The 281,378-nt window shown below is 48.8% G+C and overlaps 11 protein-coding genes across 14 annotated transcripts in view; 6 read left to right on the forward strand and 5 right to left on the reverse strand.

Moving 5' to 3' along the window:
- Positions 1 to 777: 777 nt before the first annotated feature.
- Positions 778 to 36,941, forward strand: SYT6 (synaptotagmin 6). The gene is made up of 7 exons (XM_009960752.2): positions 778 to 931; positions 20,742 to 21,078; positions 22,955 to 23,513; positions 28,094 to 28,214; positions 29,773 to 29,944; positions 30,603 to 30,753; positions 36,870 to 36,941. Exons 1-7 carry the CDS (start codon positions 778 to 780, stop codon positions 36,939 to 36,941), a joined length of 1,566 nt encoding a protein of 521 aa, XP_009959054.2.
- Positions 36,942 to 53,150: 16,209 nt separating this feature from the next.
- OLFML3 (olfactomedin like 3) lies at positions 53,151 to 55,204 on the reverse strand. The gene is made up of 3 exons (XM_009960753.2): positions 55,097 to 55,204; positions 54,384 to 54,669; positions 53,151 to 53,935 (listed from the first exon to the last, which is right to left on the reverse strand). The coding sequence occupies exons 1-3, from the start codon at positions 55,202 to 55,204 to the stop codon at positions 53,151 to 53,153; spliced, it is 1,179 nt and encodes a 392-aa protein (XP_009959055.2).
- A 2,007-nt stretch (positions 55,205 to 57,211) lies between these two features.
- Positions 57,212 to 83,214, reverse strand: HIPK1 (homeodomain interacting protein kinase 1). Of its 3 annotated transcripts, none has more exons than XM_086476676.1 (16): positions 83,162 to 83,214; positions 81,302 to 82,379; positions 75,596 to 75,719; positions 73,240 to 73,359; positions 72,391 to 72,477; positions 71,488 to 71,672; positions 71,007 to 71,169; positions 70,410 to 70,632; positions 69,405 to 69,526; positions 67,746 to 67,880; positions 65,010 to 65,149; positions 64,648 to 64,830; positions 63,878 to 64,093; positions 63,371 to 63,609; positions 62,844 to 62,980; positions 57,212 to 61,839 (listed from the first exon to the last, which is right to left on the reverse strand). In XM_086476676.1, the coding sequence occupies exons 2-16, from the start codon at positions 82,375 to 82,377 to the stop codon at positions 61,354 to 61,356; spliced, it is 3,636 nt and encodes a 1,211-aa protein (XP_086332802.1). In that variant the 5' UTR covers positions 82,378 to 82,379; positions 83,162 to 83,214; the 3' UTR covers positions 57,212 to 61,353. The 3 variants fall into 3 exon arrangements, with proteins under 3 accessions (XP_086332802.1, XP_086332801.1, XP_086332803.1); XM_086476675.1 differs by having other exon boundaries at positions 65,010 to 65,152; XM_086476677.1 differs by lacking the exon at positions 67,746 to 67,880 and having other exon boundaries at positions 65,010 to 65,152.
- A 5,461-nt stretch (positions 83,215 to 88,675) lies between these two features.
- Positions 88,676 to 90,878, reverse strand: DCLRE1B (DNA cross-link repair 1B). Its single transcript, XM_086476579.1, has 4 exons — positions 90,690 to 90,878; positions 90,475 to 90,622; positions 90,226 to 90,405; positions 88,676 to 90,099 (listed from the first exon to the last, which is right to left on the reverse strand). The coding sequence occupies exons 1-4, from the start codon at positions 90,876 to 90,878 to the stop codon at positions 89,228 to 89,230; spliced, it is 1,389 nt and encodes a 462-aa protein (XP_086332705.1). The 3' UTR covers positions 88,676 to 89,227.
- Positions 90,879 to 91,143: 265 nt separating this feature from the next.
- On the forward strand, positions 91,144 to 98,394 carry AP4B1 (adaptor related protein complex 4 subunit beta 1). The gene is made up of 10 exons (XM_086476724.1): positions 91,144 to 91,256; positions 91,340 to 91,564; positions 91,649 to 91,779; positions 92,199 to 92,346; positions 93,014 to 93,510; positions 94,234 to 94,317; positions 95,249 to 95,352; positions 95,551 to 95,758; positions 96,022 to 96,306; positions 96,580 to 98,394. Exons 1-10 carry the CDS (start codon positions 91,144 to 91,146, stop codon positions 97,005 to 97,007), a joined length of 2,223 nt encoding a protein of 740 aa, XP_086332850.1. The 3' UTR covers positions 97,008 to 98,394.
- Positions 98,395 to 98,568: 174 nt separating this feature from the next.
- Positions 98,569 to 102,908, forward strand: BCL2L15 (BCL2 like 15). 2 transcript variants are annotated; one of them, XM_009953035.2, is made up of 5 exons: positions 98,569 to 98,600; positions 99,008 to 99,240; positions 101,080 to 101,222; positions 101,981 to 102,196; positions 102,715 to 102,908. In XM_009953035.2, exons 2-5 carry the CDS (start codon positions 99,135 to 99,137, stop codon positions 102,730 to 102,732), a joined length of 483 nt encoding a protein of 160 aa, XP_009951337.1. In that variant the 5' UTR covers positions 98,569 to 98,600; positions 99,008 to 99,134; the 3' UTR covers positions 102,733 to 102,908. The 2 variants fall into 2 exon arrangements, 1 of the variants encoding a protein (XP_009951337.1); XR_015184002.1 differs by lacking the exon at positions 98,569 to 98,600 and having other exon boundaries at positions 98,616 to 99,240; positions 101,981 to 102,550.
- Positions 102,909 to 104,347: 1,439 nt separating this feature from the next.
- PTPN22 (protein tyrosine phosphatase non-receptor type 22) lies at positions 104,348 to 121,673 on the forward strand. Its single transcript, XM_086476468.1, has 21 exons — positions 104,348 to 104,449; positions 107,855 to 107,963; positions 108,793 to 108,869; positions 109,807 to 109,902; positions 110,296 to 110,334; positions 110,674 to 110,745; positions 110,839 to 110,898; positions 111,353 to 111,495; positions 111,991 to 112,057; positions 112,909 to 112,986; positions 113,534 to 113,626; positions 114,984 to 115,060; positions 115,890 to 116,647; positions 117,653 to 117,736; positions 117,878 to 118,008; positions 118,548 to 118,575; positions 118,982 to 119,062; positions 119,358 to 119,464; positions 120,075 to 120,105; positions 120,848 to 120,925; positions 121,575 to 121,673. The coding sequence occupies exons 1-21, from the start codon at positions 104,363 to 104,365 to the stop codon at positions 121,637 to 121,639; spliced, it is 2,361 nt and encodes a 786-aa protein (XP_086332594.1). The 5' UTR covers positions 104,348 to 104,362; the 3' UTR covers positions 121,640 to 121,673.
- A 1,435-nt stretch (positions 121,674 to 123,108) lies between these two features.
- Positions 123,109 to 138,863, forward strand: RSBN1 (round spermatid basic protein 1). Its single transcript, XM_086476435.1, has 7 exons — positions 123,109 to 123,529; positions 127,091 to 127,761; positions 134,588 to 134,725; positions 135,159 to 135,301; positions 136,140 to 136,307; positions 137,253 to 137,361; positions 137,969 to 138,863. The coding sequence occupies exons 1-7, from the start codon at positions 123,109 to 123,111 to the stop codon at positions 138,428 to 138,430; spliced, it is 2,112 nt and encodes a 703-aa protein (XP_086332561.1). The 3' UTR covers positions 138,431 to 138,863.
- Positions 138,864 to 142,680: 3,817 nt separating this feature from the next.
- On the forward strand, positions 142,681 to 154,419 carry PHTF1 (putative homeodomain transcription factor 1). Its single transcript, XM_086476383.1, has 18 exons — positions 142,681 to 142,744; positions 142,809 to 142,865; positions 142,954 to 143,023; positions 143,466 to 143,624; positions 143,859 to 144,018; positions 144,797 to 144,919; positions 145,708 to 145,867; positions 146,896 to 147,069; positions 147,150 to 147,227; positions 148,021 to 148,230; positions 148,586 to 148,714; positions 149,134 to 149,406; positions 149,959 to 150,090; positions 150,269 to 150,355; positions 151,311 to 151,466; positions 151,905 to 152,000; positions 152,629 to 152,754; positions 153,178 to 154,419. The coding sequence occupies exons 1-18, from the start codon at positions 142,700 to 142,702 to the stop codon at positions 153,196 to 153,198; spliced, it is 2,256 nt and encodes a 751-aa protein (XP_086332509.1). The 5' UTR covers positions 142,681 to 142,699; the 3' UTR covers positions 153,199 to 154,419.
- A 1,109-nt stretch (positions 154,420 to 155,528) lies between these two features.
- Positions 155,529 to 228,700, reverse strand: MAGI3 (membrane associated guanylate kinase, WW and PDZ domain containing 3). Its single transcript, XM_086476382.1, has 21 exons — positions 228,379 to 228,700; positions 190,481 to 190,597; positions 188,494 to 188,613; positions 186,024 to 186,233; positions 184,542 to 184,716; positions 183,621 to 183,700; positions 181,469 to 181,526; positions 180,392 to 180,486; positions 179,592 to 179,780; positions 177,538 to 178,146; positions 176,435 to 176,466; positions 174,098 to 174,251; positions 173,413 to 173,504; positions 171,035 to 171,227; positions 169,627 to 169,812; positions 165,935 to 166,120; positions 162,825 to 162,927; positions 162,591 to 162,717; positions 161,958 to 162,101; positions 159,999 to 160,137; positions 155,529 to 157,801 (listed from the first exon to the last, which is right to left on the reverse strand). Exons 1-21 carry the CDS (start codon positions 228,698 to 228,700, stop codon positions 156,705 to 156,707), a joined length of 4,428 nt encoding a protein of 1,475 aa, XP_086332508.1. The 3' UTR covers positions 155,529 to 156,704.
- Positions 228,701 to 259,546: 30,846 nt separating this feature from the next.
- Positions 259,547 to 281,378, reverse strand: part of LRIG2 (leucine rich repeats and immunoglobulin like domains 2) — a 25,345-nt gene continuing 3,513 nt past the window's right edge. The window contains exons 2-18 of the mRNA XM_086476370.1: positions 278,228 to 278,299; positions 277,681 to 277,755; positions 277,049 to 277,183; positions 276,380 to 276,523; positions 276,104 to 276,247; positions 275,387 to 275,530; positions 274,982 to 275,125; positions 272,183 to 272,263; positions 271,266 to 271,337; positions 271,058 to 271,126; positions 269,480 to 269,643; positions 267,986 to 268,306; positions 266,819 to 267,100; positions 265,763 to 266,212; positions 265,113 to 265,262; positions 263,568 to 263,849; positions 259,547 to 262,919 (exon numbers count right to left, since the gene is read on the reverse strand). Coding sequence (XP_086332496.1) covers positions 262,669 to 262,919; positions 263,568 to 263,849; positions 265,113 to 265,262; positions 265,763 to 266,212; positions 266,819 to 267,100; positions 267,986 to 268,306; positions 269,480 to 269,643; positions 271,058 to 271,126; positions 271,266 to 271,337; positions 272,183 to 272,263; positions 274,982 to 275,125; positions 275,387 to 275,530; positions 276,104 to 276,247; positions 276,380 to 276,523; positions 277,049 to 277,183; positions 277,681 to 277,755; positions 278,228 to 278,299 — 2,980 coding nt within the window. The 3' untranslated portion in view covers positions 259,547 to 262,668. The remainder of the gene's footprint in view (positions 262,920 to 263,567; positions 263,850 to 265,112; positions 265,263 to 265,762; positions 266,213 to 266,818; positions 267,101 to 267,985; positions 268,307 to 269,479; positions 269,644 to 271,057; positions 271,127 to 271,265; positions 271,338 to 272,182; positions 272,264 to 274,981; positions 275,126 to 275,386; positions 275,531 to 276,103; positions 276,248 to 276,379; positions 276,524 to 277,048; positions 277,184 to 277,680; positions 277,756 to 278,227; positions 278,300 to 281,378) is intronic.

Consider the following 281,378-nt stretch of genomic DNA (forward strand, 5'->3'; position numbering starts at 1 on the left):
TTGCTTCTTTTCCTGTGCCTGTCAAATATATTCTCTGTTCAAAAGTGTAGCTCTGTCATGTGGCATGACCTGTCTGCCAAATTAGAATAGGAATAAAAAAATACTGCAGAAAAAAAAAAATCTAATTGTGAAACACAGTGGCATCCTCAATCTCTGTTGCCATCTGCAGCCTGTTGTGTTAGGACCAGTACAAACAAATCAATAAAAGCCGCTGCTTTTCTTACGTTGCCTTTGGCAGTTGTAAGTAGTTTGTGCAGTGGTCATGGGAGCACTCTTGTTTCTCTTGTCTGATGATGTGCCATCCTCAGCCAGAAGATTTCAGCATTCGCTTTCTTTGCAAAATTGCTCTGGGACTGAGATTTGAAACTCTGCACCTGGAGAATGAAGAAGGGACAGCAATGAAAGGGTTAAAAAGAATTATCTGGGCTGCAGCTTTAACAGCATCGTGTGGAGGGCACGAAACTGAATTTGGTAGGAGGTTCTTTGTCTGGAACAGCCTTGGCAGTAAACAGCTATCTGATCTCAGAGGCAATAAGGCACCAGGAGCACTGGCAGGACTGCAGTAGCTGTGGTGGCTGGAGGCTGAGCAGAGACTCCCCGGTCTGAATGCTGAGCAGGGTTTGCAGAGCTGGCACAGGACATCCCTTAGGGTGCTGCCATGCCAGAGGGTGGAACTGCTGGGAATCTGTTTGCGTGATTAAAAATAAACAAACCCTCTTTTCCTAGTTTGACTTTCTTAGACAGCAGAGGGGGATAGCGGAGGATGCGGTGTGGGAGATGAGTGGTACCAAGGATGACAGCCGCTGTCAGAAGGCAGTCCGCATTGTCACCGAGCTGTGCCGGAAGAAAAGCGTGCCTAGCTTGGACCTGGACACTTGCAGGGAATTCCTCCTGCTGCCTTCTGACCACAGCCTGATTATCTCCGAGCCAGGTACAGTACTCTGGTCCTGTCTGCTGGAGTAGTGCTTGTGCCTGCCAACAGCCGGAGGAAGGCAGGAGGACTCTTGCAAGGGGAGGGAGACGTTCGCAGGGCCCAGGTTAAACTTGGGGCGGTTGGTCTCGGCACACATCGCTGTGCGATTATTTTCCTTTACACATGTTCCACTGTGAAGTTTTGGGTGAAGTGCTGCCTCACCTGTTGATGCAAAGTGGTGTAGCCTGGTGGGGATAGCTGCACAGAGGGGGGGCAGACGGGGTGTTACATGCAGGTGAGGAGGTGGTTGGTGAGATAAAGGTTCTGTGAAAGTTACTTATTTTTTTAAAAACAGACTCTTGTCCTGTATAAAACAAAAAGCAGGAAAAAGCCTATTTAAGTAACTGAGACAACAGGAACTGATTGCTCTTGTCCCAGTTGAGAAAAGGAGGGACTTGCATGGGTCCCAGTAAGGGATCTTAACGTACTTTCATGTATTTGTTTTACTTTCCCTAAGAACTGCCTGAAGTTGTTCCTCGTCAGCTTGTAGAGCCAGGGAGACATGCTGGCGTGTCAGCGATGAATCAAGAGCACGCATACCGCTCTAAGAGCAAAGGGGCATTCCTTTATTACAAAGCAGTTAATTTTCTGTGCACTACTGCTCACAGCTTCTTGCTTCAGACAGGTTGTCTTCTGCTGTAACTTCAGAACACATTGGGGGAAGCTTACAACCTTGAGGAGCAAAAAACAAAATCCCATGCTTTTTAGCATTATTGATAACATGCTGTAAGTTTTTTGTGTATTAGAACTTTTGTGTAGAGTGCTTCTTTTAAGTTTCTGTAGCCAATGATCTACCAACCCAGCCTGATTTCACAGCATAAGTTTTCAGGAACTTTTCTTCTCTCCTTCTGAGGACACCTGTGCAGAGCCTGGGTGCAGCACAGTAGCCCGTCAGTCCCTGTCCAAGGCCTTCTGTGTCACAGAGTCACGGAATGGTCAGGGTTGGAAGGGACCTCTGAAGATCATCTAGTCCAACCCCCCTGCTAAAGCAGGTTCACCTAGAGCAGGTCGCACAGGACTGCGTCCTGGCGGGTTTTGAGTATCTCCAGGGAAGGAGACTACAACCTCTCTGGGCAGCCTGTTCAGTGCTCTGTCACCCCCAAAGTAAAGAAGTTTTTTCCTCATCTTGCTTCAGGTCTCCTTCAGCTTCTATCTTGCTTCCATTTCTCCTGCCCCTCTCTGCCAGTGTCTTTTACCGGGATGCGACTGGCACCCAGGTCGCACTGGCAGCTCTCTGGTTTCGCTGGGCTTCTGCCATCTGTTTGCTTGCAGAGGTGCTTCCACCCACCTTCCTTTCACATCCCTCTCTGTAACTTAATTGTCATCTTAAATTGCTTCATGCCTGCTTGTTCTGAAGGCCTCTTACCACTGCTGGTGCTGTCCTTATGCATTGCATCCAGTGCAGCTGGTTTCTCTATTGCAAACGACTTACTGCTTTACTTTGTAATTTTCCTGACTCTGTGCAGCAGAAAAACTTGTACCGCTCTTGTTCTGCTTGCCTTGGTATGATAGATTTGCATTTGTTTGTGCAGCCTGTTCAGACCCTTATTTTCAGGCTGCGATCACATCACCATATGCCTTTAACATCTCAAATGTTTCTCTGCTCTGATCTCTGGCTTAAGTGTCAGCCTCTACCCCAGTGCCCTGGGCAAGTCCTGCTGGGCTGGCTGACTGCACCGGCTGGTTAGTGGCTGTTACTGCTGCCTCTGCTCTGCACCACTGGGCCCGTTTCTATGTCTAGCACTGAGGACACTGTTTGGGCCCAATTGGTACTAATAATCCTCAAATGCCTGGATGTAAAACTGCTCCAGCAAGGGAAGCAGATGTGTTTGCATTGTTAACTAATGTAACAGTTATGGTGGTAAGACGTTTATCTAATTATCTGCATTTGTGCTTTGTTCATTTTACACTGAAGACTTACGTTAAGCAAATTTGCTGTCAGCTACCTGGACTGCTGTGTTCAGATCCTCGTAAAGATACACGAATAAAAAGTGAGGTTATGTGAAGATGAGCAGAGATACAGCTTTGAGACCAGGTGCTGTGTCAGTACCAACAGGAGGGCCAGAGGAGCTGTGCAGCGTGAGTAGTGGGTCCTGCCGAGGTGTACCCGTGCTGGGCAGCACGGCTGTGACACAACCTGGGTGCAAAGTTTGCTGGAGTAAAATTGGCCAAATTTATCATCATCATGGGAAGTCAACAGCTTCTCTGTGGGTTTGTTACCTCCTGGATAAATCTATTAGCTAATGGCTGAACCACCTTGGCTCGTGGAGCATCTCAGTGATGTGAGATCTGTCTGTGAACCAGCAGCTGCTAAAGGTGGGAGCCAGGGCTGCTTCTGCACAGCCTTGTTTGCCGTTAGACCCTGAGAGGTGGTTTGGTCTGTTCTGATGTTTCATGTATTGATGGAGAGCAGAGTCTTCTGGGGATGCTGTGGAGCTGCGAAGTACCACTAGCCTTCTTGAACTGCGTTTGGCAGTGGAAAAAACCTGTGAATATGAAAGTATTGCTGAGTAGTTTATGTAAGAACATGTCAGAGTGCAATTTTATGCAGTGACTAGTTTTTTTTAAACCATTTCGGACTGAATGTGGAAAGTGCTACTGTGTGTGAAGTAGACGCTCCTCTACGCTCTGTACTTCGGGTTATGTAACAGCTGACTCCCCTGTGTAAAGTCAATAAGAGAAATATAGCTGCACCCTTTCTCCAGTCTGCCATACATTACTGTACACCCAACAAAAGAACGTTGCAGGCCGCTGCTGCTGGGCTAAGTATGTCAGAAAAATAAGGTATTTGGATGAAGAAGGTTTTGGTATCGATGCGTCAGTGGATATGTGAGAGTGAGCTTTGCCTGCAGCTTGGCCCGTGGCGGAGCCAGGAATAGAACTGATCTCTTGGCTGTGGGCCCTGAGATCGAGCAAGATGCAGCATCCTTTTGTTGTGCCTATCTAAAATCCTCCCCCGTAGCTCCCTCCATCTGATAGCTCTCTTCCTGCCAGTCCTCGGCTGTTGTGCAGTGATGCTGCGAGCGTGACTAGTACACAGGCATAAGCTGTAGACGGTGGAAATGCCTGTGATACAGGGACAACATTTACCACTGCGGGGGTATGCCTTAAATAAACGGATACATCACTTCTCTGCCCTGGAGGTGCAGTGAGTGCTCCAGGATATAGCTGAGAGAATTTGTGGACAAGCTCTACTGAAGTGCAAAGTGCTTGGTTGAGGATGCAGGGAGCCCACACTCCCATGGGAGTGCTGTGCTGGGCCCAGTGAGCCACCACACATCACCCAGTCCCTCTGACCATGGGAGTGGAGCTGCTTGTTGGAGAGCGACAGGCTCCAGGGTCTTTGGGAAACAGGGTGCCAAATCCTGCTTCCCAGTACCCGCTACAAGCTCCTGTGGTGGAGCAAGCTCTCCCCTGACTTCTCGCGCCCAGGGCTGTTCCTAGGGGTGTGACACCCATGGTCCTTGCTGCGGGCAGCTTGGCTCCAGCCTGCCAGCATCCCTGGGTACCGGGCATTGCATCACGCCCTGCACAGCTCTTGCCACCAGGAAGTGTGCTGTGTGCTTGCCTGTATGGTCAGGTTGTTGCTCAGTTTGGACTGAATTGTGTTACCGGCTTACTCCCAACATTCACCTGAAGCAGGTTCCGCTCCCCGTGTGTGCACAGTGCTGGGCCTGGCTGTGGACAGAGGCTGCCAGTCCTGGGAGGTCGTGCCAAGACAGGGATGGTACAGAAGGTGGGAGCTTGACTCCACAGAGAGATTTAAAAACAAAACGATCATTCTGAAATGAACGCGCAGAGCTGGTGGAGCGTGACTGGAGCCCGTAGCTTGTGATGCTTCCTGACTTTAAAGGGCGGCGCATGGGTATGGGAGGGAATTTACACCAGGATCAGAGCTCAGCCGGTAGCAAACCCCTGGGTTTGATTTCTAACGTCAGCACTACTGTGTTGCGACTTTCTTTAAGCAACCTAAGTTGGGTTTTTTGCCTCAGTGTATCCATTTGTAAAAAGCTTCACTGCCCTGTAGAGTACATGCAGGATACAACGGACGATGTGCAGCAGTATTGTGGTTTTTACCCAGAAAGTCACTGTAGGTTTGCGTGCACAGCAGTCCCTGATGATCTCGGCACAGTTTGTGTACCCTCCTCAAGCCCTTCCTTGTGCATTGCTTCAGCCCAGCAAAATGCTCTAATGCTTTCCTAGTGCAGGATACGAAAGCCGAAGTGAGAGGAAGAAAAAGGACAGCTGGGTAAAATGCAAAACCAGAAGAGACTTTATGACAATTTCTGTTTCCTAGCATGCTTTGTCGGCTGTCCTTCTGTGCTCTAATCCCACAATAATACAGAGCATATTTAGTGTTTTGTCCTTTGTGTGAACTGTTCTTTTAAAACTTCATGATGCAGGCAGTACACCTTGTACAGCGCTGGACACCCTCCTGGCACTTTGCAAATACTACTAAAATGTTAAACCCGTAAGTGTTCTTGCTGCAGGCAGAGAGAGGGGTGAATTTTTGTGCAATAGAGGATTTTTTTTCATTGCAGGAATGTTGATGCAGAAAGATCACTTTTATGTGGAGAAATTGCTTGTGGAGTATTTTTCTTGGGAAAAATTATCCCTTGATGGGATAGTTTGACTAATGGGAAAACTGATAACGTGCCCTTTCACTGATACAGGATGCCTACGGCCACTACCTATGAGGTATGGGCAAGTCTTGGCTTTACTTACCAGCTGCAATAACACACTTTTCTGAATCTCCGTTCAAGTGTATTTTAAGTAAATATAACAATAAGTATGTTTAAAGCCACCCAGGCAAAGCTAATATTAATCACTGAAGCTCGTGTTTCCAGAGGCCAGGCATGTGAGGAGCAGCACCTCGGGCCAAAGATCTTTCCTATCACGGAGTAATGCACTTGCGAAATGGATCTCGCCTTCCTCTGCAATCGTCTGGTCCACCAGCAGGAAAAGAGCCAGCTAGAGCTACGTGCAGCAGATTTGCTCTTTAGCTCAAGTAAAATGGGTTTGTGCTCTGATCCTGAAGGTGTCAGGTTCAAACCCTGCTACCAGAGGAAGGTTTGCAAAACTCTATTAAAATAAGGTTAAAACCAGCAGTGTAAATCTAAGAAAAATGGATTATATAGCTCATCTATGAACATGTGTCTCTGCTTGTGTATTGTGTATGGATCTATGACTCTACAGCTGCCTCTGGCTATGCGCTGTGATGGTCCCGGTAAATAAAATGCACCTATGGAGCTGTGTGGAGTATGTGCATTCAGAAGCTTTCTGAGTACCTCTCTCCATAGATGCAGGTTTGCATCTGACTAATTGCTGTTGGTTGATTCATTCCTGAAGCAGTACAGGGAGGCTGTAGGTTTTTTTGCGGACCTCAGAGCCTATTCCAGTGCAGCTGCAGTAGCCTCATGCATAGTCAGGGATCAGCATCTAAAACTCCATAGAAACAGGCAGCCAGATTGCTGCTGGTGTTAATTGAGTGTGTGAGCAGGCTGAGGACAGTGACCAGGGACTGAGCTGAGGAGCCGATACCTCTTTGGTAAGTCCATATTTCTGAGGTTACTTTGTTAATTTTTTTGTCTTTTTGCGTAATACGGAGCCTCTTTTCCTTAACAAACATTCTGCTTCAGCAGTTTGTGTCTTTACCGTTGAAATCTTTTATTCTGCTTTCGGTATTCTCCCTATATTTCACTGAAACCAAGCATGTGCTTTTAGCTAGTTCAAATCAGGGCACAGCCTGACTCTGATCTTCTCCATTGTTTTGCGGGATGACTTTGAGAAGCTGGTATTTTTGTGTTTGAAAGTGTTTGTTGCTTGACATCTTTGCTTTGCTGAAGTCATACCAGTGCAATGTGCACAGCCTGCTGCGCATACCATGTATTCACTAACAGTCATATAATTTCACACGCCTGCATTCATTGTTCAGAGATAAAAAACAGATCTGGATCTCATGTCTGATACCATTTTCCATTTAACTATATTTTGACTATGCTTGTTTTTCTTACTGGTATCTTTTTACTGTTCACATTTCAAGGTATAATTGTGTATTCTTCCTTAGGACCCCAGGTTTCCATCTCATGTTGGTTAGGCAGCTTTTTCTAGCTTCACTGTTTGTTATTTCTTTGTCAAGGATGATAATATATATTTTTCCTTCCTATCTGTATACTGTAAGATCGGGAAGCTTTCGGTAACAGCCTTTATTGTTTCAATCCAGTGGCCTCACTAACGTAACAGTCATGCTAGGAGTTGTTTGGGAGGGATGTGATTTGTCTCTCTGCCATGCATCGTCTTTAATTATACTTATACATTGCAAAATGGCATCCTAGAGGGAGGGAGAGGGGCTATTTGGAATTACGGTAGATTAACTGTACATTTTCCATGTCTATGGAAAAACCAAAGTTGTCCTGCAGGGTGTCTTGTACACAGTGAAACTGCAGATGCTAATTAAGGCCGCCTTTCTGTTTAGTTCAGTTCGTTATCCTGTAGCAGGTTAGTGTTTGACAACATCACAGGAAACTGTGCAGTGAAGACTAAAGGCAGGATGCCAGAATCTCAGTTCATACAAGCCTTTTCAAAACTATCACTAAGATGGGCAGTCCTATAGTGTTTGGTTCATGGAATAATAATTGCCCAGAAATTCTAGTAGCCAGTGTCTTTGGTAACGTGAGTATTACTCTGATTTTCTATGCTTGTTTGTAACTACTGCAAAGAAGTACACGTGCTCTTGTAACAACACAGTGTTAGGTGAGCACAGCAAGCACCTCCTTAAATGCATTCTTTCCGTATGCAGTACTTCATCTCGTGGGTGTCTGCGAGCATTTGCTCAGAGTTGTTTGAACTCAGCTCTGACTCTGGTCAAAATGTTCATGATGAAAGGACTCTGAGCTGCGTAGTGTGGAGTGATATGAGGTGTTGGAAAAGGGAGAAAGGAATCTCAGAATCCATTTAATAAATCTGTAGGATCAGGCAGTCCAGCCTGCACGTGTGGCTGCTGTGTGGTACATTTTAGGGGTTAAAGATCTCTATCTTTCTTGCAAGCTAATGGAAGCAGCAGCAACAGATAATGACAGGAGCAGAGCCATTCAGGGAGGAAGTTCCCTGGTCACTCAGCAGAGCTTGAACAAAGAAATGATCTTTTCATAGCTGCTGTATTTCAGCGCAGGGTCTCTGTACCAAGCAGCCTTTCCATGCAGGTGGGTGTCTGGGGGATCCTTCCCAGCTACTTTGCATCCTGCACAGAGCCTGCTTCAAACAGGCTGGTGCTGTTTTACTGTGTGGATCAAACTGTCTTTTTTGTGCCAGGCATTTTCAGCACGACAAGTTGAGAGAAAGGAGCATGACATGGGCTTACGTGGTTGTACTGGGTCTAGATGGCTCTAATTGGCAACCTGACCTCCTGAGGACACGGATCTGTGGGTCGCCCAGTCTTTGCAGCATCTGGAGTCGCAGGGGTTCTGGATGAGTCCTGCGTCTCTTGGTTTGGGTTTCCTGTGGGGCAGGTCCAGGCCATAAAGCTCTTCCAGCATGGTTTCCTGTAGTCAGGGAGTTCCCTTGTGCTGCAGGGGCTCTGTGTCCCTGGGCTGGGGGGCACTCAGCCCAAGGAAAGCCTCCAGAAAGCTTTCTGGGCCACCTTGTCCCATGGTTGGGGCCTTCTGCCCTCCCCTGGCTGAGCTCTTCTTTTTCGTGTTCTCAGGCTGTGTCCTCTTACGCAACTCGGGATTGCAGGGCTGGAGGCTGCCCGCCACCCATGCGGGGATGAGGATCACCATTGGCAGGGTTCACCCCCAGGGCTGCAGACTGGAATGGGAGGAGACCCTGATTTTGCTCCCAGTCAAACTTTATCCCAAGATCTTTTCAGGGCAGCCTGATTTTAGGTGTGAACAAAAATGGAGTCAAAGAGGGAGCCACAGGGAAGCATTTCCCCAAAACTGAATCTCACTGTAGAAAGTGAAGGGCAGAGAGATGGCAGCTCCTGCATGGCAATCCTGGACCCTGAAGTGCTGCTGATCCTGGCCTCACTGATGTCTCACAACAGTCACGGCTTTGACCAAGTTTTTGAAGGGAAATTTTAAGGTCCAGTGTCTTTGTTTACTTAAAGGAGACAGATTGACCATGAAAAGCTTTTGCTTGTTTTGTTTTCACTGCACCTTGAAACTCAATTGTATTTCTGCATCCCAGAAGTGTCCGTGCTCTGCTCAGCTTTAGCAGGTCTGGATAGAGACTTACCCCCGGCCTATGTTGAACACCCTCAGCAAGGCTTCCCTGGCACACCTTCAGTGCTTGGCTCAGGTCCTGTATGTACAGGTCACATCATGGGAAGAAGATGAAGCTCAATGTCGGTTATTCAACCTCAGTGCAGGGACACCATGTGTGTTCAGCCCTGCCAAGTCATTTACAGATGTTGCTACAGCATATTGTGATAAAATGTCATGGGATTAGCAGACAGCTATGTGCTATAATTATATGCAGTGTGGCTTATAATAGTTCATTAGATTGTCATCAGTTAGGCATAAAGCAATGACAACTCTCTACTATCTCATTTATAATACTCTAGAGAACAGCTGATTAGACACAAAGCGACCTGAGTCACTGGGGAATGTTTCCTTTGGTTTGGAACAATTATTTTTCTTTTTTTGTCACTTCTGATAACAGAAACACTGCATTGCTAACAGCTCAAAGTTCTCCTGGTTGCACACGCCAGCAAAAGTTTGAGTAACTGTGCCTTTGATGTAGCTGGAGGGAAGGTCTGAATCGGCAGACGGGTCAATAACCACTGAATACCAACATATTTGGTCTTCAGAAGCCTTCGACCAATCTCCAGTCCAGCTGTTCTGCTGGGGCACGGCCATTTCAATGCGTATTAGTTATTTTCTCTGAGTATTGCTATGGGCCTCCCGGCGCTGCGTATGAAGCCTGTAGTCGCTAGCGGGCAAGGCGGTGGTGGGAGAAGGCAGTTTCGTCTCCAGATCCTGGCTGGGGAGCCCAGGCCAAGGACAGGTGAGGGACTGTCCACAGGCAGAGCCAGCTTCCGAGCGGGTGGCTGGGGTGGCCCCGCCGCCGATGTCTGTGCACTCGCAGTTGCCTGCTGCAGCTCCGGCCGCCTGCTTGGCTCTGCCCAGTGAGAGCTCTGCACCCCATGAGTTCACCGTGCACGAGGCGCAGGCTGTTCTGCCCTGTAACGTGGTCTGATCTGCAGCTGATTGCAGACTGCCTAAGACTTCTTCAACCTGCTTGACCTTGTGGTTGCCACAGTCTAAATGAACAAAGAAGCGAGTGAATCTTACCACGGTAATTCAGCAGTTCCTGCAGCAATCCCTCTGTCACTCGTATTTGCTATTACTGCTTAGCAGGGACTTTGCCGAGCTCTTGTTAAGGTTGCATGGTATTTCGTAGCTGGGTTTGGCTGTCCAGAACCTGATATGGTGGAGCTTCTCCTGTATGTAGCAGGCATGCAGACGTCTTTTGCTTGTCATCTATTCATGATACTTAGCTTTTTTTTTTTTTTTTTTTTTTTTGGCAATAAAATCTTTCTCCATTCTATTTCAGTGAGCAAAACACAAGCTCCAGGCTACTGAGGTCTCCACTTACATTGTATTCCTTTGTTTGGTGTACTATGCATTTTTCATATGTAAGTGTTTGGTTTTTCTTTTTTATTATATAAAGGTACATATGTGTAAAGTACCTTGTTGTTGACTCTGCACTTGTAAATTGCCTTTGGTATTTCCCTCTGAATTACTCCGTTCAGATTTCTTCTGCCTTTTTAAACCCAGCCTGGGGGGACCGGTGCACCGCCCCCCCTCCTGTATCTGAGTGCGTTCACCGTCTGTTCCCTGGGTGATAAGAATACCAAACCACGAACGCCAGGTAGGAAAGGGTGCAACAGCCTCTATTTTCCCCACCTTTTCCTTCTTTAATGCACTTGCCTCATCAGCTCTCAGACTACTGGGTGCGCAGGTCCCTCCCGAGGGACCAGGCACTGGGGTGCAGCAAGGACGAGGACAGTGCAGACATTGTCCTCCCCGAGGGAGCGAGCAGCTCGCAGCCCTCCCACCTGCGCGCCTGCTTCCTCCCAGCCAAGACATAGCAGGAGCTTCAGCTGTAGCCTGGATATGTATGCTAGAATAAAACCAACTCTCTTTGCTCCTTGCAGGCAGTGCACTATGCAGGTAACTGCTCAGGGGTGTCCCAGGGCCCCGTCTTGCAGTGATGAGCTGCTGCAGTCTCCATCACAGCACAGGGAAACTGAGTCGGGTTTCCCAGCTGCACCCACATCCAGGCTGCTCCTTGTGGCTGTGGCTGGAGTTGCTGGAATAGTACCTTAGTCCATGTGCAAATTTATTGTTTAAATGTTTTCTCCATAATTATAATTTGACCTGGAGTTTGTAAAATTTGGGAAATTGCACTTACTGTCACTCACAAGCTGGTAACTGGTTTCCAGGACAACAAATTACACAACCGTTAAAGGAACAAAACTTTGCATGAAGTTGTCCATGTCTCATGTTCTAGTTATTCTCCCAGCTATAGAACTGCATCCCCTAAAGAATGACAGTAAATGGTGAAAAAAAGCCCTGGCATTGCTTAATGAAAGAAATTTTGTCTGGATGGGAGTTATGAGATTGCTGTTTGCACTTGGACTGTAGATCATAGTTGCTTGAAACACTGGATCCCCTGGATCCCTGCAAGGTCTTATGAAGCAGGTTGTCTTCATACTTAACGTGCAATAATGAGATGGTTTGAATTTTATAATCTTATATAATTACTCTCAAAATAGCTTCTGATTCATCCTTCCCTTTGAAGCTTACAGTTTGCGTTCCAATAAGCCCTTGCATGGCAGGAACCCTGTGGTAGCAGCAAGTTAATTTTTAAGAGGTTTTTTCTGTCTCAGTCTTTGGCATAGCCAGTTTGAGCATTCATGTCTCTCTCTTCCTATAACCTGTTACATGGCTGGGTGTGCACAGGAGACAAGGAAGCTCTGCCTGGGTTCCTGTGGAGCCCATGCAGGCAGGAGGAAGCTGGTGAGAGCTGATAGTGTGAGACTCATAGTCCAAGGGCTGAGGAAGAACAAGAATAGGATAAATCTCCTTTTAGTCTCATGCGGGAGGCAGGTTGAGTTTGCAGAGCTTCCAAGGGATGTTTCAGAGACTCTGTGAATGTCTCCTCTCTGAGCATCTGCAGCATTCATCTCATGAGGTTTTCCACCCCTCTGCTCGTTTGAGTGGGGAGTTTGCCATTGAGTTACATATGATGACCTGGGTGTTAGAGTGCTCTTCGTGTAAAACGATCTGTGAAAACTCTTCCTGCTTTCACGTTGTTTTCAATTCACTTTCATTGCGCTGCCTTCTGTGAAATTACTTGTGACTGACATAGAGTAGCAAAACTAGATCTGGGCATGATCCACAGGAAAAAGCAGCTGGAATCGCTGCTTGCCTCTGCCTACAGAAACTCTGTAAAGGTCACCAGTGTCATGGGAGTGTGCACGGCGCAGGAGTTGCTCTCAGGGTCTCTGTGGGTATTTAGTTACAGTGTGCTGTGCTGGAGAGCTGAAAGTAACAATCAGTGAATTTTTATTTGCATTCAAGAGACAAAAAAACACCCAGATTTGTTTGTTCCTGGATGGGTTGTGGTACCAAATATTTCTGTGACTTCATTTTCCTCTCCCACATACTCTAAGGATACTGTCCTCCACTGAGCAACACTCCCTGTCCTGTGAGGAAACCTGACAAGCAGCCAAGCTCCTGTTGGTCTGAGCAGAGTGTCAGTAGGTGCAGGTGGAGCCATAAGTGACAGCTGACACTTGCTCCTGTTGCTCAGATCGCTCCCTGGGTAGGAGCAGTTTGGAGGGTCTAAGAAAATGGGCTCATAATCTGTGGACCTGCAGGTGACACATATCCCCAGTTGCTCTCCAGGTCTTGCTGCCTGACTTGCTGCTATATGGGGGCAACTCTGCAACCCTTATTACCACCCACAGCATGAGATAACGTCTGAGGGACAACAGAAGCTCTGCTCAATCCATAATTGTTTTCTGACCTGGTCCTTTAACATCTGCTGAGAACTTGATAGAATATTTTCCCCTCACTAACGACCTGCACTTTTGTGATCTTGTTTGAGCAGCAGCCCCTGCTGCAGCGCTTCACAACACATCCAGCTCCTGTGCTGCTAGGCGGCTCGTGAAAAGCAAATTGACTGCAGTTAGATTTTGAAGTGACAGCTATTAATGACTTGCCTAGCTCAAGAATAGTTCAGGCCATATTCCTATAGCTCATAGCTGCCTAGAGAATACAACCAGTAAATCAAGTAGAGGAGTGTTGCTGAAGTTTTAAATGACAACCAAATGGCAGCGAGTAGGCCTGAAGATGTGACAATGAAGACCTCAGCAGAGGACTGGCATGCTGGACATCATCCCAGCAAACAGGTGCAATGAGTGAGCAACCTTGCAATGCTTCCCTCTCGCAGCCGTGTTTTCTGCAGACCCCAGTGCCCTCTTACCTGTGGGCTCTGTTAAATAAACATGCTTGCTGATACAAGAACTGAAGCTACACTGGGTGACAGGGACATTGTGATCTGTATTATTTGCCCTGTTACCATTCCCACGGCTGCGGCATGCTTGGGGAAGGCTTAAGGAGCGGGCTGAGAGCTACATGCTGCTGCACTGCAGCTCACCTCTCATCCAACGCAGCGTTGCACGATTTCTAAGACAGCCAGTTTCCTTTTCAAAATCCCTGTTGCAAAGTGTTCTGCTGCTGCACTCCATGAGGGCTTGCAGGGTTTGTTCTGAGCTGTATTTCCAAGGGGATAGTTCCCTGGCTCTGCTGTGTTCGTGTTTTGGTTTTGGCTGTGGTGCTGCTGGAGGCTGCGCTGCTGTGTTGGTTTAACATTCGGTTTCTGTTCCATCCTGTCCCTCCTTCTTCCTCTGTAAAGCTTCAAAGCTGAACGGCATTGCTAAATGAACGTGCGTACAGCGAGGCTCTGACAGAAGCCTCTTCCTTTTCCCGTGCTGCTGTCTGTGCTTCCCTCTGCCCTGCCTCAGGCGTCCGAGATTCACCACAGTTCCTCATGCCCAGTTTCCAGCCCTCAGCTAATCAGACTTACATTGCTGATGCTTCTCAATTGAGAGAGAATTAGATCAGCAGTTGGTGGGTGCCTCACGTGGTCTTTTGTAGCTCCAGAGCTGCCTGTCTTCTCCTCCAGCAATAACTGCTGTAGTAATCCATCATTTGAATGCATGATCTCTACAAAGCCCTACAGAAACAGAACAATATAATCCCACAAGCACTGTTGCAATTAAAAAATGTAGCAAAAATGGACAGAGAAACCTGGAAATATCTCCTGACCTGGTATGAGCAATGGTACATATAGTACACTGGAAAAACAGTCACACAGCCAGTGCAAGCGAGGTTAAGGTACATCATCATCACCCCCTACCTCCGGGTTCTGCCATCTCCTGCAACTGCTCTTCCAGGAGCATTTGCTGTGGCAAGATGTTACGTGCTCCAAGTGATGGCTAGGAGAGCTGGGAGCTGCTTTTCCAGCTGAAAGAAACAGAGTGGGAAACAAACCAGCCAGATGCAAAGATTTACCACTGGCCACCGGAAAACTTGCCAGTAAGAATGTCTCGCATGGAGATGTCCGTTTGCTCTCGGCAGGATCAGGTCAGAGGCTTTGTCTGGGTCTGTGCGTGATGATGGAGCTGTGGGACCGAACGTGCCCTGCTGGCAGTGCTGCCAGTACCCAGCCTCAGCAGAAAGTTGGGTCAAAGTGCCCTCGCTCCTTTGGTGAGGGGGCTGTGCTGAGGGTGCTCCAGGGTCTGCAGAAAAGCATTTGCCCTCTTGCAGGTGCTGAGGGCCCCGGGAAGGGGACCGCTGGGTCAGTGGCACAGCTCCTGGTGGCTGGTGGCCGCTGCAGCTGAGCTCCTCCACCATGAGCCTGGCCCCATGCTGGGCCTCAGCCTATAGCATTTAGTTTTTTCCGCTCACTTGAACTTCCACTCGTGATATTCAAACTTTGTTTAAATCCAACAGGTAGCTGGAATGACTAGTAGATGCTGGAGTGCTGAGAGAGCCATCAAACATATTTTATTTTCTCTGTGGGGAGTGGGTGGAAGGAAAGCTAAATTACGTCTTCAAGATATTAAATATAACTCTTCACATTAAGCTCAGAGTTATCCATGAATCTCTTTAATGACAGTGCAAGCTACTTCACAGTAATAGAAGTCAATGTTGCCATAATTAGACCAGTATTGTCTTGCAGTTAATAGACTGTTGTAATCATGGCTTTGTCATATTATTAATCGTTTTCTGTTTGGACTTTGCTAATTATCCCCTTTGGTATCTCAGTTTGAGCATTATGAAGTCATCAGGGACATAAAGCTGAAAGGTAGTTCCACCATATTCTCTTAATTAGCTCCCATTCAGATGAAACAAAATGGACAGTTGTACTGATGAGCTGCGTTCTGAGTGCATGGGTACCGGGGCAGGGGACAGGCTGGACTAACAGAAATGATCCCCCTTTCCGACATGGGCTTTTAGCTTTACAGTTTTAAATTGCTCCACTGTCCCTTTGTCCTGACCTGGACCATCTCACCTTGTAACTGAAAGGCAGTAGAATTTTAGTGACTTTCTCAGAAGTTTTATAGTTTTGCGCCATTCTGTGAGCTTTGTTGAAAGGTTCAAAAGCAAGGTTTTTAGCCGTAACCAAACCAATAAAAACACGAAAGAAGCAGTCAAATCAAAGGAGAAACAAGATTGTTTGCTGGTAAAGTTGACAGGTTTCAGACCATCTCCCCTGTGCTCTTGGCATCCCCATTGCTTGCTGTCGGCTTCAGGTCTTTTCTGAAGTGAGACCATTCACTGCTTGAGCCCTCCGACAAATATTCACAGCAGTGAAGCTTGTTCATATTTAAATGCTTGAATATGCTCTCAGCTTGTGTCCTTTGCCATGTCGCCATTGTTGTGCTGGTCTTGCTGCTGCTCCTGATGGCTCCAGGAACACAGTGCTGCCCCTGCTGCCCTGCTGCCCTTTACCATGGGAGAGGGACGGTCCTGGCCGTGCAGCTCCTGAGCATCACCCAGCCAGCTTCTCGTCGCCCTCACACCCCTTTCCTTTGTAGATACATAACCGCTCCTGCTGCAAGAAAACTGAAGTGCAATGCTGTTCTGTAACAAGCTGGTCTAAGCTGTTTGTGCTGTCTCTGAAGACTTTGATTCATTATTTTACCTTACGCCAGGCTGTAGGTGTGGGAGATCAGCATCTCCGTTGACTCAATTTTGATGTTTAAATGGTACCTCCTACTGCATAAGTGGTGATACATGATCCTTTATCATCAGCCTCTCAGGTACAGCTCGCTTTCTCCTGTTCACTAAAGAAAAGCAGAGCAAAGACCATGATCCATGGGCCTTCCCATGGATGTGTTCATGTCTGAACTGGCGGCAAGCGGCTTTCTGGTTTAGAAAGCTCTGTTTCTTTATCCATGAGCTGCTCTGATGGGGAATCTGTGGCACAACTCATCAAAAGCTCATTCCTGGCCGAGAAGACCCTTCCCCTGGTTTTCCTGGTGTGGAAGTGCTTTTGTTGAAGGACCAGAACTGCTGCTGATGGCTGTTGATCGTCACTTCTGGGGCATCGCTGTGGCGCGTGTCTGTAGGGAGTGGGACAAAGTCTCAGTTCTCTGAGAAGTTTGGGTGCACACAGAAACATAGGGGGTCACAAATTCACAATTTTGCTTTTGATTTACGTGCTGTGCAAAACCTCTGCCTCAAAAAGACCTTCCTAAGTGAGGCAGACTATCCCTGAAGCAGCTGTCTTTTCCACTAGGTAAGTAACAACTCGGTGACTTAGCCAAAGCCTATCAGCTCATGCAGGGAGCGTTCGTGCCCATGCCCATGTCTTTCCTTCTGCATGTTCTCCCCTCCCTCCTCATTAGTCGTGCGAGAGCTTCGGCATTGCTGCTCTGTAGCCAAAAGCAGTTTCCAGCTGAGGGCTCCTCTGGGAAGTGGCTCTTGCTCCCGGCAGGGAGCAAGACTGGAAAATAGCCATGCTAACTTGTATTTGCCACCTCCTTTTAAGCTTTATCTTTTCAATCACAAGTTGTAATAAAATCCATTTTCCAACATGGCAATTTCTCCCGTGTCTCTCAAGGGAGCTCCTTCACCTGGGCTGAGGTGTCTTTTTTGGTCTGTTCTCTCTTTGGAGAAGTCTTTGGGGGATCTGGCCTTACCTCCATTCGTGCCAGGAATACCCAAGCAACTTCTGCCCTCGGGGCATTTTCTGTTAGATGAGGAATTAGATGAGTTTCTTGTAAGTTAAAGGACATTCAAAGCATAACACTTTGAACACTAGGTGTTTTTTTTAAAGTAACTGGTATTTTCAAATTCATAAGAGAAAGCTCATTAAATCAATTAGTGTCAACTCTGTCCAACTGATATTTAAGTTTAATAGGTCACGAAAAGTTCTTCGGGAATTCAATGTCATCTTCAGACAAACTAATATTCTTCCCAGGCAGATGCTTAAAAAATGTCTGTAAAATCCTGATCCCTTCTACTTGTGTTTTATGTGAGCTGTCAGAGGAAAGAGCAGGAGGTCATGCATAAAAGTGTCCGTGAATCCTGTCAAATACATTGCGAACGCCAGCTCAGCAAGAAGTGACATGAAATGAGATCTTTCTCAAGATGGCAACAGGTTTTCAGAAGGGATAACTGATTATTTCTGATTTTTTTCCATTAATGAGCCTAGTATGCTAGTGGAGTCATGCATGCTATACAACTTCTTGGCATGGGCAGAAGTGTCTTAACAGAAACTTTTCTATCATATAACAACTCCTGGCAGTGATAGACTCTGCATTGCAACTATTTCCTTTGTAACAGCATAGACATATGTGCAAAAAGTCCAGGTTCTTAAGTTTTCTTATGAAACTGTTCGACACTGAGTTTCCTGGGCAAAATCCCAAGACCTAAGTACAGGAAAGTGATACCTCCATGCTCTCTGCTTTGGAGAGAATACATTTAGCCAAATCTCTGAGGAAGCTCCACTACTGACTTGTACAATCCTCTTTATTGTTGGATAAGACAGGACCTATTTATCCACCCCAGTAGTGAAGTGATCTGTATTTCCACCTTGGAGCTACAACAGAAAATAAATCGCACAGCCTGACCATAAAGGAGGCTGGTGAGGGAGAGCAAAAATTGCGAACACTTCTGGATGACATTTATTCTGTCCATCTGCACCCACTGGCACCTTCCAGCCCCTCCTTTTGAGTCAAAGAACCTGTGGGCAGTCAGGAACCTTTGCCTCAAGCTCTCAGTGAATTTGCTACGCTAGGTAATTTTGTGGAAAACCAATGCATTTCCTCTGGGATATCAGAAACAACAGATGGTTTCCCAGGTGCTCAGCAGAACTGCCTTGTTCCAGTGTAGGTGTCGCATTTTGTGTCTGATGCTTCCTTGAGATTTTGCTTACAAGAACTGATGCAAAAATCCTGAATGTGTAGTAGCTGTTGAGTTCCCAGATAGCACATCAACAGCATTTGGTGATATAAATGGGTTCCTGAATACTTTGCTGTTATGGTTCATCAATGGTGGTTGGGGTTTGTTTGTTCGTTTGGGTTTTTTTTAGATGATTTTTAAATTCAGCTATTTTGTCAAGATAAAAATCTGATCTTTCCTTGTGTTTCATAGATTTTTTCTGAGCCTCAAACATTAAATGTCTTATTCTTATTACAGCTGTACAAAACTAAACTATATGACCAAAGGGAACAGAAGATTTTCTCATGGCTTCTATTTAAGGTGAAGCTTCTGTCAGGGATCACATTTATAGCAGCTATGATGCAGCACAGATGTGAGTTTCCCAGTTTATATTCTGAGAGCTAAACTGCCTGGTAAGGATGGATTTTGTTTGAGATTCTTTTAAATGCAGTTTTTGAGTGAGTCTAGCATTTCATAGGGCTCATGGATGTGAGAAGGTGTTTGCCTTAAGTACACGTAGGCATGATCTAGAGGTGCTGCCAGCTCACATGGGCAAAACTGAAACATCAGTATCTGCAGCTGTGGACGTCAGCTTTGGCCAGGGGCCGCTTGTGCCACTCTGCCGAGGGAGACCATGCAGACCTCGCAGAGGAGGAACAGACCCGGGTCCCTGCCCGGGGTGCCGCGACGGGCAGCTGTGTCCCACTGCAGGATGCAACTGTCGGCTGCTGGGGCAGGGCTGCCGCCCCAGCCGGTGCCGGCTCCGCACCGGGAGGCAGGGGCTCAGCTCCGGGTTGGGAACCAGCCCTGTGCCCCAGGAGAAGAGCAGCCGTGTCCTGCTGCTGCCCTTCCACGCATGATGCGCTCGGTCTCTGGAGCTACACCTGGTCCTGCCTCCCTTCGGCTAATTTTACAACAGGCTTGTTATACTCACCAAGAGCCGTTTTAGCTGTGACTGCTTGCACGATCCAGAAATACACTGGGCACTGGGGCTGTTCCTCAGGTCTCAGGTAGGGAATTCAGTAGCTGCTGTCTGTTTCACGTGGCCATGCAAAATGTTTTGGGTCCAAAAATACACATAAATGGAGGTGAGCAAGAGGTAGTGGTTACTCTGTATAAACATTTGGAGTGTTTGATATCTTTTTCCCTGTCTTTCTGTCCTGACCTGTACTTAGGTAGTTTAAGGAGTATGGCTTTACTAGTCACTACAAATAACACAGTGGGCAATCAAGGAGTTGTCTGTGAACTCACAGCAATCTGTGACTGAATTGTCCATAGTCCTGATGCTGCAGACATAACTCCAGAGCAAAACCTGTCTTTATCATCAGGGACAGGTGTTCTTTGTAATTCTGAACTCTTGGAATTTTGATTTGGGTGAGAATCTAGGAATTAATACACTGAGAGAAAGGAACTGAAAGTAGCCACTGTCTTCTCTTTTTGAAGTGCTGTGAATCATTTTACAGCCTAGATCATATCTCTCCCTGTAGATATCTTCCTTTTTTCCTGATTCTTCAGCCGTAGGTGTGGAAGCTGTTTCCTCTCCAGAAAAAGATAGAAATGCTGAAATACACGGCATATGAGGTAAAAGTGACTTGGAGTCAAAGAACATACACAGCTTCTGTGCTATTCAGAATAAGGAAGAATGTGTAGTACTTTCTGTACAGTCTCCTTCTATGTTTGATTTCACTGCATCAGCAGCTTGTGGGTTTTTTTGTTTTGTTTTGTTTAGGCTTTGTATTGGTGTTTACTTTTTATTCCCTATGGGCACATCTGGACAAGATGTGAGTGTTGATAGTACAACAACAATCTGCTTCCAGGATCGTGGTGGATAGGTTTTTTTAACTATAATGTTGGAACACCTGTGGTATGAAGCAAAAAAGGTGCTTTCTGCCTGTACAGCACTGCAGCTTGTTTCTATCTATCATGCAATTCTGCAGTTCTTGATTTCAGACTCAGCAGTTTGCCAATGCCACAAAACAAACCAAGGATGATATTTTATAGCCAGTCTAAGCATCACGGTATAAAACTTCACAGCTCTGGCCATCTGGAGACACTAATTTCTCCCCAGATGTGTCTGGGACAGGAAGCGGTCCCGTCTCTTCAGGGGATGCTCACTTGGGTTTGACTCTTGCTTGCAGAAACTGCTGAGAGCTCTCCATTAGTTGTGGTATAAGTCAGTTTGGACCATTTCTTCCCTTTACTTATGGCTTTCTCACCATCTTTCTTTTCTTTTCTTTTCTTTTCTTTTGTCCTTTCCCGTTCCTCCCCTCTCCCTGTCGCTGTTGCCTTCTCTCCCCCTGTAGAGCTCTCCATCAGCCTCCTTGCAGTGATAGTTATTGTGTGTGGACTGGCCCTGGTGGCAGCTTTTCTGTTTCTCTTTTGGAAGCTGTGCTGGGTTCCCTGGAGGAACAAGGCCATTTCTTCTAACCTGGCCGTCTTGCAGAGCGAGGCAGGCCGCCATAAGGAGAGCATGGCGGACAAGCTCAAGGACACGAGTGCCATAAGTTTCCTGGAGGCAGCAGTGAAGATCAGCCACACATCGCCAGACATCCCTGCAGAGGTCCAGATGTCCATGAAAGACCACATCATGCGGCGCACGCGGATCCAGAGGCAAACAACGGAGCCTGCGTCTTCCACCAGGTGAGTGGGACGCAGGGCTCTGCGGGGATGTTGCGCCTTGGGGCAGCTGCCAGGGCGGGAGAAGCGTTTAACGGATCCTGAGGTTTGGATGCCTTCAGGAAGGCTAAAGAAGGCACTTCTGTCTAGATGCTGGGTTACCTTCCAAAGACTAGTCATTACCCTACTAATGTGTTAAGACTGGCTTACCATGGGCCCATTTAAAACAACCAAGAATTCAAGCCCTGTTACTGTGACTTGACCTCATTGCGTCAAGCCATCAGTATGCTTTGGCCACTTTAATTTTGTTCCAACATGAGAGGCAGGCTGAAGTATCAATGATGGTATGCTGTCAGACAAAATTAGACCTTTTCGGTCTCTCTTGTTGTTGTGGCTCCTAGCAGAAACAATTAGATAAGCAGAATTGACGTATTGCTCACTGCACAAGCTCAGAACCAGCTGCGCTCAGTGCCTGTGCTCAGTGCATGTCTCTGTCTCAGCCAGGGACAGAGATCTTGACATCAAACTCAGTAAATCAGGATAAGGCTGTACGAACCTTCTCGGCAGGAATACTGAGAAGTCTGGTACGTCTTCCTTGACACAGAAGGCTGTAAAACTGGGACAGGAAAGAGTGATGGCAGGGTCCTGGCTGTGCCCCAGCACTTCTGCTTGCCTTGTTGGCCATGCCCATGATGTGTGCGAGAGTGCAACCGTGAAAATAGACATTGCTCAGAAAATCGGCTGCAGTATTGCAGAATTAATAACGCACTGATCACAGCCTTCTGTTTGAAGGAGCTGGAGTTAAAATCAACATGGTGCCACCTGCAAGTGTGCCATGTATTCTTTTATTTAACTGCACTGCTTTTTGGACAGCTGATTGCCTCTCAGTCATGCACATACTTATTCTGCTTTTATTACACCTTTCTAATGGAGGAGAAAAGAAAAGCTCAGCCTGTCTGAATTAGGACAAAGTGGGACTTGGTTGTATGTGGGAGGGTTTCAAAGCCACTTTCTCAAGCAAAAGAGCCCAACATGAACCACAGGCAGGCAGCCAGACCTGGGGACAGTCTGGAACAACCTCAGCAGTTTGGTGTCTCTGAATCAGAGCCCAGCCTAGCCCAGGCCAAAATGCCTTTGAGGAACCTGCCAAAAAAAAAGTGAGGTCTTCAAGTACTATGAATTACCAAAAGCTAGTGCTCTGGCTGTACAAATTCTTACCATGGTTAAATAACTCCATATACTGCTCTTGTAAACACCAGATAATCTGAAATAATACCATGAGTCCACAGAAAGCTTTTATGCTTTGCTTAGATAAAGCTTTGCTTACACACAGTTTCCTCTGTGCTGAAGAGTAGCTCAGGGCAAGAGACAGCTTCCAGATGAGGCTGTGCATTTCTCCCTGACAAGAATTATCTATCGGTTTCTGATGAGAGTCTGTTGGAGAAATTTGGAAACAGCAATACCCAGAATAAAACTGTCTGAGCTGATCATGGTTCTTGCACTTTAAAAGTTCATTTTGCCTGAGGGAAGCTTAGTGCCAGTATCTTGGAAGTGCAAGGACTGAGGGTGGGAAAGAGTCTCCACACTGGGTTGTCTATGGCTTGGTTAAGGAGTTGATGGGTCTCATATATTTAGCTGTGGCTGTTACTTGTGTAACAGGTGAAAAAATGCAGCTTGCTGCAACTATTCCCAAAGTTAGGGTATTTGCTGGATTGGTTCCTTTTACTACTGGAGGTGTTACCTTCAGTGTTCATTTCCATAAGTACATGGTTTCTGTACAGAAATCAGGAGCACCTCGAGCTCGTGCTCTCCCTGCTTTCCTAGCATTAGTAGTCCAGAGGAGAAAAAGGAGAGAAATGTCCTTGGAAAACCATAGAGCTGTGATGTCTTCCTCCTGCAGGCACATCTCCTTCAAAAGACACCTTCCTCGGCAAATGCACGTATCCAGCATGGACTATGGCATGGACTCACCGGCTGTGGCTGAACAACCGACCAGCATTGGTCGCATTAAGCCCGAACTCTATAAGCAGAAATCTGTTGACTCTGAGGACCCCAAAAAAGAGGCAGCAAAAACTTGTGGGAAAATTAACTTCACTCTCAAGTACGACTACGAGAATGAGACGCTGACAGTCCGAATTCTCAGGGCTTTTGACTTGCCAGCCAAAGACTTCTGTGGCAGCTCAGATCCTTATGTGAAGATCTACCTCCTGCCCGACAGAAAGCGCAAGTTCCAGACACGAGTCCACAGGAAGACTCTGAATCCCACCTTCGACGAGTCCTTCCACTTCCCTGTGCCCCATGAGGAGCTGGCGAACAGGAAGCTCCACCTGAGTGTCTTTGACTTTGACAGGTTCTCCAGACATGACATGATAGGAGAAGTTATCTTGGAGAACCTGTTTGAGGCCTCAGACCTTTCCCGGGAGACTTCCATCTGGAAGGACATTCAGTATGCGACAACAGTGAGTGTCTGCTTTGGAGGGTCACCCCCTTAGTCACTACTGTTAGTGCTTGTTCTCTCATTGCAATGTGTTCATAACTTTCTAAGAGATCTGTGAGGTCCGACAGGCGTGCGCAGCGCTGCATCCTGTGCTGCTGTGCCACAGCTGGGACGTGGTGTGGGAGCTCAGCGCCCGGGCACTGCGGGCAACATGGTGTGCGTGCAGTGTGTTGGCCCCGGTAGGTAGCTCTCAGGCTAGCGGCTGCCCTGGTAGGGTGCAGAGAGCAGCCGCCACGCTTCTAGGGCAGCACCGCTTTTGCCGTGCCTGTCTAGGGATGCCGAGATGTGAGTGGTGCCTGCCAGGCGCCCAGGGGCATTGCTGGGCAGCGTGCTATGAGCTGCAGCTGTGCTGCCTTTTGAGCACCTTGCCTGCAAGCGTGGTGGGAGGGAGGCACAGGATCAACCACAAGGAAAGTCAATGGTATTATTTAGCAGGGTGTTTACAGCTCTTAGCTTTCAATCTACGAATAGCCATGCCTGTTACAGTTAATGGACGGTGATGAAAGGAAGAATGCCGGCAAAGAGGCCAGCAGGCGTCAGGCACATCCGTTTTCCTGCAAGGAGTGGCAAAGAGAGCAACAAGGTGCATCACACCTGCAGATGCCACTTGGAAGCATCTACCCGTTTGCATCTGCTCTGCCTCTGAGACTCAGCTTGCTGTCAGCTCTGCCAGCCTGGCTGTAATGTGCCGTGGTGTTGAATCTCGGGGTGAAGTCACTTGTGTGGTGCCAGGGAGTTTCCCTTTCCTTGCTATATGACCAGCGTACAAAGACTGAGGTCAGCCTGAAGCATTCGGAGGGGAAAGACCTGTGGGCAGGAGTGAAACTGGGAAGGGGTAACACTTGGCCTCACTAGAGGAAAAGCACATAAAACACAAAGCTGCAGGAGAAGGTTATGGAGCTTTTAACCTGTGTATGCTCTGTGTTTTGCTGGGATTGTTCTGCAAGAAATAGTGGATGCTTTCCTAGCTGACTTAGTAAACTAATTTAATGGGACCCACCCCCCAAAAAAACCCAAACAGGTGGAGAGACATCAACAGAAGGGTTGTTGAGGGAAAAGCCTCCAAAGAAGGTGTGAGAGGAGCAGAGCCAACATCATGCCCAAGATGCATTGTGTAGCAGCCTTGCAGAGCTCCCACAGAAATGTCGAGTGCCGCATTTGGCTCCATCCCCTCATTCTCTCTGTGACACTTTTTGGAAGTGGGCCGATATTGGTATACATCTCAGCCAGTTGTAACATACCCAAGGACATTTCTGTTTAATGAAAAATGAGAAGGGTAAATACAGTTTTCATAATACCCAAGGAAAGATCTGGGTGACTAATAATATGTTAGATCAATCGTGTGGGTAAGACGATAGGAATGCACTTAGGCAAGGATATAAGCTATTCAAATAGCTAGCACTCAACTATTTAATTAATGATTGTACAGCTTGTGAATCAGTGAAACATTTCTGATTTCAAGTCTGCAAAGGTTATTGATTCAGAGCTTCCATTATTTCCTAAGAGATATTGATATGAATTTTGGAAGTGTCCCAATGTCTATAATCTGCAAGAAAATAATGTACCCACAGGACACGTTTTACTCTCCTGTATTTATGGTTGCAAAGAAAAATCTCTTGACCTAATACAATGAGGTCGAAGAACAATTTATGTTAGTTTTATATCCTGAACAGGTCCTCTCAGTGCAAGGAGAGGAATAGAAGATGAGATGATGCCCAGAGGGTGCTCTCACTATCTCATATAGGGCTGCTGTCTTCTGATGTCTGTGTCCAAGGTTCTCTGCCCTCGTCCCTCCCAAACCAACACAGACCAAAGAATGTATGAAAGAATAGACCCAGCCCGGTCTGTTGTCTGGATGCCAATTGCTGTTGCACTGTGCGGTGGACATAGCGTCCAGTGCAGCTGGCACACAGTGAGATTCAGGGGCTGAGATCTTTGGGAACAGAGCTATCATTTCTAATTATAATTTCAGAATATTTATTTTAAATTCTTTTCTATTGTCAGTAAAGTCTGTAACTAAGACTGGTAGGTGCAGTGCCTGACTGGAGCTGGAGACGCTCAAGTGAAAAGGTACAATCCCAGTCCTCAAGCTGAATTCTGATGCAGTAGCAGCATTTGTAGCAGGTTCCAGACCCTCCTTACGAAGGGCCTCCTCAGTGCAGAGTTATTTCTTCAGGCTCTTTGTTAAGTAAAGCATTTAATCTTAAAAGTGGAAGAACACCTCTAAAGGTAACAAGAAGTGCCATGCTTTAAAAAGCAAATTGTAATTTTGGGCACATGATTTTTGAGTAGTTGTTTTAAGACACTGGAAATGAATGAGGCTCCCTAAAATCCGGAGCTCCCTGTCCTCCGAGAATTGCCACGCTGGAGTGAGGCAGCAAGAACCGCAGCTCAGCTCAGCTCTTAGCATGCAGGTGACACCAGAGGTAAAAACTGTGAAACGTTTCGGGGCACCCAGTGATGGTGTTCATTGCTGTTCTGCCTCCACGACAGCAGCCCGATTCAGGGGCACCCGTTACATGCAAGGCGCCGTAGCTGAAATGCAGACAAGAGTTAGAAGCTGCAGGGGCTCTAAAAGCTCTTTCGTGTGTGATGAAAATGATGCTGGTACCTTGATAAAGTACCTTTCGTGGTATTTTGTGAGGCGAGAAATTTAGCTCCCAGTAGACACATCAAGAGGTACTAAAGGCAGAGGAATAAGAACCCAGTAAATGTTTCCACGTATTTCATTACTGACAATGAGGCTGTGACTTGAGACCATTTTGTCACATTGGAAGGAAAGCTGTTTAGGATACCATTGGTTCATTACGGTAAGCAAGAGATCAGAGTGGGAATTCTGAGTGGGTGAGAGTATTAAGCTCTTATTTACCAGCAAATAGCACCTTCTGAGATGTTTATTTAGATACTTACAAGTCTAGTCATACGTTGTTCTGTCCAGAAAGCATTTGGCTGCCACAGTTTCCTTTGTACACTCTATGTTTGAGAAGTTTTTCAATTTATTTGCTACTCAAGTGAAGCCTTGTAGAGAAATCAAGATTTTATATAACATTCATTAGTATTCTGCCTGTCTAAGTGGAATAAATATCTAATCTTTGCCTTACTAGAGAATGAGAAGGAAATCATTTGGCAAAAATCTCATCCATCAACAAGATCTATTCTCCTAACACTTAGCAAAGCTTTAAGTGCCTAATGCATTTACTTGTCTTTCTAGCTCCATCACTTTACTACTAACAGCTACAATTTCTTTTCAGCAGATCATTATATCACATTGAAATGAACCAAACATTCTATTTCCAAAATTAAAGAGGTTGTTTGCTCTACAGATGTGGGATCCGTATGTACAAAATAAGATATTTTTTTTTTTTTTTTTTTTATAAATCCATTTTTGGAAGGTGTTTGGAAATCTTTCTGCTGACTTCAGATGATAATGCTTTCTAGTTTAAATGCTACTTTTGGTTTGTTTAATTTTTTTTCCTGAATTCCCATGATCAAGGCAATGATGGAACGGGCTGTTAGGAGGTGTAGTAGATAAGGCTGCATGTACAAGAGGTGCTAAGAGTGATGTGTAAAAGTAGTTTTGTGGGGCACTAAATTGTATTTGCCTCTGTATAATCTGGAAACTACCAAATGTTTCTGAGTGCCATCTGCTGGTTAATTCACTATTTCTATATGTACATATACAGACCTCATACTGCATTTGTTAATCTTTGAGGGCATCTCAGAGGGGTTGGTGGTCCAAATGGTAGTAAGCATGTCACAATCTAAAACCTCAATGGCCTCTAAATGGGCCCCTTCATGGTTCTCTTCTGTTTTAAAGCTATGACCCCTTGCTCTGTAACTACCTAGTAATTCATTGTGTTACTCAGAGATGTCTTCGTTCTCTGCCGAAATGTTAGGCACCAACAAAGTCTACAAACCTCTATTACTGAGCCAATGGCACTGGGTGTACTAGAGAGTCACTTGTTGATTTTGCTGCAGGCTACAACCAGAGAACATGGCACCGCTGCATGTTATGGTCTCACCTTTCTATGATCTCGCTCTGTGTTCGTATTGCATTCCTCCAGTTGAGGAAAGAGATGTTGGTGTCACACCGTTGGCACGAGAAGATATACACTGTACATTCAAGCAAAACTTGATTCTAATATAATTTCCTTAATGGTCTTCGTTTGGTCTTAGATACTGCTTCATTTCTGCCTAAGCAATGGAGCAGAAAAAGAGGAGTGCATTAGCTGCAATGTTGCAGTAGGAAGCACGTACTCCACAGAGGCAGTGGGAGATTATCCTTAACTATGATTTGAAGCTGTTTTGGACATGCATTTTTCTCCTGTTCCCTATATTCTTTTTAGCCAAATAATGTTGGGATACACTGAAAGCACTGCCATACAGTAAAGTGTCATTCACTTGAAAATGACAGAATAGAGAAAAGCCTGTTCCAGTGTGAGTGCTGCATGAATCCTGCATGAAGCGTTGTGGTGGAGGGTGGAGGCAGCCTAGCTGGTTCTTGCTCGTTTCCAATATAATGTGTTCTCTGTTCTATTAAAGGAAAGCGTGGACCTGGGAGAGATCATGTTTTCCCTTTGTTATTTGCCAACTGCAGGTCGCCTCACCTTAACAGTCATTAAATGCAGGAATCTCAAAGCTATGGATATCACTGGTTACTCAGGTAGGTGCTTGATGGTTGAGAAAGACCCCATTGCATCCGCATTTCCCTATTTTCCCTCGAGGTAGCCTCAATGGATAGTGGACATACGACTCTCGAAGCTGTGGCTGTATCATCACGGAAACACCTAACAAAGCTTTGTCTGTGTTTTAACTATGAATAAAATTTTAACAGTAGAATTATCTTTTAAACCCATTCCCAAGGGCATGAATCCAGGGAAGGTGATTATATACATGAATATGCTGTTCAAGTAGACTGCTAGCACTTTCTTCTCCCTGCTGAAGCGTTTGTGGGGTCAAAGCTCTGATCCAGCTCTTGGGCTGGATTCTTCAGATCTGTTGCAGATACTGACCCTAGTAGTTTTATGTGAGTAGGCGTTCTGCGTCAGAGAACCCCCTACAGCCAGAATCAGTCATGTCACCTCAAGGTTAGGAAAGGATCATGGGCCATCTGGGTAAATCCCAGGTGCATGTGCATTCCTCTGTGCAGCAGCCAGTACTCAAACATCAGCATCAAAGCCACCTGAAGACTGCACGCATTCACAGTACCAAAGAGCTGGCTTACAAATTCAGCATGCACGAATTCTGGATTTCAACATAAAAAAGCAATTTATTTTCCAGAGATCAACATCATAGCATTTGAATTTCATTGATGACTTGTATAAAAGGCCCTAACAATACAGTAAAAGTTCTCTGCAGAAAACATTTCTACTCAGTGGGAGCTTGATACCATATGAAATATCTGAGAATTGAGACTTCAGGTGAAGCTAGCCCAGCATTTCTCTCATAATACATTGCACGTTTACTGTTACTTGAAAATGCATTGAAATCACCTGGGCAGCCATTACAGCAAACAGGAGCTGTTTGTAACTTGGGGGCATTCTGCCATGATCAGCCAGTAGAAAGCATGTGAAGCAGAATTGCCCTAATACCTTTTCTTTCTGCTGCTCTCTGACATTGGGAAAATGGGGTTTAAAATTCCCCTGCTCATGTAAGCATAATGTTAGCAGTTGGATAGTTTTGGTAGCAGTGCAGGAAGGGATCCCTGTAAAATAACCCCCTCTGCCTGTTTCGATTGTTGAAGTGCTGCGTTACGTTTTGCTCTCTTAGGCAGATTTTGAAGCAATTACAGTTTTGCTTCAGAGAAAGCCCTGGGTTTGCTGCCTGTGGCCGTGCAGCCAACACAAGCTAGAATGCCTGAGTGCCCAGTGCCTGTTACCGTCTTCTGATGAATATTGGCTCCTGGTTTGAGGTGGGGCCTTCTGACACTTGCAAACCCTTCTCACAGAAAAAATGGTGGAAATGGCTGGATTTTCCTTCCAAGAAGTCTGCCATGCTGGTTCTCCAGTGCCTGAACCTTACATCAGCACTCACGGCAGTATGAGAAATGGTGGATTCAACTGGTACAGAGACGCATCCCTTTTTCTAAAAGTACATTTGAGGAGTGCCTTTAGCTCCTGGTGACTTACAGCCCGTACTTTGATAATGATGTCTCTATATTGTAATGGTAATAAAATAAACCTCCATAAACAGAAGGCCTTTTCCTATCTCTTCCTCTCCAGATCCATATGTCAAAGTGTCTTTGCTCTGTGATGGGCGAAGACTGAAAAAGAAGAAAACCACCATAAAGAAAAATACACTTAATCCTACTTACAATGAAGCAATAATCTTTGACATTCCCCCAGAGAACATGGATCAAGTCAGTCTACTTATCTCTGTCATGGATTATGATCGGTAGGTGGGAGGCTCTGGAGAGCTGGAGGGGAAAACATCTTGTTTGGTGCAGGTTTTCCTGCTCAACAGCCACCTTCCTTAATATCAGGGCCTTGATTGCACAGCTCTGTGGCATGAATCTGTCTCTAGTGATTTATTGTTGAAGTGTCATTGATATTTATGGTTATGGAAAATTACCTGCTAGAATAGTAAGTATGGTAAAGCTGGTCCTTTGCTTTACGGCATTTTCTTGAGTGCTGTGTTCCCCTCAGCTGTTTTCTTGTCTTGCAAACCATCATCTCGTTCTAGAAAGCAAATGGTCTCACTCTGAGCAGCAACTGGTGTATGAATTATCCATTACTGAACTTGTACATGTTCTTGCTGTACACCACTAGATCACACATCCTTCCAGAGTCTGTGTCTGAGCTGATCTACAGTTCAAATAATTTTGAAGTTGTTATAGTTATTTCTGGTGATGGCAGTGCCTCGCTGTGCTGGGGGCTGCGTGCACTGACAGTAGCAGACAAGGTCTGAGTGTCGTGGTGCAGATGTGACAGCCCATGTTCACTAGCACTATGCCTCATGGCAGTCAGATAACAGGGGGTCAGAAGTCTTGGTTAGACAGTGTATGGACAGTCTGATCGAGAGATAATTGTGTTGCTTTTCTGCTGTTCTTCAGAGTGGGTCACAATGAGATTATTGGGGTCTGCCGTGTGGGGGTCAATGCTGAAGGACTGGGCAGAGACCACTGGAATGAGATGCTGGCCTACCCACGCAAGCCCATCGCACACTGGCATCCATTAGTGGAGGTAAAGAAGTCTTTCAAAGAGGTGTGTGGACTTATTCTTTCCTTTTAATGCATGTGCTGTGCATGAGTGAGCTGGTTTAAGGCTTTCAGAGAGCTTCTGCTCTCACTTGGGATCTCTGACAAGAGCTGAGGGAATTTTCTCACCAGAAACGAACTCTAGAAAACAAGCATCTGTATTGTCTCAAAATAGCTCCTTGAGTTTGCAAGCAAGAATGAAAGGGGCTGTATTTACAGATGTGACTGCTACCGTGTTGGTTTTTTTCTTTTTTCTTTTTTTTTTCTTTTTTTTTTTTTTTTAATTAGAGATTGAGAGTAGTAAGGAAAGAGAATGCTGTTCTGATTGCAGAACAAATTGTCCAGGGATATCGCCTATTTCAAGTTTCAATTTTTTCAATGATTTTTCTGTTGACTCATCTTCAAGCCTTTGAGGGAGAATAAATAGAACAAATGTAATTGCTCTAAGCATCTCCAGAGAAAGAGATTCACTTGATGCAGCCCCAGATGATAAAATAGGGCTGAAATGCCTGGGTACCATTTTGACCATCTCTAGCATTTTCTTCCTCTTTGCACTCCATTTTCTCATGCTCCTATAGAGCTCTTTGGGTTTTGCCTGATATAGGTCATAAATTCTGGAGGAGGGAAATGTGGAAAACGGCGTGCATGCTATTGACACTTCAGGTATGAAAAGAAAGGCAGCATTTGTGGCCACAGATAGTATAATAAAGGCAATAAAACCTCCCACTGTATCTGGGGCTAAGGAGGCATTTTCCCTGAAAGCCACAGACTAAGTATATAACAAAAAGCATCTTATTTTCCCCTTGAAGTTCAGATGCTGAGCTCTACTGGAAAGCAGATGATCCTCCACAGTAGTCTGAATTAGTGTGCATCAAACCCTATGTTTCTTTGAAATCTGCGCTTTCTTCTAACAAGAATGAGGTTTGTGCTCAGTGCTTGCTATTCCAGCTCATATTCACCAGGCTGGTTTCTGAAAGTCAGGCGTGCCCATCCCAGAGGCAGGTCTGCTTCTGCCGGTTTCTTTCTTTCTCCAAGCATTTGTAAGCAGCAGCCGTGCAAGGTGAGGCCAGCTGCCCGAGCAGAGATCTGCAGCGGTTTTCATTACTGCTGCATCCCTTGGTGGGCATTTCTCTATTGCAGATGAAACGTGGCCATAGGGCCCTGTCCAGAGCCAGAGTTTATCTTTCGCTTCCTGGACCCCAGTCGATTACCCCCAGTGGGAAAACCTGGCAATTAATATTTTAGTTTAGGACACAGTGGAGATACATACATCACATAATGGAAATCTGACAATGCACACTCATGTGTATGAGGCGTTTTTTGATCTCATATTTCACCACTATAAATCGGGAGTAACCACCCAGGTCAGCTGTGCAGAACTGGTGTAAATTAAACCAGAATTGAACTGATGTGCAATTTGTGTATAGTGGTAATATACGTATGATGTGTCAGGGTGCACAGCACCAAGCTTTCATCAGCCTTTCCATGATAAAACACATGAGCTACAACATACACATGAGCCATAGCTGTTTGGGAAGGCAACATATGCCATCTCACACTGCCACCACGCTGTGTCACACTGCCATCTCTGTGTGTGCCATCTCACACACAGAGAGCTGGGGATCCGCGGCTGCCGAGTTTCAGCGCAAATGCTCAGCGATTTGCCATTTGATGGGTTAGCTCAATGTCTGCATCAACCATAGCACCTCACAGTGTGACACCAGCTCTCATGTCTGACCCAGAGGCAGGAGTTCCTTCTCCAATTTGTAGTTTATGTGACTTTACTACATTATCTTTCAGATGCAGGTGGGAGTTTAGAAGAAAGACTCCTGTAAAGTTTTTGATCATCAATAGAAAAAAAAAAGACATAATTATTGTGACAAAACTCAGAGAAACAAAAGGCATGTAAGATGACTCACCTTCTAAAATATACTTTGAAAACCACTGCTGAGCCCCCAAGACTTCAGAAAAAAAAAGCCCTGAGTGAATCATTTCACCTCCCAGTGCACAGGTCAGGAGCTCTGCTTAAAAGAATAGGAAAAAAAAAAAGCCTCTGTTCATCTGTTCTGGTATTTCTGCCACAAACTGGTGCACAGAGCCAGCAAACAAATGGTCCCTGTATTTATTTGCCCTTTTAAGTTTTAGCACTGCTATCTGCAAATCCCTAGTGCAGCAAAAAAAAAAAAAAAAAAAACCAAATAGAAAAAGCACAGGCTCCTGGAGAGAAATTAACGGGAAATGGTATTTCTTGGTTACAAGTAATAGCATCATCTTTTCCATATGTGTTTGTGCATTTTTTACAAGCAATTTGGGCTTTTTATCCTGTATCATCAGGGTCAGGTCCCCACGCCCACGGAGGCCATCCAGGCCAGGGGGGCGGCGGGGGCTGAGGGCTGCGGCCGCAGCCGCCTGCCGGCTCTGTCGGTCCGGCCCCGTGGGCTGCCAGCTACCCGGTCCATCTGCTTTGGGCTCAGATGCTGGGGGAGAAGCTGTTGACCCTCCGTCCCTTTTCCACCCTTGTGTCTTTGTGAGGCTGAGCTCAGGCTGTGCTGCCAACCCGAGCAGTCGTCTTCATCTTCGTCATCAAGAGTGTCTGCAGCCAGGCACTGGCAAACAGAGCGTTTGCTTTCCAGTTGATCCTCTGCTCTTCTCTGTTTGCTCTAGCGACTAGTAACAGCCTCTGTTGTGCTTCAGTGTCTTTCCTGACTGAGTGCTTGATCTGAAACTGAAAGCAAAAAAGCTAGCACTGAATTGTCTTTCTGAAGGTATAAATTGAGCAACGGGTGGCTGGAGCTGTTCACCCGGTAGCACAGAGCTGTTCAGCGCCTGCTGCCCTCTCCCCTGTGCTGCTCCACAGCTACTTGTCTGGGCCTCCTCCCCACCCAGCTCAGGACTGCAGATGGGAGAGGAAAAGGGTGGCAAATCTGGGATTTCTTTGCTAGCCCGAACGTGTACAGCCTCGCCTAGCATGCCTTGAAAAAACTCTGGCCAAAACCAGGGGCTTACACTGTGTTCTGACTACAGCTCAGAATCAGGTTCTGGTGAAGTTACCAGGAAAACCCTGGCCAGAGGCGTGTTGTGCCCGGAGGATGGGCCCCAGCCCCTGGCTCCCCGCCACAGCGGTGCAGGATGGACGGACGGACAGACACCCTTGGGGCTGTGCTCCCTGGGCTGGGCCACCAGCCTCCTCCTGCTTTGCGGGCACAGTTCGTTGCCTGTCCTACACGAGGACCCCGAGCAGCATCAGGTCTGTCGCCAGCCGCAGCACTGTGCTAACACAGCCCCAAAACCTCATTTTGGGGTCAGCAGTGTAGCTCAGGCCCTTTCTCTGTGAGCCAGTGTTGCTCTTTCATTGCTGGAGTCTTTAGGGAGACACGCTTCTGTTAGATTTCGTGTCCGGTTGCTCCGTATTTATCAACAATGAGTAAGAAACTGAATGACTGCACTTCTTTAATGACCATCATCATTAAAAAGAGAACATGTGCAAATGAATCATTAATTACAGGCTTCTAGCACTATCCCCCTCACACAGCCATTTAGACAGAGAGTTTGTGAGCAGAAGACCAGAATCCCACTTGCTGTTGCATTTTGCAGTTAATCTGACAATGAGCTCTTGTCCTCAGTACAAGCCTGTTCCCATTGTTCAGCCCTGAGGTTCTGCTAGCACTGGCTGCTGCGGCCTCAGCCTCCCAGGTGTGCTTCAGCCATCCCACCCATTGCTGTTTCTTCTGCATTTCTCAGCTCTTGCGTCAGCCAGGTTAAGTGATGTGTCTATAAAAAGAAACGTAATATTACAGCACGTCTTTCAAGACTTTGAAGGCGACTTCTGAAAACTGGAAATTTCTCTGTTATCTATGAAAGACAAACTCTGATACTGCAGAGCAGCAGCATCAGTGCGATGCAAAATGGGCCTTTGATGTTGCCAAGTCCCTCTGACATTCAGCATGGGAGCATTTATTTGTTTAAACTATTTCTCCAGATAAAAAAAATGATAACTTTGCTGAGAGCTAAGTCATGCCCATAACAAAGAACAGCCATTTATTTTTAAAGATATGCAAAACCAGCCTCTTTTAGACTTTTGGGCATGTTTGACTTTCATTGAACTGTTCCTAGTTTCTGGCTCTTAATCACACAATGGATGGTTCAGCTTTTTTTTAATTAACTGAGGGAAAAGTATCTCCAGCTTCGTCATGGTACATTGGTCACTTGAACCCACTCTTAGAGGAGTTTTAATCACATTTTTGGAGTAGCAAATGGTGTCACTGTAACTGCAGAGAGAGCAAATGCAAGGAACAGCTGAGGACTCTGCCAAACCCCCATTTCTATCATAATTTCTGCTTATCTGCTCTTTTATTGGTAATTCTCATGGGAAGATTTTATCCATTTTATCAATTCCTCAAGGGTTTTAGCAAATACATTTGACATGAGAAACACAGAAGAAACTGTTTTCTTGCCTTAAGGTAGCCTGTTTGGAAGGACAGCCTTTCCAGCTTCTTTGTTTGTTATTTTCTGCTCAGGCCTGATGGAACACAGCCTGCATAAAGCAAACTTGCGTGTGAGTTACTTTATGCCGACTGGTCTCTTTGAGGAAGGAAATTGGCCGAATTCTTGACCCCAGCTCTGCTCCTACTTTGTAACCACCAAAACGCACACTCGTGAAGCGAGTGATTAAACCCAGCCTCTGCTGGCCAGCTTCGACTGAACATGAACATGCTCCGGGTGCTGCCGGCCAGACCTGCCCTGGGAGTGGCCAGCGCTGATGAGCATCCATCCCGTGGAGAGCAGACCCTGTGGCGTGTCACTGGCCATCGCCAAGTGGTACCTGCAGGGTTGCAGCCCCCAGCACGCAGCAGCTGGGACGGCCCCGGGCCGCAGGGGATGCACCCCCGGAGCAGGCCGGAGGCATGGCTGCCCTGGCCCCAGGCCCTTTGCTGTTGCCAACGCTGACAGTGTCTGCAAATGTTCGTTGGGCTTGCTCAGCCTTCCCGTGAGCACCATCCTGGTCTCTCATTTCCAGTTGTGATTCATTTTGCCAAGGCAAGGGTGAAGCTTGGTTTGCCACATGAGTTTTCACACACAGAAGTTAAATTAATCGTAGAATCACTAGGTTGGTAAAGACCTCTGAGATCAGCAAGTCTGACCGTTGACCTAACACCACCACGCCCACTCAACTGTGTCCCCAAGTGCCACATCTACACGTTTTTTGAACACCTCCAAGGGACGATGACTCCACCACTTCCCTGGGCAGCCTGTTCCAATGTTTGACCACTCTTTCGGTAAAGAGATTTTTCCTCATGTCCAATCTAAATCTCCCCCGGTGCCACTTGAGGCTGTTTCCTCTTGTTCTATCACTTGTTACCTGGGAGAAGAGACAGACCCCCACCTCACTACAACCTCCTTTCACACATGCTACAGCATTAATATTAGCCAGCAGAGAGTTTCTGCTTATGTAGGAGAGGAGTGAATCGACCCCAGGTGGGGAACGAAGCAGTGGAAGTACTATGCCTCCTGTTGTCTCTGGGACATGTCCGTCATTTGTCGTTTGAGTTTAATGAAACAAGGTGGTGAGATGGGCAAGTACTCAAAATTAAGAGTAATGGTTTTGAATTACAATAACAATGACAAATAATTTACAATCCCATAAGTATGGCAAAAAAATGTTTGCTACATCCACTGATGCTCTGATCTGATTTTCACTTTGAGAAATGTCTCTGGCACTGTGGACACCACTTCTGTATAGTCAAATTACCAGGCTGGAAAGACTCAAGTAATTTTGCAATTAGGCAGTATTTCTAAAACAAAAAGGCAACAGCACTAAACCAGGAAACAACAGAAAGCCAAACTGAGAGCAAACTTTGTCTTCATAGCACACACAGATACTGTTTATTTTTCCTTATTTGTGTGCAGTCCTCACAACTGTGAATTGATTTACAAAGCAATAAAGCAAATTGTTCAGTAATTCTTCCTGAGTAGTTAAACGCGGGTGTTCAATAAGTTGAAACATGCTGTAGAGCAGATGAGAATACTGCAGAACAGGAGGCAGGCAATGCGGTAAAGGGATGTGAGGAATTTCGAGTAATCTCTCCCATTTGCTTAGACTTGCTTTCTGCTTTCTCCCACCAGTGGCAAGGCCGGGCAGCGAGCTTTGACAGCCAGGGTTCCTGTCCCTCTCCTAAACCACCACCCACACCATGATACAGAGCGCGGCGAGAGAAACGGGACTAAACCAAGTTATTTTTGCACTTGGCCTACAGTCTCAGTAATTTGTTGCTGAGTGGCAGTGGCAGCAGTGAGACTTTCCAGTCTAGTTGTTCCTGTGTAAGTAAAGGCAGAAACCCGTTTTGTGGTCAAATATGTCTTTGTCTAATATGTCTCCCAAGGTGATGTTTTTTTTGTGGCTTTCACTGTATGGATCTGTTTCCAGACGAAGAAGGTGGACTGAGACATGAGCTGGAAGTTTGGTCTGTAAAATAACATGTAAAATAGTTCCGTGCGAGTACGAAGACTGGAAAAGTGCAAAGATGCTCTGAGCGTCTACGGACAGCGCAGGTGGCCAGGAAAGGGACATCTGGACCAGCCCTGCTGTGCTGCCTGTGCCCTGTTGGAAGAGCAGCAGTGAAAGATGAGAGAGACTTCTTCTGGCCCACGAGCAGCTCTTGGCTCTTGTGGTCAGCCCAAACCCAGCAGCGTGTTCACAGGTTTCCTGTTCGTGTAGAGGTGTCATGAGCTGTTAGGAGTGTGTGAGGTGTGTATCCCAAATTCCTTTTGTCATAGGTAAAATACACCATTAATTCCTCAGGGGGGGAAACTGGTTTTTTCCCTGTATTTTAAGTCTCCGTAGAGCTACTTGCATGAACAGTTTCCTACAACCCCTTTGTAGCTGCTGCTCATTGCCTCCGTACATCACCACATTACCTGGAGTGGAGTGGAGAGAACTGCGTTGCCACAAGTGGGACTCGGACATAAAGTGGGAAAGATGTTACAGAAATAGGTGACATCCTTGCATGAATACTAAGTCTTTATTTCTTATATCATTCTAATAACAAAGGGTGAACAAAAGGGTAAAGGGAAATACAGAAAGACAACCAATACTAAAAAAATCTTCCAAAATTTTTCTTGAACTATCACCACTTTCTTAATAAAGGCCCAAATCCTGCAGGAAGATCAAGTTTTGAAAAAAATGCAACTTTGCTGGTTCCTTGGCTGCAGAGGCCAAAAATGAAGGTGTAACATCCCAAGTACTAGACCTGCACATGCAGCTAAATCAGCTGATCTTTATCAGACAGCTGCGGATTTTGGACACTTCCTCATTGTGGATTTTTCTCTGTGTTAGTAAGTGCATTAGTGCTGTTTGTTCCACCGTAATTAAATTAAGTAGATGCAAATATTTTGGTTTTGGGTTAAAACAAAATTTGCTAGCAAGGCAGCCGTTTCTCCTGACATCAGGTTAGCAGAACTGCATCCATTGGCCACAATCTTCAGGTCAACTTCAGTTTCCATCTTCCTAAATGTCACAGCATCAGCCTTCACTGAACACCATGACTAGCAGAGAAGGGCATTTGTTTGCATTGTTTTTCCGGGTAAGACAAATCCTTTGTTCATTGAAGGACAAATTTCTCATCGCACCTTGTGTCTTAATTCTCTTTATGTGCCACATGCTATAGAAGCAGAAACTCAATAAAATTATTTTATTTGTAAGTCTTGCCTTGTCTGGTGAAATACTTCCTCTTGTGAAAGCAGTAACTGTGCGTTACGTGATTTTAGATGGTTACAGTAATCACAGCGGATGCTATAAAATGTGATAACAACAGACTCTCGCATGGTATGAGGCACTGAAAGGGCAGGCTGCGTGACTGGGAGCAGACACTCCTTAGGCCGTAAGCGCTGCAGTTCTTCCTTGTCCTGGGACAGTCAACGCACATCCCTTGGGGAATTGCTGAGCACTAGTTGCAGAAGAAAAAGAATGTATTTCAAGTGCTCACAGTTCATTGAAAGAAAGAGGTGGTAAAACTGCATTAGCCTTTCAGCCTGAAGAGTACGGTAGAATTCTGCTGAGGGACATGGCTGAGGACACCCCTTTTCAAGACAACCCATTGTTTCTGGGAATGTTCCAAGTTGTCTTGTAGGAAACAGTTTCTAGCTGTTCAAAATAATTGACTTACAGTGGTGGATAGTTCAAAAACTGACCCCCAAGGCCCCTGAACCTTGACCTGAACTGAACTGAGCCTCGGATGTTAGCGCCATGGGTTGGAAGTGCCTCTTGCAGGTTTGCAGATCAAAGCACCTGTAAGCAAGGCGTACCAGCAGTCCCAGCTGGATGCAAGGATGGCACTTGACAATCATTAATTGCACTAACCTACTCAAATCCTTTTCTTCTTTAATCCTGGCTTCTTATTTTCTGATGTTCTCTGTATAATCTCTGTCTTTTATCCATTCTTCTTGTTATCTAGGATTTAGTCAAAACATACGTGGGGTTTGACACAAAGCTTCTATTTTTAATCCTTGCTTCACACAGATAATCAATTGCCACTCAATACTGGCTGTCACTTGCATTACTGGAAAACTGGATCTCACACTAGTGAATAACACCCACGCCTAGATGGCTCAAACCCCCTACACTTATATTTTAAATGCTGAGATTTTGCCACATCTCTCGGTGGGGAGATAATCAAACCATTGTGTGTTTGTCATCGCCTCAGTGCAGCCACTCGAGAAGATCGGTCACACCAATGGAAATGAGATATACCGTACAAGTGCAAATATTTCCCTTTCATCTAGAGAGGGATTATAACTCTGAAAAGGAGCTGAGCCTGGCACAAGTGCCATCCCAGGATTAGTTAAGTTGCTTTCCTGCTCCTCACTTTCCATGCTACTCTTAATCATATAATAGTAACTCACAGAGCAGTTTAAATTATTACCAAGCAAAATAAGGAGGACCACCACTGGGCCACGTCCCACGGCAGAGTTTGCCATCGTGGGACTCGCGCTCCTCTGAACTGCAGTGCAAAGGTGAATTTCCCTCGCCGGGGAGGATCCCTACTGCCGTTGGTCCCACTCAGAGCCGGGCAGTTGCTCCAGGGCCTGATGTGCTGTGCCAGGCTGATGGCAGCGTGGCCCGAAGGCAGCGATGGGTGGCCACATGGCTGCTGGGCACACAGGCCAGGGAAGGAGATGGTCACAAACCAAGTACTGGCTACTGGTCACTTTGCAAAGTCTGCAAGCATCCACAAATGAATAGTCTATTTTATTTTGAGTACTGCAAGCAAAATAAACACACATGAGCATTCCCAGACCTTCCTTTTTTTTCCCCTTTTTAGTTTTAGTCTCACAGTCTCCAATTTCATAGAACAATGACTGACTGCAGGAAGAGTTAGAGACACTGAAGCGAGGGTTGCCACTTCATGACTGCTAGTTTAATGGTGGGACATGGGGAGAAGTGAAACCCCACAGGTCCATTGCACTGCTGATTACAAGGGGTCAGACGGCTGAGGAACCGTCCCAGCCAAGTGCCCTCCCACTGATCTGAGAACAAAATAACTTGGTATATGAGAAAAAAAGTGAAAAATGCCCAATGGAAAGTGAGTTTCGGCTACGGTGAAGCTCTGCTGTTCGCACCATGCGGGAAGCTGGGACGGGAAAGGAGTGACTGTTCCCCCTGCCCCGGTGATGGCCCCAGCCGTGCCGCAGCTCCCAGCAGAGGGGAGCCCCTTGTCCCAGGGTCGGCGGGAGGCTCTGAACACAACGTGTGCTCAGGGAAGCAACTGCTCCCGTGCACTTGAGAAGTCAGCCCAGCCACCCGCACAGGGGCTGTAGCTGCCCTGCTGCGCCTGAAGACTTTGCAGAGCAGCTGCTGCCAAAGCCAAGCACTGAGCCCTGTGTCCCTGTGCCTGACTGGCGGTCACCAGTGCCGAAGGTCTGTAACTTGTCTCTCTGATGTCCCCTCTTTGAATGGTCCCACAGCCTCCAAACATTCACGAGACCACACAAGGTTCTTTAAGGCTACGCTGTTGGGAATGTCAGTGACGCTCAGGAAAGCCTTCACTTGCTCTGCACTTGGCACAGAGCTGCCTTTTCAAGCAAGTCAAGAGCGTTGTACCTGACAAAGGAGCGGCTGGGATGAAACGGGCTGTTCTGCTGCTCTGCTCAGTAAATGGCCCGGTTCAGCCGGTCCTCTGAAACATGGGAGGATGTCTGCATCGCTTTGAGTGGAATTCAGTCCAAAGTTGAACCCCAAATCTTTCCTAGTATGCATCACATGGCACTCTCAGCATCGCTGTCGGCAGCAGAGAAGCACTGCCTTCAGTGTGTGGGGCTTTAAGCATATTTGCCTTTCCAGTTGAGGATCATATATGGGTTCCTCTGGAGCTCTTCTCTGATATTGGCTTCCAAGCTGATTGCATCATTGTGTGATTTATTTTTTTTTCATACATCAGCAAAGCATTGTTTGGCAAAGAGAAAAATCTTGTCATAACAATTTATAATTATTCTCTAAAAATGGATTTTAATTTCTAATTAGGGACTGCTACTCACAAATAGGCAAATCACAAAAAAAACCCCAACAAACCAACAGTGAGAAGAAAACAACTGGTGTTTTACAGGGTTTTAAGAAATAAATATACACGATCTGTAATCATCTTATGTAAAAAAACCCTAAGAAATTAATTTAAACTCGATACTGATGTTGACCATGTGTGTATGTGTCACAGCTGCCGCATTAAGGCTGGCTGTGTGTCCCCACTGTTACAGCTGGGGATCACTTTTATTCTATAGGAAGGTTTTGTGCAAATTTGAACAAGACTCACAAATTCCACATGGGTGCCGGGAGCCAGAGGGCAGACCCCAGACTGGGGTGTTTGGACTCTGGATCACAAATCACTTAACTCCATGCAGCCTCGCTGAAGCCATCAGGATGCTGGGGCCAGCAGACGGGGCAGGGGCCCACGGGATATTCCGTATTGCCGGATCACCCGGCAGTTGCGTCCGGCGGTGACAGCATCGGCCGCTCCAAAGGGTGACTCAGAAGTGACAGACTCGTTTCTGGGCACGTGGGCGACTCGAGCTGACCTATGCCCGCCGTGGGCTCAGCGGAAACTATCCAGCAAGACCTTTGTTTCAAATTTTTTTCTGTTTCTTTCAAAACCTTTATTTACACGTAGTTCTTGAGTAGCCTATAAAGAGTATGTAATTACATATAGTCAATCCTGTGCACGTGCCAATCCTGCTTCAGTCTTTAGTCCAAGTATCTTCAGTCCAGATACTTTTGTCTGTAATGGATTAGACAGCAAATAACAGCTCATTTGAGAAAAGTACAGACCCGTTCCTTGAGATCCTTATCTCAGTTCTCTATTTGTTCTTCATTTTTTCTACTTGCATTATTTGCCCTCTTAATCATGTCTCTAATCTAGCAGTTCTAGACTTCTCAGTCTCACTTTGCTAGAGGTTTTCTCCCCCCGGACTCTGATCCTTCTTCCTGCCATCAAGATTTTATGTATCAGCACAGTTGTGCATTTATTTAAATGCTGGGTCAGGGATCTAATTTCTAGTTACAAGGCATGATGCAAGGACGACCTCCCTGGGACGAAAAGCTCTGTTCGTCGCTTATACGGAGTCACAGATCCTAGATGCACAAACCCGATTGTTTTGCTCTCTTTGATCCTGCTTACACAGCTGCTGCCGGGGCGGAGGGAGCTGGGGTGCATGGTCAGGAAGCGGCCGTCCCACACCGGCCCCATCTGGCACGGGTCCTGGTGACCTCCAGCGTGCTGTCCAGGAAACCTGGTTATGGCAGCTTCAGCATGTGGGACCCCGCAGAGGGCAGGATTTCGGGTGACCTCTGTGCTTTGCAGGGGCAGCACCAGTTGCCGTCGGAGCTGCCCGTCGCTCACCTGCCCCCCGGGAGGACACAGTCCCAAGACACATCGCCTTGAACCAAAGATCTCATGGCGAATGCAAATGCTCTCAGTGCTTGGGCAGTACAAACAGATAGAGAAGAGCTGTTTTTCCCTTTCAAGTTGGTGGTTTGCTGGGGTTTTTTTAAGTCTCCTCAGCAAAATATACCTAGTCTTTATTTTGCAATAAAAGGTAACATAGCCTGCTTTTTTGCCGGGGTGAACATCACCCTAAAATCAGGGTTGTCAAGAGGCCAGTGCTGCAGGTAAGCCTGGGAGAAGTGGAGTTTGGCTCCTCTTCGCAGATGCCTGGGCTTAGGAAATCTGGATCTTCGTCCAAGTGCCAGAGGCATCTGTGTAGCTCTACTTGGCTTACAAACCTCTGCAGTCAGCCTTCAGTGGCAATGCTGCTTGAATGTTCAAGAAATGTCTCTTTTTTTCCCTCGACTTTTCCCAAAGGTAATTTGTATTATATATATATTTTAAGACAGTACATTACTTATGCAAATATAATTATGTATCTTACGTTCCCGTTCATTTGTAATTAAAAACGTGGAATTAAAAGCACATGTATTTCAAAAATCCAATGTAGGCTTCTATTAAAAAAAAAGCAGTTCATTAAAGCTAATAAAGTATCTTAGAACAGGTCAAGGCAAATCCAGAGCATGGCCCGTTGCTGTGGGAACAGCCGGCACCAAAGCCAAGTGCAGATGCAGTAGCCTGTGGTGTCAGAAATAACAGGGAAAAATACGATTAGGAGAGAAAGCCACCCCAAACCCAGAGCAGCATTTTCCTGCCTGCAGTGCCAGCCACGCTGAGATCCCCGTGGTCCTTCCTGGGGCTGGAGGAGCCGCCGCGAGCGGCCGGCCCCGCCACGGGCTCGGGGCAGGGTAGGGGTTACGGTGCTGTGCCCCCCAGGAGGCGTCCCATGGGGATGGGGTGGGTGGCAGCCTGGGGGGCTGTGGGTGCGGGACATGGGCTGGTTGCTGGGGCAGCAGTGCTGGAGGCACTGCTGGACCACGGGCAGGCAGAGAAACACCGCATAGACCAATGGGAATTGTGACCCACTCAGCAAATGCAGGTGTGCAAATAGTTTCTGGGTTGTTAATTGCTTCCAAAGTTGCTCCCATCAGCAACTACACATCTCTCTCCATTTCAAATTGCCTTAGAAGAAGAGGGCTTCTTCGCTGCCATGAGGGAAAGAGTGGAAGAGCAGTAATTTTTTAAGTCAGTTTGCTGGCGTTAGTCTTGGATAGCTTATGTAAATAACGGAGGATTTTGGTCATTACTCTGCCGATTTCCTCCTGACCCTTGAGATCACCCTGCCTATCCCTCCAGCCCCTTGTCCCCAAGCCGTGCATGCCCCACCAAGTCTCCCCATCCCAGCTTCAGCACGTCTGTGCTCTGCACCAGCCTGCTGGGGGCCTGGAGCCCACAGGACTGGTCCCCTGCCACAGGACCCCTGGCCAGCTCGGTGCTGCACGGTCGTGCATGTCACAAACCCCCTTGAGCATGTCTGCTCCAAAGGCTGCTGCACCAGGCGCAGCCTTGGGTACGGCCCCTGCCTGCTGGAGATGAATTAATGCAGGTTTTCTAGGACATAATGGTTACAGAAACCAGAAGGACCTTTCTGCCTCTTGCATAACCTCAGCTTTATCTAATGAACCTCTAATTGCCGCACGCTGCGGTCATCCTGCAGGGCTGCTGAGCTGCTCTGCCCATCTCCCTCTGACAGAGCTGGGCCCTTGCAGGGACGTGGCACCCTGGCCCTTGTGCTGTGCCCGCAGAGGGAATTGTCCCCTCCTTCCTGGTGCCAGCGGGGTCCCGCACCAGGGCCGAGTGGGAGCAAGTGCGCTGCAGCCCCGGGGCAGTGGATGCCGAGAATTCTCCTCCTCAGGCGCCTGCGGTGCTGGGCTGCAAGGCTGGAGCATCTACGGTGCCTCAAGACCAGCCAAACGCGGTCCTGGGAGCGGGGTCCCAGCTGCCTTGGGCTCCTGCGCACCAACACAGCCGCTTCCTAGCACGATGTCCAGCCACCCAAAGCCTCCAACACACCGTTGGGGATGAACCAGCAGGATGGCACGTCCCTACAGACTGCTGTAGTGCGAAAGACGTTTGTGGATTCAGGCTGTGCTCTGCCTGGCCCCAGAGCGAGGGCAGTGCTTCTCCCTCCTGCACTCTCAACCGGAAAAAATCACCAAGCCTCTAAACGGCATCGTGCCCACAGGAGCCGAGGCTGTTTGTATAAACAGGCTGGTGCTGGCGTGGGAGAGGGTCTTTCTGAGCTCATCCCTCCAAGGCGATGCCACCAGTGAGGGTCGTGCCCCTGGGGTTCTTGGCTGCTGCTGCACTAAGGGAGTGTCTGACGTCATTCCCAAAGCATCGTTCCCAGTGGCAGAATTGGAGTTGATGATGTAACAAAAAGAATTGTTTCCTAAAATTTCACGTTTCTCTAAGCCTATGAAAGTGGCTCTAGCAATGAAGGGAAAAATGGAAGAGCCAGCAACGTGAATCAGTGGCACATGGTTGCCTGGTTTGCCTGTGTACAGCTGAACACTGCAAGGGGATACCGCACAGTCAATACATGGCATGATGACACTGCACACCAGCTGTGCAAAATTCATGGGATTTATTGGTACTGATGTCTCTTGATTAAATTATATTTCTTTCTTCATTTATTCTATAACAAGCTGAACATTTCAATTTCTGAGGCAAGCTTGAATCAGGAATGGAAGGAAGCAGGAGATGGCAGATGACACTGACATCGGAGGTGGCTCAGTTGGGGAAAACTGTTTTTCATTTAAAAACCTGCTTTCCTGAAAAACTGCAGTCAAGGAAGAATTGACAATTTAGAACAAGGATGTGAGGAGCAATCTTCTGCAGGAGCCAGCTACAAAGCATAGTTCTGGTCTGTGGCCTGTGCATTTGCTGTTTAGAGTCCTCCAGGTTGCAAAGCTTGAAGCAATTTCAGGTTAAAAGGGAGTGAAATCTAAAAGATGAGAAGGACTGTGAAAGTCACAGACTGGACTCCAACACTCAGCAAGGAGCAGCTACCTGGAGGTCAGGAGCTGGATTTCCGTTGCAAATTAATCGATGGATTAACATTTGTTTCTTCGTTCTCGGTTTCCCCTTAGTGCCATGTCTAATTACGTATCAAAATCTTGCCCTCCCATTCAGAGTTCGCCTGCCTGCCCCACTGCTACTACCCCCTCCCCACAGGACTTTGCCTGGTGCCTTGCTGGCTGCTGGGCTCCTGCTGCCCGTCGCCACCCCCACCTGGTGGGGGGGGCTCTGCCTGCCCTTCCTTGGTGCCCCCTGAGCAGAGCTCTCCCCACGCAGCCCCTCATCTCCGTTCGCTCGGAGCCCTGGTCCTCCTCTGCCAGCCCACGAGTGGGTAAGCTGCAAGGCACCGCTGCTCGAAGTCAGCCCTAAAATGTTCCTGTGGAAAGTTTATCACTTGAATTACGAGCTATCAAGCCTCTGAGCACTGCGTCTTGGTGAAGGATGAAGAACAAAGCATGCCGCTCTGGGGGACCGACGGACCAGCAGCACGACCCAGTGCCCTCTGGGAGCAGAAACGGGACATGCCAGGGACATGCGTGTCTGTGGGCTCTTGCAGGTGGGTCTGGGGAAGGACCCTGCCTCAGCACCAGCACCGCCAGCACCAGTGGGAAGGGCTGCGTCCCTGCGGACGCCCTGGTGCAACGCCTCAGCTCAAAACCAGTCCCAGTAGCACGGTGGGCTGGCTGCCCCTCTGCTCGCTGCGCCTCCACTTCAAACATTGTGTCCCCTCTGACAGTCGCTTCTCCAGTGGCTTTGCCTTGTGGATTTAATCAGACCTTTCATTTTTCCTTGCATGAGCAATTCCATGGAAGTGCTAATCTTTGCATCATTTTCATCTACAAGGGTTAGCAGGTAATTTTGGAGAAATCCATTTAACTGAGCAATTAGTGAGTCAATAATACACTTCTGTATTTTATTAGAAACAGAAAAATTGGTAATTTCTGTTTGTTTTGACCCTACCTCTGTAGTAATGGCAGCAATTTTCCGTAATAATCAGTTACCATGGTTATATCTCCCTCCAGGCTGCCAGACACCTGCAGCAGAAGGACACTGTCTCTGCAGGAGCACAGCCAGGGGTCCAGCCCTCCATGGGGCCCCGCATCCTTGTGCCACCCCAGCGCCAGTGCAGCCGTGGGTGCTGGCTGTGCTGGAGCCCCTGGCAGAACAGGGCACCTCCTCCTGCCTGCACTCTGTCCTTCCCCGTCTGGCCGATGCGAAGAGGAGGGGGGCTGGGGACCCCAAAGTTGGTGTTTCACTGAGCCTCAACCAGGGGCGAGGGGCTTGGAGGCAAACAGACAAACAAAGCTTTATCTCGTGTTTCTTGGAGCTGGCCCACAATCCCCAGGCTGCAGCCAGTGCCAGGGCAAAGCACCGGGGAGGGAAACCCAAGCCTGCCTTTGCACAGGGAGGATCGCTGCAGTCCTCAGCATTTTTGCCTCAGGAGGATGTATTAAGTAGAAAATTTGGATCTATTCGAGAAAGGTTCTGGGGAGCTGATTTTCAGAGAGGAAAGAAATTAAAGAACTGCTTAGCTGAATAGCTGAGCTAGTATTTTTCTGTCCTCAGGAAACAACTTTCATAATAATAGCATTAGTAATAATAATACCCCAAAGAAAATCCTAGTGAAATCATGTAGACTACAGGATGCGTGAAATCCCTGGGATGGTGTGAGCTGCCTGCTTGGGTCTTCCTCATGTCAGCGATATCCTTGTTGGCTGGGCACAGATATGTTACCACAAATGGGAGCAGGGTACGCAGAGTAATCCATCTTGATCAAAGTACCGCAAGTTCTGTCAGTAAATGAAACTGTCCAGAAAATGATGAAACTTTGTGTGTGTCACAAACCACAGCTCCTCTGACAGGGCTGTGAGCTCTGAATTCAAAGACCTTATTTTCAATGTTCCTGTCAAGAGGAAAGGAAGGAGCAGATACCCCAGCACTGGGAATGATGAGAGGAGCCCAGGCACCTCCAGCACCCAGGCTGGCTGGGCCAGGTGGGAAGGCAGCTCTGCAGGGACCCCGTAGTTCTGCAGAATCCGCCTTTTAAAAAGAAATTTCAGTTTCCGTCCCCTCCTTTGAGCTGCAGCACACATCCTCCAGCACAGCACATGCAACAATGAGAGTGCCGGGGGGTGCGAGCACCGTGGAGGGTTTAGAGGGGTGGCAGTGGGTGGTGCGAGGGACAAGGGGCAGCTCTGTGCAGTGGAGGGTACGGCAGGAGCCAGGTTTGGTGTTTGAGGAGGAAAAGCGGGGCGAGGGGAAGTGAGGGCAAGCTGAGCACAGCCGAACACAGCTGTGGCCCGATGTGCTCATCCTCAAATCTCATCATCAGCATCAGCATCTCCCCCAGGCAGAAAGGGCTGTGGGTGAGGGGACCCACAGGGACACTCCCCCTGCCAGCTGAGCACCCCCGGTTGGACCAGCCACTTCAGGTGAGTGTCTTCCCTATGGATGGACAAGCATCCCAGGAAAGCCTCCCCTGGCACCTCATGGTTCCTGTCCCTGCTGACCCCCCCACTGCACCCACACTCCTGGGCCCCTCCTGGCCCCAAAGCCGCAAAACTGCCTTGTAGATCTCTGAGCTCACTGACGATGAGAGGGTCAGAAATAGCACTGAGCTGTGACGAAGAACACACTTTTAAATCCCTGTGATTAATTGGAAGATCTCACTTTCAAAGGAAGAAAACTATCTCCATTTCAGAAAGCAACGTCCTGCTGACCCCAGCACATCAGCCAACACCAGCAGCGCTCAGCAGGGACAGATTTAGCTCCAGCCCAGCCCACACTGGCACGAAACCACAGGCCTGCGCTGTCTCTCTCTGCAGCAAAGCTCCAAGCAAACATTTCTGGTGAATTTGGTTTTGCTTATTCTACGTTTTCATTAGAAAGTGCAAAGGACCGTAAGCAAGACGCTGCCATTTTGTGTCCCTCTTAGCATGTCCGAGATCATCCCTAGCGCCAGTGTCCTCCCACTTCTGCTGTGAAGTCCTGGATCGAGTGCTTTGCTGCCTCCCAATCCATGTGTGACGAGTTAGACCTCAACCAGATGTTATGTGGGCAGAAATGCCTGTTGAAGTTAAAAGCCTGGGATTATACTTGCCAACCAGCCATTAAGAAAGTATTAAATGGAGAAATTATCCCCCCCTTCTTGTTTCAATACAATAGAGTCTTTATAATACACTTGTTTAAGTTGTCTACTTTTAATTTTAGTTCCCTTGCTTCTAATACTGCATGCAGAACTGTGTCAGTTTATCAATAGCTCCTGTGAGCTGGAAAAGAGTCAGGGAGGAAAAAAAAGCCCATATCCTTGGGAATTAAACAAAGCGGAAAAAATTAGCCAGAAGATCTTGTTTTCTCTTTCCTACTGTTAACATGACTTCTCAATTTACTTTATCAGATTGCTTTCCAAAGAGAAGTATTTTTCAAGAGGAGCAGAGATGAAAGGGATTATTACTTACAGAGGCTCCTCTTTAAAGAGCAAGTAAAGCAGAAGGAGCTGCAGACTCCCAAGGAAAGCCGTGGCTTCACTGGAGCAGTCACATTAGCATATTTTCCACCAACCTCTCATGATGGAAAGCGATAACACTGCTGTCCTGCCCGCTCTCCGGCCGTGGCAGCCCAGGGCCCGGCACAGGGCCGTGAGACATCTTGTGCTGCAGCCACAGCCCCAGGAGCCGGGGGACACGGGAACGGGCCAGCCCTTGTCCGCCAGCCACCTCTGTCAGGTGCCTCGTGCTTGGAATGAAGGTTTTTAACAACCTGCTGTGGGGGAGAGGGTCTGGCTGTCCCTAACGGCCGCAGGTAACTGCCAGTGGCCAAACCGGAACATGGTGGAGTCTCTGCCACCGGTGACCTTGAAGTCAAGGCTAAATTTTCCTGAAAATCTGTTAGTTCAGAGGGGGCGGCTGGGAGGGCAGATGCCCTGGGGCCAGGCGGTGCAGAGCAAGGGGAGCAGCCACAAACGAAAAAAAAAGCCAGTTCCAGAGGGGGCAGAGGGGCTGGCAGCAGCCCCGACAGGGTCCCTGGCCACGACTGCCACACCGGGCTCACCCGCATCCTGGGTGGGAGCCCGGGCCCGTGGAGGCCACGGCCGAGGCACTGTCCGGGGCAGCAGGTGGGGCTGGCGGGGGCAATTAACACCTATTCGGGCACTCGGGGTCCTGGCAATCCCCCCAGCTGCGGCGCAGCCTTTGCTGTCTCCTAACAGGGTCGATAAATATTTAAACAAGAAAAGCGGGATCAATAAACCCTAGCAGGAGATGAACTCTCGCATTTGCAGCAGCAAAGCCTGCGTGGTGCCCGGGGGGGCCGGGGCAGGAGCTGCAGCAGATGGGGGAGCATGCGCACGTTTCCATCCCATGGCAAACAGGGGTGCCTGTCCCTGAATCCTGCTGCTTTCCTCTTCTGTGACCAGCCCTCTCTTCTGTGGGTCATCCGGCAGCAGAGCTGCTCCGATATGCTTCCTCTGGGGTCTCTCACCCCGCAGTCGTCTGTCAAGCTGGATGGTGGCAGAGACGAGAAGGTGCTGAGCGGGGCTGACCCCGTCCTGGGAGGCAGCGTGGGGACGAGCGCCCATGGTCCTGCCACCCGCGGCCACGATTTCCTTCCCGGGGCGGGCAGCTGCCATGCGGGAGCTGGGGGCTCGCTGGGGTCTGCTCGGCCCCCGCAGGCACCTGCCGGCCTCAGGGACCACTGGGAGGGAGCGGCTGCTCTCCATCCAAGCCGCCTTCAGGCAGCTCGGAGTTGAACCACTTTTGATGATCAAACATGTGACTTTTGTCTAAGTGTTTGTCAGCAAATGAAGATAATGCTGTTCTGCTCTAGGGGGGTTATTCCGAGGATTAATTAGTTGATGTTTCTTGAAGTACTTTGAAGATGTGGAGTGCCAGATAAGTGCTGTGCTTTATAAGCCGATCAGGCACTGCAGTTATTTTTCCATTTTGCTTCCCATTCCCAAAGTGTTTGTACAAAACAAATTCCACACAAGCACGTGGTTCCTGCAGGTGCTTGCTACGTGGGGCCTTGGCAGGGCGGCAGCAGACCCCTCCTGCCCTCAGACCTCCTGTGCTGGTAATCGTGGCCCTAAGGAGAGAAGCTGGACCCTCCTGGCACTGGCAGGGCCCCCGCTGTGCTCCCGCTCCCCCATCCCGGTCCATGGGAGGCATCCCTGCCGCTGCAGCGGCAGCGCTGGGGGGTGCAGCAAGAGACGCCCCCATCACTGCTTGCAGGGGTGAGAGCAGGACGTGGCTGCACCTCTCAGGCAGAAATCTCTTTTCCTCCCGTTTCACGAGCGGTTTTCTGGCAGCCAGTAATGTTCAGGGTCTGGGCTCTCGCAGAAGGGTTGCCCATGCCGTTTGGGACAGGCCAACCTTCGCCGCTGCTCCCAGCAGCTGGGGGTCCCCAGGGTGGCCCTGCAGGGCACAGGCCAGCCACCCGGCTACACGGGCCGTGAGCCCCTCCTGCACTGCAAGGGGAAGCCTGATGAGCCAGATTTTCTGAAGAGATTAAAATACCTGATGAATTTGTGGTGCTCAGCAACTGCTGCCAGCAGCTGTAGCTCCATTCTGCTCGTGGCCAGGCGAGCATCAGTGTCTCAGGGCAGCGAGTGTCAGATTTTGCAGGACTTGTTTCAGGTTAGAAGATGGTTTCTGGTGCAGAATCGTTACTGCCCCATCAATTTTAATTCAAGTTAGAGAAACCATCTGCATAATTATTTACAACCGTGCGATTTCTGAAAATTATATTTCTGTTACTGTAGTTATTGATCTTGAAAAGGGCCATAAATTAACTTGACAGTTCACATAGTCCTTCACACTTGGATAATTTTTCTGCTTGACTTGCACTGTGTGTTGAACTTTCAGCACCATCCAATTACAGTCATTCAAAGTGTGTATTTAAACATTTTTCTTATGCAAACAAAAGGTATTTTAATTATAATGTGGAAGAACTTGAAGCAAATACCAAGCCACCTCCGCACTGCAGGACAGCTTGCCTTGAGTTGGGAAGGGGGGGGGCTGCTGGATGCCTGGCTTTATGGCAGCACGGGGGGTGGCAGGGCCAAGCCAGGCTTGGCAGCAGTGCTCCCCACAGGGCTGGCACCTCTCTGGGCAACCTGGAGGGGACCCTGCGCCGGCACCACAGTCTGCAGTCCTCGCACGGCTCATGACCCCTCACGTGTTCAGCGTTTGTCCCCAGAACTGATCTCTGATGGGACAAAGGGGTGCTTGATGACATGCGAACACCTTGTAATTCATCCTCTGTGCTCTCAGGACACTGAGACAGGAACAAATTACAGCAAACCTGGGTTTCTGGGGGGCCCACAGCATCTCTGGCTAGAAACGGGCCAAATCCTGCACCCTCCAGGGGTGCGGTGCAAGTGGCAGCATGTGGGATGGGCACCGGTGGGTGTTGCGGCAGGGACTGGAAAGACGTGGCATGGTGGCCACGCAGGGCTGTGCCCATGTCCAGCAGGTCCCTGCCGTGGCCCTGGCCCTCACCGTGGGGATGGGGGTCTTGAGCCCTGGCAGTGCCAGAGCTGCCACCTCGAGGGCTCCCAGCACCTGCCCTGTCCTGCCCCCGTGGGGCTGCGCAGGGCCTCGGTGCCGGTGAAACAGGGATGGGAAGGAGCTTGGGGGACCCAGGGCCTTACGTAAAGGGTTTGTGGCAATCCTGCGGCTGCGGGAGGAAGATGACTGGGCTTCATTAGAAATGAACTTGGAAAAGCAGCAACATCTGGAGCCTGCTGCCTGTGAGACCGCCTCGGCATGTGAGGAAAGTCTCCAGTTGTCCTCTCAGATTAAGGGATTTTGGTGTTTGCTCACAGTTTTGTACATGCAAAAGAGACCAGCCCTGGCTGGGCTCAGAGGTCCCCTTGCTGCAGCAGGAGCCTGCCCAAAGCTCCAGCTTACACCCCTCCCCAAAGGCCCAGCGTAAATCCCTGCCCAAAGCCCCAACACAAATCCCTGCCCAAAGCCCCAACACAAATCCCTGCCCAAAGCCCCAGCCCAATCCCCCAACCCAAGGAGCTGTCTGCTCTCGCTGCTCTGCCCAGCCCTGCATGGACACCCCACCCTTGGGAAGTGTCTTTTGGGGTTACTCTGGGGCAACACAGAGCTCACAGCTCTGGCAGCCTGGCCCCAGAGCCGCATGCTCCCAGCAAGCAGATGGCTGTAGCTCGCTGCGTAGTATTTATTCATTATATCACAGAGAAGAAAATCTCATTAAATTAGTCCAGGTTTCTGCAGGGTGGTCCTGGGCCGAGACACCTGGTGCCAGTGGGTGGAGGGTGGCCGGGGGCGGGGGTCCAGCATTTCAGCATTTCACAGTGACGGGAGACAGGGCAGAGACGCCGTCCCATGCCAGGGCCGGCTGTGACCCATGGGGCGGGATGGGCAGAGCTGCACTTGCCTGGGTTGGGGTGGCCGGATGTGCGGGGACGTCCTGCCGTGGCCCCTCAGACCTCCAGCTTCTTCTTCATCTCCATGCGGTAGATGATCTGGTAGCCGTCATCCCAGGCATAGATCTGCCTCTCCCGGGGGCTGTACTTCATGCTGGAGTGGGAGCCATAGCGCTTGGGGAAGTAGACGAGGGAGGCATCCTCGGGGGCCAGCGTCCCACTGACGTCGAAGACGCACTGTACGCGGGCGCGGCTGGGCAGGCGGGTGTTGTAGACCACGTGCAGCGCCCCGCACACCACGAAGGCACCCTCGGCGTTCTCCCGCGGGCACGGTGTGTCCCACATCTGCTCGATGTCCAGCGAGGTGGGGTCCAGCTTGGCCAAGCATATGTTCTTCTCGTCCTCCTTGGTGGCATAGATGGCCCAGAGCCCCTCCTCGTCTGCTGCCATCTCGATGTAGGTGAAGGGGGAGAGCCCAAAAACGGGGATCTGCTCCTCGGCCGGGAACACCGAGCTGTCCACCACCGTCTTGTTGGCCAGGTTGAACTTAATCACCTGGAACGGGCCCTGCTGGCGGATGTAGTAGAGGTGCCCGTCGTAGACGAGGTGCCCGGTGCCCACCCAGGGGTAGGGCAGCTTGATGCGGGCGGCCTTGCGGGTGGCAGAGAAGAGGGTGAACTCCCGCATGCGGGGGAAGATGTACACTGTGTCGTTGGCAGTGCCGTCGAAGACGTAGATCTTCTCAGAGTTCCCTGAGGCATCCTTGGTCCAGAGCCCCGAGGTGCTGCCAAAACGCTTCAGGATCTTCATGGCTCTGACGCTCGCGATGGTGTCACTGCAGTCTGCAAGAGTGGGGCAGCAGTGAAGGCCTGGAAGCCACCTGGCCCTGCAGCAGGGACTGCTCCCGCCCCGTGCCAGAGCCACACAGGTCCCACTGCACCCCACCCCAGCCCTCAGGCAACTGCTTTGCAAACTCGCTGCAGAGGTTGCAGTGCCATCCCTGGGCATTGAGAAGTCGCCTCGTGCACCTGTGCCACGGGCAGGGGAGGCCACCCTCACCCCAGCCCTGCCCCAAGGAGAAGCCCAAGGGTCTGCCCTGGGGCTTGGGTGCGGCTCCCAGGCAGCTACGAGGATGCAGGATTTTGTGCCAGAGACACCTGAGCGATGCCCTGCTGGGACATAATGCCATGGCACGCGGCTGGGGGAGACTTGGACCTGGGTGTGATGGGAAGGCCCAGGGTAACCCCATACCCAGCACCATCTTCTCAGGGAGACACAGCAGCCCCTCACCTGTCAGCTTGGTGTATTTCTCATTCTTCCTCTGCTTTGCTGTGGCCACCTGCTTCTCCATCAGCGTCTCGTCCACCTCCACGCAGGGCGGTGCGGGGTTCTGTGTCTCCAAGTAGTCCACCTCACGCTCCAGCCGGTCCACACGCACCGCTGCGTTCTCTGCCTCCGATCGCATCGCCTCCCGCTCCTTCTCTGCTGTCTCAAGCATCCCCAGCACCTGGTTCTTGAAGTCCCGCAGCTCCGTGGAGTAGCGGCTGCTCTGGTCATGCCACTGTGAGATCCTCTCCTGGGGCAGCCAAGGGGACACTGAGGTATCTGCACTGCACAGCCCACCCACGGCAGCAGACCCACTGCCTACACGTGGCTGCAGGAGCCCCCAGAGACACACGGCACTGCAACCCCGGTGCCCGTGTCTCCGGGTCCCATCCTGCCATACCGCTGCACCCGCGATGCTCCTGTCCCCATGACGTCCCCACTCCCGCAATCCTCCTGCCCCACACAGCTCCCACGCCCACCATGCTCCTGTGCCTGTGGTGCTCCTGCTGGGCTGTGCAGGGCCCTGGCAGGCGGGGGCCAGGGCACCCCACACCAGCTCTGCTCTCTCCCCATCCCGGCTCCTCCTTGCCCCAGGCCTGCTCCCAGCCCCACTGTGCCAGGGCGGCAGGGCCTGGGAGCCCCGTGGCATGGCGAAGTGGGGCGAAGTGGGGCCCTACCTCCAGGAGGGTGAGGCGCCGCTCCACATACTCCATGAACTGCTGCTGCTGGGCCTGGAGGGCCAGGGCGAGGAGTGGCAGAAGGAGCAGGCAGCGCCAGGGCCCCATGGCCGCCAGAGAGTGCAGCCTCCACCTCAGTGCTCAGGAATGCTCCGGCCTCTGGAAGCCCTTATTGAATCCAGATGTGAAGAGGGGAGGAGAGGCTGCTCCTTCCCCGAAGACCAGCCCCAGGCACCTTAACCCCTTCGTGCCCCAACGAGTGCCCATGGCGGCCTCGCATGGTGCCAGCAAGCTGTGGGGCTGGGGCGGCAGCCTGGGGACCAGTGGCTGCTGGTGCATGTGGGGTGCAGGGTGCGGAGGGGCACTGCAGCAGCCCCATGCAGCAAGGCAAGGACATGGCCTCCGGCACTGGGGACAGCATGAGCCGCAGTGTGGGGACAGCCCGTGGGACAGCATGGTGCCTGGTGCGAAGCCACTAGCACAGCTGCAGCCCTAGTTCCTGGTGTGCCCATCTGCAGAGATGCCTGAGGCAGATGGCCAGCCCGAGCTTGCCTCCGCCATGCCCTGGGTCTGCTGGAGCCAAAGCTGGGCCAGCACCTTGGCTGCCAGCCCCCCGAGCCTGCGGCACCCCCTGTCCTGGCTGCTGAGCCGGGATCTCCTGCCTGCCCCCGCCTTGCGTTGAGGTCCTGCGGGGTCCCCCCCGAGCAGAGCCGTTCTGGCCTGGCAGCTCGGTCCACGGCTAGCAGTTGCCCAGGGGCTGCTCCGCCAGACGTGCCCGCAGGCTGCCACGTGGGGCCGTTGGCTCAGCGCCCGCTCCCGAGGCGGCCTGAGAACCGGCGTGGAGCCCCGCAGCAGCGCCGTCACCCCGGTGCCAGCTGAGGGACGGGGCTGCAGCTCCGGCCCAGGCCTGGCCACGGCCCGCGGCTCTCCTGGGCTCTGCTCTCGGCCTGCGCGGGGCTGGGGATCGGCCGCATCCCTGCTCAGGGCTGCGGTGCTGCACGCGGGGCGAGTGTGCCATCTAGTGCTCCTGCATCCCAACTCCTGCATCCCACATCCCACATCCCGCATCCCGCCGGGCTGCGCAGGGCCCCAGGTGAAGCTGCCGCGCTGGCAGGGACCGGGCTCCGCCCCAGCCCCTCTCTGCCGCCGTTCACACGAGGCCGTTTCTCACAGAGGGACAACCGGGGCGCCAGCAAAGCGCGGCTCACCCGCCTGCCCGGGTTGGTGCCGCTGAGCACAGCGGCGCTCGGCCCTTCGATGCTTCTGGGGCGCTTGAGCAAGCCCGTCCCAGGCACCGAGTGTCCCGGAGAGCTCAGCCCCGCCGGGGCTGGAGCAGTTTCAGGCTGACACTGGTCTCTCGTACCTCTTGCCCCGCTCCCACAGGACTCGCTCTGCCCCAGGCACTCCTCCGGGCAAACGCAGGGATCCTTCACCTGGTGTACGCAGGCTGCCGGGTCCAGGGAGGGCCTGGGGTGCACAGTGCCCCCAGGACCCAGGGACTGGCACCAGGCAGGGGGCTTGGGCAGCTGTTTCCTTCCGCAACTGCCCCTGCGAGGACTGGGCATCTGAGGAGAGCCCTTCTTCACCATCCCGCCGGAGGCTTCCTCTGCGCTCCCTGCCCCACCGCTGCCCAGGCTCAGTTACCAGTGTTTGGGGAAGGCGAGGGACTGTCCTCGCCTCCTGCTGAAGCCTTCCCAGGCATCCAAGTGTCTAGCAAGATCAGAAGGGAGAGATTATTTTCGGCACCCCCAGCAGCGTCTACCCTCAGGGGGGTCCAGACCAGAACAGGCGCTCTACAGCCACGCAGCCACCTTCAGCCGTGCTCACAGCACCTAGGCCAGATGCGCAAACTCAAACATATTGATGAGCAGAAACCAGGGTGATGGGAAAGCTGCTTTTCACCTGAGACAGCCCAGACCCGTTTACCCCCCAGGAGCACCACGGACGGCTGCAGAGCCCAAGGGAACCCGAGCTGCGGTGCGGTGGCCACCCAGCACGGAGTGACACGCTGCCCTTGGATTAACGCTCATGATCAACAGCGAGTGCTGATATTTCATCCTGGATACACCAAAACCCCTTTTCCACCCCCTTTAACAGATCCAGTGACCAAATGAATAGAGTACAGAAAATTAACCCTTTTTATTGATGCATTGCAATTGTTCTACATTTTTACCATATTATGTAGAAAATACTTAAAATACAAGCTACTTTGTAAAACCAAAGACAAACATTGAATCCAAAGATAAACTATGTTTTCACAATGGACCCTTTTCCCATATAGTTAGTATTAAATTTTTAAATATCTATTTCTTCTGTTAAAATGATTTTTACATACCCCCTAAGTACATCAGCAATACAAACATAGATCAGTAATTGTCAGAAACTACCTGTATCTAGCGGCTTGTAAAAAGGAAGAGCACAACCATAAAAGAAAGTTAAATTTTACACAGTAACTAGCATATCAAATACATTTAATAAAGTAGGAATTCCATTGCAATATCAAGGATTCAAGCAGAAATACTAACATTACATATAATGTACTGCTACATGTAGTGAGATAGATATATTTCAAGCTGAATCTGAAATCACACATTATATAAAGTTTAGCAACAAACAACCATGTGGACATGCGGCACCATTCAGAAGTTTAAATAAAAAAGAAAGCAGGGCTGTGCCAATCCTGTCATTTAGAAGCAATTTAGTTTCGTGTATTAAAAAGAAATTGCTGAGTCAGAGGTAAATTACTGCATCCCATCAACTAGGTGCTAAGCAGGAAAGCCTCAGAAGTTGCCTCTGCGGTGGCTATCACGGCTGCGAACACAGGTCAGGGAACGGGAACAACTGATCTGACAGCCCCAGAATCATAGAGACGAGCCTAGATGGGACCACGGTTATCAAACACTCGAATGGCGAGTCCCAGACTAGTTTTTTAAAAAACCGAAGGACTCCAATTCCCATCCAGAGGTAGCACACCTCTTCACAAAATACGTGTAGCAGCTCTGGCAACGAGGAGAGTCAATTCTGCAACCTCATTTGAAGGCTGGCTCTGCAAGGGAAGAAGGGAGGTACCTCCTTAGAGCAGGCTACAACGTACTTACGTGGGGCGACACATAGCGGGGCCAGGCTGGGACCCGCCACATGGGTGGAGCCAGCGCCAAGATGAAAACTGGCCCTGCTGGGGCAGGTCTTCTGTTTGCTTGGTCTGTGCTGTGTATCACCGAGGAACTTCAGGGTAATCGACAACTTGTTCTAAACGGAGTACGTTTCATTTCACCTATTTCCATCTCGCCCTCCTTGTTCCAGTACTTTTGGAAACTCTGACAGTGGAAGAGGTGACACCACGCCTCGTCAACCCGCATTTGAGTGGGTTTAGTTACGGAACAGGGACTCTAAAGATAAACGGTCATTTAAATCTGCTTCCTGGGGGGGAAGCAGGCAAGTTCTCAAAATTATTAGCAGATTTTGCCAGAGGGTTTTTTTCCTGTTAGGATTTCTTGGAAAACACTTTACTCTTTGTGAAACAGGGATTAATGTCTTCCTGAAACACAGGGATTGGAGCTTGTTTTGCCTTTCGATGGAAAGGCACAACTCTGTACCCAGGAGGTATCTCAAGGCAAGTACTGAACACAAGCAATGTAATATGGAAAAAAGTAAGAAAGCGCCTACAGCAACAAACAGCATCGTTTACACCGATGACGTGGCTTAGCAAGATCGGCTGGTTATCCGCACACTTACAGAAGTGCTCTGACTAAGAATACACTGAACAACAACGTCGCTAATGCTACCGTCCAGTTCCAAAGTCCTCGATCCCTCTATCGGAAGAGATGCCAAACCTTTAACAGTTCCTCAATTTCAGGTCAGTCCAGGCTTTCCTCTATCAATAATGTGGAATTTCAGAAATCACTTTCGCCCTTCCTGCCACATACCGGTCAGAGAACCGGCCTCTTTTCCACTGGGACGGAACATAAACTGGGACTCAAGGTTACCAAAACCTCTTATTGCTGCAGTAACACGACCGCTCAAGCCAGTTTATCATCCGTTTGGACAAGATACTTAATCTGCGTACTGAAGATGAGAAATAATTCCTAGTACAAGGGACCCAAGAAAACAAAGCGCAGTTTAAAAACTGCCCTGATAATCCAAAGTATTTCCTCTGAACACTAACCAGGGCTACAGCTGACAAACCTTCCCAACAACTCCGCATTAGCAGTAGCATTATAGAACTTTTTAACGGTATTATGTGCTTTACAGCAGGCTCTCTTTGGTATAAATATTCTATCACCAAGCTAGCAATATTTTACAAGAAATGTCTGCTATTAACGTGGGGGAAGGTAACGCCATACTAATCTAATAAAAAGTGATTGCACATATTTAATCACTTCTGCAATATTAGACTAAACATTCCAATGCATTCCCAGCACTACCTTTATCGAAATGCACTGACAGACATCTAACAGTACATGTGCCGTTTCAAGGAAAAGCTTTAAGGAAACATCGCTTCACTCCGAACAGAAATGTAGCTTTTTATGATAGCGCTAAAACTGAGAACAATGCACCTATGCAACATACTGCTGTTCTGGCTGGGATAAGCTTAGTGAATTGCTTCAATTCGACGGGGGCTTGCTGGTCCCTCATAAGGCAAGCTCACTGTAAACTCTAGTCACACTACATCATCATTTAAGGCACTACAATAAGGGGACACACCAAACAACTCTTCATCACACATACCTGTGCAAAACAAATCAGAAGGTATCCTTTCCTCTCATGAAGCTCTACTCCTCTCTCAGTGCTACAGTGATGAGCTCTAACCATTGCATTATACCACATACATTCCAACATGAATCAACTCATTTTGGTTTAAATACAAAGGATACATCAATTCCATCCCCAGGAACGTTTAAGAATTAGACGAACACTAAGTACAGAGTTCAAGTATAATCACTACACGTTTTGATTACAAAGACAGAACATTTGGGGTTAGCAGGAAGTTTCGCTTGTTATATTTTTCTAATCAATATGTACATATTTCATTTTATGTAAAATATTAAAACACCACCAATACAAAACTTCTAAAATAGTTTTAAATTCAGTAATAAACTTTAAAATCTGGATTTTTTTTCCTTTTTTTTTTTTCGTTTTCTTTCTTTTTTTTCCCCCCGATTCCTACATGCATGTACTGTATACAAGTCTTATTAAGAGCGCTTTAAAGGAGCTGTTGACATATCCAGGAGGATACGCTCACAGGAGTATAAAAAGCTGTACACATCAATACAGTGATGTTTCATTGTATTTCAAATTCAACTGCCTCCTAAATTAATCATGTGAGGAAAAATATTAAGAAAAACAAAGAAAAGCCCTGTGCTTCTGTGAAGGAATCCAGCTCCGTTATAGGGCCAGCATCTAGCCAGTTGCAGAAACCACATTTTAGAGCGATGCTGCACTACTCATTCTCCACTGAAGACTGCAGCATCCTGACAAAGCTGCTGAGTTTTGATACACAGTGAGATCTTGGAAACAGTTTGAAAAACCTAGAATTCTGCAATGAATGCAATAAAAGTTCAGTTGTGTTACGGACACAGGATTTTCAAGAAAACAAGACAGTTTTCAGGGTTTACACAGACTTCTGAATATAAAATGTGGCTGGTACGAGGGAGCTGCCTCTACCAGCCCTGAAACAAAGCAGAGAAGTAAACAAAAAACTTTGACAGTAACATATACGGAGATGTAATGGCTTTTGCAGAACCAGCAATTTGTTAGAGACAAAGCAAATTAGAGAACAAAAGTTAAAACATTAAACTTGATTTTAAAACTGCCCCAGCAACACAATGAGACAAATGTGCATTACATTTTTAGTGGCAACATGGATTTGTGCAAGCTGCTAAAATATAATCTGCTAGTCTTTTTGTTTAAGTTTTTAACACAAGTTAAAACAGCCATCAGGATCCGTCTTCCAAAACACTGATTTTCTTCCTCCTTTTGATTAGCACAACAGAACAATTTTAAATAAATGTGACCATGAACTTTTTAAAAGCATCTATAAAAAGTAAGTAAAATTGTAAAAACTTAATTAGTGACCCTCATACTGGTAACGAAGCATGCTGCTCAGTTAGTGACTGAACTCACTAGAGACATTTTTCGAACAACATACACCCAGATCAGGAAGAAACAAAAACCAGGCAGTCATTACCAGGTAAAGGTTCACCTGAAATCCTTCTCCAATCTCTCAGGCCTACTGCAGGACAGTGCTTTACTAGGAACTACAAGTATGAGTACTGGTTGATTTTTGTAGGGCTCAGCGGATATCCAGTGTAAATAGCAGATCCTCTGGAAGCACCAATATAGGACTGGGGAGCAAACTGGTGCTGGTACTGGGCAGGCGGAACATTGGCAGAAGTCAGCAGACTCGGACCAACACTCACAGGGACCTGGTGGACCAGCGTGCTAGGGTGGGCAGCGTACGTGGTGTGTCGCGAGGAGCCCTGAGGGGAGAAGAGGTGGGCGATGGAGGTGGTGGAGCCCAGTGGTGCCGCCGTGGTTGGAGCGTAAGTGTACATATGGGGCTGGCTGGAGAGGTGGGCGCTCGCCGTGGCCGCTGCCAGGTGGGGATGCACGGGGCTGCTGTGCTGAAACGTGTAGGGAGCCTGAGAAATAGTTGACGTGAGGGGTGCCACGTAAGCTTGCTGCCTGCGCGGGACAGCGTTTCCATTTCTCTCCTGTGAGGCCAGCACCGTTGTCTGCTGGTTCTGCAGAGAGAAGGAAGGAAGGTTAGTGGCTATCCTCGGGGAAGAGCGCAGCGGACAGGAGGTGAGCAAGGAAGGGTCCACCAGAGCCTCCCGAACCACACCTCCGTCCTAGCTGCAGGACTGACACTTCTGCAGATCCTCCCTTCCCAGCTCTGACACCTCGAGATGAATTGGAGAAGGTTACTGCAGTCCCACTGAGACAGAGGGTACGCCCGTCCTCTACAATGCGATCCGGCTGCCACACCCAGGGTGCCACAGCACGCAGCTGGACAAGTGCAGGCAGGTCCTAGGACTGACCCAGCCCTTGAGCTCCTCACACATCCATTCTTCTGCACCTCGGTGAGAGCAGCAGCAGGGCCGCCCCACTTTAGCACAGCAAAGCCTGCCTTGTCCCCACGCCAGAAATGAACCGGAGGTGTAACACGTCCTCTCTCCTGAAAGGCTACCGCAGCTTGACTCAAAGGTCAAGAGCAGTGACACAAACTGAAATGAAACCCATCTCTCAAAGTTTCAAGGGAAGACAGGTGCTAAACGTCAGTTTGAGAGACAAGGTCCAGCCTTAATCTCCTGGTCAGGCCTTTGCGAGATTGAAGAAAGGTAAAGAACAACAGAATCTCCCCGTGCTGCTGAGCACCATCAACGCTACTCAACTCCAACAGCTGGACCCTGGTGTGGCTCTCACACCCGAGTGGCGAGAATGACTCACTGCAAGACAGGTGTGACCAGGAGCAAAGAGCAAAGAAAGAATACGGACACAACCATGCTTTCTCCTCCTGCCCTCTGGCACAGGAACAAACTCTTTGCCTTGAGAAACTCCACCTCTACTCCCTACAGAGTTTACCCTCCTGGCACAGCCACAGGGCAGAATCAGCTTCAAAGAATTAACAAGGAAACGGCTATGGATCCTCTTGCAATCAAGCCATTCTCCCTGCACACAGCACAGCGGTTCTAAGCAATTCTAAAGCACCATGTTCAAAGGTCAGCAAAAGTCACGCAGTGTTTACCTGGCTGAGATTGAGAGGCTGCACACCATTTGTTACCACGCGATGTGAGCGGTACCCGGTCGGTGTTATACAGCATCCTGACGACTGCCCACTCACAGAGGCCACTGGCTTGGTCTTACTGGTGCTGCTCAGGATGCCTGAAAGATTTCAAAAGCTCAGTCCATGCTTCCCTCTCACACACCTTGCACTGTGATAACCAGCTTAGGTAACCAAAGGATGCACAGGGACTGTGTCCGTAACAGAGACTTTTCTTCAATTATGATTTAAAATCTGATCGTACAAGAAATCATTGGGAATTTTTACAGATCTTTCTAAATGCAGCCAAATGTATACGAAAGGTAAATCTACCAACGAAACTGAAAACAGATCAAGGCTTGCACTCTCAGAACAGCAGCTGTGAAACCCAGCGCTGCTGAAGACCCGACGCAGGTAGTCCAAAACTGTGAGGACAAAGCCGTCGGGGATAGGACAGCACCTGAGCCGTGGCAAAAACTACCGAGCACAGCAACCTAGGACAGCGTACCTACCTGAAGCTTGGGTAGCCACAATGCAGTCGTTGAGCTGCGTTTTCAACGGTGGCACAATGATAGTGCGAGAGCTGGAGCTGTCGGCCGCTCCCCTGCTCGGCAGCTCCAGGGCACCACCTGTACTCCTGAGAGAGGAAAGTGGGTCTGTGGCATAGGGGCTGTTCAGGGAGGAGTCGGAATCAGGGGAGTCATTAACAGTAACGTAGCTGATGACATTGGATCTCTGCTTCATACCCAAACTGCAAGGGAAAAGAAAAAAAACAAATGGGAAACATTCTAGCTTTTCCCACGAGATACAGGAGATCTCCCTCTGGGACCTCATAGCCTCCCTCCTTGTCACATGAAATTCTGATTAACCAGAGCCACCAACAGCACAGCAGACACGATGCACAATTTTCTGTCTTATGCAGTGCTTCTTAGCCTAGCCAGGGCTTTGCATGTTCTCCACTCTCCTTGATGTCTGAGCTCAGGACAAATCAGCACTGGCTGCCCAAATGAAGTTCCTACCTGGCAGGTTTGTATTTGCTGTCCTCTTCCTCATCAGTGTCGCTGCGAATGGTGATGACACTAACAGGTGGGCTTGGAGTGTCTGGGATCACAATGGGCTGGTGCTGCTCCTGCACTGGGATGAGCACGTTGGAAGAGGAGGAGGTGGAGCGCAGGGGACTGCTCCCAATGAGCGAGTAAACCTGGGAAGGTACAGTCTCTAGAGTTGAGCTGGGCCTGAAGGAAAACCAAGGCAGCATTCAGGTACGTGTGAGCAAGCCAGGACAAACCAGCACCAGCTTTAAGAACAGCCAGGCTCCAGCAGGCTGGAGCACGCGTGTAAAAAGAAACGTCTTGAAATACACAGAGAACCTCTGTGCAGAGACTGATACAGGAGAGCGCCACAGAAGGGACCAAGGCACTCAGTGATGCTCTGAACAGGACTGATTCATCTGAACACTGCCAGAAACCTGCCACCCCTTGCTCGAGAGATGTCAGTCCTGTCACTTGTACTGCTACGGCACCAACACACCCTGAACGTGTACAACCCCTCTTTGACCAAGTAAAGCACTCAGCCAACCACGTTCCTTGCACTCTCACTGAAATTACTATCACCTACGTCAGTGACTACAGTTCAGAGACTTTTTCCAACGTATCTTTAAAAGCAACTGTAGCCCAATAAAAAGTTACACAGACAATGCCTCTGTGATCAGAAGACGTTTTTTCACACCATTAAGGCAACCTCCACAAACACACCCACAGTCTTTCTAGGACTGGGAAGGAAGCCTTACTTGGCTGCGCTTGATGCTGGCTGCTTGTTCTTCTTTGCTGGAGCACTGCTGCTCTGCTGCTGCCTAACAACGTGAGCCACTCCAACATTCAGAGGCTGTGCTGTAGCTAATGTCACGTGGTTGGTCAGTAGTGATGGCTGTTGCATGAGAGTGCTATACTGATTTCCGTGGGAGTGGGCGTTCCTGGAGCAGGAAAAAAAAAAAGACAAGACCCAAATCCCATGACTCGCTGCAGGAACCACAAGTGGCACCGAGCCCCTGTATGATTCTGAAGGGAAGGGAGAAACTCTGTGCGCTGCAGGCAGTACTGCGATGGCACGGGCTGGCATCCGGCACGGGGCTGGACCCTGTGCGACCCCTACCTCCAGTCAGCTAACTGCTGGCTACCGCCGATCGTCTCCGGAATCACGGCCGCGGGCTGAACAGAGTTGTGCAAAGCAACCCCTGGGAGCTGCTGCCAGGTGGAAGGAAGCAGTATCTGCTGGGTTCCCCCAGGCCAGGCCTGCTGCAAAACAACAAACAGATACACAGGTTCACTAGATTTCAGTTCCTACAGGCGGAGAGAGACTTGTTCCAAGCAATAAACGCACTCGTGTAGATTGTTAGCTTGCAGAGATAACGGCACATCATTGCACTTTCTCAAAAGGCCTCAGTACAGAGAGAGAACAAGACAACCAGAGAAACAAGCTTCCTCTGACACTTTGCTAACCTTTAGTACCACAGATGTCACCTGGGGAGAAGAGTGTTAATACTGTACTGCAGAACGCAGCCAGATACGGCACTGCCAGCTGCAGCATGAGTGTTCAGGACTGTTTCTGCATGTCAGTTTATGCACACTGCTCTGCTGAAGGATTCCAAAACATGAAGCCAATTTGGTCCTTTCTGTTTTTCTGCCTTACAGGGCTCACATTGAGAGAGCCAAGACAGTGTTATTACTGTGCAAGTTCACCCCACCTCAACCAAAGTATTTAAGAAAAGCCATACCAAGAGAAAAATTTAGTTACAAGGGAGATATGTGAAGCTATTTCCAATTCATGAATACTATTAATGTTCCTGTCCAAATTGATAAAATGTGGGGGTTTTTTCTCTGGAAAAAGAACCCCAACAACAACAACAACAAAAAAACAAAATAAATTTGGCAGTACAATATTTCTATGATTTCAAAAATATATGGCTCTCTTTCTTGCAGTTCAAACTGCAAAACCATAAACACCTGCTGTTTTTAAATAAAATATTTCTGCAAGTAACAGATCCACTTATTACAAATACCGGTTCCAAACAAGAAGCCTTCAAAGCAGAGAGCTGCTAAAACCTCTGCCAACATAAGCAGAATAGTAATATTTAAAAAAAAAGAAAAAAAAAAGAAAAAAAAAAAGAGAAATATGTTAAAAGTCACACCATGCGTCTTTCCAAAAGCCAACACCTGCACAAGACAAAGCAGAGAGTTTAATACAGCAAGATATAAATTCCCAATGAGAGGCAGAAATCGGGCCTTCCAAGCGACGAACTGTTTTGACAGAGGAAGGACAAAAATACGCAAAGCTTAGCAAATGGCTAATGCAAACTGAGGGGAAGCAGCAAGGGAGAAGTGTTGGAAGCACTAAAGGTGAGCAAATTCACACCAAAGGCTCCCAGAATCCAAACAGAACTATGAAGTCCCCCAGAGAAATTCAGAATCCAGGCTCATAGTCTGGAGACAGCTGGCTCTGATCTCCACTGCTGTACAGGGGAGTTGAACATCAAGTCCACTGCACACACACAGGAGAATAAAATTTGCCTGTTGAATCAAAAGCCCAAATACACTTTTGAAAACATCACTAAACTCACTCGTGTCCCAAGCTCTGCTACAGTCACCCCTTGCTGTTTTCGGAGCCTAGACTGCAGCCTTTCAGCAACCAAAATTCAAGAGGAGGAAAGGGGATACATCCCTGAGTCTGTTTAGCTCAGAGCTGTGACCCAGGAGAACCCCACTCTCCTGCCTTCCCATCCGCAGACATGGGGAGCAGTTAACTTGAGAGGAACTCAAATGAGTGGGTTTTAGTTTCAGTACAGGTATGACTCAAGCAAATTCCACTTTAGCAGAGAGCAGAGGTCTCCCTCTTGGAAGAAAATGACACTCAAACTACCACTTTAAAGCCACAAGAAACAACATGGTTCACGTAATGGAATGTGCTTTGGAAGACATGTGAGGATACCAGCACTTAAGTGCACTGCAATGTTTTCATAAGCTTCACTGATCTGATTCTGGAGTTTTACAATGACTTCTTTATGGCACTTGCAAGGCTGTTCTGATGCAGGTGCCAAATGAATACAGAAGAGGACAATTTTGAAACACTAGCTTCTTATAGGTGTGTTTATTCCCTTCCCCCACCATTTTTAAAAATTGCTCCAAATAGCCTAAAAAGCTAGCTGTTGCCATTTTGGATACTAGAGCTCACCTTTAACTTCAACCAAGAAATACAAATGAACTGAAAATATCTGTGAAGATCAGTATCTTTATCTGGATGAAGCAAGCTACCTGTGATTGGCTATAAACAACAAAAGGCCAGAAAATTATTGTCAATGTTCAACAGAGGTTAAGAGAAATCGACTGCTAAAGCAATACGTTAAAGAATTTGCTGTCATTAGAGATTTTAGCCTGTGCTTAATGACCTGAAACATTTCTACATGCAAAGCAGCTTTACACGTGTTGGAAACAAAATATGTAGCTAACCTGCCAAGTAGTTCAAATTCTGGCCATCCAGGTACCTGTAGCAGAGTCAAGCTAAAGACTGATTCCTTTGTATTCAACAATCAAAAGGCAAAGATAGGACAGTAAGTGAAGAACAAGAACAACTATAACTCTTCTACAGTATCGCTTAGAAGAGCTTTATAATACTAGGCTAGTAAAAAGTAGCAGTCAATGGATCTGGATTCTTTACAGAGCCACACTAAACGTCAGAGTCAGACAGTGCTTCAGCAATGTTGGGGAGGAAAACAACAAGACATTAAGATGTAGCAAGAACACAGCCACAAGATGGCACATGCTTCCATGCCCTCTGCAAGTCTAAGTTAAAACAAAAACTCAGTTAGTGAACACAATCAAGGGAGGCAATTACCAGTACTGCAGCCGTCTGTTCTACTAGCGCTGGCCGGCCGGCTGCGCAGTTCAGAGTAAAGGGGACCGCATACTGCGGCGTGATGGTGGCTACTTGAGGATGAAGAGTTGCTACCATTAGTGGTGTACAGCTTCCCTGAAATGTAGATCAGGCAGTGAGTGAAACACACGTACTGAGGCAGGATAAGTGGGTTCAGCAATAGCGCCAGAAAAGGTTTCACCTCACTGGCATTCTACGGTGCTCGAGCAGACTCCAGAATTGTAACGGATGCAACGAAACCAACACCCAGACCCTCCGGGCATGTTCCTCTAAGCAATTACATGTCCCTGAGGGGAATACAAGGAACAGGGAATTTGGGAACAGGATCTCTCTGAAGACACAGATCAACAGTAAAAATGAGATAGTGTTCAGCTATTGATACTGTACTGGGTCCCAGAGAGCAGGTTACACTACGCACACAGCACTAACCGTCACACAAACTGCACCCCTAGCAGGACACAGCATTTCTATCGTACCTCCACATTCACAATCCGTACTCCTGGGAAAAGATAAACTAAGGGATTTAACAGGAGGCACGGTAGGTCTTTTGTATCATGAAAGAGCAAAGTTATCTGTGATGAGACTACCAAGACACTTATTAGTCCATCAAATGTGTAATTAAAGCTTGATTCTTAGTGTAAAATTTGCACTCTCAGGAAAAGCAGGGTTTGGATTCAGTTGGGACTTCTTCAAGCGTATTCTGCTTTTGGATCCTATTACCTGCATAACTATGCTAAACAAACCAGAGATCACAGCATGCCACCAAAATTCTTTGGACTGAACAATCTAAAAATTACTCCTCTACAATTAGGTCAGTAAGTATGATATGCTGCCTGGAGAGTAAAATTAATGAAGTATGTGTTAATGTCAGCAGAAACTAAAACTATGCAAATAAATAAAAGTACACTTAATTATGAAGGCAATTACATTTTCATTGAAAAAAAACCCTGTGAATCACTGGGCACTCACTATATATTAAAGCATTACTTTTTGGAAATAATGATTGTTTTAATTTATGACACATTACTAATGTTTAAAATACCATTCCTTACAACTGCTTGTGAATTTTGCTATCGCATATTGTTTAAACTGCAAACAACAGAAACAGGTACGTCACTGCCACACATCAATTCACACTAACAATGCAACTAATTGAGAAGGATTCAGAAATAATTTCGTGGATTTAAAGACGACATAAGTAATCTGTGTTGTCACTTCTGTTTACTGGGATCTTGCTTCTCACAGAAATGATTTCTGCTAAAATTGGCTGCCACATTTTTAAAGTGTAGGCAAAAATGTACACCACTATCTGTAATGCAGTGTACACCCGTGAAAAAATACAGCCCGTTTTTAGCAGCTGAAAACTACATATTTACTCCCATTATTAAATCAAACTCCTAAAACCAGGGAGGCACGTCATAAAATAGTTTAGACTTTAAATATTCCAGAAAAACAAACCAAGAAAACACTGTCTTAGAAGTGATCTGCATTTAACCTTTCAGAGTGTTCTGAGAACACCCTGCATTCACCCCAGCGCCACAGGGGCTGTCAGGTTCTCCTGGATGGTGGTAGGAATTGCAGTTAACTCTAAGGGGTTTTTTGTTTTGTTTTGTTTTTTACCTGTGTGAGAACTCCAGACTGGATCTGCAGTGGCTGTGCTGCAGGTGCTTGTGGTACAATTGGGACAGCATTCTCCATCCTTACTGGGAACCCGGAATGCTTTGTAGTTGCCTGAAGCCCGGCTGTGGAGGACAAGAATACATCACCGCTAAGCTGCTTTATCACTCTTTTTTTTTTTTTTTTTTTTTTTCAGTTTCTTTCCAAAAATCAAATTCCTACCAGGCATGGGCAGGAGACAGACAGGGTCAGATGAAGAGAAAGAAAACCTGTTGCCTTTGACAAAAGCAGACTAATAAAACACCAGCTGAAGGAAATACTTCCCGGTATGCCAAAGGGCAATGACAGACAACCAGTCCTCTAAAGCTTGGCTCTGCTGAAGGACACAGTCTTGTTTTCAGACACACGGACAGCCAGTTCTATGGGGTTCGAGACTAAGTTCAAAGTTCAAACCTTCCACGACCGGTTCCCATTTCATATACAACCCTCCACACTAACACAATCCAGATCCAAGCATAAACAGAGAACTCCCAGGATCAACAGAGCTATGCCTGTGCTGAGCTCACTGATCTGCGACCTGTGACCAGCTCGTCGCTAGCAAAGGACACAGCCGCATCGGCGCCTGTGAACTGAGACTCGAAGACCAGACAGGCTCTCCTGACGTACAAGACACAGCACCACACTTTCTTATTTTCAGATAGGCCGGCTCCTCTGTTCACGGCTTTCTGTGGAATGCTGTTGTGTTCAGTTTGGGGGGGAAAAACTGGTTGAGCAACCAGATGAAGACTGCAACCTGGGCAGGCAAGATACTGTCACCTGTTCAAGCATGACCTGGAAGAGGACTAAACTGCCTACACGTCTGACCTGATTCTGCACTTACATCTCACACAAGATCCCTGTGACATGCACAGAGCGGTCTTCTGTACTTCCCCAATTCAGTGCAAATTACCACTTCTCATTTCTACCCAACTGAAACCACAGTATCGTACAAAGGGGTTTTTAGCTTACTTTGAAAAGCAGGGGGACAAACAATGAATGTTTGCTGGAACGGGTCAGTCTGCGTGCAGATCTGGGTGGTTCCAGGTTGCAAGGAAACGCTCTGTTGTGCCACTCCTGCAACCGGTGCTGCAGATGACGGGTACAGAGCAGACTGATAGTTCAGCAGCGAGACGTCCGAGTTTGCCAGGGAAAGAGTAGCAGCAGCAGTAGAATTGGAAGCCAATACACTGGCCTAGGAAAGCAAAAATAAATCAGATTTATCACTCATACTTGTTATAAAACAAAAAACAGGAACCATCAGTACTGTACTACGAAGCAAACACCAGGAGAACATTTCAGGTAAAAGGCATAAGACAACACAGGAGAAAATGAATTGCACCAACTTTACTTATGTTGCTGAACTGACAGGCAAATACGATTAGGTGAAGTAAAGAGACTGCCTTGGCCTGAGGTTTGGAAAATTAAATTTCAAGACAAGACTACAAATTCTGGAGAGCAATTTAAATACAGTATTTTGCAGAACAGGATTTGGCCTGAAGGCACAAAACTAGACTATTCCATTTCTGTGATTAATATATTAGTATAAATAGCTGAAAGATGCTATACCTGATTGTGTACTGTATTGAGCTGGTTGTTAAAGCTCATTGTCAGATTTGTGCTTGTATTAGGAGCAACATGAGTCGTGAACGGGCTCTTAATCTGATTCACTGTATCATACATATTAACTCTTCGCTTGCAGATCTCCATATTCTGAAAGCAGGATTTCACACTGAAACAGAATGACAGAAGGAAAATATCAGATATGTAAGAAAGAACAGAGACCTGACAGATTCCCAATTTTATGCACATGCCTTTAGGTTTAGGCTCTCTTTTTAAAGAAACAAACAAACAACAACAACAACAACAACAAAGAATGTCCTAAAACATGAAGAGGAAGCTTACGAACATTCCATTCCTTATATATGCCATTGCTATTTTCAGATCAGCCAGAAACTGCAGAAAATAGCATTGACAGAAAGCAGAAAAGTGCTATTCTGTGTTTCCGTAAGTCCTCCTGAAAGAAAACAAGAAATCTAAGGAAGCCTACTGATTACTGTGTGGGAAATCCAGTAGATGTGTCATTGTAACAAATGGATGGTTCAAAGTCTTCAGTGGAGTAACTCTCTTATCTGCATCGATTGTCAACATTTTCTTCAACAAATCAATGTATTCCCTTCGGTCAGCCTTCTCTGCCAACATGTCAGTCCCTTCTAAGTCTGTAGACATATTCACCTTGAACATAAAATACAAGGAGTTCACACGAACATCAAATTAATTGCTACCTAACACTTCAGTAATTTGACATCACCCAGAAATATTTATTAAGCATTTCTGTCTCAGACAGCTTAATTTTAGGTACTACAGTGCTAACACACAACTTTTCCCTTGCTCATATATAAAAGGAGTATGCCTGGCAATATGCCCTCATTTTTTGTGTAGGGCTACAAGGGGCTAGCAATGACAAGATCCTACATTCTCTACACAGATGTAAAGTGATGATAACAGCTACAAAAGCAATAAAAATTGAGACCAACATATTTAAGATTCAAGGCCTCATGATATTAAAATCACTCAGATATTCTTTCATTTTACCTCTGAAAATAGTACGAAAAAATAGAACGGTCTCTAGTTCCTGTCAACATTTTCAGAGCCCAGTAAGAGGCCTAATCCTATAAACACATCTGGAGGGGCTTAGCTTTCATAGTGCTCGACTACTTCTAAAAAAATTCTAGCAGAAAGAAAGAAATTTCTAGCAGCTTCAAAATAACGTTTTGATAGTCTTTAATACAGTGACTTCTGATGCAAACTGGCACCACGGCAAACCTCCATCAGTGTTCTCAACAGCATGTGGAAGAAGACTGCTCCAGCACAGGAGCCTTGTTTTCAGAGATCCCAATAACGTAGGTAATCTATATGATAGTTTTCTGTGTGTTACAAGATCTCCACACACCTGCGCCATATCATCCAAACAGTTGAATATATATTTCCGAGCTTCTTTTGATTTTATTCCTGTCTCCAACTCATGTTCTTCTGGGGTCTGTGAAAGAAAGCATTTGTTAATAAAAACTGAGATACTGCGTATTGAAAAAGAAGCAGTAAGAAAAGAGCTGAGCCAGGTGATCTTTCACTTGCTTTAAGACAAATCACAAGCCAGTAGGCCAAACCAAAACAGCCACGGGTTCTCATTTCCTCAACTGGAAAGATCATCCATTGCAAAGCTGAATTAACAACAGGATGACTTCACTTCAAGGCTTCGTTACGTAGCGCATTAGCCAGAAGAACTGAAGGTCTCTGATTTATGAAGAGAAGAGGTTATGAATATTTTAAATCCCTCTTTTAAGAAGAAGAACAAAGGCAAAATCCCCTTCCTTTTGCTGCTCAGCTTTAAAGGGAAATCATCTGATTCTTTCCTGTCCTCTGCCAATACATAAACAGATTTCTGTTAAACTAACAAAGACCGTCATGAAATACTCCCTGTTTTACTCTTTGTGTTGTCAGGAGATGACAACAAGATGACATACTTCACCAAGACTGAGCAGGCCATAATAAGTAACCATTATCTCAATTACTTTAACACCCACTCTTTGCTAGTACTATCATGCACAGCTGGTATTGTCAGATGAGTACCAGGAGGTCTGTACAGTTTCTGAAATTAAATACACAAATCAGCTATATTTGAATGGCATTTCAAATCCAATCTTCATTCAGAATGTTTCCACAGCACACTAAAACTAGGTGTGAATTCATATCAAGTCCTCAATGAACAAAACAGAATTGGGAATTAAGAAATCAGACAAACCTTTAGCCTCCACAATGGGTATCCCAAATTTGGATCTCTGTTAAAAAACCTGCTTGTTTTCGTTCCTGCACTGAGAAGATACTCCGCTGGAAGGCCTTGAGTCTGTGAAATATAACGAATCTAGGAAAGAAAATTAAAAGAGTGAGGATTCCCAACATCAAGAACTCATGCTAATGGAGTAATTATCAGCCAGGTTTGTTCACAGAGAACAGGAAATAACCTGTAAATACAGGAATACCCAGACAACCAAAACTGCAAAATTAAAGGGACTATCTCAAGCATTTATAAGGACACTTTTTCAATCATATTATCTGCAGAAATTTTAGGTTTTAAATACATCTTTCTTATTTTATGGAAATATTTTTGCCCAAGTATACATGAGCAGACTGTAAGCTTTCGAGACGTGGATAAAGAAACACTAACAGTCTTTTAACATCAGCGATGTAGGAAGTACACATTTTGAGAGAAAAATACCACAGAATTTATCATGTATGTGTCCACAATGAAAGGCATAGGTACCCAAGCAACATTGCTGTGACTGGCTACACGTACTCTAGGCACACGATTTGAGAACAACGTCATGGCGAAGCTCTCACTGACCAAGAAAGCAAGACCAAACTTCTGGTACAATCGGACTCTGACATCCTCAAAAACATTTAATACACTTCACCTGTTACAAAAAAAATGGCTCAGAATTTCAGAAAACGCACCTAAATACTTGTGATGCTATCAATAAGACACTGGCAAAGAGCCAACAGATAAACAGGTATGCTTAAAAGGAAAGACGATAGCAAGTTGTGGAAAAAACACAGCAACGAGCTTTTTTAAACGTTGCCCAATTGCTAATGCTATTTGCTCTCAAGAGGTATGGCGAGAAATGTGAACTGCCTTCGTCATGACTCTCTCCTCAAAAAGTTTAAGAAAAAGAACCTGCTAAGTCTGATTTATAAAATGAGGACTGGAAACACAGTGTTAAGGCAACTAGGCTTTGTTGAAATTATCAATTACAGGTCCTTTAGCATGTCTCATTTCTTATTTGCAAACCCCCTGCTATTTCACTGTTCCAAAACAGCCGAACATCGCAGGGCATTTAACTCACTGTTACAGCTTGTGATCCACACAACTTTATTGACTCGCTCTTCATCTATGTCAGGGTGGATCTGAAGTGTCTGCAGGTGAGTATTTCTCACACAAAGTTCAGCTAAGAGTTCTGCTATTTTTATGAGACCTAACTCTTGCTTTACAGCCAAAGGGTGTTTAAAAAGTAATTGTAAATCCCATCCCAGCCCATGAACTCATTCCTGGAGAGCTCCTCTCACAAGTTCTGCCTGAGCTTTTACTCGCTGCTGCAGAACCTCAGAAAACATGAAAGCACATCATCCCTAGTCTTCAAGGGCAATTCAGATACCAAAAACCAACCACACGAAGTCACACCTCATGCTGCCTCACAAAGGACTGCAAAATCCTGTCTATTAAGCAATGGAAAAAGCACCTCCTCCCCACCCACCTACATGACTAGATAAGGTTCTCAGAATTACACAAAACTCAGTGCGCAAGGAAACCACCGTGCTATAACTCAGTTATTTTCTAACTCATTCTGCTCCTTAAGGTACCACTGTGTTTCCTTCGGAAATTTACAGTGCTGGGGAGATAAAACACTAGTAAGTTTTCAACCTTAGTAAGTTTTCACATATTTTATCACATAAGGAAAACCATACCAAGCACTGTAACAAGACACCACCACAAAAACCACAATGGAAAAGTTACCCTCAAAAAACCTCTCGTGTAGACTTTGTCCTTTTATAGGCAACTGAGTAGCCCAGGTAACAATGCTAAGTATCCATGGAAAGAACTAATTAGTTCAAGATGCCTTTTCAGACTCTTGCACTTGTATTTCAGAGACAGCTTGGGGCTCACACTTTGCATTAAAAATGAGGGCTGCTGTAGGTATTAAGAGGACAGGAATGATAGGCTTGCTCTGTCTCCACATGGAAAAACTGCCCTCATGGTGAAATTACAGAGGGCGTTTCAAGTCAGGACACACACCTCATTCTGTTTTGACAGGAAGGTATTTCAACAGATTTTGGGTTTGGAAGCCAAGAGGTTAACTGTAAATTGACTATATATTGGATAACTACACTCAGCTCAAGGTAAAACACACAGAACTCCATGCTCTTCTTTACGAGAACAGAGACAGGCAATGGGCATATCACAGAGGTAAAAGGAATGTAAGATGACAGACAACAGCTATTTGCACTAGATGAAATCTGACAAGGGATACATCGGGTTCAGAGGGTCTGAACACCAGTCACTGTGGTTTCATTTGAACATCCCCACATCCGCCACGCACTCTCACCTGATCATACTCAGATGCTCCTGGATACAGAGGCCAGCCTAGAAACAGCTCAGCTATCACACAGCCCAGTGACCACATGTCAATAGCTTCACAGAATGGTAAACCCAGTATGATTTCCGGAGCTCTGTTGGGAAAAAAAAAAAAACCACAACCCAAAGGTAAAATCTTCAACTCCAAAAGTATGCAGTTCTTTCCTATAAAGCACTCTGGGTATGCCCCTCCTCCTCTCCTCCAAGCCCAGGTAAATCTGTGTGAAACGAAGTGATTCGCTGTAAAGCGGAAAACGTTTCCTCAAGTGGCCTAACAGATCCCAACCTTTTTATCACTCAGTGGCACGGCTGGATTCGTTTTATTGCTACGGAGCCCTCCAACTCCCAGGCAGCCTTTACGCACCTGCCATACGAAGTCACTCCTGCAGCAACCAGGTCAATCACACCCAACAGTATGCACGGTGTGAGCTGTCCCCGAGACAGCACACAACCTACCCTAACAGAATTGGCAAGAAAAGTTCTGGCAAATGGTGCTCAGACTGTTCGCAGAAGGTGGTCTCAAGATCCCAGGAAGCAGCTGCAGAAGGCTGCCTGTTTTCATGTGGAAAACAGCAGCATCTGCAGAGCCAGAAAAAGGAGCTCTTCAGAAAGCTGCTCGGTTTCTATCAGTTGGTTTTCATACAGGGTTTGCTTGGGAAGTTTTGAGTTAAAATGGACAGAGAGCGCACAGCTGGAGATTGTGACTGCTTTGCAAGGTTGCGCTACAAGTTTTTGCGTACTGAACCACACCTAATGCAAAATTTACCTGTCTGGCCTAGCCTTTACAAGAAGGTGGCGAAAAAAACTCAAACTCCAAGCAGGATTTGCTCCTGCAACAGGTTGGAATTTCAGGAAGATTTCTGTCTGGAACTGACTCATTACACAAAAGGATGTTCTAGTACAACTCCTCACCTACACACAGTTCTGAAACTAACCGATGCCCTTCTGTCAGGCTAAATTCTGGTCATACATTTGCATATAGCATAAAAACCAAGTGCTGCAAAAACCATGTGAATCAGTGTGGGAATTTACTCTGGAAAGTACAGGAAGCACAAAACCCTTGATCTTCTTCATGCATAACTAACACAAGCGCAAAGGAAGACAGAAAAGTCCTGAACTCCAGGCTATTCTCTGATTGTGACTCAGGTAGCACGCCCCAGGGCTTGTGTGACATTGTGCTACAGCATGGATATTTCTGTTGTTAAAAAAAGGCTCTGAAACCAGTTCTGATCTTTCTACAGAATTCTAAAAAACAGGGCTTGCATAATGTACAGGTGTCCATAGATCTGACACTCGCCTCCCTCAACTGTTCAGCCTGAATGTACCTCCCAACTGTTTGTACACGGCAAGAAGTGACTCTCCAATTAATCATCCTGTGTGTCATGGTGACACAGCTACAGCTTTTGGTTTAGGTGACTACATGATTACCATCAGTCAGTCTCCAAACCAAACGCACTCATCCCAGTTGCCCAGGCACAGTGTCCCTGAGAGAGCACAAGATCTACCAAAAAAGATAGACAGCTGAACCAGCTGCTCGCTGCAAGGAGGTCATACCTATTCTCCATCACTCAGCTTTAAAGCAAGGAGGTTCTTCCATTATGCCTAAGCCCCCCCAAAACAGAGCCATGACATACCTTTAGTAGTCAGACTAATAGACTATTGAAGGCAAGACATTCTGACACTCGCTGTACTTGACACTGATCTGTTTTGACCTCCTTGTTTGCCCATTCCTGGCGGTAGTCGACTTTGGAATGGTTTTGCATATGTGAAGATATAAAATGATTACGCAAATGTGGTAAGTACCTGATATTTGAGTGCTGAATGTCTTGCTAAACATTTATATTTTAAAGAACTATGTGAGAACAGATCCAACTTTCTATAGGCTAACAGGTACAAACGGGAGGAATCCATTTCTGTAGCACTTTGGTCTTCACAAGCAGAGCGAGTATGATGCAGTCACACGGGATTTTCAGAAGCCCATGTGCCATTCATCTACTAGTCATCATCAACAAACTGTATTTATCCTCTTGATTATCCTACTTACACAGGAATTCCCAATTCAGATAGGACCCAAACCTGTCATATAAGAAACGCTGCATGTGTAAGTTCCTTGGTTTGGACTGGCAAACAAACTGAAATGTAAGTGGCTTGTGGAATAAGCAGAGTGTGCTAACCCTTCACAAGTGATTCCAAGGAAAGAGATCAGTGGCAAAAAAGGCTGGGTGCGATAGCTTGTTAGTCTTTAACGACATGCTGGAACAGACTCAGGTACTCTGAAATCTCAATACCAAAATGACAGCAAGTTGAACTCTACACATTTTATGTCCTGAAACCAAACAAATGAACTTCTCACAAGCCACCTGGTTTCATTTTGGTTGCAGGACAGAGCTGGTAAGTCACAACCCCTCTCATCTCCTTTTACACCACTATAACCAGCGGCATTATGAGACGCGAGTTGAAACAGGACAACAGGCAGAGGTCACTTCCATAGCTGGTCTGTCAGAGATTAAAGTGATTTTTACGATCTTAATCTCTTTGAAATAGAAATCAACAACATTTGTTCTTTGCATACACGCTTGCCAAACTCTGACTTCCAAAGTTGGCAAATATGCTCAGGCACTCTCGGAAGAGAGAGGATTCACAGCAGTAGCGGAAAAATCCGAGACTTACTTTAGCATTTGAAAACATACCAAGTTTACACACGGGTCTTCAGCCCTCCCCCTCGTGAAGAACGATGGCAATACGAAGCTCATACAACTGCAACTACCAATGCAGAGAATTACATGATCACCACTCAGAGCTGGATTAGCAAGCAGAGCGTTAGACTTGGCAGCGTGAGCTGCTGCTTCCCAGGCCAACATGACTGAGGCAGAAGTAGGTCATGTAGCCCAAAGCAGAGGTAAGAAACAGATACTGCTGCACTCCTCAAGCTCCCTCGACTCAGTGCCACCTTCTCACGGCCCAAATTGTTCAGTGCTTCAGCTCAGCATCTTCAATTTGCTAGGCGCCTCTCCAGCGACCCACAGGGAACACCAGGAGGCAGGGATGGGAGCAAGGCTCACAGGATGGCTGCACTTAGACATAGCACAGGACAGGAGTCAGCCTCACTCTGAAGAGCAGAGAGAACAGTCTTCCCAGGGACTTTTCATTTCTGCAAGTTGTCTGCTTCCTTCTATTGTTTATCCTCCCCAGAGAGAATGAAAGCGCCCATACCCTTCTGCACCTGATGTAACAAGCATATCCTCTGATTTTCAGGTCAGGAATTACTGCTAATAGATCTCAGGACTGCCACGGAAACTAGTCACTGCATAGAAGCACAACTGCCAGAGTTAGTGTACTCCTAGGCCACGCCTGGCTTCAGAGCCAAAGAATTCTTTGTGGGCACTTCTACTCACACTTCAAGTCAACCATGCCACGGCAGTAAAGCTGCCCTTCTTGACTGGGCAGTAGTGCCTGTGGAGAGAGGGAACCTGCCCCAGCCTTAACACGCCTGCCCTGACAAACGCAATACTGCCTCCCAACCGACGTGCAGCCCCAGCAGCGCCAGCGAGACCGATGCAAGTTGTCCAACTGCCAGCACGATCAGAACCTGGAGCGAGCAGGGCTGTCGGACAAGATGACCGCCAGCAGCACCGCGCATAGTCAATGCAGGGAGGATTTCTTCCTTCGGGGTATATATATCTCAGAAAATTCACCTTACGGTACCCGAGCCTGGCTGGTTTAGATGTCTCTACAGGAGACGTAGGTTACACAAGTGCCAGTAACAGGTATTAAAACCAAAAAAGTAAACAGAACAGACATTTATTTTTAATAGCTGACAGAGAACCAAATGAAGAATTGGTCTGTCTTATTAAACACAGCACTGAAGTAATTTCCAACTTAAGAACTCATTGGAACACTAATAAACATGAATATGGTTAAACAATCCAGCTCTCCCACAATAAGCCGGTTTCTACAACATCTCTGTAAGTTCCCAGATTATGGATTTTCGTAATCATCACCACTAAACTAATTACATATCACTAAATATTAGATTTCCACATCACAGCATTCTTAACTTCAGTCAAGCAGACAGTCTTAAACACCACCTAATCTCAGGTTATTCACCCTTCTGGCAGTGTCAGTCACACCGTGTCAGGGCGGTGGAAGCAGCTTGGGAGTTCAGTGCCGCACACAAGGACGAAGCAGACAGCTTCCTCCCCAGCAGCCCCTCCAAGATACTTATCATCCCTTGCTGCTTTTGCCTCGGCCAAATCTGTTTTTTGCGATACCAAGAACTGGAAAGCACTATATGCCTCCCCAAACCGCTTTGCGCACATGTGCTGCAAGTCAGATAGGGCAGATTCTTGATCCGCAGTCCCCACTTCCCAGGCAACAGCAACAAAATTGATAACGCATTTCAGACAGCGAGCGTTTTGAGAGAGCTACAGCACATAGAAGACAACTGTGTTACAAAAAATAGAAATCAGTAGTTTAGACTTGGAAAGACTGGTGCCAACAAGCTGAGTGAAGATCATGAGGAATGGATTAAGAAAAGCCCGTATCACACAAAACAAATAGCACAGAAAGCTGGTACCTGGTGTTACAGGGAGCAAAAAAAAAAACCAAAACCCACCAAACCAAAACAAAGGGGGCAAGGATACAGGGAGCATGAGGAACAAACAGAACAAGCCCACAACAAGCCAGGGCTTTAAACTGAGGCTGGGAGGACAGGAAAGACATCAAACAGGGCAGAGACACAGGGTGGGGTGGAGTGTCTCAAGTCCTCCGTCTTGTCCCAGCTGGAAGGACTAGATACTAGTTAAGTTTTGAGTCAAGCGAGCTCACATTCCACTGAAATCACCCTGACAACACAGCACAGACTTTTTCATGTCTCTTTGATGCCAGAAGTTCTTTCTGCATCCATTTATTGAAGTCTACTGCTACTTATATTGAAATACACACTATTAACAGAACCAAGCTGGAGGAATAATTGAAAGAAAAAGCACAGCTTGTTTAGCTACATACACAATTTCTGAGTTTTAATATTTTTGCCCATAGTTTACTTTTAATTCTTAGGAGTAGGGTAGAAGCTGTTTCTACATTTTACCAAGGGAAGCAGAGATCTAGCTCATCCCTGTTTTAAGAGAGCTACAGGTCTCATGAAAGCGTGACTTACCGAGGGCTGATGCAGGAAGTCATGTGCTCATGAAGTGGGTTCAAAGATGCAACCAGAAGAAACAGGATAAAAAGAAATTGGCACCCCTTTGACTTCTCTCCCTTCTAAAGGACCATGGTTAATGGACTCGTTTCAGACCACAGCAAACAACACAAAATGCAGCACTCACTAGTAGCATCCTGCTTCCCCGGTTTGCTACTTCACACGGCGTCGCAAACTAGCTACAGGGTAAAATCAACTGACTGCCCTAATCTAGGGTAAAAGGAAGGTATTGGTCTGCATATTATGTCACATTTGCAAAGCAGAAGTTCTACTTATTTACATACAAATGTCAGAAGAAATCTCCAGGAAACATGCAGAACCGTGGATAGGCTGATCACTTCCTCCTCCCCTCTACTGTCATTAGACCTAATGGCAGAAGAGTTAGGTATCTGCAGCAGCAGGCCCCTAGCACCCCGTCAGGACCAGCTTTGCTTCCCTCGCGCAGCGTGCGAAAGGGAGCATCGTGTCAGCACTTACCTGTAATAGCGCGACTGCAGGTACGTGGAGCACACTGCTTTAGACACGTGGCTGGCTGAGCCAAAGTCTATCACCTTCACCCTGTAGGGCTGGCGCGCAGGATCCACCAACATGATGTTTTCTGGTTTCAAGTCAGCATGTATCAGACCCAAGCTCTTTAACTTCATCAAGGCGGTAGCCACTTGCTGCAGAATTGGCCTGATGTACTTCAGGGGCAATGGACTGAACTTATTTTGCTTTAAGAAATCATACAAGTTCTGTTCTAGCATCTCAAATACAAGGCATGTATGATTCTTGTGCTGAAAGCACTCATAGGAGCGAACAAAGTTATACTCGTCAGCATTCTCGCTGCTCAAGCGAGAGAGGATGCTCACCTCTATCTGGCCCTGCCTAGCGTAGGAAGGATGGTTCTTCAAGATTTTGATGGCTACAATCTCCTTCGTGCTACGTTTCCAGCATTTCGCCACCTGCCCAAACGTCCCTCGGCCCAGGAATTCCAAGACCTCGTAGGTGTTTGTCATAGAGCACAGGATCTCATGCTGGACCAGCTGATAATCCCCTTCACCACTGGAACTGCTGCTTTTAGTGGTTACCGTGGTGGTTGTGGCCGCAGCACCCACCGCAGGTCTGTTTTGCAGCATGAGAGGTGGATGTTCCTCAATTATCTGCACACTACCGTTGCTGTCAACCTCTTCACTTTTCCTTTTTAATCCACATTTTTGGTATGGTTCCAGTAAAGAAACGTTGTTCCTATGCGTTAGGTTTTGGCTGTTCTGGAAGGAGGCTGTTGCACTGCTGCCTGTGCTGTCGGCTGCTGTAACCACAATGTGCTCAACTGAAGGAGCAGGGAGAAGCAGGTTCTGATCGTAAGCAGGGATGCTGAAATTGGCTACCTGATGAGAGGAGCTTGCTTGCCCTTGAGCTGCTGGGAGGTTTTTGCTGTGGGTATAATACTTGTCACTACTGCTCTGTCCTGAAACATCCCAGACAGAGGGCTCCACTTTCAGTTTCTTGGCACTGCAGAAGGCACTCGAGGATACTGACGGAGGGGAGAACACCTGCAGCTGTGAGGCCATACCTGAAAAGGGAGAGGAGAACTCATTAGAACTGCCTGGGAGCAGCAGGTCAGGATGGAACAAGATCCTCCATCTGCACAAGAAACAGAACAACAAGTATCTTCCTAAGCGCAATATGGCGCCTACCACCTAGGAGGGCAACTTTTTGAACTGCTGATCCTAAAGGCACCTGCAGAGCGAGGCTCTCCCGTGTAATGAGTGCATTTTACCTCACTGCCTGTAGCATAAGAGAGGCCAGCTCTTCATCCAGCTTTGTACAGGCTGAAGAAACCCCAGCACGAGATGGGAAAAACAGCACTGAAGAACGGAAGACAGCACGGAAACGGGAAGATGCTGAGAAAATTAAGATCGCTCTCTCTCCCCCCCGCCCCTAGGCCTGGTCCCCCCTCAACTGTAAAACCAGAGACAATGGGAAATCTAAACCAGACAAGCCAAAGCCCCAACCGGGAGCGGCCCCGTCACAGCGCGCCCCAGGGCAGCGCCTGACGCGCGGACCGGAACGCCGCGACTCGCCGACCGCGGCCAGGAACGAGCCGCCAGCCCGGCCGCTCGCCCGGCCTGGCGCCGGGGAGAAGGCCAGGCCCCGCCGCGGGCGGACGGCCGCCACCGGGCCGGGCCCTCCCCGCCCCGGCGCGGAGGAAGCCCGCAGCGCCGCCCCGCCGCGTCCCGCTCGGAGCGCGGGGCCGGGCCTCCGCTGCGCGGGCGCTGAGCCGCCCCGAGCCCGCCGGGCCGCGCCGGCCCTCCCCGCGCCCCGCCGCCGGCGGGCCCGCCCGCCCGCACTCACCGCCGGTGGGGGGTTCTCAGCCGCGGGCCGGACCTGCCTGGGGGACACACGGGGGTGCGGAGCCCCGCAGCGGGCGCATCATAGCCCCGCCACGGCCGCCGGCCCGGCCCGCTCGGCCCGCGCACGCCGGGGGGAGCCCCCAGGCCGCTCCGCCGCCGCCAGGCTCCGCCGCGCCCTCACGGCCCGGCCGGGCTCCCCCCGCCCCGCGCCACCGCCGCCGCCGCCGCCCGGGCCCGAGCGCCCCCGCTGCGCTCCCGCCGCGCCGCTCCGGGCCGTTCGGCCGCTCGCGCCAGACTGAGCCAGCCGAGCCCCGAGCCGGCCAGGCGGGCCGAGCGCCGAGCCCGCCCACGTGACCGCGCGCGCCGCCGCTGTGACGCGTGCGAGGCGGAAGCGCCGGGGCCGGGAGGGGTTCGGCGGGGCCCGGGCCTGCCCGGGCGGCTCCGGGGGCGGCCGCTCCCTCCCTCACCCCGGCGCGGGGCCGGCGGGCCGCGGCCTCCCCTGCCCGCGCCGCCGGGGCTGCGGTGAGGCGGCTGCGCAGGGGCCGAGGGCCGTTCCTGTCGCGGTACGCGGGCCCGCAGCGCCGCTGCCCGGGGGCCTTCCCCGCTGGCTGCCGCCGGGCCCTCGCAGTTTCCCAGCCGCCGGTGTCCGTCAGACGGACACGGAAGGGGCCGCGGCGGCCGGGCCCTCTGGTGTGCGTGCGGGAGAGGCTGGGAAGGGCCTGGCCGTGTTCTCGGGGGTCGGACCCTTCGAAAAGGGGTGAGGTGAGACGGATCGGTGTCACCCGCTCCGGAACTCCATCTCCAGGGGGTTCAGTTCAGCCTCTTCAGAGTCAACATTACTGAGACGTTTCTTGGTTTTCGTTTAAAAGCTTATAATATTTTAAAATAACGTTTACAAATACTCTTGCCAAAATCTCAGACATTTTCAGTTTCATGTTTACTCTTACATGAACAGCAGCGCAACAAGCAGGAACTCGTACCGTTTAACAATCAAGGACAGCAGTTTGCATCCAGATGGAGCTGATCAGAAAAAAAGAACATGCAGTAAACAAAATATCTTGATCTCACCATCCACTGTTTGCTACAGTTAGATCATTGTAAGCAGAGACAGGAATAAGGTGAAGGATGCAGGCCAGCCCAGCCCAGCAGCAGCCACTGCAGGTCGTCATCTCGGGCTTTCTGAGGCTGCTGGAAACCAAGTCCCGTAACCGGAGCATTCGCCGCCACCACCCAAGGCTGACCGAGCGATGCCCAGCTGGCAAAAACGTGCCTACGCATCCCCGACTGTCAGCACGCTTGATAACCGCTTCCCTGAGGGCGTGCTGGATCTTGGTCCTCAGACAAGTGCCAAGTCCCAGCACCAAGCAGTGTGCCTCGACCAGGGATGGTCGTACGGTCACCCAAAACGTACCCAGTCACACCCGCCACGCCTCAGGACGCCAGTATTACTGTACTGATCCTTCTGAAATGCACAAGGAAATTGGCCCCCCGAGACTGCTGAAAGCAACATAAGCCCCCGGACAGAAGTCACTCCTGGGGACCCCCCACGGCCGCCCTCCCACAGACGCTCTTCCTGCCAGGGCCATCCCCTCGGATGGCGGGAGAGTTCGTGCGGGTGCGCGTCAAAACTCGGATCCGGGAACGCAGGCAGCAGAGCCTTTGCCCTGGCCTGTGCTCTCACACGAGCCTTCCTAAACTGTCCCCAGGGCCACTGTTGGATCCCCCAGGGAGGGAGAACTCAGAGTGCAGAAACTGAAGTGCAGCTTCTTTCCATGAGATTGCTGGGCAACGTGAAGGCAGCCTTGGTTTGGGGCACTAAACGTTGCACTGGACAGTGGGACAAGCAGCTGCCAGCAGAGAGGTGTGAGTGGGACAGCATTGCTCTTTTGTGTAAAATCCTGTGAGAAATGCGTGTATATGTATACATACAATGTATACAAGAAATAACATTTTTCACTTTCTTCCTCCCACAAAACACCATTCAGCAGCTCACCCCTCTGTACGATCTGCTAAAGGAAGGCCTCGGTCCAGCACAGAGGACTTTGGGGCTGCATTTCTCTCAGCCTTACTTTCTTCAGGCTTACGGGGAACCGTCAGCTGATTTACCGCAGACCCATGGCTGCCTGTGCTGAGGCTGGCATTTGGCCAGGCACAAAGGGACAGCAAGGAAAACAGGCAGGGTAGCAACCTGGGCAAAAGAGCTCAGATTTAGCAGAATGAATCGCAAGTGCACACAAAATACCCGTAGCCAGACCAGCTCATTTGAAGAAGGCACCTCACATGATTATCAGGGCAACTCCACCCTTTCTCCTTTTCTACGCATTCTACTACTTTTTCAGGGGGCTCCATAAAAAAGCACAAAGCCAGAGTCTAGGCTTGAGGTTAAAAAGCTACTACACACCATATAGGAAGTTATTTAAACTTGTTGAATTAGTTTTCTTGGTGAAGAAAAAAAGATCTCCCCATTGCACCATTCTTTTTACCTAGAAAATAACAGAGGAACCTGTGCTGCAGAAACGGACAGCAGCTGTGCAGCAGAGAGAGGAGTCGTCCTGAGTGCTTTAGCCTTGTAGTAGGGGAAGCAGAGGTGGGAATGCTGCTGAGCAGAGTGCTCTGGGCTGCTCCCTACAAAGTTACGTTATATGCTTGTTTGCCCCGGAGCACATGAGCTTGGTAAGTTTTACCTCAGTCTCTTGGCAGCAACCAAAACTTAAAGAGTACTTTTCCTCCTCTCCATAGCATAGGCAGGGCACCCCTGCGTGGTTTTCTGCTCTACTTTGGAGAAGCTAGAGCCAACTGAGCTGTTTCACAACATCGCGGTTGGACTTTCACAGGCAACTGTGTGGAAGGAGCTCGGCAGGCAGCCCTGCTCCCAGAACCGTAAGCCTGCCCTGCCCTCATGGCACGCCAGCACTTGATGACAGGTTGTTAAAACAGTGCTGACAACTTGCCAGAGGAACTCAGCTCACTCCTAGCTCCTCTGCAGGCCCTGTAAGCCCTGCGCGAGTTGTTTTATCCCACTGGGGCTTGGTTCCCAGCTGTGGGACCGAGATAAGCCGCTCGAGCGCATTCTGCGTTCATAGATCTGGAAGGGCTTTGGGCTGAGCATGTTTGGTTTTTTTTCCTGCCAGGGTAACTATAAGTTTCCAAGCATATGGCCCTTCGATACCCCACAGCCAAGCAAATACTTGGCTACAGCTTCTCACTGTCACTGTTGTGAGCAAAACACACCTGCGGCAGCAGCGCTGACAGAGCCCCGTGCAGCCGAGCTGGAAGCAGCACGTTCTGACCCCGCTGCACAGGATGCACCAGCCCCCGGCCGCACTGACACTCCCCTGTGAGCCAGGCTGGGGGTAGGAAAAGAGGGAAACTTTGGAAGCAAGCCTGAGGGAGGACAAGGCCTGTACCAGGTCAGCTATTTACTGCCAGGAGCCTCCAGGGGAAGCTGAAGGATTCTCGGAAACCTTGGAGCTCAGCAATACTCTACTGCCAGTTTTCCCCACAAGGCCATTTTTTGTTTTCCAGGATTTTAGGATAACACACAAAAGTAGTATTTTAACACCTAAGAGAGGAAGGAAACGTGTGGCGCTCTAAAATGTCTCATGCACCTGCTGTGCTGAGCCAAAGATCTCGAACGTGATGACTGTTGGTCAAGTCTCTCCTGCTTGTATTGCCTTTTAAAACCATGGAGAGATTTTAGGTTCCCTTGGCTCTGTACGATTTGGATCATTTCTTTCTGAAGGAATTACCTTTTAAGCTCTAGTAACAGAAGCCAGCATTTCTTCTGCAGTTTTAACTAGGCATTCAGAAATGGGGTGCAGATCCCCAGCTTCTGAAGGCTCTGCAATTTCCACTTCTTTTTGTGTGATATAAAGATCAGAGCTGCCTCTGTAAAGAATTACCATTTACAACTCCATCTTGCCTAGAGGTTCACCAGGAGGTTCTCTACTTCATTCACTTGAATAAACGATTGATGAGAACAGTTGATAACAATAAAAGAGGGAAGGCTGGATGCCACAAAACATCAGCAGTGAAACACTTCAGATCTCCAAGGTCATTTGCAACATACCTAAATGGAGCAGTGACTCGGAAGGCAAGCATTCCTTCTGAGCAATGGAGAGGCTGCACTGAAGAGCAGGACGTGGAATCTGGGAGTTCAGGCAGTGCTTCACTCAGCTGCCTGTCAAATGAGTCACTTAAATTTCAACAATATTTAAATAACAGCCTGCATCTCCAAGGCAGCTAGCAGCAGACAAAACACTATAAGCACAGCACAAGTATTTCCCTGGCAGTCTCAGATGTTGTGGAAGATGACGGTGCCTCCGTTCACACTGACCTGATGGAGCTCTGCAGTTGAGTTTTGATTAGCAAATAATCCAGACAGAAACCTCTAAGAAACAGGACTGTACAGACCACAGCAAGAAGCTTGAGCTGCCTTGCTACCCCTGTTGAAGTGTATTTCACAGAACACTGCTCCACCACTTCCAACTTAGCAGCTGGCAGGCAGGTCAATAGGCAGTCCCAGCGAGAGGCACTGCTTCTATTAGTGATAAATGCTGCGGTGCCTGGGAAGGCACAGGGCTGGGAGTTAGGACCCGTGTTTGCCAAACAGCTTTCCAAACGCACCCACTCTGGCTGTCATCAGGACTACTGTGCAGAACAGCCCCAGTTTTAAGAGCTGTGGCTGCTGCATCTACAGGCATCTTTGCCTTCCACAAGCCCTAGCTTTACTCAGAGAGCAAACGCTTCCTTTCCTGGCTTGACTTGGGGAATTTGATTTATCTAGCTGACTGGTCTTGGAGAGACCTTGCAGGACTCCAAGGAGCCTCTGATCCTGATCAAGAGAAACATTTTGTGTTGAAAGTAACGAAGAGGAGGCTAGACAAAGCTGGACAGGCAGCTGGTTTGCTGCTCCAGGAAAGTGCCTAGGGACCATTTCCACTGAGCGTTGCTGCCTTGACCCCTGGGGTGCCAATTCATAATATTGCTGGAGCAGTTTGGCACAGACAACTACAGCGTTTCCAGGCTCCAAGCGGTACCCGCTGGTGGATCACTACTGACACTTCCCAACTGCGCCAGCCAGGCTGGGCTCTCTGGAGTTGATCTGCAGTGGGAAAGCACCCGACCCCAAACAGAGACTGTTCAGCCACAGTATTCTGTCCAAACTGCTGCTAAGACTGAGCACTTTACACCTCTAAGCAGAGGTTTTGTTATCTTCCATCCCATTTGCCATTGCGCGATAGGAACAGGCAGCGGGTGAGAAGGCAGCGGGCCTGGCAGAACGCTGGCAGGAAGCGCTCTGCAGTCCAGCGGAATTCAGATGTGCAGACTGAAGTGCAGAGGCTGACCCATTTTGGAAAGTCCTATTTTTTCAGCCAGTAACCTGAAAAGGTATTGACACTTAACATTGTGTTTTTAGGAGGGCAGAACTGTGTCCAGCTGCAGAATGGATGCAAAAGCAGGGCTGTCTGGAGGTATTAGTAGATAGAAAATAGAGTAATAGACTTACAGGCACTTAATTTTCTAGGTTTCTTTAAGCACCATTCTTTAAATGTGCCTTCATACATAATCTTTGTAATGCACCTGGGAATGAACCGCTCATTGTCAGTGAGGCACTACAGACTTACAGAAAAAAGATTCTTCGGGGCTCTCCAATTCCCCTTTCTTGCTGCTCTCCTCGCATGCATCCCCATTACTTCAGCTGCAGGCAGCTCACGCCCTCTGCAGCTCAGCTTGAATCAACCTGGCGGCATCTTTTGTCACAAGAGACAGGGAATAAGTTACTGCAAAAAGTGGCTATAAGGCACACAGGCAGCGGGACTGCACCCCCCAAGTGTAGTGTGGAGACCCAACAGATGTGGACAGACACAAAAATAAATACATTTAAAAAAATCCTAATGCCTACAAACGAGTTCGGTTTCCTCCTTGTCCCCTCATAGGCGGTAAAGAAAGTAGAGCCCCATAGCTGAGCTCCTCTCTCCTGATGGGAAACGAGCACAGAGAATGGGATGCAGTAGTAAGACCTCTAGAATCACTGCTACCAACTGCATTGGTGTCACGCAGTTTTTCAGGACGCTTCTACCCTTCTAAAGAAATCTTCTACCAGCTTGTCAAATTTCTGTGAGGAATTCTGCTTTAGGACATTTAAGGGAGTGAGTAGATACTGCTCTGCAAATCCAGTTGGAAAGTGCTCATCAGAAGCAGGTGCCTGGCTACCAGTGCTGGCTGCTCTTGGTGCTCCTGGCTGTTCTCCACTCAGCTCTTCCTTCTGTTTCTCCTTGTCCGTGTGACAAGTGCAACCTTCATTTGAGCAGAAAGCTGACTCACAGCAGCTCTGCTGAGGAACTTTAACACCTGTGGACTCTCCAGTTTTCTCAGTACATTTCTCTGGGGACTCATAAATAACTCCTCGGGGCACAGAATGCCGGGCAGCTCTTTTCAAGAGACACAGGGGTTCCTGCCCCTTCCTTTTGCTTTGCTGCTGTACAGCTTCTTGCACAGGCTTTGGGATTTTGAGGTCAGGAAGTGCCTGGGGGGCAGAACTTAGGTATTTCTGAAAGTAAACCTGGCACATGCCACCCCTCACAATTGGAATGACCGAGCAAGGTTTCAGCCACTTCACAAATTCACACAGCTCCGAGAAGGATGAGTGGTCCGAGTATGGAATGGGGTGGATGTTGGGGTGGGTGACCTTCACGGGCCTGCCGGTAGGGAGTATGGCAATGGTAGGGTGCAGCATGTTCCAGCTGACAAGGGTATCCCAGCGGATCTCAGCGATATCCACGGCACGGATCCAGCCGGCCCCCTCCTCAGTAGTGAACACATCAGGCAGCTCCAGCAGCCGCATCTGCTCCAGGCGCCAGGGGCTCACCACCACCCAGGTGCGGAACTCCACCGCCAGGTCCACCAGCAGCGTCTCCTTCCCCAGACTGTACACACCTGCGAGGAGAGCCGTAAGCAGCGTGTCAGGGCCAGGGGACACGACCCCTGCTGAGGGGAGGGTGCTGACAGGCCCCGCTGGCGGGAGGGGAAGGCAAGTGCGCTGTGGCATGAGGCAGCACTCACCGATGACGACGTGGTGTTGCGGATGCATGCGGATGACGTGGGCGGCCTGGCGCAAGGCGTGCTGCCGCGAGGGCAGGGGCCGGTGCGGGTGGCAGTGGGTGTTGTCCAGGTAGAGGCGGTCGATGTGGCGGCCCCTCAGCGCCGGCTCGCCCTGCATGGCGCTCGTGTAGCGGAAGTCCCCTGCCAGGACAGGCTGTCAGGGCAGGGCAGGGGCCGCGGCAGGGGCCGCAGGGCCTGCCCCATACGTACCTGTGTAGAGGATGGTGCCGAAGGCGCCCTCGAAGAGGAACATGACAGAGCCGGGGCAGTGGTTGGAGTCGAGCAGCGTCACTGTCACCTCCTCGCCCAGCACGTGGCTCTGCCCCACCTCCAGCGGCCGGATCCAGCGCAGCGGCACCTGCGGGGTCCAGGCGGTGAGGGCAGGCCGGGCGGGGCGGGGTGGGGCGGCGGCCGGGCGCACGTACCTGGAGGCGGCGGTGCAGGAGGCGGGCGGTGAGGGGCGAGCAGTACAGCGGGCGGCTCCAGGTGCTGGACAGCCCCACCGTGTGATCCGAGTGCAGGTGCGAGAGGAAGAAGAGGCGGGCGCCGCCCGCCCTCCGCACGCTCCAGAAGTCCACGGCGATGGGCGTACCGGGGATCACCGTCCCGCTCATGGCGGCCGCTCGCCGCGGGCAGCGGCGCCAGCCCCGCCGCTTCCCGCCGAATTTGGCGGGCGACGCCGCGCCGGCGCAGGCGGCGCGGGGCGGGGCCGCGTGCGCAGCGCGCTGGGCGGGGCTGAGGCGCACGCCAGGGGCGGGGCGGGGCGGGGCGGCGTGCGCGGGGCGGGGCGGCGGGGGCCGGCGGCAGCGGGCGGCTGCGGGGGGCGCGGAGCTCGGCGGGGAACCGGGGCCGGGGTCGGGGCCAGGGCCAGGCGGGGCCATGCCTTACCTGGGCGGCGAGGATGCGCTGCGGGAGCTCCGCCGGGCCTTGGCCAACCCGCACGTGCAGGCGGACCGGCTGCGGTACCGCGCCGCCGTCCTGCGCGTCATCCGGTAGGGCAGCGCGAGGGCGCGGGGGGGTGGCGGGGGCCAGGCCGGGCCGCGCTGCGCTGAGCGGTGTCTCCTCTCCGCCGCAGGCACATGGCGCAGGGCGCGGACGTGTCGGGGCTGTTCCCGGAGATGGTGAAGGCCAGCGCGGCGGCCGACGTGGTGCAGAAGAAGCTGGTGTCGCTGTACGTGCGGGCGCAGGCCCCGCGGCAGCCGCAGCTGGCGCTGCTGGCCGTCAACACGCTGCGCAAGGACTGCGCCCACCCCAGCCCCGCCGTGCGGGGGCTCGCCCTCCGCAGCATGTGCGGGCTCAGGTGGGCGGGGCCGGGGCGGTGGCGGGGGGCGGCTGGGGGGGCGGCGGCCGGGTTGTCGGCCCGCTGACGCCCGCCCGCCCGCAGGATGCCCGGCATTCAGGAGTACCTGCAGCAGCCCCTGCTCAGCGGCCTGCGGGACAAGGCCTCCTACGTGCGGCGAGCGGCCGTGCTGGGCTGCGCCAAGATGCTGAAGCTGCAGGGGGACTCGGAAGTGGGTGAGCGAGCGGGGGCCGGGCGCGGCGGGGGGCCCGCTGGGGACGGGGGGGCGGCTACTGGGGGCGCGGCGGGGGGCCTGCGGTCCGTGCCGGGTTCGCCGGGCTGCCCCCGGGTCGTGGGAGCTGCCAGGCGGAGGGGACGAGGAAGAGGAAGGTGAGTGGCTGTCGCTGGGTGCGGGGTCGGTAACGGAACGCCAGGTGCTGCGAGGTGCCAGGGCCGAGAGCCCCTTCGCACCCGCTTGCCTGGGCCTCCCGCCGCGCCCGGCCGGTGCCTCAGACCTTGGGGGAGGTTGTGCCGAGGGCAGGTGCTGCTGTGGGGCTGGAGGTTTTGTCGACTAATTCTTGTTCAAGCCATATCTTTTGTTTGTGATAAACGCTTATAAACAGAATTTGACAGAAGGAGCTCTGCTGCTTTGCAGATGGTGCGCTGGTGAACGAGCTGTACAGTTTGCTTCGCGACCAGGATCCTATTGTCGTTGTGAATTGTCTGAGGGCCTTAGAAGAGATCTTGAAGAAGGAGGGAGGAGTTGTCATCAATAAACCCATTGCCCATCACCTCCTCAACAGGTTTGTTTTCTTTGATACTAAGGTGGTGCTGGAAGCTTCGTTCTTGTTCTTGGTTTTGTTCGCTAGCGGAGCGGGCATTTCTGGGCGCCTGTCAGAACATGAGGGGAAGAGTCAGGCACCCAAAGATGGAGGTGCCCAGACGAAGAGAAACTAAATTACTTTTATGCTAAGGTTTTCAGGGAAGTCTGAGGAGCTCCCTTTTCCAGGTAGTCTTTGTTTCAGCTGGTGGTTTGTTTTGGAATTGTAGGTTAATGTGATTAGGGTTTTTGGTGACAGTACACATGATGTATTTGTGGGACAGGCATGTTCTAGTATGTCTCTCCCAATCCATTGAAAGATACATAACTTACCCATTGCTTGAAGAAATTAACTTTTCTACAGGTAATTCTACATAATCTGGCAAAAGAGGGGTATTGCTCTGCCTGGGGTTCTTTTCAATGTTGCTGTCTGGCTTAGAGCACCAGCAAAAGTGCATGTGACTGATACTGAGCTAAGCCTCTGTCCATAAACTGGTCAATTCTCTTGAGATAAAATTGTGGTATCTACTTCTGAAGCATAGCATTTGGTTTGGAACAGAGACCGCAAGAAACTCAGAGGCTAAGGCCTCTTCTGCGCTCTACACAGTGCGCTTCTTGACTCCTGCAAACTCTGTTTATTCTCTTGGCAGGATGGCTGATCTGGATCAGTGGGGGCAAAGTGAGGTGCTTACCTTCCTTCTGCGTTACAGACCCCGCAGTGAGGAGGAGCTCTTTGACATCCTCAATTTACTGGATGGCTGTCTCAAAAGCAGCAGCCCCAGCGTCGTGATGGCAGCCACCAAGCTTTTCCTCGTGCTGGCCAGGGAGTACCCCCATGTGCAGGCAGATGTTTTGGTGAGAGTGAAGGGACCGCTGCTGTCTGCCTGCACCTCGGAGAGCAGGGAGCTCTGCTTCACTGCGCTGTGCCACGTGCGTCAGATCCTTGGTAGCCTTCCTGGCCATTTTAGCAGCCACTACAAAAAGTTCTTCTGTTCGTATTCGGAGCCCCACTACATCAAATGCCAGAAGATGGAGGTCTTGTGTGAGCTGGTGAACGATGAAAATGTACAGCAAGTGCTGGAGGAGCTGAAGGGCTACTGCACTGACGTGTCGGTAGAGCTTGCCCAGGGCGCCATCTTCGCCATAGGTAAGAGCTGCGCCTTGCCCCAGGAGCGGCTGCAGCCCTGGGCCCTTGAGGTGGGCCGTTCTCTGCTGAAGTGTGTCTGGGCAAATGCCAAATAACTGCTCTGTGCTGAAGCAGTACAGCCCTCCAGACCAGCCTCCCCGGGACTGTTTGGCCTGAGTGTGTTTCAACCACGATCGTGCTGATTCTTTCAGAGGTCCTGGCATTGAACTGTTTCATGTTGCGCATAGTATCCTTGAATCTCGTTCAAATATCTATGCTGTGATGAGATGCTCTAAAGAAATGGTGTCATTTCATCTGATTCATGAGCCTTATGGTGTTGAAGGAAACTATAGCGGGTAGAGGAGCTGCTCTAATACCTGCTTGTTCTCTGAGTGTGATGGGGGTGGAATTAACATGTTTTGGAGCAGTTCAGTTTTGTTTCTGTAAGCTTTAAAATAGGTGAGTTTCTGTAGTATTCGTAAGGAGAAAGCCAGGGATGTTAAAATGCCTTTCTTATGTGTTGTGTTTAAGAAAAGTTCAGACTTCTGAGGCATGGCTTCAGAAAAAGGAACAAGTCCCTTGTGTGGAGAACAGGCTCATTTGATTCCACTTTCAGAAATCGTAATCAAAAAGGAAAAGAAAGACAGTTTCTTTAAAGTGAGTTTGTGATGAATAGTTGGGCTCATGGTTCCTCTTTCACTCAAATAAAAAGGTTGACTTTTATGTCCTTTGGCGTCTCTGCAGGCAATATTGCTAGGACATACACAGAACAGTGTGTGGGGATTCTGACAGAGCTCCTGGGGCTTCAGCAGGAACATATCACTTCAGGTAATTGTCTGCAGGTTGTTTGCCTGGCTTGTGCTTTCAGGAAGTGGCTTTGCTGGGGCTTGTGATCCCAAACTCAAGGCTCTCAAAGGCACTTGGCTCTTACTTTAATTGGCATCTTGGGGTGGAAGTCTTCCCGGTGGAGTCCAGGGTATGTGGTGTGACCGGACATTGTAGTTTTTCCTTCCTTGGGAACTGCTCATTGTGGTGGAGGGGGAGATGGTCACAGCTGTGTTCGCGGCCTGGTGTGCAGGCTCCTTTCTGGCTGCCACCTGCCAACTTTGGGAGTGACTCGGCAGAGACGTTTTGGTGACTGACTGAGGGCTGAGATGGTTAATAGATCTTTTAAATCTTTGACTTCTGTTCCTCATGTAATAGTCTGATTCAGTTGCACCCAGGCTTCCCTTTTTCTTCTGCTGTCCTCAGATCTAACTTCATATCGTTGCTGTTTCTGCCCTCTCTTTTAAATGATCTTGGTTTCAGTTTTGAAAATCACATGCTTGCACTCAGCTGTTGAATTAGGTCTCAGAAGCTGCTGGTGTTTCTGTAAGGGGGCAGTAGAGCCTTTCAAATTTTGACCTAAAGTTCAGGAGACTCGTTTTAAATTGGTGTTAATTTGTCATTCTAACCTTGTGTGCCTGAAGCATCATGAGTCAGTGTCTTTTTAAAGGCTGGGGAATGTCCAGAAGAGAGATTACTTTCCAGCAGCCAGAGGAGCAATCTGAAGTTTCAGTGCTTTATTTTAGACTTGGTGCCACTTTGCTCTGACAAATGCAGTGCCATGGGACTTTGAAGGAGGGTGTCTCAAATCAGTCACAAGCAGGCGCTGAACTCCCTAGCCAAGTCCCTTGAGTGGGGCTTTTTGGAACTGATGGTTTTTTCCCTTGTGGTTTTGTAACCCTTGGGGAACGCTGAGCGTTTTGTTTCGTTGCAGCGGTAGTACAGGCTTTTCGGGACCTGGTTTGGCTGTGTCCCCAGTGCACGGACGCCGTGTGTCAGGCACTGCCTAGCTGTGAGGACACCATCCAGGACAGTGAGGTAAGGGGGCTTGGTGCCGTGGGCTGGCAGCCGTTGAGGGTGGGTGGACAATGCCTTTGGCTTTCCTTTGGCTGGTAGTTGGCGGGCAAAGATCGGAAATCTTCAGAAGACTTGCGCAATTGTGTCTGTTTATTTCATGTCAACACTGTCTGTCTGGTAAACAGTGCCTGTTTGCGATTTTTACTGTGGTTCCTTCAGGGGAAGCAAGCACTGATCTGGCTTCTGGGCGCCCATGGTGAGAAAGTGCCGAATGCCCCCTATGTGTTAGAGGACTTTGTGGAGAACGTGAAATCGGAGATGTTCCCAGCGGTGAAGATGGAGCTTCTGACCGCATTGGTGCGACTTTTCCTGTCTCGTCCTGCTGAGTGTCAGGACATGCTGGGGAGACTGCTCTATTACTGCATAGGTGGGTTCCCTTCATTCTGTAGTACAGGCTTTTGGGGACCCGGTTTGGCTGTGTCCCCGGTGTGTGGATGCCGTGTGTCGGCATCCTGGCTAAGGTAAGGTGGCTGTGTGCCTTAGGCTGCTCCTTGGCCCTAGCTGTCTGGTTGGTGAGTGAACAGGCTGACACTGTATTCCTGAGAATCTGTTGTTAGTAATTCAGCGTCGGTACTTCAGGGAAATCTGGGTGATAGCATTCTCCATAAATTGCGTCTCTCTGATTCCCAGAGGAGGAGATGGATATGGCAGTACGAGACCGTGGATTGTTCTACTATCGCCTTTTGCAGTCTGGTGTGGAAGAAGTGAAACGGGTCCTGTGTAGCCCCAAGTCTGACCCCTCTCTGGGGCTCCTGGAAGACCAAACCAAGCGACCCGTGAATACATGGGCTTCAGAGTTTAATACTCTTGCACCAATTTATGGGAGAGAACGCTGGGCACTCGTCGCTGCTCACCAGCCAGCAGAACCCTCTTACACTTGTTCTCCTTGTACTGATGCGAGGAGCAGGGACACAGGTAACCCGCCTCTCCTTCATCTGGGATCTTGTTTCCCCTTGTCAGTAGATGTTCTCATGTGGGTTTCCTGGGAAGAAGATCACAGCACTTTGAGAATGCTGACTTAGTGTTCTGACTGTCTTGTGCAACGCATGGCCTCGTTAGCCCAGGGGATGCTGCTGAAGGTGCTGTGATTCCAGCCGCCTTCATCTGACGGCTCCAGAAGATGTGCTTTGTGAAACCAGGAGCTGCACCTGATATGCTGCATCTCACATGTTTGTGGTTTCATTTCAGAGTCACTGATTTCTGAAGGGAATAAAGAAGTCCTCAAGGTTCATCCTGATACAGGCAGCCTGACCTTAATTCCTGATGTTTACCTGACTGCAGAACAGTTCGAGAAGACCTGGCTGAGCTTGGACATGAGCTGCCACCTCTCTCTGCCCTGGTGTGGGACCGCTCATCCAGATACCATACAGACAGCTCTTCATGTTGTCCACATCCAGACTATTGCTATGAGCAAAGCTGGTGTCCAGCCATGGAAAGCTTATCTCAGCGCTCAGGATGATGCAGGTTGCCTCTTCCTCACAGAGCTCTTGCTTGAGGCGGCAGACGCGGAGATGCAGGTTTCGGTGAAGCAGAGTGAGGCAAAGCCGGAGGCACTGCAAGCCTTTATTTCGGCTTTAAGGACGGTCATGGGGGCAGTTGCTGGACTGGGGTCCTGACTGGTCCCTGCTCCCAGTAGGATGCCTGCCCAGGCCACAGGGCAAGTTTATTTCTCTGGCTTCATTTGCCATACCTGGTGCCGGCTTTGGACTTTAAGCGGCGGGAGTGTTTGCAGCCCTTTGCTGGGCCTGGGAAGCGCGTGTGGCGTGGGGGCAGCTGCGGGTGGTGAATCGGGCGGGGTGATGGGTCTGTCCTCCCTCTGGCTGGGGAAAGTTTGTGAGCCTGCTGCTTCTGGCGTGAGTCACGGAAGTGGTGGCACCTACGGTGATTGTCACTGGACGCTAACGTGACTGATGGAACCAGAAATGAGCAAAATTCTGGGATCTGTTTTGGAGAGGTTTTTTCATGAGGATTGCGAATAATTCAAAAAACAGTTCAGAGACTCCGGGACTCGGCTGCTTACCTCACGTGAAGAGGAACAGCGCAGTGGAGAGGAGAAGTGTTTTGTTCTTGGCTGCCTTTACATGTATGTGACAGATTTTGATAACAGCTTCACTGACGAGTGAAGGGAGCTCTGCTGTGCCGGGGGCGGGTGGACGGGGGACGTGGTGCTCGCTAGAACCGGCATGTTTCTTTTGCAAGAGAAGGAAGTGTGTGTGTAGTTGATATGTGTTACTGTAGCCACGAATCACCCTCTCTGAAGTTCCCCCCTCAGCTCCCTGTGGCCAGGGCGACTGTAAGAAGACGCAGGAGTGTGCAGGCTGCGTATGGTGTGTTTGTGTGAGTTAAAGTGGCGCGGGCTCTGTAGTCTGCGTCGCTTCATGTCAGCGAGCTGCCGCTCCTTGGTACTCCCACCAGTAATGGAAGAATTGCTGTTTAGATAGTTAACCTGTGTGGAATACTAAATTTTTGCTGATACTGATTTTTACCATTTGTAACTAGAAAGGGTATTTAAAGGTTTGTTTTCTGTGTAGTACTGACTTCTGTGCAGGGCTGTCGTCCTGTCCTCACCATACAGCGCTCAAGTTGGTGCAGTACCATGTGACTGAATTTTTATGGTTTTTAGAGTTATACCCTGGCCAGCCTTGGGACTTGTATTGTGAAGAGCACGTTGACAGCCCTCCATCTGCTCTGTTGACAGTTACAGAGGGTCAGACTTTGTACAGTGTCATGAAGAGTTTTACACAGCGGCAGAACCCTGGAGAAGGCTCCTTGGCTTGAGGCTGAGGTACACAGGGTACCGCAACGGGGCTTCGTGGTACTCTGTAAGGAGTGGCTTTGTTACCGCTATCCTGTAAGATTTCTTGAAATTTTTAATTTAATGACTGCATTGTACCTTTAAATTGCAGTATGCCTTCCCTGCGCTTCCCTGAAACACTGCTGTCACTGTTAAACAACAGGTTTGAGATTTTATTTCTGATTTTCCTAATAAAAATGTGAATCATTCCTGTCTGTTTTCTGGAGTTGCTTCAGCTCTGATGTCTGCAGGAGGGAGGGATCAGATCACTACCGTGGTTCCGGAGAGAACTGCAGTCCAGCTTCTGCCTCTGTGTCAGACAGGGCTTTTCTCTCCCAACTTCCTTGAAGCAAAACTTTAAGGAGCAATGGTGCAGTAATTAATTTCAGTCTCATACGCCACATTACTGTAACAGGTGAGCTACCTACGGGTGAATTCAAAGGTAGTAAGAAGTCAGCTGTAGCAGGGCTCCTATGAACGATTTCCAGTGTCTTTATGTGTATGTTGTATTCCTGTCCTTATGGAGAGCTGCATTGGTGTTATGTAGTTTTCACAAAAAAAGTAGTTGGTAGCTTGTTGGCAAGCTATCATTTACTGTGTGTGGCTAGACCGAGTCTAGTCTGTCTGGGATGGGACTTGGAGCTTCTAGCCTTTTATCCAGACCCTTTCTTGATGAATGAACAGGTCAGCAGTCTTTGATAACTTGTAAATACTTCAGTTGATCTTAACAGAAATGACTTATTTTGAAACTAAACCACACCCATAGGGTGAATGACGACAGTTAAGAGAGCAAATATTGGCATGTCTTCCTGTCCCGGGCAGGAGTTCAGGGTCAATATTCTTCCCAGAACGAAGAACCTGTGCAGCTTTGGGGAAAGGAAGCCAAAGTCTGGAGGCAAAGCGCCGCGACAACATTCCTGCCCTGTCTGCAGCGGGGAGACGCGCTGCAATGGCGACCTTCGAGGAGCAGACGGCGTGCGTTGTGGAAGCCTTGTTCTCTGACCTCCTCGGTGAAGGTGACAGCGAGTGCCGGAGCCTGGAGACAGACTGGGGAGGTAAGGCCTGTTGTGGGAGGGAAGAATGGTTTCTTTGCAGCAGATGATAGAGGGGCATTTTGACTGGGAGAGGAAGGAGGCTGGAGCTTGGGGTTGCTGGGTTTCCTGAAATGCAGGCTTGCCATGGCTTCCACGCTGTCTGTGTTCGGGGGAGAAGTTAGAGCAAGGTAACCGTGTCTGAATGCCGGGCAGCCCCAGCTGCAGCCTGCCTTGGCCGGGCCAGGCGATGGCTGGGAGGACGGCCACCCCCCTTCCCGCTCCTGGGGCTGTGGGCGCTGGCAGCGGGCGGTGCTGGCAGGGGGGTGCTGGGCCCCGCACGGGTCCGCAGGTCCTGGCTTGCTCCGCACTGACAGGGTGGGACAAGTTTTAACTGTCACTATCAAAAAGAAAGCTCATATTCCTTATTGGGTGAAAGCCGCTGCTTTAACGTGTGAGGCAGAATGTGGTCTTTGCTTCCCAATATCATTTGAGCTACTTTGGCTTGCTGGGCAATGCTGCAAGAAAGTCATAATTTCACCTGTATTCATGTTGCTTTTCCCATTATTTTCTTGACAACAAACTAGTTAAAATGTCCCAAGACACACTGGGATCTTGCTGACAGCAGATAACAAGCAAAGTCCATTTCTCAAAAGCCTCACAGAAATTTGTCATTTTGCCTAAAGAACAAGTGTCCCATAGCGTGTTGCTCGTTTCCCTCTCCTGGGTTAGACCCTCGTGGCCCTGTCCCTGCTGTCCTGGGGCTATGACACTGCCCCAGCGCCCCAGGAGATTCAGGGTCCTGCCAGGGCTGCAGGCGCTGAGTGCCGGCACCTGGACGAGAGGAGCTGAGCTGGAGTCGGCGCTGGGTGAGGGAGGGCGGTTGGATCCAGAAGCAATGCTTCCAGATAAAGTTGCCTGCTGCCTTATGTCGAAAGATCCTACTTTCAGTTCCTTATGACTTTGTCAAAGGTGGAAATGGTTTTGCTGAAACTTTCAGTGTCTGGTAGCTCCTTCTGGCTAACCTTGTTTCAGTAATGTTCAGAAAAAAAAAAAACAACAAAACCCCAAACAAACTCTGCTGTTGTTTTTCCCCCTCAGGATGCTTTAAGAGAAAAATGCTTTAACTGAGGTGCTCTCCCCCTGGCCCACCCCTGTCTTTAAGCAGTTTAGTAGTTTAGCTGAGAAGTTTTAATGGTTTTATATACTTGAAATTGGTGAAGTATGCCTTTTGCTCCTTTGTGAAAGCCTGCCCAAATTTGGGTCACCATGAGACTTTGAAATGTTGCAATTTGTACTTGCTCAGAAGGGACCATAAGTACAACTTCTCTGAAGCCTGCATGCGATGATCTGCAGCCTTGAAGTGCTGGGGAATGCAGGCAGGGCTTTGCCGTCTGATGGATGCTACTGTGTCACTGCAGTCAGAAGAGTGAGATGACATGTTTTCCAGCTCCTCCAACCCTCCTCACTTCCTTCTGGCAGCCTGGGAGGAAGGAGCTGCTGGAATCCGTAGGGGTGACAGAGAGACCTTAGAGCTGCCCTTGGAGAAACAGGAGTGGGGATGAACTGAGACTTGAGCATGAAGCAGCAAAGGAGGGAGGAAAGAGACCTGGACGAACCCGTGGTACAGAGCCCCTTGGTCCCTGTAGATTAGTGAATACTTGAATGGCTGTATGGTGTTTCTTGGGGCCTTGGGTTTTCCATTTCCTAATGTGTCTTTTCAGAGGTCTACCCTGCATTAACCTCCCGAGTGCCTGAGGCAGTAACTAGCTGGGGCTGGAGGCTGGGCTGTCAGCGTGTGTTCTCCTTCTCCGCCTTCAACGCGTTGTGCTGAAGCCCCTCGCCCTGCTGTCTCTGCTCCAGAGCCCGTGCAGTCTGCTGGGGAGCCTCCAACCACGTTTGACCCAGTTGTGGTCGCTAGTCGCCTGCGGCGGATGGGGGACCAGTGCAACATGGATTTTGAAAGGGTTTCCTCGGAGGCCCTCGCTGAAGTGCTCAAGGGAAAGGTAAAGGACACCTTGTCCTGCCTGGCCTGGCCAGCCCCCTGCCCGCAGGCCAGCCTTGTGTCGCCTTGTGTTGGAGAAGGGGAACAGCCCGGGAGGCAGCACAGCTTCCGCTGCAGGAGCCGGGGGGCCTGAGGGGAAGGGGCACGATCCCCCGCAGCCTCCCGTCGTTTCTGTGTCGCGGGCAGCATGCGAGCTGCCAGGACAGAAGCTGGAGAAGGCACTGTGGAGCTGCCTGTTCTCCTCTTCTCTTGCAAAGGAGCCGCATTGTACCACCTGGGAAGCCCCGGAGCTGCCTGGGCCGACCTGCTGGGGCGGGAGGCGCTTTGCAGTCCCGAGTTGGTGGGGGCAGCCAGCACGTAGCGGGGGAAAGGAGGAAGACAGGGGTGAGAGGACAGGGCGGGCGCCCCAGCCCACTGCAGGCCATCTGTCCCCAGCCTGCCCAGCCGGAGCTCTCGTGCCAGCACGCTCTGCAGCAGGTGCTGCGAGCGGCTCCAGCTCCAGGCTGGCCGCAGTTCTGGTGGGGCCGCCGGCTGTCCTGCCCAGGCCTTCAACCGCGCTGCCACGGCAAAGGAGAGCCCTGCCTGGAACGTGCTGCGCTGCATCCCGGGTGTCCCCGGGGAGCTGTGGGGTCACCTGCTCTAGTCATGGGTGGAAAAAGCAAATGCAGGAATTTAACTGAATGTTGGATTTTGAGCCAAGACTGACTTACCACACTGCCATTTGAGAAGAAGCTCAAACTGCCCTCTCGACGCTTGCAGATGGAGGAGTTTGGGGCTGCCGTGGAGTCTCTTGTCAGGAGATGGAGTGACCAGAACCCCGAGCTGGTCTACGAGAGAGCTTTTCTCTGTGTTTCTGTGAAATTGCTAATGCATGTTGCTAAGAAAGTTCTAGCTGTGTTGCATCCCAACCAACTCACAAAAGTGATTAATGGAAATGCTCGAGTGAGAAACTACATTGAGGCCTGCGGCGGATGGGTAAGGAAGTGATGGTGGCGGTGACGTTTCCCTGGGCATTTATGGCTCTCCCTTTGTGTCTCTTGCCTCTCCTGCCTGCCTTGCTCGGCTCGTCACTGGTACCCAGCGCGTCCCCCCAGACGTGCGCACCAGGTAACTCCACAGGCGGCCGTGGGAGCGCGGCTCTGCTAAACACCAGTGAAGTCTTACTGGAGATGGCATCAAACTTCCATCTGCCTCCCTGTCTCGGGGTTTAATTCCTTATCTCGGAATCTTGGGAGCTCGGCTTGCTGCCTTAGATGAGAATCAAAACAAGGAAGGGTGGGCCAGACAAAAAGCACCATCCAGCTCCCGCGGCTCTACAGACCCCACTTGGTGCGTTTTATGGGGGGAAGGGACGAAATGGCTCCGGGAGAGGGTTGCAGTGGGGGGCGGATTGCTTGTCCCTCTGTCCTGCGTCCTTCTCTTCCTGCCCATTTCTTTAAACCTGCCTCAAATTCTTTCTCTAAACACCTACATGTGGGGTCTTTTGTTTTCAGGAGAAGTTGGACAATTGAGAGAATGGGCCATAGTACTTTCCAGAAGATGAAGCTAGGCTTTTCACTGACTTAACCAGAATAAATACAACAGCGTTGTTCCCAGCAGCTGCAAGCAGAGCTCTACACATAAACAACATGTAAAAGACATTCTGTATCGCTACAAGCAAAAATTAATAAATGTTTGTTGTTATTAATTTGGTTTTCTTCTTGTGTTTCTCTTAAATTTGGCCATAAAGATGGGCTTCACTCTTACTCAAGGATTCTAGGTTAGTGCTGAAGACTCTTCAGGTGAATATTTGTTTTAAAACACGCTTCCATTAGTTATTCTAAAAATCTCTCTGTTCCTCTCAGGTGATTCAAGGCTTTTTTTTTTCAAAATTAACATTTGACATCACTTTAAACTAACAGTGATGGCTCTTTCAGAGTGATCAGCAGCCCTTTGCCTCTCAGCAACTGGATACAGGAATCTCACAGCTATTCCTTACCCCATCTGCAAGAAAACACAGAATTTAATGACTTGACTGTAGTTACAATCAGAAAGAGAAACAGGCTTGAGATAGCTCGTCTGAAGTCTTTGTGCAAAATGTGAGATATTGGAAAGATCAAGGTTGTGATTACTATACCTTTTTTTTTGGGGGGGGGGGGGAGGTGTTGCTTTTAGTTTAGTTTTGTTTAGTTTCCCCACTTCTGCAAGTACAGAAAATGGATGGCCTTTGAGAACGTTGCTCTCTGCATCTCCTTCCCGCTTTGGAACGACCTCCACTTCGTCCTATGGGTTTTTTTAAAATGCTTGTGTGACCAAGAGGGAGTGAGGTGAACTGGGCTGGCGGAACTGATTTGATTTCTGCAGTCTACTGGCGTCAGATTTGACCCTCTCTTCTGGCACAAGCTGCAGATGTGGGGAATTGTGGCTGGAAGAGGTGACCTGAAGCCTGCTGGTGGGTTTTCTCTGTTCAGAAGCGGTTGTCCAGTTCGGGGCAGTAACACGTGCAAGCCCGGCTCAGTGCTCAGCGTCTGCCTGACGAATTCTTTCAAAATGTTTTGCATTAATGTGGGAACAGGCGAAGTTGCAGGCGTGAAGGGGAACCGTGGATGTTGCGTGCTGTTTCAGGGACTCTCCCAGCCACAGCACATTCCGAGCCCGACGCCTTCCCCTGGCCGAGAAGCGCAGCCCCCGCATGGGCACTTGGCTGCTGCCCCCGCGCTCGCCCCTCCGGGCCGTGGCCAGCGGTGCCGCGCTGCCGGGGGCGGCTGGGCCCGGTGCCGGAGGAGGTCGGGTGTTGGGGTGCTCGGCTCTGGTCTCCAACGTCTGACCGCCTTCGCGGCAGTGTGCACGGGGAACCAGCTGGGCACGCTGGTGGCAGCGGCGCCTGAGGGACCGCGGCAGCTCCGTTCCTGCCCAGCCCAGTGCCGCCTGCCCCTGCTGCCAGCGGTTTCAAAAGGAGGCGCTGGGGCCCCAGGTTGGGTGTTGTGTTTTGTTATTCGGCCACGGTCTCTGTTACGCACTAATTTCCTTTAGGACTTGCGATGAAGTCAGTAAACCACAGCTGCCGCGGCTGCTCTCCGCGCTGGTGCTTTCCGCTGCGGCATGCACTTGACATGTCCGTTCCCAGGTTCGGCAGCCCAGTCGCGCTCCGTCTCCGGCAACATGGACCAAAGGGAGATTCTGCTGCAAAACCTGGAAAGGGCCCAAGGCAAGAAGCTCAACCGAGAAGAGTTTGTGGACGAGTTTTTGGTAAGTTCGCTTAAGGCACGGCTCTGTGTTTCGGTTGATTTTAAAGGGACTCGCTCAGTCACTTCTCAAACAAGGATGTGATTTGCATGTGACAATGAGATTTTCTATGAATTTTACAGCAGAAAGAGACACAGGATTTCACTGGAGTGAAAGGAATGCAAAGACAGAAGAGCAATTTAATTGTTTGCATTCAAAGTAAAACTGTTCACATTTTAAATAATTACCCGAGTGCTTCCTGTTTTCTGCTTTGAGGATGCACTTGTCAAGGCACAGTTTCACTTCGCCTGGTAAGACAGACGGGGGGAAAATGAGGAATATGGAGCTGCTGCCCCTTCTCCCACTGCAGCCTGTCGTGTCTGCGGTACACGTGCTCCTGCCAGGGATCTCCGGTCCGACTTGGCATAGCCTTTCCTTTTCTCACTGCAAGAGAAACCCCCCACCCTGCCCCTGTGCCACCTGCAGAGCAGGCATCCGGTGTTCAGAGAAACCCCTGCGGCCTTGAGACTGCTCCGACACTGGGCACCTCAGCCGAGGCGTGAGGCGGCCCCGATCCGAGCAGCTGGACCAGCCGTTTCTCCAGCCTCCAAGCGCTGCGCGCGGTGACGTGGAAGGGCTTGTGCACCCATTTGCAGTGAGTGCGCGTGCTCTACGTCCAGCAGTGCTTCTGGCATCTCCTGGAAACTAATTTCTTGTTCCCTCAAGGCAAAACTAGCAAAAAATGCTGATGGCTCTCATCTTCCCATGTTCCGCAGCATCTAGCTGCTTGAAGTCTGTGCTGTGCCCCAATCTGTGAGCTCTCTTCATTTGTTTGGGTGGCAGGGGTGAGTCTTAGATGGCATCCACTGTCTCACAGTTAGAGCTGGTGGCTGGCAATGGCTGTTGATGTATCAGCTGGAGGAGGGTTGCTGTGGCAGGTTGTGGGGGCTGCTCTGAGAAGCAAAGGCATTGCCCGGCTTTAGCAGACATAGGGAAGGGTAAAACCAGTCCATCTGTAAGATCTCAGATGTCTCAAACACCAGAATAACCACTGGCCGCGAGCTACCCCCTTGGACAAGGGCAGCATCAGGCAGTGGTCTCTGGGGAAGGTACAGGGGTTACTTAGGAGTCCCCAGGAGATCCAGCCCTGCTTTGTCGTACCGGTGAAGACTGGCCCTTCAAACACTTGGGAAAAGCTTAGTGCTTGGTTTCCAGGTGTCTGGGTTGGAGGGAAGTGATTAATCTGAGCCTGCAGCGACAGCCTGTTGTTCCATGGAACAAACTGCTGTCACAGGCTGCTGAATTTCCCTTCTCGCCGCCGTGCAAGGCAGCGGGCTGCCGAGCCCTGGTGCATGGGCTAGTTCTAGCAGCCAAATGTACAGTTAATTTTCTGACCAAAACGGCAGGTAGAAGTGGTCAAGGCTGTGTTTCCTCTTGTACTGGGAAGAGATCTTCCCAGGATGGCCTGAGTTGCTGGCCGCTTTTGCAAGTGCAGAAGCCTTAACAGGCAATTGGGGTGGCTTGCGTTTCCAAACTTGGTAGGAATGCTTGATGCTGTTTCTCCATCCTAATGCCTCCCTGTTCTTTGCATGAACAAGCATTTGTACATGCAAATTGTGGTGTTGTTACTGTAAATTACAAGGGTTTTTTTTGTTTAAGTCCCCTTTTTCTGCTTGTGCAGTCTCACAGCCAGAGTTCGATCCTTGCTGCCCTTGCTTGCTTTCTCATACGTAGGCATTTCCCAAGCAGTTTTGTGGTGTTGCTAAGGGGCTGCTTGGCTTGGTCAAGTACACACGAGCTACAAAGCCCTCTGGCTCCTAACGTGGCCTTTCGGCAAATATCACTCTTCTGTAGCTCAACGCACGCAGGCCCTGAAGGGTGTCGTGTCCCAGCGGGTGCTCGTCTAGAGCAAGCCAGAGTCAAGGGGAGTTTTGCAGCTCTCCTGCGGCTGCTGATACATCTGCAGCAAGGAAGGACAGGGGACAGGATTGTCAAAACTGGATGAGAACTTTTGGGAGAGCTGAAATGCAGACGCTTACGAGCTCCCCTGGGAAGGTCACTGGTGAGCTGACTCTCAAAGCAATTTACGGTGAGCACCCAAAAACCAGGGCCCTGAAACCATCGGAACTCCCGTGATTCCTGCTCACATGCTGTCATGCCAGAGCTGCAGCCCGGAGCCCTCGAGCATGCCGGGGAGGGCTTTGCCGGTACCAGCAGGAGGGACTGCCGCCCCTTTGACACGGTGCTATTTCGGTTCAGCGACCCCCGACCAGCGGGCTGGTTTATCCGGCGCCGTGAGCGGCTGAGTCACCGCTGCCGCTTGCTGTTAGCAGCTCCGGTGGGTCGCTGTGAGGTGCACACGAGGCGTGAGAAGCCCTCTCACCTCGCGGCTCAGGTGTGCCCATGGTCCCTTCCCTCTGCTCTTCACCTGTGCACATCTTTCTTTCATAAAGGCGCATGATCCTGGGGGTTCTTCTGTGTCAGCCCGAGTCTCTGGACCCCAGCGGTGATGGCCAGGGGAAGGGCTGTGAAGGTATGGCTCCAGGGTGGTGGGAAAGGGAGGCTTGCCCTTCAGAGTGTCAAACCATAGAGACACTTATTAGGGGCATTGCCTTTTGTTTTAAATCAAAAGCACCCCTTGGTGTCAAGAAAAGTGGTTAGGTAGACAAAAAATTATGAAAGAAAAAAATACAGCAAGAATGGTGCTTTCGAAGTCAGTGGTAACAAACATGTGTGTTATTTGGAAGCTGATGTCAGTGAAATAAAATTCTAGGCTTTGGCAGGAAAAAGATGCTTGAACTACTCTCATGGATTGCTGCAGCTTTATGCTGGAAATGACAGCGATGAGGGACTCATACCCCTAAGGGTCCATTCTAGGACTCCTTCTCATTTCTCTTCCATCAGTGCATGTAGCTACTTTGCTCTGATTGCTTGTGCTTCTTCAGTGGCTGGAGCATTGCTCTTCACAGCTACAGATGGGAGCATCTTCACCAAAGTGAGAAACATCAATTGATTCATCTGTCTTTTCTGATATAATTTCTTAAAGGGGGTTTAACATTGTTACCCCTCTTATCTGTGTGCCATTTGTACTGAGAATGAGTCCGCCGTGTCTCACTTATTTGTGAGGGCGATGCTTTGTGCTGTACAAATGCATCATTTCACTTCAGAAGCCTACGTGCCCAAGCCTCGTGTGGGCACTGCCTCAGCACACACTTTCCATTCTGCAGAAGCCTGTGCTGGGGCTCTCAGGTGGCTTCTGTCTCTCTTCTTGCTCTGAGTACCTGGAGAGAAGCCACTCAGGAAAGAATTAATGGTGCAGACCTTGCTTTGTGGTGGTGAACCTGACCCCTAGAGACTTTCACACGTACTCTCCAGCACTGTGCTGTATGTAGCACATCTGCTGTAATTTGTTCCATTCTTTTATCACAGAAGCTGAAAAGGCAGTCAACAAAGTACAGAGCGGATAAAATCTACCCTACAGCAGCATCTGAGCAACCAGAGAACATCAAGAAGAACAGATACAAGGACATCTTACCCTGTAGGTTGGAAATGGAAAATGTTCCTATTCAGCCTTTTCTGTTTTTCCTAGCTCGAGTCTGTTCCCATCCTCCAGTATCTGCCTGCGCAGTTACTTGCGTGTGAGCACACTGCCTTGAGTTCTGCTGTTCGGATTTGAGGCTCTAACTTTGACTGTGGCAGTGCATGCTCTGGAAGGCTTTGGCATGTATTCTCTACAGACAGAAGAACTTCTGTTCAGTAGCAAACACATCCTCTAATGATTACTCTTGCAAGCTTTTTGGGTAGCATTGCAACCACTTGTTTTCCAAGGCCTCACAGAGAAGGGCTTTGGACAAAAATGTCTCTATGAAGCACAAAGCTGGCTACAGGCAAAAAACTGCTGTGGTTTGTCCTGGCTTGATGCAGCCATCTCCAAAGGAGAGTCTGTCCTAGGATTGGAGCAGACTGTCCCTTTCGTCCATTCTAGCTTGAAAAAAGAATAATCTAAGCCCACAGATCTCATTTGAGCCTGCAAGACAGAGTGCAGGGTGATTTCAGGCTTGGCTTGCTCCGTGGTCGGAGGAGGAGGTTGGCGTTGCACAGTGGTAGGGGCAGCATCTGCAGCTCTGGCCTAAGCCCTCGCTGCCACTCCGAAAGGGAGCTTGCCTGTCTGCTGCTCGCGTGCAGCAGTGGCAGCTCTGCTCAGGGCTATCGGTAGGTGCAGGAGGAGGCATTAGCTGCTTGCACAGCCACTCATCTGCTCTCTGATGTACGAGGTCCTCCAAAGCACCTTGTGCTACAGTCTGAGGAGCTCAGGTACCATGAAAGACACACAGTAACTGCTGCTGCCTCTGCTTTTGTGCCTGCAGTTGACCACAGCAGAGTGGAGTTGTCCCTGATGATGTCTGATGAAGATTCTCATTACATCAATGCCAACTTCATCAAGGTACTGCTTCTTTCATGGTGTTTTTCTGTGCGAAGGCGTTTGTCGCAGCTGTCGGTGCTGCCTGGTTGAGTTGTGCCAGGAGGAGCAGGTCCTGCGGCTCTGGTGAGCGAAAGGACTATGCAGTAGTTTCTGGGCTGTGCTCAAGGACAACTGGTGTAAAGAAGACGCGCACCATCAGGGAGCCCTTCAAAAACACCCTTTGCGGCACAGAGGCACTAGGCTGTAGGGCAAGGGACGTGTGCTCCTGTTGGGGCGGGTGGTGGAAGAGTTTGCGGCTCACAGTCACAAGTTCCTTGACGGTGTCACTGCCTTTGATGGGTGACAGTGGTGCAAAATGGCCTGAACCCAGTGCACAGGCAGGAAGCCTTGCACTGCAGCGCAGCCGAGACCCGCTGCAGAGGCGAGCGACAGGGCAGGCCAGCGCAGGCTGGTTCTCCATCAGGAGCCGCCCGTGTTGTGGGACTCTCCTGCGCTCACAGCTCTTCTCTGCTAGATAGAGAGAAGGTTTCCTGCGTTCTCCGCCCCAGTGATCGAGGGCTCTGTGTAACCCGTCTGCAGATGAACAGACCTGCACAAGGAGATCACGGCTCGTTCTCTGGCCGGCAGCCACGGGTGTGCCAAGCGGCACACTGCAGAGCGGGATCAGCTGTTGCAGCATCACCGCCCAGCTCCCAAACGCACTGCAAGGAGTGGTGGTCTCTGGGAGCAAAGCTCACCTCAAGCCCAGCTCCCTGGCTTAGGTCTGCCTTTGGGAGGTTTGCGCGCCACTGGTTGCTTGTTGCTTAAATTAAGTGCCTACATTTTGACTATATAAAAGCCCTTCTAAGTCCTTAATAAGGTCACTGGATAGAAGTAAGATTCAGAAAGAGGGATGACTTTATTTCTGCTAGTGAACTGTGCAAATATGTCTCTATGTCTGATCTGAATGCCATTTTAGGGCGTCTATGGGCCAAGAGCATACATTGCAACCCAGGGTCCTCTCCCCACTACTGTCATTGACTTTTGGAGGATGATTTGGGAGTATGAAGTCCTGGTAAGGTGCAGATTTATATGCCTTTCTTTTTTTTTTTTTTTTTTAAGAAAAAAAGAAGCTGTCCATACGGCCAGCCAGAAGTCCTTTTTGACTAAGCAGACAGTGGGAGTGTCAGGGTTTTTCTCCCGATGTTGTGTGTGCCCTGCACCCCTCCCGTGAGCCTCCTCCACCCTCCTGCTGAGGCAGGAGCCTGCTCGTCGCTGTCTGCATTCAGGCTCTGAGTGGGAAAGGCCCTTGTGCTTGGGTTGTGGATGATGTCCCGAGTTTGATTTGCCCAGCAGTCAGGACTGGGGAAGGCAGCCCACGGCACGTCCTCATTGCTGATGAGTTTCATTTTGCTGCCTGGATAAGAAACTTGTGTTCAGACTTTTCTAACGAACCTTCTTTCTGCAGATTGTGGTCATGGCTTGTATGGAGTTTGAAATGGGAAAGGTGAGTAACGTGTCAGAGACGGTCTCTGCCGTAACAGTGCCAGGGCAGGGTGGAGAGACGTAGATTCTTATTAAATCCCATTAGTGACAGTGAGTTTCTGTTTGATATGAGCTGTTTCCTGAGTCTCCAGCTGCAGATCCTTAAACTGTTTCCAGCAGCGTAGCTAGCCTCTTTGGAGGGAAAAACCAGCAATGATGGCTCCAGGGAAGGGGAGGCTGGAGCTGGCTGGCGGCAAGAACTGGGCCTCCTCCCAGCAAGAGCTTTGTCCTGCAAAGAGACAGGAGGCGGCAGGGGTGGGCCGGTAGTGAATAACCAAACACATCCTGCTTCTCGCAACAGAAGAAATGTGAGCGGTACTGGGCAGAGGTGGACGTCTCTCCCCTGCAGTGTGGTCCTTTCTCCATCGCCTGTGTGAGTGCAGCTGCCATGAGACCATGTCACATCATGTGCGCTGGAAACTTGTGTCATCTGCAGAAAATATGACTCTAACTTCTTGTTCTGCAGGAAGCTGAAGAGAAGAAAAATGAGTATGTGATTAGGACTTTAAAGGTGACCCTGAATGAGGTAAGTAGGAAAGGTCGAGGCAGGAAACGCCTCTTGGCTCGCTTTATGATATAAATAGGACATTAAAATATGGCACACTTTGTGCAGAAAATTTTACGCTGCTCAGCCCGCTATTTTAGATTTGACAGCGGCTGAAGGAACAAAGCAAGTAAAAAAATTAATTAACTCAAGCCTCAATTTCTGAAGTCATGCAAATCAGACCCTGGGTAAGTGAGGCCAACAGGTAACATCAAGACCATCATAAAATGGCTGTGCTTCTTTTGTAGAGGAACAGCTGCAAATTGCACCTCCAACCTTCGCCTGCCGATGCAGACGGGAACTGGAGGTGTCTGCAGCACGCCAGTTTCCCCTTGCCGTGCCGACGTCCCAGTCTGTGCCCGCGGGAGCTGCGGCAGCAGCCCCTCGGTGGGGCAGGCTGGCCCCAGGCCCTGCCAGCGCTCTTCTCCTCTTGCAGGAAACCCGCACCGTCCACCAGTTCCACTATAAAAACTGGCCGGACCATGACATCCCTTTGTCCATTGACCCCATCCTGGAGCTCATCGGCGACGTTCGCTGCTACCAGCCGGATGACGCCGTCCCCATCTGCGTCCACTGCAGGTGGGTGAGCCGGTCACCGGCGGGGAGGGGCTGCTGGCCCCCAGCCCCCTGCGGTCTCGCCTCCCGAGTGGCCGCAGGCAGGGTGGCAGCCGGCGCGAGCCTGCAGCCGGGCTCCTCTCGTAGGGAGCGCTGAGGCAAAGGTGTGACACCTCTGAGGACGGTTAGCGTGGCCAGGCGGGAGGAAAGGAGACGGGCAGCAGCAGGCCAGCAACAGCACGTGTAGATAAGACACCACCAACACTGGGCACGTCCCTGTGTGGGCTGGTCACCACGGGAGGACAGAGAACTGTTCACTTCCAGGCTGCAGCAGAGCTGTGGGCAGGTGGAGCCTTACGTGGGGCAGGTGAAGCTGCAGCAGGGCTGTCGCGCGGGTCTGCACCCTCCGCGGTGTGGGACGGGAGGGTCACAGGAGGCTGTGGATCTTTCTCAAACATCCTCGTCAGAAAATACAGCGTCCGCCCTCTGCTAGCAACCCTGCTGTGACTGTCATTGCAGTGCTGGCTGTGGGAGAACAGGAGTCATCTGTGCGATCGACTACACCCAGAAGCTGCTGAAGGACGGAGTGAGTGTCAGCCCGGTCTGTGTCTCCGAACGGCGCCTGCATGCAGCAGCGCTGCACCTCTCTGTCTCTCCCTCACCTTCTCTCTCCCCTTACTCTCCCTTCCACCCCACTCTGACTGCATGTAGATGTGTTCTAGATGACAGCCATGAATGGGAACTCCCTGCAGCCTGGCTGGAGAACGGTGGTGGCCAAACCGCTGATACCCCATTCCCAGCGTGTGCTGCTTCTCTCTCTTTAGGCTCTGCATCATCCATGCACTGCTCATTGCTGTTGCTCCCCTCCCCATCCTGATGCGAGCAGCCCCCGATGCTCATCCCAATGGGGCAGAATCCTCCCTCCCGTTGCTCCCTCCTCTGATCACGGAGCTTGGCTCTGTGCTGGCCTTCAGTCTTCAATACAACTTTACTGCCTACGTTTGCCTCTTTGCACTTAAGCATCAGAAATTCAGTGCTTCCAAACTAACACCTTGCTTTACTCTGACTCTTCAATAAAAATGTATGTGAAGTAATCCCTGGCCTTGCAGCAGGTTGCTGGGTCTCGGAGGAGTGGCTGCTTTTTGTGCCACAGCAACCCTGAACACATTGGTCTGGGAAATCGGTGCCTTGTCCTTTGTGCTACTCACAGCTGTTATCAGTGCTCTTATAAAAAAGGGTATTTTCTGTGGAGTGCAAGACAGGAGGGAGGAGGCAAGCTGGTTCGTAACAAAAATAGCACTTTAAGCAGGTCCTTTGTTAAAAATTCTCGCAATGGCAGGCCTGAATTTCAGACACTGCTCTAAACTGCATCTCAACTTGGAAGTTGCTTGGAATTAGACCCGTCTGTAATTTTTTGTCTTTTCTCTTTCTTGCAAGATCATTCCAGTGAACTTCAGTATTTTTAGTCTGATCCAGGAGATGCGCACACAAAGGCCTTCCATAGTGCAGACCAAGGTACGTTTGGGAGATGTCACCAGCAGGAATACTCTCCATACCGGGACCTCAGCTTTTTCCCAGGAGGGTTCACAGTAAGGAAACACAGAGCGGTAGTGCTGCTGGGAACGAGGGCGTGTAGGTGTTCTGTAAGGTCCCTTTTTTGAACAGAAGAATGATTTGCAGAAATGAGTTTAGTAGCTGACCGTTTCCTTGTAGACAGCTGGGATAACTCGGTGCTTGCAGACTGATTTATCGAACGCTTACGCTGTAAAACAAGGAACTGTCCAGGAAATAAATAAAGTGGGAACTCTTCTCAGCTGAGATAGACTGAAAAGGAAGCTCAATGCAGAACAGCGTTGTTTGTGTACCCGAAAAAAACCCCAACAGCTTCAGTCTGAACCCTTTGAAAGTTGTGGCTTCTACTCTTCTGGGAACTTACCCTGCCCACGGACTGTAAAGTGGCAGCTTCTGCTTGGGGGCTGATGCTTGACCTGGGTAACAGGTGACCATTTACAAGTACAGCAGGTGCTGGCTCTCACGTCTCTTTTATTTGTCTGGAACGCAGGAGCAGTATGAGCTGGTTTATGATGCCGTGATTGAGCTCTTCAAAAGGCAGATTAATGCACTTGAAGCCCAGGAAGATTCTGCTGCTTCACAGGTAAAAGTGCCCAGGATAAACACACTGCCTCTTGCAGCCTCGGGCATGCCAGCTCTAACCTAGATTCCTGCTGCAGACCTGGAATGAATCCCTGTGTTTTCTGCTACCGTTGACGCCCAAACTGAGCCTCTTTGCGAGTTAACCCGCGAGGATCCAGCTGTTCCCCTGAACGTGCAATGCGCATCGCAGGGTGTGGCCCCAAGCAAAAGCTGAATTTTCTTGGGTCTCAGAGCCTTTTTCTCTATACTTTTACAATTGTGTAATGTAATGAGTGACAAGAAAAGCACCAACTTTCTACAGTAGCTGCTGATTTCCATGTGGATGAGCCCATGAAACTTGTCTTCATGGGGTGCTTGAGAAGCTTGGGCACACAAGGCGGTACGGCTAAAAGTGCTAGTCTGCAACACGGTGGTACTCCAGTGAGGTGATTAGCATTGCAGCCTGCCTGTGGGAGAGAGGAGGCTAAAATAGCTTGTGAAAAAACACATCAAAGTCTTCCAAATCTGATACACCTCTGAGGAAAAACAATGTGGTCTTGGTATGAAGTTGCACATAAACAAGAACACCCAAAACGTCCATGGTTAAGCTTCTCTTTGCTCTTGCTGTTCTTCTGTGACTGCTGGCATGAACCTTACCTTTCCTGTGTAGCTGTTTGCAATCTGGCTGAAGTAAATGCATCACCATTCTTAGGCAAAGGCTGAAAGGCTACAGTTAGCTTATTTTGTCAGAAACTTTTGTCTAAAGAATTGGGAACAGGATCCTGCAATGGGACTTATGCCTCAGTTTTGCCTTGGGATTTGCAGGATGTCCCAAGCCAGAGCTGAGTGAGGAAGGAGCTGGAAAGAGCCTCTTCCTATGTGTTGTGGACAGCCTATAAGCAAAGGAGATGCAAGGCTAGGTTGACACAAAATGCAGAAAACGGTTCAAGTCCGGATGTGGTTTTGTAGCTCCTGGCCAAACCTCTCGCCCGTCTAAACCTCACTGCCCTCTGAAAGCACTTTGCAGCGCGTGGGGGATGGTCGTGTGCTGAAGTGTCACAAATGAAACCAGCGTCCGACTTGCCAGGCTGAACGCCCGCGTGGCGTCCTGAAGGCAGAGCTGTCTGGGCAGGCTGGTCCGCAGGTGTTTGGAGCACCTGGATGGCTGTACTCTCAGTCCAAAAGGTGCTCACAGGAACTGCTGTTCGGGAGGTCCCGTTTTCAGCTCCAACTTGGTGCTTTCAAGTTGGTGTTTGTCATTTCCAAGCTGCATTAATAATTAGAAGTAGTTGGCACAAATTCCAGCTCCTGGAACAGCACGTTTGTGCTCTTTGCATTCTTCCTCCTCACTCTTGTTTTCTAACCTTTTCCTTCACTAGGTACAAGCGAGGCATCCCGTAGCCAAGCCACTTCTGACTCCAGTGGAAGATATTTATTCTCTGAGATTACTAACCTGGTAAGGCCATAGCACAAGTATGCCCGGGGTTAGTATTCTCAGTCACCCATACGATGTCAGGAAGATGCATTGTTTTATGTGTGCTTTGTGACACAGTCCTGGTTGAACGTTGCATTTCAGTTGTCAGCAGGATCTGCAGCCTCCCTTGAGCCCCACTTCAACTCTCACGTTTGTTCCTAACCTAATTCCTGCTCTTCTCAGTGATGTGTCCCTGAGACTGAGTCTCAGCTCTTCCCTGTGTGCCATTAGCTGCCCCCCTCTTCTGCCCTTGGGTCTGTGTCATGTTGTGCTCACGCAGTGTTTCACATATGAACTGAAAAGACATCCCAGGGCCGTACAGAAAACGGCTCACCCACGTGGAGACACCCCAGTGCGGGCTGATCTCAGCCCTCTGCCTGGAGCTGTGCACCCTGCAGCGTGCCCCCAGACCAGTCCCATCTTTCTTTGGCACGTGCCACTCCAGTGCCTCTCGCTGCAGGAAGAGCAAGCCTGGGGAGTCGAGCTTCCCAACATCGGCAGCTTCAGGGGGTGGAGGGATCTCTCTGGGGGCATGTTTTGGTTTGCATCGTCCGCTTTCTGTAAATAACTTTGCTTTTTGGTATAGTCCACACTGAGGGTGTAGTTCACCCACGTAAAGAGGCCATTTAATGGTGTTAAACGGGGCACCAGGGTGCGCAGTCCTTCCCCGTGCTCCTTGCTTGAGGCTGAACCAGGCTCTACGTTCCTGGATCTGCTCTTAGGAGCAATGTTGTAGGGCCCTGTTTGTAGGCTAACGGAGATTTCTGGGTACTAGACGGCTTTGACTTCACATCACGGTGCTTTATTGCAGCTCAGAGCAGGAGGAACAGGATGTGCATCAACGCCTTCCTCCGGTGGTACAAAGCAAAGCGTCCCCAACCTTGTCTGCCGCGGGAGCACATGACAGCTCTGGATGTGGAGTCCCTCCCATCAGACAGGCCATCTCCTTCGGCACTTTGAACTTCATCAACTGCAGAAAGGCAGCTGCAGCTGATAGGTGGGGTGCTGGGGACGTTCTTCAGAAACACCGCAGTTTGGAGTTCACCAGCGTCTCTCCTGAGCGGCTGCTCCTGAACCTGGAACCGAAGGGCGCAGGCAGGAGAGGGGCTGGTGGCAGAGCAGCTCTGACACGGACTGCATCGACGCCTTTTGTGCTGGCGCAGCAGGGAGCAGGCTGGGGATGGGATGGAGGGGATGAAGAGCCCGTTTTGAGTTCACAGTTGCCAACTGCCTGTTACTCAAGCTTTCAGGTGAAGAAGCAGGACAGATCTTCTCCTGTTGAGCCGAACCACTTAAGCCGAGACACGGGCGGCCCCCCGAGCCTCAGGAACCGTGGGCAATGTCCTTACCCTTACTTCTGCTCAGCAGAAGACCCCTACTTCTCTTCGCTTTCTCCAGATGAGCCCGAGCCCCCGGTGTTTGCCGAGTGCCTTGTGGAGGGGCAGGATGATCTTCTCCCCTCTTGTGCTGCGAGTGCCCCGCTGCAGCCTGCCATGGCCAGCTCCCCACTGCCCAGGCCTGTGTCCCACCACACTCCCCTGCTGAATGACGAGAGGATCTCCTCCCCGAGTAAGTGGTGCAGCACTGCGACAAGCTGGGCTTGGTCACTGGATTGTGGTGGGCTGGAGGGAATGGCGAGTGCTGTCAGTTGGCGTCCAGGCAGGGCTGCAGCCGCTCCTCGGGGCTGCATTCGCGTGGGAGCTCGGGGAGCAACTGGTTCCATCCTCACACTCGTTTCATCCTGCCTTAAATTTTTCCCAGAAAAACAAACAATGCTTTTAGAGCGCCGTGATGTTGGGTTTTGCATTACACAGCTGCTCTGGACCGCTGCGTCAGCTCGGTACGGCGCTCACAGGAAGGCAGGATTGGCGCTGACCAGTTCTTAGAACAGGGTGCTCCAAGAAGCATTCAGAAAGCTCCCAGAAATGGTTTTCTCTGAGGATCTAGTTTCCAGGTCAAACCCCACTCCCTTCTGCAGAGCATTGTGGAGGGGGACGCTGACATCCCACTGAGACTGAGGGAACCAGGACTTCGACATTAGTGTTTTGCCCAGATCTGTGGCCTTAAAACCATCACCTGCCATAAGAAGGTAGAATTATTCCTTGGTCTGATCGGTTCTGGCCCAGTCGGACACTTCCCATTGTCCACAGCTTTGGCATTGGCTCAGCTTTGTCCCGCTCGGGACCTTCAGCATTCAGCATCACCAAAGGGTGCCTGTTATCTAGATGCTAGAGACTCTCGGGAAGTCATGGGAGCTGCAGCACGAGCCAAGCAGCTGTGCTGCCAGCTGTGAGCTTGGCGGAGTGCGGGGGGTACACTTGTCCCTTTTCCCCCTGCAACGGGAATTCTGCTGCCGACACTGCTGGAAGTCTGCCCTTGGGGCCACGTAGCTGGCAGCCAGTGAATTGGTGCTGAGGGCTCCTTGGATTTTCAGCTCCCGTTCAGAGGTGTTTAACTGCCATCTCTGGGGTGCGGCGGGGAAGGAGCGGTCAGCTCTCAGGGTCTCTACAAAGGTCTGTAGTTCTCCCGCTGTGTCGTGCCATGCAGGTAACCTGTCCGTGTCTCCCCAATTAGCCACCCTGCCACAGCCAGATGATGATGATCCTCCGCCCCTGCCTGAGCGAACCCCCGAGTCCTTTATCGTGGACAGTGAATCTGGTAAGTGCGTTTAACAGGGCAGGGGCCAGGAAGCGATCTGAGGGGTCTTCCCATGTTTGTGGGGTACCGTGGCATCCGGCAGCGCCTTTGCTCTGGCTGCCTGGGATGAGAAATGACTCTCTTGTGTTCAACTGTTTCTAGGACAGTTTCCTCTGGCCACTTCTGATTTTCAGCTTCCAACCAGAAACACAAATATTGGAACCTCTTTGGAGTGGAGCGGTGAGTCTCACTCAGAGGTGTTTAACAACTCAGTGAGACTGAGGCCATGTAAGGTTAGTAAGTGGCTTTTAATCTCTTCTCCAGCAGCATCACTATGCCAATTTCCTTATCATGTTTCCTTCTGTAAGACTCTAGTTCTGGCACCGTGTACTTTCCACAAATTATTTCAGGGTTCAGGACTGGGAGGAAGACGCGGTCTCTGTCAGGCTCCTCCTTATCAACATCTACTTTACTCCAAACATTATTTTTTGGGGTCCTAAATCCCATACAAGGTAGTAGAAATATTGTTCCTCTTTTAGAGAAGGATAATGAAGACAGGAAGTTAGTGGTCTGCTGAGGTTCACACCGCCCTATGGAATAGGCAGGAGCTGAACAAAATTTATGCATCTCTTGATCACCCCACAGTTGAATTATAGCTTTGTAAAGTGAAACGATAAGGCATGAGTCTGTCTTCCATTACATGAGCATGGAGGTGTGCGGGGGAGGGTTTGCACTTAACATCATTTCCTCGTCTTCTCTGGCTTGTTTGTGCACGAGAGAATGACATTTGGCTGTGGGAATTTCAAATACCTTCCTTGTTTTTTATTTCCAGAGTGTGAAGCTTCGGAGCCCGCAAACAGGTATAAGTTTAACGCTGGGATAAACCGTCTTTGGAAATGAGGTCTGCTTTTTACTGAAGCTGCTTTACTGTATTTAGTAAATGTCTTTAGGATCTGTGCTCAGTCCAATGGAAATTTTGAGTTGCTACATAGTTCTGCAACTAAACATTTTTGACAGAACCAGAGAGTTCAGCAACCAAATTAATTGGTAGTTTTGTATTTCCTAATCAGCTCTTGCCTCACCCTGTACATGATGATGTTCCTTGCAGCCTCCTCAGGCTGAGGGTTGTCACATCTTTTGCTGCATGTGGCGTGTTTCCTTTGAGACGACTGACATTTGCCGGTTTTAGTGCTGTGGAGCTCTCGGTGAACTGATGTATCTATATGTAAAGCTAGGTAACCAGGTCTTTTACCTTTCCTTTCTTAGAGACAAGCCGGGATCGCTCTAACTCTCCTCCCCCGCTTCCTGAAAGAACACCAGAGTCATTTGTTCTTGCTGATGCAGCAAGTAAGAGACGAGTTCTTTTCTTGGCGTGTAACTGAGACGTTGTACTTACACCTAAACCTGTGGGTAGCTGAGGAGACCGTGGCCCACTTGTTCAAAGCATTGCCAGTGGCAGGGCTTTGGGACTTAACCGCGGCAGAGTTCAGCAGACATCAGGAAAGTAAAGGCAACTAGGGGACCTGCTGGGCATTTCTAGAAGTGCCGCGTTAGAGGAAATGAAAAGCAACAACGAAGCACTTAGGAAAAAGCAGGAGAATTCTTGAAGGGCCACTGAAAACGTTCTGATGCATGTTCCCAGGTCTGCAGCCTGCTGCAAGAAATTCTGTGACGAGTCCTCAGGGCTTGGAGAACAACGCTTCCAAAGAGCCTTCGAAAGAGACTATGAAATGCTTCAGGAGAAGCAAGGTAAAAGAAACAAAAGCTATTGAAAATGGAGGGGGTGAGAAGAGAGATCGTTCTAGCTACAGCTATCGCTGCTCTCTCACCACTAACCTTGTGAAAATTGCCTGCTTTGAGACCACTCGTGTTTGGGCAAGGAAACAGGACTAATAAAAATACTCTATTGTAGAGCTGCAAACAAAACCAGTCTGCGCTAGGATCAGAGTAGCACAGCTGTTCCCTGCGAATGGCTGTGCCCCGGCACCCCGTCCACCCGAAGTGCCAGTTCTTCTTGGAAAAACTTGCTCAAGTGGAGCCTGAATTCCCTCGTGGGACAGACTGCTCATCACCAGTCCCCTCTTGTTGCGCCCCTAGTTAATTACCCTCAGGAGCAATTGTACTTCGGGATGTTATGGTTCAGCAGGAAAGCATTTGAGGAAAACAGCACAAATGCAAACCGGAGGCATTTGGGCTGGCCAGAAAAAAGCCAGACAAAGCGAAGGGCAGAAGTCTGCATTTCCATCTCAGCTGCTAGGCACGACAGTTCTAATGAGATGTGTTACGTGTATATTTATCAGTGAATTCCCTTTATCCTAGTAGCTTATCTAATTATTTTATTTTATTTTTTTTTTAACAGAGCTTGAAAATATTGAAAAATGTGAGAAAGAGTAAGTCTTTCAAGCTAATGTACATTTTCCTGATGGCTTTAAGCAAGTATATAAAGAAATATGTGGGATTGAATTTTTAAGAACCTGAACTTGTCAAACATGAGACGCCCTGCACGTCTGCCTGCTCTGGAGCAGGATACGCAGCGCTGCGCTGGCTAGCTGAGCGCATCTCCTCTGGGCAGCAACAGTTGTCTTAGCGGTATCGGGAGGATGCTGTGGTGCCCCTGTGATGCCCTTCGGGTACCCTGGGGACAGCTCCAGTGTACCTAAATTACCAAATTCTTCGAGTCGTTGAAACCAGCATTGTGGGACAAATACTCTAAGATCGGGGGACAGGGGTGCTGTGGGGACCGTGAGCCCCATCCTGGATTCTGCCCAGTCTATCTGGAGCATAAATAAGGAGTTTCTCATTAAGTCCCCTTTGATTTAAAATTAAAATGCTTATCTTGAAAACAGGACTGCTAAAAACCGTTTAAAGCACTTCTGAGCAGACATTTCCCCAGCGGACTGCGCTGCGGTAGCACGTTCGCTGCCTGCTGTGAGCAAATAATGTCCTTAAAGCCGTGTGGCATTCGGGCTCCGCCGGGGGGAGGTTCCTGCCTGGGCCTTGTGCTGAAACAGTGCCCGTGCCCAGAGTCACCGGGCACGTGGCAATACGTGCTTTCCCGTAGGTGTGTCGAGTCCGGCTCCTCAGGGGATTACCCTGGTGACTAACTGCTTCAGCCTCATTTTTCATTTCTAGGCATCTGTACTCCATCTTCACTGACAAAACCATCCGAATCTGCCCCGTCAAACCATTCCAGATCTTTCCTTAACTTTGGTACGTTTTTCTCTTTGTGTTTTGGTGTGGGAGGTACTTGTTTTTGAAAGTCTAAATGCAGGTACGAGGCGGAATGCCAACAACTTACAAACATTACAAATAAGGCTTTTCATTTTTTACACATTTACAACTTCATTCACAAACTGTTTAAAGAACAGGTAAGGGTGAAAACCCCTGACATCTGCGCTGACAAACGATTCTCGGTGTGTGAAGAGCCTGAAGCGTTTATTTGGCTGTCCTGTATCTGCAAGCCTTTGTGTGGCAACAGAGACAGGGGAAGACAGAGACTAAGCTGTGGCACTGCCACCAGGCCACTGCCTTAGGTTGTGTGATACGGCAGAGGAGAAACACTGTGGTTTCCATTTTAAATTCTTCTACTAGAGAGCAGCCATTTATTAATTAGGTGTAAAAGCTAGTCATCTTGATATTCACGCTATAATGACAGTGTTTGTCAGACAGACGTGGTGACAGACTGGTTTTACCCCAGCTGACTTACACTACAGGACGTTGCTTTAGGTGGGCCGTATCTTAAATTGGGAAAGAACTGAAATTACAGTTATTTTCAAATGCTGTATTGTCTGAAGGAATTACATAATCAACACCTGTAACATACAGAATCTGTTGCATTAAAAAAATAATTTCTTCCTAGGCTTTGCACATCGATTTTCAAAACCTAAAGGACCAAGAAACCCACCACCAGCATGGAACATTTAGATGTTTTATAGATTTGGTGATACAGACTCGTGACGTCCCTCTGGTGCGCCTCGAGTGCTCATCCCAGTAAGGTTTCCATCAAAATAAACACCCCGAGAGCTGCTGCACTTGTAGCTCAGGCACTACTTGCACCTTCTTCATCTCTGAAGTAAAGAACGCAGAAGCACCAGCAGCAAAGCACTGCCAGTTAATTTACAAAGAGACAGAAACTAGAACTGGGAATAGATGTTTTATCCCAAGGGGGATACGCTTTCATTGTGTTTTGAACATATTCACTCCGAAGGGATGGATCTGAGCGCTCTGAAACAAAGCAGCGTAAACTGGGGACGGGACCAGCGCAGACTTCTGCAGGACAGGGAACCCCGCTGGAGCGGAGCGGAGCAGGAGGCTCTGGCTCTTGGGGGCTCTGGGTCGTGCAGACGCGGCACCTGCCCAAGCTTCACTCGCAGGTGCAGCCTGGGCCATCGAGGACCCGCGCTTCGTGAACGTTTACATTCCTTGGACTACAGCAGCATCAGCATTTCAGACTTTAGAAATAATTTTTCTTCAAGTTTTTTTTCAACTGAGCAAATCAGTTAATTTGTCTAGATTTTTGCCGATTGATCCCACGGAAATTAAACTGGTGTGACAGACCACAGGCCTAGCTCGCGATCTTAAAAAAAACCCAAACGAACGAGGCCCGGCCCGCAGGACCCTGCTGCAGCAGCGCCGTTTTTACGGGTCTGCGACTCTCCCGCACCGACCCTCGGCCGGGCACCGCGAAGAGGAGGCTTCGGGCGGGCTCCTCACCCGATTCCGGTGCCATTTACCGCCTCAGCGGGGAGCGGCAAAGCTGCTGGAAGCCGCCGTGTGGGGATGCTGGGAGGACGCGAGGCGGGAGCGGGGGGACTTGGCCGGGGGGGACCGGCCGACCGCGACCGGAGCGCCCGGGCTGGCGCGAAGCCGCTGGGGCGGAGCGATGCCTGACGCAGCCCCGGGGCAGCCGCCCGGCTCCTCAGCAGCAGGCCCCGCCGAAGGCCCGACCCACCCAGACCGGCACCTCCGCGGCACCGGGCCCGCAGCCGGCCCGTCTCCCGCGCCGTGCGGCGCCGCTGCTCGGAGGGCCGGGCCGGGCCGGGCCGGGGCCCGTCCCCTCAGTGGAGCGTTCGCGACGGGCGGGAAACGCCGCAGAAGCGCGGTCTCGGCTCGGCCCCGCCCCCGCCGTGACGCAGCCGCGGATCCGGGGCTGAACTGGGCCATTTCCGCGCCCCCGCGCGCCACCGCCCCCGCCTGCGCACATGACCGCCGCCTGGGCACGTGACCCCCCCCCGCCCCGGCCGGCCGTGAGGCGGCCTGCGCATGCGCCCGCGGGCGGACTACACCTCCCGGCGCGCCGCCGCGAACTACAGCTCCCAGTGGGCGCCGCGCGGCGCCTGCGCAGCGCCGCCTGGCGCTCGGGCCATTTAAATGTGTGTGAGGGAGACTGTGAAATGGCTGCGCAGGTCGCTGCGGTGCGCGCCGTGTCCCGGGCCCCGGAGGAGCCGCCCCCGCTCCCCTCGGGGGACCGGCCCGGCCGGCCTCGCGGCGGGGGGCGGCGGCGGCGAGGCCCCCCCGGCGAGGCGGCGGGCGGCAAGCGGGCCCGGCTGAGCCAGCCGCAGCTGCTGGCGGGGCCCGGCCCGGCGGAGCCGCTGCCCCCGGCCGCCCTGCCCGGCCTGCCCGCCGCCGCCGGGCTCTTCGCCTTCTCCCCGCTCAGCCTGCCGCCGCCCGCCGCGCTCGAGGAGCGCCGCCACCACCACCACCGGCACCGCCCCGCCGCCGGCCCCGAGCCCGGCCGCCTGGCCGCCGGGCAGCCGCAGAAGGCGAGGCGGGGCAGCCCCGCGGACGGGGCGGCCGGGCGGCCCAGCAAGCGAGGTGAGGAGCGGGGGGAGCGGCGGGGCTGGCCGGCTGCCGCCCGCGCACCGGGGCCGGCGCCCGCCTTGGGCGCCCGGCGGTCGCTCGGCCGGCGCGGATAGCCCCCGGCGGAGCCCGCCCGCCACGTCCCTCGGCGGCGGCCTCGCACGCCGCCTGCCTCGGCCGGGCTCAGCGCGGAGCCGCCCGCTCGGGCTCGGCCTCGCCGGGGCGAAGGCGGGAGCGGAGGAGACTGCTCGCCGCTGCGGGGGCCCCGAGCCCGTCAGTGTGTCCGTGCGGGGCGGCGGGAGCGGAGCGCGGGTTCGGCAGCCCTTGTCGCCGTAGCGGAGCGCGACGCTCCCTCTCGGGGCTGAGCGCGGAGCCCGGGCTGTGCGGCCGAGGGGCCCCGGCGCAGCGCTGCGGGCGAGCGGCGGGAGCTCTGGTGCGGCTCTCCGGAGCTGCCCTCGTCGTGGGCTCCAAACGAGTGCTTGGATCGTAAAGCGTTTCTGCTGCCGTGCTTGCACTGACCGGTGCTGGAGCTGCGAAGCTGCTGGTTTGGCTCGCATTTCTTGTTCGTTTGTTTTTTAAATAAACGCCCTGCAGTTTCTCTGACAGGAAGGCCAAAATGTCTCGAATTTTGGTGTGTGTGTCTTTTTTTTTTAATTAAACCGTGCAGAATGATTGTTTTGATTCTGCTCATAAATTTATGATAGTAAAAAATCTCTTGGTGAGAGCAGCATAGATAAAAAGCAATTGCAAAAGCTGCTGTAATAAAGGTACTATGTTGTGAATTATGTTTCGGGAGTATATGTGAAGGTATTGTGCCAAAGAAACCAAAGACACACGTGCTTATGAAAGTTAGGTCTGTAGTGTAAACTCTAGATAGCAGCGTCTTAAGAATGGGCAGAAGCATTATGGGGAGAGACTTTTCACTGCTGTTTTAATGCTTCTAAGCCACTGTGTTTGAATAATGACTATAAAAGCTCCTGGACTGTAAATATCAAACTTTAGCTTGATAAATGTTGATGGAACTACAGAAGTAGTACATTTTTCTAGACTGGGAGTGTCACCAAATGTCAGCTCTAACCCAGTAATTAAATGAGGCCTTATGTTAATGAATGCTTAAACACTGCTGAAATTACCATCTGAATTCCAGATCTGTGAAGGAAAGCTATTTGCTAGCTGGAAGTCTGAAGCTCTGCTGCTTGTCCTAGGCTGCATTTTAGTGGGTTTTGGGATGGGGCTGGATTTCTTTTCCTGTCTTTCACTATCAGTTTTTGTTCATGCGTATAATGTGATTAAACTGCCTATTTCTTTGACTGCACTGTGCTTTTCTCTGGCCGTGGGTGACATTGAACATCTCCACATCCAGTGGTTTTGCTTTTTAATAGTGATACTGGTGAGTTCAGTTATGTGATGTCGAACAGTTTTAGACTAGCTGAGTTACTGGCACTGCTGTGATTCTACCTTACTGTGGGAGCCCATAGTTCGATGACCTGGCTATAGCTTTCTTTGTGTTTGAGGTACTGGAGGCTTTCCATTTATTTAAAGGAATAATTAAAACTATAGTTCCTTCAGGGCTGTCAGTCATTACCATAATGTCTCTGGTTTCACTAATACAGAGGTTACTCTCACTGTCGTAGTTGGGCTCTGCTGTGTTCACCACTGGGTAGATACAGCAGCGGTCAGGAGAGCTTTTATCCTGAAAATAAACCAGCGTTCGCTGGAAGTACCAGAATGCAAAGAGTGCTATGTCTGCTATTGGGGAATATCTTCAAACAGCAAGATACTCTGAGCTAAAACTAGTGCATGTCTGAGGTTTTAAAATTACGTCTAAAATTATAAATCTTTAAAATAAGACACCTTTAACAACTAAAAATTAACTTAGGAACATCTACAGGGAAGCGTTCCCAACAGCTCAATGGTGGCATGAAATTCTTGTTTAGTTTCAGCTTGGAATCTCTGGTCCCACCAGAGTAAATATATTCTGTGTGATTAGTGTGTTCATCGCAGTTAGTAAAGCGGTGTCTATACTTGAGAGCTTAGTGACTGAGTAAGCTCATGCGTGCTTAACTTCTGAGACTTCCAGAAAAGCTTATTCAAAGAACTGCTTCAGTTGACTTACCAAAACAAGTGGTACCACCTTTCTTTTCGTGGTTTCCCTAGCTGTAATGTAAAAGTAAGGGCATCTGCTGTTTGTGAAGGCTAACAGCAGTTCTGTGAAAACTTGTATTTCAGGTCCTAAGACAATTGTACGAAGTTAGTATTAAGCAATCAACTCTTTCTTTGCTCCATGAGTAATTCTGTTCATTGCACCAGGCTGTTATGAAGGTCAACCATCTTTACTAAAGAGCTGCAAGACCAAACTAGTAATGATACAGTTAAATACTGTGGTTAGACTAAGTAATGTCAGATTGCATGTATTTATCATTACAGCTTTCCTCATAGATAAGTATAATGTGTTGTGTTTTCCTTAACTTCAAGTACTGCAAGAGAATAAAGAGGGAATACAAACTTGATAGCTTTGCAGGCAAAGGAAGGGAATTTTGTTAGCACAAAGCCCTGTGCTGTGCGAAACTGAAAAACTTCGGCTATTGCATCTCCTAGGCAGGTGTTGCCTTCAGCAGCAGATTGTTCAGATCCCTGTAGCTGTTCTGGTAATATGGCTCTTGGAGGTTTATGTCCGTTGTTGGCACAAAATAGTTCTTTGATTTGGGCAGATTAAAATCTTGTTTTCGCAATTGAGTTTTTAACAGCTGGGCCATCAAGATTTCTAACTACCATTGTTACTTGCTAAATATTATTTGAATTGGTTTGTATTCCTAAAAGATGAGCAATTAAACTATCACATTTTGCCTAACAACTACTTCTTTACATTTTATGTCAGTCTTTAGCCTTTTACAGGTTGATTAACCTTGAATAAAAACCAACAAACAACCACCTCTTAATTTCTGAGTTAACTGCATAGTTGACTGTAAGATAGCAAAAGATAGCTAAGATGTGGATGTGATGATTCGGATCCTTTAATGCAGAAGATCAGCAGTCTTAAGATTTTTTTTTTTCCCCAGAAAGCTAATTGCTTTAAGTATTTTTACCTCTGAATGTCAATAATGCTCGTACCTATTCAGTTGCACTCTGTTTTGCTTCTATATTGTGTATCCAGTATCAGTGAAGTCTTCAGGAATGAAAGTCTCAATGTTTAAATGTTACACATACTTGTTTATCCACTTCCCCTGCGTGGCACTGCCTTAAATGTCAGAAGTTATTAATGTACTTAATTACAGATGTTCTGAAATACGGCCTCCTTTTAAAGGTATAATAATAAATCTACTAACAATGGAAATATTTCCTCAATATTAAGCTTGAGTTTTGGAAGTTTTCCTTAATTCAAGGCTTCCTTTGCATAATAACCAGATGTACTGCATTTTTTGTTGTGCCATTAAGTCTTGTAAGTCAAAAGTCAAGGTATTACTATTGGTCAGTCTTCCTGGGAATAGAGAGCTTTAGCAAATGAGTCTTTAATTATTTTTGGGTGAATATGCTGCAACTGCAGAACTCTAATCTTCTCTTTATTCTTGCTGCCAGAAATGCCAGATGAAAATGGCAAAACCCAGCGAGCTGACAGTCTTATTATGAAGAAGATAAAGAAAAAAAAGAAAAAGAAACACCGGGAAGATATGAGGGGGAAACGCCTGAAGATGTACAACAAAGAAGTGCAGACAGTGTGTGCTGGACTTACTCGCATTGACAAAGAGACTCTGTCTCAAGGACAGTGTGATAACTTGGAAATGAACAAGGAATCCTTCAGGTATCTGAAGGATGAGCAGCTCTGCAGACTGAATTTGGGTATGCAGGAGTATCGAATACCCCAGGGAGTACAAACACCGTTTGTGACACACCAGGAGCATTCTGTTCGCAGCAGCTTCTTGAAAACTGGCACTAAGTTTAGTAACTTCATTCATGAAGAACATCAGTCCAATGGTGGTGCTCTCGTCCTTCATGCTTACATGGATGAACTCTCATTTTTGTCTCCAGTGGAGATGGAGAGGTTTGCAGAAGAGTTCCTTGCGTTGTCATTCAGTGAAAATGATAAAAATGCAGCTTACTATGCTTTAGCCATAGTCCACGGAGCAGCTGCTTATTTACCAGATTTCCTGGATTACTTTGCTTTTAACTTTCCTAACACTCCAGTGAAAATGGAAATTTTGGGCAAGAAGGACATTGAAACAACAACAATTTCGAATTTTCACTCTCAGGTAAGAACTGTTTAAAGGCATAGAAGTTGCACAACACCTAGATCTGATTAATCTCATTAATCCAGAGCAGGGATGGCCTAAAATAGGTGAGGCGCACATTCTTTTTCTCAGCAGATGAAAAAAGATGATGTTGGGACGGCTGCTGCTGTGCTGTTTATTTCTGCTTAAAACACTTTTGTGCCCACTGGTAGTTGGTGAATCGCGTTTCAGAAACGAAAGATCTGTGCTGATCTTGCAGACTTCAGTGGATCTTCTAAACTTGGGAGAACACTGACATTGTTCAAAACAGTAGGCAGGTCTGTATTAAGAGTTGTACAGATCGCACACACGCTGCTTTTTCTATTCAAGAGATCTGGGTTTTTTGCAATGATATTACTTTTCAGGTTTCAGTGTATCATTCACAACAAAAGTTTAACATCTTAATTCTCTCAGTAGCTGATGCTGGATGTTTAAACTTCCCAACTTCAGGGAGGTGGTTAGAGTCTTTTTAATTGCTGTTGAAAAAGGCTTTCACTTTATGTACTACCTTGATGTCCATAGTAGGCTTGAACTATCCTAAATTCTCAAACTGTATCTCCATGTAACTTAAATGGATCCAACAGTAATAACTAAGCTAATTTCAAGATTCTCACATGAAAAACCCTTGTATTTGACTCTTGTGATCAAGCCTAGAAGTATCTGTGAACATACATCAGCGTTACAGTTTGGATAAATTTGTTTCAGATGGAATAAAATCCCTGCCTGCTTAGTCTAGTCTGAGAACAGATTCAAACTGTTGATTACTTTTGAAGTCTTTATTCGAGACCTTAACTACTTTTAGTGGTTCACCTGTTGGAGGGAAAAACCTGAAACTGTCACGGTGTGCACTTCAGCGCTAGTGGAACAGATTTTGAAATGGTGATGCTTGGGGGTGGGCTGTCTGTATCCCTCCAGAGTTTACTAAATGCTCATAAGCAAGATTTGCATTGGAAAAATGGTTACTGCTTTGGAGAAAGTCCCTGCGTGGTCACTCGTGGAGTCTTTGAATGCTTTCCAGCATTTATCACAGATACCACTAAATTAGTTGTTCTGACACTTTGCTTTTGAACTTGTTTGACAATGCATAGCTGCTGCTGCTGCAGCACTGAAACCAAGAAATTGAAGCTGGCTTAAGTAATCCTTTGTGCTGACAGAGCAGCGGCAGAGTGCACAGGACTCCAAAAGCAGTCTGAGCGTAGTGGCTGCTGCTGTCGGCAGCAGCGCTTCTGCACAGTGCCCGCCTGTTCTGCAGATGTCAAACCTGTCCGCAGGTTGGGTTTGAAGGTCTCCGGTATTAGGGATTTATCGATGTTCTTTGACATCATGATTACATTCTAATTTACTTTGAGCACATGTGATGGCCCCCTAAAACGGCTAAGCTGTGCAAATTGGATATTGAACAATTACACTTTTTCTTGGTGAATGTCTCTGTCTTGGGAACATGAATAGCTTATACTATAAATACATGTGAGGAATGTATGGTAATAAACAAGAGGCTTCACTGGGTTTCAGGCTGTGCTGGTACTTCAATTAATTCTATTTTAAGCATAGTCTAAACTTGATTAAGATTGAGTCCTGACATAAGGTTCTGTTGGACTAAAAACCTCTAAACCCAGCTTCAGCAGGCCCTGGTTAATCCTCTCTGGCTGAAGTATGTTAGTGTGGCTCACTCGCTGAGCAAACAGAGAAGTATGGTTGTCACAACTCATAAGACAGCTGAAATGGGACTCAGGAGAATATGGGTGATGGTAAAGTGCCTGGTTTCAGGATGCATTTCAGTCGATGGTGGATTCGACTGGTAGCTGCGTGCTGCTCAAACTCAGGTTTTGCAAGTGAGCTTATCTTTAATTAGAGAAGGCTAAAATGCCCGGCTTAAGAGAGCACAGGGAAGGTAAGTCTGGCTATTTTACTGCGATTCCTCGGCAGCGCTGCAGAGGAATGAACAGATTGGCTAAGCTTCGCTTTTGGGCCTTCCAGCCTGAGAGATTGTGCAATGCAAAAGCACTGTATCGTTATGCCTCTGCGGGTTCAGCATGTTACAGGATTGTTGTATGCTGTAATACTGATATTATTGTTGATTGAAGACACTCAGTTAAGTCACCTCTGTTCTAGGTTGGACCTTCTGTATGCATGAACTTGTTTGCTGTACTGAGCCATGTTGTGCAAGGGATTTCGAGCGTTGGGTGATCTCGAGTCCTGGAGACTCAGTGTCAAGAAGTCAATTTGATTGGTAAACTGCAAGTTAACTGAAAATTAATGTGACCTTTGTGTGCACCATTCAGCTGTTTTGTATACCTTTTCAGACAAACTGAATTTTAGTAGGCAGTGTCTCCAATTCAAAATAAGGACTTTAATCTGGAAGACTTCATGCCAATCTAGTGATAATTAGCTCCCTTGCAAGGTGAATTCCTTTGTTCTCAGGGCAATGAGGACAATGTAAACTGAATGTTTATAACAAAGCACTCCAGTGTGTATTTGTAGTATAACTGTTTGGTTTCTGCATATTAAAATGATTAAGCTTCAATGTTCTCTGGATTTTCTGCTTGCGTTGGCTCTGGCTCATTTGTTCTAATACTTTAGTGCTAAAGCTAAGCTTTAGTTTGGAGCTGTTCACTTGAACTAAGAGCTTTCAAGACTCAAATCACTGAACAGTAATTTTTAAACTTTCTTCACATAAGGGCGTACTTCAGTTTGAACATTTTTAGCAGTGCAGCTGGAATGAGCTCTTATCTTCCCTACCAGTTGTTTCAGTACAACTGTTTCTAGGTCCACTCAGTAAATTGGGATATATCTAGACGTGAAAAAACACTTCTGTGTCTTTTCCAAGAAGAGACAGATCAACTCCCTGGTCAGTTCTCTGTATGGTCCAATGAACAGTTCAACTGTCACAAAGGAGTTGGGGGTTCTGGGACAGGCCAGGAAAGAGTTGAGGGAAGCAGGTTTTACATAAGCTGCTGTTCCTTCTGGGAAGGAGGCAGGAGAAGCAGCCAACAGGTCATAATAGGAAAGCGTTCCTACTCCTGCAACATACTGTCAGAAAAGGTTACTCTATTCCTGACAGCTTTGGCTAATGAACCATATCACAGTTGGGTTGTCTGCCCCATCTTAACTTTCCTTACTCCTGGAAGAAGGTCTCTTATTCTGGAAGGGCGGCTTCTTTTTTTTAGCAGAAGCTATCCAAGTATGAAATGGAGAAATTGTGCATCTGTACTGCAAACTTAACTTGTTTTACCACTTAAGCCATATAAATAATGCCCGATGGTCTTAACGAAGTATCTGACAGGTTTTAGTCAAGCACACAACCCTTGCTGTAATTGCATGTCACGCTGTCCTCCTTTCCTTCTGTGTAAACAGTAAGCCTTCTTCCGTTCTTGCTTTCTTCCTTGTAGCAAAGTGTTTGCGTGGTTGGTTTTGTAGCTGACTTGACATACTAAAATACTGTCACTGCCAACTGGTTCGTGCTCTTCTTGAAACTAGAGAGAAACTTCCGAAATTTAACCTCGTTTGTCTCAAGCTTATGCCTCATCTGTACGTCCCATTCTTACCCTGCGGGTGTATGCTGCTTGCTAAGCCGTTGTGAGGCGGGGTCTGAATTCTCTCAGTAACGTGCCAGCACAGATCTGTAGCTTCTACAGGAAACGCGAAGGCTGTCTGCTTCTGTTCTCATCAAGTGTGTGCAACACTGATGGGCTCATCGTTCAGCTGCTGTAAAATGTCTCCATGAACACTGAAAAACTAATTTTAAATATGCCTATAATGTCACTTTTAGTGTGGTACCGTATGGAGTAGGGGATGCGTAGGGCAGTGATAGCTGTTTGGCATTTTGAAAGGGCACGGGACACCTGAAGGGTTTTAGTAGCCGCTGGTCCTTTTATAACAGTAAAGGTAGTGCCTGATCTGATCTGTAGATAGTGGCAGTCGGTACTCCTATGATCCACTGATGTTTTTAAAGGAGTGTAGTGAACAAATCATACCAATGAAGGTGCTGTGGTAATAAATTATTAACTTCTGAAAGCCATGTAAGCTGGAATGACCCAGGTGAAGTTCTTAAACAAGAACTGAACTTTAAACAAAAACGAGAAACTTTGAGAAAGGTCCTAGTGGATATAATGGAGTGACTTCAGGTATTTCATATTCTCATCTTTCTTCCCCAGAAAGAGGGGTGCATGAAGATGACTGTAAAATTAATATAGCTGTTAAGAGTGCATCTGGAGCACTTGGCAAATGAAAGGCCAAAGCAGCTTGCGAGAAGGTGCAGCACGCAGGTCACTTGGTATGCCTTTACAGTGGGGTGGTTTAGTGCCCCATGAGCAAGATGCCTGTTGTTTTAGGTCAGGAACATGCTTGTTACTGCACACAAGGTTTTGGCGTACTGCATGTTCTTGAGACCGCTAATCCAGCCAGGGGTATTGGTATTTGTGCTGCTCTGAAGAATGAAGGATGAGATAGAAACTGTATGTGTGAGAATTTTTTACAGCATATTAAACTGGTAGACTCCTTCTCCTGTGATCAAGGTGCTTGAGATGAACTCTACAGCCCACTGGAGATTGCTGTGAGGAGGTACATATTTTCAGTGTAAACATGACCTGGCTTTAATCCTGAAGTGTACATATTTCTTTAAGTTCTATTAAAAACTAGCAAAACACTGAAATCCAAGCTTTCCTTAAAGTTTCTAGTGTCTCTCTTGCAGCACTTGAATTATTTTCTTTTTTTCATTGCATTCCAATGAATTAAAAAAAAAAGTTAGAGCTTCTAGTTTTTAATTCCTTTCAAAAACATTACAAGGAAAAACTGTGTATGGTATTATAATTCATTTTAACTTGTGACAAACACCTGTGAAATACTAGTGACTCTCAACAGGTGGTTTCAATAGAACAAATCTCATCTGGAAACAGACGGTCTGTCTCTACTGACTTCAGTAGTACCAGGCAGCTAAACTTAACTGCTGTAAGGACTAGAGCATTTCAGTCCTTAGTTCTCCTGTAGGTGCACCGAACTAGGCTAGTGTTATGGTTTTCCAGTACTACTGCTTTGAATTGTGTTCCAGCTAGCTGGTGAAACCATTCCACTTTACTGATGTTAGGTAGTAACTGTACCAGTAGTGTTCTAATAGGATTTGGAGACTTAACTTTCACTTAGGGCAACAGCCAAAAAGAATTAACAGCCTCTGTATGGCCAAAATCAGGAAGTTAGTATGTGCTGGTGGTCTGATGGCATGATGGTGGTCTTGATGGACTTGAGGGTGGAGTGCTTGAGCTGCACGGTGAAGTTCTGTGCACGACTTGGGATGTAAACTTGTACACGTGCACGTAGAGGTGATGCGGTGCAGCAGTTGGCTTAGGGCTGAGGAATAAAGCTATATGTGAAGTTGTCTTTGGCTCCTTCTGAGGTTTTAATTAAAATGTGTGTGCAATCAATGCAGAACTGCCAACTGCGTATACACGAAGCTAAAGAAAGGAGGAGTCTGGAAATAGGAGCGAGCTAAACTCCTATAATTAAGAAGCTAAATATCTATGGTTGCTGCTCGAGGATAAAATTGCAGTGGTAACTGTAGCTCTTGCTTTATTAGTATCTCATAATTTACCTTTAATGACTTCATGGAGTAGTTTAACTACTTCTGGTTTGTTGGCTAAACTGCAGAACTTAAAACTAAAATACTTAAATGTAAGCTGCTTCATACAAACCTGTATAAATGGAGCTATAAAAGGTATTGCACTTCCTGAACATGACTATAAAACTACAAATTTACCGGTAACCCTCTGTCCTTTGTACCTGTCCCACCGCTTAGCCCTGGAGATTGGCTGTAGCTGTTCAGCACTAGAACTGCTTGATGAGTGTAGAGAGGCTGTTGAAGGGTGATGGAAGGTTGGGGCTCGGACACAACTGAGTATAGAAAACACTAATTAGGACAGAATTTCTGGTCTTTTAAGACGGAGCTGCTGCTGCATCTACATACAACCTCCTCTGTGGCTATATGGCATGTTACAGCTGCAGTCCACAGGATGAGACTAGAGAATGCTGGAGTCTGGCTGGTGGCTCTCCTCTGGGAGCAGGAAATGGGCACGGGAAGTTTCCAGATGACCTGGGACAGTGGGACAGCCTGTGCTACAGAGGATGGCAAAAAGCTGTGGGTGAGATTAAAGTGTTTCTGGTCACAGCAGTGACAGCAGGTTCTATTGCAACTGGTAATCCTAAAACTGTTGTACGTGAACACTCTAGTTCTAGGTAGACCTCTCATATCCTCAACTTTTTTATCCAATTTTGTGTATACACTTGGTGGTATGACCAGAACCACTACATGAAGGACACCTGGATTTTTCACTGTAGTCATAGGGAAAAGCCCTGTAGGACGTGGCTGAAACGAAGAATGCACATATTTTATAGCATACAGCTCGAAATGTGGAAGCAATGCTCAGCTGCACAAATTAGTAGAGTTCATGTTTGCTGGTGAAAGACTGGGTCACAATGAGACTTTGCATGGTGGATTTCTCAAGCCAGCCTGGAAGTGTTGAATTGTTCCTGAATTACTTAAATGCTGACTTGCTGTTACTCGGCAAACTTTAGAAGTATTTCCTGTCAGTAGCCGACAGGAGTTCTTTTCTCTTGGGACACCCTGCGGGCGTCTGCCCCGATCAGTCTCTGTGCGTGTTCCCAGAGGCACCTCTAATGAAATAGGTGTCAATGCATTGTGTAGATGAGTCCAAGATTTGTCTCGGCCGTGGCCTGGTGTATGACATGAATCAATGCCAGTCTCTTGTCACAGAACTAAAGCTGTGCTGGTGTTGTCTTTTCCTTTCTGGCCACCCAGGTCAATCGAACGTACTGCTGTGGAACCTACAGAGCAGGACCAATGCGGCAGATCAGTCTTGTTGGAGCAGTGGATGAAGAAGTTGGGGACTACTTCCCAGAATTTCTAGATATGTTAGAAGAATCTCCATTTCTCAGAGTAAGCAGTAACTTGTGTTTTGTTTAGAGCGCTATAGATATTTAAACAATTGCTAAATTTCATATATTTCCAAGTAATTAGAAACCACGAGGTATTTTCTGATGTGCTTATCGTTTGGGCTACTGAGGTACATTCTTTCCTGTGTCCAGACGAAAGGTACTGAATTAGGTAGCTACAGTTGTGTGAATAATTAAAAACTTAAATGTAGTTTATCATATATATGCACTACATAATCTACATCCCTAAAAACGGACTTTGATAAAGTTAGCTTGGAATAGATTTTACCTCTCAAACTTATTTTAGTTTCTGTGCAATTCTTTTGACAGCAAATTTGAACCAGCTTTACCAAAGGCATCATTTAATTTTTCTATCTCACCCAGTGTTTTGTGTTATGTGTGTTTTGTGGGTTGTTTTGTTTTTTGTTTTGTTCTAGATGACTTTGCCCTGGGGTACCCTTTCTAGTCTCAGACTTGAGTGCAGGTCACAGAGTGATGATGGGCCCATAATGTGGGTGAGACCAGGAGAGCAGATGATCCCAACAGCTGATATGCCAAAATCGCCATTCAAACGGCGCCGGTAATGTTTTGTTTTCCTCTCCATGTTAAAGGTGAAACGTTGCAGTTATGTCAGTGTTAGATTTGAGAACAAAACCTAAATATCTTGTGTAACTAGTTCTTCAGAAGGCTGATTCACAAATTTAAGTTTCATTTTCGTTTGTTTCAGATTGACTCAGTGGATAAGACAAGTATGTTGTTTGTGATAGTTATTTTATTTCAGCCCTTTTCATAGTAGTATGCCCTAGATCAATGTCGTCTTAAGACTGAAACCTCTTTTTTATTATCCTTCAGGAGGCTTGTTTTAGTCATGGTCTTTCTGTGGAAAGAACTAATTTGGGGGGGATGACAACAGGTTAAATGCTCTAAAAAAGCAGAGATCCTTACACTGATGTGTAATGTAAGTGCCAGAGCACTTGTAATAGTGTCTGTCTTCTCAGGAAATACTGTGGTGTACATGTGTACTTGCTGTCTTTCTCAGACTGTGCTGTAGAACAAATTTTAGGAGGTAAAGAATTTGAAGCATATTTTAATTGTAATTTCAAGCAGAGTTTTCAGATGCACTCCCAAATAACTAAACTTCAGTATCTGTTAAAATAGCTCTGTTTCACATACCATTAAATTCCTGGAAGAATTCTTTCAGCACAAGTGACCAGAAAAATCTTTAGTGACTGGATTTGTAATTTGCTGTATTTGTTTCAATCTCCTGTTGAATAAACACCTGGAAGAAATCTGAGGGAAGTGCTTTGGTCTTTGATTTTTGAAGCCTGCAGCACACAGCACTTTAAGATTATTTTAATACAAATATTCGTGCTTGAGTAGTCTGAAACATTTTTTAGTATGTCTTTATTGTGCTGTAGGTCAATGAACGAAATAAAGAATCTCCAGTACCTACCTCGGACCAGCGAGCCCCGTGAGGTTCTGTTTGAAGACAGAACGAGAGCTCACGCTGATCATGTGGGTCAAGGGTTTGACTGGCAGAGTACAGCCGCTGTGGGTGTTCTGAAGGCTGTACAGTTTGGGGAATGGTAAGTGCAGAATGAAATGCAACTGTTCTAGTGGGAGGGGGTAATTCTAGACACTTTCTCTCTTAAAGAAAATTCCTTGGAAAAAAAGCCTGATTGAATAAATGGTTTAAACCCTGTAATGAGATAAATTGTCTAGAGCTTGAAAAAGACAAGCTATGTACCTACTATTTTTCCCCCTCCTCTTGAGGCAGTAGAATAGTTCTAACAGCAGTTTGCAGAAACTGAGTGATGTACAAAATAAGCCTTAAGATACTATGCCTGGAGCATCGTCTGTGATTGTTCTTTTCCTGGGTGGGTGTATTGATGCTGACTTCTGTAACAGTCATCGAAGAACTCGGCATAATTACAGCTACAGTGCTTTCTTGGGTCATGTACCCAGGGCATTGCTGTTGACCTTGCATAGAAACTGGACTTGCATCACTGCTATTTCTAGCAGTAACAGTAGAAATCGGACAGCATCATTAGCAATATCCCTAGATTTTCATAGGAATAAAAGGCGCCAGAACTTCCTTTACTCTGATTCGCAGCTGTCCAATAAACACAGCTCCTCACTGCTTCGGCTTCAGAGCTACTTTGTTACTTTACGTTTTTCCTTTAATACAGAATTATTCTGTCTAATTATGGAACGGAAGAATCGAGGCAAGGTGTGGTTCCTAGAACACAGAACTTTAGTGGCAACTTGAACCTAGTTCTTGGACGTTTCAGTATCGTATTTGTCCACGAAAACATCACTTCTGTTGTGCATGCATCAAGAAAGAAGTAAAAAAAAAATCTAAGTTATACCTCCTTCTCAAAATAATACATGTACTGAGAAATGATAAGACTTAATGAGCAGTGAGAAACTGAAGTAGGTTGTTGGTTCAATGAAACTTTCTGCTGGAAAGAGCTATAATTCTCTGTAACTCAAATTCTTTACAAATTCCTGGAATTCTTGTATTTTTCTAGGAGTGACCAGCCTCGTATAACCAAAGATGTGGTCTGTTTTCATGCTGAAGACTTCACTGATGTTGTGCAGAGACTTCAGTTGGACCTGCACGAACCTCCGGTGTCACAGGTATTGAATCTTCCCTAGTGACAGCTCATTCTTAGCATTTTGGAAATAGCTTCTGATGGCTTTCAGGCACTCTGCGTAGCCAGCCCTTTTGTCTCCTTGGTGGCCCGCAGCTCGTTTGGGCAGTTTCCCTTCCGAGGTTTCAGAATAGAGTAGTTCAGCTGGAAGGGCCCAGCGAGGATCAGCTAGTGCTTTCCTTTCTACTAGGCTGGGATTTATGCTGTGACTCCTCATACATGCTATAGAAACAATTAGAAGTTGAAGCAGACCTACATGTTGTCTTAATCTGCTTTTTCTAACGTACTGATGTTGTCTTAGGATCTGAAGGCATCTAAACTGGCTCCTGTCAGCCAAAACAATGCAGCCTCCTGTCGAACCTGCTGTTCTCAGCTGTAGCTGTAGAATGCTCTTAACTGTTCGTTGCCCTCTCCTAAGATGTGCGCGTTAGACAAATTATGTTTAAAAAGTCCAATTCTCATTGAAATTTGAAGTTTCACCTGTTAAACAGAAATGTTCTGATTTAGACACGAAGTGCATTGAGAACGGGGATACGGAGTTGTTTCCTCTCAGCAGAGAATACCACTAACTTTCCCATCTTTCCTTCTCTCAGTGTGTTCAATGGGTGGATGAAGCCAAACTAAACCAAATGAGACGGGAAGGCATTCGCTATGCTAGAATTCAGTTGTGTGACAATGACATCTACTTCATCCCTAGAAATGTCATTCATCAGTTCAAAACAGTGTCAGCAGTCTGCAGCTTAGCCTGGCACATACGACTTAAACAGTATCACCCTGTGGGGGAGACTCCTCAGAGCGCAGAAGGCCATTCAAGCTTGAACAGTAGTGATCCTGGGAAGACAGAGTCAGAAGGTGAACCCCAGTGCGTGAGTGTAAAAATAGAGTCGGAAGAACCAGGTGTAGAAATGCAGCTTGCAGCAGGGGTGCTCTCCTCCTCTGTTTCTTCAATATCAGGACTTGTGCAACCAGATCAGGTGGCCCAGCCCCTTCCAGGTTTTAAAATAGAGTCTGATCAGCAACACAATCCACAGGATCATGCAGGCTCTTCTGTGTGATATGTATATAATCAAACATTTTTTTAACAACTTTTTAAAATTTTGATGTGAAGTTATAGTTTTATAACTGGCTTATGTTTTATTGGAGAAATCTTGCCTATAATTCTATAAAGAAAGGTGACATTCCAAAATGTCAAGCATATCTTTTTTACACAGATTATGCAAAATTCAAGTTGTATTTTAACCCCTTAGTACAACCTGTAACAGTGGTCTACCACTTCTTTCTGTTTAAAGAGATATTGAATATCTCCTCAAAGTCAGAATGAAATTCCTCCAGGAACATAAAATGATTGAACTATATTGGTCAGTGTTATTTCCCTACTTTACTTTATCTCTAATCTTCACCAGAAAGTGATGCTTTTGTAGAAGACTTGCAAAGTGACTTCCCATCTCATTTTAATTGCTTAAAAAATAAAAAAAAAGAGAAAGCACAGCACTTTTGATGATTTGTGAAATTTTTGATATGTCTGTTCTTGACATGTTGGTTTATATATGAGTTGGGTTTATATACAAGCTATAGAAATTGATCTCTATTTCTGACGGTTCCTACAAAGGTGATCTGTAAAATTAACTGAAGAAAGTGTCTGATCCTGTTGAAATGCAACGACTTGCTGACCTAACACGTTTTATAGCACTGCTTATGTTGTTTGGTGTGAGGGTTTTGCTTCCAAAATACATCTTCCCTGAACGTGATGAATACTAGTGTCAAAATTAGAGAACCTATTGGTAGTCTTGTGGAGGAAACTGCTATCTTTGAGCACTTTAAGGCTTTAAAATACTAACCAACTCGGCAGCTTGTTCTGATCAGGTCGTAACGTGTCCAGTGGAACCACACTTTCCCTTGTACTGATGCACTTACTGTAATAGCATTGAGTTGGTAACTGACGTACACAGCAAGGCTGTCCTTGTTCTAGGAAGTTCTGTGTTACTGTTTCACAATAAAAAGTATTATGGAATTGGGCTGCTTTTTCCATGCGTAGCTTCTGGGTGCCCAGGTACTGTGGAAAAATCAGTGGCACGTGCTAGATGTGTAGAGTGTCAGCTATCAATAGTTTTTAAACAATCTTTCAATATTTCTGGATGTTAACGTGTAATCTGTATTTGACTTTCACTCGCCCCGCTTATTACTGCCCTTTCCAGCCATCAAAAGGAAAAGTCCTGTCCCTTTCCCCCTCTCCCTTCCCCCTCCCCACATTTAGAGTACCAGTTGCGTTTTGTGCAACTTAAGCTGTCTCCAGGTAACTTTATTTGTTCTAATCCTCACTGGGGTAGGAAAGATTTGAAACACTATGTTAGACTAGACAAAAGCAAAGATGCTGTGTTAGTTCTGGATGCATCTTTTTAATATCAATTATTACTCTTCTCTTTATAAGGGTCTCTAAAATATGTTACTCTATTATAAATCTTACTTTGTGCAATATTGTTTGTGTAGGCTTTTATATACATATTAGCACCTCAGTGTAGAGGTCACTATTTTAAACTGATAGAAAAATAATCATCAGAAGATACTGCAGTGATTAGTTAGAACCTGTATTACTCCTTATGTGTATGTATGTATTGTCTTCGGTACAAAAATGAGGACTAGGAACTATTTCCATTTAAAACCGATTTACAGATTGAAGTGGTAGTGACTCGTTTAGTAATCTGTGTAAATAAGGTGTTAGAATGGAAAGCTTTTATGACGAAAAGTAATGTGATTCATGCAGGGGTGTAATTTAATCTTAGCAGAAATTCTAGATGACCCAGACTGGCTTGTAAATGAGCCGTCTGTTCTCTGGTGGGTTTTTTCCACTTTTTATGTTGAGAGGAATTTCATAGCTTTAAGGGTTGTGCAAAGTAAAATTCCTCGCAGGCAATAGTGGTTTCGGTTCATCCTTCACATTCAGAGGTCGTATTGCCCAAGGGTGTTCTTTCCCTTTACGAAGTCTGCTAGTCTTCCAAGTGCCCATCTCGCTTCTCACACGTGCTGCCCTTTGGTCCTGTCAGTAGAGGCGCGTCAATAAGGCGGCTGTTCCTTGGCAGCCAGCACTGCTACAATCACTCAGGAACTGACACACCTGCAGACACCACAGTGGTCTGCAAACACAATGTTACAGGCAGAACAAACCGATTAAGAGCCCCCATACACCAACTTGTCTGTCTTGTAGTGAAAGTCAAAAGAGAATGATGAGGGAATCAGTTTGGAAGTCCTCTGTAAATGCTAGTAGTGTGTTTTCAGACGGATAAAGGAAGACGAGCAGAGTGGCTCATGTTGCTTTCAAAACTGTAGCTTTAGTGAAATCTGTGACTATGGCCCGAAATACCCGGAAAATGCTCTGACTTCTCCCTTTGGCTGGAGGGACGTGACTGGCAGGGTCATGCTCTCTTTATGTTCCGTTCAATTACCAACTTAACAGCTAATGTCAGATTTAAATACAGAAATGTGTCTTCAAATGACTCGAGTGTTGCTGCTGCTGTTCTAGCACGCTTGCAAGATGGAGGGAGAGAGGAGCAAACTTCATAGAAGTCTGCCCTAAATGCGTTACCAGCTCCGGTACGCTTTAACCACCATGGCGTACCGCTTTCACACCCCCCTCCATTCCGGAGGTGAAGTGTGAGAGGGATTGCTCATGGAGCTGCTTGCTGTCCTGTCTAGCTGTTGTTCGAAGGTTGCTTCCATTGCACTGAAAACAGCAGAGCAGAATTAGAGTAACGCCTTGATGTGGAAGATGGAAATGTTTTCCAGAACAAGGCACACAGAATACTGGTTCTTGTAAGCTTTGCTGTTTAGAAGTTGAGTAACGGCTTTGAGCCACTTGCTGTTTGCTAAGCAACACTCATGTCTGGGCAGGTCCAAGTAAATATCTCCGGGTATCTCCCATGTGAAGTACTGGCTGTTTGAATTTCTCCAGGGTTCCATGGGACAGCCCACCTCATGAGCTAATGAAACGGGCCGATTTCATGGGTGGGTCTAACAGTTCTCGGAACAGTTTGTGAGCCTGAGGGTGCTGGTCAGTCACTGCAAATCCCCAGTGCTCGCCCTGTGGCACGTGTGCCAGGTGAGAGGTAGAGAACGCCCCTGGTTGGCCGAGCACTCTGCCTGCAGAGAGCGATCAGCTTCCAGGCCTGGAGCTGGGGCTTAGGCCTCTGTGTGAATAGCGTGCTGTCGATCTAAAGTGTCGCTTGGCTCGGTTGTGCTGGAAGTGGGCTAGCAAAACGGGATTTAAAGGCAGAAGATGGGTCAGCCTCAGTTCCCTCTCCTCTAGGTATGCTACAAGTCACTTGTGTAGGTGCCCGGCACATTCTCCTCCAGGAGGGTGGGACACTCGCTGGAGTGTTCTCAGGGGATTTGTAATCAGCGTTTTTCACAGTGTAGATCTTGCCATACAGAAAAAGGGCTCTCTGCTCTGCCGGCTTTACTGCACGTTACGGTTTTGTTCCCCTGGGCCAGGCTCTGTGTCGGAGCTCGAGGCCGTGGCGTGGCATGGCATGGCCTGCCCTTTGGGGTCCGGTTCAGCCCAGGAATAACTCTGGAACGGGCGTTTCTGAGGAGCGCTGAGCGCCACCGGCTGCTCCGTGCCTGCTGGAGGGGTGTGCGGAGAGGGGAAGGCTTGTTCCTGCTCCGCCGGTGGCCCCTGGCCCGGGGCGTCCCGGTGCTGTCCGGCGAGGTCCCGGCGGCGGTGGCAGGGGGCTGGGGGTGTCCGCGGGGCACCCCGAGCGCTGGGGCCACCCGTGCGCTCCCGATCCCCGTGTGCGGCGGGGAAAGAGGCTCCCGCGGGGCCGCTCGCGTGGCTTCATTGGACTGTGACGGGCAGCTGCGAGTTCTGCTGCGGGTTTAATTTACCGACGGTCTCCGCCGCCAGCGGACGTGCACGATTGCCTGGAGGACGGTTTGCTTTGCGCGGCCTTAGGTATTTATTGACGCGCGGGGGGCGGCCCGCCGGGCGCCAGGCGGGAGCTGGCTGTACACCGGTGTCAAACTGTTGAGCTACTCCTTTGTAAAATAGTCCAACGGAATGCATAGAATTTTTTCCTGTAAAGTATTTTTTTAATAAACAAAGTCTGATTTTGTCCTTTACCTGCCTGGCTGCTTATTTCCGCGGCGGCGGGGGCGGAGCCGCGCTCGGCGCTCTCCTAGTGCTGCCTGGGCGGGGGCGGGCCGGCGGCAGGCGGAGGCAGTCGAGCGCCGGGCTTGCGGCGGTCTCCAGGGTAACAGCGGCCCGGGCGGCGGCCGGCGCCGGTACCGGGGCCCGGGCCGCGGCGGGGCCGCCCCCAGCTCGCCGGCGCCCCATGGCCTCCCGCGACAGGGATGCCATTTCCTGGTACCAGAAGAAGGTGAGTGCGGCGCGGCGCGGGCGGGCGCCGGCCCGGCCGTGTCCTCAGCCTCCGCTTCTTCCAGATCGGGGCCTACGACCAGCAGATATGGGAGAAGTCCATCGAGCAGACCGAGATGAAGGTAACGGCGGCGGCCGGGCGCTCCCGCCGCCCTCGCAGCCCGGGCCGCCCCCCTCGCAGCTAACGGGCCTTTGTTTTCGGCTCCTCAGGGCTTCAAAAACAAGCCGAAGAGGAAGGGGCACATCCAGCCCGACCTCATCGACGTGGATCTGATCCGAGGTGAGCGGCCCGCCGGGCGGTGCTGCCGTCCGGCGGCCCCGCACCGCGCCCTGCGCTCCGGCGGGCGCTTCGGCTGCGGAGCCGCCGCCCGCGGCCCGAGTCGCTCGGTCCTGGCGGCAGCACCGTGCCCGTCCGGCGGGCGGCGGCGCGGCAGGGGCGCCGAGAACCCGCCAGCGGCGGCTGGAGGGTGCGGGGCGGCTCGGCAGAAGCTGTGCCCGGCGGTCGGTGGGAGGTGGGCAGGGGCCAGCACCCGGTGCGCCGCGGAGAGGCCAGGGGCCACGTTGAGACGCGCCTCTCCTGGGTTGGGGCGCCTGGAGCTGGGTGTTGTCGCCTGCTGAACCGCAGCGCCCTGGCAGCGTTCGGTTTTGGCCAGAGAGGAAGTCACAAGTAAGGAAATTCTCGTAGTTCGTGATGAATGCCTTGTTTTTCCTTTAATTCCAAGGCTCTACGTTTGCCAAAGCCAAGCCTGAAATCCCCTGGACATCGCTGACTCGGAAGGGAATTGTGAGAGTTGTGTTTTTTCCGTTGTTCAGCCAGTGGTGGATACAGGTTACTTCCCAGCGTATTTTTATGTGGCTCCTGGTGCTCTACGTTATGCAAGGTAACGGGTGGCAGCAGTCTGTGCCACGACCCTTTTTCGACAAGGAATGTGACACCATTTTGTAGTCCGTAATCTAAAGCATAAGGATCTGATCCGAAACCTACTTAATGTAGATTTCAAGTTGTGTGGCATTAGTGTTTGTGGAAATTATATCAGGGAGTGAAAGTAAATAATTAAGACAGAAGAACTGGGCCGTGCTCCTAATTTTTGTGTTCGATACACTTTTCTTTTCAGTCATAGCAGTTGTGTTGTATTTCATGATGCCGGTTGTGAATGCAAGTGAAGTCATGGGACCAATGTGCCTTATGCTGCTGATGGGAACTGTTCACTGTCAAATAGTGTCCACCCAGATCAACAAACCCTCAGGAAACAACGGAGTCAGCAGGAGGAGGAGGTGAGCTGGGTAGTGTGTCCATTTGTTGGCATCAAAGCGTACAATGGATTGCCCGTGGTAGAAGCTAACGGGTAAATATCTGCTCTTGCGTGTTTATCTAAGCGCGTTATTTAACCGTAAATGCGAAAATGAGTTTTTTCTGTCTCGCTTGTAACCTTTTCGTGACCAAATTTCCCAGGCTACGACAGGTCGGTTTCGGTTGGCAGCTGGGCCGCCTCCTCCTAACGCAGCTCTCTAGTGCAGTTTCTTGTTGCGGCCAGAGGAGGACGGTCTGTGCAGAAAGGCACCGTCAGGGTTTTGCTGACCAGTCGGGTGTCCTGCTCTGTCATCGACCGCAGGGAACTGCTGACGTGTGTCGAGAACAGGGAAGCGATGGCAGGGACGGCTGCTGGAGCCGTTGCTGGCGATTTGGTTGTGCCTGTGGGAGATGTTACAGTTCGGCTGTGAGGGGTCTGGCCCGGTTTACAGGCTGGTACAATGCCTGTGAACACAGGATGGTGGATGTGGACAGAGTTTTGCCTTCATTGGGTTTCTACAGCAAGGATTCTGTCGATGCTGTTGTTGCATCCTTTACTGGTGGTGTACTGGTGTCCTGTGGGGATGTGCATAACTTCTGTTAATCCAAATAAAACTTACTTTATTTGGAAATAAGCATTCTATCTGCGTGACTTAAGAAAAATAGCATCTCAACAGCTGTTCAGATCTGACTCGGATCTTTTAAGAAAGACCTAAAAGTAGCTCGCTATGCAAATGTAATTCTCCTTTTTTTAAAAATCAGGAAGTTACGCAAGTCTGTGGGTGTCGATGGGAACAGTTGGTCTCCTGACAAGAGCAGCAAAGAGCAGCAGTTGGAATCCACATCCGTTCTCAGCAGCCTCTTGAGCGCCCTGTTCCGGAGGAGGTAGGTGACCCCCGGGTTCACCGGCTGGACAGAACGTCTGCGGGGGCTGACGCCCCCAGAGCCTGCCCGTTAGCTTATTTTGAACCCAAAGCACTCGGGGCTGAAGGAGGTTGATTCCTTGTGAATTTTAGGATGTCCTCACTAGGAGATTGTGCTGTGTCTCACCCTGGAGCTAAAACTGAGCATCAGCTGGGTCGCAGAGAGTGGCAGAGATTATTGTTCTTTATCAGATAAGCGACCTTCCTTGAATGTGTCTGCTCAGGTGGTGTGACTGTTTCACCTGATTTCCAGAAGCAATTGTGCCTCCTGGTTTGAGTTGCTTGGATACTCACCTCGCTTTACCACTTTACTGTTTCTAGAAGGAACTCGAGGAAGAGGGGGATAGATTTTGGGGTAGTATTTCATTGCCTCCCACTGTGTTCTCAGGTGAGTTTTTTGATGAGTTTGCAACTGACAGGTCCTTTCTCTTGATGAGGACTTTTTGTCTTCTGAATTGTGCTTACTTTTTTTTTTTTTTCAACATAATAATAATAAAAAATTTTCCTCTCGGTTTAGAAGCTTTAAGATACTATCAGAGTTACAAAAGAACTGTCTGGTGAGAGGGAAGCAGATGTAAGTCTCTTCCACAGAACCAGGACACGCAGAGCCTGTCAGCAGAAGACAATTACGTGTTCCCTTTGCTGTATTGTTTGATGTTGTACCTGTGTGGCAAGTGACAGAGACCATGATGTCTTCCTCAAAGAGTTTTTCTCTGGCATAAAAGCATTTAATTGTATTTTCTCTCACAGGGTTAGAAGAGTAAAGTTGGTAGCTGAGAAAGGGACTGAGACAGAAAATGGTGTGAATGCTGTGGATAATGGCATTAAACACAGACACGCCAGATCTGACCCCAGGCTGTTGCACTTCAAAGAGAAAAGTAAACTTTCCGATGGGGAAAAGAGCCATCAGGTACTGGCGGGAAAGATCCTTCTGGAGTTTCAAATGTCAGCGTATTCTGTACATGCCCAAAGTTTGTTGGTGCTTGGCGGTGTGGTTTGATCTAATACGAGGTTCTCCCATCTGCCAGCCTCTGCTTGCGGGTAGGAAACCTCAAACCCCCTTCGACTGAAGGCTGACACGGTGCTGTCGGCATCTTTTCATCTGTTGCGATAGTCAAGTATGTCAAGCACAGGTGATCCTGGAAAATGCCTGTTTTGCCAAAGTGCTTGTTTAGTTGTAGAGGCTTCTGGTCACAAGATGCTCAGTTAAGGAAGACGATTAAAAATAAATATCTCAGCCATTTCCAAAAGCAGTTCTGTAAAATAATTTCCCTTGCAAGTGATTCCCCACGGTGTCCTTTCAGAGGGGAGGCAGGAAAGTAAAGGCTGAAACATGCCTTGGGGAGAGGGAAAGACAGAGTTAAAGCATCGTGACCGCTGTTGGAATCGCCAAGAGGTGAAAGGTTGTGGAGTTCCTCTGAGGCTCCTCGGGCTCGGTAAGGCGTTAACTCCCCCGTGAAGAGCTTAGATTCGAGTCTGTGTGGGACACCGTGGCGCTGTGCCATCCCAGCCCCTCTGTTTCTAGGCATCTGAGAGGAGCAAAGCTGGGGGTAGGGGGACACATCTCACGATTTCGGGTCTGCAGGCCGACAGCTTGTAGGTGCGTCTGTTCTCCTGGTCTCAAGGTCGCCGGTAAGACATAGCCAAGAGCTGCTTCCCCTTCCCGCCCGTGCCCCCGAGCCGGCCGCCCCACCCGAGACTCCCCCTCGTTCCTCTGTGGGAAGGCACGGGTGGGGTAACGAGCTGGCGCTCGCGATGTCGCCATGATGCCGCGTTGGGTTCAGTGTCTGCGCGTTCCGCGGAGGTGGGCTGCTGGCTCTTGAGGTACTGGGAGGCGGCTGCCTGTGCCGCCGTGGCAGCAGCAGGCCTCGGGTCTGGTGCAGTTCAGGCGGGTCCTTTAGGGGTGCCTCAGTCCTGTTTTGACCGCTGTCCCCCCAGGATGACTGCCCCAACAGAGGCGGTGTTTCTGAGGAGCTTTCGAGTGAGGAGGATGCTGAAGCAACGGCCCAAAGGATCTTGCTGCATCAGAATGTGGAAGGGGCTTCCAGTGACAACAGCTACGAAGAGAAGAAAAAGAGGCCTCTTGTTTCTCTGAACCAGGCTGTCTCACAGGTACTCGTGTTGAATTTATGCCATTTTCCACACGATTTTTTTGCTACAGATAATGAGCTGGTTTTCCTTTGGTTTGGCAGGTCAAGCAAGCCTTGAAGGGAGCCAGAGACTCCGACAGTGTCGTGGAATCTGAGCTGGAGTCCACGTTACATAGTCAGGTACGGTCATGAATTCAAGAGACAGAGCTGTATTGAGCCTGGCCAGAGCAGGGACATCCTCCCCATCAGAACAGACCGTTACTAAAGGGTCCTGCTTCAGTGTCTTCAGGTACAAGGGCGGCCCCCCTCCCGCTTGTCTGCTGCTCTGTAAGCTGTGCTCGCCATCGTGAGTACACTATAACAAAACCAGAACAAACAAACAAAAAATCTCTCTGCTGGCAGCGTAATATGGTCCAAGCTGCCTCCAGTTGCTCGTGTTGAATCGCTACAATTGCTTTGGTGGTTTGGGCGGCAGCACCGCATTGTAGCTTTTGTGCTGATAAATTTTGATTTTAAAATGAAGAAATAAATCTATCCTGTGATATATACTCATTCACTTCATTACTGGGTTTATCTTGCCCCCTGCCACTCCCCCCCCCCCCCCCTCCCCCCAAAATAAAATAGAAATAAAATATATTATTATCAAATTATAAATATAAAAATCTATAAATAAATATAAAATATAAATGAAATCTTAAAATAGATTATGTGAAAGCCAGGAAGCTTTTACATTGGAATGAATAAGTGAATTTTTATTTAGTAAAGTTGGGAATAGCGGTGGGGAGCCAGCGCCGTCTGGGTGGCTTCCCGTTGCCAGAGCTGTCACCGAGCAATACCGTGGGGGACAGCCGGCATGGGCGGGTGTGCCTGGGCGCGCCCCGGGGTGCTGGCGCAGCCGATGGCTGCGGGGAGGAGCTGGTTCTGCAGACTGGGTGTGGGGCTGTGCCAAGCCGAATTTTGCTGCTCTTCGAAGGACTCGAGGTCCTGCGTGAGCGTGGGGTCCCGGAGCTGTAGTGCGACCCGGAGAGACTCGGAGAGCACTCGCCACGACTCCGAGACTGAAGACATGCTGTGGGATGATCTGCTTCATGGGCCGGAGTGCCGCTCGTCCTGCACCAGCGACAGCGAGGAGGTGACAGTGAGAGGTGCCAGGCGGGACTTGAAGGAAGATGTTTTCCAGCAGGTTTGTTGGTTTGTGTCCAGGAGCTGAGAACACTGTGAAAGATCCCACCCCCCACCTCTTCCCCCCACCTGCCCCAATGAGACGAGAGACACGTCTGAACGCTGTGGGTGTGCTGTGAGTGACCTGGCGCTGGGTGAGCCCCTTCCGTCAGCCGAGCTCATCCCACGAAGACTGGGATGGTCTGAAGTGTCAGTGTGCAGCTCCCTCCTCCCCGCTGGTATTGTCCCAAACAAGTCTTTCACCCAAAGACACATTTGGAATCCCTCTCTCAATCTAAATGCCTTCTAAGAAAAAACGTTATTTAATAGTGGGACAGAAACAGATGATGTGCCTTTTGCACTTTTCTCTTTTACAGAACCATTTGTTTTGGCTGCAGAATACAAGCCCAGCATCTGCAAAAGTGAGCGCACTGATCTGGGAGGGGAATGACTGTAAGAAGGTGGACATGTCTGTGCTGGAGATCAGTGGGATTATCATGAGCAGGGTAAGGGGGCTGTGAGGCATTGCAATCTCTCTCCCTCACACCACAAAAAAACCTGAAAATAGCTACATGTGCAAATATGAAGTGCAGTATAAAACTGTCCCTCCCCAGCTGCAAGCACAGTTGTCCCAAAAGTTCCTAAAAATGGCATAAACTAGAAGGTAGGAGCTCCTGTTGAAGACTAGCGGGTGCCGATCATTGGTGTCTGTGTCTCTGCAGTGTGCTGAAGGTGGTGGTTTTACTGTTTATTGACTGATGGATTGTTGGTGGTTTTGGACTGAAACGGGCGGAATTATTTTAGGCCGAGCCCTTTGAAGGGCAGGGCAAACGAATGCCTGATTGGATTAACGCTGCCACAACAGCACGCCTTCCCCCTGATGCCAAACCCAGGTGATCGCCCTGTTTGTGTTCCTGCCCGCCAGGTCAATGCCTACCAGCAAGGAGTGGGGTACCAAATGCTGGGGAACGCCATCACCGTTGGCTTAGCGTTCCTGCCGTTCCTCTACAGACTCTTCCGCGCAGATCACCTGGAGCAGCTGTGCTCCGTTTCCCTAAAGGAGCTCCTGCACATCTTCTGCGGAGCTCCTGCCAGCACCCCTGTCGTGGTGTTGTCTGCCATCAACTTCCTGGAAAGGCTTTGCTTAACCTGGATGTTTTTCTTCATGATGTGTGTTGCCGAGAGAACGTACAAACAGGTGGGTTCAAACGTACCGTGGCCCCTCCGGACCCCTGGGGCGGGTGTCCGACCAAAACCGTGCTGCTGGCGGGACAAGCGCGTGTCAGCGGGTTTAGGGAGGGAGCCTGGTGGGACTCCTGCTCATCAGTCACGAACTTGAACCCGCCCGTGCCCTCCCTGGCCCCTGCGCTCCCCCTGACCCTGCCCCCGTGGGAAAAACGCCCTTTTCACACCTCGAGGAGCCCAGCCCGCCCGCCCGGCGGGTCCTGGCACGGAGCACTCGGCTGCCCACGTTCGGCGCCCTCGCGCCTGTGGCAGCCGCTCTCTCGTCACGGGTGTCAGCGCTGGGCGGGCGGCAGGCGGGGGCCAGCGCCGGTTTCGGCGGGGCTCCGGGGCCGCTCTCGCCGGCAGCAGCAGCCCCACCTCTGCCGTGCGCAGGGCCCCGCTGCCTTCCCCGGTGTGCCACAAGGCTGAGCTTTTCTGCCGGCGACCACTGAGCGCCCCCAAGCAATCGTGTTTGGTTCAGACTGATTTGTGTTTGCACGTGTATGTCTTGGTTTTTGGTTTGCAGAGGTTTTTGTTCGCCAAGCTTTTTAGTCACATTACATCTGCTCGGAAAGCCAGGAAATACGAAATTCCTCATTTCAGACTCAAGAAGGTAGAAAACATCAAGATCTGGCTGTCCCTTCGTTCTTATCTAAAGGTGAGTTCTGAGATTTGACTCTGACAGAGGGGGTAACCAGGTCTGTAGGCAGGCGTACCTCCCCTCGCTGCTGCCTGGCACTTTGGGATCGTTCAACAACACGGCGTTTGTGGTGAACCGTGACTTCGCAGCTCTGCATCCAGACCTCAGACCCGACTCCGTGTCTTTGTCTCTGCAGAGGCGAGGCCCCCAGCGATCCGTGGACGTTGTCGTGTCATCAATCTTTTTACTGGCTCTTTCAATTGCTTTTATATGCTGCGCCCAGGTGAGATTTTTCACTTTTTTGTTTTAAAAAGAAGTTGGGGGAAGACCCTGGAACTACTGGAGGCTTTTCTTTTGCCAGCCTACAAAGTGCTTGAACTGTAGCTGTTTGTCTCCAAAGCAACATGGAGTGTTTTGCATCGTTTAACAGCCTTGCAGTGTTTAGTTGGCAATAGATACTCATTCTCTGTGTTTGCAGAGGGAAGTCAGGGTTTTTGTGATCGTTAGGAAGCCTTCAGGACACAGGCTGACGCGCACCAAGGAAGGGCCGCTGTGCCCAAGTGCCTCCAGTGTTCCCAGGACATTTATTTAAGAGGGCTGGCTGCAGCACCGCCTTTAACCACTGTTGGTGAAAAGCAGGTCCACAACTTTTAGTCCTTCACTAAACCTGCTGTTACGGTGAGCAGTGCTAGTGCTGGAGCCGTTTCCTTGGTTTCCTTGGTTTTGGCGAGAGCGTTTAGGCAAGTTCTTGGCACCGTGCGGATGCGGTTGGGGTAGCAGTAAGAGGGACAATTAGCAGATACGGACTCCTGCTGCTGTGATGGCTTTTGTAAGGCACAGGCTTCTGGAGGAAGGAACCACGATCCCAGTCCTGCTGCATTAGACGCAGCAAGCACGCACTGGGAGAGGCAGAATCAGCTGGGGCTGCCCGGGGTGGTCTGGGGCTGCCTGTGGGACAAGCGCACGTGGAAGGAAAGGCGGTTTATTGCCTGTTAATTGGGAAGAGGGAGGAAAGAGAAAGAACAAGGGTCCTTTTCTAAGTGGAAAGAAAAAAGTCAAATTCCAAGCTAAAGCCAGGTTAGAAACCAGACCTGCTTCAACCGAGTGACGTGAAGGACCTGCACGTCAAGGAGGAGCTGTCAGTAGCTGGGAGCAAGGGCAACGCTTTTGTGCTTTTCCCAAGAACAACACGTGTTACTTGTTATTGACGTTGGCACTTTCTTTTTGTTTCAATACAGGTTCTGAAGGGTCACAAAACATTTCTGAATGCTGCTTACAACTGGGAGTTCTTGATCTGGGAGGCAGCACTTCTTCTCTTTCTACTACGACTGGCATCTTTGGGCTCTGAAACCAACAAGAAATACAGCAATATTTCGATCTTGCTCACTGAGCAGGTACCTCCATTTAGCTTATTCTCCCGTTGGCTTTGTGGCTTGTTTGGATGCAATTACTGCATTTCAAACCAGCTTAAAAAATACTGGAATCAAACTTTAAAATCCAGAAGTCAACCCCTGTGCTAAAGCACGGGACAGCTGGTCAACATTTGGACCGACTCGGATTCTAAAATTCTGGGTGATTGTTGTCTCTGGGCTGACACAGTAGCCATGTGCATCACAAGAAGAATGATACTGTCACTGCTGCGGTATCATCGCACTTGCTGTCACATCCCGCCTGTGGGTGCAGCACTTCTTTAGGAGTGACAGCAGACTGGGGGGAAATAAATTTTAAAAACTGCTCCAGTTTCCCGTCATTAGAAATCAGCTGGGTCAGGGGGTGGGGGCGGGGGCTGGTGCTGGGGTATTAACCTCGGGTCTGTGATGTCTCCGTCCCAGATAAACTTGTACCTGAAGATGGAGAAGAAGCCGAACAAGAAAGAACAGCTGTCTCTAGTCAACAACGTTTTGAAACTCTCTACAAAGCTGCTGAAGGTGAGCTCCTCTCCAGCGTTGTTGGCAATTTTGCAGATGCAATGACTAACGACAGTGGCTGCGTGGTTTTGCTCTTCCCGTCTCTTGATTAGGCAACTTAGTTCTCACACAGGGCGTTTTTCTGTGCTTCTGTAGCCAGGCAGCACGAGATGGGTGTGGGGAATTAGTGCTGCCAACACCGAGCAGCAGCATCTTGCTGCGATTCAGGTGAGCGAGAGGCGAGACCAGCAGGCGCACGGGCTGCCTCCTCGCTGCCTGAGCCGCTTCCCTTCAGCAGCTTCGATGGCGAAGCTCGTTCACAGGCGCAGAGCAGGTATTTGGAAAAGAAAGTGCATTGTCTGCGGGGCACATGGACTGGTGCAGGCAAATGCTGCGGCCTGTTGGCGTCAGGCCCGTTGTGCAGCTGGTGTCGCTACAACGGAGACGTGTCGGAGCCCGCGCGGCCGCTAGAACCTGCCCTGGAGCCGCGGGGTCTGACTCGAGGGGGAGTTTCTGTACGTCCGTGTGAGGAAGGGTCCAGGCGGCGCACGGTTCGTGAGGTCTGCCCGAGAGCAGCTACAAGGCGGAGGATTAATTGCTTCTGGTAGGGATGAGTGCTAACGGGCTTCTATTTTCCCTGTCCCTGCAGGAACTGGAGACCCCCTTTAGGCTGTATGGACTGACCATGAACCCGCTGATCTACAATATAACGCGGGTTGTAATTCTCTCTGCTGTCTCAGGTGTTATAAGCGATCTCCTAGGATTCAATATCAGAGTAAGTGTAACTCCCACACAAACTAACAGGAAATGTCTTGTAGGGGTCACGGTTGTGCTGAATTCCTCCCACCCCAGCAGAGAGGTCGGGGGGTTGAACTGGGCTCCCTCTACATGGTGGTTCAGAGAACAGGCCACGCTGAACGAATCGCCATCTCCCTGAGCCAGTTTTGGGGGAAAAGGACAGGGCTGACCCATTTTAGCCCTGTTCAGGTCTGCAGTGCCCACCTGAATTCCTGAGATCCTGGGTTCTCTCCCTGGAGAATGAAGACAGAGTCTTCCTGTGGCCCACCCTTAGACCGGAGCTCGCCGAGCGGGGCATTCAGCGCAGGACGGGCAAAGGAGACCGAGTCTTACCTGTAGCTGAAAAGTCTTCAGGCCCCCAGCCTTCAGCCCCACACTCACTCTTGGTATCTCTTTTCAGTTATGGAAAATTAAACCATGAACTGGCCGAACACCAGCCCTCAGCCCTCTCCACCGGGAGGATGGACCAGAGGAGATAACCAACAGCTTGGGCAAAAAGCAGAGGTGCTCTCGAACTACAGAAATCTGTAATTACATTTTTTTTTAAACAGATTCTCAATGTACGTATCAAAAGTTCTCCCTCTGCTTTACTGTTCTACAACACGTGGAACAAAGGGGTCTGAGCAGTGGAGCCACCCCACGGCACGCACACCCAGCACAACAGTCGTGGGGCCAACGCTGGTTGCTTGTCCTGACAACCGCAGGAACTGGGTACGGTCAGCGCGAGGCATCGAACCCTAAAAGCCACCCGAGCCCCGGCCCGAGAGACACTGGTGGCTGCTGCAGGCGACTGGTTTCTGTAAAACCTGAACCCTGCGTGTGCGACCAGCGCGGCGGCCGCCCCCACTGCGGTCTGCACCGTCCGTTCTCAGCGAGCCCCGGAGCTCCACTGCCGCGTCTCGGCGTGAGTGTCCTCCCTTCAGAGCCCGGCGCAGGCGGGTCAGGCTGCTGACCTGCTGCAGAGTATTTCTTTTCTGAGATGCTCCGTGTGCTCGGGGCTCTGCCTCCTTCTCCTGACCTACTGCAGCACGTGGGGATCAGGCTGCCGCCGCTGTGACAGTCGAGCAGTAGAACAATTCCTGCTGGTTGGGGCTTCTGCAACTGAACGATGACCGTTTTTGGAAAACGTGAGTGACATGAGAACAGCCTCGAGCCCCCAGAGTGGAGGGGAAGCCTGTATCAGCTGTGGAACTCGGTGCTGGGCGCCGAGCCCAGGCTCGTCCCGGGGCAGCCTGGCGTGCCCCTCGCTGGCAGCTGGCTCAGCCCAGCAGCAGGGAAAGCTGGTGCAGCTCCGCACTGCAAAGGAGCTGTGGGGGAGATGGGGCAAAGACCTCCTCACCCAAAAGCAGGCTGATGCTTAGAAGGGGCACAGGAGAGAAAGTTTTAAAGTCATCTGATAACGTTTTCCTTAACTGACTCTACGGTCTTCTATTTATTAGTAATGAAAAAAGCAAAAGCTGAGGAACTTTTCATAGCTTCATTCTTTCATGTAAGGGGTAAGATGGTGTAAGAAGTTTTGGTAGTAAAGTGTTTACAGCCATTTTCTGTACAAGGAAAAGTTGTAAGATGTAAAAGGAGATGACAATTTTATATATCAAAATGTACAAATAAACCCTCAGTACCAGTATTTAATCATTAACAAGTGTTTCTACATGGCTTAATGATTTTTACACTACCTTTGTTGAACATTTGTTACTTGAACAGGGAGTCAAGGAAACTTCCAATAATCAATTGCATTTGTTTTCCAGAAGAGTATTATGTTTGTGGGGAAGACCTGGGTCAGATTTAGCGGCTCGAACTATCACACCCCTGAAAGTCAACAAAGAGTCTCCTTTATACAGTGTAGAACCAACAGGCCACGAACTGGAGTTTCTTTTTAATATCTATATAAAAAATAATGAGCGATTTACAGGTCTCTCTCTAGTCAGAACCTCAGAAGTCTGTATAAAGGTGCTGTACAATATATAAACATTTACACCCAGTACATCCATACATTGCTCAGCGTTCCAAGGCCACATTGCTAAAAGTCATCTGGTACAGTAAGTACAGGTACAAGTTCTATGGAAGGAGAAATCACACACAGGTAAGACACCAAATCAGTTCACATTAACATACAGAAAAAAACCAGAGGGGTGGTTGATGGCAGGGAAATCATTTCAGTGGTGCTGATTCATCTTTATATTAAACGTCTGAATCTGTTACTGTACTCAGTGGTTAGGGCAAGTGCATACAACTCAACATAAAACAACCTCTTGTTAAGAATACATGGTTAATATCTACATAGGCTACTTCAAAGTATTAAATATTTTCACAGTCATACTCCACACCATGGAGTATTTGTACGTATTATGCTACACAGCAAATCTCAATGGATCATCCCACGTCGAGCAGTAGAGCACAGTTCAGATCTGCTTTAAAGCCTATTTAATTCTCAAAGTCTTTGTGTGTAAAAAGCTGTTTGTTTGAGTAGTCATTGGTTCTTCGGAAGAATTCAACTCGGAACTGATTCGCTGTGCTTCATGAAGCTTTAAAAACATCAGATGTTTCAAAGCCAAACCGAGATATTCACTCATTCACTTTCAAACTGCAGACTGCATAAGTTTGAATTTTAACGTGAGAAGTAAAGCCTGACCTTGTACACGTCCTGCGAACTGGACCCACGGGCTCCTTTTGCCACTTTTCTGCAGTCATTAAAAACCTAAATATCAGCAAATCATCACTAAACCTATGAACAAAGTAAACCCCTTCAATTCCTGCAGGCTGCCGCGCTCTTACAGCTGTAGGGCTGATGGGTCGGTAGAGGCTGGCGGTAACGTTCCTCTCTTCAGGGTCTGCAGCCGAGGCCAGACCGAGCTGTCGCACCTCCCGCACCCTGGGCAGCCTCCCGGGACAGATCACACATTCGAAGTAGAACATGGGAGACTATTTCCCACAGACACAGGCAAGAACTTCACGAGACGCTACCGTGGCAGTTGGGTCTGTCCTAAAGGTCAATTCCTCTCTCTACAGAGGGAGAAAATCCGACTCCTAACTAGCATCAACCGATCAAAGACGGGACTTCAGGACACCGCACCACAATGAGGCTGAAAATAAATGTGCGCTCGCTGCTTACGCCTATAAAGAACCCAAAGGATGACATAGTGCCACAAGTGGAACCAAGGGAATTATGTTATTTAACAGAACCCAGAATTTCCTCTTTTTCAGACAGACGTTTGCAAGCAGTTGCTACAAGCATCCTGGTGAATCCAGAAAATAAAGCGATTCTGCTGTGTTCGTAAAAAGCAAAATTACAGAACAGTGATTACGTCAAATACAATTTTTATCTACACGATTTTGTACTATTAGGTATAAAAATTCAAGGAAAAAACCATCCATTGAACAGCATCAGTGGCTCATTTGCTGCCCTAGAATTGATGGAACCGACTCACCCATGTTCCCGCTGAAGCAGCACGAACATGTGTGTTGCCTTACGTAAACATGCAACATGCTCTAGAGAAAACACCCACTTCAAAGGAAGCCTCGCCTGTTCTGCGACGGGAACACACGTGAGAAGGATCAGGCTGACGGGGTACAGCAGACGACTTGGCACGAGAACAAGAAGTGAGTCATGATCACACTGGCAGAACAGGCGTGAAATAATTTTGTTCGGAAACTCACAACACTATCCAAGAAAGCCGTAGCAGTGCAACGTTGAGCGCAGCAGAACACCGCCTCCAAAGGGACAAGGGGACAGCAGCTATGGAGGAGCTTCATTTCAGCAATCCACAAGGTCCTTCATGCAGCTTAGATAATTTAAGAACAAATCAAATACTTTCCACCCTCTAACCAGCTTCTGAAAAAACCCGACAGCTTTGTGAAAAGCAGCAATGCTTTTAAATGACCGTGACTAGAAACTCGATTAAAACATGTTCTAAAAAAGAGCGTCAGTCAAACCCGTTTTTCAGCCACACCTGCTGTTTGGGTGACTTTACATGCACTTGGTACCCTCCAAGGTCCAGGAGTTATTGGTGTTTTCTTGACTGGAGAACTATTCTCAGATTTGGAAATGCCATCATCTTTGGTTTCATCGGGCAGCTCCATGTGTCCCTCTCCGTGCTGCCTGTTCAGCGTAACAGTCGCCTGTGTTTCCAGCCGCCTTGGTTTCTCCACGGAAAGCAGTGGAATATTGGAAAGGCTGGAGGTTTTGAATCTGCTGGGACTTGGCTCTCCAGACTTTGACTTTATTTTTCCATCTTCAGATGCGTTTCTCCTAGAGTCACTGAACGGAAGATTATTCTCATCAAATGCTGCATGTTGTCGCTCTGGAGACCATCCTCCCATCCTTCCAGAAGTTTTCTGCGTCGCATCTTTCCTGGTGACTCCGGTTCTACCATTTCCACCTTTCAATTGCTCAACAGTTGTCTTATCACCACCAGTTGTTCTATCTTGATACTCTTGCGACCCGCCTACCGTTTCTACATTTCCCTGCTTGCTGAGGTGCTTTTGGGGACTGGCAGACCTTCCTTGATTTCCACTGGAATACTCTCTTTTGTTGCTACTGTTCGTCCCTACTTCTGTGGGTTTACTCTCACTCTTTCTGGAGCCGTCCGGTTTATGTGAGAGGTTGCTGTAGGTTTTTTCAGGATCCCCTTTCCTGGGGCTGTTGAATCCTGTGTGAGGGTGTCCCGCAGCAGCCACCAGCTTTTCTGGACTTGCAGATCTGTCTGTTCCGGTCCCTAATTCCAAACTACCTTTTGTGATTTCAAACCCAGGGCTGGAGGGGCACTCCCGTCTGTTCCTTGTTCTCTGGGGAGAAGACTGAGGCTTCACCTCAAACTGGTTTCCAGTTAAAGTGCTTATTTTGTCAGGCACAGTGTTCTTTGCTTGTTCCAGTTTCTCAGACAGCTGAACTCTCGTTAAAGCTTCTCCTGGTACTGGTAAATAACAGGTGTCGGATGGGGAAGCAGAGTGTGAAGATGGAGGTAACGGTGACCGTTCTTCATGTGTTACATTTGACGAAGATGGATTAGAACTATCCCAATCACCTGGAAGTGAACAGCGAGAGACTTGACTAAATGACTAGAAGAAAAAAAGAAATCGCTAAATATTTTAGAAACACGCACACTACTGAGGTTCCAGGATGTTACATGAAATCTTCAGTTTAAGAAAAGATGATGTAATGGCATACTCTCAAAGTCTTACTTAGTCAGTTTGCTATAGCACATGGTTCCACAACCTAAAACCACCGTAAGGATGGGATTTTGGAAAAACATTTGTGCTTAGAATGCTGGTGTGATCTCTGCAGGGCTGACACGGGCTTGTATCAGCACAACTTTAGAGCCCACATAGCAAAATTGCAAAACAAAAAGTCCCTCACCTACATTGTTTAATTTAAGAAAACCAAATGAAGGGAAACTGTTATGCTAAAAGAAAACTGAAAACGGTGAAAAGTTGGGGTTATTCATAGCTTTGCACTTTAATAATAGGAAGAGATGAAACACAAGACATGCAGATTTACCAAGTCTTTAAGGAAAAACCAAGAAAAGCACTGAAAGCCCTTAATGTTGTTCAGGTTTCACGTAGGGACACAGACTGGAAGGAGCCAAACCTGAAGGAGGAAGAGAAAAAGCCCAGAACTACATACCAAAATCACAGAGTACAGCAAGCAAGATTTCCATCAGAAATGTGTGATTAACAGCAAGACAAGAGGCAACAAAACCCTTCCCCACCTCTCCACCGCTGCTGATCTCACCTAAGCTGCTTAACCTGATCTTGGGCCCCACTTTGGGCAGGGGGCTGGACCAGGCAGTCTCCAGAGGCTCCCTCAGACTCTGCCATGATTCTACCTCAGGCTCGGGAGATTTCCAGGAGTGATCCCAGATAACTACCGTGCGGCCCTCGCGGTGCAGGATAAACACCATCTATCACTGCTGAGGCTGTGCTGAGCTCAAGGAGCTGCTGGTAAGGAGAGCGCTGAGGTGCCCTCACGCTGCCTCCCCCTCTTCTAGCTTGTAACTGCCGGTTTTAAAGAGGACCTCAACAGCAGCTCATCAGAACACAAGGAAGACTATATTTAACTTTCACCCTGAAAGACGAGGTAATTCAGTGAACTCAGAGAAACGAGCCCAGCCAGCAGGAATCCAGCAAGATGGCACAGAACAGACCTCGCAGTTCACAGATGGGCTGTTTCCGTGCCATGCGCTAATTCACTGATTTTACTGTGCTGTGCAGGTTGGAACAATAAGATGTTAAGGGCCATCTTGTAGCTCTCTGGAGTGAAGAAACGGAGAAAGATCTGAGCAGATTTTATCCCTTGAGTGGATGCCAGTTGCTGCCTGTAAATGGCTGAACACAACAAACTGTCTGGTTGTTCAGACTGTGCGTTTTACCAGTCTCAAAGGATAAACTCATGGTTGGTCACTGCTGTTGAGAAGCTCCTCACCAGAAGTGACTCTACGATTTGAGAAGATTACCATCAGAATCCTGGTGCATGCATCGAGGGTTAAAGGACTAAAACATGCACTTGCAGAGAAAGTGTTTTTTGCTGTAAAATACTGCCCCAGCCACAAGTCCTTCTGATTTGCAGTTTCGGAGCATTCCCTAAGCTGGACTCAAAATCATCGGCTCTGTGGCCTGTAGCTGAACTCTGAGCTCCTGCAAGCATTTCCTTTTCTGCCCTTCCTTTTTTTTTTTTTCTTGCCTATGAAGCTGTGCTTCCCTGCTGTAGATGCAGAAGGCACACCCCTAAACAAACAGGCTCCATTTTGAGAGCAAAGCTGTCTCTCCCCCTGATTTCTGAAGTTCTGGCTTTGAGAAACAAAGCATTCTGGGATTTAGAAGGCTAAAACCAGTGATGTAAATCTGTGCAGAAATAATATTCTTATTAATACAGGCATTTTGAACCGAGCACTGTATCAGAGATAATTTTGACTTAAATTAAAAGGCAATCAGTGTTAATTATTACATTTGTACAGTAAAACTTGATTAGCTTGGACAGAGCTGAGAAACTCATTACAGTTACAAACATGCAGCAATTTCACACTGTGCAGCACTCCCAGGTACTTGTCATCTGTTACTTTTACCAGAAATACTCCTTATATTTTAAAATAAATACGAACACCTGCCCAGCTGTCAGAAAGGGAACTGCGGACTGCTTCAGTGAACAAGCGCCCCAGTCTCCTTATCAGACTGCACTCCACTGCCTGGGACCCTCAAAACGAAACGGCACTGGAGATGACGTACTGTGATCTGGTATCAAGCCAGTCCCTGGTCTCAGCAGCAGCAAAACTTTGTTTCCTCCGGCCTGAATCAGCTCAATGGCTCGTGTGTGAGTGATTCCTTGGGTGGGTTCTCCATTAATTTCAACAATTTGGTCACCGACCTGATGGGAAAAGAGCAACCAGATTAGTCTTTGTACATGTCTGACACTGTAAACTGACTTTCAATTTAGAAAGAAAAAAATAGGGGCAGACGCTTCTATTTTTCCTCTCATGCTAAATCCACTGAGCAACAGCAACACCCTTCCACGGCTGCTGATCAACATGACGCAGCGCTCTGCGGGTCGGAGCTCTTCACGCAGGTCTGCTCAGCCCAACGCAAGATCTCTGATCACTTCATCACATCTTCCACTTGCTTGCAAGTGATGAGACAGACACAGCCACGTGCTTGGACGTCTTTTCATTCCGGATCACGGTACGGAGGGAGCTCAGGGACGACCCACGTCAAACCTGGCACCGTGCGCCCGTCTGGAGTCACACCAACCCGCGAAGTAACACAGCAACGTCTCTACGCTGCACGCAGAGCTGAATGCTACCAGGGCAGAACAGGTTTCATGTAAGGAAAGGAGTTTTCTACTCCAGGTAGGAGAGATCAGCACTATGCACTTATCAGTATCAAGGTCTCCGAGGCCAATTAGTATTAGGCAGGCAATTAGAGTTCACACTGACTGTGCAGGCTGCCGGGAAGGGGATGGAGTAGCACCCCCACAAAACAGTCCTGAAACCTATTTTGCAATACACGGACCAGCCAAGGGATGTCACCAGTGCATAAAATGAGCAGTTTAAAGAGACCGACTGGGCTTTGCTAAATAAACTGTCGCTGCCAAAGGAGGTCACCGGCTGGTTACTCATCGGACAGGACAGGACGCTCCACACCGCACGACGTGACGTGCCTCCCGTCACGCTCGGCTGCCACGAACTGGGTGAGAAATCCCTCTTCACCGTTTTACAGTACAGCCAGAAAATGACACCATTTTCCAGCTGAGGAGGGGGAAACCGAGTAACCTGAAAACTGTGATCAGCCTCGCGGCCCTGCTCCTCCACAGCCACCAGCCCAGCCAGGGCTGCGGAGGGCCCACGCTCCCCAGGGGACACGGCCACCCGCCGCCGCCGCAGCGAGCGCACCCCCACACGCGGGTCCCCCGCACGGGGAGGTGCTGTGAGACTGCGAGGACCCACGCTCTGGTGAGCAAGTCGGCAGGCGGGCGCTGGAGCGCTCTGGGCACAGCTCCCCACCAGCCCACGCCTCGGCACAGGTCGCCGCGCGACGCAGACCCCGCTCAGGGGGAACCTTCCAGTTGCTCTTGCCCAGAAAGCAAAGCCCTGGAGCTTGGTGCAACAGCACTTGGAGGAGCGATACAAGAGACAGCATTAGTGCTAAACGCCACACTCATGTCATCCCTCACGTGTAAGGCAAAAAATAACGACTGTGAAGAAACAGAACAACAGAAGTTAACAATACGTACAATTTCACATCCAGTTAAGCCCCACAGTAGCCCCAGCACGTATCTGGGCAGCCCTGTTCTGCAAACTATAGGGCCTATAGAGACAGAGCCTTGTGCCAGCGGCCACGCGTGCGGTGAAGCACCAGGGCTGCCCCTGGGACGGCATCTCAGGGGCACCTGGCTCAGCTTCATGCTCCAGTGTCCGAAAATTCAGCTCCAGGCAGTCGCCACAGATTCTCACATGCCCTCGTTCTTTGCTATTGTGCCCATATATTTTGCTTTTACTCCAGTATCTGAAAGTTAATTCCTTACACAAACATAAGAACTAAAAGGTAGGCTTGCATCTTCAAACGCTGCAGGAACAGCGATGGCCCAGTGTACACACAAACACCACAAAGTGGCTCTGTGGCCACTGCAGGCGAGTTGTCACGTCAGGAGGTCAACTCGATTGACAAGTTGGTGAGCAAAGACAAACTCACGTGTACTCTCCCATCTTTGACAGCCGGCCCATCTTCAGCAAGCCGAAGGATGAACAAGCCCATGTTGTATTCCTTTCCTCCTCGAAGGCTGAATCCAAACCCTCGAGGGCCCCTTTCCAGCTCTACTGGGAAACAGCCAGGATTCTGTGTGGGGAGTCAGAGAAAAACAGAGGTGAGGACCCGCAGGCAGACCTAAACCTTTGTTTTTCTGGAAAAACGCTACACACATTTCTCTATTTTGAGAAGGGCGCAACCCACGACTTGAACTGAGTTCATCACAACTCACATAGGACTAGGTGTAACGGTTTCATTCTCAGTCTAAACATACAGAACATTTTTCCTTCTAAGTTTAAGCTATGCATGAAATTTCTTTAAGAAACTTTGCCAAAGGGTCTGTAGTAGCCCTGCTGCAAGCATTTTCTGTTTCGTTTACACTAAGGAGATAACAAGATGTAAAACATTAGCAAAAACATTCTGTGAAACACTTAGTCCACTTTTATACGCAACTTTTCTACGCGTGCCTGACAGGCAAACGCTCTGTCGTTCTGCTACTGAACACTCGGTGGCAACGCCACCGCAGCGTCCGGACGAAGGGGCACTCGCACGTCTCGCACCCTCCGGACCCACCTGTACCTGGGAATGACGGCTACCAGCAGCCGAAGCAGCGCCAGCATCGGACTGTGCCAAGTGCTTGTGCTCGGGCCAGGAAAGCCTGTAACTACTTGAAGCTTCTTTTCCAGCTTCGCCTTCTGTAGCTCCCCTGCACAGAGGTGAAAGGACGCGGGTGTTACCTTTGCATTCACAACCCCTCCGGTCAAGCCTTCCTGGCGTTCTCGGCCCCTCTCACCAAACCCAAGCACTCTGTACCTGTCTGTGCCAGAAGGGTTGGTCTGTGCTGGTCCCAGCGGCCGGTGCTGCGGAGCTGGACTCTGCCTGGCGGAGTTCGGTCCTGACGGAGGACCACGGTGCTCTAACAAAGTCAAACAAAGCCGACAGTCAGAGAGAACTGCACGAACGTAAAGCCAGGCACGCTCGCCGCGAGGCCACAGGGCTTAGGGCTGGTCAGACCCACGAGGTCCGTTTGGAGATTCAATATAACAGAACAATGTCCTGCTGAGATCATACCCCTTTTTCAAGATAAGAGGAGAATGAGGGTCTGCAGGGGCAATGAGGATTCGGAGGTGACAACCCCAACGATGGAGGGAAACTGTCAACTCGTTTAAGGCACAATGGAGAGTTACGAAGATTATGAACCGGTCCCACAGCCACGGTGGGGGGACTAGTTCACTGGCAGGTTACCAATGAGAATTTTAATGTGTTTTGCCTCTTCCCAAAGGCTAAGTAAGAATTAAAGTATAATGCTATTTTAATAAAACAGCTTAAGATTATTTTCCCTTCCACACAAAATACAGCAATTGTGCACTTTACAATAAATGCAGCGCATTTGTGAAAAAAATCCCATGTTTCAGGACACAAAATGTCTCTGTCTCTTAAGAGTAGCAAACCAAAGTCTATGCAAAAAGCTGCCTCTTAGCTAGAACCCACAATGGCCAGTAGTGGCCTAAGATAAACTTGGGTGCAGAATTACAAACTAATAAACTCCTTTTTCTTATAAGGGTTAAAAAAAGACTCCAAGCACCCAAACTAGAGAGGTTCCAGCCCTCTGTCAGGCACATCACATCACCGCATTTCTCAGTTAAGAACAAACCAACCCCAGCAGCATATCCAAAGCGCTCAGGCATCTTAAGGGAAGGAAAACATAATACATGTTATTAGACCCAATTTCTCAGGTACGCGAGACCTCCCAGGTCCTTCACAGCACTGCCTGGTGCTATTACTATGACATGCCTTAAAGGGCTTTTTCTCTAGAGACAAAATGTCAACTTTTACTCCCGGTTTATGCTCAGAGTTTTAATTTAGAAGCACAGGCAAGAAAAATGCCATCTGTTTGTACAAATTCTCCAGTCCCCTTTCCAGCCTGCTCCCTTGTGTTTCCAGCTAATACATGACAAAAGCTGACAGGCTCCTGCTTTTGTGAAAAATGCTGAAGAATGTCTTCTGGTGCATGAAGTGGAATTCGTCTATTTGTATGAAAAGCAAAGATCACACATCTGTGAAAGCTAGGAGGGAGAGGGAAGGGGTACAAGGCAGCATTTTCGTCCTCAGCCTCAGAGGACAGCACTGCAGATGATGCACTGGGGAACGGCAAAATCTATCAGGGTTTATGCTTTGTGATGCTGAACAGCTTCTGGCAAAGTGGGCACTTTTCTCCTTGGAGCTGCATCCTCAGTGTTAACCGCTGCCTTGTGAACCATCTCGGTGAAGCTCGGCTCTCTCCCTGCAACCCAGCGGGGAAAGCGCCTGAAGCGCCGACTAACTCGCACCCACCCCGGCTTTCTACGGCAGCCTGCTGTACGGAGGGTCACGTGTGAGCTGAGCTGCATTTCTCCAGATAAATGAAGGAGAATTTTAAAGCAGTGATATATTCCCATTTCCGTGGAACAGGTTCTGCTTCTCTCCATTGTCACAAAACTCCTTCATCTGAAACACGTCAACTCCAACTCCTCTAACCCACACATTTTTTCTGACTGGTCTTTTCACTCTACTTCTATCACCTGCTACTGACTCCCCCCCACCCACCCCCCACCCCTTGTTGATTCTCCTCAGGTTCTTGTTTTATCTCTACATTTTGGCTCCAAATGTCTAATTGGGGAAGTGGGAAAAGTTCTTACACAGAGTCCAGGTAAGGTCATGCATAAATAAGGGACAAGAATGTTATATTCAGAAAGCTTACGCTGAAAACAAAGCTGATTAAAAGCCCCAGAGAAAGAGATCTAATGAGACAAACCCAAACTTCAGTTGCATTATAAACACTGCCCTGGGCAACTGCTTCGAGGTGTGTCTCTTCAAACTGGAATGAATTAGATTTGATAAAAATGGAAATCCTAATAGAAAAATAACAATTTATAGAAGTGTCTCTGCTTCAAGCATTAACAAAAAGGAAAATTAAGTCTTTGAAATTCCGTATTACAGGCTGAGATAGCACATTAAATATTTGCAATGAACGTGAAATTAGAGAATCATCTGTTGGCTTTATTCACATGCTGGCTTTAGGTATTTATTATTTAAAAGGTCAAGAAAGCCATCTTTCTGGCAAAACAATGACAGCGAGTTTAATTAAACCCACAAGCAGCAATCCATGAAAACGCAGCGGTGAGCAGGGTTGGAAAACAGCTTTTCTCTTCAAATGATTGGATTTTACATACTTATAGTGAACTGTTTGTGTGGAAACAATGCCATATGGAATGCAGCGTTGCACGGGCGCTTTCATTAAAAATACGGTCTCTGAAGATAGGACTTTGCAGTCACAAACACTCACTTTGCAGCTGAGATGCCACAGCAGTTGCATGGGAAGAATCCGACAGCAGCCTGGGAGGCTCTGCAGGAAAACCCTGAGCAAGGTTTTCCTGGTGGGATGTGACCACGTGTCGAAGGGGAGCTTTCGCAGACAGACCTACAGGACGTTCCTGTTGTGTCCCAGGGATGCAGCATCAGGCAATTTGGGTATTGTAACTCAGCAGGAAGGAAAAACTCAGAGTGCCTAAATGGAGAGGGTCTGGAAAGGGGGTGCCCCTGTGGCCTTAGAGCACCCTAGCTCTGCCCGGCAGAGCCCGCAGCAGCAAGAGACGGGCACTGTCCGTGAGAATCCACGAGATTTCTCTCACCCTGCATCGTGCTGTTAATACTCATTTGTTAACAACCTCATTTTTCAGTATAACCACCTCGGCAGCTGTCTCTCTGCCCCACCTGCCTTCAGCTCTTCCAGAGCAAACAGATGAGCTTTGCTCTCTTTTCTTCAACTTCCAAACATCTTAAAATATTCCACTTTAAGCGAATTAACTTTAGAAGTCACAAACATCAGACTTTGGCCGTGTGGTAGGACCCATCCACCCTCCAGGGCCACACGCCCTCCTCACCTTCCTCAGCCACAACAGTCAGAGTCACCACGTTGCCCGCGTCCTTGATCAGCTGCACTATGCTGTCGTGCGAGAGCTCCACGATGGACTGACCATTCACCGCCGAGATGCGGTCTCCCACTTTCAGCTTCCCGCACTGGTCAGCTGGGCTCCCATCTATAACTCGCCCAATCTTGTGAGGAATCACTAGGAAATCAAGAACACAATTAATATTCATGCCAGATGAGCACCACGCAGACCCAGAACTGCCACCGTCATCCCAGAGACCGCTCCTGCTCTAAGGGGTGGCACTGCTGGCACAAGGAAAAGCTGCCAGTAACGAAGAGCGCGTCACTCGGCCGGGTGAACGGAAACGCCAACCCCTGACAGCATGGCCTTGCCACACACAGGGTGTTGTGCCTAAAGGAAAACAGGGGAAGGAAACGGGTCACACCTGCAAAGGGATGAGGTAAAACCACGCGTCCCAGGAGCCCTCTGAAGCAGAGTTTTCCCACTCATAATGTGTTGCTTTACATTTCAGGCACAGACCCTGGAGCGCTGTGTGGACTCAGAGACAGCTACGGACATCCAGTTTAATACAGTCACTAGAAATCTGGATGCACAGGTAAACTCTTCCTCCTTGCAATCCAAAATTAAGCCTTAAATACACTTCAAAAGGAAATCAAACTTCTCCTGCCAGAGACTGACTTAGTAAGCCGGTGAGCACCTTGGCAGCGACCCTCAGCACTCCAAGGCGTGCTGGATCAGCTCTGCACAGACCTGTTCCTGCTCTCCGAGATGAACTGGCATCTGTAATAATCATCTTGAATTTTAGCTAGCTCTCCTGGCCTGGTTTCCTTAGTTCTTCCCACAGCGACACTCTGCTCTGTGTACAGACTCCTCTAGAGGCCAAAGCAACGGGGCCAGAAAAGACAGAACAGGGAAAAGAAGGAATTTTAGGAGGAGCGGCAGGAAAAAAAGATTGCTTTTAGTTATTTTCCCAGAGGTGAACACAGATGCAGGAACGAGCAGAACCCCAAAGGCACAAGGAGGGAGGGAGGCTCCACTCCAGCACGGCGCTTCCTCCGGCGCCTCTCCCGCGGGAGAGCACCGACGCGGCCCGGCAGCTCCTGCGCTCTCCCCGCCAGGAGCCGCGCTGGGGCTCGGGGGCAGCTCTGCGTTATGGTTTGCTGACCCCAGGGCCAGCGCTGCAGATGGCACGCGGCAGCCAGCGAGATGCCACTGCGGCGGGAGGAGCCTGCCGAAACCTCGGGCGAAGAGCAGCTCGTGGGGCTGCCCGCGTGCTGACGCGGCCCCGACAGAGCAGATTCGCATCACATCAGAGCACATCGGTCAGCGCGCTTTCCCATGCATCCAAACCAGCCCTCCATTCATCTGGATGCCTGAAAGCGTGGCAAAACTGGGTCCTGTCCTTCCCCTGTCCCTCATCAGGGCCCTTCCGCGCAGGAACCGCTGCACCGCTCCTTTGGAACTCACTCCCAAACACCCCTCCAGACCGACCCCCACGTGTTCCGTAAATGCTCTTCCTGGTGCTTCATGTAAAAGCCCGTTTGTGGGTCTGATGGATACCTGTCTTCTGTGGTCGCTGCTCTCTCCCAAACATGCTCTTCGCTGAGGGATCGGAGAGGTGAGGAGCACTATGCGCCTGTCAGGATTATCAGCTGGCTTTTCAAAACCATGACAGCAAATCTAAAACACTTTCAGTGTCATCAGCCACCCAAGATTAAAAAGCCATCAAGGACTGTTTTAATGAGCTAGCACACGCAGAAGTTACTGCGAAGGAAGAGACATTGATGCCTTCTAGCATTTACCATGAGTTTAAATTTTAATTACACTTCCCTTAATAGACTGCTTTTTAAAGTATTATATAAACCTAAGAGCCCACTGCGAAGAGTAAAGCACTGCAGGGTTGCAGACTCAACTGCTGATTACTCGTTCTAAAATATCCTGGCTTGAGAACACCACAGCAGCTTCATGTTAAACTGTGGCACAGAGAAGTTCTGCATAGCCTGTGGATGCACCAGTGTCTCTTTTTCTGTGTGGCAGAAACAGCCTGGACACAGGGCTGATGTTTCCAGCACTGGAATGGGTTTCAGTTGTCTTCTACTTCCAGTTCTAATATCAAATGAACAGGGATTTGCAGCTGATCCTCAGACAAAAACGCTGTCTGTAGTACAGTTATAACAGAACACCCACATATTACAGAATGATTCTGTTTATAATTGTTTTTTCTGACTGACCAGACACCACCAACCACGGCCGTGCTGACGCAGGACAATCGTCCGCGTGGCACCACACAGGGGAGGTGACAGCCAGCCCTGCCGCTGCCGCGGGAACCCGGCAGCAGCTCCGCCTGCGGACCACTGCCGCGGCGCCGTCCCACCGCACCGCGCGCTCCCAGGGCGGCCGGCTTCACCGTCCCAGGAAAGGTGTCCCCTGAGCCAAGACCGCGCCGCACCCTAAACGTGCATCGTACGAATTCAGCACGAGGGTGCTCAGAAACAGTTTTTTCCCTGTGCGCCTGCTGGTTTTTATTGTGCAGTAAAATGCAGTGGGAAAAGGGAAGAAAGTGACTGAGGCTCAGTAAAACGGAGACACACTTTCAAGCCATTGTTACACCTGTCTGGAACCAGCTGAGGAAGTTTCAGAAGGTGATTTACACTAAGGAACTCAAGGAACAGAATAAGGATTTCAGGAGTTATCTGTACCCTCCTGTCAGTGAACTGAGTTCATCTGTGGGTGAACCCACTGAGCTGGCTTGTCTTGCAAAGGTTGACACAGGTAACACAAACCTGATGGCCAAAGGGAACGAATCCCAGAAAGATGATCCTACTCGCCACCTCGTGCAAAAAAACATTCAACGGCCTCGACTGGGAAGCGGCAGCCGTCGGCACGAGGAACACGAGTGCGCTTGACCACACTGAGCAGACCCGCTCCTGTGCAGGGGGTCACAGATCTTTCTGTTAATTGAGTTGGACTCCTGGGCTTCCTGCAAGCAGCTTCGCTTCTGCTCACACTATTTCTTTTTATTTTTGCTTTTAACTTTGGTTATTTTGCTGTTTATCTTTACAGCTGTACCTGGTGCCATGTCCATCTATCAGAACGGTAAAACCACAGCACGCAACTTTTTCTTTTTGATGGTCTTTCGTGACAGACACCCTGTCTGACAGCAAGGGCTTCACTGCTGTCTTCCAACTACTGCAGCCTCTGCTTTCTCAGATCCCCAAAGCAAGAAATTCTACCTGATTAGGTAACACAAAGCCAAGGCTGAAACTATACTGCTATTAAAATGCCTACGAATGAATGTGTGTGAGAACCTACATCACCAGCACAGCCTGACAACTACCTGCATCCTGAAGACTGCCCTGTGACAAGTGCACACGCCTGCGTACGGGCTGGTTGCGTGCGACACACTTTCCCCTCTGCTCCCCGCTTATGTCACAGTTGGGTGACAAAGAGCATAAACACGAAGCAAGACAGACCAAGCCCCAGCTGGTTGGGCTGCGAAATACTGCGAGTGAAAGACGACTGTATCTGCGCAGAGGGCTGTGTGGGTAACGCCAGCGTACCAAAGAGAAACCCCTGGAGAAGCCGCAGCCCGGCTCACACCGGCTAACGCCAGCAGCAGCTTTGGTACAAGCACCACGCAGCGAGGCCCGGCACTGACAACGCCACCAGAACATGGCCCTTACCACCAGGAGGAGGTTTGTTCTTCGAGGTGAGGATGACGAAGCCAAATCCTTCATTCTCCTTCCGCTGTAGACGGACATCATAGACCTCTGGGGACTGCTGGTTTGCAAACTCTACCCGATTCAGCCGGGGAGAGCTGTTTTGAGTCAAGATCGGCTGCGACTCCTCCTCCTCCGGTTGCTTTTCCCCTTGCAGGTGAGAGACAAACAACAAATAAGGAAAGAACAATACTGCTGTCTGACCAAGCAACTACAGCAACACTGTGCCTCTCAGCACCAGTGCCAGCGTGAGGAAACACTGCCTGCCTGGGAAAGCACGGGGTGAGTTCCTTAACAATACACTTCTGACCAAACAGAAATCAGATGCAGGATAAAGCAAAGGCCCAGAGCCTACACAGGCGTGCAGAGCTACGCAAGGACAGCCTGCTGCACGCTGGCTGCACACCACACAGACTTGGCACTGTGTATGCAGACTTTGTCAGAGTGATCTGATGCCTCTTTATAGTAAAAAAAAAAACAAACCAAAAAGGTGGCTTTTCTGCACGCTACAAGCATAAGATCTATGGCAGAGATTCAGCTACACACTACAACCATTGCTATCTTAAGCAAAGTACAACTGTTTACTTGGAACAACGGAGACGTTTTTTAAAAAGCAGTTTGAAGACTGAAGCCAGGCTTTCTTTTAGGAAATCTACAAAATTTTGGTCCTGAAGTAGTCTATCTATCAGAAGGAATCTTGAAGAAAATAAGAATTGATCTTAAAAATACTTCTTCCTTTTACTTGTATATACTTAGAATTAATAGCTGAATAGTGGAAAGCAAACAGTTGAAAGTGGAAAAGCAATACTGGCTGCTGATCAGAACAGGGGACCTTTACCAGTTCTCCTGAACCCCATCCCAGCTCTGTCACTCACATGATGAGCATCATCGAGTCAAGGACAGTAATCTTCTGTACATTGCCAATTTGGCCACTGATCTAAAACTGCAGAACCACAGGATGCTGCCCTGAATCATCTCTGGTTTGAACGCACTTATTCTGGCTACACATAGGTGCCAAAAGACTTGAAAACACAGCATGTTGTACGGAAAAGAGATTGTTACTACTCGATTTGCATAGCATTAGTGGCTGTTCTAGTATCTGCAAAAAGGTTTGAAGAAAACAACACTGCCATCCTATTTTCAGAGCCTTACCTGTGCGAGCAGCGTGAACTAGCAAGCACCAAAGCATCAGCCTATTAAACTCTGTTCTTCTTCACTTACTCAGAATTATACCTGAACCTCAGGCTGCTCTGCTCTAGTGCAGTAACTGGTAAGCTTCCGAGCAGCTTTACTCGATCTGATTACAAAAACACAAGCGTTGCTTCGGCCAGGTCTGTCCTGCAGTACCCTCTGCAGACACGCAGGCACGTACCACCAAAGAAGATCTTTCTCCGGACTGTGAGCAGCACCTGACCGTTCCGCGCAGCGCTGGTCATCAAGTCCAGAACTTGCTTGTGCGACTTCCCTTTAACAGGGACTCCATCGATACACATCAGCTCATCCGCAGCTCGAAGCCTGCCGTCTTTTTCTGCTGCTCCCAACGGGATTATGGCTCCAATATAAATCTGTCAGCAGAGCAGAGTCGGGGTTTGAACGGCAGAACACGAACTCACCAGAACACGTAACGGTTGGAATACAGGTGAATCCAGGCAGATGAGGGCTTTTGGGAAGATACTTTTATTAAAGATTATCTGACTGTCCAGTTCTAGCAGAAACACAGCCAGCGAGTGTACTCTGCACAAGCTGCCCCGGTGGGTTCAAACTGGGGGCTCAAAGCATTCAGTAAATACTTAAAGTTCTTGGGGATTTTTAACCCTTCTTTCCGTGAATTCTGGAAGTATCACTATCTCTTGAGCTTATTTGTCAGTTTGTTAAAAAGCCCAACTTTTGACATAAGCATACACTGTGTACTTATTACATGCATCTGATTCCCTAGACGTTATTGAAATGAAAGCCTCTGTCATTCATTCTACTTATTCTGTTTTTTTTTACAAAGACTAGGCCAGAGTGATTGCAGAAGTAGTAAAAGCTTTCAGAAGAACTCTAAACTTACTTCTGAAAAGCTGCTCAGACAGTTCCATGCTTGAAGTTTTTTTCACTGCACAGCTTTCTGTGATTAGATAATGAATTCAAACAGCTGCACTCCCCTGGTCAATTCTGCCTACCCCCACCTCATGAAGTGCTACTGAACGTAACACAGGTCAGAACACCACACACCATTTCATATGCTAGAACCACACTCAGGTTAAATGAAAGATTAAGAATAATCATGGCCAGTACTTGTTGTAGGTTTAGCAATGGTGGGCAGATCATCTGTACACAGCATTCGTGACATTAGCTTGACATTTACCAACGGCTATGGCTGTTATGGAAACAAAACACCACAAATGCTAAAGTGCAACAGAACTAATATTCTTTGAGTTTGCTCTTCCTTTTCTTTAAATGCATGTTAGGGAGAAAAAGAAAAAAAGGCTAGCACTGGATGACAGCTGTGAATGGAAAAACCGTATTCCTGAACCGTAATCAGAAAACAATCTCTGAGTATCTATTCCAAAAGCTTTTCCTCTTAACCTGACAGCTGAGGGAGCGGCCCCCGACATACAGTACAAGTCCTAGCACTTCTTCCCAGAGAAAAACTTCTGCCTTTTTGGAAATAGAGGGGAGTCTCCTAAAGCCTGCCGTCAGATGAACGGACTACCCAGGGGTTTCCACTCTGGCTTTTGCCCCTTTGCCTCCAACTCTGCCATTCCTTGGCAATCGCCTCTCAAGCAGAGTCATCCAAGTCCAACTGCAACAGCCCTGCAGGCTGAGGCCAGGAAACACGACTACGTTGATGACTTAAAATCGTAACTGAACTCTAGTCACTGACCAGGTCAAAGCAAAGCAGGCTTTAAGCAGTATTCTTCCTCCTGTGCAAACATCAGAGCTACGTTTTGAAGGCAGTTACAACGCCAAACAATACCGACGTTTATCTGCAGAAGGAAGCCAGTCTTAATCTGTTCTGCTTCAAGGCTTTCACGAAAATCCTGAAGTACCACATTTTGTATTTTCTGAGATGAGAGAGAAGACCACAAGGCAAATAAGACCCTGAAAGAGTGCACTGGAAAGGCTGTGCTTGTCTCCTTGAGAGGAATCCACCAGAAACCACGCTGACTGACAGAACAAAATGCATTTTTAAAAATTCTGTGGCAGAGACGGGTGAAAAGGGGTGTGACGCAATCCCAGTCCTGCCTCGTTTCACTGGGCTGCATTCAAAAGAATGGCCTGATGGAGTTCTTGCAGGGTAAGCGGCCGCTTCCTCCCGCTCCCCTGCCCCCTGGGACGCACCGACGCGCACGGCCCACTCGGCATTATTACCAGGGCGCGCCTTGGCCAAGACAACCACCGGGGCCAGGTGGAAATGGGCAAAGGCTGGGTGCCAGCGCTGCCCTTTCCAGCGCTCCGAGACACAGCAACAACTACATAAACATCATCAGTATCATCAGCCTGACAGAGAAAACTGCCACCAAGGACAGACTCTAGATCGCAGCGAGTGCACGGGAGCCTTGCAGATCAAAGTCAGCCCGAAGAGGAAAAAAAGAACGGTAATCTGGATCAATTCTTGCCTTTCAAAGGCACCTGCTGAATTGATCAATTTTGCCATCACTGAGCTGTTTAGCGTGAGAGGAAAACGAGGATGACACAGTAGGAGTCATTCTAACAGCAATACTGTAAGGTGACACGTGGGTAACGGCGAACAGTTTCACTTACGGGCTGATCTGGTCCATCCCCTCCAAGCACCCGGAAACCAAAGCCTGACTCTTGTTTTCGCAGGAAAACATCCAAATCTCTTGTGTTTGGAGCTAAGACAAAGCAATATTCAAAAACATGTAAGGAGCTATCTTTGATTATTGAAAGATTATGCTTTGGTGGCGTGTTCTGACTCTTCTTATTGACAGAACACAGTAACCAGAAATACAGTAAATCATTCAAACAGTCAAATCTTCAGTGACATTCTCTTTCCAAACCAGAAAAATAAATTTTCATAAAAGGCTGAAAAAGGAAAGGATAGATTGACAAAAGCCAAAGAGAAATCACAGCTGCATTTGTATGGTGGGCCAGGATAAAAGCCAGTCTGTAACACAACTCACAGCTACCTTCTATAAACCCTGAAACGGTCAGGTCTACTTCAGTTTACTTCAGAACTAGATCATCCTTGCCACCATTTCCATGATGAACTGTTTTATTGTAAATATGGTTGAAACACATTGTATCTTTTTTTTAAAAAGGTGCTCCAGTTTTCTGATTTCTGTATGAATTAAGCATTTTGCAAAATGTTTTATCTGCAGGAGGTTAACAAACTCAATACGAAAGTCACAGTAGTTTTACCACAGATGTGACAAAGACAGAATTCCTTCATAATCTAATATTTCCCAGTTGAAGGCGATATACTCACGTTTGTCCTCATATATAGTCTTAGACTTTAGGTAGACTTCTGAGGGGTCTAGTTTAGGAGAGCCTGGTCGTACAGCAGCGGGTGGAAATGGCATCGGCTGCGGGATGGGATCGCCGACAGCTTCCAAACTCCCTGAACTGTCCTGCTTGTCCTTCTGAAACAGACCCCACCCCACAAAACCCGTATTAAACCAAACGCGTAATTGAACTTGTGAGCTTGAGCGCGCGAAGACAACAAACATCACGCAGAAGTGAAACGCAGGGTAAACCCAGGGAACAGGGGAATAATGTCACGTGTCTGACCGGACTCCTGAAGTTTTCCTCACAGGCCACAGCTTCCCACTGAAGACCGGGCTTAGAAGGGGGTTTGAAGTGCCTGATGCTCAGAGATGAGCGAAGCCAGCCAGCTCCTGGGGGCTCGGGCGTACAGCGTGTACAGCACCAGTCACGGTCGGAGAAGAGACCGACTCCTCGGCAGGCGCCTGCCGGGCTCTGGACTGTGCCTGACCGCTGTGAGCTCGAGCTGCTCCGCAGGCACTGCCTCCTGCCCGCTGCCGAACCGCGTCCCGACAAGAGCACGCGAGCTGTGCCCCACATCAGGGGGTTTGCTGCAGGTGTCCCAGTGGCATTATAAATGCTGAACAGGAGGGACACGCGTGGGTAGTGTGAGGTGTCAGCAATTCAGTATTTGCCTTTTTTTTCTAATGAGCCAATAGCTGCAACACTCCTATTAGTATTTGAGGCAGAAGGGACACCAAGCATCCTTGTGGTCTCTCACCCCAATTTCCAATCAATTATGCACTAAAGTAACTCTAAATACTTATTCTGGGCTGAAACCCAACCTGGAAACTGGAACATGGTAGTCTGCATGTGTCTGTGCATGTCAAGCAAAAGCACAAGCAGAACAGACATAGAGATGCCCTTTTACCAAGAGTGGAAGAATCGCCTCAAGTGATTTAGCAGTTTGACACTTCTTGTATGTTTATAAACACAAGAACTTGCCCTTTTTAACTGAATTATTTTGCCACGCTGCTTAATGCCACTGAACATCGAGTGCTCCACGGGAAGTTGCTACCGCACGTGTGCTAGAATGCCAGTCCCCGCGTCCGAAGTATTTTTAGCACGCCTGCACAGAGTGCGCTGACACGGGAGCCACACTGACAGGGCTTGCGTCCTCGAACTGCAGAGATTTATGCACTGATTTATTTAGGGCGGGCAGCTGCACGCTCACAAGGAACAGAATCTGCAAATCTCATTGAGTGCAGTCTGTTTCAAACACACTGAACTTGGGCACTGACATTATCCCACTGCTGGGATACGATTTCAATGCTCCAACAGCAGGACAAAGACAGAAAAGAAGCTACAACTACATCCTGGCAACAGGATTTTCCTAAAATGCAGTAATTTGTTCTGTATGAGACACATTTTTAAAGAAACCACTCTGTTCACCAACTAGCCTAACTCATAAAAGAAGCGCTCATGACAAAACCATGCATTACTGTCAGCACTGTCAACTTGGAGAGTATTTTATTGATTACAGAATGGTTTGGGTTGGGAGGGACCTTAAAGACCACCTCGTTTCAACCCCCAAGGATTGGGGGTTGGAATCCTTAAGCCCAAGGATTCTTAACTGAGCTAAGATATATTAAAGATACCCCAACAGATCGAACTTCCAAGGAGAACGAGTATCAAACAAGAAATGCACAGCTACATAGAGACTTCCTGAAAATACGGATTCAAAGATATGCAAGCATTTTAAGAAGGGAGTACTAACCCGTCCGTTAACTCTACGCGAGGATTGAGAAGTATCGAAGTGTTGTAAACTTCCCTTAGAAATCCCACTTTAATACAGGTAATTAGCAATGAAAAAAAAAAACCCAGATACTGTGTTTTGTTTCCCTTCTGGCAGCAGTTACTTGAGACAAAGAACTTGTGCCAGCTATGTGGACATGGTTTTGCTAAATCATCTTGCAGATTATCACAGGGACTATAATCCAGAGGGGACGAGATTACAAAAGCAGGTCAAAGCATGCACACAGATAGCAATTTCAAGTACAGTGCAAAAAAAAAGGAAATAATGATAGAAATTAAGTGGTAATGTCATATTTATAATTGTGATAAACCAACAACACTACACATACTGTCATACAAGATCTTTGCTGCATTCTTGATTCTTCAATAGTAAGAAGAGAGACATCCATCATCTCCATTAAACAACTCAAAAAGACTCACAGGAATCTTTTGCCTTAGTAGACTGTTTTTTTGAGTCTGTTTTACAACCAAAAACCCCTGAATATTCTCCATGAGAAGAAAATTTAAATACATCAGTAATACTCACCCCTTTGGCAGTTTTAGTAGGTGAGGGTGGACCTGAAGAAAATACAATGCAGAAAGCAATTTCAATGCTAGGTCACCAAAAGTTTGAACAGCATTAGGGCAATATAATCAGCTCCTCCTGGGTTGAAAACACTGTAACAACTGCTTATTCACTCACCTTTTAAATGGCAGAGTGAATGCTGAGTTGATCAAAAACATCACTTCAGAGAAGTCTCAAATTAGAAGGGCTAGCTGCACAACAAAGAGAAACATCTACTTCTCTTTTTGCTAGACACTGGTCAACCAAATCACACATCAGTTCGCTGGATACAGGGACTTTGTGAATTCGTCTAGAGGAATTTCACTTGCTACCAAAGAAATCTAATTATTTCCTTAGCTGATTAAGGAATAGTAGCACTTATACAGAAAAAGACCTGAAGATTTTTGCAAATGTTGATGATTGTTTCAAGCAACACTTTCGGGGCCAGAATAAAAGCCTGGAGGGACGCTAAGCAGCTACAGGTAGCTTCACAATTCATTCAGCCCCTTCTGGCAAATGCAGACTATCTGCTAGTCAGCTTCTGGGGAGAAGACGCATTCTGGTCTGTGAGTGACAGTCAGTGAAGAAGTATAAATATGCAAATGCAAAAACGAAAATTTCTCTGGTATTTCCAGTGATCAGCTCCACCTCACTGCTGGTGCTTCTTCCCGTCTCCCATAATCACCTGCCCATTACAGCTACAGTTACTGGAACACATTTGGAGAGCCTCAGGAAACTCTATCCATCACACACTTTGTATTATGCCACAGACCACATTTTTGCTTTAGCACTCCCCAGACGCTTGGAAGAGACAGTGCGTAAACACACCATAATAAAATTTTTTGAAAAAAAAAAACACCAAAAAACCCACAAAAAACACCACCAAAAAACAAAACAACAAACCCTAGCAACATGCTCTCATCCCAAATACTCCAGGGTATAAATTAATCTTAGAATATAATGGCTCAGAGACATAGTAAGCTGCTACTTAACTGTCAAGACTGGATGTGACTTAGTTATCACACTAAAAAGGGCTTTTAAAAAGCATATAACCATATATGACAACCGTAAATTTACGTATGTACCTCCTCTTAAGATAAGCAGCGGCACCTCTGCTCCTACTGGAAACTGCTTCAGTACCTCCACCACCTGCAGATGTGTCAAGCTCTGCACGTTCTGATGGCAAATCTCCTTGATTACATCCCCTTTCTGAAGGCCTTGGCACCACTGGCTGTCTAAAATCATTTTCACCTTCTGTCCTGTAGGACTGTCTGCAATGGCAAACCCAAAGCCTTTAGGACCTTTGACTAGAGGAATGGTGACCAGCTCTGGCTGGGACCCTCCAGAAGACGCAAGAGAGATCCTCTGCTCAGTTGTGTCCGTGGAAGGGCCGTTCAGACGACCGTTGACCAACATAGGGCCCATCTTTCCATTCTGGTCCAACACAACCGCTCCTGCTATTAGATCTTGGCTGGTCAGACAAACATCTCCTTTGGTGATAGGCGGTCCGTTGATAACAGGCGTAGCTGTCACTATATCTACCACAGGGTCTTCATTGTCGTCGGGAAGAGGATAACCACGACACAAAGTCATGTTCACGTACTGATTGACAGGAACTAGCTGAAACATCTGGACAACATCTGCATGGGTATGGCCAAGGACACAACTTCCATTTATGTCTACAATGACATCACCTGTTACAAAAGAAAGTTCAACAGCGTCAAAACCAGAAATGAAACTACTCACACCTCTCCAGTGTTGCTCTGAGGCTCAGAACAAAAGCCTGACTGGAGGAAACCGCTGTGCAGTCTTCAAAACCGACAGTGAACGGTGGCTGGGCTATTACCTCTTGGCGATCTATCGCCAGAAAGCACAAAGGATTTCCTCTTTGCATTTATTCTATTTCATCTCAGAACACAGTGTGCTAAATATATAAAGTTTAATCTGCAGCAGATTTAAAAAATGATACTGTACAGCCACAGGAGATGACGCAGTGCACACACACTACTGCAAGCAGATGTCTTCTACTTTAATTCATATTGTACAGCATCCTAAACTCAATCCAGAATAAATCGGATTTTTTGTGGGGGTCCTATGTTTATTTTAGGACTGGCTGAACTTAAGCTAGGATTGCGCCCACACACGTTCCATACTCTTACACTGTTGCCACACATGTCTAACCGTGTATTCTCACAGTGAAGTGGAAGTAGGCTTGAAACCTCGTTTCATAATTCGCATCATTTTGATCATGAAGCTTGACATGTGCAATATAATATTCCCAGCAAGCAAACCGTCTCATCACTTAAATGCCTGGGCATCAGTAAAACAGTAACTCCTCATTACATGAACTACAACAGCAGCAGATACACATCTCTGCACTCAAACAAGTGTGCACGGCAACACAACGCTGCAGGATTGTCTTCATTTTAACAGAGGAGGAAAATGAACTGCATACAAACACGTTCAAACAATAGGTCAGCAACAACAGGAAATTGTTTCATTTCAGAAGTAAATAGTATTAAATCATCAAACGCATGAGCTCTTCTCACTCTTCTCATCCGAGGAGTAGGAGAGTTTATGTGATATGTAAGGAAGCATTTTGCCTTTTCTAGTGCGCAAACTACGTTACAGTAAGCTTAATTAAACGCGTAATAACAAAGAAAAAGCGCACAATTCTTCACGGGTTGCAGGTACTCTCATCCCTTGTTTCCTCACTTGTTCAGTTCATGCAGCTTTGCTTGCTCATTCCTGCTGTGGGTTTTTGCAATTTTAATATTGGTGTTATGTTTTTTGGCAGCAACAATGCAAAACGCAGACCAGGACTCAAACACACTATTTGTACTTTACGTATAGACAGGGAACAAAAACCATTCTGTAAACAATCATGAAGCCAAAAGTCTTAGCTAAAGCAGAACTACTAAAATCTTCAGAAGTGTCCTCAAAGCAGATTTGTATCTAGAATATGGCTCTTTTCAGCCACTGCTCTGCACAAACCTTTCACAAATCTTAAAACTACTTCATGTAGTGAGGTGTTCATATGCCGAGTCCGCGGATGGAGCCATCCAACCTCCTGCGCCTCAGACACTGCGCTCGCTAAAAGCACCACAGGAAATGGAAGTTTAGAGAAATAATACTTGACCTGGTGCAATTCTCCCATCTTGTGCAGCGGGTCCATCTTTTAACACATTCTTCACCTGGAGAAACTCATCAGGTCTGTCCCCTCCAATGATTGTAAAGCCAAACCCCATCGTACTCTTTTTCAGCGATGTCCGTATAAGTGCTCCTGTAAGCTGGGATGGATCTCTAGTGAAGACAGACTTCTCTGGTCCTTTTGAATTATGGAATAAAGAGACATAAAGGAAGGGAGCCAGGGTTAGTTTTGGCAAGGTTTGTTTTTTAAGGTGTCACAAAGGTTAATGATTTGTTTGGTTAACACTGGATAACCTCTGCAGCACTGCTACGGCGTAGAGTGAACAAGATACACTCATTTCCGAGTTAAGTGAATGCAGAAGTTAAGAGTTTTTCCAAGACCATAGTACAGAGTACAACAGAGCTGGAACTAAAGCTCCCACCTATAACTACCAGTTTGACAGGCTAACTCTTGAATACCAAGCTTAAAGTAGATCAAAAGCATAAAAGTTCAAGGTGCGGTTTTACCTGCATCTTCCAGCTGGCTCTTCTAACCCTCAATATATTCAAAAGCTACTTATGACAATTGCTTCAAAACAATCAAAATTATTTTAAAGCAGTCTTAGGGTCTCAGTTCAATCTTAACATTAAAAAGATCATTCAACACCTCCTACAGATTTAGGATGGCAACACCACAATGGCCAGCAAAAGGACAAGGCTAATGCCTTGATGAATTCCAAAACTGGTTCCTTGTGATGCATACTTGCAGATAAAGGTATTAGTGACAAAGAACACAATACTCAGTGATACCTGTTTTTGAAGGGCCAGCATCGGTCTGTCCCAGCTGTTTTTTTCTTTTGGCTTCCACTACTGGGTTTTCAAACTGAGTTTTCTGGTTAATATGACTGCAGACACACAAAACACAGACCAGGATTTCAGCAGAAACCATTCTGCCCATTTCACAGAAAAGACAACCACAAAAGATACATCTACAAATACTATTTTTTATTATCTCAAATCAACACTCCGGAAGAACGAGCAATAAACTATCACAATCAACAGGGAAAATGTTTTTGTTCTTTCAACAACCTGATTTACTTTAAGAGCCAACACAATTTGACTTCCTGTAATTACTAGGTAGAATACACCTTCATTCCACTCTGCAAATTTTCAAAAGGTTGTAATAGTTTAGAACTGAGACAACCTGCTTTTTCTCTTCACCCTATGCGTTGCTTCCATCTACCTATGATGTTTACAAACTCAGACATCACCTTCTTACTAGTAGATCTAGAGTAGTACAGCAGAGTGGAAAAATCCAGTAAGTTTGAGCAGAATTTAAATACTTCTGTTGGGCTTTGCAAAGTCAAAAAATGTTAGCCCGTTCTCTGAAGCTAACATTGTCAACACTACCCATTTTCTTCCCCATGGTTAAAGAGACTTCATTTACTATGACCCGAAGGAGATTCAGAAGAGCTCTTGCAGCAGTTTAGCAATTACTTACTTGGCTCTTTGGAGACAACAATGAGATATAAGTTATTTTCACTCTTTCACAGTTATCAGGTGCCACTCTTAAATCAAATGGCCTCGTTTTTGTTAAAGCTAAGAAAAACGACATCAGCTCATCCCCAGCAATAAAAGTACTTTGGTTGCTACCTGCTTTCCCTCCCAAACGAAATACACCCCAGTACGTCAGTAAGGGCACACCACGGATCTGCCCACAGACCAGTGCTTCAGCAGTGTGCACCACGTGCTCATTGCCCCTAGGACTGTTTCTGCTGGAGATGTTTAATACTTAGACTGCGTTACAACCTACACATAATGCATATCAAGTGCCTCATTATTTTCTGCTCAATTTATAACTATGTCAAATTAATAATTAGCACTTACTCAACATAATATGTTCCATATTGAGGGTCTTCTATTTTTTCCCATCCATAAGGAAGTTCTGCAATCAGAAAGAACAAAATTCTCCATTACAGTGGAAAACTATCTGCAAATATCAGAGTTCTTATGAAGGAATGAGAGGATGGATTACAGGCTCATGGAGAATACAAGGACAATACAGCTCCTTTTTTCTTCCCTTCATTTGTTTGAGGCTGGGTCCTTCTGATGAAAGGGTTAGGATCAGCCTGTTCCAGGGAACCTGAAGTCCTATACTCTCACTCTTTGTTCCACTAGATGAAGAGACTTGTATTCAACAAAATCACACCATTTTGTACCTTGTCTTTATTACAAGTTTAAACTAACCTATTTAGAGAGGAAGACCAGACCCTATAAAGGGGAAGAAAAATACATTATTTAAAATTAATCTACCTATAAATTATTAATCTGATTTGATCGTTGTTGACTTTTGAAACTGCAATATGAATATGGTCGCACCACTTCTGCCCCCAAACACACCACCAGAGCGCTATAAATGCCTTGCAGTATCACATCCCAAGCTTGTAAAACCATGCACCTCCATTCCTCTCATACTTTCTGTTTAAGACCACTTAGCAGAAGTAACACCACCTTTATTTATTCTCTCAAAAATGTCAGGATATTTCACTGTACTCTGACGATGTTTCAGTTTTCACTCAACCCAAGAAATGGTCAGTGAGAACGAGCCCAGCCATACGTGAGAGCCCCCACCACGGGCGGCTGTTTCACCCTGACGTCTACAGCATAGCGAGACACCCCAAAACTAGCCAGCACGTGTTTAGGTCTGGCCACCTCAAATTCAGCACAGACTGCCTGGCCTGCCAAGACGACAAAATGCAGCTCTGTGCTGCTGCAGCCTGACTGCTCTTGCAGCCACAGCAAGGCAGCTGAGAGCGGCTCGTGCTTGGGCTGCCTTGGACAGTCCTACATCAGGGGTCTAAAACAAAAACCTACCTGTTTGATATAGGTACTGACTGTTACATGTGAGAAGTTCCTTTTCATGGCAAATTCAGAACCTGGTAAGATGGTCTCCCAGCAGCAGATCATTACTGACTGACGGTGATAAGCAGTTAACACAGAGGTCCAAGTATTCTAGCTTTACTGTTCTACTTATCTTGACCACGGAAATTTAAATACTAGAATAATGTATACAGTCAGGTAGCTAGACATTTGAAGGATAAAACTGCTACGTGATCTTGTTTGAGGCTGCCCTAAGTTTGACAGGAACAGGGACTTTCCTAGCATACGACAGCCTATTACCAACTATTAACACCAGCATCACTGCTTGGGGTTTGACAAAAGACCCGGTGGGTCTATCCATTTAAATGTTGTTCATTTGGGTACCCTGCATCTCTGTTTAAAGTGCTCTTTTTATCCTGTGGTGAGCTGCACATACGTTTAATAAGCAGTAGTACGCATCCATTGCTCCAGCTGGCTTCATTATGAATACATGGTTGTTAGGCTACGCAATTTAGGAAGATGACAGGCTATTCCGGGTCTGCCGAAGACAGAGCTATTTGGTACTCTTCTCTAGCTGACTAAATTGCATGACTATGTAGGAAATGGTTGCAGGAATTGTCTGTAGGCCAATCATGAACCTGACCTGTAAGTCTTGCAGCAACAGCGTGAAGAGCTGAAGGGAGTCAGACTGTTCCCCCTACTCATGCATTCAAATATTACATCATGTCACATGCAATCGCTATCATTAGCAATAGGTATTGTGCTGTATCTTCTTCATTACTCCTGTATTCTAACACTTACGGACCTTTCCCCCCTGCCATATTCCACCCGCACAACAATTTCCAGTGAGACAGTCACTGATACATGCAGCTTTCTCCCTAGCAATCACAGTTAGGGGAATAAAACACCTCATTCTTATCTCAGGAATGCAGATAAACCCATAATTCAGTCAGATTTTACTATTCCAGGGAAAACAGGCTACGGTCTTATGCAAACTCCTCTTGCCACCAAACTAGGGACACTCGGCACCACACTGCCTGCTCCAGAGTCACGTATAACAGGACGAAGCTTCTACCACAGCCGCAACAGACTGACCCATCTGAGAGAAACTCAAGACATTTATCAGTCACAGGTGACAAATGAAATCTGAACATCTCACCTCCATCTTCACAATCTTCAGGAGCTTTGGCTTTCTTACAGAGCCGCGGATCAAGCCACGTGGTTGTCTTGGTGTTATGACTGTGGAGCAGAACACATCCCATTAGAAGAAGAGAACTCCCTCAGATCGAAGAAACTTTGCTTTAACTTTTAAATATTTACTACCATGAGCAATCTGTAGCCTTCAGATAACGTAATCTTTACTTGAGCCTCAGTCACATCATAAAATGCCAAAAAAAGACAACAATGATGCTCAGAGGTGTGAGCACACTGGAGACTCTCCAGGGCTGATGTGAAATGTTAAGAGGTGCACACACCCTCCCCTGCCCCCAAAAACTCCTGTGGGAACATTAGTTGTTTCTACCTGAAAGTAAAAAACATTTTTAGCCTATTCTTATGCTTAACTCTCAGTAAGGTTTTTGTTTCCTTTAGAAATTAATAAATGTGTTTTTTTCACATGTGGGCATAGGAGCTGCTTTCCTGTCCTGGGCTTCAATCTGTGCTATTTGTATTTTTAAGGATGCATTCCCAGCCAAGGAACACAAGCAGTGAAGAAAGAAGAAACAAGCTCTCGGATTTCAAAGAAATTTGACATAGCAAAGGTTTATATGATATTATACCTCACCTAGCAATACCCACCCAGCTTTGTGTTTTGTGAGATACAACGCTCATACTACAAACAAACTGACTCTGCATGTAGAACCATAAGGCTTTCCTGCATGATGGCAATCGTGCAAGTATGCAGCACAGATGACTATCAGAATGGAACAAAACAGTAGAAATATATTCTATTTCATAGAGAAATAGAAGCAGTAAGAGCAGAAGAAGAGAGATGTAAGAGCGGCAGCAGCTTCCTAGAGTGCAGCTCATCAGCACTTCTCCGAAGGGCACAGCAGCCCTCCCGCAGTGTCAGTCTACTCACTCAATGAAGTAAATCATGCCAGTGTCTGTGTAGGCCATCTCCCAGTTCTTGGGCAGCGGTTCCAGGGTCTCATCCCTCGACAAGTAATTTCTGAAGTCCATGGAGCTGCTTGTCTGGTTGTAGCTGGGAACAGGTTTCATCCAGTCAGGAGAATCTGAATGTTTTTCTTTGTTTTCTGCAGTTGTTCAGGGAAAGTGTTACTATTTGTCAGATGTTTATGTTGTTTCTCACAAAGAACCACCCTCTTAATCTGGCGACGAGTGGATGTCAAACACGTCCCTGTATGTGATCTGCATTTTTCCACTTTTTTTTTTCAGCTATGAACTTTGAAAAGCTGACATGAAAACACTGAACTCTGCTCTTCCCCTGCCAAACAGAATTAACCTTGTATTATGTGTCTGAGCCTACGCTGAAAAATCAACGCTGGCAGAAATCCAAGTTGACTACATTTTGTTGCCGTTCCTACATAGAGAACAGTGTTTGTAACACCATCAAAAAACCACCCAAATCCTACTAATAATCCTCAAAGCACCAGAATAAAACACAGAGAAGACCCAAACCATCAATAACACAAACACCACCCCCCTGCAAGCCGCAACAAGAAAAAGCTCCCAAAAATCTCTGCAGAAAACTTTAAATGCAAGCCTCCACCCTTCGGTCCCAAGGTTATGCTCGGTATGCTCCGTCACACAGCGATGCCCGCGACCTTCCCCCAGCCACCACCCCGGCCACCTGGCCGCTCTGTGCCGTGGTGTTGCCAGCCCCGAGGCCAGCAAGGTTAGGTCAGGTCTGGTCAATATACGCCTGCCTTGAACACTCACACGGAGGATCATCTGCAAATGCAATGTGACGGTTTCTCTCCGCCATCAGTTCTTCCCCCTCGAGATGAGTAACCATGACAGCGAAAGAAAGAGGGCATCCTGCCAATCTCCGAAACGTCCGACTGGACACCGGTCTACTCTCAACACGCTCTGCTTTATTTCTCTCCACAAACTCCCCTTCAGGCAGTTTCAGGTTGTGTGATAGTTCCCTTAACCAAAATAATCTGAAGACGTTACAGTTTGAGCTAGCGCTGCCCCTCAAACCAATTGCTTCACTAAAATCTCCTGCATACAAATTCAGTAATTCCTCGAGATTAAACAGTAACATTTACAGGGTATGAATTATACTTTGCAAAGGATTCCGTTATTTGAAGAGTGGATAAATTTTTCCTTCCTCCTCATGGAACTGGCCGATCCCCAGCACTACATGTTCTCTACTGAGCAGTGCATTTTATGATGCAATTGCACATCTGGCTGGGAGAACAGCTGTTTCTTTTTAAAAGATAATTTCAAAATCAAGTAAAAACACCAGCCTGAGTAGAAAACTGCCTTCAAACTTAACCAAAACTATGGAAGCGGTTCAAGCAAGCGTGAATGTTATTTGTACACTTCTTATCCATTCATACAACACTTCAGGGAGTTTCTCCCCTTGTCAACCAACCTATCCCTCCGCTGCCATTAACTGCTTCCTTTTCCTCCTCTTCCTCCTCTTCAGGGAGAGAACTGTCCATCCTTTGCATTTTGCTGACAGACGTGGTTCTTTTCCTCTGTGATTCCGAATCAAAATCATTGTCAAAGAGAACTTGATCCACTGGATCAGGCTGAAAGGGGCTGGGCTCTGCTGGAGGCTTCGGAGTACCGTAAAAATTACCTGACAATGAGACAGAAATCAAGATCGCTAAAGCACTGATACTTGCTGAAAGTACTGGCAGTGAATGTTTTACCGCCCACGTAACATGGTTTTGGTGAAAGACCTGAACCACAGCCCAACTTCTTGAAGAAGACATCAGCACTATCAAAACCTGATCAACAGTCAAAACCTATTTCACAGAACCAGTGAATCATTAGGTTGGAAAAGACCTCTAAGATCCTCAAGTCCAACCGTCCTTTATTCCTACATTGACTTTTTGCCAATGATGCTATTGGGCACCAGAAAACACAGGTTTAATTCAAAATTTCTATCCTGCCACATGTTTTCAAAGAAAAAGACAGATTTGTTACTTTGCCTGGAATTCACTAATGCTTCATAAAGAGAGTTGGGGAACAGAAGCAAACCAGTGAAAACCAATTGCTCTTACTCTAGATACTGATTAACAGAGTAACATGCAGCAACAGAAACACACTGAAGTCAAAAAGCAAATTAATTTTGTGCAGAAACATAAAGAATCTAGCTACATTGATGTTAAAACTACAGTTCTACAATTTTCTACTGACAATACACTTGCTAAACAAAGCTGTTAATATAGCTTCGTCTAAAAATGATTGGTACTTGAGAAATACGAACAGATTTTTACTTCAATATTTTAATCTAAAACACAAAGACTAGGAATCATCTTTTGTTTTCTGGAAAAGAATTTTGACAATTGACCTCTCTCCTGACTGCTCATATGATTTTTATTAGGGAACTGAGCACACAGCAAGAGAGCTTCCCAGAACTTCTGCTGGGGTAACTTTTGCTGGCTGGATATGGTTTTGACCATGTAAAAAAAAAAAAAAAAGTAAGAAACCTTTCTGAAAAATATCAGTGAAGGCGAGACTTAAAGTGGTGACAGATAAGGGGAGCTAAGGGAAAAAAAAAAAAGATGCTAGTTTAGTCTAAATTTGCTTAGGAGATTTCCACAGAGAAGACAACGTCAACAGACAGCATGAGACAGGTAAACCAAGGAGGTACAGGGCCTTTCACAGAGTTTTCTACTTTGGACATTTTCTTTTTCCTTTTCTTTTTCCTTTTTTGAGTCATGGGGAGCAGAATCAATCAAATTTATTCAAGTGCCAGTAAAACCACCACCTACCAAAGAGGTCCTCTAGTTGCATGCTTAAAGTTGCTCGGATCAAATATATGTTAAATTAGTGTAAAAAATCAGGCAGGTTTATAATCTGGTAAATTCTGTTGAGCATCAGTAAAAGCTGCACATGCTCAGCATTTCTGAAAATTTAACTGTAGTTGACTTCCAGTATAACTATATATTTGAAGAAAATCTAGTCAGGTTGTATTCCAGGTTTTATAAACTTAGATACAAAAAGCAACATGAGATGTTTGCAATTTGTTCTGTTCACGGTGTCAAGAGGCAAGTCATTCAACAGCGAAAGGCAGCAGAAACCAGGCAGCCAGTACCTGAAACCCATCTGCAACCGGGGCACGCTCCACGGGCGTGCGAGACATCCCAGGGCCGAGCCAGTCAAACTGGTCTCTCCTCCCTCTCACTTTAAACACAGGTGGGTTTCGGTCCGTCCCCCCACCCCGAAGTACAGGGATGTGACGAACCTTAAAGTTATCTCTGGCCGCCACCGAACCCTTCAGAACAAAGCAGAGCAGAGCAGAGCAGAAGCCCATCACACGGTGGCAGCTCCTCGACTTCTCCGGTTCCTGACGGTTCACTACCTCCATTACAATGCTTTTCCCCATCGCACTTAAGAAAACCAACTTTGCTACAGGTTTGGACAATCTGGTCTAGCACTGTTCAATTTTTCATCGCAAAATACTTTTTTTTCCCCCCTGCCGCATCAGAATTTCCCTTGCCTTCTGTCCTTTTGATGTATGCCTCCAAGAGGAACACGGCTCTGTTCTCAAAGGTTTAAACAAAGTTGACTGAATGATGTTAAAACAAAATTGTACCAAGCAGAGACAAACAGAATGCTTCCTCAGAAACACAACAGGGAAAATAATCAGACGGCATTAAGACTGGTTGAAAGGACAACCTATGATTTAGTAGAGGCTTTAAAAACAAGACCACTACTCCCCTGCACAGGTAGTCCAAAACTAGACTTAATATTGCTGCTCTACCAGCGTAACGACCACCAACGGGCAGGAAAAGTGTCACCTCCCGGGTACAAGGAGCTACACGTAGACCAAGATACTGGACATGTGTACTGGGTCCTTACTCCCACTCCATTAAATGTCACCAACATACCGTCGTATGTTCCACTTTCTAGCAAGGCTCCACTTTCTTCCAGTGCTTTAAACTGCTCAACAGGAATGAAATTATAGTCTACCCCAGGGACCTCCCCATCTCTGGGAGCCCTCGTAGTGCCTGAAAAGACAAAGAAAACACTCCTGTAAGATACTTAAGTGCTGCCTGTTTACCAAATGCTGCCTGCTGTACAGTTCAGTAAAAACAATGTACTTTTGAATCTTTGTACGATGATGGTATCACCACAGGAAGGTAAGAATTGGAATCCTGGTGAGCAAGTGAACAATAACGCGCAAAAACTAGGACAATAAATTACATAGGAATGATGGTTCTGGTGTTGAGAAAGGAAGAGAAAAAAAGCTGGGTGAGGTGGTAATTAGAGAGAATTCTTTCTTATGCTCAGTGAACCGAAAACTTCTTCTGTGGAAGCTGATGACACCTGTGCCAGGCAATCGCAGTCCGGGATCCTGGGGAGCTGTCGAACAGCTGTGGTATTTTAACCCAGCTGTAAGGGTTCTTCGTCTCTCCACTGTTTTCACTGGTACCACCTCAGTAATTTGCAATGAGGTCAATGTGACTAAGCACATTTGATTTTTGGGCCACCAAATCCACAACTGGGCACAGAAAACTATTTTTTAATCTTACAATTCAGAGTGTAATTCAGCTACACTCCAAACTCTGGCTGCAGGTAAGCTTTTTCAAAGTAATCAGTAAATTGCTGTGTTAATGCACAAGTTCGCAAAGTGTTATGCCTATAAATACAGGCCTGCCATAGTCATAATAGCTTAATTAAAGCTCTCCTGGAAAGGACTCCACTGATTCATTACTGCCTATAATCTAATAGCATTTTAAAGGCATATGCCAATTTTTTCAGACAGCAGCACTGACAAGAGCTGCTAGTAAATAAACTGCATTTCACTATTATTCTCTTTTAAGAAAAGTCACAAACTCCTGGGCACATTCAGTATGACAATGACGCTAAATTGAGAACAGAATTCCTGTAGTTACAAAAACGTTGGTTGACAAAGTTGTCAGTGCAATGAATATTTAAATACAGCTGGTGATGAGCCTTTTTAGTCAGCGAACCTTTGAGACAAGGTAAAAGATGATCTTGTGATAATTAGAAATGAAATGGCATGGAAGGGTGAGAAGCAGCGACAGGGTATTGGGCAGGTGTCAGAGCGTCATGTGCCTTGAACGGTGCTTTCTACCAACGTCCGCGCGCGGGAGCAGCAACCCTGCGGCACCTGGCTAAAAGCAGGTTAACACCTGCGCTGCCTGGACCGAGAGATGCCAGCAGATGCTCAGAGCAGAAGCGCTGGCATAGCTGATGAGACTGGTCCATCCAGATTCTCTCACTAATTAATTCTTGCTGCGACACTAAAGTTCGTCCATGCGCTCTTCCTTCCTCCTCCTCTTGGGCCACGGACCGTCTCTCCCTCCTGCCACCACCCCCTTGTACCGTCTTCTCAGGACGAGCGAACAACAGTCCCGCCGCACCTCCTGTCATTGCGACCCTTTCTGCACGTAACCCCTCCCGCAGCTCTCCTTCCAGCTGCACTACTCTGCCTAATGCACGTGACCCTCTCGAGGTCTCAGCCCTTCTTTGTGCAAAACCCAACACACGGACAAAAATGAGGACGTGTTCGCACCGCTTGATCGTGCCGAGGAAGATTTATTCCCACGGCGGCTGTGGTTACTCTAACAGCAGCAGCAACAACTGAAAACTTCTGAAGAGTAAAACACAGACATCACCGAAACACTCGGAGCTTTGAATTCTGAAGTTTCTGCTGTTTTGTCAGTCCATATGGGCTGTACCTTTTCATTGAAACTTAAGATAGGAAACTTCTCTAGCAAAGCCATTTACAGAAATTCCTGCTGCAAGGTAAAACTCTAAAGCAGTTTAAAAGAGAAGGCATTTCCAGCTCTGAAATTATGTGACGGTTAGCAGGAACAGATCGAATGAGGCTGATCTTTACATACTTACAAGGGATGGTTCTCAAGTAGAGATTGTCTCTGATCACTTGCTGCAGCTTATGGTCTATCGAGCCCTTCTGGAACTGAAGGCTCAAGTAGTGGCGCAAATCCTTGTTGATGACTTTTCCTGAAAAAAACAACAAACAACGGTAACTTGTAAAAATTAAGCAAGATCTCACAAGAATGGCATTTCACTGTTACAAACATTTCAAAAAAAAGAAAGTGGCAGGAAGGGTTGGGTTGTTTTAAATGCAACAACCTAAACGGAAAAGCCGTTCTATGCTACCAAAGCCCGACTCTCCGCTGCTGTAAACTGGCACAGTGATTTTAAGCACAGCTGAGCAACAACCATCCAAACTCAGTAGTATCTCCCAAGCAAGACAGTGACAATATTCTGGAATTGTTTGGAAATCAATAGAAAGTATTAAAATACAAAATCTATTACCAAAATTAACAGTCTCTACAGATAGGAACTGCTTCAAAGGATAGTGATAATACTTTCTACTCAATTTACACCTACTGGCTAGGCACCTGACTCAATATTTTGTCACACGGGAATCTGCATTCTTGATATTATGAAAAGAAAATATTTCCTTTTTAAAAACACCACATGATAGAAGAGAGGTTTTTTTACAATTATTCCCTTGCAATACTTCTGTCAGGTATCATTAGCGAATCTGTCATATCACTAGATAACCACGGCCCCTTCAGCACACAAATAACTGAGCTCTTGTATTACTCCTTCATCCTTCTGACAGGAGGGTACAAACCAATCTTTTGTGCCCTGTCATCCTCCCAGCAAGCACATTAAATAGGGTTCAGTGACCTTGATAAATTTAAGCTACGTACTACAGCAGAACACTTGGGGCTTTAGGGAAAGAGACTCACTCTTTGTCTTCAAAACCCAGTCTAGGAGATGGCCAGTAGCAGGCGTATGCTGGTGCCTCACGACAGCAGGAACAAGAGCTGGAACTGACGCCTGCTCCTTTTAAATTACGTCAGGAACAGGTTACGGAACGTATAAACCTGCCGTAGGAGAGACTCTGACGGGAGCCCCCGCAGCCTGCTGTGACCAGCTGCCACAGAGACCTCCTCAAAAGGCCCAAGAACGGAACGGGGCACAAACCTGTATCAGTCTTAATACAAAGCTCACCTACACCTTAAACTGAGATTAAAGTACTTACATAAAACATCAGATTTGGAAAAAATCCAACAAACCAAAACACCAAAACCCAAAACCACCACTAACCAAGTTTTCCCAACGACGTGTCACTGCTGCAAAGTCGGTTGCATGTTTGGATTTTGGCAAGTTTATACTTTCCCTTCCCTTTTTGCCAAGTGAAGGGCAGATACACGCCTCGCACTTGTCTCTCAAACGTTACCTCGGTGACCACCATTCACTAACAGCAAACCGTGTTTCAATGTGCACCCTTTTGCCTCCCAGAAAAACAACGGCGTGCTGGAAAAGTGAAACCAAGAGTACCTGTCAGTCCTCTCTTCAGAGGTCTGCGCTGTCCGCAAATTAACCAAAACCGAAACAAAACCACCCTAATTCCCCCCACAAAGAAAGAAAAAGGCCACCACACGCGCCCCAGGAACACGAGCAGCACACCCAGTGCGAGCCCTGAGCTCCAAACGAGTCCATTTCTGACCCTCCTTTAACGCTGTCATTTATTTTAAAATCACGTCCAGAGAACAAAGCGCGTTCCACAGCACTGAGGTGACACCACCGCACAGTCCTCGCGGCGCCCCAGGGGTTGCACAAGCGATACAGCAATTCCCACTAACGCGGGCGGGGCGAGCAGCACCCCCGTCCCCCGACTCCTTCCCAAACACAAAACTCGCAGTAACTCTGCAGCTCCCCCGGGCCCAACGCTCTCCATCGTTATGACAGCGAGCCCCCAGCTCAATTCCCGATTTTGCCATCATGAGCTGTTCTTTGTAAAACTTTGGATTTGCTTCCTGCAACATAATGAGCAAAACATGTCATGGAAAATGAAAACAAATGGTGTAATCTCCAGCAAGAAAAATATTTTCCATTTGTTACTACAAATTTCTTTATTGTTTGTAGACAAGATGGTTTCTCAACATTAAAAAATGTTTTACCACTAAAACGGTCCATCCATCTCCCTGTCAGAGCCAGATCTATAGCACTGCACTTTAACAATACAAGCGTATTTCACTTGGGCAGATCAATACACAAGTATTTCACTCAGGCAGATGAACGTGGCTGTTAGCTATGTTCAGAGCATTGCATGTCGGAAAAACTTGGCAAGAGGTGAAAATCTGTACTGGATGTAGAATCACAGAGACTTTATTTATTCACTGATCTTACCCTCTTCATGTTTTAAAATTTAAAAGCTCGTAAACCCTTTCCAATAAATATCAACTCAGTCAAAAAAAAAGTAAAAGCAAAGCTGCTACTAAGGATACTAACGCCCCGTATCAATACAGGCTGGGTGATGAGCGGATGGAGATCAGTCCTGGGGAGAGGGACTCGGGGGCGCTGGCGATGAAGAACCAAACATGACCCGGCAGCACGCGCTCAAGCCCAGAAAGCCCATCACACCCTGGGCTGCACCACAGCAGCGGGGCAGCAGGTCGAGGGAGGGGATTCTGCCCCTCTGCTCCGCTCTGCTGAGACCCCCCCTGCAGTGCCGTGTCCAGCTCTGGGGCCCCCAGCACAGGAAGGACGCGGACCTGCTCGAGGGGGTCCGGAGGAGGCCACGGAGATGCTCAGGGGCTGGAGCAGCTCCCTGTGAGGAGAGAGAGTTGGGGTTGTCCAGCCTGGAGAAGAGAAGCCCTAGAACGGCCTTCCAGTACTTAGAGGGGGCTTATAAGAAAGATGGAGACAGACTTTTTAGCAGGGCCTGTTGTGACAGGACAAGGAGTAAGAGTTTCAAACTGAAAGAGTGTCAATTCAGACTAGATATAAAGAAGGAAGGAGGTTTTTACAATGAGGGTAGTGAAACACTGGCACAGGCTGCTCAGGGCAGTGGTAGAAGCTCCATCCCTGGAAACGTTCAAGGCCAGGTTGGACTGGGCTCTGAGCAACCCGATCCAGCTAAAGATGTCCCTGCTCGCTGCAGGGGGTTGGACCAGATGGCCTTTAAAGGTCCCTTCCAGCCCAAACTGTTGGATAGCCCAAGAGAATCATAGGATTCTACATGCCAACATATAGAGGGATCAATCTTAAAATCTTAAAGATTGGACTATACTCTGAGACCAAGACAACTAAATTGAAGACTGAAAGGATTGCCTGGGGGAAACAGAAGAAAGTCAAACAAAATAGTAAGCAGAGAGAAAATGACAGGAAGTCACATAGAGAATGGGGTGCATTAGAAAGCAGAAAAATAAAGTAACAGTAAGGATGCTTTAGGCAACCTCCGGAGCTTGTTCTTACACAAAAGCCAGATATTTCCCCCTTCAGCTGAACATGCTCCTTTACATTGTTTCACGCAGGCTTTTAGGAAAACCTCACGCATCAGACTCTCAGAAACGACCTAATAAATGTCGTGTTGGTGTTTGTTGTGCTGCTGAGCTGTCTCTGAAGGATGACATACGCAACACAGGGACCAGTCAAGAGGAATAATGTACTTTATACCATTCAGGTCCTGCCAAGATGAACAGGCACAAGTCTCTTGTTTTCAGTTTTAATTTAAATTAACCACAAAGGAACTGTTTAAATGAGGATATGCACACTGCAGTTCAGTAAGGAAAGCTAAGTGACTGCAGAAGAAAAAAAGACTTGAGTACCACTGCAGCAAAATACAGCGCTGTGAAGGACAGAAGCAAGTATGAGTGACAAGAGATACTGCGAAAAACGGGGGCAGTGGCTTTCACTTCTCATCACACCACAAACTGCAACGGTGAAGTTGCCTTTGCTGCTGTACCTAAGCAGGATGAAGACAGCTATTTATACATCCAATCTGTCATGGAAACGCTCAAGTATACACATTGCAATTGCAAACAGACGAGTATTGCCACGGTGCTACTAGAACTGAACACAAAGAAGTCCATCCCTAAATTATCAATGTTGGTAAAACAGCAAAGCTTGAGGTTTAAATATGCAAATAAATTCTAAGAATTCAATCTGTGAAGATTTTATGCTGCTGCCCAATATTAAGTCACAGCAAAACAATGTCACGAGCACGCCTGGCTAGTGCTGCTAGTACATGGCGTATCTGCGACCTCCCCCACAGATCACTCCGAAGACCACGTGGAAATTCTCCATTTTGTCTTGGCGCATGTTTCCCGTAGAGGGACAGAGGTGACAACTTTCTGGAGGCACGGCACACCGAATCCACCCCCCGCGGGGAGCTCTACCCTCCAGTTTCCATGCCAACTCCTCCTACAGACAGCGGCACCCACAGCCAACAGGGAGCTGCAGCGCCGCTGGGCCCAGGAATGGGGACGGGCTGGGCTTCTTTCAAACTTTTCAAAAAACACTTTAATTACAAAAGCAGTTTTTCAAACAGCAGTTTACTAAAAGCGCGCGTCTTTCCTATTAAACGATGTAATTCATTACTAGGGCCTTCAGAACAAAAACGTATCTTGAGGGAAGGGACGTGAAGAGGGAATGGCGCTCCCTCATCCTCGCAGCAGCGTTCGGAAAGCCCGGCTGCACTCCCGCCGTGTTCCGCCGGGGAACCCAAGGGCAAAAACCTCCCGAGAGCTCACGGCGGGCAGGGCGGCGGCTGCGGCCTCTGCCCGGGGCAGGGCAGGCGGGAGCACGGGCTTGGCGCAGGGCAAGGCGGCGCCGGGGGGAACGGGCCCCGCAGGCCGCGCGGCCCGGGGCCGCCCGCGCTCGGGCCCGCCGGCGGCGGCGAGGAGCCCGTCCGGCGGCAGCGGCGGGGCAGGGCAGCGGCGAGGAGCCCGTCCGGCGGCGGTCTGCCGCCACCTCCCGGCGCCGCCGGGCCCCGGGGCAGCAGGCCGAGGCCCTGCCTGGGGGCCATGAACCGGACTCCCGAAGGCCTCTCACCCCCGCCCCCGCTCCCGCCCTAGCCTGACCTCGGCACTGTGGTCCACAGGGGGTTTTAAGCACTGAAGAATGACAAAAATGCCGACTGGGGACTGCTACACAACTTCTCAATGGGGGCAAAGCAGGGGAGAAACGTAAACAGAATTTCATAACGTCAATTTGGAATTTCAGAAGTGTAATCAGAACTCCACACCCCCACGGTTACACTCGGCTGCGGGATGCGTTGCATACGCAGTGACTGCAAAAGGCAACCCAGAATACAAAAATTCCACATGAGACACACATTAAGGGCTAATAAAACCCTAAAGTGCTTTGCTCAAAACCAGCTCACTAAAAGAGGAATTATCAGGGTTGATCAAGTGGAAAACAGTTACTGTTTAATTAAAACTAGGCTATCAATACATACAGTAAGATTAAGCAATCTTTGATGCGACTAAGAAAAGCCATTTAAAGAAACATTCAGCTACACAAAATAGACACATTCCATTAGGAAACCAAAGTTACAATTAGTGCAACACATTAACTTCATGATACTCCTCAGCAACTACTCACATAAGATAATTCAACATGAGGTACAGATCTGAACACATGCGTTCACTGAACACAATAAATTCTAAAAGCAAGCAGAAGCATCACCGTATTCACAGAACACAGAAAAGATGGAAAAGCCCAGCAGTAACAGAGCCTTCAACACTTGCACTGCGATGCTGCCCACCTTGCAAATACACACCTACATGCTCGGCACAAGAAACATATGGGATGTTCAAATTATTTCAGCTAAATTAGAAGGAGATAGCAACATTTTGAGAATGCCTGACCCAGTTGGCAGGTGCGGTTTTCCTCTCCTTGTGGGGCAGAAGCATCGACGGATCACTGCGCAAAGTCTGCTTCTCCTTCATGGAAAAAGAGGGGCCAGCGGCCCTGGGACCGCCAAGGAGGAAGGCTGAGCCAGATGGCACTGCTTGGCAGATCATGCCCCGGCACTACGACCACCCAGGGCACACTCCCACTCAGCATCTTGCAGTCCCTCTTCCAGGTAATGGATGCAGGAACCTACGTTTGTACTCTGCCCCTCACAGAGAGGAGCTCCCTAGGAAAACTCAGGCCAGGAAGGAAGGACTGTATCTGGGCCAGTGACCTGTCTGGGAACAGAGATCGTGGTCCCAGTATGGGCTGATCTCCACTCAAGGTCACTTCTGTTCATTCACTAGGTAACTGCTGCTTCTTCAAAGAGCAACTGAGCTCACCGTCAGGCGAAGCATTACTTTCTAAGAGACAAGGAGTAAGAAAATTGCCGTGTTCAGTCCACAGGGCTCAATAAGCACCTACACACCACCCCGTGATTACCAGCTGCTTTGGAGTTAAGTCACTGCAAGGATGTTCAAAAGACCAAAAGCAGATAATCATCTCAGGAATGTGACATGTATGCTTCTGCTCCTTTGCCTTTTAATGAGACTCAGCCAGCAGTAGGTCCACACTGCTCTGCTCCCGAAGTCTAAATTAAGCACGTCTTTTGATTGCCAGATCCAACATCAGAAAAGGCCAACCATTGACTAACTCAGTGGAGATTCTCCAAAGGGCCACAGTGGGCAGGTCTCTGGCTCGGATACCGTAAGGGCAGCTTGATTTGCTGTATCACTGGTAGGTAGCGACATTTGTCCGAAAAAGGCAATCCGTCACAAGACACCAATTTTCCCTGACAATGAACAGAACAGACAAGGTAAAACATGAAACTTGATTTCCCAGAACAAACGTGAGAGAAGAGCCAAATATGTTAGAAGCTTATTTTTGGATCTGAAATGCAAATGATGTATTTTACAGAGATAAAATTAAAAACCCCCTTAGATTATTAAAGGGCATGAAAAAAAGAGCAAAAATATATTTTAATCTGTTCTGGTCATACTGACAGACTTCTCACCTTCTCCCTCAACCCAGGATCATTTGTAGAGATCTGGGTTGAGAGCAGACCAACAGGCATCAAGAACCAAACTCTTCGGAAATTACCGACGCTGCTACCAGCAGAGGGAGAATCGGGGAATGACTTGGGGAAGGTGGTTGGTGAGGGAAGGGAAAGTCCTGAGGATGAGAAGCTGATGAGCGCAGATAAAACTGAACTGGACTATTTGGGAATACAGATAGGTGTAAGAGGAGGTAAGATTCAGAATAATGCTGTAAGGAAAAAATATTTTTTAAACATATTTTAAATTCCTCAGTAAGGGGTGTTACAGAAGCTTTCAAATATTCGTTAACAGAATCTCACTAAAGCTTGATGGGCTGAGTGAATTTCCCTCTACTAAATGTCTGCAGAGACTAAATTATTTGTCTGAAGACAGGGACAGCAAAGATACTTTTATTAAGCCACGCCGCACTCAGCAGGCTAGATGAGTGTCCCCCCCAAAAAAACCTCAGACAACACGAAACTCTGTAGACTAGAGCCACTGGCACAGGTTAGCATCAGCTGCAAAACGACCGTGGGAACAGCAGAGACAGCCCAGGTTTAGGTGACGAACATGCACGGATGAGCAAGAGGCTCGGGAACAAGTGGAGCGGACACGGAGAGGAAAGAGGGGCAGAGACATGGCCTCGCACAGCATCTGTGTGTGGAAAATCCAAATCAGTCTTGTTACGCAGTTCTGGAAGTTATTCCAGCATCTGGAGAAAATATGTTATAACAAAGAAAAAAAAAAAAAGAGTATTTGAGAAATTATCAAAACTTTCAGGCAAAGGACAATTCAAGAGAAGCCCTTTAGACCGTTTTTCCTTTGAGATGAGGTTCTGTACATAGCCCTGCCGAGCACACCCCAGCTTTCCGAAAACTTGGAGGAGATTGCTATCCATTTGCTTTATTTTACGCTATGCAATTAAAAAGCATAGTAAAAATATTTAGGAAACACCAGCCAAATGAAAGCCATGACCCTCCTGCATGCCAGTGTCCCATGGGGATAGATTTGGGAGAGGTTCAGGCTCTGTCAACCTGGCTTGCGCACTCTCAAGCTGTCTGACTCGCCATTTTCCTGTGCAACGTGTCTGAGAGTTGAACATCTAATAAATACTGAAGAACTACGCAAATGGGTACATTCACGAGACAGATTTTAAAAATCCCTACCAAATACTCCCAGTCATAAAGTAACGACACAAGATCAACTGGGATGGGTGGGAAGTTGCAGAGCGCTGGCACAGAATGAAGGAAGCGGGACTGGAGGAGACCTTGTCGACAAGTGGCAGGACCTGCCTGAGCAGCAGAGGAAGAATTTAACTCCAAGTAACACAACTAATCCATAAACTTTAAACTACAATAGCAAATCTTGTTTCTTTGTACTGAAGAGAAATCACGGTGCAGAGCATTTGCCAATTACCATGCTGTGAAATAAAGGTTAAGTGGCTAAATGTTACTAGTGTCAATCTTCTTTAAAGAAAATTGAATTAAGGATCTTTCATGTAGCTGAACTACGGCTGTGTCATTAAAAATATTCTGCAAATTCAGAAAAAGTAAAGGGTAAGTATGTCAGACTCGTCTAATTACATTAACATGATAGACGCAGAACAATTCACAGAAGAATTTGCACAAGGTCTGTTGTACAGAAAAAAATCTCAAGGCACTTCATAGCCACAATAATCCATCAAACCAGATGCATTTACTAGCTGAAAGCTGTAAAATATTAGAAAAGTTTACTTTGAAAGGCTTGTTTAATTGTAGTTTGATATGTGCTGTCCAATAAATTCTTGGTAATATTCTTATCTACAGAAATTACAGTAGAGATAGGTCTTACAGTATTAATAAATCATTTACCATAGCATTCAAAATACTTTGAAGTATTGTTTTACAGTATGAAGCATGTTTTACAGTACTTCTGAAATAAATGAAAAACTGTTTATCCAGGTTTAAGAAATAAGGTTGCCACGTTAGAGTATGTACATCACACTTCACTTTGGGGAACTTCTTATTTTTGTTAGTAATACAAAATACACTCAGAAAGCACCAATAACTATGAGTTTTGATTTTTTAAGCCTAAAGATTAGGAAATCACCCATTACTAAAATGATCAAAAGGGCAATCAGCACAAGCCTCTGCAGGATGATGCCTTAAGATCTTCAGTCAAGGTGGTGACTGATTCAGGGAGACAGAGTTTCTCAATCCTTCTAAAACATCACAGCATACCATGTTATACTCTTTCCTTGAAAACTTACCAAGTTGGAAATGTTCTACCAATAAACCATCCCATTGTCAGTAATCCGATGCAGAAACAGTTTGTCTTTGTGTTTGCTTATGAACTTCATCATTAAAGCATTTCAAATTTTGAAGATAACTAAAATATGCTTTAGAAGGCATGTCCCCAAATGATCTTTAAGAAATACAAAAAGCACTGGCAAATAATGCATTGTTTATTCTGAAAAACACTTGGAGCTGAGAACAGGAGATGAAACGTGAACAGTGGGAGCCTGTATGCAATCCTCCAGGTTTTTGGTTTTGGCAGTCTAGAAACAGCACAGTCAACTGTAACAGAAGCCTTTAGATTGTGAATATTCATGGCTGGGTTCCTCATCTACCATTAAAAAACAAAAATAAAACAAAATCTATTGTTTAGTGTAGAAAGAAAGAAAATATGACAGAACATAGCTGGCATTTAGATGGAGTCTTTCAGGGCCATTTGGTTGGTATGCCAAAACAACACCGGCTGCCTCACAATTGTCTCCATCGGCAAAGAGATGTATCGTCGTCTGCGGAGTCTTAGAAGTGAAGAACGAGGATCCAGCGCTGTGAAATCGAGACGTTTGTAACAGAGGGAAGAAGCACCTTCTACCGGCTACCTGAGCTCATCCCCCCAGCTCGAGAGCACAAAACAAGCCGTACGGGCAGGGTGGGGAGACACTCCCCTGCACCCACGGAGGGCAGCTCCCGTCTCACCACAACCAACAACAAACACGGCTTTTCTTCAAGCTACCTAAAGGCAAACGCGTTTAGCTCACGTGCCAGAAGACACTGAACAAGGACAGGACCAGCACAGCTCAAGCAGACGGGCTGCCCCTGCCCTCCGAGCCGCTCCTCGGACGTGGCCGCAGCCCTGCACGGGCACCCGCGGCCAGCTAAGGTACGGCAGGACGGTGACAGCCACCACTTCGGAACCGCAGAAGAAGTTGTGAATCAAGACCAGCTGCATTTGGAAAGCCATATGTGGGGTGACAACAGGTAAAGGCTCTACTGGACTCAAAACCAAGGAGCGTTTTGCAGCAATACTATTTTGGTTACAAGACTCTCCGTTAGAGCCTAGCACCATTTTGTGAAGAGGTACGTATCTTTTTTGTGAAAATAAAATATATACATTTAGTTGGTTAACGTGAAATGAAACATACCCGTAAAAACACAAAAGGATTAGTACACTAAGAGGTGATGAGAAATGTTGGCAATTACTGGTGGACCACACAGTTCATTATTTTTCACTGAATCTACTTTTTCTTTTCAGTATCTCATTTCGTCTATAGATGTTCTCAGCCTACACATGATTTCCATGGAATGACACCAGACAAGATTTTAGGTTGGTTTTATGTGATGCATTGGTAGCAAAAAAGCTTGCATAGCCTACTACAACCTTAAGGATTTTTACAATGAAAACTCTTTACGTGAAGAAGTCAAACTTTCAGACGCTGGCTTCAAGTATACCAGTATCAGACATGATTACAGCAATACATTGCACGCACACAAAAATCCATTAACCATGGGACTATTACCAATGGGTAGGGTTTTCTCTGATAATGCCAAGTATTTTAATGTACCATTATTAAACAGGAGAACAGCGAGGCACAGAGAACTGTACAGCTGTTTCTGATATAAGATCAGACACTGAAGGAGATATGAGTAGAACTCAAATGATTTAAAATAATGAATGGGTTTCGAATAAAATGCAAACATAACCATTTCCTTCAACTTAATACTGGGGAAGAAAAATGCAAAAGAACTTTCCACAAGAGAACAGTCTGACCTTTCATATTATAAATGGAGACTTTCCTCTCCTCTCTTTGATTTGGTATTTTCTTGAGAAGTGCAAAAAGCACTGAACCGATCAATAATCTTTTGCCTATTTATAAAGATTTAGCACCTAAAAGTAGAGATATACTCTGCTCTCAGCATCAAAATACAAAACGCTCTCTGTAAGCTATTACGACAGCTGGGGGGAAGAGTCAGTGAAGAGTGTCTGTGCAGAAAGTCACCCTCGAGACACGACTGTCGATAGGCCAGATGAAGCCGTTCTTCTTGCAGGTCAGCATCCTTCCATCAGGCTCCGGCTGTAGCTGCTTTTTCTCCTCACCCCCACTGCTGCTCCACTTGCCCCCCTCCTCCTCATCTTGCAGCAGTCCCCACGCGATACTCCATCTGCTAAAACGGCACGCGATTTCCATCTCAAATAAGATGTGTTTGCACTGATGATAAAGAACAAGAACCCAGATAAACTGCACCCTCTAAGCCTCTGCCACTGCCAGGTTTAAGACAAAGACAGGGATCTACAGGGATACCTGGAAAACTCACTGAGCACAGCCTGGGAGCTCGAAAGACCTCACAAAACAAAACGTAGATGTGCAAGATCTAACTATGCCTCTCAAAGTGAGAGAGAAATGTAACACACGAGCAGCAACTGGTTTTTGACACCACGACAGCAGGTGAATACAAACACTGAGCCGGACAGGGTACGACCTATTCGATCCACCATGCAGGCAACGGGGCCTGTACATCGACCCATAAACGGGCTCAAACATGTTAAAGGCGTGTGTTACAACCACCTAAAGGGTCAAAACAACAAATCAGAATTTGTAATATGCAAACATGTAAAAAAATTAAAAATGCAGGGTTGTTTTAGTAATACCACTTTATTAAGGCTTCCTAATTACGCACTCATTCCCCTCCTGAGTTTTATCGTGGTGCAACACACTACACCCACAGAAGCTGCCTGGCACGAGTAGTGTCTGTCGCTGCAAGACTCGTACTGCAGAGTCAACTACAGACATTGGAGCCATGAAATCAGAATCCTCTGTAGCTGTCAGAGGTTATAGTAATACATAAATCATTTAGTCTGCTCTTAATTGAGCAGACACAGAAATGGAACACTCCAAAACAAAGATAAGTAACCCGAACAATCGAGCTGATTTTCCTTGGGGTAACTATGTTTATAAATCAGGAAAAACAAGCCAATCTCCCATTCATTCCCTTGAATTTACAATGTGAGGTTTTAGTTTACTCACACTAAGAGAAAACAATTAACTTGAGACAGCAAACAAACCCAGTTCCATCTAGGAAGCACAATTAACATACGGAACTGAACAAAATGTTACTTGAGTCCCAAAATTGTTCTAATATTAATGTTTCCCTTTGATAATCCGCAGCTATGTGCAAATTCAAACTTAGCGACATTTAATAAGTATCATTTCGATATCCCACCCCAACAAGGGATTCCACACAGGGTCCTTTTCCAGGTTAACCTATTGTGGTGGTGTTTGGCAAAAAGTGCCTGCCCTTGTGTTTGTCCGAACATAGCACCTAGCACTGCATTTCAGACACTGACGTGCGTGTAACACACCGTATCTCATTGCTTAAGCACCGTGCAGTTCTATAGAATGACACATTTCAGTCACATCCCCAAAGAAAAATGTCCTTGCAGCTGCTCTGTGTTACACAAGCGATTTAATCTGCTTGGGACTTGGCACTGGTTTCCCAGCATAAGGGTACATGTCCACATGCCAAGACCTTTTTTTTTTTTGTGTGTTCCGATTAGAATAGAACTTATGCAAATCATAGGCAGGTTTATTTTTAGCCCACTTTCCATAGGAAGCAAGACGTGCAATTACACTCTGCATAATTTCTAGGCCCACTAACCTATTTCAGTCTGGAGCTTGGCAGAGTGGGAGCCTGACAAAGACACTACACTCACAAAGATGCCGTACGGCTGTTCTGGAACAGAACAAACCTCTTGGGTCACCAACCAACAGAGAAAACGCCCAGAGCAAAGGCGTCCTGCAGCTGTGCCCGTGAGCGGCAGCGCCAGGTCCGTCCCAGGCAGACCCACAAACCAAGTTTACACGACAGCAAACTGGGCTCTCAAAGACCGGACCCACCCCAACCGCCCCGCTTCGCACCACTGCCCAGTACAACAGCTCTCCTAACAGCGCCGTTCATTCCCACACGCGGGCCCAGGTGGAAACATCATCGATGGGCTCTTTGGGCACACAGCTCTGTCGGGCCCCTCAGCCACCCCCTGCTGCCGGACCCCCGAGCTCCAGCCAGGGCAGGGACCCTGCTGAGCACTGGACACAAAGGCAAAGGAGCACTCCCTGCTCCAAGAACAGACTCATTGTGCAGCAATTACGAAGGAATTAAGAGCTTCTCGAACTGGCTTTTCAAGGAGCTCGGGAAATCCCAACACTCCCAGAGGCGGGCTGCAGCATTCCCAACGGAGAGCTTGCGCTTCGCCGGAGAGCTTCAGCAGTAAATTCAAGCTGCAGCTCACACCGCTGTGCCTCACCGCGCTCCCAAGGACTCCCAGGAACTTAAAATCACCCACATCCAAGCGCCAGCTCAGCACTTCTCTGCATCAAATTAACAGATGTGCCATGTCACAGCGGTATTGACTGGAGACATCTCAAAGTTTAATTGGAAAACAGCACCCCCCACCCCAGCACACTCTGTGCAATGTGGGCAGTCAGCGAAATGCCCACAACTCCAGATGTGCACTGGCCATGGCTAACGTTAATGCCCGACTCATACCAAGTTCACACGGCAACCCTGCGTCGAGAGACACTTTCCTCAGTCTGCTACAACAGCTAAGGCTCCGGGGCACGGCGGCGCGCGCAGCGGTGCTCCGGTAAGAGACAGACGGGAGAAGTCCCTGCAGTCGGCCTGGGGAACAGACACCACGCGCGGCTGCGGCGAGTGCCAAGGCTGCGGCGTGCTTCTTCTCGCAGACAGCCTCTTTGCCCAAGCACAGCTGGAAGGAAACAGGTTGAAGTTCCTCAGATTTTTCAACACTTTTCTCAGCAAAAACAAGCTTGTTACAGAGAAGTATCAATGCTGACATTTTAAAGTGCTGGTATAAACAGCACTGCAACTTCTAGCTTCCCTACGTCAAACCATTTTCATAAAAATAAAACATGAAAAATATTTCCTCTGAAAACACAACCTACAAACCAGCATTTAGTATCAATTATGGTTAACTTATACCCTTAAGGAATCTTACAAGATTTAAAGTTTTCCCCAGAACGCCTCTGAGAATGTGCTGAACATCCACTGTGCAGTTTTACAGTAAACGTACCCAACTCATGGTGTCACTATGCAGTAAGCTGAAAGAAAGAAAAAATAATTTGAGACCTGCCAACATTGTTCAAAATACTTAAAAAATCTTTTAATTCAGAAAATAAGGCAATTCTCTTTCTCACCTGTATGAAGATGTCAGTCTATCGTTTATTTGGCACTACATCTACACACAAACAGTACAAAAAAAAAAAAAGTGTGGCAGGAGACTTGTCCCAGCTACCAGCCAAGTGCATCTGGAGACACAAGCATGCTCCTGCCTCGTCACACAGACCAAGCACGTGTTTGCCTGTCGCACCCAAGAATCCCACTGGTTTCACTCAATGAACCACAGTTTTGTTATAATTTCATTTGCAGGGAAGCTTGTGTTTAGGATCTTGATGGCATGCTGTTGTTCAAGTAATCGCATAGGGAAGAGAACATCTCCCTATGTGTTAAGTTAATCATCATGTAATATTAAAAATGAAAGGAATTTATCTTTTCCCTTGCGCGGCATATCCTATTATTTCATCATTATTCATTTAATAAGATTTATTTTGTTATGGCACCCAGGATTTTCAATTAAATATGAAACAGTGCTTTCTCTGAGGAGAGCAAGCGTGAAGAGCTAGATGCCAGCAAAGAGGAACCGCTCAGCCTTTGGGATTCAGTTGTTTCCTTGAGAAGCACAAGCAAGACCTGAAACTGCCCAGGCAGCCCTAGCACATCCCATCCCAGGTCTCCACGGCAGAACCCAGCTCCACAGCACGGCGGATCAGAGCCGTCAACCTGGCACAACTGCATTGAAGGCACCGACTCACGAGCTCCAAAGCAGAAGTCATGGGAGTGGTGTACGGCATCACCGCTGAAAGCGCCAGAAGAGCTGTCGGAAGCAACGGTGGGCTCACCTCCACGGTTTGGCGCATTAATTTAAGTTTCTAACAAGGCTGACATGCTCCTCCTTGTCACTCACGCTCCAGGAGGAGCAAGGTGAGACAGGCACTTGGGGTCAGAAACTGCTGCGAGCAGTGCAGCGAGCACCCGCCTGCCCGAGCTTGCTCCCGAGCCCCTGGGGACCCAACGGCTCTGCCTGGCGTGCGGCACCAGGCTCGAGAAGTTCTGCACTTTCAGGTAGCTGCTGCCCGTGTCTGCCGACGCGGGTGCCAACTGACCCAACGCGCCTGACGTGCTCCAGAGCGCGGCGCGGCAGGCGGGGGCACGCAGAGGTGCAGCCACACCTCATCCAAACAGGTTTCCAAGGCGGAGATGGGCTCCTCAACCTTCCTGCTCCTGGAGAGCACGTCTGCGCGACAAACGTGCAGTGACTGAGGGCAGACTGGCTTTAACGAGGTATCATCAAGATAAAAGAGCGTATTATCAACCTAACTTGAAACGCAATTATGAAGCCACCCATTTGCAGCAGCAAATCAGCCAATGTAGTATTTTAGCAGACGAGTCTGCTCTGAAATATAAGCTTCGTTAGGCTTTAACTGATTACATCTCCTGTCCTAACTGATTGTTCATAATTTATTTTTATGGTTGTGCAGGCAGAGAATTTGCAACACAAAGTACGAACGACTATGCTGACGCAAAACAATGCAGTACCTTAAATTTACAGGAGGATATAGATATTGAAGACTTCCAATTTACTAAAAAAAATTTGCTTCATTACTGTTTGCACTCTAAAGTGTTCCATAAATAAAAGTGTTTGGACTCTGGAGGACTCAGAAAAAATCATGGATGAACTAAAAGTGATTTAGTAAATCCAGCAGTTGAACAATTCCTATCCTACAGATTAAGCACACACAAAAATAGACACAACTCCATTCTCAAAACAAAGCTCAACTATTAGATTCCTACAAAAAATGGCCTATTTATCCCCAAAAGTACAATTATTGTAACCTAGTTAGATATTATTTTCCCTCCAAGGCAACACTAGTATCAGAAAAACAGCCCAAAAGATTCAGTTGCACTGTGTCTGAATCCACATTGCAACACTTGCTTCCCCCTCCGCCCCCAAAAAGCATCTACTGAACTGAGAACTATTTGCATAGTTACCGTTCCGGCTTAGTTTAACAGCAAGCGGTAAAGAAAGGAAAAAAAGAGGCAACCACGCAGGTTAGCCAAGAGCCGTGCTGAGGCTCAGCCACCACCCAGACCCTCCTGGCCACAGGGCTCTGGCCAGCGCCGTGACCTGGTTCACGGCAGGAGGCAACGCAGTCCTGGTCAAAGGGCTCTTCCTACCCACCACCTACACGTCCCCCCAGACACCGAGCTGCTGCGGGATGAGCCACGCAGACACGCGAGGGACCAAGTGCAGTATTGCGGACCGGGCAGGAAGCGAAGCCGGCTTCGCCATTTAAACGTGGGGGGAGAGACCTGCAAGGGGTCGGCAGCAAAGCCCATGGTCACACCCTGTCAGCCACCACAAAGCTGCTAAACTGAAATAACATTATTGCAGGAACAGCTGCCTTCCTACAGCCGTGAGTTACCTTCGCAGCTCCTGGGAACAAGGGACTGAGCCTCCTGGGACATGCAGCTCAGCTTTTTAGATGATAGCTACTTTGAAGAACCTTAGATAATCGGTATAATTACATTGTGTTGTTTTCCATATGCTGCGTACCATGTACGTGTTTCTGACATCTGAGAAGAAACAGCATTTCACAAGGAATGATTGGGCTTTTCATAACGTAATTAATTTAAATTAGTTTACTTCCTTGGGCAGAAACTTACTGTCTGCATAAATGTCAGTGATCTGGATCAAAGTTCACCATGGAATATACTGCCAGAATTATAGCAAAAATTATTTTTTGCTTGAAAACATAACATAAATTCAATTATTTGGCAACCTAGTATATTCTTGAAGTACAAAAACCAATACAGAAGCACAGTATTTGTAAGCAGTAAAAATTACCAGGGCAGATATATATTGAGGTTTTTAAGTTTTATTACTTGCATATGCTCTAACATCATGAAGTTACTTAAGAAAGTTTAAAGCCTACTCACATTTTTAAGAGTCCTTAACGATACTGTAAATCACCTCAGCCAATGTGCCATGTGGACGTACATGCACCACACATTCAGAGCAGCGCTGCGGAAGACAGACGTATGCTCAACGCTTTCAGCCCTACCGCTGAATGAAAACCCCGCTGTCCCAGGGTGCTTTAAGACAGGTGGTCGTCAAAGCCTCCAAACGCATAACCACATCTCTGGGCTAAAGCCTGAGCCCAGCCACCCAGCCATCAGAGAAACAGCACGGGGAAAACGGCAGCAGGACGGCACCGGCCCCGCCACCGCAAGCGCCGGGAGGCAGGAGAGGCTGCTCCCCCAGGAGGGAGCACATGCCTCGGCAGAGGTTTCTGCCTTATGCAGGTGACATGCACATGACAAAACCAAGGAAAGGTATAAAAATTAAAACCCCTATGCTTCACTTTACGTTATCAGACCTCTTGCAGGAAACACAATGGTTTTACTCCTTCTGTCAGTTCCCGCGCTGCCCCGATGATACCCAGCATGTGTGAGCAAGGACGGAACCAGTTCAACCTGGAAGCAGCTTTTTTCAGAACCAGCCAGTGAGCCAGCCAAACCCAAACCCAACTAACCAACGCCCAGCTTTTCCCTGTCGGGAATCCCTCGCAGCCCTGCGCGCCAACCCTGGGTCCGTTTCAATCTACACCCCTGGGGCCCTGCACAGGCACCCTGCGAACACAGGGATCAGTCTCAGCATTTAACCTGAAAAAACGTGCACCTTCCCATCACCTGTCTGCACGGAAACACGTGCCACATCACCAGAGCAGCTACTGTGGGATCTGTACTTTGTATGTACATCTTTGATCTAACAAATCCCCTTATAGCCACACACTAAACAGCAGGGTTCACAACATACATGTTTTCTCCAAATTTACTCAAACTGTTATTACCTGTGATGAGTAACTGGTCAGAAAAACACGGCTGTGCTGTTTTGTTGGACAGCGGGAGCAAGAAGGGCATGGAAGGGGGTAAAAAGGGAAGGATGACGGCATTCACAGCCTAGCATGTATTTATTTCTCTCATGAGAAAAAAGAAAAGGCACTGGAGAAGAGAATTATTCCAGAAGGCAGACTGTTGTAACTGCAGCCGCAGCTCTAAATTACATAGCCAGAAGGTCATAATGATCTTTATCTTCCTCCTCTGCACGCAGCCACCCATAGATACAACAATGGCAACTCCATTCCAGTAACGGAGTTAACCTTAAACTTCAAACGTTACCTTTAAATGGCTGCTGGTCCTTTTTCTGTCAGCTCCTGTGCTTTGCTGCTGTTGGCTAAACATCTTCACCTAACAGCAGGTAAAAACGCCACAGCACTAAGGATTATTTTCCTTTATTGACAGTTTAAGGTCAGATATACATGCTACGGCTCATGTCACTCACATTACGATGCACTTCATGCTCAGAAAACAAGAACATTACGTTTTACTAACAAAGGGTTAAGGACTTTAAGTCAGTTCAACTGACCTTGGTATGACTTACCCACAACACAGTCAGCTCTCCAGCAACACAGATGGTTGAACTGATGTTGCCAATGTTTTGAGCTCAGAAAATGTTTCTTTTTTTTTTTTAAATTATTATTATTATTTCCCCATGCTGTGTTTACTGTTTTACATATGCCTCTGACTGCCAAGGAATTGTTAACTAATCACCACGAGATTAATTTTGTTAGTACACAGCTGGGTACTTGGTCATGCAACATCTGCTTCTCAGCATTTCTTCTTTTTCTTATCGATCAGTAGTTTGTAAGAAAACAGTCTCAACGGAGTATGTCAGTATGCAGAAAAAGAAGCTGGTAACTAACAGCTATTAAAACATAAACCTTGAGATTAATAACAAACCCATGTCTCCTACAGAATGGAAAGCCCACCTACAGCAGACATGAAACAGGTAAAAGACATTCCGATTTCCTCATCCCAAGGCTTTTATTACAGATTGCTGCAACTTCGAGAGAGAACCTAACGGGAATGACGCACGCTCCCGGAGTCACGCGTTCTGCCAGACCTGGTCTCCCAGCTGGCTTCCCGTCCGCAGCCCAGCTCGCCACCTCTCCTGCAGAGACGAGCCCTGGCCACAGCCCCGCCGGCAGCGCCCGACTGCATCGGAGCTGCTGCACGGCAGAGCGGCCTCACGCTGAATTCGGCCGCGGGAAGCTGCATGGTGCGGAGCGTTACGGCAAGCGCTTCTCCGGCACTTACCGAAGCACCTCCTGATGAATGATGGCAGTGGCCAAAGCCACTTGGCTCCCCCGGCCACCAGAACCTGACATACAGCACTGAGCAACCTTGCAAAGACGCTCTTGCTGCTTCTCCTCTGTGCTTCTATCTGCCAAATACTATCAAGAGAAGCAGGGGAGGAAAAAAAAACACAAAACCCAAAATCTAAACTTTCCAAAGAAAGAGTTTTTATGAGATAATCTTCTTTTAAGAAATGTTTCCTCAATAAAGTTCTCAGGACATCTGCATTTGAGAGACTGGCAGATTAAAAAAGCGGCAAATAACCTAGTCATTAAAAGGATAAACCTGGTTTTCATAACCAGAACTCGCTGAACATGAAAGAAAACTCGCTCTCTCATTGCCACCTATGTGAGCTGCTAAGCACAGGCCAATTCTGCAGCAGATTAAGAGCTAGCTGGCACGTGTTAGCATCTGTTCACCCAAGGAGAGGTCACTCTGCATGGGGAACACGAGAGCTGCATTTCCAATCACTCAGCCTCAGAACAAACTTCTTCCACCACTTTAAAACACACCATAAGCTAGAACTAGTTGAAGCAGACAGGAAAAGGACAGCAACTTCACAGCAAGGTAACTGCTGTTTTCATTTTCACTTTGTGCTTTCCATCATAAAAACGAGTCTACGTAAGCCATACTTAAACCCTAAACGATCTGATTTTATAAAGTCCTCCTGGGCCACAGCTGCAGGCAGATACAAGTGGCACACACCACCGCTTGTGGTCAGCTCCCAAGCCACCTACTCTCCCTTCTTTAAGTGCAATAAATGGCCACAAAATAGACGTATCGGCAGTGAACAAGAATCAAAGTCTAAAGAACAGGGCAGAAAAATAACTGCTCCCCAGCAGATGTCTGCAACAACTGTGTGGATGATAATCTATTAGATTCAGTGATCAGCTTTCACCAGTTGCTTTCAGTTTAATTTTTGCCCCTGAAACTTCAGCACAAGGTAGATGTTGTAAGCAAAACAATAATGTTTGCACAGACTATGAGACAGAAAGGGTCATCCAGTTACAATAATAAAAGTTCCACATTGGGAGCGCTCAGCTCTTGGATTGCAGTGCGTTCGGCTCGGGAAGCTTGCCAGTCATCGTCTTTATGCAGCTGTCTCCAAAGGCTGGACTCATTTATATCTGCTTAAAGAGCTCACTAAATTCAAGACTGACACAGAAATGGAATTCTCATAAGAAAGCACTTCAAATAAAAAGACAGCTTTGAAGGCAAAGCCAAATCTAATTTGTGTTCTCAATTCACAATCAATCAGAAGGCAGCTATGGATGTACACCCCAACAGGAAAACCCAAACTGACAGCACAGTAGTTTTTTCCTGTATTTATTGCATCATTCCCTTTTCTGTCATCCTTGTCTGACCGTATAGGTTCTGCAGTAATCTTTTTGAAATGCTTTACTATCGCCAGAGCACAGCATTTCACCGAGCAGATACTTCTGTTACCCACAGCACATATTTCTTACTAAAATGCTTCCTTTCTCCTTGCTTCCAGGACACACATATGAACCCGAAGATAAGAGTTTTAAAAGGTTACCTTTTTCATTTCAATACAAGTATATGATGTATATCAACTTACCAGTATAATGAAACATACAGCTAGATGATGAGAAACTATCCCGCTCCTACGATCATAAGAATTACATCAAGCAAATGTGACAGCAGGTACCTGTCCTAACAATATTCATCATCTCACAAAACTGTGACTGGAACGTACTCAAGATCCTTCCTAATTTTACCAGTCATGTTGAGTCAGAGTCAGGTAGCAATTACGAAGCTAGCACTTGACTGTTACTAAACAAAACCATCTAAATTCCAAAATTCACCGTTCAGTCCCCATTGGCAGCTATACAGAAAGAGCAAAGAAAAGAAGCCAGACGTCTTGCTGCTCAAATAAATAATGTGATGAAACAGATATTAGCTTGTCTTTATCTGCCAGTTTAAATTCTTAATAAGAGACTAACGGGGCTTTCCTGAAGGCACTGTCAGAGCAATCAGGTGAAACCACTGCGGTGTGTTTGGTACGAAGCACATCAGTATCTGCTCAGAAAGCTCAGCACGCTGTGTGTGGCGCAGGGCTGACTGTGCCAGGAGAAGTATTACTGGAAAGGGGTGACTGCATAATTTGTTACTGTAAAAAAAAAAAACCCAAACAAAAAACAATTCATGTCCAGCATGCAGGCTAAGAATAAATTTTGAAGAGCAAAATTTAAAATATCCTCTGCTCCTCAATTTATTTTGCAGCATTTGCAGTAGCACTGAGGTCCAGCTAAGCCTGCAGGCATCACTCGAATTTTCTGCATCTGAATCAGATGCACACTGTTACTTCAAAAAGCTGATTTTATTTTTATCTCCACATACTCGTTAAATACAAGAAACGCCTCACACTTTGCATTTAAAACTTGTAATGCCAGGTAACAACTAAGATTAAATCTTTCCAGATCACTGCAAGCAGCCTGAAGAAAGAGCCCAGTTCTTGTGTCCCAATTTCAAATTCTTTAGATAGAGTTCTGTCAAAGAACTGGGGTTTTTTTGAAAACATGAGAGGTATTGTTTTTCTTTTCCATTTCCTCAATACCCAACATCTCTGCAACGACACACACCAGGAAGAGCAAGAGACCTCTTAAGAACACAGTTCAATTAGGGGGAAAAAAAAAAAAAAACAACAAAACAAACCAAAAACCCAGACGTATTTGCCAAGAGGCAATAAATAAGGATTTCAGAACAACAAATTTTATGCCCGCCAAAGGTGATTCAACAAAGCAGAAACTGATTTAAATCCTTTTTCTCTTTGCTGCATTTCACTCAGCGTAAGAAAAAACACTCCACGGAAAGAACTTCCTCAGGTAAAAACCCTTTTACTATTCCTACCGCATGACACTTCACATTACGTACCAGAGTTTGATGCCTGAATGGAAGAATATCCTATTTTTAGTAGACTTTTAACTGAAATAAAAAGCAGAGAACAGTTGGTCGTTTCTGAATACTTCAGGACTTCCCTGTGGATACACTACACGGACTTGGGTACAAATACGGGCCAATGAAAAGGTTAACAGAGACCCCAGGATCCCGTCCTCAGGGCCACCGCTGCTTGACGGGAATTCCATTTTAAGCAGTGTCAGCACCACAGCTGAAGGAGTAGCCCATCCACAAAGCCATTTTCATGTTCAGTCCACATTCCCTCCCTCTGCAAAGGCCGGAGAGAGCAGATACCCTCCTGCTTCTTAACAGACACGTCTGTCTCACCGTCCTTTTTGTTACAGAATTTGTGCTAAAACCAGACTGTTGCATGGCCAAAGTTCATGAAATTTATGCAAATCACAGCACAGTTAACAGCGTCCTCCAGTCACCAGAGAGTTGCAATTCTCAGTATCTGGGATAAGGAACCATTTGAATAGCACAAACGCTTCCAATGCTTCTTTAAAAAGCAACTGACAGTTCTGATGGCAGACAGCTAATTACAGGAAAACGCCTTTAAATGAAAACTGTGCAAATCACTCAGCTATGCTTATGTTTAAAGAACGTGCTAAGAACACTGTTTCAACAATACAAATACCCATGATTTATAAATATCTGTAACTCCAGGTTCAAACCACAGATTGAACGTTCCACCAAACCCAGGGCAGACCCTGACACCAACAAGGGCTCACCAACACCCGCCGACGGGGAGACCCCAAACGCCACCCGAGCCGCGACCACAGGGCATCTCACTCACCCTCGGATCTGCCCCCAAAATGCCCCAAAACTTCACTCACCACCCGAGACAAGTCAGCGGGAGCAACCGCCGAAACGGCGCCCGTGTTCGCGACGCTGCTCCCCGCAGAGCCGGACCAGCCTCGTGCGGCGGCGGGGCCCCGCAGCAGGACGCAGGCAGCCACACACTTCTGCACGTTACTGACGAAGGGAGAAAGATCAACATGAAAAACGCTTGTTGGTAAGGCTAGGCAGCTGCCAGAACTAAGGGACAGCGAAGTGTTTTCAGTGCAGCACCTGACAAACGAACCTTTGTCCCCCTGGGTTACTCAATTCCGCAGTGACAAAGCGGCGGGAGATCGACATTTATGCTTTAGGCTCTGACCCCAAACCTCATTTTGGATCCTTACACTTTACGTGGGGCTCAGAAAAGATGTCCCTGGCTAAGGAGATCCACATACCCTGAAATATTTTGCAGACTAAAACCACACAATATGCAGTACAGTGTAAACAACATTCAGTCCACTGCAATTATTTGCTATTTTGATGAACATTAAGTGCCCTGCCCTAATGAATTCATTTAAGTACTAGCAGCATCTCCTAATGGGCATTAATTAAACTTTTCCAGCATCTCTACCTTCACCAGAGAAAAGTAATTACTCACTGCTGTCCAACAGAGAGGGAAATAAAATCCACAGGATTAGGGTTGTTTTTTTTTTTTATATTGAGTAAGTAGGGCAGATAGGAAAGCCTGCAATTTAGAGGCAAGTTGCTGTAGTTCGTAATTCCACAACATGAGCAATACTTCAGGCATTGCATTGAGTGAAACGGTTTTCCTGCTGCCTGTAAACAAGCCACAAAATAGAGTTTAATAATAGTACATAGGTCTGTCAAGGACGTGACTATTTGTCTTTTTCAAAATTCGTAAGGGGACACAGCATAAGCCAGTTAACTGTTACCTCAGCTATTCGGTATAGTTTAGCCACCCGCTGCACACATCCATCAACATTTCATACCTTATCTATCAGTGAATATATTTTAAAAATATTTTATTCATAAATATGGCATATTAATGCTTCTATAATAAGCCATTTAAAAAGTAGGTGCACGAGTGGCATCTGAAGATGTCGGAGATTTAGAATAATGGACAACAACTTTTATTCATTCATACAAAACTGTTTTATACAATAGGGACCAACTCTCAATATGAAATAAAACCACAGCAATTTTGTCTTCAAACTCATGCCATTAGCATCTTTTGAATATACCAAACACAATGCATTAAAGCTCACGTTACAAACACTATCTTCCAAAGAAACACGTCAACTTCAAACAAAGCCAAGGCAATAAATATTTCAAAATGCTGCTCAGCAATGGAGGACCATATTTGATTACTTATTGGTACTTCCACTCGATGGCACCCACAGCACTAAGCAGTTTTCACAAACAAGTTCTCCCTGCACCAAAGCACTTACAATCTAATCTCACTGCAAAGAAGATTAGTGAAATTACTGAGCGATAACAGTTTCAGCAACAGAGGTAAAAATACTTCCCTGGCATTTTTGGTCAGCTGATTTCTGAGAAATTCTTTAGACCAATAAAGGACGAAACAAGCCATTAAACATCATTCCCTGGGATTAATATAGGGCTCTGCCTCTCTCTTACATAACGGGATTCTGAAATTCCCCCCAAGTACATGCATTAGAAGGAAATCATTTCTACAAACCTAAAACTTCAGGGCTTAGTTATTTCCTGATAGTTCTGTGGTTTTAGAGGAAATAAACTGGATGTTAATCCTCTTGCATTTAATGAGTAGTACCAGCAAACTCTGCTTCTGCTACGGCAAGAGGGTCAGAGTAAACTTGGCACAGAACCAAACCGAAGATGCATATACTGGCAATGAAACCTTAAAGAGGGGGGAAGGCTTCAGCAGTTTGGGTGTTCTTGTTGTTGGCTATTTAAGCAAAAACTGTGTCAAAATGGTTTAAAAATCCATCTATGTCCTTAGCTTTTTTCATACAAATCACTCGGCGCAGGAGGGAAATACTAATCAGTATGTCGACTTCCACTGAGTTAAAATTGTTTATCGATGGTTTTATGTTTTGGTTTTTAATAATGTCAGGAAAAGAAGAAATCACTTACACACATGCATCTCCGCATTCAGCTGCAGGATAAAGCTGGCAGGCCACCAGCTGTGCAAACATAAGAAACACGCCAGACAGAATGAACCAGCCCTCAGTTCTACTTCAGTTACACTTTCGCTGGGGTCTTCCAAAAACTCTTCCAGCGAAAAGGAAAACTTAAGACAGGCACTTGTGCTTTTTGTTCCAATTTCTTTTCAAGAGAGTGATTTTCCTACCCAGACTCACTATGTTTTACACTGGACACCGGCTCCCCAGCCACGTGCTGCTTTTTTCGGAATCTGAAATGCACACCCACAACACCACACCTTACCTTTTTCTGAAGGTTGGCTACAGCTACAGCAACTATGTAAGAGACACAGCACTTTTTAGAGGCTTTCTTTACTAAGTTAGACAGCGAAGCACCTGGTCATCTAAAGATTATAAATACACTTCATTTCTGTATCTTTTAAGTTAACTGTTTTGTGTGATGTTTTTAACAGCAGCACAGAGTTGCGTATCAGTTGCTTTGTCTATTTCTTTAGAACTTTTACTACTAGTCCTAACCACCACAAGAATTTTATTTTCAATGACTTACAGGAATAATATCTTTATGCTTAACATGAGCCACATAATTTTTTTCTTAGGATATCAAGAATTAAATCTGGTTTAATTATTTGGACTCACCCAGCTGCCTGATTTCACGAGTTAGAGATATCTGCAGATACTCTAAGAGCTACTCAATCGCAGATCAGATACCTTAGGCCCCACGTTACATTTCTCTTGGTCAGTCACTGCAGGCCGCACTGCTCTGTCAGACGCCCCGCAGCAGCGGGTCTCAGCTTGCGGCCGTTGAAGGCCGAGATGCCACACTGAATCCCTGAATGAACTCCCACAGCGTTCATGAAACATTTAAGAAGAGCAGACGGATTAAAAACTTTGTCTTAACTTTGCCACACAAGACTGGGTGACACTGGAAAATTCAGACAAACAAGTTGAAAGTTACTGCTCTGGAGCAAAACCCGCTTTCTACCCTAACATTATTTCCATAACAACTTAATGTGACAAACTACATCACTGTATCAAACAGTAATTAAGCAGCCACTTCAGATGGAATTTCTTCTCTCATCTGTTCTTTCATCAACATGAAAGGAGACTTTTTTTAAAACATGTTTCTTCTGGCGAAGCACAAAACCGGTGCAGCCACCACTGCACACCACTCCCACCTCGGCCAGGGAGACCGCTCTCCGCCGGCCCCCCAGAGCTCCAGCGTCCCCCTGCAGCACCACGCAGCACCCTGGGGGCACCGCCGGCCGTTTCCCACCCTGCCGCAGCTGCAATGCGGCGTTTCCCCAGCGCAGCCTCGCGCTCCTGCCCACCCAGCTGCACAAGAGCACCTTGAGAGACCTGCGCCTCGCGCAGCCCCAGGAGATGGCCCGACGCCATGGCTGGAGAGGACTCCAGCAGAGCACCGCACAAGAAATCGGCTCCCAGAGGCAAAGCCTGAGCCTGGCCACGGCCTCTCCCCTTTCCCCACACCAGTACACCCCACTTTGCCCACAGAGCACGCAAGAGCTGTCAAACTCTCAAAGGGCAAACAGATGGGTCCTGGCAAAACTGTTCCCAAATCGCACGCTGCGTCCTCGCCTGCATGACAAAACGGTGCTTAATAGGAGAGACACAATTCAAATCCCAAAACATAATAGTGAACATTGAACTGCTCACAAAACAATCTGCAAAACAATCCCAGTCCAAGGGAAATTAATTTCCCCCTCCATGTTTTATTAAAAAAAACTTCTGGCAAAGGCAGCAGAAGCTTTTCAGTAAAAACTCTGCACTAAATACGTTCCTTTCTATTCTCTACACTCAAAGCTTGATATACAGGCTAAACCACCAAGTATCAATGGCTGTTTTTCAGAGCAATTTCTGGCAGATAACTGCACAGATCTCTGACTTGCTTTTTAAAATTCAAAATGGCCTTTGGTGTTCTTCACAGCTCAGAGAAGCTGGCCGATGATGTATGCCTCAAACCACGTTTGATTACCAGGAGGTAAACACTGGAACACACCAACCACTCATCACGGTTTCTAAGACGTGAGATCTTTATTCATATCTGCACTACAAATGTCGTATGGCCAGGCCTAAAAAGGCATGTGGGTTTTTAGTGGGGCAGGCAAGGAAGGGAGCTTGCTTTTTCTTTTAACCGACTACCATGTTCAGTCTAGGATGCATCTTGAGTTGAAAAATTCTGAAGGTGTTTTTATGTAAACCTGTAAGGGTCTGCAGACAGCTACGGAAAGCTGTAAATCTGCAAGCCAAGAATCCACGGTGGAGTAAACATCACCCGATCCACATCGTTCAGGTCCTTCAGTGATTGTTTTAAAGAAAAGTGGTTTCTTAAAAAAAAAAATTTCCTATTGTTAATAAGCTTCATAAATCAACCCTGGAAACACCCAGGTTGTCTCTCACACCTGCAGTTACCTCCTCCGCTGCCGCATTTGCGGCGGCCCTGGGGCAGCTGCCCCACAGCTCACCGCGCTGGAGCCGGCGGGGCGGGACGGCCGCACCAGCGGGACAGTCGCTGCGCCCAGGTCCCACGCCAGCCGGCACGGCGGGAGGCACCTCAGGGCCCAGAGGGCCAACGCGCCCTGCAACGCCAACACTGCAGCTCCGCCGGGCCGGCGCTCGCCGAGCCGGCCGGCCGCCGGCGGGGGACAGCCCTGCCGCGGGGGGCAGCCCGCGAGTGCCCCGCACCCTCCGCTGCAGCAGGGCAGCTCTTTCGAAGGCGCCTGCACCAAGCTCGTCCTCACAGCCTCTCTCAGGCTGCCACGCTCCTCAGCCCCCACAGACACATATTTATAGTGACAAAGGACCGACTGCCACGTCCCCGCTTCACCCGAGAAGCCCAGGTGACATCCAGCAGTACGTGAACGTTCGGGGCTATAGGGGTTTCTGGGCAACTTTGATGGAAATTTCTGTAGTCCCCCCACGACATTTACGGAGTCAAAAGCGGACACACTCCCACCTCAGCTGGGGACACTTGGAGGGGACAAGTTTCATCCCAGCAGAGGGGACTGCAGGTGCGGGGCCTCCGCAGGCTCCTACAGCTCCCACTCGGCCAACAAAAAGACAGAGTTTTAAATAACATCCAGCACATGAAGGAACCGTTCCCACATCTCCAGTGTGAAGGTATACCCCGGGACCAAATCAGAAAAATCCTGAACATCTGTGCCTTCCCCCACACAGCTGTTAATTAGCACATACAAGTCACCAGAACAGCAAGCTTTACAAGGCGAAGTCCAAACAATACTGAACCTTGTTGAACCTGACTCCAGGGACTCACCCCGGCACATCACACGCCCCGAGACACATTTCCTGCTATCAGGGATTATCTGCTGTGGGTTACGGCCTCGAACTTGAGCTGAGAGAGAAGGAGCAACAAACTCCTAATCCTGCTCTTTTGTACCATTAGTGCATATTCCCGTTTCTCGTACTTATTTCCTTTGTGTTTCCACCTTTCTCTGAACTGCTGCACAAGAGCTTTTCCAGGCTGGTGGTCTCCTTCTTTGCATCTTCTCTACTTCTGTCTCTTTGAGATAAGGCAAGCAGTCAACCTCAAAGTACTCCTTAATGTTATTTGCACAAGTCGTCAGCACCAGCCTGTGACTCGCATCTCCCACGTTGCCCACCAGCTCCGACCTGCGCCACAGCGGAGACAAGGTGATGCCACTGGCTCCTTCTAAACGCCCAGTGCCAGAGACGGTCCTGGAGGGTCCCAGCCTCACCAAACCACCTGGTTTTGTACAAGTGCAACACAACTATCGCTGGAGTCAGATTCCGGGTTAGTTTCTCATGTAAGGGCAATACCAGTCTGGATTCGTGAGAACGCATGTTCTCCGTTTCCAAATGCGGCAGATTTAAGAAGAGGCGACTTTAGTAGCAGACAATTCACACAATTAACCTTGCTGATTGCCTTTACCACCTTTTTGAAAGAATACTTCATTATTATGCAGATGGAAATAACACATTTCTAGACACCAAAAACCAGAATACTGTTGATGTTTATATTGCATCCACGATCCATATTCATAAGACACCAGCTGTTAGTCTGATTGTATTTATTACCAAAAGTCAGCAATTAAATGGCACTGAAGTAGAACACAGTAAGAATCAATATTCAAGTGTACCACGACCTGATAGAGCTAGAATTTAAGCTTTACATTTTTTTATACAGGTAACTGAAGAGGTATGGCAATTCAGAGCTTAAAGGAATTAACTTTTTAACCATATCTCAGGAAAATAATTTACCAGGGATCAAGCTACACAAACTAGACTGCTATTCAGGAAGTGAAGAGTGACACAGGATGGACAGTAAACACACTAGTTATTTTCAATTTGAAGAAGTTACATTCAACTGAGAGCAACCAACAATTGAGGAAAAATTACAGGCTTGAGAAACATACATATTGAAGAGCAGCTTGGAGCAAGCATTTTTAAAGGTAAATATGAAAACATGCTTTAAAAGCTCCCTGTCAGAGAAAGCTCAGAGTTATGTCTAACAACCTTGGTGTGCTTTGCAAATGCAATTTCATTTCCACATATGATCATTTCTTTAACACGTTGCATTTGCATATGACAAAAAAAGCAGAGTGACATAAGCTTGAACACAAGGCTGCTACGATTGTATTTCATATTAAAAGCAACACCTAAACTAATCACAGAACACGGCTATGGGCAGCCACCTGTATCTGCACCTTAAACAGGAGCACTGAGGGACAGCTTGTACATAGGTTTTCACAGCCAGTATGGAAAAATTAACATAAACCCCAGCGTCCCTTCGACTTGCTGCCCCCTAGCAAGTCCTAGCAATCCCCTTCTCTCCATTAGCACCTTTTCAGTCTCTTAATGCCATACCAACAAACACCCTTCCTGGGATACTCCCCTTTTCACCAAATGTGTATACTTCTGCTTTTAAAACAGATTAGCTTGGAAACCAGCCCATCATATTCAGCTACTGCTGGTGAGTCACCTGGGAGCAGCTCCTGTTCCCACTGACCCACTGTAGGCCCCCAAAAGATTAATTTAACACAGACTCAAATATCCATTAGCAACTAAGAAGATGAATTACTTAGGATTCTGGTTTCGATAACAGATCAATATAAGTCTGCAGTCTTCCTACTGCATTTTCCCCTCACCTTCTGTTCAGCAGAACTAAATAAGGAATTTACTCTCAAATACAAAGAGCTCGTATTTTTCTTAATCCAAATCTAGCACTCTCAGGAATACTATTGCTTTGAAGAAGAAAATTGTTCCCATTTAGGGAACAAGATGTGATTTAACTAACAGCCCATAAATGTGACAAGATATTTCTTAAAAGGAAGCATCACGAATTAAAAACAAGAACCAGAAGAATGAATTCAAAGACCTTAAAACAGCAACTATCAAAACTAGAGTATTTTTTTCAGCTGTCCATTTGAATGCACAATCCTTGTTATATTTTAAGATCTTTTTCAGCAGATAAGTCTTAAAAATATCTTGAAGCACATGTTTCAGTAATAAAGGAGCACAGTGCACAGCAAGCTATACAAGCACAGCTTGTTTACTTCAGGAATTTTCTAAAAAGGCAGTTTAGTTTTCAAGTGTCTGTCTTTTACAAAAGCAATATGAAAATTCTTTTTAAAAAGCTAAGGAAACTGTATCTTCTGAGAGTGATAAAAACCAGCCATTTTCTACAACTGACTAGCATTTCATTAAAGCCAACCAAGAATTCAAGAGCAATACCTAGCCAAAAATTATGAAGATGAAATCTGCTGTTGAAATCACGGCTTCTAATAAAGGTTCACGTTTATTTCATTCTTGGCTTCATTCACATAGAAAAGAGCCTCCTGCCATCGCAGAGCAGTGGCAAAATTACAGTTGCAAGGATTTTAAGCAAGTTCTATGCTGGCATGTAAACCTAAGCTGCCTTTTTTTTTTCTACTAGAAAAGCAACATAAACTTATATGCAAGAATTCCAATCAAAACTGACTGCCTAAATGAGAAAATCCCCTTCTGGAATAACTGGAATACGAGTGCTTGACCATTCAGTCCTAGTGAAAATCTCCTTCCCCTAAAGCAGAGGACATGGACACAGCAGAGGTGGGTTTGGAGAACACCAACTGCACTACCCACTCTGCCACTAGCTCCATGTAAATGTTGGCCGTGGTCTGCGCTACTCTACCGGGTCTCTCCTGAGGGACATCAACGAATGGTACAGGGAAGAGAACAGCTCTCCTGAAGGGAACAAAAAAGTACAAATTAAAACCATGGTGTTAAGCAGCACAGTAGCAAAAGCCACATGAGGCCTCGTTATCATTTGAAACTAACACGCCAAGAAAGAACAGAATAATTAAGAGTGCATTTACAGTGAAATCATTAACACAGTACTCATCGCAGTAAAATTTAAACAAAGGGATATGTGAAAGGAAAGGCAATACGTTCTATGCCAAGGATAATACATTTATATAAAGATAAACATGAGAAACAAGATTATAAATCACATACACATACTAATACCCATCCCTTGGTGAGTGCTTGATAGTCCTCTGCATCCACACATGTGGAAGGCAAGCTAATAGCTTCTTGTGCAAGGCGGCTCTCAAACTGCTGCAGGACACACCACTGCTGCTGCCAATGCTTCAGAGAAATGACAGCCTCCAGCAGAAAGCATTTCTCGTTCAGTTTTCTTTTTCGAGACTGCACATCTGTCTTCTGCCCAGTTCACGAAACTGGGATGGCCTACGCATTCATCATAGCGACCTGTATGCTGCGGGCTTTCCCCAGTGTGGCAAAATAAATCAACCTTTCCTGCTTTTGTGTAGAACCGGACCAGTTCCCCGTGCACTCTCGGGCTGGGAGGGCAGCTCTCTGCACCAGCATCCAGCAGCCCCCCCACCAACGCGCACCAAGGACGGTCGGGCCTGAGCCGGCTGCCCCAGCTCCTCAGACAGCAGAGCAACACCCCGTCAGTCTGGTTAATCACCGAGCTGGCCTACTGCCAGCTTCCTGAGAAACGCAGAATTAGGGTAATGCCTTTCCTCCGAGAGGCAAAATTATCCTAGTGTGTACTCTGATCTCTGTTTTAACACGGCACATTTAAAATTCATCTGATTTTGCAAAAACGGCCTCAGAGTGTGGCGTGCCCTCCTCTCTGACTTAATTGCCAAACATGCAAATGTTTACCCCCACATGGAGGCTTTGTACCTACCACAAGCACAAGAGAAAATGTAAATGAATCTTATATACTCAGCCTCGAGTATTGTGTCTCGAGTGCTGAATCCTGATCTGAGTCACTGTGTTTGTCATCACCGTTTTCATTCATTCTGCTTCAGAGAAGGGACCCCCCTGCACAAGCTGACTGCTAAACACTTCCATTAGCTCCCACCAGTAACAGAGGCATTAGGGATCAATCACCACAGAATTGTACAGTCACGTGAAAAAATGCATCCAGCAGTAAGTTGTCGTCTTGTAAGCTCGTACTAGATTTTGATCAGGAGAGCATTTGGGTAAGATAAGGCCTTGCTGGCTGCAGGATCCTCAAGTCCCAAGAGCACTACATGATTTAGTAAAAGATACCGACTCAAAAATAATTAGTTTGGTATCAAGAACTTCAGAGTGCTACATCCACCTGTCAATCATCTCATTCTCCATACTAACTTACTAATTCTCTCGTAGTTCAAATCCAGCAATAGGTCCGAAGCAGGCAGAGATGTCACAACAAAAGCCTACAGACTGTGGCTGAGCGCACGCAAAGCGGCAACACGCATCAGAGCTCCGGACTGGGGCGGGCTGTTTGTACTGCAAACCGCAGGGAGGACTGAAAAAATAAAGATCCCATGCGTTGTGTGAGTATGAGCTGGGAAGTCCTCCCCGTGCCCCAGCTGGGACAAGAAAACATCAAAGCACGAGCTGACAACTTAGTGCAGGCCAGGCAACCCAGACCAGAGATAACAAACAAATGCCCCAGCCAGAGGAAGAGCTCCAGCCATGACTGCGAAGGTCAGCTGTGAAACCAACACACAGGAAATCAAGGTTTAACACTTTCAGGAGCACTGAGACTATTAAAAAAAAAAAATTTAGTCTGAAGGGGACTTTTCATAATTTTAAATCTTGCTGCAATGTTTGAGGAAAGATCAGTTTTGATGCAGTGGAGTCAACATGCATTCTCTCAATAATCAAGGGACAAAACTACGCACTCTGGAAGCATCTCTCAAGCAGAAGAGGTACAAGACTGCCCATTTCTTCCCAGATGCTAGTTACAATGGCCACGAAACCATAATAATTGCCCAGACTAGCTGTATTCATCAAAGCTCCTTAGTTTGGAAGGAAAACACATTCCTTCCTACGTAGTATCTGGCAACTCAGGCTGCAGAAAGAGGAACTTGCAGATAATCAGTAATTTTTCTTACTTTAAGCCTGCAACCTAGTTTTGATGTATTTTGGCTACCATGCTGCTATGAAGAAAGAAGGCATTCAAAGTCATATTGATGAGTATTTTGGCAAGCAGGCTTGCCTGCACAAACATCCTTCTGGCTAAATCTGAATGCCATACGCATAGTAGGTACCTTTCGAGGACAAACTCAGCGTGTAAAGACAATGGATTTGACTAAAGCAAAATGCTTTCATTTTTCCTTAACGGAAATAAAAGAACCTGTAGCAGTGCCAGCTAGTTACAAGGCTAATGTACTAATCTGAGTAACACTGGACAGGGAAGGTCCCTGAGCCACATGGCACCATCGTTTGCATGCATGTAAGCAGGCAATTAGCTTGAAACCAGCACTTACCAAGCATGGCTAAAATACAAATGCAGTCATTATGATGAGCTGGCCTATGTTAGCATGCGTGCACACACATACAAATATCACATTGCACAAAAAGCCTTATTTCTCTGCACTGCCGTTTTGCTCATCTGATCAAGATGATGATGAATTATACAAAAACAGAGGTATGGTTATAACCATCAAGTAGAATGAAGGCATATCTGACTTATTTAGACAACTCAGATGCCAGCGTCAGTCCAGGTGTACTGGCAGAGAGCTTCAGATCAGCCTTCTGCAGACTTTGCAATGTCAACTCCTACCAATACTGGAACCAAAGATTTTCCAGCTAGTCTGCACGCATCCAAGCCAGACCTCCTCTGGGGCATGGCTGCGGCACCGATGACACCATCCTCAGCCTGTGGCACACTGGCCTTGTCCTCCCTCCTCAGCAAGTAAGGACAGAGCCAGAAAGGGAAGGACAAATTTCTTCATCAACAAAATGGTCCATCATTTGTGATGTGCAGTTAACAGATGGCGTTCAAATTAACATTCGTATCTTTCAAGTGTCTTATCAAACAAGACTAAACAGCATCTTGAAATTTCCATTTTAAATTTTCTATGAGCTTGCTAGAAGTATCACAGACAGATTTTACTGCTGTCAACTAAAGCTGTTGCTGCCTTTAATGAAGGACTACATGACTACTTGAAATAAAGCAGTCCGGTCCCCCAAGTCAAGGCTACTGGGACACCTGCACAGACTTCACCTGGAAGACGGAGCCAGCTCTTAAACACCAAAGTCATCCTTCTAAAATGCGGAGGTGGACTACGAGCATCAAGGCCTTATATGCACCCTAAAATTCAGAGACAAGACGACAAATTCCTCACTGTCGTGGTAAAGACCTCTGGAGTTGCATCCCCCAGACTCCCGTCCCAAGAGCACCCAAACCTGAAGGGCCACCAGGCACATGGAGGCCTGCTGGCAGGGGCACTCCGTGCCTTTCACCATGACGGTTTGCCTGAGAGAGCAGTTTTGACTGGAGAAAAACAAGAAACACAGGACCTTAAAAACCAGTAACACAATTGTGGCTGTTGAGAATTCAGAGACACTGTGAGTGCACCACGGTCCACCAGCTCCCCAGCTGTTGCCCCCTGCACCACCACCCCCCGCATCCTCCCAGCTGCCTTCCAAAGCTCAGCAGGTCCAGACTGCGCTGGATCACCAGGGGTGGAAGGGAAGTCACGTTCGAAGTCACAGGTCTTCACAGAGAACGTCTCAGCAACAACTTTCCCAATTACACATGCCCTAACTGGAATTCTGCCGCTGAGCGCTACTGTGGCAATCCTGCGAAGAAACAACCAAGGAAAACCGAATGCTTTAAAATACTGATTTAAGGACAGTAACTCACGCAGAAAATTACTGCAAAAATCCTCTGATGTGGTAAATAAGCTTTCAGTATGTTCCAGTATGGGAAAAATTGCTGGATCTGAAGCTTCAGTTTGATTTGTTCCAAAAGTTACATAAAATAAGCATAAAAATGCTAGTTCTCTTTTTACAACTCAACCAGCATTCAGGTTGCAGGCTCTGGATGACTATGCTAAACAGCACAGGTCTTTGCAAGACTCCAGCAGCAGTTTCCTCCTGTACTTTAACCAGTTACTAACCCGCAGGAGAATTCTGCTCTTTTCTCTCGGCAGCTATGCTGTCACGCAACGCTCGCTCGGCGAGAGCCTTATTCGAAGTCTGTTGATACCTGGAAGTCTATTTGAAAATCTACTGCACCAAAATACCCGGATTTGATTAAACCGACCAGTGAACTGTCAAACACTTACAGACTTTCTTCTGAAAAGCAACCCACTCTCCTCATTAGATGGTGTTTATTCACATGCCCAACAGTTTTGTTCTTAACTACAGTTTTAACCAACTTGCTGGGATCAGAAGTCAGTCCTGTTGGTCTGGTGGACCCTTTTCCCATCGGCACTGCATTCCCCACCTCCTACCCCTTCCACACCACCAGTGATGTAAGGAAGAGGCAACACAGCGTTCTTTAGTACTTGGTATTCCGAACGCCTAATGAACATCATCTGGCTCTGGCCATGTTCTACTATTCATTGTATCAGTTTCTTCTAAACCTTTTCTGCCAGTTTTACCTTGACAGTTCAAGACACCTCTCTGTTACGGAAAGTCCCAGCACAGGAATGCCCCTATTTGCCTCCATAGTAAACACAAGAAATTCCTTTGATCTTCTCACTATAGTCTCATCTTCCACAAGCTTTCTCTTTTCAAAAGAGATTTGTTGTTATTTTCTATCTTAAACAATTTATTCCTTTTTTATTTTTAGTCCTCTTATTTTACATTTAACTTCCAGCTCTTCATTCTTTTCTATTTTCTTCATTCAGATGGGATTTCCAATTCTGGAAATAAAGACATCTTTCAAAGCCTACCAGGCTTCTGCAGGTGCTTTTAAGGTGTGGGTTTGGTCTTGTTTTGTTTTTTAATTTAACAGTTGATATGCATCAGGACCAACGGCACAGTCTCTATACAGAAGATGACTTTTCATTAGTGGTCAAATGAGGAAAATCTGATTCAAAATATGTATTACCTAAAGTCAAACAGCAACTCAGCGGTTGTGAAAGAAGTACAAGACAGGTGTCAAGCAAAGAAGTGGTGTAAGAAATATTACAGATGTCAGTCATGGAAATACTGGTATCAGTTGCGAATCACAGAAAAATGGTTTTACCAAAGGCAGTTTTTGTAAGGCATCATGCTCACACCCGGACTGTCCCACTGGGAAAGCAGCAAATCCGGAGCCACCGCGACTCATGGGCTCTTGCGACGGCAGGTACCGGCACTCAGCATCAACGTGACATTTGACAGACACATCGGTACCGACTCTACACCATCAGTTAGTTAAAGTGCACCCAAAATGAACCCAAATCCATGGAAAAAGAAAGCCCGGGGGTTGTCTTCGGTGCCCTGCAAACCAGGGCCCCGCAGGGTGCCGCGCTCCCCCCGCCCCAGCCCGGCCGTGCCCCCCCGCGCTCCGGCCCGGAGCGCACGAGCACCGTGAAACACCGCTTCTCACGCCGCGGGCACGGCGGCGGGCAGGGACCCTCCGCTCCGCCGCGGCGGGCGCCCTCCGCCGCTCCGTCGAGCCCCGCGCGGGGGTCGCGCCCGCAGCGCCGCCCCAAACACAGCGGCGTGAGGCCGCGCGGCCCCCCCCGTCCCGGGCCGCGCTGCCGTCCGGCTCAGCGGGAGCAGCGGCGGGCGGTAGCGGCCGAGAACCGAGCCCTCGCCCCGCCGGGACAGGCGTGCCCGCGGCGCCCCCGGGCGAGGCCACCGGGACGGGACGGGCCGCCGGCTCCCGGGCTCGGGTCGCGGGACCGAGCGGGCGGCCCGCGGCGGCCAGCTCGCTGCCCGAGCCGGCGGTCCGCGACGGGCCGAGGGAGCGAGCGCCGCCCGCCAGCGCCGCCCCGGGTCCGGGGCGCGACTCCGGGGCCCCGCGCCGCCCCACGCGGCGGCGGGGCCGCGTCCGTCCCCCGCCGTCGCCCCGGGCCCTCCCGGAGCAGAGGAAACTTTTCCAGCCCGGCACCCTCCCACCCCGCGGCCCGGGCCCAGCCGCCGCCGGCGGGTGGGCGCTCCCGCACCCCGCCGCGGCCCTCCCGCCGTCCCCCGCAGGGCGCCGGCGCGGCCGGGCCTACCCGCGACCGGCTCGGCGGCGGCGCGGGCAGCGGCGGGGCGGGCCGCGGGTCCGGCGCGGCCTGCGGCGGCCGGCTCACCTGGGCGCACGGTCTTGAGGCGCACGGGCTCCCTGAAGTGCCGGACGACGGCCAGCGTGTCGCGGTGCGTGAGGCCGCTGACCGGGGTGCCGTTCACCTCCAGCAGCACGTCGCCCGGCGCCGGCGCCTTGCCCGAGAGCAGCGCCGGGCCCGGCGCTCCCTCGCCGCCCGGCGGCAGGCGCCCCGCCAGGTAGGGGAACTCGCCGCGCTCGGCGCCGCCGCGCAGGAGGTCGGGGTCGGGGCCCGCCGGGCCGCCCCAGGACACCACGCACTCCTGCACCTTGCTCAGCCAGTGCCGCTTCTTCCGCAGCGTCTTGGACATGCCGCACCACGGGGCGCCGCTGCCCGCCCCGCGCCGCCGCTCCCACCCCGGCCGCGGCTGCCGCCCGACTGCCGCCCCGCCGCGGCGGCCGCCCCGCCCGGCCCCGCCGCGCCCCGCCCCGCCGCGCCGGCGCCCCGCCCCGCCGCGCGCGCCCCCGGACCCCGGCCGCGGCCCCGCCGCGCGCGCCCCCGGGCCCGCCACGCCCCCGCCGCGCCCTGCCGGCCGCGCTGGCCACGCCCCTCCGGCCGCCGCGCCGCCGGCCCCCCCGGGGCGGGGCTTGTGCCGTCACGGGCAGCGCGGCGGCCGGGCCGGGGTTCGTCCGCCCGCGGCCGGGCTGGGCGGGTCGGTCCCGGCCCCGCCAGGCCCCCCCCGGGGCCGCGCCGCGGGCTGGGTGTGGCCCCTTTGGCCAGGAACAGCCCCTCAGCCGGCGCCCGCCTCGGCCAGGATTCCCCTCAGCAGAGAGCCCCCCTCAGCCAGGATCTCCCCTCGGCCAGCATCTGCCCTCAGCCGGTCTCCCCTCAGCCATTCTCCCCTCAGCCAGTGCCCCCCTCGGCCAGGATCTCCCCTCAGCCATTCTCCCCTCAGCTGGGATCTCCCCTCAGCGAAGACCCCCCTCAGCCAGGATCTCCCTTCATCCAGTCTCCCCTCAGCCATTCTCCCTTCAGCCGGGATCTCCCCTCAGCGAAGACCCCCTTCAGCCAGTGACCCCTCGGCCAGGATCTCCCCTCAGCCATGGCCCGCCTGGGCCTGGCCCTGTGCGGTGGCAGTTTGGTGAAGCTCCGCTGCAGGGAGGGCTGCCTTCCCCTCTGCTGCTCTGCCAGTACCTCCCAGCACCGGCCCCGGCGCTTCACCACCCTTCGCTCTGTGCTGCAGCGAGGTGCGTGTGCCCCCCGCTCCCTTCGGGACTGGCATGTACTGTTGCACGGCTGAACGGGCACAGAAAGCCGCACCACACGCCGCCGTCACTGGAGCCAGTTGGTTCAGAGCACGTGGGGCCAGAGCAGAGGTCAGAACGACGGCAACAGTTTAGACATACCCACGTAGATATTTTTTTCAACTGGAAAACACAAATCCGGTGCGTTTGCTCTCCACATGGAGTTTTTTATTTAGCTGTGTATCAAAGATTTCAGCGTAGCAATTGGCTCATGCCAGGTATGGGTTACACACCAGGGACACACTAGGAAAATCACGGCGTTTGGGAGTGTAGCGCAGCCAGTTAACAAACCACACACCGAAAACTACTCACCACAGGAAAGTTCATTCAACATCAATGTCACCACTGTAAAAGCTGAGGATTAATCCTCTGAAAGCTTTACAATTAAAATTGCAAATTTCTCTGCCCAGTCCTCTTAAATTGTTTTTCACTTGCTCAGAGGCCGAATTTCCACTGCAAGTCTTTTTTGACACCTACAGTGTTTTAGGAGCACCTTGAAGGCTCCAGCTGTGCCCTGTGGGCTGAGGTTCCTTCTGAGCAGCGGGGCTGCCTTAAAACCCGAGTCCCGAGAAGGTGGAGCGTTGCCGTTGTTTGCAAATAGAGAGGTGTGACTCTGCGTACTCTAACACTCCTTCCCTTTCCACAGGAGGAAATGAAGGAGCTGATATCTGCAGAGTCCAAAGAATGTTTGCTGAATTGTAAACCAATGGATATTTGTTTCCAGTGCTGTGTCCCCGTGTTCACCTCAGTTTGCACAACAGAGTGCATTCGAAGCAGCACGTTTCCACGCGGAATGTTTGGCGATGGTAAACAGGAGCAAGCGGTTAATTCTGCGTGGTTCAGAAACCACCAAGAAACCTGCTCACAACAAATACCGATAACTTCTGCTGCTAGATATTGTCCAATTCTCCCAGATTCCTCTGCCTTTTAAGGCCTGTTAGCGTATGACTTACGTAGCAGCTATTACCAAAAGAGCAAGAAAGCTTCCAAAGGAGTGAGAATACCACTAATGTCATAATAAAGCCATGCTCGCTGGGGTGAAACAGTGTAATCTAAACCTGTTTGGGGACATTAAGCAAATGCTCCAATACATCTGAGGTGTGATGCCTGCGGCACTAATGGAGTTGCAACGCGCGCAGGTTTAGCTCGTTGTGTTCGGTGCCATTCGCGGTGCATCGGGCTGTCTGCCAGCACGCACGGAAAGAACTGCCAGGGATAAATTTTCTTTCACGCTTGCAGAATGGAAGCAAGAAGGCTGAAAGCTTTGTAGCGTTCGCGCTCTGGACATTAAAAGGGACACTGTCACATTATTAAAAACCAACCTTCAATATTTCACACAGGGATTGTGACACCGGGTGTGATCCGTGACATGAGCTGCTGATGGTGGCCTGTGCCAGACGTTCCAGAGAACACCCGCAATCGTATGTAGCAAGCACGGGTGTCTCAAGGAGGAAATGACTGCCCTTTGGGCTTCAGGGTTCGCAGGGTAGCCGTCCCCCTAAACGGAAGGCTTGTCCGCCCCTTGTTTCACAAAAAGGCAACTCAGTCTTTTCACTGGCTGAGACTTTCAAACCCCAGAGGGAGACCCCCACTGTGTTTACGCACCTGAAACAGAGGACAGCTTCAGAAAGGCTGAGCTTGACGTGCTAGCTAGTAGCACTAGTAAGAGAAGCAAGTCATGAAGCTGTTGTTCCTTCAGTGAGAGTCCTGTTGTCTTTAACAGTACACTTAAGTCCGAAAGCCGAAAGAAGGTGCCTAATCCTTTGCAAATTTTATGAAGCTCCCCACCTCCACAGTGCAGTACGTCGTGCAGGGTAGTTGTACGTCGTATGACTGACAATCCCATCCCGGAGCTGCACGTTTACCTTTCGGTCTCCCTGTATTCTGAGCGAGTAAATAGTGGTGTTGACTGCATGTATTTCCTCAGCGTCACTCCCTAATCCCCCGTCCCCTCGTCACCCCGGGTGTGGATGCGCTGGCACCACGTGCAAACCCAGCAGATGGGCAAAGCCTCTCTCAGACAGTGTCCGCAGCCTGCAGGGCTCCGCAGGGCCCACCCTGGGTCCCTGGTGTCACCTCTGCTGGCGTTGCTGCACCCTTCAGGTGTAGACACTGCTGGAGGTTGGGGCAGCCCCCCAGGCCACCATGCTGCTTTGGGGTAGCCCACCCGCCCCGCAGGAGCTGCTTTATTGTTCTGTCATGAGCAAACTTCGAAACACAAACAAGCTGCTTGGGCACTGATGGACAATTTTAGCTCTCATTTACGCCACGTGACAACGAGTACGTTTGTCCTGCCTTCTGTCCTCCCTCCTGGGTACTCATTGCAGCTCCCAGACACGTGAAGCACCTGCAGCACCTCACAGTGATCAGGAGGAATGTGCTCTGCACCGCCACCAGCCCCAGCCTACTGAGGTGTGAAGAACTGTCTGTTTACTGAGCGCTAGCGTTTGAAATCTGGCGAGCTAAAAGGGGCCATCAGAGAGACATCAGAGCTCCAGCGTCTCCGGTTCATGCCATGGCAGCTGCCATCCCTCGCTGCTGTTGGCATCAGCGCGCGCAGATGCCGTGAGAACAGGGTGCTGAGCTCTGCCACATCACAACTAAGGAAATAAACTGCTTCAAGGCTGCGCAACTTCTTGGTAGGCAGGGAAGCAGTTTGTTTATCACACTGCCAAAGTTCAAAGGCAATCAAAACAGCAAAAACATGTCAGACGGCCGTTTAATTAGAGCGTGAAAACACACCTTCTCGAGAGGACAGAAAGGGAATTGTGGTGTCACATGCGGACTCCTCCGAAGTCCTTCTCCTGGTGCCCAGCACTTGCGTGCAACTGCCTGGGGTACACATGGGTCATCAGTCCTGTGCTTAAAGAGACCCGGGCAGAGGCAAAGCACTCACGTGACTCATACACACACAAAATAAGAACAGTTCCACGCTCAGCAAGGCTGAAATGAAAGCAAGTTGCACCAGTACCGAGCAACGGGCAGACTTTTGTATGTCTGGAAGTGTGCTATTTTCTGTCCTCCCAGCGACTGGGCACACAGGAGCTCCAACTGTCTCCCGACAATACTACCTGACTGCAATGCTGTTAAAGCTTTTGGGAGAACCAGCGGTGCTGGTTGACTGCACCACATTAACTGAAAACAAAAATAGTTGCCAGGGAGGAGCAGTGGGCACAGTGTTCCTCCCCAACAGAAGCACTCATCTCAAACACCGGGTAACAAATTATTCAGTGAGCTGCGTGCCTCTAAGGAAGCATAAACAAATCACGGCTGGGTAAGAGCGGTTCAAAGCCAGGCACTTGCCGTTCTGTGGACAGACACATCCAGGACTGCCTGTTTGAAAACGTGTGACCTTAAGATACAGCTATCTGAAGGCAAACTTTTAAACACGTCATGAATTAACTTGTACAGGAGCAAAAGCTGCCATGCAAGCCGATCTTACCAGGGAATTTTGTCAAGCTCCAAAAAAGCTTAGAGAATAAACCCGAGTCTTAATAGAGATCTGTGTCAACCCAGGCTGACTAAGCTCTGGTGTCTGGACTCCTCACCTGGGAGCAGAAAACGTATCAGCCCCAGCAGGCTGTAGATCAGTATCAACGGATCCTTCACCGATACAAAGCCGCTCCATAAATCTGCCTGTGTTTAAACACGCATCGCCACAGCATGCAAACGAGAGGCAATATCAGCAGGTATAGCATTCACGCAGCTTTACGTCCTTCGCTTCTCTCTCTATCCCCCTTCCACAAACAAAAAACCACCCTTGAGGGTGAAGGACGCTGTGTATAGGCAGATCCCTGCAACGGAGAACATGGAAGAAAAAAAAAAGACACCAAATGGTTTGCTTGCTTGACACAAGCATCTGCCAACAGGTTAAAAGCTTGGACAATTGATGAGTCTGCTCCTGACCTGTCTTGTACTTGCTTTGCACAGTGTTTTGTTATCCTCAAGCTGACAAAAAAAAAAAAAAAAAAAAAAAAAAAAAGAAAGAGAGGGGGTAGAGAACAACGAACGAGGCACTGCTGAAAGAAGGGAAATAATTTCCGTCAGCAGGTGTAATGCAGATACGTACGGAGCAATGGTAACGTGCTCTCGAGCCCTGTTCATCTACTTTGCTGTTTCCTGTGCAGCTCACCCGCGAGAGTCAAAACTTCCAGAATAAAAAAAAAAGTAACTACAGAGATTGGCCCACGTGTGCCTGCTGCAAGTGCGGTTGGTTGCTGCTGTAGCTTTCCGTACAAGAGTTAGCAAGATGAACTAGGAGGACTTGTCAAAGTGAATAAAGAAGCAGCCTATGCAAATACCCCTCAGCCGCTCGCTCTGGGACGCACACAAAATGTCTGCAGTGCGATGTGATCAAGCACTGCAGATGCCGATGAATGCGAAGGGGGGATAAAGGCCCAGTCAAACAGCGAACCGAGAGTCACGCAGCCATACAGAACCGCAGCGAAGCGTGCGTTTGAAGTCTACATATTGGATTTAGAGCCTAAAAGTCCTAATGGAGCGTTTAAGTCGAGATCTAGAGCTCCGTGCTTTGCAGAAAAATCAAGGCTGGAGAAAGCCAGCGGGATGCTCCGACGTGGCTCGGGGAGGCAAGTGGGACGGAGGGGTTTGGACAGGAAGGACGCGAGTGCGGCAGGGCCAAGGGAGCGTTTGCAGGGAGCTGTAGCAGCAGACTGCTCGTAAATTCAGCTGGGGGGTTGCAGTCAGGGCAGGAAACAAAGGCACAGCCCAGCTCCAAGTGAGAACCGGCCTGAGCTCCGCGGGTCCCGTCACGTGGTGCTCTCCCTTCTGCATCGCAGAGGGCAGACGTCCCCCTTTGCTGTCCTGAGGCACCGGCGCCATTTCACAAGAAGCCACAAGGCTTTTGTCGCAGGCCCTTGCTCCGCTGCAGCAACAATCCTCTTCACCTGCTCGAGCGTTGGTGCAGAGGCTGGATCGCTGCTGCTGAACTCACTAACTGGAGGTCGCCTGTGCTGACAGTAGGGTGCTACCCTGGCTAGCGGGTGCCACAGGCCAACTCTTCTCCGCATCAGAGACTGACTGGCCCAGCCCAGTTTGCAGTGTGTGCCCTTGGATCCGGACACTCCCAAAGTCTGCTGCCTGCTGGGTTTATTGAGGCAAACTCCTGCTCCTTACTGCACGCCCGTGTGCTGTATTGTTTAGGTTCTGCCAGCTCAGGAAGTGCCTGAACCAGACAATTTGGGAATTGAGGAAAAGGATTGGTTTCTTGCTCTTTCAAGCTGGGCTTGTTTGTTTGTCTGCTTGCGTACTGGAGGGAGGGCTTTTTGTCTGTGAATGGAGAATCACCCACAGGAACAGAATTACCTGTTGCAAATGTTCCTCTTAAGACCTTACCCAAACCAAATCAAATTCAACCACAGTTTGAACCACTATTTCTGGCACACTAGTTAGACCGTTGATCATGAACAACAGAAGCTATTGGTTTGATGATGTTTTACCGTGTTCATCAATTCAGCCATTTCTCTCCATTTGGGTGTGTTTTGGATCATCACCCACTAAAATCCCTTGCTTGAACCTTCTCCCTGGTGTCAGCCTACTTCACCAGCAGCCGAGTTAGCATCTGTAAGCGGTTCAGCTCTGTCAGTGGTTTTACATCTTTAATAGGATCTGAAATATCTGTAGCAGCCTTGTCAAGTTTTACAGCCCCGTTCACAGGGATTTGGGATAGCTGACATGGTCCAAAAGCCTATCCCAGTCTCTGCCTGATAAATGTAATCCCCAGCTCCTCTCTGATTCCTGCTCCTTTTCACCAGTCACTTTCTCTCTCCTAACTGGATATTGGCTGTGTGAGCAGCTGGGGAAACGAGGAGGAGCAGGCCAGGCTCATGGAGCAGCACTGCAAGCGCTCCGTGTCTGTACACAGTCAAACTTCCCTGGAGAACGCAGAAGGAAAATCCAGTTTCCTGGAAGCAGATGCCCATGCCTGTAAGTTGTTGCCTTCCAGGACCCCAAGAGTCCTACCGTTATTTGCAGGCCGCACTCATTCTGCTCGTGTCCTGCAGAGACAAACCATTGCTGTCACAGCAGCAAAGGCGGGTTTGAAGTGACGGAGGGGTGAGGTGCTGTCCTGCCCTCTCCAGTTACACCGATCCTACGGAAAGAGCAGCAGAGGGGGTTTGAGCTGCACAGCACACTGAGCATTTTCTTTATTTCTAGAAAATAGGACAAAGGAGGAGCAATGGGGTGTTGGGAGCAGAAAAAGACGCCTCCTTCCCCTCCTGCCCCTGCTGCGGCTGGAAGGAGAAGCGGCTGCCAGCCTCTGCGAGCTGCAGCGGGCGCCTCAGCCTTCTCCGGGTGTCGCTCCCCGCTGCCCAAGGTGCGACTTCAGACCAACACAACTGGCCTTTTTTTTGGCCGCTGTTGTTGACCTAGCAGGCTTTGTCATTTCGAGGATCTCTTCCCACTGCACCAGCATTGCAGAAAGCCTGATTTGAGCAAACAAACCTTGCCCAGCTGAAGAAGGATGGCGGCGTTTGTTATTCCTAGCGACATGATAATTCGTATCTGGTTACATTACTCTGTACAAAGCTCTATGATTAATACGTTTCTTGTCTTTCCATGAATAGTGTTTAAGCAGCAGCAATGGCATGCAAGGGTTTTTACAGACTTATTTAGAAAAGACTGTCCCCATTCTTCCTTTTTTATGTTAATAATGTGGTTAGAGTCTCAGTAGATCTGTCACAAAAAATATTATCAAAGGAACCAAGATAAGTGCAGAATTATTTGCTGTTTGGAAAATCCAGACACATCACAGAAAGCAATCATAACACAAAATAACTTTGATAAAAGTTTTAAAGAAAGCTTTTTTACAGCCCCAGCAGTAATTACAGCTCATATTGAAATAAGCTTCTTACAGCGGGTTTGAGTTCATTTACATTTTAGTACAAGCAATCGAATAACACGCTCTGACAGACCAGACTTCACCTCAAGGGAGGGGTCATCCAGGTATTGCTGCCATAGACAAAGAACCGCGCAAAACCCACCCCCAGGGTTCAGAGGAGATCCGCAGAGAGGCTTCTGGCCCCTCTGCTTTGCTCCTCAGCAGCTGGGAGTGGGGCTGCACGGGTTCACCAGCAAAGCCCTCCGCGGGCTGCCACCCCGGCGGCCAGCACAGCCGAGCACCGGAGCGCTCGCCCCCCGCCAAACCGCCTGCGAGGGGGCAGCGGCTCCCTGCTGGGCTTTGGGGCTCTCGGGGACACGGCTCTGAGCGGGTGCTGCCAGCAGTGCCGCGGGGCCCCGTCCCCCCGGAGCGGGGCTGCTGCAGCTCGCCCTGGCCTCCCTGCACTCCAGGTCTCCTCGTTCCCCGTGGCTGCCATGGCAATCTCGCTGTGAGGTGCAATGGCTGAGCATCCACTGGCTGAGAAATAAGTTGTTGTCCTTCTACGGCACCGCGTTCAGTTCCAAGATCGGGTTTCTCCATTTCCCCGTGGTTTTCAGCACATTTAAGAGGCAGTCACAGAATCAGAGGCCATTTACAAATGCCACTGTTCCTCCAAGAGCACGGGTGAGACACCTTTTTCTAAGTTGTTTTTTTTTTTTTCTCCCTTCCTGGCTATGCCCAGTTGTATTGGCCAGACAAAAATACCACCACTACGTTATGACATCCGTAATTCTGGAAGTCCTGATCTATTTTAACTGAGGTTTAAGTGTCTTGCTCTAAACACAGTGAGACAGATTTTCTAGATCCTTTTTTTTTCCCTGGCAGTGTTGGTATAGCAATACATGTCACTGTAGACCCAAACCTGATTAGTACTTCTGGTTTTTGTTATCATGTTAATAGCAAAGGACTCTTTTGGAGTAAATGGGATGTAATAGAAGCTTCATAGGTTTGCCATTATACGTTACCATTATCATTTAGAGCTAGTTCCTTTTGTAGTCATTAATGAATAATGACAGTATAATAATCTTCAAAGCTCACCATTCCAGCACCAACCTTTCCTCTGACTTATAATTAAGATGTCAAAATTAATTTCCCTCTCAGAAAGCAGGGACTTTTCTTTCTTTGCTGATGGATCTATTTTACAGATATCAATTCTCAGCTTCCTCAGCTCAGCTCGACCTCACCGTGAAGGACAGCGCGGTGGAGTAGTACGCTGTTCTCCATTTTTCAGTGTCAGCCCTCAAAACCAGTTTCACTAAGAAAGAAAAGAAAAAAGGGAGTGACGGTTGGTAGATGGCCCTTGTGGGCTCGGGCACTATCTGTTAGCGACATAAAGGTCAAGAATCGTGGAATCATGCTATCCTTTGGAATCGTTTCGGTTGGAAAAGACCTTTACCACCATTGAGTCTAGCTGCCAGGGTCTTTCGCTGTTGTCCACAGCGTGATGCGGTGCCTTTCCAGCCTGCGTGGTAGAGATGTGGGTATCCTAAAGGATGCACTCATCCAATTAAACATTCATGACCTCTTGCTTCTTCTCATGTATTTTTATTACTAACAGGTTTCTCGGCTGATAACACACAGCGAATACATGATTCAGCCTGGCTCGCTGTCTGCACTGCCGGCCGGCTCCATTACACCGATACCCTCCACCACCTACGAGCGGGGAACCCGGGATTCGCGCTGCCGCGTCCGAGTGCCCTGGCAGAGCGTGGCCAGCACCACGGGGCAGAGCGGGCTGACGGGCCCTGTCCTGGGCCCGTGGGGCTTGGTGGGGAGAGGCAGCGGGATGGGGCCAGAGGCAGGGGTCCCTGTCCTGGCTCGGCACAGCACGGGAGCGCGCGAGCCCCACTCCTCCAGCTCCCTGTGAGCCCCAGGAGACGTAGGTGAGGCAGGAGGGGCTTCTCTGGGCTGAAGTGCCACTTGTGCTTCTGCTGTTACGTTACAGAGCCTCCACTGCCACAACAAATCCCCTTCTCCCTTTTCCCATGTGCACCATGAAAGTAGCAATTACCTTTGCATCTCACAGGGGGGCTGTGGAGCTTAATTAATTTGTGGGTTTTGGTGCTTTGTGCTCTCAAAATGCAGTGTGTTTGATTCCTTCATTACTCCACAGTTAATAGCATTATTTATTTGAGTCAGGGCTGTGCCCGCAAAGCCTGCGCCGGGGCAGGATCCCGACGCCGTGCGGTGCACGGGCAGCGGGAAGACCGGGTGGGCGCGGGAGGTGCAGGCAGCTCCCCGGCGTGCCCAGCTGCAGCTTGAGGCGCGAAGCCACAGGGCAGCGCCTGGCCCCGCTGGGTGATCCCCCTCCTGCTGCAAGGCCAGGGCTCCCCAGTGCTCGCTGCCGAAGGGTCCCAGCACAGCTCCCCGCGGTCGCGGCACCCACCGGCACTGCCGCGCACGGAGGTCACCGTGCGGGACACGCGCCTGCTCCCACCACAAGCCAGCGTCAACGCAGCCGCGACAGGCACCGGCCCTGGCTGGGCACAGGCTCCCCGTCACGCACCGGTGGGCCCGGGGGGAGACCCTCCCTGGGTGGGTCGGTGTCCATGCGTGCCTACAGGCCGCAGGGTGGGGAGTGTCCCCCTGGTACCTGCACGCGCTGTCACCCCTGGGGAAGAGGACATCCATGTGTGACGAGCGGGGCGGTACGAGGGGGACGCGGAGCCTGGAGGTGAAGCTGAACCCGCTTGTTGCAAGGCAGTCTTCATGCTCAGCTGCTTATAAAGACCTATCAAGACAAAAATTAAACAGGCCATTAAGCAGCACTCCAGTGGATTAACGTTAGTCTGTCTCCCTTACACTGCAGGATTTCAAAATTCCTTTGAAGTTTGCGTATTAGAAAAATCACTTTCCAAGCCACATAACTTTGAGCTTTAGATGTTTCCTAACAGTTCTGTGGCTGAGGAACAGCTGACTAATCCTTTAGGATTTAATGAGGTTAACTAACATGCACAGCTTTGTAGGGGAGCTGTAGCTGGTATTTTGGTGGCAAACATGAGAAACAATGACAACAAGTAACGTTCTGCAAAGAGCCATCCTGGGAGCACAGCATCGTTTCGGTAACTTTTGCCGCAGCTTCTTTTCCCTTCAAGGAGCACAGGCAGGGGTTCTGGTCTTGTTCAACCGTAACAATTTATAACGAGTGGCACTATTTGCCTGTAACACTCACAGAAGTCCATAGGATCACACACTCCTGCTCTCCCGGTGAATTTCTGGTTTTGTAGATTGTTCTCCGGCTGGCCGAGGCACCTCCGCCACGTGCCGGCAGAGCACCGGCAGCGCCTGGCTACCAGCCGGTGGCTGTTACCAGCCAGGGCAGGAGGCAGAGCGCACCCAGAGCAGGGCTGGCACTGGAGCTGCATCCCACTGTTTGCCCAGCAGAGCCCAAACCTGCCCCTGGCGAGCTCTGGCGCTGAGCCCTCCTCTCGGCTGAGCGCTTGGGACCAGGATGAGCCTGCAGCCAGCAGCCTGAGCCGTCTCAGCGCGGCCGGCCGTGACGGGCAGTTTGTTGTGCTGTTTGTACGTCCTGCGGGTTCATCCGCTGCTCTGGTCGGTCCAGCGAGGCAGAGGTGCCGGGCCTGGGCTGGGGCGCTGCCGAGGAGCAGGACAGCCGGCGGCTGCTCGGCGTCCTTCTCGGCTTGTCAAGTTGGCTGCAGAGTACCTGCGCTTGGGTGCCTGGAGACCGAACGGTGAACTTGATTCGGTATTTACAGAACACACTGAAGTTGCATATAACAAGTTGACACATAAATCCATTAGGATGCAATTACAGCGATCAGAACTTAGGCTACTCGATTATTTTTAGCAAAAACATGTAATTAACTGCAGGTTCACGTCAAATGCTGCCTGGTGCCATGAATCAGGTTCAGAGGATTGGCTTGCACAGGAGAACACAGCAGAGGGATTTTTCCCAGAGCACAGAGGGCAGAGACAGCAGCCAGCCAGGCATCGGTGGCTTGTTTTGCGGGAGACAAGCCTGAGTGGGACGAGCTGAGCAGAGCACCTTGTCCATCACGTCTTGTCCTCCTGGGAAGCCACAAAGCCTGCGCCTTACTGCCGTGTCACCTCGGCTGGAGACGGGGAGCGAACAGCCCGTCCCATCAGCCAGGTCGGCAGGGGCGCTGGAGGAGCCCTCCTCACGGGTAGCTCTGCTCCCTGCCCTTCTTTGGGCAGCAATTTGGGGACCCACCAGTGTCCCCAGGACGTTCCCAGCCCGCGCTTGCTTTTGCTCTCACACATGGTCTTGCTCCAGCTGTCCCCACACGCGCTGGGCAGCTGTGGGAAGGACAGGGACAAGGAGCAGGAAAGCAGGAGGGTCCCCGTGCAGGACAAGTAACAAACCCGTCCTGGCTGTGTCAGGGACACGAGCCCAGTGCATCGAAACCATGTCAGGTATTATCACTTCTGCCCCGTTGCCGCCTCAGGATTAAGCACCGTAAATATTTATGAGTTATTATAGCTGCTTCGGAAGGATCTGCCTGTTATGGCTCATAAATCACAGCAGTGCCAGAAGAAAATAAAACTATGTTAAACTGTTTGCCTGTTGCTCATTTGTATCTCTCTCCTTCAGCTCTCGGGAGCCTGCAGGCAGCGGCCAGAGCTGTGCTGTAGAAGCAGCGTCCTCCTCATCTCTTCCACTCGTGAATTATTTCATGGGAAGATTTCTTCTAGTAACAAGAGTGGATAATGCAGTGTGTCAATTAACATCTCAGTCGCCCTGAGGCCTTCATGGCCTCTGAGAAAATATACATAATGCAAGTGAAAATCCCTTACAGAGCAGGTGGCTCTTTAGGGGCTGTACGTGAAAAGGAGGAAATAAAAAAAAAAAAAAAAAGAAAGCAAAATCTGTGAGGCGCAGGAGTCCTCTCTCCTGCTGGTCTCATCTGCTCAGGAGGAAGGCTCCTGCAAAGAGCCCCATCTTCCCACGTCTCGTTTGCAACTGGACTTTTAACAGAATCCTACCGTCTGCCAAACCCTGAGGAAGAAGCCCTTACACTGCGACGTTCAGCTGACTGCGGAGAGCTCTAAGCAAAGCCTCAGCAGCCGCCGACTCAAGGAACAGGGCTGGAAGGCCGGGCTGCTGAGAGCTGCAGTGGGAGAGCGCCTGCGGGGACGCGCCAGCGAGCAGGGTGCAGGCAAGTCCTCCAACACCAACTGATTCCCAGGCTTGAAGCCATCACCGGGGAGCTTTCACCTGCAGCCATGAGGGGAAGGCACCTGAAGCATTACAGAAAATGCCTTATTACAGCAAAATCGTGCAACTCCGGATTTCATCATGTGCCTCTCGTTGGGGAAAACCCTGCGAGCAGGCGCAGCGAGGCTGGCGGCACGGCGAGGGCAGGGCTCCGTCCCGGTGCGGAGCCGCGGGCAGCCGTGCCCTTCCCAGGGGAGAGCAGAGCCAGGCGTGCCCAGGCCAGCGCCTGGGAACCGGGAGGCACTGAACCGGAGTGGGAGCCCCTGTGCCGACTTGCAGGCAGCCGGAGCTGGGCTGGCAGAGGCAGCAGCACCCCGGGGTGCACCGCAGCGCCGCACGGCGTACCTGCGGTGGCACTGGTGCCACCAAACCATTTGTACGCCACAAAGTCATGTCCTTCCCTGCTGCATAATTCATATCTTTTCAGCAGAAGATAAAAACTTCGCACCTGCTAATGTACAAGTGTTTATTAACGTGGAGACTGCCAGACAGACCTCGGATTTGGAAGGAGCGCTTGAAAAAGAGCCAAAGTCTGTCCTCTGTAAGCAGATTCTTTTTGAAAGCTACTGCCTGGTAGGTAACAGGCTCCGAGTTATTCTCTGGTGGCTGCTGAGCTGCTGCTTCATCTTGGGGCCCCTGAAGAACTTGGAGCGTTGTAGAAGCAGAAATAAATAAATAGATCATTTCCTTTATGCGAGGCTGGTGCTGGATGTGCCGTGTTGCTTGCTCCTCTCCTGCACAGAGCAGCAAACCAAGCAGAGGAAGGAGGAGACAAGAGCCTTCATTCCCACGAGGAACAGATAGGATGAAAAACAAGTTTTAAGTCATGTTCTGTGCAAGGTTGTTTATAATGCCTGCAACTATTTTTAAACCTGGGAAGTGAAGGGCTGCTGGCTGCAGAGAGCCCTTCAGGGTAGGTGCACTGTGTTATACATCACTGTCAGGTGAACAGGAGCGGACACTTGGTACCCGGCGGCCGGCGTGGGGACGTCGGTGACGCCATCCCTCCCCTTCCCCGTCAGGAGCCCGGCTGCAGGCACTGCCCAGGCAGGTGGCTCTGCACACCCGCTGTTGGGGTGACGCCAACCTTCACGGGGACAATGTCACTGCAAAAAACCTTCCCAAAGACACTGCTGGGGAGAGAAGGCAGCTCCTGGGTCTAGAGGAGGAGCGTGGCAGAGCCTGCCGTGCGGTGCTGCTGTTTGGCACGGCCCCGTCCAGCGGGACGGCGGCACGGCCGGGCAGGACGGCTCCGCGAGCACAGGCTGGAGGCAGGGCGAGGGCAGCTGCCTGCCGGGCTGGCCCTGGGCACCGGGGATGGCGAGAGGTGCGGGAAACGCCGCGAGATGCTCCAGCTCCTTCGGCAGGGGAAGGCGAGGGCAGGGCGGGCAGCCAGCCCCTTCCCACCCCCCGCACCTGGCCCGCAGTAGCTCTTGGATGCTGACAGCAGCTATTTTGAACAGCCTCTGACATGGTAAAGTGAGAAATCAATTCCCAGAGCCAGAATTTCTCTCTCTAGCATTTTGGAGAGATTTGAGGCCACCCAAGCTCATGCTGCAGGCTGTCACTGCAGCGCCTTGACCGAGCTGTACCTCTGTAAAGACCCTTCCCACGGCCCCTGCCAGGGTGATCCCAGCCACCACAAATGCCGCGCTCTGCCATGGCACGGCTCTGCTCCCCGCAGCTCAGCCCTGGCTTACCCAGGGTCAGGGACTATCTGAAATCTGCTCTGTCATTTCCTGGAGGTTTGATGTGTGTTCATTAAATTGAAAGGGATTAAAAAAGAAATGACTATCATAAATATCCTAAATGAGTTAGATCTATAAACACTTCCCTGGCACCACTAGCGTGCTCTCAATATATATGACATTATTTAAATAATAAGTTAGTAACTTTTGCCTGTAAATTAAAATACCTTATTGAAATATATGCTGATTGCAAGGCAAATATCTTTGTTCTAATTAGCTTAATTAGGGGCTTTTAATGGCAAGGAGCTGTGGAAATAAAAACACACGTAAATGGCAGCTTATAATGGCGCTAGCTGCACCTGCTGGCACTTCCACTGTGTTGTCAGGGTAATTAATGCACTGACTCCCGCTGAAGGCGAGGAGAGCGGTGGGTCCGCAGGAGGCTGGCTGAGGAGCGCGTACGCACGCGCCTGTCGCATGAAGTGGCGGTGGCAGCTTGGCCGAACTCCGTTCAGCATCCCTGTTGGTGCAGCACCCAGCCCCCGTGGGTGCGCGAGCAGGGGGCTTTGCCGCGGCGAGCACAGAGCAGCTGCTTGGGAGGGAGGGGAGCGGGAGCGCGTGCCCGTGCGACCCGCTGGCACTGCGGCGCGTTGGGGTCTCCATCGGCCGGCGCCCTCCCTGCTGCTCCCTGGCACAGGCTGCGCCACCCCTATTTCTGCAGCTGCCCGTCCCCCGCCGCCAGCCCCCACGTCATCCCGGCAAATGCCGCCGGCGGTGGCAGAGCCAGCTCCCACCAGCCCTGCCGATGGCCCGGTCCGGGCTGCAGCATAATTAGTTAATTGATCTCTCGCCATTCTGTCCTACCTGGCTGGAGCGCTGACACGACTGCTGCATCCCTGGAGGAGGGTTTGCCGTGGACCAGCTCAGAGGGACTCCCGGCTGCTGTGCCCACTCCGCCAGCGGGTCCGACAGTGCCAGGGCAGAGGGCTCCGAGAGGCGACGGGCTCTGAGCGGCCACCTCCTCGCTGCCACCGCCTCCTGCGGCTCCTCGCAGGGGCACGGGCTCTGGTCCGGGGGCGCCAGGACATTGGGCAGGGCCATTTCTGAGCAGAGGACCAGTGCAGGTCTCTGCTTCACAGCGGCCGGGCAGCAGTTCCCTCTGCTGCAAAGACACGCGGAGGAGGAGAATTAATTTCCATTTGCTCTGGTTCAGGACTAGCGGTTCCATTCAACCTTCTGGGCTCCTGACTCCGCTCCCATTGCTTGTGCCTGACAAACTAATGAATTTCCGTTGATTACTTGTCTGTGCTGCGTCTGCTACCTTCATTTTATTCTCATTTTAGCTCCTTATCTCTTTTCACACTCTTTTAACTTCAGCCTGTGAATGGCTTCATCCTTTCTAAGTGAGGCCTACGCCTCTCTCGGGCTCTTCGTTATCTCTGAGAGCACAAAATCACCCGCTTCGTCCTATTGCTGGGTGCCACACAGCCCTCTCAGAGGTGGGATTGAACTCACTGGGGAATCATACCTGGCTGAGCAGCGGGTACAAAAGCACCAGCAGCAGAAGCCTGACCTGAGGGGCGATGCCTGCAGGCCTTCCTCGCTGCACCGCCATCCTCAGCAGCGTGGCTGCTCCGTCCTCCCGCACCAAGACGTAGTGGGTGGGAGGCTCCCAACGGCCGCTGCATGGGAACGGTGCATGGGCAGCAAGGAGCCACGCATGGGCAGAGCCACGGGCTTCGCGCTGGTGTGGAGCCCCAGGGACAAAAGGGGAGGCGCTGGGGCAGAGGCTCGGCGGGGCAGCAGGGTGGGCGCGAGCCCCTCTCGCCCCGGCCGTTGCTGGCAGAGCCTCCCCTGGGGCACCCGTCAGCCACAACCTGTGATGGTGAGGGCACTGCTTCTGCAAAGCACAAACTAAAAATAGATCAGAACCAGGTTTTATTTACTCTCAGATTTACGCAGGCATGACAGTTTTTGCTCTCCAGCTGTGCATTAACCTGCATAGCCTGGGAACATGAAGTGCCCAAACAATTGAGAAGGCACAATTTCAGATTGGATTCCTGGTCTCATGACTGCAGATTACAAGACTCCACTTCTTTTCCAGCATTTGCTGGGTAACCTGCTGTCCTGGCCCAGCTTGAATTACCTTGAATTACCTGATTCTTGAATTACCAAAGATGCTTAACATAATTCAGAAGATCTCAGCACTACCTGTTTACATTCAGCTGAACAGGGACATTATTTTTCCTGGCGAGGTGTTTGAGCAGTGCATGGAATCAAACATGTGAAAGGTTAAGCCTGTTACTCAAAATAAACCCCAAAACCCAAACAAACCCAAAAGCCACTGTGTTGAGACAAATGCAGCAACAACACTCCCGGCCTGGGGAGCCACAGATTTTGCCCTCAAGATGAATATTACAAACCGGTTTAGAGGTTCCTGCAGGTCACTTACCAGCATCACGTCCTAGGAAAGAGCTTCCCCAGCACTTTTCCTCAAGCTCCTCAGCTGCACGGCCGGCAGCGGGAGCAGGGCAGGCGCGGGGGCTCTGGGGCACCAGCCGTCGGTACTGGCCGTACGTCGGGCCACCGCGCCCAGCTCAGGACGGACCAGCCCTGGCCACGTGCCGGTGACAGCGAGGAGCAGTGCTCTGGGGGGGTCTTTGCAGAGGGAGTCGGTGGCTGTGGCTCCCCCGTGTCCTGCGGGGCTCCTCGGGGAGACCGAGGGCAGGTGAGCCCTGGCAGCACCCCGGGAGGTGCGGGGCAGCCCCCGGCCACAAGCCCTGCCTTGCCCGGGGGCCACGCACGGCTGCACGTGCCAAGAAGGCGACGGACATCCGAAAGCACCCGGACACCCCCCGCTCCTGCCCGGCTTTGGCTCCAGGATGTGCGATTGCTGCACCTGGAGCCACGGCCGCCACGTTCGTTGTTTCCTAGACAATGTACCTGGCTGAAACGCACGTGCAGTGACTAAACCTGAGCCTAAGAAATGTCGTAAGCTTGCAAAACATTATTTATAAAGCTAAAAACAGGCTTTTGGAAACATCACAGGGAATTTTCAAGTTCCTTTCACAAGTGAAGGCAGAAGTAGGTTTCCATCAGCGAGACCCCAGCACTGGCTTCCCGGACGGCCGCGGGGTTCTGCGCTGCTGTGCCCCTCACTGGGATGGGGAGGGTCCTGCCTGCTCCTCCGCACGGCGCGGTGCTCGTTTGTTCCACTGGCCCTCAGAAACGCCCCCTGAAAAGGGTCTCTCTCTGTGCGCAGCCTTGCGACGTCTTTTGAAGAAAACCAGTGCATTGTAAGAGCAGATTTCAGGTTGTTTTTCTTTCCTGTCTGGACATACAGATACAGGAAATCTTTGGAGACCTTGAAGAGGAAAAGTGCCTCCCTTTGATTTCCTAAACCGACGCGTCTCTAAGAATAGCCTCCGAAGGGAGAGGGAAGATGAGTGACACAAGAATTCAGCCCCTTTTCTTACTGTGCAATATTCTGGAAATTTAAAAAGTAAAATACCGTGAGAATGAAGGAGAAGGGGAATAGCCAGTCACGCTGAGGACATTTGGAGGAGTGTGCTATTATGTAAAGTGAGCCAGGGAAAGGTTAGCAAATACCACTCCTTCCCTGGGGAGCCCTTCTCTTGCAGGAGTCATTAGTACACTGGCAGGATAACAGATCCTCTCCGCTAATTCTCTAGGTCATAAGCAAATTAAGACAGAAAAGCTGATCCACTATCAATCTACATTAGGCACAGCCGACCAGCTCACCTGTCTGGTAGCTGCTGTTTTACAGGGAGGTTAGGACTGGAAATACCAAAGTCTTGTCATTAAAACAAGCACATTGTGTTCTTAGCTCAGCTGGGCTGGGCAGAGGAGCACGGGGAGGTTACGGGGCTGCAGGATCAGGCCGCTCCCGGCCCACCCTCGGGTGGGAGCACGGCACTGGGTGTGCAATTCCCGGCGGCCCAGGGCTTCCACCGGTGACACGTCACCTCTTCCAGAAAGTCCGTGGCCGCGGGGCTGTGGGCTCTGGGGAGCAGCAGCTCGGCCTGGCGGGTGTCTGGTGGGGAGAGCTGGGGTTCAGCCAGCTCCTGCTCAGCTCAGAACTTGGTGCTGGCTCACACTAGCGCAGCTCGTGATCTGGAAAGGGACAGACCAGGACAATGCTGTTTGTGGGATGTGGGAAACTCCATCCCTAGGCAGGAGTGGGTGAGGGAGGGCAGCGGGGAGGCAGAGGCTTCCCTGGGAGCAGCTCAGGTCTCTCCCAGCGTGGGTGCAAAGTGCTTTTAATAACCTACAATGTAAACTGCTCGGTGAGATTAAAGCAACCCACTCATGGGGAGGATTAAGCGGCAGGTCTGGAGCGTCTCCCTCGCACGGACACCCCGCTCCGGCGGATGAGCATGCTGGGCACGGCGGCGTGCGGGGCGAGCTCCTGGTCTCTGCGGGGATTCAGCCTCGTGTTGAGCGCTGATGGGTTTTTGCTGTGCCGGTTCAGCAGGAGGGAGTTCGGTCTCTGCCTGCTCTGGTTGCCCTTGCCCCCTCCTGCAGAAGAAGTTTGCTCCAGGAGCCGTGCCCAGACTTTGGGCCAGTAGCCACCTCAGCCTCTTGCCGTACCCCAGGTGATCCCCTCGCATCGCAGGGTGAGCAGGGAACTGGCAGGTCCGAGCGCCAGCCGGGAGAGCCAGCGCCAGCCCCGACAGCATCCCGCTCACACCTCCCACCTGCCCTCCGACCAGCGCCAACCCACGGCAGCACCCGGGGGGTGGCTGTGGGACCATGGGGAGCTGCACCCGCAGAGGGGCCTGGGACCCCCTGTGCATGGGAACCCCTCCGCAAACCCGGGGGCAGTGGGTGGTGGCTGCTCCTCACCCCTCCCTGCCCCACCGGTGCGGTGGCCCTTTGGGGTCCCGGTGGAGAGGCGGCGCCGGAGGAGCCTCGTGCAAGAGCTTTGCTGCACGGCTGCTTTCGTGAGGCAGCACACGCTCGTCCTGCCTTCGGCTCCGCGAGTCCTCTCGTGTTCCAGCCACGGTGGGACACGGCCCAGGCGCAGCAAACCTGGCGGAGCAGCAGAGCCGACTTCAAACAGAACCTGCGAAACCTCCAGAGTCATATTTGCAGTGAACAAAAACACCCACCCGCACACAACACAGCGCTCCAAATCCTGCCTTTAATCTCAGGTTCCAGTAACAACCTTCTCCCCATCCAATTACTTGTCTTACAATTGACATCGCAATATTAAATTCCTAAGAACTAAAGCACTTTGAAAGTATAACCTACTTTAAAGCAGACAAGATTTATAGTGGAAGTATTTACTTTCCAGCCCTTGACGCTATCAGAGTCACTGATGCCTCATCAGCAGCCCCTTGAAGGAGGCCTCCCAACACACGGTGTGGTTGGCATCTGCCAGGCGCCGTTTGCAGCTGACGCCCGGCCGACACAGCCCAGGACACGTCCGGAGCCGGGGACCACAGCAAACGCCGCAGGTGCTGCAGGGAAAGGCGCTGGATCACCCGCCCTCTGGAAGGGAGCCACAGCAAGGCCTGCAGCGGGGCGACAGCCGAGGGCCTGGGTCTGGGGCGCGGGTACATCTCGTTTGGTCAAACTGTCTGAAAGTAATGAACAATCACCCAGGGGCTGATCCACGCTCCTCCGGCCGCTGCCCGAGGCACGGAGGCTGCTGCAGCTTTAGCGCTGCGGGCTCATCACTAGGCAGCTGTGGCATCCAGGAGCAGCTCGAACATAAAAAGGGAAATCGTTCCACTGGTGCAAGCAGCAAGTCTCAAGGCGGGCGGGCAGGCAGCGGTGCTCCTGGTACACGTTTCTGCCTGGCCTCATCCCCGATCATAAATTGCTGCGCTAACCTAAATGGAGAGGCATTAACTTTCACTCCTGAAACAAGGTGCAATTAGTTGGGCATAAGAGAACACTGAAGTGATGCTAATTACCCTCTAAAAGATGAATAGAATTGAGTCAGAGAAGCAGAAAATTACCTTTGTGGGAAATCGGCTTCAGAGTTTAAACTGAACCAGCGGCGGTGGCTGGACAGGCACCACGAGGTTCAGCGCTGCTTCTCCTCCTCCTCGTTTCCAGCCAAGCCACGAGCCCCCGCGCCGGCCGGGCAGGACCCCAGGCACCACGGGGGGGTCTGCGCCCCACCGCGGCGCCTGTAGCTGTAGATTGGCCACGACCACCCGCTCGTGCTGCTCTCGGCCGGGGCGGCCTGGCAGGAGGGAGGATGCTGTGCAGCTGCAGCTGCGTCATCTCAACCCCCAAAGCGAAGAGCTTGTCTTTTAACAGCAGTTCACAAGCACCTTGACTATCCCACGTTGTGTATTCCTGGAAACCGTCCATATTTTTAATTAGCCCTTAACTATTCCCTACCCATTTAGCAGTATTCAAAGAATTTATCGTGCTGTTTTCGCATCCATCCCGCGGGCTTCTCCATGCTGCCTCACGGCGCTTTGCTGATCTGTAATTGCTTCCGATAACAGCATGTAATTCATCACCGACAAACTCTCCTCACTGCAGCCTGCTCAGAGATGGGCTGAAACCCCCGTTACTGGCCTTCCCGGAGAGACACGGTTCCTCCAGAGCATTGCACAGATTTGCCACCGAGCCCCAGCCCGCGCTCCCGCCCTGCGCCCGGGGTGTTCGCTACGGTGCTGCCCCGTGCCAGCTGCCGTGGGGGGGTCCCACTGCACGAAGGGTCCCGGGTCTCCAGCACACGTGATGGTGACAGGACTCACAAAACAGACCGGGATCTGCCCCAGGTTTGCTGTACTGCAGCCGTGAGGAAATCTGTCCGTCGGGCAGTGCTCTGGAGTCCAGGCCACTTTCTGACTCCAAATCCTTCGCTTGCAGAGGTCTGCTCTGCGGCTGTGCGTGCCCAAAGCAACCTGGAGCGTCTGCTGGGGAGCTGGGAATGAACAGGACAGCTTCAGGGCTTGGTATGACCAACACGTGCGGCAGAGACGTGCCACGAACAGCTCCGGTGACAGCCCTCTGCGCCAGCGCTTTGCGCGACTTTCAAGGCTGAGCAGCCAAGGTGAGGTCGGCTCCTGCCCTTCACTCGCAGCAGCGAGGCTCGTGGCTGCACCCAGCGCTGCCGGGGCTCCAGCACCCGGGACAGGCCTCCCCAGCACCTCCCATTCGGGACTGGGTTTCCCCAAGAAAAAGCTGGGTGTCGCAGGGGGTTTTATCCAGTGCAAAACCACCTGCACGTGAGACCTCGAGGAGCTTCAACCCCATCTGCTCCGTGCAGGCAGGCAGCACGCGGTAGTGTGTAGCTCCTGGGACTTTTAACAGTAATTAACAATCTGTTCTACTCAAATCTCGGCGGTAAGGGGCTCGGGGAAGCTCTCTGCTGGGGTCTGGCGCAAGGCGCCTACCGGGATGGCTCTGACATGGCTGCAAATGCTCCTGACAGGAGAGAGAGACCCAGCTCTCCCGAGGGCTGATGCCTCCGGAGCCTCCTGCTTTCCCTGCAGCTCTCTCAGTTCATACATATAAAACCTGTATGTTCCCATCAAAGCTACTCCTGGATATATGCTTATGGGAAAAGCTCACGGAATACGTTGTGGGAACTGAAGACTTAAAAAGGCAATTTGAAAAGCAGTCCAGGAGGCAATCTGCTCCCAGGTACCGCCGCCTGCGCTCCCTGCTGCCTGGGACTTGCTGTACCTGCAGCACAGGCTGTGTGTTCCAGCCTGGGTTTGAACGCTCTTTGCATTTATAAGATGCATTATTTACCAGTCTGACATGCAGCTAATTTAAAAAACAGATTTATCAGCAAAAAAGTGGTGCTTGCTATGATGGCTTCCCACCAGCGCCGTACAGCGTTTCGCTGGGCTCGCGCTGAATCTGCAGATTCCTGCCCAATCCATCACCGAAGGGCGCTGGCAGCAGAGCCCTGGCCCCTTCCAGCCCCGGGGCGCTCCACTCGCGGGGCCACCGGGACCCCTTGGACTCGCGATTCCCACAGACAGTCCGAGTAGGAGGCAGCCCATGCCGAGGGGCTGCACCCCCCTGCCCCGCACCCAGACCCCCGCTCTCTGGGCTGCCACTTCCCACGCCCGGAGCCGGGTCTGCCCAGCTCCTCCGGCCGCGCAGCAGCGCCCGGGCTTTTGTGCGGTGCTTCGTGGGTAGAAACAGCTCCCGCCGTCTGAACAAAGCCGGAGGAACCGCGCCGGTGCCAAGGAATTTTTAGCAAGCCGTGGGAAGTGTCAGTCGCTTTGCAAAGGTGCGACTGTTCGTAGAGCAAAGAGTAACCAGAGCTCATCGGCAGATCAAGATCCACCCTGGAAATGGGATCTCTGCTCACAGAGGACTGGTGTCCTCTCCCTGCGTGTTCCCTTCCTGCCCAGCCCTCCCCCCCCCCGACTCCTCTGCCTCCAGCTCCCAGGACCAGTTACCCCATCAGGACATTCACCAGCATTAACCAGCACTGCTTTTGGGCAGGGGGCAAACCTCAGCGTGGCTGAGACCCTCCGAACGTGGGGGCAGAGCCATGGGGATGCGGGGCAGGGACATCCGTGCCTGGCCCAAAACCACCGAGGGGCCCATTGCCACCTCTGTCACACCTGCGCCTCCGCTCAGGGCACGCGGGCACACACGTGGGCACACACGTGAGCACACACGTGCGCTGCCCCTGGCATCGCTGCCCCTCCTCTGCAGCCGGGAGCTGGAACATGCTGTAAACACAGATAAATATTTAATGTTCAGAGAGAGTTTTTGCAGCGACCTAGATTTCTTTCCCCCAGACACTTCGCTGGGACCCAAGGGGATTGCGTGGGGCAGGAGCACGGCCACTGACACGCACGACCCCCCAGTGCTCACAGCAGCCCCCCGCCCAGGTAAGCCAGGACAGCACATTTTCCCTGCCTCGTGCCTGGTCCTCTCAGGGTTCCTGTTTGAGCCAAGGTGGACACACATCCACGGGTGCCACGCTACCGATCTGCAACGGGAGCGAGCAGGGAGGCGGATGCCCTGCTCCCCTCCGAGGTGCAGGAGGAGCAGCCGGGATGCCCCGGGCAGGATCAGCCCCTTTCCCACAGCAGGCAGCTCCCCCGGGAGAGATGCCCACCGAGAGCATCCCAGCCTCAGCACCCGCCTCGCCCCAGCAGTCCTTGGCTCTTCTCCCCGCCTGCTCCGGGCAGGGGCAGGCTGACGGCCCCGGGAGCACCCGCCGGCACCGCAGCACCGGCCGGGCCAAGGGTGCTGCTCTCCCGCTCCCGCACGTGGCGGAGTTGCGTCCTCCAAAGGCAGCGCTGCCTTATCAATAATAAAAGGCAATTTCCCCAGACGGAGCCAGGAGATTACGCAGCCCTTCGCGCTCCTCATCTGCCGCTGACAGGGTGGGAAGAACTTTAATAAAGACGCGATTTGACAGTACCACAAAACAACAACAGCATTAAGGGAAGAATAACGGCAAAGGCAGCTGTCAAAAACCTCATGTTCTCTAACCAGGAGAAAGAAATCAAAGCTGTCAGGTCCCAGGAGAGGCAGCCGACAGGGAGGGCAGGATTGCAGCAGGCAGCCAGGTACCACTGCCCGTGGGGGGACCTGGCCACCGCTGGAGCTCAGCTTTGGGCTGGGAGGACCGGGAGGACAAGGGGACCCGCCCCGGCACCAACCCGGTGGAGATCCCAGCGTCACCACAGCCAGCTCAGCAACACGCCGGCTCCACAGCCATGGAGCCCAGGGGAGGGAGAAGCGCCATCGTGCCCAGGAGCAGGGCAGGCAAGTAACTGCGCCGCCGCCACCACGGAAGCGCCAGGACGCGGTGCCGTGCGGCCGCCGGTCTGCACCGTGCGCGGAGGAGCTGCGCATCGCGGCCCCGGGACCTGGCGCCCGGGTGGGCTGCGGAAGGGGATGGGGACGGGCCAGGGGCTTTTGGTCAGTCTCTATGAAAACGAGCCAGAGGACAGCAGATGACAGAGGCGGAAGGTGTCCAGAGGAGCCGGGCTCCCTGAGCTTGTGCCAGCTCGACGACCCGAGGTCTGCGGCCCAGGAGCCCACAGCAAGGATTCGGGCACAGGGCAGCGGTCTCCTGGGACCCGCAGCAGAGGGGGGACCACCAGCCTCGCAGGGACGACACTGCCAGCACCGGGGGAGGAGGGGACACGTCTCAGCAGGCAGGGCTGACGGCCCCTGGACCTCAGCGTGGACGCGAGAGCCGAGCGGGATGCAGCAACGATTCCTGGCAGCCGGCGGGCAGGTTCTGGAGCCCCCCAGGGCTTTTTCTCCCCCTGGGCCGTGGCAGAGGCGGCACTGCTAGTGATGCTGCAGCACTGCGTGGCTCAAGCCAACACAACCTGCCCAGGTGGGGCTGGTGGGGCGACCCCCCCTTTTAACGAGGCCACTGGATTTATGGACACTCCCGTGTCCCCACACATAACTTGAGCCCATGCCTGGTAATTCAGTTTTGCTCACAAAGGCTCAAATCCCATGAATGCCGGCGCTGGGGAGAAACCAGCCGAGTGCAGCTGAAGCTCCCAGCTCCTCACCAGAGAGGAGCCAAGCGGCACCGCTGCTCTCCGTGGGAATGCCGGCGCGCGGCGTCGACCGCACAGAGCGCGGCAGGGCTCGGGCCAGACGAGATCTCATTAAGAGTCTACTACGCCTCAATACTTACAATTAAAAAATGAGGGTGACAAAGAGAGAGGCCCCAGCAAAGACCAGATCCTCTTTTGAATATGGGCTGCGTTTTATGAGCCACGTTAATGGAAGACATACAGAAACAGGACTGAGCCCCTGGAGGAGGGCTGCCCGCGAAGAGGGAGCGCTGCCGGAGCGTTTCCGTGCGCTATTGGCCTCCACTGAGTGAAGGGTTCCCAGTGACCAGCCTCTTCCCTAAAAACACTTCCACCCATCCCCACGCCAGGACCCTCGCCTCCAGCCAGGGCGTCCCTGAGCCTCGCCAAGGACCAGTCAGCACTGGCCAGGCAGCCCAGCAGCAGCTGGGACGAGGGGCCGACCCACAGCGGGACAAGGTGCTGCTGCCCTGCGGCAGGGGGGACGCTGCGTGAAGCCCCTAATACCCAACACTCCTCACCAGGAAAGGCATCACGAAGCCATGCAGGAACAACATGTCCTGCCGTCCGTCTGGGGTCCCCGCCCCATCCCCGCTGTGCTGGTGCCTGCGGGGCTGTGCATGAACCTTGCAAACCACCGTGCAAAACCCCCGTCCCCGCTGGAGCCAGGCCCCTGCTCTGCAGGACAGATGGACGCTCTTCCCTCGCAGGCTGGATGCTCCCGCGTCCTCCAGCTGCGGGCACTCGGTTTAGCCTGTCACCGCCGTGACACCCGTTACACAACCGGCTTGTTCATGCGGCAGCGGCCGGCAAGGTACGGCTTTGGGCAGCCAGAGCGGGCGGGCAGGTGCGGCGCTTTGGGAGCAGCAGAGGGAAAACCTCTCCGTAAAACCACTGTCACAGCCCCAGGCCAAAGACGGCGAGGGAACCGCAGACCTCTGCGGCAGATGCTGCTCCTGCGGGTGATGACAAAATAGGGAGGAAAAACACCAGGTAGGAAAGAGACGTCCCACTTAGAGGGACACCGAGAGCCCCTCACCGTCAGAGGCACCGTCCCGAGGATGAACAGCCCAGAGGGGGATGCCGGGGCTCTGGGCCGCAGAGCTCATCACATCGTGCCATAGCAGAGGCTCCATCAAAAACTCCTCCAGATCTGGCCGTGTCGAAGCTTCCGAGGGCAGGGAGGGGGCACCGGCCCCTGCTACCCAGGCCCTCAGGCTGCCCCCGTCCAAAAGGCAGTCAATAAAAACCAGTGAAGGGTCTGACAACATGCATGCCTGGAAAGACAAACAGAGCTTAAAGAAACCTTTATTTTAAAAATATGTTTTTTAATTTAAATGCAAATTGGGTGCTGTTATCTGCAGGTCACTTGCACTGACACACTGCTTAATTAGCAGGGATGAGTCTCAGGAAGCAGAAGCAGCTAATGGCTGGCCCTTTCCTGTGCATTTGTTTTAAGTTAATTAAAATTTTTCAGAACGGGATCCGTCCTGCTCTGCAGAACAGCTCCTCACTCTATTCAGCCAGTCCTTTCCTAAGCCAAGCACGCTGCCAGGGATGCGCTCAGCAGGCTATTAGCTATTAATCGAGTAGGGCACATTTATTTCTGCATCCTGAAATCCCCTTTGGCGAGTCACAAATCACAGCCCACCGTTCGATAGATGCGCCTGCAACATCCCGCGTCAGGCAAAATGGTATCAACAATAAATCTGAGCAAGGACGTAGGAGATTTTTCTGAACGCTGGGGTGAATTACGTATATAAGTCTTCAGAAGAGACATTAAACCTAATGTGAAATTGAACCTTCAAAGTGATGAGCGGAGCAGTTATCCCCTGTGTTACACGCAAGTTATGCGCAAGAGGATCTCATTTAGAGAAAATCTGCCTTTGCCAAGAGAGATGAGCTGGAATCGAGAGCCATGATCTGTGCATCAGGGCTCTGGGGACAGAGCTTTAACCCTTCCCTCGGCCCAGCTCTGCCTCGTGTCGCTGCCGCCCACCGCACGCAGACCCCTGGCCTGGGCAGGGAGCGGGGCCCCCGCAAACCTGCCGGCCGCTGAACGCCCCGTGACTCGGGGGCCTGGACGTGTGCCCACACCGGAGGAGACCCTCCGAGGGCAGCCGAAGCAGCGAGGCTGGGCAGTGGGAGCAGGGGGGGACAGTGCCAGCTGGGGCCCAGGGGCACCAAACAGGAGCAGCCTCTGGCCCAGTGCAGGGCCAGGGTCCCGCTCTGGGACACGGCGAGGTCCCGAGGGGTGGGAAGGCTCCCCCAGTACGAAGCAAGACAAACCCCGACAGCAAACACCATCCGCAGAGCGCGGCAGCGGTGCAGGAGCGACCCGGCGGCAGCAGCTCCCCGCAGGACATGGCTGAGCGCAGCAGCCGTCAGGGCCTGTCAATAAACGCTCGGTTTAATCACTGAATGTTCCTCCGTGGACCCAATCGATAGCACCTCACTGGGAGAAAATGAGATAAAGAGCAGCATTACTAGCGCTCCATTTCCCTGCAAAGAGGAACCCCAGTCCGGGCCTGCCTCCCGGGCCCTTGATCAAAGGACATGCTCTGAGGTTGCCCCTTCTCTGCCGTGAGGCATTTCATCCCGTTTCCCGCCCTGACCGCCTCGGTGCCGCAAGAACGAGCAGCCCCAGTGGCAGCTGGGCCAGACACGGGAAGGAAAAGCAGGCGGGAGCCACGTCGGGCGCTGGGGCTCCGCGGGCTGTTCCCCTCCTCCTCGGTATCACCACGCGGAGGGTACGAGCTCACCTGCCCTCCTGACGGGCCTCGGAAGCCTCACTCCAACAGGCAGGCCGACGCACAGCGGGAGCCCACGACCACCTTCGCTCGCCTGGGGATCCACGGCCGAGCTGTTGCGGCGCGTCCGCACGCCCAACGTGCCCGTGCCGGCAGACACCGCGCGCAGCCCATGCCGTCGGGACCCAGCACTCCCACGCCGCCGCCGTCTGGCTGCAGGCAGCTGCCTGCTCTCCAGGGTGAGGTAACCCAGCTCCCTTGCCGCTCGTTTTCCCAGTTAGCTGCTTCAGGGCAAAAGCCATAAAAATTAGGATTTAGAGTTTGTTTCCTACACTCTTGCCTGCCTACGAACGCCCTGTGTCGTTCTGAAAAAGGATCCTGTGTCTCTTCCAGCTTCCAACGAGTGGGGAACAGCATCCCGGAGCTCAGGGAGGGCTCCCGGCGCAGGCGACAGCCGTGGCTGCCTTGGCGCTGGAGCCTGCCCTGCGAAGCCAGGCTGGGGCTCCCCCAGACCAAAGGACTGTCTCCTCTTTCCACCTCAGCTATTTGCTTACTCCCTTGCTAAGCACATGCCCTGAAGGACTTGAAACACTGGGCTCGATTTGGCAGAAGAGGAGGAGACCTTTCCAAGAGGGAGCCTGGAGGCAGCCCAGGGACACACGGGGCTGCTCCCGGAGGGGAGCACGGCACCAGGGCTGCGGCAGCTCGGAGGGCTGCCCCAGCCCCAGCCCCAGCCCCAGCCCAGCTCCCCGGGACACCCACCCCTGACCACCACACTGCGTCGCCCAAGCCGTCACACCGACGTGCCCACCGGTGCCGCCGCTCCGCGGTGCCTGGGCTCCCGCGCCGCACATGGGGACGTGCGCGGGGCAGGCGCTTACGGCACCGACCAGCACCGTCCCTCCTGAGCCTGGAGACCCGCCTGAAGGGGCCGCAAACTCCTGCGAGAGGGGAGGAGGGGATGAGAGTCTGGCAGGTGGGAGGTAAGGGGGTTGAATGAAGTAGGTAGCATTCTAAACCACCGAAGGATTAAAGCAAGGAAGGGATGGCGTCTTCCACAAACAGTCATTAGTGAAGCTCGAGGGTAGATGCAATTGTTTTGTTTTTTCCTCCCTTTGATGACCCAGTTTTTTTAATCACATCAGCACCAGGCTCCAGTGTTAATTTTTAAATATGCTCGGGTAACTGAGAGCATTAACTATTCATGATCTTATCTTCAATAGCTGTTGGTTCTCTGACACTGTGCCAGAGTGGAGACGTACGTAATGAACCAGGGAGAGCTGAACTCACCAGGGAAGGCCAGAGCTGGTTTTTCCTGAGCACCTTGTTGAAATGATCACAGGACGGGGTGGGGTTTCACAACACGTGCTCCCAGATAAATCAAGGCTTGTGCGACAGGCTCGTATCGTTGGGGCCACCCCCCTGCAACTGTGGTGGCCTGAAAATAACCAAGAGCACGCAAAAAGCTGGGATATGGGGGACGCTGCAGACACTCACAAATGCTTCAGCTCCCCCCGGGAAACCCCAAGGCAGTTTATAAACACGAGGGGAGCCTCCTGAGCTGGCTGGAGGTCGAGGCGGCTTTGCTGTCCCCTGCCCAGCCAGGTACTGCCCAGGCCAGGCACCAGCACCGGAGGAATCCCTGGTTATCAGGCTGTGAGAGGATGAATGCAGACGTCAAGTGCCCGCATGCCGAGGAAGGGCAGCCCTTTGACTCCTGCGGCGAAGGGAGACCACAGAAGTCGTGACCTCTGCTCAGCGCCTGCCTTTGCTTTTTGAGGTTTCAGCGTCAGCCCGACGGACACGACACGCTCCCCTCCTGCGGGAGCAGACAGAGCCACGAGGAACCGGGTGGCGCTGCCGAACGCACCGCACGTTGCCACCGAACCCCAGGCAGGGACCCCAGGCGAGGCGGCCAGCGGCTGCCCCGGCCTCTGCCGCGGAGTGCCGGCACAGGAGCCTCTGGGAGGGCTGGCTGGTGCTCCCGGGAGCTGCATCTGGGGACGGTGTCTCCCAAACTGGTCCCCTGGGCAGCTCCCGGCTGCTACGGCCGGGAGAGGAGAGCCCGGCCCTGCAGGCTGGGGCGTGCTGTGCTCCACCAGCAGCGCGGCCGGCGGGCGACAACCCTCGTGTGTCAGGGTGCGCACGCACCCAGCTCTCGCGAACGCTCTCCTCGGGAGCGACCTCCGCTCATCGGCGAGAACAGAGGATGAGGCGGCCACAGGAGCTCAGGCCGACTCGGGAGAAGCCTCGTGGGGCCGAGAGCTGTGAACAGGTAAAACGGTGAAGCACTCAAAAGGGGAGCACAGGGGAGCAAAGGGGATTAACTACCAGAACACGAACCAGCACAAGAACACAGTGTCAGAACAAATTATCCAAAGGAATAAAAAACTTACACTGGCTGCTGGGAGGGGTGGTAGCGGTGGGAGGCACCCCCCTCCCCTCCTGCAGCAGGTACGTGGGGCCCACGCTCACCAACTCATTTACGCTGACAGCTTGTGCTGGCACGAAAATCTCTTTGGTCCTGCGGAGGATCCGAACGGCAGGAGGACACTGATCCACGAGTCTCCTGGCCCAGAGTCAACAGCACTGCGGAAGAAGCACCACATGTTTTCAGAAAAGAGTGTTTCCTGCTGGAAAACTGAAATAGTCACAGAATCAGAGAACGGTTGAGGCTGGAAGGGCCCTCTGGAGGTCACCCCCTCAGGCAGGGGCACTGGGAGCCAGGTGCCCAGGAACACGTCCCGATGGTAAAGTTTACTGTGGTTTTTTTCCCTATGAAAATTAAGTATCATAGAACAAAAATCAATTATTTAATCTGCAAACTAACACGGTTACGCCGGGTGCTCCATGTATATAGCATTTTATTGAATGAAGGTATATTACATTAGACAAACATATATTACACATGCTATACAAAATATACATTCTTATGTGAAAAAAATATAAATAGACACTAGGAAACAGCAACAGGGGCAAAAGCAGCTTTGCTCACGCTGTCCTATGACCCCCCAGCTCCTGCACCGTTAGCACTTTGGCTTTGATCGAGGAAACCATTTGCTCACCGAAGACAGAACGGCCGCTCTGTCCGATCTGCACCTCCTGGAGGAAAGGGGAAGGAAGACAGACCTGATTTTTTCTGCAAGCCTAGGAAGTTTTTTCACAATGCTAAGCACAGCAAGGTGTTCACCTACTTACAAGCTTCAGCTATTTACAACCAGCTTATGGACTTTAAAGAGACACCGTGGCTCACGGAAGGATGCAGATGTCCTAATTCATAGCGGCAGCTCTTGTCTGCCAATCTCCTGCAGAAATCAGTGCAGCTTCAGCTCCTGAACGCCTTCAAGAGCTAGTGCTTCAGCTTGTTCTGGTGCAGGGAGCACCAATCTGAAAGCCTTGGTCCTGGCCAAGCACGCCGTACCTCCCGAAAGGGAACGCAACCGCCCCGAGCACACCTACGTCTGGACAGCCACAGCCGTCCGGCGACAGACCTGTACCAGCGCGACTCCGCAGAGAAGGGGGATGAACGCAAACGGACCCGCCACCTGCCCCGCGGTGCCGGCAGACAGCAGCAGCGGGGGTGCTGTTTTCCCACCAGCGGGGAATCGTGGCTCTGCACGTGCCAAGCAGCACTGCCACGGCAGCCTGGGCGACTCCGGAGGACGCAGCGAGCAGCCCAAAAGGATGAGGCTTTTCTGCTGCTGTAGTTTCATGACGTGACCTTTCTCATCTGGATTTAAACTGACAGTACTGGGCTCCTGCAACAGACACAACTCTGGATTGAAAATAAGCGCCATGTCCTAACCGCTGTCTGGAAAGGAAAAGCCTCAAGGAAATAAAACCAGAAAGGAATGAACTTAAGGTTCTTCTTTGAGCACATATGTCATTAAAACATTTCAGATGTCAGAGCCCAAAAAGAGCTGAACACACCTGTGTTTCTCTCTGCTTTATGCAAAGGTCAAGGACAATTGGATCCGCTCCCCACTAAAGCTGCTGGCTATCAAAGCAGTCACAGTTGCTTTGAGAGCGTGGTTAAGAGCCCTTGATAATTTGCTCATTTGCATAGATCTGACTGTTATTCACGCTCAAAGAGCTGTGGGAAAATAATCATCATTCCCAGCGTTTTGCCACTCACTCAAATAACCCGGTCTCAAAAGTTTCCGCCGTCACTGCAGGACTGATCTGATGCTCCAGTCACCTACCCTTCCATCGAGGGCCAGTCTCACACACCTCCCTCGCCAAAAAGGTTTTCCTGTCCTTACAAAACCAAACCACGCAGCTGTTTTCATTCTAGGACGTATCCTACGGTGCGACAAAAACACCCCAACGACTAGGAGGAACAGCCTGTGCTCTTCAGGCTGAAGCTGCCAGCGCTGAGCACAACACACTCGCTCGGACCCATCACCGCTGAGTGTTTAACCCCTTCCGCACAAAGGTGCATTTTCCCAGAACAAACTTCTCGGGAGTCTTTATAATGTTCTTCCTCCTAGTTTTGTCAGGCACATCCCACCATAACTAATGAAGTCTGCGCTTCCTCCGCCGTAGCGAGGACTGGATTTTCAACGCTGCATGGTTCCCTGCACCTTGCTTCATTTCTCACCTCTCAAACAGTTTTGGCCTCACTGAGGTCCAGGGAACTATCAGAGAGTTCAACAGGGCAACAATTCTGCCTGATACCTTACAACAGAAAAGGACACAAGTGTTTTAAACTACATACGCCTCTTGGCTGTGCAGAGGAAACGGAAAATCCACAGTACAGCCCACTAAATATTTATCAAATGCTCTCCCAGTTTATCCCGTGCTTTTCATCACAACATTCTCTAAGTGGCAGCTAGGAAAAACACACGGAGACCTCTCTGCTGCATACACAATACAAAGGCTTTTTCTAAAAGAGAAAAGTTTATCTGAAACTTCTGAAACAAACCACTCAAAACCCCCATCTTACAGCTCCTCCCAGATGAGCAGAAGGAAACGTTTTGCGTATTGTTCTTTCTGTTTGCTGTCCCCAAGAACTTCTGGGAGCCGGGATACGACGGCCTGGAACAGAGGGGAGCACTGCTGTTAACGCAGGCTCTGGCGGGCTTCAGGCTCTCCCGACCAAGACGGGTCCCTCCTACAGAGTGAGGTTACGGATTCTCCCAACGCTTGAAGGGGTCAAACTCGGAATCCTGCTACGGTCAGGAAATGGATCAGCTCGCAGACAGGTCAGCCAGGCTTAACGCACACCCAGTCGTATGTCACAACGAAATTCATCGACATCACAGTTTCACCACGTACCTACAGTAAATTAACTTCTTTCCAAAACAATGAGGACAGCTCTCACCCCTCAGAAACAAGCTTCCAGTCCCACCAAAAAGACCCCATATGGCTTGATACGCAGCTGTCAAGACTAACGGTATGATACATACTTTGGCATAATAAAAAATATATTTACAGTATGGCAAACATTTATATGCTTAGTGTATATAAAATATTTATAAATGCAAATTTATTTACAACTAGAGTCCATTATTCATAGGAGAAAACAAGCCCCAAAGTTAGACTGGTAACAGACGCCTGCCAACAGTCTAAGGAACAAAAAGCTGGCCAAGAGTTTTATGCTTACAGTTACGGGGGAATTCCACGAGGAGGCCCTGAACGTTCGCTCTCAAGCGGAGAACGCCGTGTGAAATAGCCACGTGTTCTGGAGGTTTTCAAAGCGCGCCCCAACACAAAGGCTGCTTCCAACATCCCAAAATCCAGGTTTCCACGCTATTCTTGTAGACACCGCTCATCATCCACGTGTCCTCTGCTGCACCTTCCCATTCTCCAGTACACAGAAATCCCAGGAAGAGGGGCACACGCCACCTCCTCCTAGAGCCGACTGTTCCGTCAGCCGGTAACTGCAGACACACGTACACAAGCACCTTTGGCCTTGGGGCTGGTCCTGAGGTAGTAAATACGAAAAGTCAGTCGATAGGGATTTGCTTTCAAGACTTCATTTTGGTGTCTGACGGGGTTTCACTATAGTCATGAATGCTCCGTGTCCTGTTAAAATCAAAGTTGTGTTCGCGCAACCTGTGGCAAGGCCTGGGCGAAGCAGCTTGTTCCCGGTCACTGTCAACAACGCCCTCGCTTCGGAGAGGCCGTGGGGTCTCACGGGCTGACTGCTGATGCAGAAAGTGTGAGCGAGAGAGCGCTAGGTCTTTGTTTACTCCCCATAAAGGAAGCTGAAAAGGTTCTGAGGAAGAAAAATTAGAAGATAATGAACAGGATTGAGTTGACTATAAACATTCAAATTTTAGACAGAGTTTTTGAGTTGTGTAGCTCAGCAGTAACTGTCTTTCTGAGGTTATTTTCTCTGGTTTTGAGTCATGTTTTACTGGATGCTCTCCCTTTTCAGCAACGTTACAGTAACCAGAAATAACACAGTTGTTTCAATGTCAGTTTTAAAAAGGCTACCTGGAACAAAGTCAACATAAACCCAACCAATTAACAAACAAACAAATTAACAAACAACCATCTTCTGGAGTTCTTTGAAACCTGGGCCAGCTCAACCAGAAGGGCTGTTTGATTTCTTTATGTGAAGCTTTAACTCTCGGCTACACATGGCCTTGAAGCACATGCAAAGGATTGCATGCCACAGGCTTTAAGAGCCAACCTGCAGATTAAGAAATACCATCTTTCCAACATCACCCTCTTCAGCTCTGGGGCGCTGGCTGCAAACCGAGGGCTAGTTCTGAGGACAAGCGGTTAATGAACAGCTGCGCTACTCCACAAACTACCGTCACTCGAAGAATCGGCCGCGTGTCAGTCGTGAAGGGCAGCACAAGGAAGGGCAGAGTTATCAGGGAACACGAAGCCACAAAAGGGAGAAGGGGACACTCACCATTAATCTGCTGGGGGGAGATTTTCTTTTCGCTCATTTTGTCGTGGTTGGTAAGGAAGACAGACATGTCTCTGTCCGCCAGGAGATTATCAAGAGCACTGGTTTCATGCTGCATACGTGCTGTATACGTTTCCTTAGGCATCTGCACCATGAGATTGGGGAGAGTTTGATCCAGGGGGTCCTCCTCTGCGATGTAGGCATAGGGACAGTACTCTCGTGTCCTGGAGTAGATGTTTGCATTGTCGTAACAGTCCGAGCAGATCACCAATGGCGCCGCGCCACCTGATGAGCACGACAGAAAACCAAAACATTCTCAAAGAGGATAAGGGTGCTTGATTCCCACAGGCTCTTTCAGGTCTCAGTATGATCAGGTGCTCCAGTGGCACAGTTTGAAGGGCCTTTATGCAGTTAAGGTGGTAACAGACTACCCAGTTTGCCTGTTTACTGATGAAGTCACCCAAGAAATGCTCTAGGCCGCCCACCATCCAAACTCCCAATAGCACCGCCCTTCTGAGGCTGCCCAGGGGAAAACCACAGACAAGCGAAAGTGGCCCCGTTTGCTCTCCTGTTTCAAAAAGGGTTCATGCAGGTCCAACCAGCTGAAACAGCCCCGGAACCGAACCGGGATCGCCCATCCGCATCGGCTTATGCCTCTGCACCAGGCTCGTGCCCGGCAGGCTGCACTCCTCAGACCAGGTGACAAAGTGGTCACTGAGATGAGCCGCTCCCCGACTCCTTCCTGACACAGCCTCTAGTGTAGGAGGACCAGACCAGAGGGAACGGATCACGGGACAGATGAGGAAAACCTACACTGAAGGAGCACTTGTGAAAGCCAGCCTACAGACAGATTGGAGGGCTCCCCAGCATTTGGATGGTGAAAAACAGCATCTCTGTAGACTTAATGACTCAAATATCCTGAAAAGCCTCCAGACAAGGTAGGGAAACAGTGCAGACCCTTTAGTTACGACTGTAGTGAGCGGACAATATGTTTGGCAGAGCATTCATTTTACGCCAAGACAAAAGATACAGCAAGTCAGCTTCCAAGCGAACTCTATTTCCACCTCTATCACTTGGGCTCTGGAGATGCCAAAGGAAAGAAACAGCACAAAAATCTACCTTGACATTTAACCCAGGAACTCTCTAACGGCATCCCCGCCCTGCTGAGCAGATCACAAACCCTGAAGCAAAGAGCCTCTGGAGGGAACTGCACTACTCTGGCACCTGAAGGACAGCCCTCACAACATCTACACGCAAAGGCACCCAGCAGACGTGAGCCCAGGCGCTGCTGGTTAAACGACGCACACGGAACGCGTAAGCCTTGAGAGCAGAGCATAAACAAACGCCAGAAGAAAAATAGGAGGTGCCTCAAACTCAGAACCATCTACGGAAATTTTTGGATCAAGCTGAATTCTCCTCTAGAAGCCGCCTTTGATGCGAACAGGCAGCACCAGGCTGCACGGCGCAGTGCTGCTGCCAGCCACGGGACCAGGCTGCGCACTGGCACCCCGCTGAAACACCAGTGACACACGCGAGGGCTTCGCTTACCGTCTGTGCCTTTGTGCACGTAGCTACCGGCTGGAGGCATCAGCTGCTGATGGCTCCCTGCCTCCGAGTTGCTGTAGCCTTCCTGAGGCTCTGACAGAGTTCCCTGGGAGGACAGGTAGCTGGGGATGTCTGCAGGCAGGTTCATCTCCTCTGCGGGGCAGAAATAACACTGATGACACCAACCGCTGAACGTGAGGATTTCAAGGTAGCACCAACGCTATTACCCACATCAACAAAAACGTCATCCAGAATTTCAGCTCGCACACAGTTCTCTTTTTTCTGCCTCAGTGATTAAAAATCCATATAGCGAGCTCAAAACTAACAGGGCCAGAGCAGAAATTCACACATGTTATTCCAGGCCCTGAAAAAATGTGCAAGTTTATTCAAATATTTATTTCCAAACTTTATTCTTTTCCCTCAATGTAGAATAAATCTATTGTATAAAGAATAAAGTTAACACACTTCTGATATTTAAAAAAAAAAACAAACTCTAAAATGAAGGAATTTGAGCAAATCCCTGAAGAGATTTCAGAAGGAAACCTTCAGTTCTTCAATCTTATCTATCTATAATGAACCCAGAACTTTCACCACTCTTAACAAGTGTTTTGGAGGAAAAACAGGGCTGAAGACTGTTGTTCTTTGTACTTTACCTGTGTTAGTGATGCTGTAATCTTCACTCTTCCTCCGCATGTGGTAGATCACGATAACCCACACCAGGGACGTCCCCACAACGCAGCACACCACGACAATAATGACAATGCCTACTGTGGTCCAGCCATCCTCCTCATGGACAATGCCACTCTGGGAAGAGTCACAGTTTGGGGAAGCCAGGACATTTAGGTAAATATGGCCACGCTCGGTGCCCAGCGTGTTGGACATAATGCACGTGTACTTCCCAGCATCCTCTAGTCCAGCATCCACAATGATAAGGAGTTGATTTGCCGCAGCAAAAAAATGCCGTTCTGTGACTGTCAAAGGGCCATCGTCTTTAGTCCAGTTGAGGCGAGGGGCAGGACTGCCGCCAGCGATGCACTGCAAGACAGCAGTTTCACCTCGGGTTACCGTTCTGTCTTCCAGGGGCCTAACGAAGGAAGGAGTTTCTGTGACAGCGAGGGAAAGAAAAAATAAAATGGTAAGATAACTTCTTGTGCAACATCATGGTATTTAAAAATCTGGTCTTACAACCTGAACCTGAACTTCAGCAATGAAACACGGGATTCAGGAAATCCTGAGTTCAGCTCCTCTACGGATCACTGCAGCAAATGCAGGTACAGCAAACGCCCCCAAAACCACACCAGCCACAGTCTGCTTTATGGGTTCCAGTTCTAAACTTGCATACGACCACAATGTTAAAAGTCAGTGTCTTCAAAAAACACTGCACTCTAGAAGGAACTGTCGTTCCATCGCTACTCAGCATAGCTCACGTTACCTGCGACCAAATTTGTTCTAAGGCCACACAAATTATCTACCTAGCCTACCCTGCTGGACTGGGATACGCCCCTCAGTTCTCTCCTGCAAAGATCACACTAACGTCACTGGTCAGCACTGTGCTGAGCTTCCAAAGCTTCACGGTTCAAAAACCATGCCAAGCGCTCCTCTTTGTATTCCAACCTCATTCTTTAGGACTTCAGCTGGCTGGTTACAGACAGGCTACGCTGCCAGCGCAGCAGAGAAGGGATCCGTCGCGCGCCCAGCTCACTGCTCACCTAGCACGGTCAGCGTGGCATTTGCTGACAAACCACCCGCAGTGTTTTGTGCCATGCAGCTATAGATCCCCATGTCTTCTATTTTCACGTTGGCAATAAAGAACACATCATCCTCGGGCATGACGTGCATCCTCCTCTCTCTTGCAGCAGGGAAGTCTGTGCCACCGTCTTTCTGCCAGGAGATCTGAGGAGTTGGGTGGCCCTCTGCAGCACACTCCAGCCGGGCCATCGCCCCAGTGCGGATGGTGAGATCCATGGGGGTTTTCAGGAAAGAAGGCAGCTCTGGATCAAAGCAGACACAGTTTCAGTGTTTTCAGTACCAGGGAAAAAGCAGCAAAAGCGCCACAGCCCAGAGAGTATCTGAAAGCAAACAAATCTGAAACACACCTGTAATTCTCCCTAGCAGAGAGGGGCAGATTCTTCTGAAAAACTGCAACACGTTTTTAGCAGCCACTGCTAAAAGCCTGTCCTCCAAATTTAAATACAGTACCCACACTGTTCATTTAAGATGATGTGAAGGACAACATTTCTCATGGCGAAAAGACAGGGAAAAGGTTTAGCCTTCTGCACAAGGCCTGTGCCACACTTCTTCCCTGGCAACAGGGAACGTGAACTTCCATCTCATCAGGCCAAGTCCGCACACTCTGTTCTGGACAAGCAGAGACCACGCAGGCGCCTCTGCTCTGCGATACGACGGGGATCGGCAGTCTACCGACCGACGAGAACGCTGCCTGCTTACCTCCCTTCCCTCAAGCCAAAATAAACAGAATCACTATGGCTAAAACCAAAGGACTTCTTCATAACTTTTTCAGAGTTTGTTTCCAGTCCCACCAGTTATGTTTAGTAGAATCTCCCCAGCTCTACAAACACATGGGAAAGGTGCTTAGTTCTAAAGAGACAGCAGAGGGAGCTTCGAGTTTGAGACTTCTACCTCCATTCAACCAGACGAACAACTAATTGTATTACAATGAAAGAGAGTGATCTGCCCCTTCTGAAGAGTGAACAGAAGGCTTTTCACCCACAAAGATGATGTTTGATACTTATAAATACCAGCGAGACAGCTTTGCAAGACTATTTTGGGCCAGCTCTAGCAAAAAATAGACTTGTAGCTATTTAAATAAAGTCTTGGGTTAAAAGTGTTTATCCTTTGTTACCGTTACCACTTACCATTGACAGTCAGCTTGGCTTTGTTGGAATAATTGGAGCCAAAGTGATTGGTGACGATGCACTGATACTTCCCTTCATCAGTGAAATTCACGTTGAAAAGGTGCAGGACAGTGGTATACTCGACCACCTCACCACTTTGCTGCTGGTATCTGGCAAAATTCTCAACCTCTGCATCGCACAGTACTTCACTGTCTTTACGCCAGGCGGTGGACATGGGAGAATCACTGCTGCTCACAGCAGTGCAGGTCAGAGTCACGTTCATGCCTCGCAGAGCAACTGTGGTCTCAGGATGCACTCTTATCTGTGGCTTAGGGAAATTATCTGAAAATAAAAGCATCGAGATTAGTTACTTCCTTCTTCAACTTGCAATTAATACTGCAAGAAAACTCATTTAAAAGACAACATAGGCAGAAAGAAAGCTTTGGGAACAGATGTCCTGCTTGAGGTGCACATATTCAGCTGTTTTCAGTTGGAAATCAAGCTGTGAAAGAGGATTAGAACCACAGGTAGACATACAGAATGAGCACTGAAAACAATCAGCGTAGAAGCGTGGTCTTGAGCAGCGCCCTGCATTCTGTACAACTGCCTGGACCTTGCTATGTTTAGATCACACACAAAAGCCATGCTCAGCTGAAGAGCTAGGCTATTTTACGACAGATTGAGACTTATTTTCAGATAAATATCTTGAAGAGCCTTTAAGTTCTACAAACACAAAGCACAGCAAGCTGGCTGTTCACTCTATCTCATCCCACTCGATGAGTTATTTCAGTACCCATTATTTCAGCAAAGACATTCTCGTAGACACACACAGCGTTCAGCGTCAGGCACCACGGGGGCGATACTGGAATGGAGAAGTGGGTGCTTGTGCCTCCATGATGATTTCTGTAGCCTTTACCACCAAAAGAATGCAAGAATTGCGTACACACAAGTAACACACACCAGACTGCTCACCCAGCAAATGGAACATCAGACTATTTCCAGGCTTGCCACAGACTTCACACATGACTCTGGGCAACAAGTCTCTCAGTTTTCCATCTCACAGTTCAGTGACAAAAATAAACAGGCTTATGTCTGAAACTGGTGGCAGAGACCAGATAAAAGTTACAGAGACGGAGCACTGGAAAAGGTGCCAGCGTACTAACTGCTCTGGCTTTGCTGCTACGGACAAGAACCAGTAAGGAAGTGTCAAACAGCCCTTCCAAAGCTGATGGCCCTCACAGGCAGGGAGAATGGAAGCATAGTTTTTAACAGTAACTTAAATAAAAACCAAGGCAGCCTCAGAGAATCACTCCCTCAGGTTAGCTTCAGTGCTCAAATACAACAAAACAGAGCAAAAAGAAACAGAATTAAATCCCCAGCTCCAAAGCAGACCCAGTGATGTACACAGGCCCACGTGTGCGCCGTGGCCAAGACCAAGTCCCCCCAGCAGAGCTACAGCCCGACCTCAGATTTTGTTACCACGTTTTAAGATCTAAAGTCATTAAAAATACAAACCACAGACAAAGTCATCAGGATCCACACTGAGAAGGCTTTGTCCTGCTAACCATTCAGGATGAGCACAGCTGACGTTCACAGCCTGCTGTAAACGGCTGTCGGCGAGCCACTGGGGCAGCCATTTCAGCTGGCAATCGCAAAGCAAGCTGCTAGTGTTCAAAATCCTGCAGAAACAAGGCCAAACAGAAGTGTGATTAAAGTTTATGCATTTCACATTCCTACATGTGATTTCACGCAGCAGAACACCTTAAAGCACATCCAGTCAGAAACTTCGAGATTTACACTATTCTTTCATGCTTCTAGGTACTTACTATAAAAAACGTCAGCTATATAAACAACCCAGAAAAACCTTCCCTCTATGTCAGCATTAAAACCTTACATTTCTCTTCAATTCTGAAGAAAATAACCTTTGATTTTTAACTTCCAAAAAAAAATTAAGCCTGCATTTACAATTATCCCATCCCTCTTTAAAGCAATTAAAAGGAACATATCACTCCAGAGCAGCTCTATGTCTCAAACTAAACCACTTGCCATTATGAAACGAGCGTAAGCCTCAACACTAACTTCAGGCCAGCTAATATTTAAGAATGACAGTGCTTTGTTTCACACAGGTATCTACTGCACATTGTTTTCTCCGCGCCGCAGAAAAACTGCACACGGGAAACAACGATGGGTCACTTTTCCCCCCCACCTGCCTCCCAAGTTTCCTAAACACTATGCGCAAGCACGACTGACTGGAGAAAGTCCAGCACTTCAACGAGAAGTGATCTGAGCTGCCACTAGATGAATCCGGCAGCGAGAGGAGAGGCACGCGAAGGAGCCAGGATTCCATCCCGCTGTTTGCCCACACGCACCAACGATTCCTCGCCTTTCAGACACATCAGACGAGGCAACAAAAGTCTTATCTTTAACACTGAAAACGTGTCTTCTCAAAGCGGCAGATCTTGCAGACTAAGTCCATCTGGCCGAGATTAACTAATTGAATAACAGTTTTAAAACAGATTACGCGATATTCAGAGACTCTCTCGTAGAGACGACTGCGCTACAGTAAGATTAGTCTTGGGTGTGAAGGTCACTTCCCATTATAATACTTTAAATGTCTGAGGATCACAAGAGGCTCTAGCAGCTTAAGCATCTGCTGAGCAAGTAAAAATTCTTGTCTAGCTGTGAATTTTAAAGCCTTTCCCTAGCCCCAAAATGGGAAGACAAAATGCAGGGTTTGCTAACCCCCCTGAAAGATTCCCGATGAATTATTGATTTGGTTCACTGTCTACATGCTAGGGTGAGCCGAGCCTGCCGCTGAATCATACGATATGAAAAGCTTAACGGTTCAGCACTGCAAGAAAACATTATCTTCTACTAATTGCACCTAAGGAAACGGAGGTGCAGATTTTATCAAAACCTAAATCTAAGTATACTGCTACTGACTTTGAGTTGATAATTTACCAGCATTGCTTTTAATATTTCACGATGAAAGCAGACACACTTCAGTCAACTTCAGCCAATCCCACGAAGGGTGAAGGATCCTTTAAAAGGTAGGACTTGTAAAGAATCTGTAAATAATTGTCATGAACTTACAGCTCCTTCAGGTGAGCCTGGGCAAATGCATTTTCTTGGATGGACATTACTGCATTGTTGCTTAAATCTCTGTAAGTTAAGCGAAGAGAAAAATAACGGGTAAGTATGATTTCACACGCTACCGTGAGTTAAAGTCTTGAAAATCTGACAGAGAATACAAGACGGAAGTTGGCAAATAATTAAAAGTTCTACAAAGTACAGTACTTACAGATGTTCAAGTCCTTCAAGGCCGGAGAACGCTTTTTTGGTAATTGACTTAATCTGGTTTCCTTGCAAGATTCTGAAAGACAAACCCAGAAACCAGACTGAATGTCAATATCAGTTCACAAATAAGACCTCAAAGAAGTTCCCTATGATGTTTAACTAAGTTTTTTTCTAATTCTTGCTGAGCTAAAAGATCAAATACTATTTTGTGAGCTTAAAGGCTCAACTAATTTTGCCAAGCACAGGGTTTCTTTTCCATTCTTAACTTAGAAATTTGAGTTAGGGATGTGTCAGAAGATAATTTAAATCAGCAGGATGAAACAGTGACAAGCAGAATTTGGGAGTGGAGCAATAACTTGCTAATACCAATCTGTCACAATCACATTGGTTTCTGAGACTGCACCCTCGTACCAAGCTGTTTGCTACAAGCAAGGTCTGTGGCTCCACAGGGTGGAGTTTCCTACAAAGCACATGGCACTCGATGAAACGTGCATAGTCTAAGTACTGAAAAGCTGCTAATTTAATAGCGCTTCTTATTTGCTCAAAAATACTGTGGGGTTTGGGTTCTTTTTCTTTTTATAAGCGATAGCTTCTACCCAAACTAAAGCAGCACAAATAGCGACAATCATCACACAGCAGGACAGGGCTGCTCAAGGATAAAGGCAGCCAAATAGTTACGCTTAACTTCCTCAAACTGGTGCTGCAAGGTGACCCAGTGCTACACAGATCCCATGCTCCTGAACATGGGACCCAAGCCTGGAACAAGAGGTAGCACACAAGTGGAAACACACTGAATACAGCTGCCAAGTCGAAAGGCTTTCTGCCTCGTGTCATTGATTTACAGTTACTTAATATTTTGCATTCTCCCTCTGCTCTGCATGCCTGGGAAGGACGGTCATTTCCATGGTTTGTAATACATACAGTTTATCCAACCTGCCGAGTCCCACAAACGCTTCATTTGCATCTTCTATGGCCCAGGAGATCTCATTGTTCCGCAAGTCCCTGCAGGAGAAGAGCTTTCTTATAAAGAAGCCTTCTAACATCTCATGACCACTGCTAGCGGTGAGCCAGGGAAGAAAACTTACTGGTGTACGGGCCAGCTATGGGGCTCTGGCACAGCGTCACCTGGAAGGTCTCAAATCTTTTCTAAAACCAAGTTTGTCAGAAGATGAATATCCCATTTCAGAGATGCAAGGGAAAACAGAATTGTTCAAGATGGGCGCTGCAGACAGAACCACAAACAAATTCTGCAGTGCAGCATCTTGATGTGGTATTCAAGGAAAGACCCAGCCTGACTAGCGCTCGTCATGTGATGGACTACTTGCCAGAAGCTGGGAGAGGCTCCTGAAGCAAGTTGGTGCATGTAAGTGAATTAACCAATACACCAGCAGCATTAACCTTCCCGAGTAACAGGCTTATAACAGCATTAGCATATTAAGAGATTACACACAGGTTACAGTGTAAGGCTGCCAGGCACAAAGTAGCAGATTTTCAGCATGAAGTTGATATTCTGCTCACAAATCCTGTTACCAGCTAATGGGATTTCTGCTTGACCTCTGCACGGCGCTTCGGCCCCTCACGTAAAAGAGCAGTCTGAATAGCAACGGCGATACAGCAGTATGGCTCCGAGAGGATTAAATGCTTTTTAGCGAGAAGGAGAAATAAATTCAGTTGCATTTTTAGCCTGACCGGCGCGGACTGAGCCAAGAGTTTCTGTCAAAGCCACAGTTTTCACCTGTTTTGGTACCACTGTGCACAGAATCCCCTGCAGACAGGACCAATGAAAACCAGTCTGCACTGCACTTTACCAGATCTTATACGCATCAGCTCGACTTCCAAACAGCTCAACCGACACAGAAAGCTGGCTACATCCACGGGCAGTTGTATACATCACCTCACATAAACACTTCTCTCCTTGTGCTAATGAGGATTCACCCGCTTTCCCTTGGGTGAGACTGTGGATTGCACAGAACACCATCCCAGGTACCCCCCGGACATTGTCAGTGGCAACACACGATTTTGGTTTTCTTACTTTGGAATATGGAAGTCTTGCTCCTAACACCACGCAGCAGTCATTTCCACAATTAATATCTATAGACACACTTTAAACTTCAGGACAAAATGAAGTAATTCCACGATTCATGCATCACAAGGTCTTAACAAATATGGTCTTGATACTTGCTCACACTAAGTATTTTCCTCTTTGAAACCTATTCAAGCTAAGTTACTCGACATGGACGTGATATGAGAAGAATGACCAGATGAACAATACGCCAAGTTTATTTCCAAGTTGCTAATTCTTGTGATTTGAAACTTGTTTCTAGAATTATCTCCAGCTCTGCTTCAGAATTTTAGACTGTGACTGCTGGAGGGCTATCAGTGCCCAAGCTTCTCACAGTATTACAAGTAATGTGATAAGATGTAAAACTTCAAAACTCCAGTGCTATTCTTAGACACACCTTTAATCCTACCTTGCTCTTATTACCTTGTAGTTAATACACAGTTTTACAGTTTATTCTTGTTAATTAAAGCTACATTGCAGAACAGTGGCAGGAGCTGAACACACAGAGAAATATTTACATCAGCCTCAGCACTGAAACAACCAGTATACAAACAACAATGGAACTAATCCTACAGCAACACGGTATCTCCTGCTGTTTGAAGTATTTTTACACTCCACTACTCAGAGCACTTAGCAAAACGAGTGAGCAACCCAAAAGAAAAGCCCCTCATTGTGTGAGCTGAGGAGTTGGCTCCTCATGCCTGGCTGGGCACGAATGCTTGGAGCCTTGTTAATCACCACTGCCCTCCGTCCTGCACATTCCAGCCCCAAGCAAATGGCCAGCCTCTCGGCTGTTGACGCCCCCGAGGAGCCCAGGAAAACCGACTAATTAATCTGCTCTTGTTCTTTTTCATGCTACTCTAAATCTAAGAAATTAGTTTTAATTATTTCATTAAAAGGTTGCATTAAGGTTAACAGAATATGACTGCTTACATAAATCTCTCTGGTGAGTTTGCTTATTTAAGCATTTATTTAATGAACTGACAGAGGGGTTATAAACTTTCACTCCTTTCTCAACTACCACTGTTTAGGATGATTACAATAGTTCAGATCTACTTGGGACACTTTTTTTTTTTTTATTAAGAGCTAGGATTGAATCTTTTCTTGTCAGAAATACTGGACAGCTGCAGCAGCTGCAAAAGGTGCTGGCAAGCGTGGCGCTGTGCCTCTGGCAGCAAGGGCTGACGCTACACCTCTCCTGCACGCCGTGCCTCTGACTTCAGCACATAAGCAGGGTGAGCTAAACCGTATTTTTGTCAACCAAACGGGTTCACCGCCTGGTTCCTGAGGTTCCAACCCCAACAAAACCCTCTGGAATAGAGAGAGGTCCAGCCTGACCTTTTACTCCACAACCGGCTGGCTGCCCACCCACACCTTCTCAGAACCGGTAGGACAGGCAGCGGGCACTGCAGGGCACCAAGCCAGGGCCTCTCATCAGCACTAAAATGAAGTGGTCGGTTTGTTTTAGCTGGGCCAGAACGCTGTTATCATCTCGGCAGACCAGAGGATTACCAGCCTTGCCACGCCTGCCGGCTGGACTGCAACAACAGTGCCAAGACACCGATCTCAGGCTTGCACGGTGCAATATTCAGTGTCTTTATTTCCAAAAGCTTCACGGCATTAAACTGAGATTTCAACTGGCAGTTTTCTGTACTTACAAGGTTCGAAGATTCGTCAAGCCTCTAAACACACCATCAGCAATGTGACTAATGCGATTGTCGCCCAGGTTTAGTTTCTCCAATAAACCAAGTCCCACAAAGGCAGACTCCTTGAGGCGAGTCAGCTGGTTGTACGACAAGTCTCTAGAAACATTGAACATGCACTTTAAAGGCAAGTAGGGTGGGATTAATCATGAAGATACTATCGAACTTGATTAACAATTGCATTTTGATAAATTTCTCTAACAGAACACTTACGAATGTAAGCAAAATACACAGCATTACCATGGGCCTAACAAGGAAATCCAGTACTTCCTCTGGCAATTCGCTCTTGCTACATATGTCCTACCCAATCTGTTACTGCAACATTGCAAAATCTGCAACAAAAAGCAGCCCAGGACTTACAGCTCAGAAAGTCTTTGGCAGAACTCCCATGCATCTGGACTGATCCTGTTAATGGCATTCTGGCTAACATAGAGTTGTTGCAATGTCCGCAGACCGTACAGCCAGCCCTTGTTTACTTCTGTTAAGTTATTATGTTCCAGTTCTCTACGGAATTAGAAGGAAAAACATTTGCCAAATAGATAATCAATGAAACGTGTATTTACAAAATTTCACCTTGTGGATCTCAAGATGATTTACTAACATTAAGCCTTAGGCAACCTGAAACGCATGGAAGTATACGAAGAACTGAGTAACTCAACAGCTGCAGCGACCCAGTGGCAGAAGCAAAACAGTAATCTCTGTTCTCAAAGATTACTTCTTTTTTTAAAAATCTTTTGCTAACACTGCACGGCACACCCTCGCGTTATCTCTGTCACAGTCACACAAGAACCATCCCATGTCATGGGCAGTGCAAATGAAAACCAGCAAAAAGCAGCCAACAGAGTAAAAGTGTTCTTGATCACCAAGGGGGAAGGAGTTGGGGAGAGGGACGATTATGCTTCCACCTCTGAAGTAACCATACATGATACCAAAATAACGGGAAAATACAGAGCTGTAAACTCATGTCCTGTGATGCTCACCAGTATCCCAGCACAGCCTCGACAGAAGGGAAGCCACACAGGACAACCCTCCACAGCCAGAGTCCCTAAAAGAAATTCCATGACGAGGAATACTCACAATTCTTCTATATTACCCAGGCCAAAAAACGCTCCATCCATGAGTCTGCTAATCCCATTGCGCTGCATTTTCAAGGATTTTAAGGATTCCAGTCCTTGGAACGTAAGACTTTCCACTATTTTAATCCGGTTCCTTTTCAACTCCCTTTTACAAAGAGAACATTCGAATATTAACACACCTTCCCAGAAGTACCACTGTGTGAAAGTCAAGGACACATACGGGGATGAACAACAGCTGTACACGCCGTGGTTTTAAGCTGTCGAGACTGCTACTTACAGGAACTGCACGTGAGGCAACTTGAAGATCTTTGGTGGAATCACACTAATCCTATTTCTGTTCAGCTTCACCACCATTAGTGAGCTAGATAAGTTATCAAGACACCCTGCTTCTAGAGTAGTTATTCTGTTGTTACTCAGATTCCTAGGAAAGGAAGAGGAACAGAGGCCTTTCAGAACACCCAGAATTTTACGAACTCAACTGCACAAGCAAGTTGGAGCGATCACTGATTATTAGAACTCAAGTCCCTTGTGAAGTCGCATCACAAATGCGCATTCTGGTACATCAAACTAAATCATTTTCCCCAAAGGAATCCATGCTAGGAGACGATTTTTACTGCATGCCCATGCTTTAGTCAGACATGGTTAAGGCAATGTCAGCAGAGATCTCCTCAAAATGGGCAGAAATCATTCCACGTCCCCGACGGCTGAAGTACCTGCACTTTGACAACAGCAGCTCTTGTTTTCCGTATTATCTGAGAAAATGCAATATAGATCGGTACGGAAAGTATTTTATTTCAAGCGCATTTGTAGCTACGTTAAGCACTGCTACCAGTTCACAGCCATGCATGGCTGCCCACTTTAAGACAGTAATTTAGAGCAGATGAGGTCTTTGACATTATGGTTGTGGAGCCAGGAACCCCAGACATAACAAACCGCTCGTACTTACAGGTACTTCAGTTGCATCCGTGGAAAAGAAGAAGCTTTAATTTCTGAGATAAGATTAGAACTAAGATCTAGATTTTCCAATGAAAGGTAAACTTGGAGTTGCTCAGCATTTATTTCTGGGATTGTATTGTGTACCCTGAAAAATACCAGCAACAAATATGATTATCAAAACATCCCGTCCTTCAAGTTGCACAGCTGAAACAGGTACGGGATTCTGCATATCAGCTTTATTAGCAAGCCTCTTAAATGGGACACGTACCATACACTTCAAAGTGTTAATTCCTAAAGCAATTCTGAAAATCCAGGAGCTATTTGCCACCTCGACTTATGAATAGATTCAAATTCTGGGGTCTGTAGCTGGGCTGTTCCTTGTGGGAACTGTCATTCCTAGGCTGAATCCCTCCCCTTCAAAGCTGCCTGCCTTGGTTGACTGCATTTTATTGGTAATTTAGGGTGACTTGATTGTCTAGCTGATTTGTATTTCTTTAGAGTGCCTACATATTCCCTAAAGCACTTTAGATGAGCAGTATTTCAAGACAAAAGACGCTATGTTTTCCTACAACTTGATAGCAGAACTCTAATACAATTCTCCCATCCGTTAAACAAGAAAAAGGCAGACAAGCTATTACTTACAGTGAGAGGAGAGTTATATTAGAAGTCGTTTCTCCAAAATACGGAATTTCACTTAGCTCATTGTAGTTCATTTTCCTTAAGGAACAAACAAACAAAAGAGATTACTGGCACTTCGAAGAGGAGAAAAACCCTTCTGAAAGCAGCAGAAATAACTCGTATCACAGCACGATTTTATATTGATACTACTTAGTAGTTGACAAAAAAGATTCCCTAAAAGCTTAAATACTAATAATTTGAACAATTTAATAGTGAAGCATGTTAGTTTTTACCACTTTCATGATACTATTACTTCTCTTTAACTTAGAATCAGCTATAGTCAAATAAACACGTCTCACTTCTTTTTAAAAATATTGGTCTTCTAGTCTTTTATGAAAAAGTTTTCTGAACACAAAGCATCAGTTTTAGACCTAGAATGTGCTGCCAACACAGAGCATCCATTTTTAATTAACTGGCACTGAATATTTCCACAAGTCAGACCAGCTATCTAGACATGCAATGGAATGTACTAATTAGAATTAGGTAGGATCTCTCATGAAAAACAACTTACACTTCTTGTAGCGTATGAACGGACAAATCAATGCTCCAGTTGGATGACAATAAATGATTATGACTTAAATCCCTAGAGAACAGAGAAAAAAGTTATTCTGGCTCCTGGAATAATAATAAAAAAAACCCCAAACAGGTATGCTTTAGGCAACCTATAAGTTTTAAACCACACTCATGACAGATAAAATTCCTCCTTCCCCAAAGCAAGAGGAGATCCCTCCCAGCCTGTTCTAGTGGTCACTCACAACCAAAGCCTAAACAGTTCTATTTCTCTGTTTGAATCAAATAACTTCTCGAAAGAAAGAACACACCTGACCAGAGCATTTTTCCATTAAGTCACAGCTTTATAGACAACACTTGCCTATTCCAAAAAAGAAAAACTTTCCAGGGACGCACAAATAATCTCTCACAAAATCCTGTTACTGAACTGTTCCCTGTAGCACCGATCCCCATTTCTCAGCCTGCCCAGCTTCTCAAAGAGGCTGACTAGTCAAGGCAGGCTTATTTTAAGGGAACAACATGCACATAATTACCAAACAAGCTGGAGGGGAGAGAAAGACGAGGCTGGGAAGTTTAGAGAAGGCATGCTTTAGTGTCAGTTATAGGAAACAATGCAGGACTTGGATTGTTCCAACGGACAAGGGAGTCACCAAATCGGTTTTCAATGCCCATACTGGATGTTCGTGCCATTCCCATTGCTTTAACTTTACAGCGGTATTTTACTTTTGCCTTGGACTTGGTGCACAAAACGTTACAGGACAAAAACTCACGAGCTAACCCTTCGGGCACAGACTGTCTCTACTGGGTGACATGACCAAAAAAAAAAAATCCGTCAGGTTTGTGATGGAACCCTGGTTCCAGCCGTACCAGCGAGGGCTGACAGACGTCACTCCAAACAGTGAAACCAACTCCTCTTTCGACGCCTTTCTGGCACAAGTCCAGAGCGGAGATAAACCCCCGAAGCCGCTGCCGACAGCCCGAGCCGTTGGGTGTGGGAACAGGCCCGGCACCGCCACCGAGCTCCTGCACCACCACTCGCACCCCCAGACACCTGCCGACAGGCGCGTCTGGACCTGGGCGCCACCTATCAAGTCAAAAGTCCGTCTCTGCCAGCCCTGCCTGTCAGCACGGCACCGCGCTGCTCGCTCCGTTTCCAGTTCTGACATCAAGGACAGAGCCATAATGAGTGACTTTCAGCAAAGGCTGTTCACCGCCTGATGGGTGCCTCTGCCATGGTCCTGTATCACCCATCCTCTTGCGTGATTGCACACAGTTATCACGGCCAGCTTTAAGATCATCAGACAGGCTGCAGCGACGCCGACATGAGAGACAAAATTATCCTTTAAGAACAAAACTACCATGTGTCTGTTAAAAAGAATATTAAAATGTAACTGATCACAGTCAAAAATATTTCTGTTGATCACCAGGCTCGGGCAGTCACAGCGCCCACGCGCTCGTCTGCTCTTCCAATGGCTCTGGGCCTGTGGTCGACTTCAACCACCCCGAGGGTCAAACCTGTACAGACACAGAGCTGCCCAAACACCCCAACTAGGGGAAGAAAAGAAACTGTACTGGTGCCCCTAACGAAGAAGGGGCTGCAGCACAAATTTAAACCCTGCTGAGCACCAGTAAGCGTCCATTGGTGGGTGTTAATGCTGCCACAAGAACCCCCGCGCAGGGAAGACTTGCCGCCAACCAGAAGACAGCCTGAGCAGGACCTGGTTTTATTCACCCCAGCGCTCATGGCACTACCGATAGACTTTTGATCTGAAAGACCAGAATCTATCAGGAGAGAACAAGGACTTGACAGACTATTCGTTGTTAACTTCCACTCAGGCTCAGCAATAAAGATCCCGTTCTAGCAATGAATTATTAAAATCCTGGGTGTCATGGCAAGTCAGACAGTTGTTAATATATTCTTTTAATTACATCAAGATGTAAATTATACAGATACAGCAGCAAACAATTAAAAAAAAAAAAAAAGAATCAAGAGAACCTGGGGAAGAGAACAATGCACGTGCAGCCACAGAACGCTACTCCGCAGGCCCGCTCCCTCGATACACGCAGTAATTAAACCTCTCCTAAATGCCAGTAACACTAAAAAACACCAAGTATGAGCTGCTCCTAGGGCAGCCTTCCCATGTCAGGGGAGGCTGAGCACCCAGGACACCCCTGGGGCTGTCTGGATCCACCCTGCACACCACAGCCGGAGCCTGGCTCAGCCCTGGGGCGCTGGACATGCCACGCTCAGCAGAGGGGGCGGCGAGCGGCCACACCGATCCCAAATCCCAGGGGAAGGCTCTTTCAAACATGCAGGCACCCAGCCAGTGCTGAGGAGACTAATCTTGGCAGCAGTGGGTTTAACCAGACCAGGAGTACTAAGCCACACTATTTCCAAAGGACTTGAGCGCAATCCATGGAGGAAGGACGAGACAATGGACACAGAAGATAAGAACACACTCCCCAAGGTGTCCAGATACTGCACTGATGAGCAAAACCCCGTCATGGGTGCTGAGCCAGACCAACCTGTGTGTCAGGCATGGTTAGCAGAAGATCTCGGGAGTCAGATTAATATGCAAAGAAAACAGAAACTCGATTTTTCTAATGCTTTCAGGAAGAATATCACAGAATAGAATATTTCAGTTGCAAGGGACCTACAACGATCATCTAGTCCAACTGCCTGACCACTTCAGGGATGACCAAAACCTAGAGCAAATTATTAAGGGCACTGTCCAAATGCCTCTTAAACGCTGACAGGCTTGGGGCCTGGGTGATGAGACCTGCTAACGTTCAGGTATCCCCCCAGAAGCCTACTGTTTTATTACCAAGTCAGAAATTAATGTCTTAATTTAAAAACCCCAGGAAAGTATTTTTCTATTATTACTCAGATTTGAACTACAAGAAAGTTTTCATTAACAGAAAGTCCTCTTTCAGGAAGCTGGGTACAGTTCATACTCAGCTCTGACATACGTGTACCTGGTTACTGCAACTGATGCTTTTCTTTTTGAAACGGACTGACGCCTAAACACAAAGTGAAACACCTTGTCTGATTTTTTGTGTCTATAGATCATTCCATCACACAGCTGAGATTTCTGCTATCGTGTGGAACGAGATACAACTCCCTTGCCCTGAAGGAGCCCAAACCGAAGAAC

This window comes from Leptosomus discolor, chromosome 21 (assembly GCF_034619465.1).
Source record: "Leptosomus discolor isolate bLepDis1 chromosome 21, bLepDis1.hap2, whole genome shotgun sequence".
NCBI lineage: Eukaryota > Metazoa > Chordata > Aves > Leptosomiformes > Leptosomidae > Leptosomus > Leptosomus discolor.

Coding starts and splice junctions, on each gene's coding strand:
- SYT6 (XM_009960752.2), top strand. CDS start 778: ATGAGTGGTACCAAGGATGACAGCCGCTGTCAGAAGGCAGTCCGCATT. Junction 21,079..22,954: donor GAGCCTGCGTCTTCCACCAG/GTGAGTGGGACG, acceptor TTCCTCCTGCAG/GCACATCTCCTTCAAAAGAC. Junction 29,945..30,602: donor TCTGTCATGGATTATGATCG/GTAGGTGGGAGG, acceptor GCTGTTCTTCAG/AGTGGGTCACAATGAGATTA.
- MAGI3 (XM_086476382.1), bottom strand. CDS start 228,700: ATGTCCAAGACGCTGCGGAAGAAGCGGCACTGGCTGAGCAAGGTGCAG. Junction 174,252..176,434: donor CTACTAAAACTGCCAAAGGG/GTGAGTATTACT, acceptor GGTCTGTTTCAG/AAGGACAAGCAGGACAGTTC. Junction 162,718..162,824: donor AACCCTTCTGGCACAGACAG/GTACAGAGTGCT, acceptor ACCTCTGTGCAG/GGGAGCTACAGAAGGCGAAG.
- RSBN1 (XM_086476435.1), top strand. CDS start 123,109: ATGGCTGCGCAGGTCGCTGCGGTGCGCGCCGTGTCCCGGGCCCCGGAG. Junction 127,762..134,587: donor TTTCGAATTTTCACTCTCAG/GTAAGAACTGTT, acceptor CTGGCCACCCAG/GTCAATCGAACGTACTGCTG. Junction 135,302..136,139: donor TCGCCATTCAAACGGCGCCG/GTAATGTTTTGT, acceptor ATTGTGCTGTAG/GTCAATGAACGAAATAAAGA.
- AP4B1 (XM_086476724.1), top strand. CDS start 91,144: ATGCCTTACCTGGGCGGCGAGGATGCGCTGCGGGAGCTCCGCCGGGCC. Junction 91,257..91,339: donor GCCGTCCTGCGCGTCATCCG/GTAGGGCAGCGC, acceptor TCTCCGCCGCAG/GCACATGGCGCAGGGCGCGG. Junction 95,759..96,021: donor ACTGCTCTATTACTGCATAG/GTGGGTTCCCTT, acceptor TCTGATTCCCAG/AGGAGGAGATGGATATGGCA.
- HIPK1 (XM_086476675.1), bottom strand. CDS start 82,377: ATGGCCTCACAGCTGCAGGTGTTCTCCCCTCCGTCAGTATCCTCGAGT. Junction 71,170..71,487: donor GATTTCCCACACAGTAATCA/GTAGGCTTCCTT, acceptor ATTCTGTTTCAG/TGTGAAATCCTGCTTTCAGA. Junction 63,610..63,877: donor AGCAAATACAAACCTGCCAG/GTAGGAACTTCA, acceptor TTTCCCTTGCAG/TTTGGGTATGAAGCAGAGAT.
- DCLRE1B (XM_086476579.1), bottom strand. CDS start 90,878: ATGAGCGGGACGGTGATCCCCGGTACGCCCATCGCCGTGGACTTCTGG. Junction 90,623..90,689: donor TCCTGCACCGCCGCCTCCAG/GTACGTGCGCCC, acceptor TGGACCCCGCAG/GTGCCGCTGCGCTGGATCCG. Junction 90,406..90,474: donor CGGCACCATCCTCTACACAG/GTACGTATGGGG, acceptor CTGTCCTGGCAG/GGGACTTCCGCTACACGAGC.
- PHTF1 (XM_086476383.1), top strand. CDS start 142,700: ATGGCCTCCCGCGACAGGGATGCCATTTCCTGGTACCAGAAGAAG. Junction 144,920..145,707: donor AGCGCCCTGTTCCGGAGGAG/GTAGGTGACCCC, acceptor TTTCTCTCACAG/GGTTAGAAGAGTAAAGTTGG. Junction 150,356..151,310: donor CTTTTATATGCTGCGCCCAG/GTGAGATTTTTC, acceptor GTTTCAATACAG/GTTCTGAAGGGTCACAAAAC.
- PTPN22 (XM_086476468.1), top strand. CDS start 104,363: ATGGACCAAAGGGAGATTCTGCTGCAAAACCTGGAAAGGGCCCAAGGC. Junction 104,450..107,854: donor AGTTTGTGGACGAGTTTTTG/GTAAGTTCGCTT, acceptor CTTTTATCACAG/AAGCTGAAAAGGCAGTCAAC. Junction 115,061..115,889: donor TCTCTGAGATTACTAACCTG/GTAAGGCCATAG, acceptor GCTTTATTGCAG/CTCAGAGCAGGAGGAACAGG.
- OLFML3 (XM_009960753.2), bottom strand. CDS start 55,204: ATGGGGCCCTGGCGCTGCCTGCTCCTTCTGCCACTCCTCGCCCTGGCC. Junction 54,670..55,096: donor GGCGCCTCACCCTCCTGGAG/GTAGGGCCCCAC, acceptor TGGCTGCCCCAG/GAGAGGATCTCACAGTGGCA. Junction 53,936..54,383: donor GAAATACACCAAGCTGACAG/GTGAGGGGCTGC, acceptor CCACTCTTGCAG/ACTGCAGTGACACCATCGCG.
- BCL2L15 (XM_009953035.2), top strand. CDS start 99,135: ATGGCGACCTTCGAGGAGCAGACGGCGTGCGTTGTGGAAGCCTTGTTC. Junction 99,241..101,079: donor CCTGGAGACAGACTGGGGAG/GTAAGGCCTGTT, acceptor TCTCTGCTCCAG/AGCCCGTGCAGTCTGCTGGG. Junction 101,223..101,980: donor CTGAAGTGCTCAAGGGAAAG/GTAAAGGACACC, acceptor CGACGCTTGCAG/ATGGAGGAGTTTGGGGCTGC.